Genomic DNA, 283,513 nt, shown 5'->3' on the forward strand with positions numbered 1-283,513 from the left:
TGCTGCTGCTTCTGCAGCTGTTGCTGCTGCTGCTGCTGTTGCTGTTGCTGCTACTGCAGCTGTTGCTGTTACTGCTGTTGTTGCTGCTAGTGATGATACTTTACCACTTCCCTGAGCGGTTACCAATACCCATGGATGTCACCATCCTGACTGTATGTAATCTGCATCGCATCGTGGAATCTGGTCAGGATGACGGCAGGTCACAGGAGGCTCCTCACAGGCCGCGGACGCCGCCGGGCGACGCCGGAAGTTCACTCTGTACCGCTCTATCGCGGAGGGAGCAGAAACACCGCGGGGGTTCTCAGAGTCAGAGATAGAGGCGGCGGACGAACCAACTTCGACGGACGATGCCCATCAGTGGACATCGCTTCATGAAAAATGACCAGCAGCCTCTCAGAAGTCGTAGGTATTTCTCGAGAGTTATTGAGCTCAAGGTGATAGTCGTTTGCCGTTAGCCGAAATCTAAGGCATGCTTGTTTTTTGTTTTCAGATGTTCGCGATTCCTTTTATATTCATGAATTTCCGAAATTCGAAGCACTCTGTGTTTCCTGAACCCACTGGATATAAAGGCGTTTACTTATTGCTGCTTTTTCACCCAGACCCACGATTTTCTAGACTGGCGAGTCGAGAACAAAGTAAGCCGTAGCCGTCGAACGGCCTTCAAGGTAAAGGAACAAAACGAAGGACTGACCGTTTCCGGCCGGCACTCACTGGTCTGAATGGCAATGGGTCGTGGATTGAATGGGTAGGCCCGGAGACAGTTTTATACGGGGCTGCATATATAGCATTGGACCGACATTGCGTCTGTCTAGGCGAAAGAGAGGTGGAGAGCACCGGACAATAAACGAGCGGGACGAGCCGGACGGACGGACGGACGGGGAGGCCGCCGGGCGGTGAGGTGGGACGGTGGGGACGGTGGGGTGGGACGGTGGGATGGGAGAGTGGGACAGACCGATGGAGCGTGGCAGTGGAGTGGGGTGGGGTGGGGTGTGGAGCTTGACAGTGGGACGGGACGATGAACTGGGAAGGTGGGAGTGGTGGGACGGTATAGGAAAAGACGGTAAAATGGAACGTAGTGGGATTGAACGTTGGGATGGGACGGTTTGACAGAACGATGGCACAGGACGGTGGAAGGGCGATTGGAATGATGCAGTAGGACGGCGAAATTTGATGGGACGGTGGGTCAGGACGGTGGATGGGACGATGGGACGGCGGCGGCGGTAGCCATGTTCAGCGAACAGACGAGCCCAGACATTGGCGGGATAGCTTTCATTTGTTCTTGGTCATCAGCTTCATCCTCCGGATCCCTGGAGCAGCTTTCTCATCCAGGGGGCGGCGCCACGGACTTTCGTTTGTGGGGGGGGTGAGGGGGGCAAACTCGTCTAGGCTGGTATCCATCACGGGACTTGGACGGTAAAATTTAGCCCGCGCCCAGATGAGAGTCTCAGCCAACTTTGCCATAGTGGGGGGGGGTCAAATGTATTTGACCACACTACCTTTAAAAAAAAAGAAACTAAAAAAGCTTAAAGACGCAGAAAAAGCTAGCTCGCTATTAGGTCTTTCAGGATAATACTGGTCATTTTACGATCAGGTCATCGCTAAGGTCACGTCTGGAGGTCACCAAATGTAACGTTGTCACACAAAAAAATGGTTCCCGATTTTGCCAGATTTTCACAAATTAGTGGAAGTAATACACAGGAACAAATAGAGCTACAAAGCTGCGGCAAATCGCATTCAATGGATCTTTTAAAACCCTGAGTATTGTCCTTAAATTTGACCTAGGGTCAACGGTCTAGCCACCAGAGGACAAAACTCTTAAATTTGAAAATTGGACGTTTTTGCGGAATACATTTTTTCAATAACTTTTGACACCGAGCTTGTAATGCGTTAATTTTACTGACATCGCGTTTCTCTCGTTGAGACGCTCACGCGTCAAATACAATACAAGATGACCGGCTGAAAGGTCAAGGTCACCTACATGAAACGATATAAAAAAAATTGGTGCTGAATTCTTCATGCAATATCCCAAGTTTCCAACTTCCACGAGATGATCTGTGGGGATGGCAGGGTCACATTTTTGGGAGGCACAGTTATCTGCAGGGTCACTTTCTGTAACCTGGGGCAAAAAAGAGTTCATACACGATGCTAAATTGGTGTAATGCTATATTCTAAACGTAGCTATACCAATGTTTTTACACACCAAAAAATAAAACTGGTAAGTGTGGTCAAAAACGCACTCCTCTACTCCCCACCCGGGCGAAGATTAACCCTAAAAACGACGTGTTTTGAAAATAGCCATGGTTTCCAAATGGTGGTGCAAGTGCTCTTTCATTGATTTTTACCGACCAACATTTTGGCCTCCCAATCATAAACAAATACCAAGTTTCCAAATGATTCTCCATTCTCTGAATATCTCAACCGAAATTTCCTCTTTACATATGTCTCTTTTACCATCTCTCAAAATCATTATTTAGAAGAACCAATTTTGCTTTCCATATTATGACTGCTTTTGAACATGGACGTGTTCATTATTTGAGAAATTTCAGTGGCAGCAAATTCAATTTGCAATTTGCTCCAAACATGAAATTCAACAGGCACTCCAGCACGACCTCGACGCTATCCTTCAATACGGTCGGGAATGGGCCATCACGTTTAACACTGGAAAAACGATCCAACAAACATTTTCCTATTCCCACAATCATCAAGCTCCCGCCCTAAAATTTGGAGGCGAAACAATTCCATCACACGATAGCCACAAACATCTAGGACTCATATTATCTAAAGACCTACGTTTCCATGAGCACGTCAACGAGATATGCAGAAAGGTAACCAAAGCATTAAGTCCACTTTATCCCATAGCGCAATACCTATTTACCATGCATTTCAGACCCCATGAGACCCTGTTTTTCGGCGATAATTTCTTCAATTTTTGTCCAATTAGCTTGAAATTTTGGCAAACGATGTTTCAGCTCAAGCGCCAATTTTTGTCAATATGGTCTATTAACAAAATATCAAAATTTAGAGCACTTGTCGTTACCTCGTAATGTTAAAATCGGCTCCGTAAATCCGTCAGTGGAGTAGAGGCTATCCGTACGTAGGCGTGACGTCACAAACACGTGACCATTAAGCTCCGCCCTCCCGGCGGACGGGGCGGTGACCTTGGCCGGTCAGTCGGCTGCGTGGAGCGGGCGGGGCAGTTGCCGTCGCACCGGGGCGGCTCGCATGGGACGTAGCTGCCGTGCAGTTGTCATTGCAGCCGTAACTTAATCGAATGAGCTAAATAGCGTGCATAAGTAACGCACTAGCTGAAGCCCTCGACTTTGTATTTATCACAAATGTACGACACCCTGTTCAGTCACAAAAAATATCTATTTTCACACAAGATTCGGGCTTTTGAAAAAACCGCTCATAAAAGACGCTGTTGATTTCAAATGCTTGCGTAAAATTATGTATCGCGTCAGACTACGTCCAAATTGCAAAATAGAATCACCATTAATAGGATGCAGTTTATGTGTTTGATATATGAAATTTGATTAGGAATGTATGCCGGCGTGATCGATTTAGATCATCCCGGTGCAGCATAAGCATTGACCACCTTCAGGACTAATCCATTTTATCATCGACTTAGGTTGAGGAGGTCGCCGGACTAACTTTACCCCCAGATCTTGTGTGTTGAAATGCAAACATGAAAAGTAAAAGCCTAGAGATAGTTACCTCACCATTGAGGACATACCTACTGTTACATAAGTTTTACAAAAAGATACGAGTTTCTTGATGATCGTTCTCGTGTAGTGCACTACGTCCGCCTGCCACATTCCTATTTCTTTCTGTGAACGTCACATGTATATGTGACGTTCATGTATATGTATATGTAATGTCATGTGTGTGTCACAGTATAACACACACATGACATTCTACCATACGACACATTACGCTTCTGCCCCACCCGGCGCCCCGCACCGCTTCACGAATCACGAATACGGTCGTCTCGCTGGAGCGATGCCCCAGGCAATCGGCCGTGCCCGAGACTCTTCATCCTAATTTGTTGCTTTCTGCACCTTCCTCAGAAACATTTATTGACGCTGCTAAATACATCAATATTTTTGGGTCATGCAGATGCTTACGCATGATCTTATAGATAATCGCGTAGTGACCTGACCCAACCTGACGATGAGATAGGTGTAACTCCGGCTTAAATAAATGATCAGAGTCCAAGAGTTCATCTATCTTTCCTTCTACGGCCGGTTCCGTTCCAATAGATCCTACCTTGATTCTGATCATTCTGAATATTCTGAGCTGGTTCGACGTTTAAATACCAAAATAAGGAAGGAGGACATCAAATGCCCTCGAACGGATAATTTTTTGGCTTTCGTCCCGAAACAACTTTGCCAGCTTCACTTGTCTCCAGTATGTGGTCCCGCTGCGACCTCTCCGCGGTGCTGACACCGACTGAAGCGGCATAGACCCATCGCGGTCACGGCCAGTGGGCGGAGTCAAGTTGAGCACGGCGTAACGTGATTGGCCAGCGCTCCTATCCAATCCGGTGCGGTAGCGAGCGAGCCTCTATCCGGGTGCAAAAACTGATTAACATTACGAGCCAACGACAAGTGCTCTAATTTTGATATTTTGTTAAGAGAACCATATTGACAAAAATTGGCGCTTGAGCTGAAAAATCGTCTGCCAAAATCTCAAGCTAATTGGACAAAAATTGAAGAAATTATCTCCGAAAAACAGGGTCTCATGGGGTCTGAAATGCATAGTAGGCCCATTCTCGACCAAATATACAAAGTATACATAAGACCCCATTTCGACTACTGTGACACAATATACGACGGACATATTACCGTACATGACGCGACAAGACTCGAGACGCTACAAAATAGAGCAGCACGACTGACGACAGGAGCACTTTTTAGCACATCTACCGACAAACTCCGACAAGAACTAGGCTGGGACAAATTAACCATACGACGACAAATACATAGACTTGTACTTTACCACCAACTGAGTGTACCAGATTCGAAATTGCCTGAATACATTAAAGAAATGATACCTCAAACGCGACAACGAGCTACGAACAGAACACTCAGAAACGCACGCACTCATACACATGAAAGACCACGCACCACTGCCTATCAACGGTCATTTCTATTGAAAACAAACAAACAGTACAATCGTTGTAGGCGAGCAATGGCATCTTTGAGCATCAGTGTCGGGAAACAGTACAATCAGTTTCCCGACACTGTCAAAAAATTATCACCCAGTAAATTTAAAAAACACGTAGAAAAACATTTGGGGCTGCCACGACCACCAGAATTCTACACCCTAGGACCTAAAAGAGGCAACACTTTACATACACGACTGAGGAACGACATGTCACAACTCAATTCACATCTCTTTAAAATACAACACACGGAATCACCTACTTGTGCTTGTGGGTCCAGCACAGAGAGTGTTCGCCATTTCATTTTCTCATGCCCATTATACACAAATCAAAGGAACACACTTCTTTACGAACTAACTAATACTCTCCATTATGACATACGTCAATTTCCAATAAGTACCCAGCTGGACACATTACTTCACGGCACAAACCTGAACAGCGGTGAGCGTCTGCCGGTGGCTCGATCCTTCCAAACGTTCCTTATGAACTCACGTCGTTTCGATTCCTGATCCTGTCCTTATACAATTACATACTTTGGGCGCGGTGCTCGGGGAGGGGTGCGCGGCGGCTGCGGGGCCAGTCGGTACCTTAGTACGATGGTCGCGGGGTTCGACGTGGCGGCGGTGACAGCAGAGATCACCAATTGCTGGATGTTCTGTTCTGTTCTATTTCTTTAGTTGAGAGTTGGTACCCCGAATTAAGCACTTCGTGCTTTTGTGCCAATTCTCAGATATTTCTCATGATGGTTTTGTGCATTGAAGTAATGTTGCCCCCACTGTCTCGCGCCAGTGAGCGCAGCTTCCCCCACAAACCACGGTGGCGCCGACCATGTCCTCAGGCTCAATCCCAGCCTGCATTCCCACTATCCTATACCAAACGGCCCATGTCGTATGTGCCCTTACCGCAGAAACCGCCGGCGATAAATAAAGAATGTGCATGTGATTAATGAAAACAAAGAACGAGAAGCGGACGCGTTTTTATTAATAGCATTGAAAAATGAACTAAGAACTTTGCTTTCGCATTGTTAATGTGAAAATACATAACCGCTTCTTGCCTCATGCTTGAATCTAAAGAAAAACACACATACGAGTACATATGTACAGAGGCGGTGAGCACTGTTTGCTGTTCACAACGTGGTCAAGCTCAACAGTTTCCTCGTCTTGTTTTTATGCTTCATGCATTTAGTATGCCTATTTTTCATCTTCTTGATCGGTGTTATAAACGTTCAGTGTAAACGTAATATTAATCGACAGCAAAATTCCAAACTTAACTAAAAATCCATTGAAAACATATAACTTTAGGTACTCTGTATCAATGGTCTAAGGAGTCTGATTAGAGGAAATAATCAATAACTAAGGAGTCTCTAGAGGAAATTATCAATAACAGGACTTAAGCAGAACTTTGTACTGCATCCATTGATGTAGGTATCATTCAAACCGAAAGCTATACCTAATTCTCCCAGTTAGGATAAAAACGGACGGACTGGATACCTGTGTCCAATGCATTCAAATAGATACCTATCTATAGGCTCCTTCGCAGAGAAGTATCACAGAAATTCTTCTCTCATCCAATAGAGAACTTTGCCCGAGTTGGTAGCATCTTTGTGGCTCCAGGGACTGTGGTGGTAGCTGGTGGTGCCTTCATCATACAGCAGAACGCCCCAGCTGTAACCGGGCTTATTTGTGGTAAGCACTGTCGGGCTATTTCCAACATCAGCGTTTAGCATGTGCAGCCAAGGCATGCGCTTATTAATGCCCGTGCTCTTGTACACCCACTTGTCAAACTTCCTGACGCATATCACCTCCGTTTGGTCCGGATACTCGGCCATGAAGCTGTAGTGTCGAGGAGCCACCCAGACCCCGCCCCAGCGCTGGCGACCCTTCTCCGCCTGCGTCTCGATCCGGTAGGCGAACCGGGTGCCGTTGCCCAGGTCTCGGATGGTGTCGGCGTGCCGCAGGATCGAGTAGTTATCGTCCAGAGACGGAGAGCGCTCCCGCCGGCCGCGCACACTGAGCAGGTTCCAGCCGTCGCGGGATTTGGCCGTCAGCAGCAGCGTCCAGCCGCCGCCGTCGTGGCTGAAGTCGCACAGCACCGGCACCGGCATCCCGGTGAACCAGTAGACGCCGTCCTGAGGCGCGCCGCCCTGGTCACGCAGCTGCAGACAGGAGCGGGCGCAGGCGAGCTTCTCCGGCCGCTGGTGGGGAGCCTGGTACGCTGACAGGGGACTGGGGGACTGGTCACACTCCGGCGGCGACTCCAGCTCCGGCTCCGGCTCCGGCTCCGGCTGCTCCGTCGGCTCCGGGTCTGCCTCCTGAACCGTCTTCAGGTCGTGTTGCATCTCCGACTTTTCTTCGCACGCTCCTCCGACCAGCTCACTCCTGACCGGCTTCCAGGGCGCCTGACACTGACCGGCTGCCGCCCGCAGCTCCAGCAGATCCAGCCGATGCTGCAGCTGCTCCAGCTGGCTGCTGTCCGCTGCAGCTGCCCGCCTCTCCAGCACGCGCTGCACGGATGCCTCCACCAGCTGCGACAGCTGCTCAGCCGCCGACAGCTGCTCAGAAGCCGGCGGTTGCTCGGTCGAGGACAGCTGCTCGGTCGAGGACATCGTCTGCGGAGCGGGCGAGCTGTCCGGTGTGGATGTCACTCCTGCGGCCAGCACTAGGGTTGTTCAAAAAAACCGGATTTTGGAAAAGTATACGGGCTCATGACTCGTGTGGTGAGGTATTCTTTTCTGAGTCCAACGATGTCCTTTTTTCCGAAAAATATTAACTGCTTCATGCTCCCCAAACGGCTTGAAGAGGAGGATGTTACGCCCGGCGACCGGCCGGTGTCAATAAGGGCGAGAATTCGGTGCCGCGCGCCGGCGGAGGCGCCTTATCGGCACCGCGCGCCACGACATCTACCGGGCGGCCGGCCGACCGGTGTAAGGGAATGAATGGGTGGTCTTCTTTCGCATGATAGGGGTGCGCTAGCCCATATTGTCGGAGTGGAAAGTTTCAGTGCAGCATCGGTACCTCTGCCGCAGTGTTCTGTGTCGATGCCCGATGGTTCAGAAAAAAGCCAAGCAGAACTAAGAAAAGACTCAATGCTTCTGGCTAGTTCACTATAAACATCTCGTTTCGAGAATACAGCGCGGCGTTTCACGGCCGCTGCTACCAAGATTGCTGCTACCACGCTGCCGGCAGGCTGACTGACTACATCGTCCGAGTTTGCTGATATCTCCATGGACACCCAATTTGACACGTAGGCTGCTAGCGAGCAGTAATCGCCACGCACTTTGAGAATGTGGATCGATCATGGTTGTTCAATACAAAAGCGCCCGTGAAACAGGACCCAGCTGCCACTCAACATACCATATCGCTTTGTTCATGAGTCAAGACGCGAACTCTGAGCAATAACACAGCTCTTTGCACTGCTGTCGACAACTTACATTGCTTTTAGACGGTGGCTTGCAGCCCACATATGCTGTTGCCAACGGTATGCGAAAATTTGAAGTTTACTAAGAACAGCAGGAGCTGGCAATGTGCAAGGACAGAATATGGAGACCCCGGCATCGACGTTAGGTTTAACCTACATTAGCACTTAGCAGTTAAAAACAGGATGACATGCCCGGGAATGACGCGGTGGCCGCACTGACATCGTGACGAAGTTGGGTGTGAGTAGAGACAATAGCTGGAGTACACATAATGTCAAGCGCCCATCAATCCAACCCTTCGGGCAGCAGCAGCATCAGCAGCCCGGCCATGTCCACCGATGCCGCTCAAGATCCGATCCAGAGCCGGCAGAGAGCACGGCTCTGCCCTGACCTGACACATATCCCCGGCGTGTCATGACGGACAGACCATTACCTCGCCTGTATAAATACAATGTATACACTATACAGTATACCTAACTTACCTATTTCTAAGTCTCATGTTGAGGCAAGAAGTGATCAGCGTCCAGTTCTACTTCGACGAAGACTCGTATTCAGACCTGGCAAAGAGAGCACGGCTCTGCCCTGTTTCCGCGGCTTCTAATGGCCACATCGATACGAGACATCTCCAATCGTCTGTTTTACCTAACTACAAAACCAGGTTGTTGTGTTGCGATTAGCACGATACAATTGTTGCGTACAGCGTAGATATTTGTTAAATGCGTAATTAATTAGAAATAGGAAAAGTAAACATTGCCATCGTCATTCGCCAAACAGGCGATGTCAAGCATAAGTCTGTCCGTCATGACACGCCGGGGATGTGTGTCAGGTCAGGGCGGCTCTGCCCTGGGGGATGTGTGACGCGCTCTATGCCGGCTCTGGGTTCGGGTCTTGAACGACACCGGCGCGGTGGGCACGGCCGGCTGCCGGTGCCGCTGCTGGATTGAGCGACACAATTGATTTATATGTGTACTCCCGCTATTGTCTCTACTCAATTCGTCACACTGTAAGGGTGGCCAAACTGTCATTCCCAGACATGTTATCTTTTCTTTCGAACTGCTAATCTAAGTAAAACAAACGTCAATCCTTGCAGCTTGATGAATAAACAAAGCGATATGTTACGCTAAGGAGGCAGCTGTATTCTGTAAACGGAATGTTTCGAGTGAATTACCCAGAAGCGTTGAGTCTTTTCTTAGTTCTGTTTGGCTTATTTTCTGAACAATCGACACAGAACAACGCGGCAGAGGTACCGATGCTGCACTGAAACTTTCCGCTCCGACAATATGGGCTAGCGCACCCCTATCATGTGAAAGAAGACCACGCATTTTATTCCCTCCCACCACTGGCCGGCCGGCCGCCCGGTAGATGTCGTGGCGCGCGGTGCCGATAAGGCGCCTCCTCCGGCGCGCGGCGGGGAATTCTCGCCCTTACTGACACCGGCCGGCCGCCGGGCGTGACATGGTCCTCTTCAAGCCGTTTGGGGAGCATGAAGCAGTTAATATTTTTCGGAAAAAAGGGCATCGTTGGACTCAGAAAAGAATACCTCACCACACGAGCCATGAGCCCGTATACTTTTCCAAAATTCGATTTTTTTGAACAACCCTAGCCAGCACCAATAGCCAGAGGAGGCCGGCCGTGGCGCGCCTGGCGACTCCCATGGCGGTCACTGGACCCTCGAACACAGCTCCTTGGCGACGGGAGCGAGGTCTGTTTAGACACGTCTGGCTCACCGACTGCCACTAGCGTCACAGGAGCCGCGACAAAGGAGTTCACCCGGTAGTGGTGCGGGTCCGCCGTTCAACTCAGTGCTGCTATCGGCACTGCCAAGTGCCGATAGCACCGAATCAACTGATAACACTGATAGCACGGCAGCACTAAAGACACCATGTTCACATGTAACAGGGTAGCTGGGGCCTGTTTATTACGGTTAGTTGTATGTAAGTATTTACATATTGATTATAGAATTCGAGCCGTTTTTAACGTCTCAATGTGAAATCATTGAATGACTGTGGATAACGGATATGCATTCAGTTCGGACGGATGAGGAGGGGCTGGGCGGTGGGATGGAACAGTGTGACACATACAGTGGGACGGGACGGGTCAATCGTACGGACGGGAGGGTCGGGACGCTGACATTGGACGGGGGGGGGGACAGGACGGAGAGACGTGCCGTTGGGACAAGATGATAGAATGGGATGGGGAGGACCAGGACGGTGGGACGGGACGGCTGAAGGGGACGATGGGACGAGCGTGGTGGGATGTGCGCTACGCGCGGCGAAACACACATGCCCATTGCCCACAAACCCCTACGGCCTACATGTAGTGCTAAACGGCGTTATAGGGGAAGGGGTAGCTATCTCTTATCTCTTCTATCGTGGTAGCTATCTCTTCCGCTCGTGATCAGATGTTTCTTCCTCGGAACCTTGGAGCAGCTTTCTACTCTCTCCCCCCAGCACACACACCTATTTCTCCTTCATGTGTGTTACATGCGCCGGCCGCAAGACTGCCTGCAATATGTATAGGAACGTATATAACGTAGGTATGTAAATGAAATTATCGAATACACAGAACAAGCAATGGACGGCTTTCGATTTCTGAACTGTTTTGAGCGCATGTTTGAGAGCAAAGAACACCCAGCCCAGCTGACGCGTCTATGCCGCTAGCTTCTCCAGTTTCATCTTCTTCTTTACACTTTCCACATTTTTCATACCTAGGCTATCACTTTGTGGGTACTTGTTTGTTTTATACCAGTAATATTGTCACGGCCCCTGGCCGTCGCCAGCTCACACACGCGTTCACCTCGGTCGCTGTATGGGGCATTCCACGTCAAATCGAACAAAAATCGGCTGTTATGCACCTTACCATCAGCGATTTCATTAAAAATTTGTGAGCGAGTTCCTGTGTCGCCCCGGACATTACATTGATGTTTTTTGCACATTCTGACCACAGGTCTTCTAAATATAGCTCATCAAATTTTTACAAAACGTTACATCTTCTTATTTTTGAACGACCATAACTTTGGTTGTACTTATTTGATTTGAATGAAATAAACCTTACTGTTTAGGTAATTTCTTAAGCATTTGTTTAGAATTGCACCTACTTAAATGTATGACCTTGAAATTTGCTTAACTATGTTTTTAAGCACAAAAATTGAAATAGCAAAAAACACGCTACCTTCGATTTGGCTCATTTTCATATATTTTATTGCCTACCATATTCTTAACAACCTGTGAAAAAATTAGAGTGGGCCATTCATAAGTTTTGAAGAAAATGGCACATATGCAAAGGTATGTTAGCACGCGCAGTGGAGGGGGAAGAGCGAATTTCGCCCCACCCCTCCTGTTTTCGCCAATATCTCATAATATTAATGCGAAATTAATTATGGCTACCTGTCCAGAATTGAATTGCACATCTCATCGTGCAAGCAATAAGAAAATCGGTTAACAACTGTTCTAGTAATAGCGGTGTAAAGTGAACATCCTGTCGCCGCGGCGACGCGGCGACTCGGCAGCCGGCGCCAGCCGCTACGCGCCGCCTGAATTGTAGACTGTGCCGGGACGGAACGGAACGGTTCCGTCTTTACATCGCGCTCCTTACCGCTGATTACGTTCGATGCGCGTCAAATTTTGTGAGAAGACTAAGAAATATACAGGCAATCTTATGGTGAAAGAATTCTGAAAATCGATTGGTAAACAATTGAAATATGAACGTGTAAACACAAAATTGTGATTGCTGCGTTTTCCGCGTCGGCCGATCCCGCCTCAGCCGGCGACATGTTACTCTTGGCAGGCCTCTAACTGCCATATTTATTATTGGATTAACTAGAAATTCCCCATACATACTCAAAAATGTATGTTCTTTGGTATAGCGAAGATAAAAAGACGTGAAGACATCGTTGCGTGATAATGTTTTCGTTGAATTTACTTCATGATGCATTTCCATACGGCTCAAAATTCACCGCAAAATACCGTTTGCCTGAGACACTTTTACTATGGAACTTGAATGCTTGACTACGATGACTATGCATTTCCATTCTCGGAGAGTTTGGGATGTCACTAATCAGCAATCATTCATTTCAGAAAGTGTACACAAGCAAGCATGTCTTGACTCTGTCTTTCAAGGTCACGCGCGGTTGCGTGATGTTGATGCATGAAAACGGCGTTTGCCGCGAAAGTTATGAATGGCCCACTCCAATCTTTTCACAGATGGTTAGGAACATTGTGACGGACATAATATGTAAAAATTACCCAAATCGAAGGTGGCGTGTTTTTTGCTATTTAAATTTTCCTGTTTTAATTCAAGGTCAAATGCATTTCAAGGTCACTTCAATTTAATTTTATAATAAAAAATCAAAGCCTTATCAATTGCCTACAAGACCCTGTTAATATCATTTTGATACCAGAAAAGGAACCAGAGTTATAGACATTTAAAAAATTGATGTGTGGCATTTTTGGCTATATTCGATGACCTATATCTCAGCGACACGTTATCAAATTTCGAAAATATTATACGTAACTCAGTTTTGGACCATGCCCAGTCTGCCTACAAATTTTCAGAAAAATCGAAGGGGATGACGGATTTCGGTGTTTGATTTGACGTGGAATTGACGTATTTGATTTGACGTATTCCAACTGCCCGCACGGGTCAGCCGCCGGCCGGCGCGGCTGACCGGCCAAGGTCACATCAGTGACGTCACCATAGCAGGGGCGCCCCGAGACCCCTGACAAATATTTTTCATTAGATCATTTTATAGTATTATCAAAAGTCTGGATGATGCAACACATTTGATAACTTATAGCTAACTTTTCATCGAGAGTTAGCGCTGCACTGGCTGGACTATCGTTATCGTTATCGCCGTCGAGCTCCTGAATGAGTTAGAGCAGAAAACGGTCGTGTGCAAAGATACCAGCCGCAGAGATTTTACACAAGTTCATGGTCTCAGGTGAAGTGGTGACCTCTAAGGTCAGGTCAAAGGTCCGAAGTAGCGGTTCCTACTTCCTTGTTAAGCAAATGACTTCACCAAATATGTATGATCACAGAACTGATATTCACCATTCTAAGCCACGCCGAGTGACATACTTCTCGGAAAAGCCAGCGGTTTGATCTCCGGTCAAGGTCAAGTCGAGGCCGCTCTGATTACGACGCTGGTTGCGGTTGACGCAAGTTGTGAGGACTGAGGAGGTTAGAAATTTCATGTAATTTTCATTTCCCTGCGAAAGATTCCCTGGAAGTGAGGGAATAAGGAAGTAGCGAGCGGGACATTTTCTAACCGTGCAGAGATTCACGTATTAAATCAAAGATCAGTGACTTGATGTGAACTGAGAATGCAGTTGGTGGCAGAATTCCTACTTTGAATCGGGGGACCATCAAAGCGTCCAAAACCGCAGCATCCAAAGTACGCAACATCCAAAACCGCAGCGTCCAAAGTACGCAACGTCCAAAATACGTCCAAAATCGGGTATATAGGGAGCATTCACAACGTCCAAAACCGAAACATCCAAAACCGCAACATCCAAAACGTATCATCCAAAAACGCAACATCCAAGGACGCATCATCCAAAGTACGCAACATCCAAAGTACGCAACATCCAAAACCGTTAGGTTAGGTTAGGTTAGGCTAGGTTAGGTTAGGTTAGGTTTCCTTATCCCCGGTAGGCATAAATCAGTAGGTTAGGTTAGGTTAGGTTAGGTTAGGTTAGGTTAGGTTGGGTTTCCTTATCCCCAGTAGGCAAAAATCAGTAGGTTAGGTTAGGTTAGGTTTGGTTGGGTTAGGGATAGGCAAAAATCAGTAGGTTAGGTTAGGTTAGGTTAGGTTAGGTTAGGTTAGGTTGGTTTTGGATGTTGCGTGCCTTGGATGTCGTGGTCTTGGACGTTGTGGTTTTGGAGGTTACGTGCTTTGGATGTTGCGTCTTTGGATGTTGCGTTTTTTGGATGATACGTTTTTGGACGTTGCGGTTTTGGATGTTTCGGTTTTGGACTTTGTGAATGCCCCCTATAAACCCGATTTTGGACGTATTTTGGACGTTGCGTACTTTGGACGCTGCGGTTTTGGATGTTGCGTACTTTGGGTGCTGCGGTTTTGGACGCTTTGATACGGACCCTTTGAATCAAAGGTCAGGCATGCCTGCTTTCAGGTTTTTATCGCGTACGCACACGTTTCGAGCGATCACGAAAAAAACGTCAGGGCGTGGGTAATAGCCCATCGCCCTCGGCTGGGACAGGGCCAAGTCAAAACACGCTAGGAACTCATCGACAATTATTTAAGCACAAATTGTCTTGAAATGAAAATATTTATTAGAGCATAATTCACCCATTTATGCAATAAAAACAGGTGAACTGGATACCTTTTTCCCATTCCTTCATAAGCCGACATCATCACATAAAGGAAAAATCACAGAAATTCCTCCCTCATCCAATACAGAACTTTGCCCGAGTTGGTAGCATCTTTGTGACTCCAGGGACTGTGTTGATAGCTGGTGTTTCCTTCGTCATACAGCAAAGTACCCCAGCCGTTACGGGGCCCGATATTTGTGGTAAGCACTATTGGACTGCTTCCTGCATCAGCATCACGCATGTTCAGCCAGGGCATGCGCTTATTAATGCCGTTGCTCTTGTACACCCACTTGTCAAACTTCCTGACGCATATCACCTCCGTTTGGTCCGGGTGCTCTGCCATGAAGCTGTAGCGTCGAGGAGCCACCCAGACGCCGCCCCAGCGCTGGCGTCCCTTCTCCGCCTGCGTCTCGATCCGGTAGGCGAACCGGGTGCCGTTGCCCAGGTCTCGGATGGCGTCGGCGTGCCGCAAGATCGAGTAGTTGTCGTCCTGAGACGGAGAGCGCTCCCGCCGGCCGCGCACACTGAGCAGATTCCAGCCGTCGCGGGATTTGGCCGTCAGCAGCAGCGTCCAGCCGCCGCCGTCGTGGCTGAAGTCGCACAGCACCGGCACCGGCATCCCGGTGAACCAGTAGACGCCGTCCTGAGGCGCGCCGCCCTGGTCCCGCAGCTGCAGACAGGAGTGGGCGCAGGCGAGCTTCTCCGGCCGCTGGTGGGGAGCCTGGTACGCTGGCAGGGGACTGGGGGACTGGTCACACTCCGGCAGTGACTCCGGCTCTGGCTCCGGCTCCGGCTGCTCCGTCGGCTCCGGGTCTGCCTCCTGAACCGTCTTCAGGTCGTGTTGCATCTCCGACTTTTCCTCGCACGCTCCTCCGACCAGCTCACTCCTGACCGGCTTCCAGGGCGCCTGACACTGACCGGCTGCCGCCCGCAGCTCCAGCAGATCCAGCCGATGCTGCAGCTGCTCCAGCTGGCTGCTGTCCGCTGCAACTGCCCGCCTCTCCAGCACGCGCTGTACGGCGGCATCCAGCAGCTGCGACAGCTGCTCGGAAGCCGACAGCTGCTCAGAAGCCGACAGCTGCTCGGTCGCCGATAGCTGCTCGGTCGAGGACATCGTCTGCGGAGCGGGCGAGCTGTCCGGTGTGGATGGAACTCCTGCGGCCAGCACCAGTAGCCAGAGGAGGCCGCCGGCCGTAGCGCGACTGGCCACTCCCATGGCGGTCACTGGATAGAGCTGCTGCGAGCGCAGATCTCTGAGGGACGCACCGAGACGCAGACCCACCTGGGTTACAGACTGCTACCAGGGTCGCTGGAGCGCGACTAGGGAGTCCTGCTACCCACTCCTCAGCAGTGCGGGTCAGTCCTTCAACTCTGCTGCTGTCGGCACTGCCACTGCAGTCTGAAGGGCCCACTGAAGGCCCTCTGCTTATATAGGGTGGCTGCAAGCCTTGTTTATTATGGTTAGTTGCGGAATGTGGGCTGTTTATAATAGCTTGGTTGTGGACAGAGTCATGCCATGACGAATGACGTAAAGTATGCAGGGTAAATGACATGTAAAGTGAAAGATAGTATTTTGCTGACTTTGGAGTGATCATTTGTCTTAGGTCTACAGCAATTTGGTAACAGTGATATGGCTAAGCCTCTTCTTGAGTTGCTCGTTTAATACGAACAGTTTTCTCGCTGCCCGCTGCTTAGCCAATTAGCTGCTTGGTTGAATCTTGTCTCATTTATTTTGCTTCGTTGCGTTAAGTAGCGAAGCTGTCTATTCGAATATGGGATGAAGTCTCCAGCGGAGATAAGCTCAGTATCGAAGTGAAAGAAGAGAAAGCTTAATATGTCAAACCAGTCAGAGAGCTCAGAGAAAGTAAGAACGCTGGATAATTGCAACTTATTACTAGGAAAAGATTGATATGTTTTAGGTTATTTAGCCCCTCTGCACCGTGAAAATTCCTGAATATGTTTGCTAGGAATGGGTACATTGGGAAAATTTTGAATAACACCCAATTTAAATACACACATTTAATAGAAATATAGACAAGTACAAGTTACAACTATCATGGTATATGTATGCATCTACATATATCATAAGATCAAGCATAATCCAGGCCTCTGGATTGGAGGAGTCTAAGCTAACCTAAATGGAAACCATGAATTCACTGTGACTGATTCTGAAACGTTACCAGCATCAACATATATTCTTTATAAAGCCATTGTCGTATGTTGCAACACATTGGTTTCCATCCAATTAAAGTCATGCAAAGTAAACGCCTTAAGAAAACATTCCGATTTAAATTACATGTGAAAGGTCTTCTGCAATCATGAAACAAAATCACCCGTCTCGCACAGTGCATGCCAACCGCGGAGGATCCAGGAGGCGGGGAAGGGGGGGGGGGGCATTTGGGGCACTTTTCTGCCACAGCGCCCGAAATGACCATATTTAGCAGTTTCCTCGCAGAGAATCACAAGTTTTGCAGTTTCCTTGCATAGAAAACACTTTAAGCAGCTTTTATTTGAAAAGCGTTATTCTAAACTCCACAATAAGGCTTACGCCATTGACGTAAGCTATAGGTATAATTGCAATGTGTCTAGGAAATTGAGCGACCTATTTTGAAGTAGGTGCCTCCTTATGGGTCTCAAACCACTTATCTGGATCCGCCTATGCGCGCAGTGGGCACGTTTTGAATGCAGGGGCGGCGGAAGGCGTTCTTAGATGGAGTGTAAAATTTTCTAATTGGCCTTCTTAATCGCAAGGGCCCCTTTGTCACTTTTCTAGAAGCTTTGAGTCCTTTTACTTTTTCAAAGCTTATCATTGGTTGATCGCAATCCTAATTTTCGGAAGACATTACCTATAGGTACACACAAAAATCGTCTCAAGGCAGAGGCCGGCGCAGGCCCTCAGAGGCCAAGTGGCCCCTTCGAGTTTCCGTGGGGGCCCTCAGAGGCCGTCGTAGGGGCCGCTGCGGTCGTCATCAGGGCCCTCAGAGGTAGGGATAAGAACCTTCAGAGACCGTCTCGTCACCTCGTGGGACCCTCGGAGACCAGTATGGTTTTAAAAGTTAAAGCCTGCGTGGGGGCCCTCAGCTATCGTCGTGAGGGCCTTCATAGGTCGTCGTGGGGCCTTAGAAGTCGTAGTGAATGCCCTGGCCTCAGAGGTCATCGCGATTCGCGGGGGCCCTCAGAGGCGTCGTTGGGGTTCTCAGAGCACGTCATGAGGCACCAAACGTAGTTCAGCACCCTAAAAGCCGGTGTCCTTAGAGTCCAGCGTGGGGCGCTTCTGATTGTAACTGAACTCTGAAGTTCCCATGATCCCATATGGGCTTTCGTTTTCCTATCACTTATTTCCAGAGGGAAATGCATTGAACGGCGGCTCGACGGGCCTCTTGTACAGTTTTTGGGAGGTGTAAAAAGGTAAGGTTGCCACCCATTTTATGGGGGTGCAGCTGCACCCCCTGCACCCCGTCTTTCGCCGCCCTTGTTTGAATGTACAGAGGGGAGCGTCTGAAATACTCAGCCGCCCATTTGTGCTGACCTCCTGAGCCTGACCTCTCACCGGCAGTCATAAACCACTTCCATCAGAAAAACATTATCATATCCCGTAAGGCTGGCTAATCCGGTGTTTAATCATTCGGGCGGGCATCAAAAATGGGTTATTCCGTGCCCATGTGTGTTTATACCTAGACATCTGGTCGGCCCACACAGCTGAATCAACTCTGGCCAGAGCTGGCCAGAGCTGGCCAGAGCTGATGAGCTGTTCTCGTTCCTCGGTCCTCGGCGAGCGTCAAATAAATATAGTTTTAAGTTCAGTATAATATAACCATACTTCCTGCGCAGAAACGACTTCTGCAGAACGACGCAAAACTAAAAAAGTGATGTTGACTCCACGACCACTTCTTGAAACATCCCATTATGGCCAGCGAAAACAGGCAGCTAATCAGTCCGGCCCACAACTGGCCATCTCCCCGGCCCGGGCCGTGTAATCGGAGTTCTGCTTTGTGCGCGGTCGACTCGATAATCGAACAGGCACTCGGTGGGAGACTCGCTAATCGGACAGTGCACTCGGCACCGACCGCTGTTGATTGGCCGATTGGAGGGCGGCGCTCGTTGGAGCGGCACAGCCGCCCTGGCTGGCTGGGAAAGAAGACAGAGGACACAGTGGCAGGAGCGGTGAGGTCCGTCAGCTTCCCTGGAAAATCTCCCGAGCAGGAGAGCAGTGGTTTCTTTAGGACGGTGAGAGGAGCTAGTGATGGCATCAACAGTCTCCTCGCTGCAGCTCGCGCTAATAGCAGGTGAGAACTGGTAGTGGCGGCAATGCTGAATGCATTGAGGGTTATTACAAGGTCTGACGGACGACAGGTTGACCATCGCCTTATTCGACTTCATGATTTTGGTCAATGCATCGGTTTACTTTTAACTTTGTTTTCATTGTTCTACGTATGAAGAAAAGTCATATGACTGATATACCTACATATGACTGAGGAAATGAGGATGAATAAACTTTGGCTGGAAACGTTCACAATTCCGTTCAAACAATTTGTCGCTATAATTGTTGCGTTGAGACAACACAGTTCCGTACATTGACTTTTCTTCGACTAACCTGACATTTGGCCTCCTGCAGCGGTATGCAGTTGCCACCTGGTGCCGACGGAGGCCGGGTTTCCATGGGTGGAGCCCACAGAGGGCGAGCCGTGGCCGGCGCCGCAGCAGGCCGACATGTACCCCTCCTTCTACTTCGTCAATCCCGCCAAGATCCGCTTCAGGACGACTCGCCACAGCTGTGCCGACCTGGAGGACGCCATCGGCAGGACCCTGCAGACACTACGTGATCTGGCGGCGTCGCACGGGGTCAGGGCAGGGCGACGGCCGAGGAGCGTGGTCTCCGGGTCGTTGCGTGAGAGGAGGACGAGGGTCGCGGCCTCTGCAAATAGGAGGCGCTCGAGAAAACGCGGAGAGAGCCGGCGGGCGTCATCACCACGACTGCACCACGATGTGGAGGTCTGGATGGACGGCATGTGCGACGAAAAGATGATGCCATCTGCTACCATGGACGAGCAGTACAGCATCAAGATTAACGTCCCCGACTCTCCGGGCCGCGCGCAGATCATCTCCGACAGCCTCTGGGGCGCCTACCGTGGCCTGGAGACGTTCACCCAGCTCATCTACTTCTCCGAGAAGCACGGCCAGTTCCACCTGCGGCAGGGAATAATCCGCGACTTTCCGCGCTACGCCCATCGGGGCCTCATGCTGGACACCTCGCGTCACTTCCTCAGCGTCAGCTCCATCAAGGCTACGCTCGAACTCATGGCCTTCAACAAGTTCAACGTCTTCCACTGGCACCTGGTGGACGACCCGTCGTTCCCCTTCGTCAGTGTCACGTTCCCGAACCTGAGTGGGAAGGGCGCCTACCGTCCCGACATGGTGTACACTCTGGATGACGTGGCAGACATCATCGAGTTCGCCCGTCGTCGCGGCATTCGGGTGGTGCCTGAGGTCGATACCCCAGGCCACGTACGCTCCTGGGGTGCCGGAGCAGACAACCTTCTGACAGTCTGCTACAACGAGACGACGGGTCAGCCGGACGGCACCTTCGGCCCTCTCGACCCGACCAAAGGCAGCACGTACCGCTTCGTCAGGCGGCTTCTGGAGGAGGTGACCACCCGCTTCCCGGACAAGTACATCCACCTGGGCGGCGACGAGGTCTTCTTTGGCTTCCCCTGCTGGCTGTCCAACCCCGACGTCCAGGCGTGGATGGAGAAACTCAACATCTCCACCGCAGAGGAAGTCGAAAAGGCCTACATGCAGCGTCTTCTGCGTCTGGTGAAGCGTCTCCCCGCAAAGCCCGAGTACGTCATCTGGCAGGACGTTGTCGACAACAACATCACCGTCCAGCCGGACACGATCGTGCACGTGTGGAAGGGCGGCGCGGACGGCTGGCAGCAGGAGGCCGACAAGGTCACCTCACTGGGACACCGCACCATCATCTCCTCTTGCTGGTACCTCAACTACATCAACTACGGCGTCGACTGGCCGCAGTACTACGAGTGCGAGCCGGAGGACTTTAACGGCACGCTGGTGCAGAAGTCGCTCCTGCTCGGCGGCGAGGCGTGCATGTGGGGCGAGTTTGTGGACGACACGAACCTCATCTCGCGCACGTGGCCCCGCGCCGCTGCCGTGGCAGAGAGACTCTGGTCGGCCAAGGAAGTCAGCGACGCCGAGGTGGCGCGGCCCAGAATGGAGGAGCACAGGTAACTCGTACCGGGCTTCCGTGTCGTAGTCAGAAACTGGTTGATGTAAAATGCATTAGATGTATATTACCACCCATGCATTTTTCGCTGAAAGGTCTTCGCTTCCTCTTCCTTCCAGGCTACATTTCGTAACGCTGAGCCTGATTGGCGTGTGACTGTGGTCCGCTGTCTCAGGGAGGGGCTGTTGGGCCACATTCTAACACCATATCGGCTTTGTTGCTTTTGGCGTTTGACATCAGTCAGATATTCATAGTTTTGAAAGCATTGCACGGCTTCAAATACCGACCTTATTCTGCCGTGTTCGGTGTTGCAATAGAAGGAAACGGCGACGAAGTCGCAAATACAGAAAGTTTGTTTTCAATCGCATCGCTGATACTGTGTAGTATGTAACTGTATGTACCTAACTAAAGTAACGCACCCACTCCATAATTATCTGCGGAGAAGTAACTGCCTGTCCTTGCTGCAGATGCCGTCTGCTGCGTCGAGGCTACGCCGTGGAGCCCGCTAACGGACCGGGTTTCTGCTGAGCTCGGGTCAGGCAACTGAGGTGATACCCGGAGCCCGCCAGTGACCGCGTACCTGACTGACCACTGTCCGGTCAGGTCAGGTCAGGTCATTAACCAAATCCAGATCAACAAGCGCTGGCTGACATTGCTACGGTTATAATGTTTGTGCTTTCATACCCACGAACTAAGAGATGTTAGCTTTGTAAGGTGTCAAAAAACTTGTCATTTCTAGGTGGAGAGCGCAATGTGCCGATTCAATATCCGTGCCGGTTCAATACCAGTGCAAGCCGTACGTGCAGATAACCATCATAAAGGATGATAAAGCATTGCTGGACCCTAACTAGTGTGTTATCGGCACAGAGCTAGGTTTGCCGAGGTTGTTTGTATAATCGCCGTAAGGTCGGTGAACTTTTTTAGATAGGCGGCCGTATGTTTGTAGACAGAAAGATGACCACCAAGACTGCTACACAAGTGCCCAGGATAGGAGAAACCAAAGATAAGCGTTGAAATGTTCTGCACATTGTTGTATTGGTACTCTACCTGCGCTTTGAAGCTCCAAGCGGGAGCAATAGCGAATTCACGTATCATATCATTCAAAAATGGGTACCTAAAGTATTTCAGTGCCTGCCATCTGGCACACATGGTAGGGTTGCACATTTAAGTCGAAAAACCTTTTTCGGCGTCTTTACGGTAAGGCTACGTATGTGTGTATGCCAACGTTTAAGATAAATCATTATGTTTTTTCACGAAATTTTACAACCAAGTGAATTGATGTTTCTTACTGTCATGCTGCTCAATATATCAACTGGAAGCTGCTCGATCCTTGGCGAAATCAATTTACCCGTATCCTGTGGCCATCGCTGAACAAATATCCACATCGCGTGATGAACTCTCCGGTAGCAATAACACAAATCTGCCGGATTTGAGCGAGCGCTCGGCACAGGAACAGTGGGCTCCGGCGTCCCTGTTCGGTGTATGGTTGCCCAGTCGGAGATTATCGGATTTCATCATGTTCACAGTGGGTGGTGGATTGGCGCTGACAGCATGGGTATACCTACTGAGTCTGACGGCTGTACTGGGTATAGTGGAAATCACTCAGCGAGCTGAGCCGGCGCTCAGTTCAGAGCGCAATGCTCAGTTTTGACGGCCATCACAGAGGAGATGGCACTGGTAGTGGATGTTGTGATTTGTGAATTGACATATGGGAGGATGGCTGTCTGCACGCTCGCACTCGTGGTACTGCGACTAGTCGAGCAACATTGACCATAAACTCCTCGGAATAGGTCCCAAACTTATAGCCTTGTGGCGAGGACAGAGATAGATAGATAGAAAGATTGATAGATAGATAGATAGATAGATAGATAGATAGATTGAGAGAGAGAGGGGGAGAGAGAGAGAGAGAGAGAGAGAGAGAGAGAGAGAGAGAGAGAGAGAGAGAGAGAGAGAGAGAGAGAGAGAGAGAGAAAGAGAGTGAGAGAGAGTGATTGAGTGAGTGTGTGAATGAGTGAGGGAGTGAGGGAGATGGGGAGGGAGTGGGAGATCTTAAAACATGAGCTAGGACCATTTGTACGTAGTGAGCGAATGGTGTTCTGCCGACTCCAGACGCCTCAGTGACGACTGGCGCTGTAGACAGCCTATCAGCCGACTCGCAGCGCGACTGGCCCTGCGCTGCAGCCCGAGTGGGCCGCCCGCCCGGGGCTGACGGCCATTTGATCGCTATCTGCACCATCGAACAAGATATTCCCAGATATCTAATATAGATCGCGTGCATACATGGTATGACCGGGCTACCACGCCTGTGTGATCGCCCCAGACCGTGGCGCGGGCGCCGGCCCGACCCGCGGGCTACACGTCGTGATATTGCCACGCTTTGTTCAGAGGTGCTAAATATGGATCATTTGGCTGGTTCTCGACGTGGCAACGCCCACCGTCGGGCTATTATGCGGAAAATTGCTGATATCTGTGTTTAACAGACGGGCGATGAACAGGAAGATGGAATGTTCCTCTAATGCATAATGTGCCCGCGGCAGCCCGTACCAGCGAAACTGTCTGATATGGCGAACGGAAGCGGCACACAGTGCACTGGTGCCTGAGCTAAGCGCGTGGAAGGCATAATTATATCTTTGTTTGAATATTCCTATAACTAGCAGGTCACCTAATTAAAAACACACCACACTATTCGGCTATTTGTAGGCATTACTTTTGCGAGCTGTTTTCTTTGAAAGTGCAATAACTCTGTCTTTATTAGGTCCTTTTATGATGTCCTTCGCCTTGGCCCTGACAAATACACACTCGGAGCAGCGTCACCGTGTGTAAACACGAGTGAAGAAACCGCCCTTGCTTCATCTGGCATCCGTCCGTCCTGCCTCGCCAGCGCGCCGCGCGCAAAGCCCGCAAAAACTGCCGGTCCCCAGTTGCGTTGTCTCCGCGGACACAAACCAGACAGGGCTGAGAGATGTGCGATGCTCGCGCGGCCGGTCCGCCTCTCCTGCAGTTGACCGCGGGACGTCGAAGGGGGAGGCGAGGGTTCCTCTCTCCGGCACCGAGATGCGTCTGGCCCTGTCCCTGCTGGCGGTGTTGGCTGCTGTCGCCGTGTCCGCTGTTCTGGCAGCTGTCGATGGCCGGGCGCCGTGCCGTGTGACAGCGCACAGTAACGCGCTGAGTCTGAGCGGTGACTGCGCTGAGGAGGACGGGAGGAGCACAGAGCTGTCTGATCCCACCACCAAACCCCCGGCGGAGGGACACCACGGTGCCGTGTCCACTGGAGGGGAAACTGAGGTCGAGCGGGACCACCAGCGGCGCCGGCAGCGGCAGCGCGGCAGGAGGGTGAAGGGGCGGCGCCGAGGCGGGCGACGAAGAGGTCCTGGCAGGCGCAGGAAGCACCGCCGCCGGCAGCGCGTGCAGGAGGCTCCCGGGGCTCTGGAAGCGCCGTCAGCGAAGAACGCTCGTCGCCGCCGACCGTGTCCCAGGGGCTTCGTCCGCGTCAGGCCCCACGGTCGCTGTTTGAAGCGAGGTGGAAAGCAGTGGAAGGCAGCGAACCGGAGCAAGGGAGTGAATAAACCGCCGACAGGAGACGGCCGACGGGTGCACGCGTCAGTGACGGGTCGGCTGTCTGGCTCAGGCAGCTGGCCGCGGGGCCGACCCCGCTGCCCCGAGGGCTACAAACGCCACCGCTCCGGGCGGTGCGTCCGGCTTGGGGCGCGGACGGCGGCCGGGCGCGGTCGGAAGCCGGGGGCGCTGAGGGGCCGCTCCGAACAGTGCACCGGGGGTCGCGTGGCCTGGGCCGACGGGCGCTGTGTGCCGCTGGCCACCCTGCGCTCGTGTCCCAAGGACTCGTACCGGCTCAGCTCTGGCCTGTGCGTACGCTGCTGGGTCTCCGATAAGACGGACGAGTCCTGCGCCAAGGGCTGCGCCGTGGACGAGCGCCGCGCCAAGTGTATCTGCTGCATGCCCAACGGCGATGACCCGTGACGCGACCGGAGCCAGCGGCCTGGGGACGTGACCTGCCGGCCCACCCGCAGTGAGGCATGACGTGCGCGCGGACACGCATCGTCGGCAAAAACTTGTGCGATGTGGCACAAAGGACATAGATGGCACGGACAGACGCGTTAATTGGAATTTTATGGGCTTCATTCGCCACAGTCCGTGCGCCGTCACTATTGAATTGCAGTGAATAGCTGAGCCTGCAAGGAAAACTCGTGTGCATTTTTTTTTTTTTTGTCAATACATTTCACGGATACCAACTCTGTAAACTAACGTTGTTTGATGCTGCTAGCATTTATCTTACCGCCTTTTCAGCGCCACCAGCCGCGGGCAGGCTGGAGCTGGGTTCCATTTGAGCGGCTTTGTGGTCATCCCACGAAAACAGTAGCTCTTTCTTTGTACGAAACCACACAGCTACACCTTTCGCGGTACTTGTGAAACCCACGCGAATCGAAATAGTATACCGTAATATAATCAGTGGCGTATCCAAGGGGGGACCCTGGGGGTCCTAGGATCCCCCCTGGAGCCTTGAAAAAAGTTTTTTTTTTATAACACGGCAAAAATTGAAATGACTTCAAGGGCCCTTTTGACCACTTCCCATTTTATTCGCTAAAAGAAAAAGTATTGTAGAACTCTTTTGAGGATTATTAGAGGACACATTTAGGCCAATGAGGGACCTTGTGAAGGATACAGAGGGCCCTCTCAGGCACACAGAGAGCCCTCTCGGGCACACAGAGGGCCCTCTCAGGTACACAAAGAGCCCTCTCGGGCACGCAGAGGGCCCTCTCAGGTACACAGAGGGCCCTCTCAGGCTCACAGAGGGTCCTCTCAGGCACACAGAGGGCCCTCTCAGGCAAACAGAGGGCCCTTTCAGGCACACAGAGGGCCCTCTCAGGCACACAGAGGGTCCTCTCAGGCTCACAGAGGGCCCTCTCAGGCACACATAGGGCCCTCTCAGGCACACAGAGGGCCCTCTCAGGCACACAGAGGGCCCTCTCAGGTACATAGAGGGCCCTCTCAGGCACACAGAGGGCCCCTCTCAGGCTCACAGAGGGCCCTCTCAGGCACACAGAGGGTCCTCTCAGGCACACAGAGGGCCCTCTAGGGCTCACAGAGGGCCCTCTCAGGCACACATAGGGCCTTCTCAGGCGCACAGAGGGCCCTCTCAGGCAAACAGATGGCCCTCTCAGGTACACAGAGGGCCCTTTCAGGCACATAGAGGGCGCTCTCAGGTACACAGGGGTCCTCTTAGACACACAGAGGGCCCTCTCAGGCAAACAGAGGGCCCTTTCAGGCACACAGAGGGCCCTCTCAGGCACACAGAGGGCCCTCTCAGGCTCACAGAGGGCCCTCTCAGGCTCACAGAGGGCCCTCTCAGGCACACAGAGGGTCCTCTCAGGCACACAGAGGGCCCTCTCAGGCACACATAGGGCCTTCTCAGGCGCACAGAGGGCCCTCTCAGGCAAACAGATGGCCCTCTCAGGTACACAGAGGGCCCTTTCAGGCACATAGAGGGCGCTCTCAGGTACACAGGGGGTCCTCTTAGACACACAGAGGGCCCTCTCAGGCAAACAGAGGGCCCTTTCAGGCACACAGAGGGCCCTCTCAGGCTCACAGAGAGCCCTCTCAGGCTCACAGAGGGCCCTCTCAGGCTCACAGAGGGCCCTCTCAGGCACACATAGGGCCCTCTCAGGCACACAGAGGGCCCTCTCAGGTACACAGAGGGCCCTTTCAGGCACACAGAGGGCCCTCTCAGGCACACATAGGGCCTCTCAGGCACACAGAGGGCCCTCTCAGGCTCACAGAGGGCCCTCTCAGGCACACATAGGGCTCTCTCAGGCACACAGAGGGTTCTCTGAGACACACAGAGGGTCCTTTCAGGCAAACAGAGGGCCGTCTCAGGTACACAGAGGGCCCTCTCAGGCACACATAGGGCCCTCTCAGGCACACAGAGGGCCCTCGCAGGCAAACAGAGGGCCCTCTCAGGTACACAGAGGGCCCTTTCAGGCACACAGAGGACCCTTTCAGGCGAACAGAGGGCCGTCTCAGGTACACAGAGGACCCTTTCAGGCACACAGAGGGTCCTCTCAAACACACAGAGGGCCCTCTCAGGTACTCAGGGGGCCTCCCAAGCACACAAAGGGCACTCTAAGACCAGCAGAGGGCCCCTTAAGACGAACAGAAGGTCCTCTGAGGTACGAGGGTCAACGTCAGGCCACAAGGTACCTTATGAGGCCACCAGACGGCCCTCTTAGATCAAAGATGGTCCCTGGAGGTCACCAAAGGGCCCTCTGAGGTGAACAAAGGGCCCTCTGAGATCGAAGAGATCAAAGAGATCAAAGAGGGCCCTCTAAGGCGAATGGAGGGCCTTCAAAGGTCACAAAGTGCCCTCTGAGGCCACTGGAGGTGATATGAGGCTATGTCAGACCACCATGAGCCCTATGAGGTTTAGGCCCTCTGAGATCAAAAAGGGTCCTTGGAAGTCATCGGAGTACCCCTTAAGGCTCATTGAGGCGAACAAAGGCCAGAGGGCCCCCTTAGACACCACAAAGAAGTAAAAAAGATCCCTCTGAGGTCAAAGACAGCTCTCTGAGATGTAATAGGGCCATTTGAGGCCTCCGAGGGCCCTCTGATGCCACAGAGAGGCGCCCTCTGATGCCAAAATAGGGTCCTCTGAAGTCTAAATCCACCAGAGGGCCCTCTGAGGCGAACAGAGGGCCCTAACATCCACCTCAAAGAGGGCCCTCTGAAAATCAACTGGCCCTCGGAGTCAGTGTCCCAAAATCGTATTTTGGCTTGGGTGTCAGAGGGGGAAAAGGTCACCCAAAAGAGGGATAAGAGTGGACAATTGTCAGTCACAGGGCAGTCGGAGCCCTCTGAGAAGGCCACTTGAGCCTTACAACAGAGGGCCCTCTGAGGTGATATGAAGGCTATCAATCAGAGGACTTTTTAGGTCAACTAGGGGCCTTATGAGGCCAGCAAAGGACCCTTTGTGACACAAACAGGGCCTCTCAGGTACCCGGAGGGACCTCTTTTCTAAGGCAAACAGGGGGTCACCTTAGATGATATGAGGGCTATTTTAGGCCACTAGGGGCCTCATGTATTAGACCAACATACGGTCATTTGAAGTAAAAGAGAACCTTTTGAGGTAAAAAGGGCCCCTGGAGAGAAAACAGAGGGACCTTTCAGGTAGGTACCCAGAAGGTCCATGGAGGCCACTACAGGACCCTTTGAGGCCAGTGATGGCCTTCAGAGGCCATCAGAGGGTCCCTCTGAGGGTAACAGAGGGTCCTTAAGACGACCAGAGGCCCTCCGTGAAAATGCAGGCGTCACAAGGCCCGGTTTGCATCAAAGGTCAGGTAGCTATGCCCAGTTTTGGCTCTCTGTTGCCTGCCGACGTGTTCCGAGCTGTCGCAAAAAAAAAACGATGTGGTGGCACCCACGCCCCCCCCCCCCCCCGCCCGGCCAGGGTCATTCTAACCAGGGATGCGGAGGCGTGGAAATTTCAGACGGCTCCGGCTCCGGCTCCGGAGAAAAAAAATCGGCTTCGGCTCCGGCTCCGGCTCCGGCTTCGACTCCAGTACTCAGTTCATCCTTTATACAAATAAATACGGGTGGAAAAGAAAAGATGAAGGATTGGTTCACGTTGTTTCTGTATTTGCATAACAAGGCTATTTTGAATACCACACATTTTACTGCCTTGCAGGCACTGTGAAACCGAACTAGGTCAATAATGTTTTCCTCTTCAAAAAAAAAAAAAACAGCCGGAGTCGCCGCCTTTTTTACCGCTCCGGCTCCGGCTCCGGGCTATATTGTTTCACGGCTCCGGCTCCGGCTCCGGCTCCGGGCAAAATATGCCGGCACCGGCGGCTCCTCCGGCTCCAGCTCCGGCTCCGTACCCCTGCATCTATAACTCGGCTTCTGAGCCACGTACCAACACGCCTAAGGCAGTGTTCGAAGGGACGCAAGCAAACAATAATGACGAAATTACACCTGTCACTTTTTAGATCCAAAATTCAGTTCACATAGGTCATCCAAGGTTAAATTTCGCCAATTTTCAGGTCCAATTTCGACAATTTTCAACAAACCACCGCATGATTCGGAAATGAATAGAGCTACAGTACCGGTGAAAAGCGTAGTTAATAGCTCTTTTAACACCCCTTTCGCCGTTTCCATCCTCAGGACATTCAAATCCTTCTCCTCCATGCCGCAACCCCTGATCCGGGCTGGACCTGGACGGGCAACTTTATTCCATGCGGGCGGCTCCCATTGGAGCGCACTGCAGCTCCTAAGGAAGCACACTCATAACCGGGTGCAGTGAGCACTTGGGAGGCTGGTCGGCCTGTCCTGTTGGACAGGCTCAGCCCCAGTGAGTCACCAAGGTGCCCGCCCAGACCAATGTCTCCCTCAATTCCTATCATCCCTCCGGCCCTGAAATGGCCTGTCAGACCGAAAGCCGAAAGGGCCTGGGCCCAACCCAACAAAACAAAGAAAGCTCTTTTAACGCACTTTCTGTAAACTGTGCTCAGATTTGACCTAAGCCTGTTAATTGTACACTTTTTATATCGGAACATTTTCATGTTCCTACAGTTCTGTAGGCCTGATAGCTCTTCCTGCAAAACCTTTTTTGGGTCGAAGATGGCAGAACATGACGTCATTCTGACGTATTTGCGGCCAACCTATCATAGCCTCTGGAAAAAAAGGTCACAATGTGTAAAATGGATGCCCGGAGAGGTCCTGAAAGTTTGGTGGCGATATCTGCAGTCATTTAGGAGATAGCTACGGAAGAGGACAGGGGGCCGTTTCGCCCCCCCCCCTCCCCTTACGGGGCGCGGGCTAACGCCCTTTCAACTCAGGCTTCAAGGGCCCTTTTGCCACTTAAGGACCCTTTCAACCCAGTCAGTCAAGGGCCCTTTTGACTGCGGATCCCCCCTGAGAGAAATCCTAGATACGCCACTGAATATAATTACATGCTGACGCTGTAGATACAGTTGCTATTCCTCGCAACTGGCATTTTCTTTGCATAGGTACTATACTTACACCGTTGTAGGCTTAATGCGAGTTCTTTAGGAAAGTTGGCATTGACCTTAGTTAGGTACATTGAGTGTTATGACAAAGAAGCGTTCTGTAAACTTTTGACATCACTTTAACTCTTCTTTTACCTAATGGTCACCCGCGCTTGATATACATACATTCCGGAATAAGAACAGTGAACATCCTCTAAGCCAAGCGTTTATGATGTGTACATAACTACATACAGTCATTACCAAACCGCACCTATTGTAAGTTAAAGGGACCCTCCCACCTTAACATTAGATTTGAGTTGAGATAGCCAAAATGGGGTCCCTGGCTCACAATTACCGGTTTCGGCACTCGCAACATCGAGAAATGCCTTAAATCGGAAATATTGAATTTCAAAATTGCAGCATTTTGATTCAGAGGGGCTAATGCATAAGAATACCCCTCTGAATGTGTGACGTCAGCGCAGATATCTAACGATTTTTAAATGTTTGACTAAAACGTTTTGTAGCACGCGGTGGTATATGCCATGCTTTGCGCGCAACAAATGCCGCACTTTCAAATCAAGTCGCTAGGAACAGCGGAGATCCCAAAAAGTAAACAAAAGTTAAAGTCTAATATCTTGAAAACCGGTGAATATTTTTCGATGAAATTTGGTAGATATTCGTTTTTGCTCTTTCTGAACCAAGCGACATCACTCTCATGCCAATTCATTAACTTTTTTGGAAGGTGGGAGGGTCCCTTTAATGCTTATAACCTTATTATATAGTGGAAGGTTGAAGGAGGCCATGTACAAAAAAAGTCGTGAGTTCGAGATATGGGCATGTTGCAATAATTCGCACATGCCCAGGGTTCAGTTTCATTCAACGCAGCCGTGAGCCGCAGCATCCATGATTTATGCATATATTATAACATCTTTGGCATGCCACATCGCCTTGCTAGCGAGGTACGCTCAACTTTGTTGCTAGAAATATGTAACCATCATTGTCTAATAGGAACGTCTCATTTGGCAACACCCATGCATTGCAGCGCAATGTTCACACATTCAACCAGTATAGTCATGACGTTTAATGTTCTGTGCATTTGGTGCTCTTCCTCATTCCTGATCGGAACTGTACACGGAGGTCATACAGATGTAGAGATCACAAACGAAGCACAAAGCAAAACTGTCTCATAAAGATGTATACGATGTACATAGCAAATTTCGCTCCGTTAGCGTAGTTATACCAAGCTGGGGTCAGTCAAGGTAATTAAAACTGACGAGTGACTATAAAATTGGTACGAAAAGGCACGAACTATGTGTTCCATTATGTGTTCGGTACTTGTATTGTGAAGTTTGACCTCGTACCTACGAAATATTCTCATAAATGACTTCGATAAAAAGATTCATAATTTTTAACAATAGGACAGGTACCCCTAAGGTCAAACATTTGCTACAGCGTGAAACGCATCGTTCAGTTCTTCTCCCTTTTATCGCAGAGGTGCTTTATGGATTTACGAGTACGAGGCTGATGTGTTCGGCCTAGCCGAGATGGTTTCCATCCATGTTTTGCACATTAGGGTTGAGGAGTATTCATCGTCCGTATACTGTTCAACGTTGATCATAATTTCAAGCATCGTTTTATTTGTTGTACTTGGTGATTTACAGTGAAGTAGTCGTGACCGCTGGAAGTTCTAAATATTGGTACGAGTGTGAAGTGTATCGTAAAACATTGGTCTTGTAAATGTATTGCGTAGGAAGTCTGCTTATACATTTATACGCATACAATGACCAATCTATCAGCTTAGCTATTGAGTATGGGTATTCACGGTATGAACTACATGCACAAGCGTCGATAGCCGCCATATACCTCAGCACAGGGCTCATGAGGTGCAAGACACGGCGGCGAAAAGTGGAGCTAATTGCCAATAAATTGCTTAAAAAAGCAAGAACATCTAACATTCGTCATTTATTTTGTAGGTACCTACTTTGCATTTTGCCGGCATGTCCAACCTAAACGGCATGAATACCTACAAACCGACTGCAATATAAAGAGCATTTTCACTGCGTAAACGGCGCGACACTTATCATTTTAAACTTACCTTTAACTTAAAAGTTTGCATCATTATGTGACCTAGAACGTGGTTTTCTCATTACAGTGCGGTGCCGTTGCCAAATATCACGTTTCGTATTCAACCGAAGCCCAAAAATCAAGTACCCTTGCCAAAACAGATGCAAGGGGACAAGAACACGAACGGAGTGCGCATTAGACGCACTGAATGTGCTTGTTTGTGGCATTATTTTGCGTCTTTTCAGAAAACATAAAAAGTATGAGTGCTGCATTAATGTTCTGTTAGGCCTTATTAAAAAAGGAAACACCAAGTTCAAAGTTCACAGGAAAACACAGTCAATACCGTCACCTACTTACCATATCAAAGACGACTTCGTACTTCAGAGAGCATTAAGTAGACTTCTTTTGTGCGACACGGTAGCAAAATTCATTTTGTGGTGTGTCAAGAAAATACTCGCAGAACGAATACTGAACAGCACAACGGTCACAGCGCCGCACCGGTTACTAATGTTTCGTGCAACTAGATCAGCATCCTGAAGACCACCCGTGCCATCTAGCCTCGACCATGAGCCCCGAGTGTGGTCCGTGGCGCTCCTGTGACTTCCACCAGTACCGCTCGTGGCTGAGGAAGCCGGACAGTGCGCCGTCCACCTCGTCCATCTCGCCGGATAAGGACAAACTAAAAACCAAAAAGTGAGTACACGCTTTTGACCCATGCTTTTTATGAATATGGAAGTGGACAAACTTAGTCGAAACTGCGAGCGTAAAATGAGCTTAATTATATTGCCTAATTGTAATTTCTTCCCCGAATCAACTAATGTTAATTCAACTGAAATCAGATCTGACATCGGTACACATTAAGTCCAAAAAAAAAACAAGAATAACCAGTATAACGCCTTTTGGGGCGTTATACGTGCACGTGCGAAATTTCGAGGGGGTACCCCCAACTGACTTGTGCACGGCACCTTACTAACCGGTCTCTAGCGATGTGCCAAATTTAAGCACAATCGGCCCAGCCGTTCTCGAGATCTGGAAGTGGCACCCTGCACGTGCGCACGTGCAAAATGGGTCCCAACTGACTTGTGCACGGCACCCTGCTAACCGGTCCCTAACTGTGTACCAAATTTGAGCGCAATCGGTCGAGCCGTTCTCGAGATCTGGAAACGACCCCTGCACGTGCGCACGTGCAGCAGCGCCCCAACTCTGGCACATGGATATGCAGTGCCTAGTGGGTGCCTAGTCCTACATGCCAACTTTCAGCGCAATCGGCCAAGTAGTTACCGAGATATTGCAACAATTACAAAACGGACACCTCTTCGTTTTGCACGTGGCACGTGCATAAGGGGTCACCCACATGCATCAGGAATAGTCCAATACTTGGTAGAAGGAATGAAGCTACCCTACAAAAATTACCGCGTGTAAATCGGTCAAGTGGTTGCTGAGATATAAGCCTCGCAAAAGCGTGACCACGGCCGGCCGGCCGGCCGGCCGGTCATACTCAGAAATTTCCGTTAATCTAAGGAAAGACTACGCTCGCTTCGCTCGCTCCGTAATAACGGCATGAGGATAACAACGACCATCACCAAACAGAAACCACGTTGTAGGACAATTTTTTTATAGGTTCCTATTCATGGCTGAAACGGTGAAATACGATAGCAATAAGCACTAAATTTTCACCATGATAAGAAATTGACGAATCACGAAACCCTTCTCAAAACCTATGCCAGTTCATTATCTTCAGAAAACCCGTTTTGAGTAATGTCAGCTGACTGAATAGGTATCTTGTGACATTACAATTAATTGCACCGATCACTCTCCAGTCTATTCCGGAACATCACTCTACTTATGCTATTAAACTGCATTGTGCAGAGTAATAGGTAAAGTAATTGATTTACTGATATCATGGATGAGGCACTATTACACCAGTTGTCCATGTTTCACTGATCAGGCGGTTGTCCATACATCAACATTTCGACGACAGCACATTTAATGACGGCATTACCCGGTGCCCGCCGCTGAAGCCACCCTGAATGACGCTGCTATCGGTCGTGTGCCTTGTGACGTTATGACGTGGCGTGGCGCCCGCAGGCTGCGGCGGCGGCCGGCGGCCGGCGAGTACCAGCTGACCTTCCGTCACCACACGGACCCGGCAGAGTACGAGCGCGACTACCTGACCCAGGTCACGCACGCCCGCTGCCGCGCCGCCAACCCCTCGGCCTCGCTGCTGGCTACGGTACTGCTCCGCGATGCTAGCGCCACCCTCGTCGGGTGCGTTCGGAATAGATGTCGCGACCGCAGGGTGTTCGTTGCTTTTTCAGCTACAACGCGACAATCGACACACCGTATAACGCGTTATTGAAAAGATTGCCGGATACCTGTCAGAACTGTTTGAAGTGAAACTGTTGTAAATTTTTGATATTTGATTTAACTGGTAAAAGCATAAGTTGAACATACAAATCTAACACATACGTTTAACATGCAGATAATGATGTTTAGCTGAAACGACCTGCCACAATGCATATTTTTCGACTTAACTTTTAAAAAAGGTGCCCATTTAATTTGCTAAAATGTCAGCGGGCTCAGTTTTGTTGATGCTGTACCAGTAGAAATTATTGATCCCTGCGTCTTTTCCAGGAGCTGACATCCACGCAGTCATCAGCCAGTTCCGACCGCTCGGTGGTGCAGCTGCTGCCTCCGCAACCCTGCGCGTCCGTCGAGAGCCGGCCTCTGTCTCCCGCTCCTGCTGCGGCTCCTGCTCCGGCTCCCGCTCCCGCTCGGTGTGCGGCTCCCGGTGCCGCTCCTGCCGCCACGCCGGCGGTGCAGGACACGGCCTCCACCCCCGACCTGTCCACCGGCTCCGGGACACCCCCGCCGCGGCCGACGCCGCCCTCCTCCTCCCCGGACTTGTGCCACCTGCCCCAGATCGGCGCCGTGCCGCGCCCGCTGCGGCGCCGCTCCCTGCCGCCCAGTGCCACGGCCTCCTCCCTGGCCGGGGTGGCCGCCGCCGCCGCCGGCCCCGCCGCCGCCACGGCCGCCTACCGTCGACCGGTGGCGGGCACGCCGCGACCCACGGCCGGCCCGCCGGCGGCGCGACACGCCCGATCCGTGTCGGTGCAGCGCGACACGGCCGAGCCGGCCGTAACGACGGCAGCGGCGGCGCTGAGACAGCCGCGTCGCCAGCCGTCCACGCCACACACCGTCACACTCGACCTGCAGAGTCCGCCCGGCTTCGGAGGCATGGCGCAGGCGCGCAAGAACGGCTACAAGCCGCGCGGCCTGACCAAAATTCAGCTGGCCTCTTCCGTGCCGGAGAACCTCACCATTATAGTCGGCAGGAAGCTGGAGATCAGCCTGAGCGGAACCAAGAGGGGACGCCAGAGGGGCAAGACGTTCCGCTGAAACTGGTCTCATCGAAAAGAGAAATGTTGACAAATGTTGCTCATCTCTTATGACCATCACTTTGAGACCGAGCGGTTAGTCTGCCAAGGTGTGGTCGGAAGCTAATTCCAGCGTTCTATCCGACATTGCGTGGAATAACGAACAGCTGAATGTCAGACGCATTGTTGAATTTCGCAGCAAGACTCACATAAACCATCGGACAGGTGATAAGTTGGATGAGAAGAAGGGCTGGGATTCTGAAAGGCGACAGAAGTGCGAACACATTATAACGGTAGGCACCGGTTGTAGATAGGAGAGCGACAGCTGTGACACTGCAGAAGGCGGATCATATCTCCGATACGAAGCGACGAAATTTTTCGAAAGTTGACAAATGTTTTTTTTTTTAATTCGTTATATTGGATACGTAATATTGGTCTATTGGAATTGGTTCATATACCTAATATAATTGATAGAATGAAAAGAAATTGGTTCTGTGACTTAGGGTGAATACATAGGTCAAAAACGCCCCCCTTAAGCGCGAAACCTTCTGACACTCAACCCAACACAGATTACTTAAACCTTTGGGCACCATCATGCAGCTCATTCTTTTTACTACGCTTTGAGACCAAGAAAAGACACCTGCGTGTGGTATTTAACCCACCAAAAAGGTTTTCGCATACCCTTACAAAAGGGCGTTTTGCCCCATACCCTGGGTAATACGCCCACACCCATGTGCAAAGCGCCCCCACGCCATCCATCCAGAAAATGATGAACATGGCAGAACTTGACGTCATTCTGACGTCATTTGTGGTCAACCTATCATAGCCTTTGGAATAAAATTTTGTTGCAATGTGTAAAATGGATGCCCGAAGGAGTCCTGAAAGTTTGGTGACGATATCTGCAGTCGTTTAGGATATATCAGCAAAAAAGGACAGGGAGAGGCCTTTTCGGCCCCGACCTACAGGGCGCTACCCTGCACTCTCACCACCGTGCAAAACTCCCCCCTTTCAGAAAACTGGGGGCGTCTTGCCCCATGCATCGCGTAGGCGTCTTTCCCCATCCACTCCATTTCCGGTCAACAAAATATTGACTAAAAACGCGCCACTAACGCCGCAGCATAATACATTCAACAGAATGACAATGAAACGCAGTTTTGAGTGATGTGCTCAATAGCAAGTTTTGTGATATAAAGTAGGCATCAAAATATTAGGAATCTTCTGTAAAAACAACAAAAACAACACCCAAAACCAACATCAGCACCTACCCACGCTGCTCCTCAAGACGCAGAACCGGAAATAGAGACCTACGTAAATAAGCAGCTGAATGTTCTGAAAGACAGGATAAAACACGCCAAGCCAGGGCCGTTTCCGCGGAGTCGAGGACTAGAGTGCTGGTAACTCCGCCTCGAAGGAGCCTGCCACAGACTCGTCGTCTTAGGCCCGCGGCCGCCGGCGTCACTCCGCTGCCAGCGCACCGATTCTACAACTTCGGACACATCAACGCCAGGTCACTCGCTCCCCGACTCGACGAGATTAACCTACTACTAGAACAGCAGAAACTGGACATACTGTGTGTCTCGGAATCCTGGCTCCGTCCTGACATCTCCAGCCGCGTGCTCGTCTTCCCTGGCTACACAATCAGCAGATGTGACCGCACCGGCCCGCCGCGCTCGAGAGCCCCCCGTGGAGGAGGAGTGGCTATCCTGACCAGGGAGCAGTTCAGGTTGAACAAGCTGGACATTGGCGGCGCCGACCCAGCAGTGGAGTCCCTGTGGCTCTCCGTCACGGGCCCAGGCCGGAGGACAGTGATCGTGGGTGCCATTTACCGGCCACCCGGCTCATCCACCGCCAGGGGGCTCGAGCTGATAGAGGAGCAGCTCCGTGCGGCCACTGCCACTGGCAAACCATTAGTCGTGCTCGGGGATTTTAATTTCTACATGCTGGACGACTTGAAGCCAGGAACCCGAGACTTCAAACGCATCATAAACGACGTCAACCTCATGCAGCTGGTGGAGGAGCCGACTCACATCCACCCGACTCCCACGCTGCTCGACCTGATTTTGACCAACCAGACTGACCTCCAGTCATCTGCCAGAGTGCTCCCTGAGCCTGTTGCAGACCACCAGCCTGTCATCTTCAGCGCCCCAGTCGGCCGCCAGCGCCGCCCGCGCCCAGCTCCAGTCACCACCAGGCCGTGGCGACGGATGAACTGGGACGCCTTCTGTCTCCGTCTCCTGACCGCCGACTGGGACCGGCTCTACAGCACAGCAGCTGTGGACGGGAAGCTGGCGGCGTTCATGGGTGTCTGGAGTGCGGCGGTCGACGAACTGTGTCCATTTGTCACCGTGTCCCGACGCCGCCCGGACTGTCCGTGGCTCAGGGACAATCCTGACATCGACACCGCGATAGAGGAGCGCGACACCGCCCGGCACACCTGGCGGCGGAGCCGTTCAGCGGAGGCGCGGCGAGACTACCAGCTCAGTCGCAACAGACTGAAGGGTCTTCTCGCCCGTGCTAAGCGGGAGTTCCTCTGTAACGACCTGCTGACGGACCGGCGAGGTTTCTGGAGCCGGATCAAGAGCTTTGCTCTCCGCCGTGCAGGCGCCGCTCCAGCAAGCAGCGCTGATGACGTCACTCGACGGGCCGACGAATTCAACGCTCATTTCGCGTCGGTCGGCCCTCGCGTCGCGGCTGATGTCGCTCGCTCCGGAGGCGCTGACGTGGGGCCTCGCCCGCCCTGTGTGTGTGCCTCCGCCTTAGTGCTGGGGCCTGTCACCCTGCCGGAGCTGTCTGAGGCTATCAGCTCCATGAGCTCCTCGCGCGCCGTCGGTGTGGACGGCGTGCCGCTATTCGCGATTGTGCGTAGTTTTGCTGTGATAGGACCCCATCTTCTTCACATCATCAATCACTCCATCTCTTCCTCCGTCTTCCCATCCGCTTGGAAACTCGCCCGCGTCATCCCCGTCCACAAATCTGGCGACACCTCAGACCCCAGCAACTACAGGCCCATCTCCATTTTATCCGCACTATCCAAGATCATGGAAAAGGTCGTTTCTCGCCAACTCGTGTCTTATCTTGTGAAAAACAATGTTTTGTCTCCGCACCAGTACGCGTATCGTCCGTGTCATTCCACGGAGGACGCCGTGCTCGACGCTGTCCACTGGATATCAACGCAGATCGACGCTGGACGAGTCGCGTCGCTGACGACGCTTGACCTCAGCAAGGCGTTCGACAGCGTTGACCACGGCGTCCTCCTGGACAAACTGGAGTGGTATGGTGTGAGCTCGATGTGGTTCAGGAGCTACCTGCACGATCGGAGACAGGTAGTGACCGGCGGCTCCTCCGATCCCCTCCCGTTGACCCATGGCGTGGCCCAGGGGTCCATCCTCGGCCCAATCCTCTTCCTCATCCTCATCAACGACCTTCCCTGTTTCCTCACCCATGGCCGACTCCTCTCCTACGCAGACGACACCCAACTCCTCGACCACTCACTTCCAACAACCCCAGATCTCTCTCAGCTCAGATGTCGTGTCGAGCAGTCAATCTTCGATCTCCAGCTGTGGTTCCAGGCCAACAGTCTAAAAATGAACCAAAACAAAACCTTTATCACTCTCATCGGAACCCAGCAAACTCTAAAAAAGACTGAGTCATTCTACGTCTCACTCTCCGGTAACGACATTCGGCCAAGTCAGACCGTCAAAATTTTGGGTGTGCTGCTCGACCGACACCTGACGTGGGATCCCCACATAACCATGGTTGTGCGTCGCTGCAACTCCATCCTCGCATCCCTCCACAAAATCCGGCACCACCTCACACCTGACGTCCTTAAACTCTTAGTCCAAGCCCACGTGTTCCCACACATTCAGTATTGCCTGCCCGTCTGGGGAGGAGCCGCCAAGTGTCAAATGCAGCGCGTCCAAAAGACGATGAACTTCGCCGCCAGACTTGTGACCGGGACACGACGGTCCGAGCATATATCGCCGGCGTTGGAGTCGCTTGGTTGGGAGAGGGTGGATGTGATGCTGCGCCGCCATGATCATGTTCACGTCCAGAGAGCCCTGTATAATGACCAATGTCCCCCAGCGATGTCGGCCATGTTCACCCGCCGGGCCGAAGTGTCGTCACGTGACACTCGCGCGGTAGCAGCCGGGAAGTTGCAGCTCCCGAAGTGGCGGCTCGCAAGAACTCAGCGGGAGTTTGCATATAGAGCGGCAGCATCGTGGAATGCGAAGGACACCGCCATAGGCACCTGATTTTAGAATGTCAACCTGCTGATGTCAACTTCTTCCATGCGGATGATGCGTTCGCGAGTGTTTTAATGTAATCGTCGATGTGTTTTAACGTAGCTTTTGCCATTGTATCAGCATCATGTATTTTTAATTGGGTCTCACTTAGCTCCTATGTCACCATGTCACATTCCTGACCGGATTCTTAATACCCACCCCGTGGAAGAATTCTAATAAATGACTTTGACTTGACTTTGAACACCTATCCGTCGATAAGAAATACGATTTTTTAGGGGAGGCGTTTAACCCAGGGGTGCGTTTTCCCCACAGTTACCCTAAGTAAAAGGTTAGAGGTAAAAAAGTTTTATTAATAAAAAAACATGATTGATCACGTTATCTTTTTTGTACAGATATTGCCGTCGTCTTTTCCCTCAGCCAGTCAGGAGAGCAGGCTGCATTGCAATTGCCTCGCCTTGCCACGGCCCCCAATTTTGCACGGCGTAGGGGAGACCGGGGTCAATTGTAACCGGTTTTGCATTATATCATCCGGTGCAAACACGTTTGCAGTTATGAAGCTCTTTCTTTTATTCTCAGAAACTATGCTGCTTTCAGCTTTGTCTTTTAAATACAGTTAAAACATTTCCGAAATAGCATCTTTTTCGGGTCAAAATTGTGGTCCCAAAATGCCAGTTCATCTGTTACAATTCACCCCAGATAATGGGTCGAACTCGAAAGTAACACCACCCGGGGACAACTGTAACTTACAGGCTACAGAAGGGCATTATTTTCAAAAACTTCGATTTGATTAAGTGTAATACATGTTCATTGTTGATGTTCATCTCCTCAGACATGGTAGGTACGGCTCTTTTCAGAAAAAAACTTTAATCTCGCTTTTATACGGGGTTTGATGGACCTCATCTCCCTCGGGTTTTCGCAAATAAATTGCGTAAAAAGCTGCCATTTGTGACAAAACTTACAGTACTATTAATTCTAGCAATGCCTTGAAAAGTTGATGACCTTGACCTAATTACCTTTTACCTATTTCATTTTTGTGCGTTTATTTCTGTTTTGTAGGAAAGGCGCTTTGATTAACCCTCGCCCTGGCAGGGGGGGTCGATGCGACCCCCCCCTAAGGTTTTTCGAAGATAGCGTAAAAACGGCGGCGCGCAGCGCCGCCAAATTTGGCACAGCCTATGGGGCAACCTTTTTACATATGACCTGAAAATTTCAGGTCCGGGTGACCTTGGGTCAGGTCACCAGGTCAGAAAAACCGGTACAAGGTCATGGTCAAATTTCAATTTTCTTTTTGCACCTCTCCAACTCACAGTTTTCGACTGATTTCCTTCAAACTTTCAGGATGTGCTAAGTTCACCGAGTTGTACAACATATAGTCCGGCTTTTTTGAGGTCACTGACCTGAGGTCAGTTAGAGGTCATTACGTCGTAATGTTAAGCCTATGGGAAAATACTAAATTCGGAAAATACTGGAGATATTCGCTTCGTTCTATCACTTTTGTGCTTTGAAACCACGGTACTTAACAGCAGGTCACTTGTTGCTTCTTTGTTTGGCGTACTTACCCATGGGTCAGGTCAAATGAGGTCAACTGAGGTCAAATGACGTTTTTGCCAATAACTTGGCACATAATGACGCTAGAGCTTAAAAAATGGTACCATTGTGTTCCTGGTGATCAGCCGAATCGAATGATATACAATATGATGCAATTTGGTTAACTTGAACTTAATTTATTAATTTAAGTTTACTTAAAAGTTAAGAAAAACTCTGAGTACACTTAAGCAAGCTAAAAAGTATATCATTCGACGCCCCTTGACGTGCTGAGTTCACTGGTGCTTTTCTTTTTTCTCTATCTTGATTAGATCAAAAATTATAAGCGAAAAACTTTTGACCTGTTTTTAGCGAAATTTTTACATTTATACCCCCCAAAACCCCCCTAAATATTGACCTAGGGCAACCAAATTTGCACAGGGGCGAGAACTTCAGGGGGCCCACCTTCCTACCAAATTTGGTGTTTCTAGGTGCCATAGGAGCCAATCGCGAGGGGGGGGGGTCGCATCGACCCCCCCCCCCCCCCTGCCAGGCCGTGTTATGAAAAATGCCCTGCCAGGGCGAGGGTTAAAACATTTTGCTTTTGCGCCGATCTGCGATTATTTTCTCCGATGTTTCTTAATTGGTTACCAAAATGTACTGAACTGAACTGAATAACCTGTTACATTTGCCCCTGCAAGAGTGTTACAATTGTCTCCGTCGCGCCGTGACATTTTGTAGACGAAACTGGCGCAAAAAAAAATGTTGCATGGGCAGAATCTAATGCTTTTAATTTATGGACAACAAGCCTGCAAACGCTTACACAGTCTGAATTCGATATCTTTTCAATTGCGCGAATGAGCTAATCAAATATAACGGTGTAAAAATTACAAAATGCTCTAAAAAGCACACAACTGTGCTTGACCATGACCTAATGACCATTGAGATGGGAAAGGCAGTATAGAATAACGCATTTTCGGTCTTAACATCAGCTCATTCTATTGGTAAGTTTATGCCTATAAACACTTTTGTCTGTTGCAATTGCCCCGTATTGCATTTGACCCCGCTCTACTGTACCAAAAACGGTGGGATTGTTACAAACTTGTTCAAAAAGCTAGCCAACTAAGCTCACTGAGTTTTTCTAGCATGGTTTAGTTATTCTGTGTCTATGTGATTTGCCTGAGGCCAGCTCATGGCCTTGGCTTAATAATATCGAGCCAATGAGAAATTTTCATAGCTCTCAAACTGCAGGCAGAAATATGCAGATACTATCCATTTTTTCTGTCACTTTGCATTGCCACGAGCGTCTGTGAGGCATCAAGCGTGCCCTGTCAAAAGGACGAAAAAAGTCTAGGGTAGTGCGGGGTAATTTGAACATATTTTTACGTCTTCTCCGTTGTACCAAATTCCAGCTCAACCCTGGACGAAGAAAAACTGCTTCAGTAGCGCAAGTGTCACTTGCTCTCACCATGCAAGCCTCATTTTTGGACGAGCCGAGCATACCTTGAAAAGCATAGCCTCACTTCTCCACCAAGTCACGGTGTGTTCAAATTGCCCCACCGTGGGGTAATTTGAACATACTGCCTTTACCTGTCATAACTCATAAAAACGATAGTCTCGCCAGCACCGATGTTGTTTGACCCATAAACAAATAGGCAGAACAATTCTTAACATACCTTCACTTGAAAAATCAACACTACAACAAAAATAACAGTTGCAAGGTATCAATATCTGCACGCTGCACACCGGTCAGTTGACAGAATTCGCCTCTCTTCAATTAACAGAACGTCTATCATTTTTGTTCGATAAAAACTCTCCCAACCTTACTGCATCTGTTATAGTGGTGCCAATCGAAACCTGGACATTTGGAGTTCTGATTTTGTCCAATCTCCAATTCGGAATTGGCTGGACAAAGGTAGCAGACTGGACAACATTGGACGATGGCTTGCTACACTTCAGCGCTTTTTATAAAGTAATCGTGCATAGCATTGATTGGCGAATGGAAAGCTTATTAAGCTCTCAATATAATGAACACTTTTTGGCTGGTAAAATTACATTATAAGCAATTTAAATGACAGTTTTGAGTGTTGATTAATGCGTAATTTTCGGACATATTTGGACAAATGGCTGACTTAAACATTTTTGAACGGAAATCAACGAAAATGCCGGACATTAGACGGATATTAGACGTAAATTTTTATAAAACTGGCATCACTAATCTGCTACTGATTTGGGTCGAAAATATTGGCAAAAAAAAACTGGGAGCGTTGTTTTTCGGAGCTATCCCTGTCTTCACTGAAATTCTCACACTATGTTCAAATTACCCCACGCTAAAAGTTATTTTGACATGTTTAAAAACAGGCTTCAAAAGCAAATTTCTTGGATTGAAGGCACTGATTAGGTCATTGTACAACAAAAGCCGTTGCGTATTAGGCGCTAGCAATGCATGATTTTGCGCTGCAATGAAGTTGCAATGACGTGTTTTTAGGCGTTTTTACTTGCGAAATTGATTTTTTACAGTGTGCGTCAACATCTTCATTCCCTGAAACTTTAAACCCCATTCATATGATAGCCCTTTTAGTTACGATAATTTCCCTCATTGGTCTTATTGTCATGCCACTTATGGATTTTCCGTAATTTTCTGTTTTTCACACTATGTTCAAATTGCCCCACATGTTCAAATTACCCCACCTACCCTATCTTACGTGAGGGATGAAGGCGATGAAGCGCATGTTATGCGCGCAGCTCGTGTAGTCTGTACTCTGTAAGTATCTCGCCACGGCCAATGTTCTGCCCGAATGCCGAATCATACGATACGATACGATACAATTAGATATCGGATTTTAACATCTCACTAACAGATTATATAACTGCAGCGACACATGTGTATTAAAAAGACACAAGTAGAGAAAACACAATTACCTATAGACATCTCTTTCACCAATCCTTAGGAGATCCAAAGATCTCCTCTCTCTCACGCCTTAACCATTTGAGTAACAACGCATTAAGCGCTGTCAGCAAAGCCCACGCGCATGTTATCCATGTCGTAAGCGGTGTAGAACTTCTGCATGAACAGGGAGCCCAGCACGGTCACATTGTCGTCAAAGTCAGGCAGACCGACAAAGCCCGAGAGGCACATCTGCACACCACCTCCCAAAGTGTAGATGTAGGTGTACTCGAGGGGACTCATCTCCAGGGTGCGTCCGGCCGCCTCAATCTCCAGAGTCGGCAGCGTGTACAGGGTGCTGCAGTCCAGGCCGGCCACGCCCGGCGCGCCGATGTCGAAGCCGCCCAGAGCGTCGTTGACCGCCTTGGCCGCATCCATGGACATGAAGAAGTAGGGCGTGGTGCTCAGCGCGGTGACGAAGCAGTTCTCCGAGCAGATGCTGGTCTCTCCGACAGCGAGGCTCTCCACAGAGGCCATCCAGCTCTGGTGCTCCTCGTTGAAGGTGACGGGCGCCCAGGCCAGCTCACCGCTGCGGCGGTCGTCGTTGAGACCGCCCAGGGTCAGCTCACCTCCGGCGTCGCCGCGGCCCAGCCAGATTCCGGCCAGCCACTGGCCGATCAGACCCTGCTCGATCATCGACCCCATGATCGTGGTCGCGCCCTCCTGGCTGACGCTGAAGCCGAAGCCCAGTGCGAGCACGCCGTCGTTGGGCGCCCTCAGTGCGTAGCTGTTCCAGACGGCCGTGGCCTCTCCGAACGCCTGGCCGCTGACGGTGGCCCCCGCCACGCTGATGGCGTCCTTGGAGATCACGCCGCTGACGTTCTGTCCCAGCGACAACTCGAACGGAGTGCCGTCCGCCTGGGGAGGCACAACGACTTCAGAAAGGTCGTCTTTGAGGACATGACAAAATTGGGCATATGTAGATAATTGGAAGTGGAGCTAAGATAATTACCAGTAAAACGTCTTTGGGCGACCAACGGAGCGAGCGAGAGGGTGGGCCTTACACGTGCGAAATTGCGAGGAGGCACCTCCAACCAACTTGTGCACTGCAACCTGCTAACCGGTCCCTAGCGATGTGCCAAATTTGAGCGCGATCGGCCCATCCGTTCTCGAGATCTGGAAGCGGCACCCTGCACGTGCGCACGTGCAAGGGTCACTTTCAGATCTCGAGAACGGCTGGGCAGGTTACGCCCGAATTCGGTACACGTCAAGGCGCGGATGAAAATGGTCCCGTGCAAAAGTCAATTGGGACCCAGTTTGCACGTATGAACGTGTAGGGTGCCGCTTTCTTGTGGCTTACCTCGTAGGTGGAGGAGGCGGCCGAGTCGTATTGCTTGTGGTCCGTGCAGAACTGGTCGCTGCAGTTGATGGAGGGAACGTACGAGAGCGGGAAGGTGATGTCCACGGCCACTGTCATGGCCTGGCCGGGCGTGCCCACCGACATCTCCCCGAGGAAGTACCGCTGGCCCTACAAATATAACGGGTGCCGTACGGAAACAAGTCAGCGAAAGCATGCAGCTGTGGAAGATGTACAACAGTTGAAGTATTGTAAAGACAAAGGCAAAACATTGAGGCAAAACCATTCTTAGCAGTTAAACGGCGAATATCTGCCGCCAGACTCCTACTTACATCAGCCTCCACCTTGGTGAGCGGCAGGGAGACGGGGGCTGGCTCGGCGGCCTTCCTCTGCTCCAGAACGGCGCCGATCACGGGCTGCACGGGGGCCGGCACGTGCGGCACGTCCAGCTGCACGTGCGGCACGGCCACCACGGCCGCCTCCAGGGCGCCCAGACACACCAACACCGACACAAGACGCAGCATCTCGGCTTTTGTTACCTCTGGCGGTACACCGGGGGAGCGGTCGTGTCATTGGAGTGTTACTGTCAGATGTCGCGATTACTATCGTGTCTTAAATAGCGGTTGTTCGTTTGTGATCTGTACATTAAATTGGCTTACAATAGCCCCGTTTGCATAGGGCTTGTTGCCAGATAGTGGAATTCCGATACCGAGACATTTATTCCACTAACGGAATATTTCAGGCAAATTCCGCTAGTTCTGACGACCTATCCGGCCTTAAGTCGTCTGAACTAGCGGAATGTGCCTGAAATGTCTCGTTAGTGGAATAAATGTATCGGTATCGGAATTCCACTATCTGGCAACGAGCCCTATGTAAACGGGGCTATATGATTCGTTTTTTCGACCCTTACTGCAAATCTTTTTAAACGCAACGCGAGAATTGCTAGCTGAATTATTGAGAAAACTGATTATTGGTTAACGCACATTGTTTTGGAGCTAAGAATAATGTTTAAAAAGCAAATTTGTAACAATGATGATGTACCTACATACATGCCGTTAAGTCCAGCGCCGTGCGATTTATTGGTTAGTTCAGTTATTATTCCTGACAAGTCGTCTATTCCCTGTGTGTTGTAAATACGGACAAATACGAGTTCTGAGGCCGGAAGCAAGTACCTAGAAATAATTTTGATACTTTGATCGTCTGTTAAATTAATGTGCGCCTTCGGTTTTCTCAGCAATCAGCTACCAATTATCATGCTTTATTCACAGAGATGTTAACAATGAGGGTCGAACTTTGAAAAAAAACGAACTGTAGCATTCAATTCACATCCTAGTCTTGTGCGGTCCATAAAAGGTCGTGATTTTTTTTTGGGGGGGAAGTGCTATAGCCCATCTTCAGTAGTGCTATAGATGTGTTCAGCCGACAGCCACGCAATGCTATAAATCTCACATACCTGTTCTGCAGATGAACAGAAAGCGCAGTCTGCCCAGGAGCTTCAGTAAGGAACTTATGGCTATCGATGGAGATGTTGGTCTTTTATATGTCATATCGGCTGTTGCCTGGCGGAAAAAAAAATAGGACGCTAGTAAATACTTCAGCGATAACAGCTTGTTATGTAACCCACAATCGCCGATGAGAGAGAACCATGCGGTGAGGACGAGTCAGGCACGTATATACATACCTAGGATTTGGTCACGGGGGGGGGGGGGGTAGGAATCCAGGGGCATTAGAAAAAAAACTGAACATCAAACACAGTTGGGTCTGACGCAAGACACACGGATTCCGTTGGATAGATATCAATGATAAGTTGGATAAGAAGGAATTCAAAGTTGGAACTCTGAAAGCACCGAAGTAACTGAAGCTACTTGAGTATGGGAGAGTGGGGCAAAGCGGCCACCCTAACGCTTCTCACGATGCCAACGCTTGATTTTTAAACTTGGAAAGATTCTTTCTATACCAATGTGATCCCTTTTAAGTTTCCTTTTATTTCAACTGTGTTTTATTTCCAAAGGCGTTCACATGTGGAAGATATTGACAAAACTTTAAACCAATGCATATTGGCCACTTTGCCCCATACCCTGGGGCAAAGCGGCCACCGGCGTCTTCTCAAGTCCCGATATGAGAAACAAAATAGTTACCTCGTGTACGACTAGGGTATTTGATGGTGACAAGGTTAAGCGAGGATGGATGTTTGCTTTATCATCTTCCACCCGTAGGTAAACAAAGAAAGGATTTTCATGAAAAAAAAACATTTAATTGCATTATTTGGTAACTCATGCAACTGAAAGGTGGCCAAGATGAATGCATGACGATTGACGACACATTTGAATATAAATAATGTTTTTTATCCAGATGGAAACAACTTATGGCCAATTGGGGGGGGGGGGGGTGGCCACTTTGCCCCGGCCACTTTGCCCCGCGCATACCGTCCGAGACAAAAATATTCCAGCTTAGCTATTAGTGGGGTGAAAAACTTTAAAATTGGTAGAATATATGTACGATAACCATGCAATGCATGGACAAGAACGCTTATAAAAATTCTAAACGGTTATGGAATAACATAGCATTTAAAAATTGTAAACATATGTAGTTGGTAACCTGGCAAGAAATGCTTTTCCGTGTTTCACAGAACAATGGTGATGGGCCTGAAAACCCGGTTTGGCTCATTAGAACGACCGTGAAGAGAAGTATGATTGAAAACCATAAATTGGAACTGACGTCAGCTATGAAGGGCTAAAACGATGGGTGGCCGCTTTGCCCCGGGCGGCCACTTTGCCCCACTCTCCCCTATGTAGCGACAGACGCATGGCTAAACATTGTGATAACACCGAGCGCGGATGGGAGCCTGGCGGCCGCCAGGCCACCGAAGTCCGATTACAATCCGACAACTGCGATACGAAGCGACTCAATTATTCGAAAGTTCGCTAATCTTCTTCGAAATTCGCTAATATTGGATATGTACCTTATGTTAGGCATTGTTCAGATGGTTTGATAAAATGCGAAGAAAGTTCCAGTGAATTTTATGCTTTTAATGAAAACGATTGAAAACCGTTGTTTTTTTTTATAGAAATTAGATATTACATGTCCTAGTTGTGCAGCTGGGTCATGGCCTCGTAATGTCGAGCCAATGGAAAATGTCCACAGCCCTCAAACTAAGCGAAAATGTGAATGCTATCCTCTCTATTTCATCACTTTTATATTGCTACGAGCATGGGTGGAGAATGTTTGAGAAAGTTTCCTCGGCCGGCGACATATGCCTATATTAATCAGAAGGATGATATGTTCATGTTGTTGTCAACGGTCATCAACAAACCCGTATTCTGACGCATGGAATAACGGATATTGTGTTTGTTCAAGGATGAGCGTGGACTATCGGACATCGTATCATTCCATTTTTTGGCATGATTGCGATGATGTTTTTTTTTTTTACTTTAACTTATGCAATTTCACACTATACCTATTATAACCAAACCATATAATATGGTATTATGAGTACCGTAAGGTGGGGCTATTTGAGACAGTGGGGCTATTTGAGACAGTATTTAAAATTGCTATAAAACAAAAACCACTTAAAACTTATGCTTAATTTTTTGCTCAGGCGATTTACTGCTCGATTCCACACCTCCCTGAGCAAAAATATCACACAAAAATCAAACGATCTTCATTTTATAGCGATTTTAAATACTGTCTCAAATAGCCCCACTGTCTCAAATAGCCCCACTTTACGGTACCTAAATGTAGCGTTTTCAGCTTTTCGTCTCAAAACAGCTACAAAAAGACCACAGCTTACGTCGTAGGAGCTTTACAGAGAAAATTGAACATTCGAATCAAATCACTAAAGTGGGTAACTGACATCCAGGGACGCAACTTTTCCAATGTCGGGCGGCTCAACCTCACATGAGACAATCAGGTGGTGAACCAGGGATGTCGACCGGTCCTGGTCTCGTAGCTCAGTCGGCACAAAGCCGAACGTTGGACTCTGCCATATGCGGCGGAACGGGGAGGGCACCGGGGCACCGTGCCCCCCCTTTGATTTTGGCATTTTAACAGTAGCCCTGTGGGCGTTGCATGGAAAGAATGGAACCAAAAGTCGTCAGTGCCCCCCCCCCCTAAATTGAAGGTGTTCCGCCGCTACTGGACTCTGCGTGGTGAGAGCACGCGTTCCCGGTTACAACAGTCCGGGTTCGAAGCGCAACGGGCGCTTGACGTTTGTATAGGCCTCCTGACAGGTATGGTTGCGGTTGGTGGCAGGCCGTAGCCAGGCAAAGTCAGCGGGGGACCGGCCGTGCGTGGCTTCGCTTTGCACGTACGTTCAGCTTCGGACTCTAAATTCTGCCGTGGATCAGGAATTGCGTGATCGGAAGGTACGTACATAGAGGCAGAGGGTACATAGAGCCTAGAGGGCAGATCAGGACAGTGGCGCAGCCAGGGGGGGGTCAGAGGGTCAGCTGACCCCCCCGAAATTTCTGTCAGGGGCCCGCTCGAGAGAGAGAGAGAGAGAGAGAGAGAGAGAGAGAGAGAGAGAGAGCCCAGGCCCCCGGGAGAATGGGCCCGGGCCCCCTGGGTGGATGGGGCCCGGACCCCCTTGGATGGGGTCCGGGCCCCCGGGTGGATAGGGCCCGGGCCCCGGTGGATGGGCCCCGGGCCCCCCGTTGGATAGGTCCGGGCCCCCTGGGTGGATGGGGCCCGGGGCCCCCGGGTGGATGGGGCCCGGGCCCCCGGGAGAACGGGGCCCGGTCTCGGAGCCCAGGTGGACGTGACCCGGGCCCCCGTGGGGATAGGGCCCGGGCCCTCGGGTGAATGAGGCCCGGGCCCCCGGGTGGATGGGGCCGTGTCCCCGGGAGAACGGGGCCCGGGCCCCGAGTGGATGGGGTCCGGCCCCGGGTGGACGGGGCCCGGGCCCCGGGTGGATTGGACCCGGGCTCCCGGGAGAACGGGGCCCGGCCCCTGGTGGACGGGCCCCGGAGCCCCGGGTGGACGGGGCCCGGGCCCCGGGTGGATAGGGTCGGGGCCCGGGTGGACGGGGCCCGGACCCCCGGGTGGATTGGACCCGGGCCCCCGGGAGAACGGGACCCGGGCCCCTGGTGGACGGCCACGGAGCCCCGGGTGGACGGAGCCCGGGTCCTCGGGTGGACGGGGCCCGGGCCCTCGGGTGAACGGGGCCCGGGCCCTCTGATGGACGGGCCCCGGAGCCCCGGGTGGACGGGGCCCGGAGTCCCGGGTGGACGGAGCCCGGGCCCTCGTGTGGACGGGGACCAGCCCCCTGTGGATGGGGCCCGGGCCCCCCGGGTGGATGGGGCCCGCTAGGGTGACCCGCTTGCTCCGCAACGCGAATAAGGGATATTTTCGATCGGTGGGCGTTTGGTTGGTCTTGTGTCCGTGGGTCATTTATACATTTCGGTCGGTTGTCTTTTGACGGCTGAGCATTTTGGTTTGGGAAAAAACATCCATCGCATCGAGGTGCTCGTGTCTGATAACCATACGTCTACTATAGAACTTGCCAAGTGTATTTTATAGCATAGGTTGACGTAGGTCATTGAAAAATGAGAACCATAGATGAATTGCCATGTAGAGGTTTGCAAAATTTATATTTTTAAGAATACTGTTGCTCATCTTGCAAAAGCGATGATTGGATCTTGGACAAAATTGAATGCTCTTTCCAACGATGCCATTTTTAATTGTCAAACGTATCAGGTTATGCAGCAAAAGCCGTGTAATTAAGTAAGTCATGAACAAATACCATTTTCTCCAGCGATTTGTTCCACATTGTTTTTGATCAATTATCTTTTCACAAATTTTCCTAGAGAGGCGGTACATTTCTCTTGCCAACAGGCGTTGTTTGAACCCGCTCCGTCTGACAGTCACCCGAAAATAGCATTAAGTCCAAAATCCGTCTCAAACGTCAATTTTTCAAGCATAAGTGCCCTCACGGGTGCACGTGGCGCGTGTCATCCCTGCACCGCTCACCATTCGATAACCCGTTCGATCCTCATATACGATACTGTGTTCCCCATGCCGATCGGACCCACGGTTACCGAGATACTGCACGGGGACCGAACCCGTGTCGGGCAAATTTAGCCATTTTCGCCCAATTTTGCAAGCCGATTTATACATGTAAAGTCTATGACGCGAATTTGCACTTTTTGAGCACGCGCCATGAGCTCACCACCGGCCCGATCGAGCTGAGATTCCTCACAGGCACGTTCCCCAATCCCCATCCCTGTTTACGGAGCGAGCGAAGCGAGCGGAGTCTTACGTAGAATAACGGAAATTTCTGAGTATGAGCGGCCGGCCGGCCGTGGTCACGTTTTTGCGAGGCTTATATCTCAGCAACCACTTGACCGATTTACATCCGGTAATTTTTGTGGGGTAGCTTCATTCCTTCTACCAAGTATTGGACTATTCCCGATGCATGTGGGTGACCCCTTATGCACGTGCCACGTGCAAAACGAAGAGGTGTCACTTTTGTAATTGTTGCAATATCTCGGTAACTGCTTGGCCGATTGCGCTGAAAGTTGGCATGTAGGTAGGCACCCACTAGGCACTGCATATCCATGTGCCAGAGTTGGGGTGCTGCTGCACGTGCGCACGTGCAGGGGTCGTTTCCAGATCTCGAGAACGGCTGGACCGATGGCGCTCAAATTTGGTACATGGTTAGGGACCGTTTAGTAGGCTGCCGTGCAAAAGTCAGTTGGGACCCATTTTGCACGTGCGCACGTGCAGGGTGCCGCTTCCAGATCTCGAGAACGGCGGGGCCGATTGTGCTCAAATTTGGCACATCGCTAGAGACCGGTTAGTAGGGTGCCGTGCACAAGTCAGCTGGAGGTACCCCCTCGAAATTTCGCACGTGCAAGGCTCACCCTCTCGCTCGCTCCGTTAGTCGCCCCAAAAGGCGCTATACTGGTCTATAAGTTTCGCAAAGTTCAGCGCACTATGTAGGTGCAACGGTTTGGCCTGTACCTACCCCGGGATAAGTAACACAATGCCGGGACCACGGTGACAGACAGAATCCACGTCACCACATCCCCACACCACAACAAACCTGGCCCAAGGCAATACATGACCCATGTGAGCGCGCTAACCCTCACCGGCTCAGGCCATTTTGCGTCCTTCGACGGCACAAGGGAGGGAGGGTACGACCCCCTTCCTCGCGTTTGGCCCATGATCGAGCTAGAGCTTCGCGGAAAAAAACGAGCGTGTTGCCCGTGACGAGAGGCAGCCGATAATACCCAATTCCAAGGTCCTAGGTCATTGGTTGACCTTCCAGGTCAGGTCAATGACCCAAATGTCGGGAAAATCGGGACCTGTTAGAACGTCGTAAAATGTGGCTGCTATAGGGTTTTTGTCGGGGGGCTGATCACGAACATGTATTATGTTAGTTTTGATGACAGATGATGTCTTTATGCATTTAGGCCAGGTCGGGTCAGGTCAGGTCATATCAACCAGTAGGGGTCCTGCCGGGTATTCGTAGTACCTACGTGTCAACCGCCTCTGACACTCTGACAGCTGCGTAACATGTTACGAAGGCACCAAAACTACTTCTTAAATGTTCAAATGGTTGCTAAAATCGAATTCAGCTGAAAAAACTAGCCTAGAAACATGCATTGCTTGAAAAAGTGTACCGAGGTCATCATAAGTCAATGACCTGACCTGACCTGACCTTCAGGTGACATTGACATCACCCTTATGCATGGGAGCAACATCAAATCACATGTTTGAACGCTTGAAACCACGAAAGGTGTTGTGTATTTGCGGTGTTCTGCTAGCAATTATAAAATGACCTCAACATGGAGGTGCCGAGCAGTGCAATGTCTCCCGCAAATATTGTGATTGTTTTTGGATAAAATCTGGGTTCGAGGGGGGACTTGGGAGTGACATGAAAAAATGGAATACAGGAAGTGATATATTGTGATTTTGAATATTGAATAGACTGAAGAAAGGAATAATATCTGGAAGATTTGGTGACCGTGACAGGACACGATGGAGGAGTATATACAATTGGCAGAAAGGTGTGGATTGAGTGGATCAGAAGCCTTGGCGTATGCCACTGAACAGAAGGAGAAGGCGGACGAAAGAGCGGAGAGAATCGCAGCCAGAGAAGAGAGAGAGAAAAAGAGAGACAAGAGAGAGAAAAAGAGAGACAATTTGAAGTTACGGCCAGAGAAGAGAGAGAAAAAGAGAGACAGCATGAGCTAGAGCTGGAGCGCATCCGAGCGGAGAGAGCGAGTTCAACAGAACAACAGGCGGCGTCGGCCAAGAAGCCCAAGTTACCTGCGTTCGTGGATGGCAAGGACGATTTGGACGCCTACCTGGCGCGGTTCGAGAGGACAGCAGCTCGGTGCGGGTGGGCCAGAGAGGAATGGGCCACTAACTTGAGTGCTCTTCTGACCGGGAGGGCTCTCAACGTGTATTCTCGGCTAAGCGAGCGTGATGCAAATGACTACCAGCAAGTAAAGGAAGCCCTGCTACAGCGCTACGGTTTGACGGCGGAGGGCTACCGCCGTAAGCTCCGAGAGAGCGGACCCGAGCCGGATGAGAGCCCACCTCAATATCTGGAGCGGCTGACGGGCTACCTGCGCCGTTGGGTGAGCTTGGCTGGCGAGGATTTAGAAGACCTAGTTGTGTATGAACAGTTTATGGAAGCATGTCCGAAACAACTGCAGACGCATCTACGCGAGCGCGTTGACTATGACCTGAAAGATTTGGGTGAGCAGGCTTCAAAATTCTTAGAAGCTCACGGCCGCTCGCTTTACAACTGGCCCAGACGCGCCAACGCCAGTGGTGATTCATCCTCCTCGCCCTCTCCACAGGCTTACGGTTCAGCAACTGCGCTACCGACGGCGGTCCAAGATGGTTGCGTCTTTTGTGGGTATGTACCCTCATCCATCGGAAGAGTGTAGGAAGACGCGGGACCTCACGCCGGCTGAGCGACGAGAGCGCTTGATGCGCCGAGCGGGGTGCTTCTGGTGCCTGAAGCCGGCCTCTCACCGAGCAGTTGACTGCCGCCAGGGCCTGGCGCGCTGCTCGATCTGTAATGGCAAGCACAATCCCCTGCTATGCGACCGGTCGTCTGTGCCAGCAGCAGCGAGGGGCAGCCAGTCGAGCAGCGGCACGTCACCCGCTCAATCAGCCACGGTGACGGCGGCCAGTCGCACAGCCACCGAACCTGACCGTGTCGTGCTCATGCAGACGGCCAAAGTGGAGGCATCTGGACTGAAGAGCACGTGCCGCGTGCGAGTCATGTGTGACTCAGGCAGCAACGCCACCTTCATCAGATCTGACACAGCACACATGCTGGGCTGTCGGATTCAGACAAGACAACCGCTCCAGGTGAGCACATTCGGAGGAGGAAAGGCGTCGCATCAGCTGAGTGAGAAGGTGGAAGTGGGACTGACCACACAGGATGGGTCACTGCTACGTGTCGAGGCCTACAAGATTCCCAATATATGTGGCCCTCCGCCTGTCATCGGCATAGAAGAAATACAGCTTCATGAACACCTGAGAGGTCTGAAGCTGGCGGAGGAACCAGGTGCTGCGCTGGCCAGTGGTGGTGAAATTGAGATTCTCCTCGGCCAGGACGTCCTGCAGGACGTTTTTGACGGTGACATGCGCGTCGGTCAGTCCGGGCCAATGGCGATCAGCTCGCGGTTTGGCTGGATCGTATGCGGGCGGTCAGGCTGCGCCACTCCAGCCCCACAAGAGATGATGGCCAACTTCGTGCACACGGAGACGGAGTCGGTGAAGGCGACGCTGGATGACTTGTGGACGCTGGAAGGCATCGGGATCAGCAGTGATGGTGTAGGAGATGGCAGCGTGAAGAAAACGCAGGAAGCCGCTGCCCTGCAGCAGTTCAATGAAACCTGCACTCGCCTTCCTGACGGGCGCTATCAGAACCGTTGGCCATGGAAACATGACACCGGGGACCTCCCCTCAAACGAAGCCATGGCGCTCTCTCGCCTGGAGGCGTGCGAGCGGAGCCTGAGGAAGACTGGAAAACTGAGGCAATATGACAATGCAATCCAAGACTACATCGATCAAGGTCACGCTGAAGAGGCACCCCAGATCCCCACTGGGAAGGTGCATCTACTCCCGCACCATGCAGTCTTCAAGGGAGACAAGATCAGGATTGTCTTTGACGCTGCCGCTGGCCATCCCAACTCGCTGAACGATCACGTCCTCTCTGGTCCAAACATGATTGCTGACCTTACCGGAGTGCTGCTCCGATTTCGAACGAGAAGGATCGGAGTCACCGCTGATATTGAGAAGGCATTCCTTCAGCTGGCTCTACATCCTGATGACCGGGATGTCACGAGGTTCCTGTGGAGGAAGGATGCCTCCGATCTCCGCCCCACCACCTACCGCATGACGCGTGTGGTGTTCGGAGTGACCGCTTCGCCATTCCTGCTTCAGGCAAGCGTACGTCAACATCTGCAGCAGTATGAGGAGGCAGACGGACAGCTGGTCGCTCGCCTGCGGCGCGACCTATACTGTGATGATTTAATCACCAGCGTGAATACACAGGAAGAGGCTGAAGAGCTGTCACAGCGGACCCAAGAGATCTTCAATGATGCCAAGATGAATATGAGACACTGGACCTACAGCTTTGAGACGGACAAGGAGGCACACAAGCCTCTTGGCGAGGAGGCAACAGCTGAGCGTAAAGTGCTGGGCATCTGCTGGATCCCAGGGGACGATCAGCTGGTGTTCAAAACTGCCTTTCTGACGCAGCTCGGTCGAGAAGCACCGGAAACGAAGCGGAACATTCTAAGCGTCTCAGCGCGCTTTTACGACCCGCTTGGCCTTCTTGTTCCCTTTCTGGTTCGAGCGAAGCTTCTGCTGAAGAGATTATGGATCGCTGGCCATTCCTGGGATCAGACGGTAGCCAGTGACGTGCGCAAGGACTGGAGAAAGTGGCTTCTGGAGCTGGAGCAGATCGACGGTTTCAGCATCCCACGTCCCTACGCGACCGGCGGGGACTGCGGCTATCAGCTACACATGTTCTGCGACGCCAGTATGGAGGCCATGGCAGCAGCTGTGTACGTCAAACCGGAAGACAACTCACGCGCGCCCACTCTGGTGATGGCTAAGGCCCGTCTCGCCCCACGCCAAGCCATGTCAGTGCCTCGTCTCGAGCTGACAGCGGCCGTGATCGGTGCCCGGTTAGTCACCTACGTGCAAAGTCAACTAGACATCACCACCGAAATCAGCGGCTGCTGGACTGACTCGATGGTAGCGCTTCACTGGATTAGAAGCAATTCCCAGCGGTGGGGAGTATACGTGCGAAACAGAATCAACGAGATCCAGAGCCTCTGCCCGCCGACCTTGTGAAAGCATGTCCCGGGCAATCAGAATCCTGCTGATCTGCCATCCAAAGGAGTACCGGCGGCGCAGCTGAGGAGCAGCCTCTGGCTGCATGGCCCAGAGTGGCTGGAAGGCGACAATTCAGTCTGGCCTCCGCAGACTCCGACAAGCAACGAGCCAGCCGAATGTACAGTGGAAGCAAAGAAGATGGCGCTCACAACGGTAGGAACTCGCGCCAGATCCACTGGGATCGGACAAGTGATGGACATCAACCGCTACAGCAGCTGGAGGAAGCTGATAAGGATCACCGCCTGGGTGCTAAGATGGGCTCGAGGCCGCAGCTTGGCGACAAGCCTCAGCGGTCCTTTGTCGACAAGTGAAATCAGCACCGCTGAGCGTCTGTGGGTCATGGACGCCCAACGAACCGAGTACGGCCAAGACCTGGATGCCCTCCAAGCGGGTCTTGACCTGCCGCGTCAGTCGAGCTTGAAGGCTCTCAACCCCGTGCTAGAAGAGGGCATACTGAGAAAGGATGGACGACTTCAGTATTCCAGTCTCTCAGAAGAGGAGATACGACCGGTGATTCTCCCGCCTGGTCACCGGCTGGTTTATCTCCTGGCTATGAAGATCCACGAAGAACTCTGTCACGCTGGAGTTCAGCAAGTTGTGGATGCCATCAGAGATCGCTATTGGATCACCCGGGGGCGGCAAACCGTGCGCGCCTCCCTGAACCAGTGCCGCAAATGCCACTTGTTCCGAGCCCAACCGTTCGCCATGAGACCGGCTCCTCTGCCTCGGAGCCGGGTGACAGCCGCTCGACCCTTCAGCTGCACTGGCATCGACTACGCTGGGCCGCTATATGTGAAGCGGCCGTTTGGATCCGAGCCCGAGAAGGTCTACATAGCGGTTTTCACCTGTGCCGTCACGCGCGCCCTGCATCTGGAGCTGGTGGGTTCCCTGCGGACGGAAGACTTCCTCCGCGCCTACCGTCGTTTTGCCGCTCGCAGACTCAGTCCGACCAGCATTATCAGCGACAACGCCACCTACTTCAAGGCCGCCTCTGCCGTCCTGGCCACGGAGGGAGTTTCTTGGAGCTTCATCGTGGAGCGGGCTCCATGGTGGGGCGGCTTCTGGGAGTCGATGGTGAAACTTACGAAGCACGCGCTGCGCCGCACACTTGGTGCAGCACTTCTCTCATGGGAGGAGCTAGAGACAGTGCTCTGTTCCGTGGAGGGGGCCATCAATGAACGTCCTCTCACTCAAGTCAGTGATGACCCGGATGACCTGCGACCGCTGAGACCGTCAGACTTCCTTCACTGCTCTCTGGAATCTGGTCCGAGTCCCGTCCGGGAGAGCGAAGCCCAGCGCCTGACACGCCGCCGCCGTTACCAGAGCCGAGTCATGGAATCCCTGTGGAATCGCTGGCAGCGTGAATATCTGAGGCACCTCAGAGATCAGCACCGACCTGAAGTGGAGCTAGCACCCACATCAGGCGATCTCGTGCTGATCGAAGGCGAGACCTCTCCCAATCGCCTGACCTGGACAACTGGCGTGATCTGTGCCGTGCATCCTGGACGGGATGGACGATCCCGTGCTGCCTCGGTGCGCACTGGGCGTGGTATCGTAAGGCGGCCCATACAGAAGCTGTATCTCTTGGAGGCCGCATCAGCCAGCCAGACGTCTCCAGAGGTCTGAGTGAGCGCAAATGGTGAAAGTCAATCCACCAGGAAGGGGCATGGGTGCTCGTGCTCCTATGCTCTCGTCATTGTGTACTATTATGTGTTACTATTGTCTTGACTTCCACCCCGGGGAGTATGTTGTGTATTTGCGGTGTTCTGCTAGCAATTATAAAATGACCTCAACATGGAGGTGCCGAGCAGTGCAATGTCTCCCGCAAATATTGTGATTGTTTTTGGATAAAATCTGGGTTCGAGGGGGGACTTGGGAGTGACATGAAAAAATGGAATACAGGAAGTGGTATATTGTGATTTTGAATATTGAATAGACTGAAGAAAGGAATAATATCTGGAACAAAAGGACTGCAAAAGCGCGGCTAATGCGAACCGGCATACGCCGAACCGCGATTCTGGCCAAACATAGTCTCGGAAAGTAGGTCAAAGGTCATTTGGGTCAGGGTCATGAACTATCTAGGGTAGGTAGGTGTACAATTGATCAACGCGAGGGTGCTGAAAGTTACGTCGCGATCAGCCGCTTTTTACGCGAGTTATTCGCGAAAAAAACCTTAGGGGGTGCATCAACCCCTCCCCCTGTGCCGGCGAGGGTTAATTTTTTTGTGAGCGAATTCACGTAATGAAGAATAATAATGGCATAATCTACATACTACCTACAGCAGCCAATACAGGCATATGAGCCTACTTAAATCTTGTCCGACAGAATCAGGCAACAGTTCCGATTGCATATATGCTATGCATATTGCGGAAGGGGCACTTTTCGGCCTCGAAAGATACGAATTCATACGTCATAGTAACATATTTCTGTTGTGGTCAATTTGCGTAAAAATTGAACACCGGGTGATTACCGAGCTATTGTTCTATCCAAATTTTCTGATTCATACTCGCTCAGGGTTATCGTGCAGGTAAAGGGGGCCCGCTCAGCAGAATGTGTATGAAATATGGAGAGATTGTGAAAAATGAGTGGGGAGCCCGCACACTAGGGGGCCCGCTTTGGAGGCGATGACCCCCCCCCCGAAACGAAATTCTGGCTGCGCCACTGGATCAGGAACTGCCTGTAGAGGGCAGAGCCAACGCAGTAAGCTCCGCTTAGCGGGGACTCTTTCCTTGTGGATCATTGCATTCAAAAGTCTCGGTCCATATTCACAAGTAGGGGAAGACGGGGGAACGCCGCCCATTGGGTAATACCGCCCACCCTATCATTTCGTAAACCAAACATCCTTGATGATCGGATTACTGTGTCATTAACCCACGAGCCGCTGGGGGGGGCATAAAGTTGCCCCCCCTTTACGTTTTGTGAAATATCTCCGAAACCTGATGAGCTACGAACGTGAAACTTGGCATAGCTTCAAATGAATACCTAGGCAATGTTTGAGGAAAGTTTGGTGGTTGTAGCACCTAGGATGACGTCACAGTGACGTCATAAAGTTTTGTCGTTTTCCGATATGGACCGTTTCTGATGACGCTGAGCATGAAACTCGACTGTAAATGAACTAGACAGCACCTGCTGTCATCCTAAAACATCTTACTACACTTCCATCTAGTTTCTGACCAATAATCGGCCCTTTATATTCGGTTCCATATATGTGATGTATCGTGAGGAATATGAGAGTCGCAAATCTATAATTTCACTTATGACGTCACTGTGACGTCATTTCAAATGGGATCGACACCAAATTTGGACACAACCTCGGCTAGGTGTTCAGGAAGATGTATGCAAAGTTTCGCTTCTCTATCTCTTCGCGTTGCGACGATATCGTCGCAGAAGTAAAGGGGGGACAACTTTATGCCCCCCCCCAGCGGCCGGCGGGTGGCGCGGAGGCCCAGCGGCCGCCGGGTTAATTGGTGACTTGGTAATTTTGCATATCATTTCCCGTGATTTTGCACAGTTTTGCTGGCAAATGACTTCCTTGTCACTTTCTTTACTCACTATATTTAGTTTTATTGTCATTAAAGAGGTCCAAATATAATATCATGCTTACATACTCACAGCCATTTATCCAGACAAGCGAGGCTATTAACGCGGCGTTTCCATTATAGTGCTTACATGTAGTGACGCTCGATGTTGTCAGGGTATCGCGTGGGGTAACGCCGCTCGGTTGGTCGGTATTGTCCCTATGTACTCGTATTACCATATATACTGAGAGCGCGACCCGTGGTAACCCCTAAGTGTCAGTTTTTACCAGGTGGGGATGGTCACCAGCCTAGCAGAAACTAGACCTAAACCAGGGCCTTACCATGGGGGTTAATTAGCCCCAGGGGTGTCGATTTTTCAAAATGGTTGGGGGTGCTCAACCCCTGCACCGGGTGAAAGATTGCAGCTTTGCCATGGGGCACAACCGTGCAAAGCATGGTTGGGTATCCCCATAAGGTAGGAGAAGTTGGGGCAATGCCGGAGTTGGGGCAAAGCCGAAATTCGAGATATTTCGAAAACCGTAAGACATGGATGCCACCTGTCAGTGATGCTCTGAAGCTTAAGTGACTACAACTATCGCATGTTTGTTACGAGTCGTCATTCGGAATACTTCGGCTGTGAGGGCGCCAAGAGCGTTTTCAAGGTACGCGTTCCTTGTACTACATGCGCCTTTGAAGCTGCATTTCTTACTCATTATGCTACCGTTTGTCTGGCCAATTCGGTCAAGTAATCTTCAGCATGTCTTTGCATAAGTGTGCTGCCTATTTGAAATTTATACGGAACGTTGAAAAGTTATGGGCCTGCAAATGAAAGTATGGCTGGCTGGGGTAATGCCGAAAACGTGCAATTACGCACGTTAAAGCACGCTACGTGGATTTTACTGCTGTAGAATAGCAACGCGAATTTTTAGTCACACAAATTACACTTTCAACCGACACAACGGCCTGTTACCTACATATAAGGAATTATTTACCTGGCATTTTCTTATTATATCACACAATTATAACTTCCAGTGTGCACCAAGCGTCCTCAAGCTCTTAAAACGCGTGTCAGCTTTGATAAATTCTGGATAAAGTTTGAGATAAAGTGGCAAAACATCAATGTCGGCATTCCCCGTAGATCATTTCTCCCATTTTCGGCTTCCCCCGCAGTCCGGGGCAACGCCGAAAAAGTCACTTCTTTGATATTTTTAGTTTGTGCGCTTAACGGTATGCGAATTCATCAAATGCGCCTGGTATGTTTGAAAGGCAAAAGACTGGCCTCTCGAATGACGCCAACAAGAATAGCTTATGTTGTCTACCTTGCGTGCTACGGGCGTCAGAAAAAAGTATTCGGCGTTCCCCCAACTTCCCCTACTGATAATCACGGGATTCCCGCCCCCCCCCCCCATCAGGTTCAGGGGCCCATCGGGTTATTCGGGCCTGAGGGGCCCTGCGGCGCCAATTGGCCGCTGAGGGTCCACGTTGGCTATATTTAGACTCAGAAGGGCCCCACAGGGCTCGTAAGAACACCTCATGGGCCCACAAGTACCAACATTAAGATCTCCATAAGGGCCCCAAGCCAGCCTCTGAGGGCCACTTGCCGGCCTCTGGGGGTCTTAACCGGCCTATAGGGGGCCAGCCTTTCAAAACCCTACATGGGCGGTTCTGAGGGCCATTGTCAGTTACCAGCGACCCTGACGGCTCACACAGGTGACTCGGAGGGTCCCAGCGGCGTCTGAGCGCACCATGCCAGTCTCTGAGAACCCCACAAGGCTCCTGAAGGCACCGGTGACCTCTTGGCTCTTGATATCTTTTTGTCGGCCTATGAAGGGTCCGTTCCGTAACAGCAGTTCTGAGGGCCCCACGCGCGCCTGTGATGGCCCTAAACCAGTGTCTCTGAGAGCCCCCACAACGGCGCCTGTGAGGGCCGTCACCGGCGACTGCGAAGCCCCCACACCGGCGCCTCCAGTCCGAGGGCCCCACATTGCCACATCTGAGGGCCCCACACTAGTGCCTCTTAAGGCCCTATATCGGCGGCTCTGAGGGCCCAGCATCGTAGCTTCTGAAGGCCCCACTAGTGCGCATGTGACGGCCACCCTGCCACTGGTGACATTTGAAGGCCCCACACCAGCGACTCTGAGGGCCCCATCGGCGTCTGAGTCCGTTCCGGTCTCTAAAGACGACCCCACAGGGTTTCTGAAGGTACCACCGGCCTCTGATGGCCCTTTGCCGGCCTCTGAGTGCCCGTCGCCGGTCTCTGGAGCCCCCTGCCGGCTTGTAAAGGGTACGCACCAGCAGCTCTAAGAGTCCGACACCCGTGTTCGACGGACCCACTCAAGTGTCTTTGCAATTTAACGTCTTTTTTCGCCCTTCTTCTAAAAACTAACTTTTCTTTTCTTTACATCTTTATTTCATGCCTTGTAAATTGCGTAATTGTTTTATCTTTTGTAGTGAAAGACTGCAGAACAATTATTTTCCTCAAGCAGAGTTAGTGGGAGTTATTGAGGGACAAAATCATTGGGGGTGCCCGGAAAACCATTGGGGGTGCTCATTTGAGCATTGGGGGTGCTGCAGCACCCCCAAAGGTATACAAATCGACACCCATGATTAGCCCCCTAGTCACTACTTTCACTAGTCACTGAAAACTTAAGCGCAATATCTACATCCTGTAACCTCTACCTTTGACACTGCCGCCCAATTCCTGCATCGCTTAGTGACATTCCTGTCTGGATGAATGCTGGTGGCCGGTTATATATGCAATGCAACAGTAAGTAAAACGGTTCGCTTGTGACTTGTGAGTCTCGCGACGGTATCGATTGCTGGGGCTTAATGCTGACCGAAAGGTAAACACAAATGACTGTGTCGGGTTTTAGACTCTCGCTAACATTTCCCGTTAAAATTATGGAGTGATTCATTTCGGTTTTTTTAATCGAAAAACTTTTTTGGATTTTTTGGCAATTGTGTTCAAAAAAATAGTTTTTTGATTTCTCTGGTTCAAAATTAAAAAATCAAAATATATAGATAGCCGTTTTGTAGCCCTTGTAATTCTACACCCTGGTAATTCTGGCCCTGGTAATTATTTTATGTCGTTAACGTTTTTCTTTATCTATAAAGTATAGGCCTGACAGCTCTTCTCGCGAAACTTTTTTTTTTGGTCGAAAATGGCAGAATATGCATCTTTCTGACGTCATTTGCGGCCAACCTATCATACACAGCCTTTGGAAAATTTTGGTCACAACGTGTAAAATTGATGCCCGGGAGGGTACTGAAAGTTTGGTGACGATCGGCGCGGCGGTTCTGGAGATGCCTACATCGAAGTCTGGAGGGGAGGGGGGGGGGCAAAAATAGCTCCCCCGCCACATCAGGGCGCGTCTTAATGGACGGTGGTCGTTCTCCGCCCTGCAAAGGAATCAAATACATTCAAAGCGACGATCGACTAAAACGACTCACCGAACGATTTCTCGAAAAGGTAGAGGGTGGAAACATTACCCAACTTCCCCATGTATCTGAAGGCACTTGGCCTGCAAACTCGTGGTAATTTCTACTGAATGTGTATGCTTACCGAATCTCAAAGCAGTATAAATTGGCCGTGTTGAAAATGCTGAAAATGCTCAGGCGTTTTAATCGATGCTGCGCTCTGAAAATATGACAAAGCAGGCATATAAGCAATTAGTGCAACCCTAGCTGATAGCTGCTAAGAGACACACTGAACCTGATTTGACCAAATCTGCACCTGATCTGCACCAAATGTGTGCCAGATGGCCGTCCTGAAAACGGCTATTGTGACTAATAACGCCTCCACGCGGGAAAAACATGTGTATGCGTTACAAAGTAATGCATAGGCTTGAAAATGTACGGTAGCTAACTTTTGGGTTTTTAGTCAGCCATTTCGTCCCCCCCCCCCAGTCAAAAATCCGTGGCGACGCCCCTGCGTGGAGAGTATAGGAGCTGTTAGCGTCATTGAAAAAAAAACAGCTTGAATTACGTAAACCAGGACAGATAACGGTATTCTCCACACCACACTGATAATGCTCTATAAATATACCATTACACAAGTGGTTCTGTCCGGCCTGTAGCGGAGTGCAGATAAGTGAGATGTGCTGTTGTTACGCGTCCTATCGGTAAAACCGAACCTGTATCAAACATCCAGCAATCACGTCACTATTCACTATGCAATCAGTCATTGACACAGTCCCTAACCACATACCGTGTTGGCTTAACCCTATTCCAAGCGGGCCTTTAAGGCCCCCCCCCCCCCAGGTTTTTGGGTCATAAGTTTTTTTCGTTTTTCGCTTCAGGTTTTTATTGTGCCATTGCCAAACGCCGCAAGACTGAAAGCTCATACTCGGTGACTTTTTCTAAACATTCATTGCGCACATTTTGACAAAAAAAAAATGCCGGGTCAGGTCAGGTCAGGTCACCAGAGGCGGTTTGTTGACCCCATCTCAGAAAAGTTTGCAATCACGCCAGAGCTAGAGTTTTTGACTTATCAATTTCTTCTCTTCAGGTTTAAGTTAGGGTAACAGTATGTGCAATTTGTATATCTCAGAATTTTTATATCTGTGACCTGAGGTCAGGCCAGACTCGTGACCTTTACATTGCAAGCCTATGGGAAAATATTGAAACGCCTCCTGCTTCGTGTAGGTAAACGAGTCAAAACCACCCCATTTTTTCAGTATTATGGAAGATTATCTGATGATTCCGATGCCGCTTATTGACAGGGGCACCGGGAAAGGTCATCTGAGGTCATGTGACGTCATCAATCGTTTTCTGTCAATAAATCACGACATGATGGTGCTAAAGACTTGTAAGTGGTACCAAACTGCTCGCCTGGTCAAGGCGCGTCGTTTGGTATGCAGCATGACCATAGCCCACAACCTCATTGGTGAATGACCTGACCTTGACCTCAGGTCAAATTTCAAGTTGACCTGTGAAGGTCACCGCATACTTATTTCGCATCGCCTCGACGAGAGCAACAAAAAATGTATTAATTTTATGTCTCTATGTTTCTTAGTTTAAAAGTTATATAAGTAACTAATTCCAAAATATTTTATCGTTGATGACCTCTGCTGACCTCAATATTGACCTGACCCGAAAATGTTTTATGTAAAAGTTGCAGATCTTTAAACGACCTATCAAACGCCGTTTACCGTTTGTCACTCCGATGTGTAGTTTTTTTTAGATCTGAAGGGGGGCCGAAAAGGCCCCTCGCCCAGAATCGAACTTTCAGAGCCCACCCGGAATAGGGTTAAATACTGGCAGTACATATGTAACATGTAAAACCGCCAAGCATGCAAAATAAATGCTTCTAGTGGCAAGGGGCGTTATGTCTTCTGAATGCTCCTATTGGTCAGTAAGGGTCTCATAGGAAGACAAGAGTTGCAAAATTTCCCTACCGCATTACCGGCATGCCGGTAATTATTCACTACCGCAGGTTTTTCGTGGTATTTGGCATTTCTTGCCGGTAGCATGCCGATATTTTTAGTTTTGCAAAAAAAAAATCAGCATATAACTCAAACTCAAACTTAACGCCGTTCCCGTAGCTCAGCTGGTAGAGCGTTGGACTACGCGTGGTGAGAGCACGCAATCCCGGTTATAACAGTCCGGGTTCGAAGCGCGACGGGCGCTTGACGATTATGGGCCTCCTGACAGGCATGGTTGCGGTTGGTGGCAGGCCGTAGCCAGTGAGGGGACCGGCCGTGCGCGGCTACGTGCGCATGTTAACCCGCGCCCCGTAGGGCTACCGGCGGACCCTACCACCCGTAGGGGGGGGGGGGCGTTTCGGCCCCCCCCCCTAAGATCTCGGAAAGTTACCGGCCGATTTTCAAAATTCAAACGGCGTTCGATAGCCCCACCCGGGAACTACCTTGTGACCAAATTTCATTGACCTAGGTCAAACCGATGACGTCACAGGTCAGGTCAAAGGTCAGATTTTCACCGTTCACAGGCATTTCAAGAAATGTGTTGTGAAATCGAGTTAATTGGTAATTTATTGAAAACCATCGATGGTACATTGTTCGTCAAACACATACTTTGCTATCTGAGGTCACTGATACCAGGTCAGGTCACAGCGAGGTCAGGTCACCGGGGTCACAATATGAAAGTGTCGTGTGATACATGTTTTATGGTCCATTTTACATGACAAATGCGATTATGTGGGTTAGGCAGCCTTTGGGGCCAGCCTAGGTCACGTTTTGGTGAAGGTCAGGTCAAGGTCAGGTCAAATAAGGTCAAATTTCAAAGTTGATATTTTTGCATAAAATGGGTATCTATTCGATGCAACTCGTCACGGGGAGTCTAATGGTGGTCTTTGTTTTGCTCTACGAGGTCTAGAACTGCCAAAAATTGAGTTTGAAAATTTGACGTCATCAATTTTGAACAGTTTTTTCGCTATAACTTGGCCAAAAAACGAGATATCGATCTGAAATTCGGTATGTAGATAGAAGACGGTAGGTACTATCACATATATTCCGGTTTTTTTGAAACTCAAAAAACTTTTTGGATTTTTTGGCTAATATATCCAAAAAATGTTTTTTGGATTTTTTGGGGTTCAAAACTCAAAAATTTCAAAAATCCGAGATAGCAGTTTTGTAGCCCTGTTAATTCTACACCTTTAATGTCTGATCATTTTTCTGTATCTTCAAAGCTGTAGGCCTGACAGGTCTTCTCGCGAAGGTCTTTATTCGGTCGAAAATGACAGAACATGACGTCATTCTGACGTCCTTTGTGGCCAACCTATCATAGCCTCTGGAAAAATTTTAGGTCACAATGTGTAAAATTGATGCCCGGAGGGGTCCTGAAAGTTTGGTGGCGATATCTGAAGCGGTTTAGGAGATATCGACCGAAAAGGACAGGGGGGGGGGGCCGTTTCGGCCCCTCCTACGGGGCGCGGGTTAACCTTCGCCCGTATAGGTGCTTTTCCAGCCGCGAACGTATAAGGGGGGGGGGGGTCCGTTGAACTTCCCCCTGGCCGTTTGGCCCCTGATCGAGCTAGAGCTTCGCGGAAAGAACGAGCGTGTTGCCCGTCACGAGGGGAAGCCGATGATACTCAATTTTAAGGTCCTAGGTCATTGGTTGACCTTCCAGGTCAGGTCAATAACCCAAACGTCGGTAAAATCGGGACCTGTTAGAAGGTCGTAAAGTGTGCCTGTTGTGAGGTTTTTCTGGGTGCTGATCTCGAATATCATGTTAGTTTTGATCACAGATGATGTCTTCATGCATTTAGGCCAGGTCGAGTCAGGTCAGGTCAGGTCAACCAGTGGGAGTCCTGCCGGGTAGGTATTCGTAGTAGGTGTCAACCGCCTCTGACAGCTTCGTAACATGTTACGAAGGCACCAAAACTACTCCTTAAATGTTCAAATGGTTGCCAAATTCGAATTCAGCTCCTAAAACCAGCCTAGAAACACGTTAAACTCGAAAAGTGAACCGAGGTCATCAAAGGTCAATGACCTGACCTGACCTTCAGGTGACCTTGACACACACCCTAATGCATGGGACCAACATCACATCACATGTTTGAACGCTTGATACCACGAAAAGACTGCAAACGCGCGGCTAATGCGAGCCGACATTCGCCGAATTGCGATTCCAGCCAAACATGGCCTCAAGAAATAGGTCACAGGCAGTGGCGAATTCAGGGGGGCATGGGGCCCATGGCCCCCCCTTTCTGCCAAGCCGACCAGATGGCGTCCCAATTAGCGCCGACTAGGCTGATGCCGTTTTACAGAGGGAACATGAATCTAAGAGTGGTTTGAAGGCAGGGATCGAACTCAGTATCTCTTTGGGGGTGCCTGGACACCCGAATGTTCTCCAGGACACCCAACTAGGACCTGAGCCCCCAATTATGAAGGGCGCCCCTCCGGAAACCAGAATATTCCGAGCCCCCAGGGTCGATGGCGCCTCTGAAGAGCCGCTGGCACCCAGCTGAACGGAACAGTCGCCCCTTTAACCCGCGCCCTGGTGGGGTCTGTTTATAACGCGACCTGGTGGGGGGGGCTATTTTTTGCCCCCCCCCCCTCGTATCTCCGAAACTACTGGACGGATCCGAAAAATTCAAACGGCGTTCGAAAGGCCTGTCAAATTTGTCGAGGGAAACCAAATTTTATTGACCTCGGGGTCACCGATGACGTCACAGGTCAGCAGGGCATATTTTAACATACTGACTGCGTCCCATTTTGGGACGCAGCCCCCTGCCTTTGGGACGTAGCCCTCGCGAAATTTGGACCACTGCGTCCCACACTGAAATGCCACGGTTTCAGCCGAAAAGTGCGAGCAAAAATAAGTAACATGCCTCGGTCTTTTACTGTGTAAAAGATGTTGGCTTTCCGATTGCTTTGTGCCCTGATTCACTATGTACTTACCTAAGCACATACATGCCCTCTCCAGTCCTTGTGCCCTGCCCTACCCTTGGTCATACACCTTATTATGTTCTTCCCTACTATACCCCTAGGATATGTGCCCTGCCCAGTGCCCTGTCCTTAGGTCTTTTACCATGCCCTGGCCTTCCTTCAGGCCCTGTGCCCCGCTCTGCCCTGCCCTCAAACACGATACTTTATATATTCTGCCTGGAAATTTGATGCGCTGCCTTCCCGTCTTTTGGCCCCGTGCCCTGCCCTACCCTAGTTTGGGGCCCCTGCCCTTCTCTGCCCTCAAGCCTTGTGATACGTCCTGCCATCAGACCCCGTGCCGCTGCCTTGTCTTCAGGTACTGTGCCCTGCCATGCCATCAGGCCTTGTGCCTTCCCATGTCCTCATGCCCCGGCCCCGCGCCCATCCTCGAGCCTAATGCCTTGCCCTGCCTCAGGCCCTGTCCTGTCATGTTCTGCTTCCAGGCCTCATGTGCATTGCCCTGCCCTTAGACCCTGTGCCCTATTCTGCCATTAAGCCTTATGCTTTGTATCGCCCTCAGGCCCGTGCCCGGCCTCGCCCTAAGTTGCTGTGCTCTGCCCTGTCGTCAGGCCTTGTGCCGTCCCATGCCATCAGACCCTGTGTCCTACTCTGCCCTCAAGCCCTGTATTCTGCATTGCCCTAAGGTCTCGTGTCCCATGCCCGCTCTCAGGCGCTGTGCCCTGCCCTGTCATCAGGCCCTGTGGTGTCTCCCGCCCTCAGGTCCCGTGCCGTTTCCCGTCCTCATGCCCCGTGCCCTTACCTGTCCTCAGAACCCGTGCTTTGTTCTGCCTCCATGCCCTGAGCCTTGCCCTGCCCTCAGGCCCCATACCCTGGCCCTGTTTCACCGTTGATAGCAGCACGCTGCTATTACACGTGTCAAATTGGGTTTCCATGGAGACATCAACAGGCCCATTGCTCAAACACTACCACAAGTATGACGTCAGCTCGCGGAGTTTGATAGCAGCGTCCGACGTCCGTGAAACACTGCCCACGTCTTGTCATACCTTCGGGGCCCGAAGGTATGACAAGACGTGGGCGGTGTTTCGGGCCTTGTGTCATACCTGTGTCTTATGTCTTGCTCTACCTTTAGGTACTATTTCTTGCCCTGCTCTAAGATCCTGCGTGTTGCCCTGCCATCAGGTGTGTTGATCATCAGGTGTTCTAAGGCCCTGTGTCTTGCACTACTCTCCGGCCTTGTGTAATGATAGCCTCAGACCCGCGCCTTGCCTTGCCCTCGGCCCCTGCATCCTACCCAGCCCTCAAGTATCTGTCTTAGCTTAGCTTCATGGCCTGTGCCTGCCCTGTCCTTAGGGCTCAGACTCTGTGTCTTGCCCTTCCCTAAAGTCCTGTTTAGAGATGTCAAGTTGGAGCCCGCAGGCCCGGAGCCTGGCCCAAAATCCGGCCCTACAGGGCTTTTGCATGCACAGTGGATTGTATCATTGTTTTGAGGTACCTCATCGAAACGCATCGACTGATATGCGACATGATCTATCTTGGTCACGAAATGACCGTAATGTGAGCTCAAGTTCTGACCTTGACATTTCGAGGTAAAAATGAGAGAAGAACGATCGTGCAAACGAAAATTCTCTACCTTTTTTTTAGTTCAAAAGCTTTTCATGAAACCAATGTTGACAAAAATTGTAATTTTACCCGTTTTTGGCTATGGAGCCTTAACCGTTGATCTGAACTCAATCCTGACGAAATATTGACGAAAGAGCTGTTCAAGATATATCGATTGCTTTTCTCCTATCGATTGCGCCCTCCTAGCTATCATAGTTTTTGAGATACCGGCACGTTTTCCGAAAAAAATATCGCATCATTGCGAAGTTTGACATTTGATGGCATACGGTCAGATCAGGGCCGTCATGGCCGTCTGGCCATAGGAGGATATACAGGGTGCGTCATAAGTTCTGGTACACTTTTTCTTTTATTAATAAAAAGAGTTACAACAGGTTTACAGAGATGAGTATTTCAGTAGAGGATCTCTATGAAGTTAAGTCAAAACACGTGTAATATCATGAAAAAATATTTACTAGCTGAGCCTTAATGAAACAAATGGTAACTGACTAGTGGTGCCAATTTCATGAAATTTCAATTCCAATTCCGATCCAATTCCAAGAAATTGCCAAGTAAATTTCCAATTTTGTCCAAAGCGGGGGCTATTCCAATTTTTAACGATTTTTGCATTTTTTTGCGTAAATTTTAAAAGTGTTTAAAAGCGTTTTAAAGGCCTCCGTTTTAAAATTTTAAATTTTAAAGGCCTTGTGTTCCGATTAATTTCCAAAAAATGTTAGGAATTCCGTCCAAATTCCAAATTGGAATTGGACAAAAATTGGAATTCCAAGAAAAGAAATTCCGATTGGCACCAATATAACTGACCGTCCGACAGCTAAGTGCACACCATGGCGCCTTTCTCCCCAACAAAGGAAGTTCGCGGGGCCATCGTCTGCATGAAGATGGCGGATATCTCGGTAGCAAAGATATGTCGCGCGCTTCGCTGCACGCGGAATCTTGTATATCGGACGTGGACCCGGTACCAGGAGACCCAGAGTACCGGAGACCGATTCCGTTCCGGCCGCCCCCGGTCCGGAGGAGCTTGAGAGCGCTTTCCTTCCGTATGTGGCGCTGTGCAGCGTTGAGGGAGTGAACGTGCTTCTTGCGGAGGCTTTTCACGCGGATATCCTTAGAAATGAGTCTGCGCATGGAACGCTCGGACACATTAAGGTCCCGGGCCATTTGGCGCATGGGACACTCGGGGTTGCGGACAATCCGGCTGCGAACCGCGGCTTTCAGCTGAGGCGTGTGGGCGGACCGGGGGCAGCCGGAACGGAATCGGTCTCCGGTACTCTGGGTCTCCTGGTACCGGGTCCACATCCGATACACACGATTCCGCGTGCAGCGAAGCGTGCGACATATCTTTGCTACCGAGATATCCGCCATCTTCATGCAGACGATGGCCCCGCGAACTTTCTTTGTTAGGGAGAAAGGCGGCATGGTGTGCACTTAGCTGTCGGGCGGTCAGTTACCATTTGTTTAATTAAGGCTCATCTAGTTAATATTTTTTCATGATATCACACGTGCTTTGACTTAACTTCATAAAGATCCTCTACTGAAATACTCAACTCTGTAAACCTGTTGTAACTCTTTTTATTACTAAAAGAAAAAGTGTACCAGAACTTATGACGCACCCTGTAGAGGGGGCCACGGGGCCATGCTCCCCCCCCCCCCAAAGCGCCCTGAAATGGCACAAAATCGACACATTTCTGGGCATAATAATTAAACAAAGGAACTTCCATTGGGAAAAGTTTGGGTTATATTACATGATAGGCAGTAAGGAAGCGAAATCCGAAGCATCCAAAGCATCCGTTCATCCAAAGCATTAATCTATGATGGATTTTTTATGTAGCTTTAAAATCCGATGATTTTTTGTCACAACTTAGGTGGGTACTGTTTGACCTTACGTCATCTAATTATTTCAAACACATAGTATCTTCAATGCAAATTGGCCATGTTTCACACGTCAACCTCTATTTTGAATCAATTGATAAGGGTGAAAAACGCATGAAGAGACGTATGTATCACATTTTAATCATGTGCATATTCATATTTATTCTCTAAGCATAGGTACAATTTGGTGCGTCAAGGGAGGTCAAACACGCCCAACGCCGTTCAGGAAAACGAGTGACTAACAACAATGTAAATGTCATTTTGAATCGCCGGTCCGCCCTTTGAATGCGGATAAAGAACGCACTACGACTGGGCGAATTTCGAGACTGGCCAAAAGCAATCACAGCCCGCTCCCAATATCCCGCTTGCAGTGCCCCTCCACCAGCACAGTACACAATGTATCTGTACATTATCTCACTTGCATTATATACTATTTCGCTTGCAATGTGCCCTTTCCGATCAAAGCATGTGCCCTATGCCACCTTTGGGACGCAGTGAAAAATCCTTAAAATATGCCCTGCAGGTCAGGTCAAAGATGAAATGTTTCACCGTTCACGGGTCTTCTAGGGAATGCGCTATAACACCGAGGAAAACGCATTTTGTCGGGAATCAGCGATAGGGCGTCAGTTGCCTAGTAGATATGTTGCTGTTAGAGGTCACTGGTCATACCAGGTCAGGTCACAGGTCAGGTCACCAAAGGTCACCAAGGGTCACCACATGAACCCAACTTTACTAAGGTTATGCGATGCATGTTTTATGGCCAGTTTTTCATTTCCAACTCAATGGTGTTGGTTATAAGACCATCAGGTACGGTTTAGGTCACTTTCTGGTGGAGGTCAGGTCAAGGTCAGGTCAAAAAAGGTCAAATTTCAAAGTTGATATTTTTGCATAAAATGGGTATTGATTCGATGCAGCTCGTCACGGGGAGTCTAATGGTGGTCTTTGTTTTGCGCTACGAGGTCTAGAATTGCTGAAAATTGAGTTTGAAAATTTGACGTCATCAATTTTGAACAGTTTTTTCGCTATAACTTGGCCAAAAAAAGAGGTATCGATCTCAAATTTGGTATGTAGATAGAAGGCGGTAAGGACTATCACATATATTCCGTTTTTTTCGAAATTCAAAAAACTTTTTGGATTTTTTGGCTATTATATTCAAAAAATCTATTTTTAGATTTTTGGGGGTCAAAATCCAAAAATTTCAAAAATCCGAGATAGCAGTTTTGTAGCCCTGTCCATTCTACAGCTTTTATGTCTGTATCATTTTTCTGTATTTGCAAAGCTATAGGCCTGACAGCTCTTCCCGCGAAACCCTTTTTTGGGTCGAAAACGGCAGAACATGACGTCACTCTGACGTCATTTTCGGCCAACCTATCATAGCCTTTGGAAAAATTTTTGGTCACAATGTGTAAAATTGATGTCCGGGAGGGTACTGAAAGTTTGGTGACGATCGGCGCAGTGGTTCTGGAGATATATCGAAAAGTCTGGAGGGGGGCAAAAAATAGCCCCCCCACCAGGTCGCGGGTTAAAGGTTGATGGCGCCCCTCTAGAGCACCCGGCGCCCCTCTGAAGTTCACAGCTGCCCCAATCGGCCCCATTCAAGATCGATGGGGCCCCCTGAAACCACTGGCGCCCCTCTAAGGCACCCGCATTCTTCTCAAGATCACAGTCGCCCTATCCGAGATCAATAGCGCCCTCAAGAGCCACTAGCGCCCCGCCCCCCTTGAGGCTGAAGTTGTTCCGATTGAGACTAAGTCTTTGAGCTTGCCAGCGCTACCCGCCCTACCCACATATGTGACACAGAGTGCAACATCAAAAGGTTTCCATCGTGTAACCCAGCACGCCAATTTGTACAGCACCTTAAAGCGCATGTCCAGTAGTGTCAGTGTGCCAAATTTGGTGTGCCTAGGTCAAGGTTTTCCGGAATCGGAATTCGGAGGATGCCTCCTTAACCCGCGCCCTGCTGGGGGGGGGGGGGTTGAACAGCTGGTTTTTCGCGAATATCTCAAAAACGTCAACGCGGAGCGCCGCCGTTTTTGGTACACCTTATCATACATCAATTCTACACATGTTTTGAAAATTTCAGACTAAGGTCATTCAAGGTCAGGTCGCCAGGTCACTTGAAGTGACCTCACCTCATAAAAAGTTTCAGTGTCTGTCATAGCTACACCGAGTGATCGATCGCTTTGAAACTTTCAGCGATTGCTAAGAGCAATAGTAGGTATGCACAAAATGTATATCTCAGAATTTTGATATCGATGACCTAAGGTCAGGTCAATTTTGCGACCTCCCCATTATAAGTCAATGGGAGAAAATTGAAATGCGCCTCTTTTGGAAGAAAGACATTATAAACACTCCCAAACACCGAATTACAAGTGGTTTAGACACACTGAACATGAAAATGGTGTCCGTGACCCTTGTTTATGCCCTGAGGTCATCTTAGGTCACGAATGGTATCTATCAGTTTTTCGCAAATAACTTTTGATAGAGGCATGCTAGAGCGATGAAAACGCCTTAGATGTGTTCAGCTCGACGATACGGATCGACTAATATGCAACATGACCCTTTCCGGTCAGGTCATGACCTTGACCTGAGGTCAAATTTTCAAGTTGACCTTTCAAGGTTAAGTTATAGTTCATTCGATGCGTCTTGACGAGAGGAACACGATGCCGGTGAAAGTAAGCTCGTACAAGGCTTGGGTCAAACGTTATTGCAGAAAAAAACTTTCCGAAAAAATCGGCTTTTTTTGCAGTTTTTGCCCCCTGCAGGCAAAACCGTTGACGTTAGGTCAAATCTGAGAGAATTACTCAGAAAGGGCGTTAATAGGGCTATCGTATGCGCTTTTCCGCGGCGCTGTCCCAGTAAACATGCCGACGTCGGCCCGACGTCGGGCCGAGGCTCGGCCCGACGTCGGCCCAACGTCGGTTCAACCTTGGCCCGACATCGGCTGGACGTCGGATATGCCCGCATGTTCCGACGTCCAGCCTAAGTCCAGCCGACGTCGAGCCGACGTCGGGCCGAGGTCGTTTGCCGCGGTTGACGAGATCGTTTGTCGTTGGACCGACGGGGCCGACGTCGGCATGTTTATTGGGACAACGCGCCAAAAATATCAACCGGCGGCGGGATTCGAGCCCCCCAGTAGCCGACGTCGGCATGTTTACTGGGACAACACGCCAAAAGCATCATCCGGGGATGGGATTCGAACCCCGTGTCATTTGAATGCGAGGTTAGTGCGCTCAGGGGCGGATCCAGGAAAACTCCAAGGGGAGGCGAGGGTCATGAATCGAAGTGGTGCCCCTACCTATACCCAAAATTAAAAACTCAACGGATTTCGTCCACTTCATTTTGGTGGTGCCCCCATTTTCAGTTTTCTTTTCTTTTCTTTTTATTTTTAGTCAGTATCTTAACTCTTAGCCACAACCACATTTACCAATTGTAAGCAAGTATATATGAATGTGCTATGTGTGTATGTATATGTTGTGGACGCTGAGTAGTGAGTACTTACCAGGAACGTTATCAGGTAAGCGAATCGTTGTCAGTCCGACGAACTTGACCCTTGCGTCTAAAGGGTCTGTCCTTGACACTTCAGGCTTGTCAGGGGCACCAAAGTCCTTCCAGGGACACCACAAACCTGTCAGGGGCACCTACGGCCTTGTAGAGGCGCCACAGGCCCGCCAGGGGCACCACAGGCCTGCCAGGAAGCAGGGGCACCACAGGTCTAGCAAGTATACACGACAGGCCTGTCAGGGGCAAAACGGGCCTGTTGGGCCCATGAGCACCCCTAGGGGCAGGGGCACCACAGTCCTTCCAGGGGCACCGCAGGCCTGTGAGGGGCACCAGCGGCCTAGCAGGGGCACCAGTCAACAAAGGCCTGCCAGGGGTACCACAGACCTGCCAGGGGCACCAGAGGCCTGCCAGGAGCACCACCGACCTCGCAGGGGTAACTTGGGCCTGTCAGGGGCACCACGGGCCTGTCGAGAGGCACTTCAGGCCTTTCAGGGGCACCATAGTCCTCTCCGGGCGCAGGGGTAGCAGGGGCACCAGAGGCCTGCCAGGGGCACCACAGGCCTAGCAAGGGCACCACGAGCCTGTCATGGGCACCTCAGGCCTGTCATGGCCCAGGGACACCACAGTCCTTCCAGGGGCACCACAAGCCTGTCAGGGGCACCAGAGGCTTAGCAAGGGCACCACAGGCCTGCCAGGGGCACTACAGGCCTAGCAAGGGCACCACTGGTCTATCAGGGGCACCACGAGCCTGTCATAGCCAGGCATCTCAGGCCTGTCAAGGCCCAGGGGCACCACAGGTCTGTGAGGGAAACCAGCGACCTAGCAGGGGCACCAGTCAACACAGGTCTGCCAGGGGCGCCACAGACCTGCCAGGGGCACCACAGACCTGTCAGGGGCACCAGAGGTCTGCCAGGGGCACCACCGGCCTCGCAAGGGCACCTTGGGCCTGTCAGGGGCACCACAGGCCTAGCAAGGCACCATTGGCTTGTCAGGAGCACCACGAGCCTGTCATGACCGGGCACCTCAGGCTTGTCAGGGCCCAGGGGCACCACAGTCCTTCCAGGGGCATTACAAGCCTGTCAGGGGCACCAGAGGCCTAGCAAGGGCACCACAGGCCAGCCATGGACACTACAGGCCTGCCAGGGGCACCACCGGCCTTGCAGGGGCGCCTCAGGCCTGTCAGGGGCACCACGTGCCTGCCGGGGACACTTCAGGCTTGTCAGGGGCGTTACAGTCCTGTCAGGGCCCAGGGGCACCAGGCCCGTGGTGTCCCTGCTAGGCCTGTGGTGCCCCTGGCGGTCCTGTGGTGCCCCTGTCAGGACTGTGATACCCCTGATAGGCCGGTGGTGCCCCTGGCAGGTCTTTGGGCCCCCGGGCCTCAAGGGGGGGCATGACCCATGTGACCCCCCCCCCCTTGGATCCGCCACTGAGTGCGCTAACCACTTCACCACGCAGCCAGATAACGAATTTAGTTTGTTTTGTTGGGTTTTGCCTTTTCGGTCTGACAAGACCATTTCAGAGCCGGAAGGATGATAGGATGGAGACATTGGTCTTCTTGGCGAGCACCCTGGGTCCAGTTCATATAGAGTCCCATTGCTGTTACGTGACACTTGGAAAGGGCGACCCCACAATGGATTCATATAGCCACTCTTACACACCTGCACCAACGTTTCCCAAAGTGTCCCTTTGATTAGTGGCACTTTGGCAAAGTGACTCTTGCCGACTGGCCTTTCTATATGAACTGGGCCCGGCCCTGGTGAGTTGCCGGGGCTGAGCCTGACCAAAGGATAGGCCGAGCAGCCCCCAAGCACTCACCGCACCCGGCTACGGGCGAGCTCGACTTACGGGCAATCCCAAATGGGATAAAGTTTCCCGTCCAGTCCGGATCAGGGGGTTGCGGCGTGGAGGAAGATTTGAGTTTCCTGAGGATATTTTGAATACAGAAGCTCTTTGTGAAACATGAAACATGCATTTTACATTATTTTAACGGTCAAAACAGCGGCCGATGTCGGTCCGACGTCGGCCCGACGTCGGCTGGACCTCAGCAATTGATCTCGGTCCGACGTCGGCCCGACGTCGGCTGGACCTCGCCTGGACGTCGGTACATGCGGGCATATCCGACACCCAGCCGACGTCGTGCCGAGGTTGGACCGACGTCGGGCCGACTTCGGCATGCCGATGCCGAGTTGCCGACGTCACCCCGACGTCGGCCGACGTCGGGCCGACGTCGGCATGTTTACTGGGTAGCGGTGTGCCAAATTTGAACGCAATCGGCCCAGCCGTTCCTGAGATCTGGAAGCGGCATTCTGCGCGTGCGCACGTACACACGGGGTCCAAATTGACTTTTGCACGGCACCCTATTAACCGGTCCCCAACCCTGTACCAAATTTGAGCGCAATCGGCCCAGCCGTTCTCGAGATCTGGAAACGCCCCCTGGACGTGCGCACGTGCAGTAGCACCCTAACTTTAACACATGCAGATGAATTATCTGATGGAGACCTAACTGTGTACCGAGTTTCAATTCAATCGGCCCAACCGTTGTGCCGTTATTGAGGTTGCAATTTTGGGGGTTCTGAAAAAATGTCCAACTTTACCACACGCCACGTGCGGTGGTTGGCAAGAACGCATGGTGGCCATCACACCACAGAACTTTTACGTCCAAGTGACATTCAGTAAAGAAGACCGCTTGTCAATCAGATGTCCCGTTCCTAAGATATTAGCTTTTGAAGAGCGTCCCCACGGCCGGCCGCTCATACTCAGGATTTTCCCTGAGTATGAACTCGCTCGCTCGCTGCGCTCGCTCGCTCGTAATCAGCCCTTAAAGGAAGGGGCGCGTCAAAAGTGCTTCAAGGGTTCGCCTGATCGCCAAAATAAAGGTCGCAATCGATTCCCCGGGTCAATATCTAGCCGCAGCCTCGGGTTCCAGATGTGTGCAACTTAGGGGAAGTTGGGGGAACGCCGAATACTTTTTTTCTGACGCCCGTAGCACGCAAGGTAGACAACATAAGCTATTCTTGTTGGCGTCATTCGAGAGGCCAGTCTTTTGCCTTTCAAACATACCAGGCGCATTTGATGAATTCGCATACCGTTAAGCGCACAAACTAAAAATATCAAAGAAGTGACTTTTTCGGCGTTGCCCCGGACTGCGGGGAAAGCCGAAAATGGGAGAAATGATCTACGGGAATGCCGAAATTGATGTTTTGCTATTTTATCTCAAATTTTATCCAGAATTCGTCAAAGCTGACACGCGTTTTAAGAGCTTGAGGACGCTTGGTGCACACTGGAAGTTAAAATTGTGTGATATAATAAGAAAAGGCCAGGTAAATCATTCCTTATGGTAACAGGCCGTTGTGTCGGTTAAAAGTGTAATTTGTGTGACTAAAAATACGCGTTGCTATTCTACGGTAAAGTTAAAGTTCGATAAAGTTCACGTAGCATGCTTTAACACGCGTAAATGCACGTTTTCGGCATTACCCCAGCCAGCCATACTTTCATTTGCAGGCCCATAACTTTTCAACGTGTTGTATAAATTTCAAATAGGCAGCACACTTATGCAAAGACGTGCTGAAGATTACTTGGCCGAATTGGCCAGACAAACGGTAGCATAATGAGTAGGAAATGCAGCTTCGAAGACGCATGTAGTACAAAGGAAACGTACCTTGAAAACGCTCTTGGCGCCCTCACAGCCGAAGTATTCCGAATGACGACTGGTAACAAACATGCGATAATTGGTAGTCACTTAAGCTTCAGAGCATCACTGACAGGTGTCATCCATGTCGTACGGTTTTCGAAATATCTCGAATTTCGGCTTTGCCCCAACCCCGGCATTGCCCCAACTTCCCCTACCCCTTACCCCTTAATCGGCCCTTAAGAAGGGGCGCGTCAAAAGTGCCTCAAGGGTTCGTCTGATCGCCAAAATAAGGGTCGCAATCGATTCCTCGGGTCAATATCTAGCCGCAGCCTCGGGTTCCAGATGTGTGCAACTTACCCCTTACCCCTTAATCGGCCCTTAAAGGAAAGGGCGCGTCAAAAAAGCCTCAAGGGTTCGTCTGATCTCCAAAATAAGGGTCGCAATCGATTCCTCGGGTCAATATCTAGCCGCAGCCTCGGGTTCCAGATGTGTGCATCTTACCCCTTACCCCTTAATTGGCCCTTAAAGGAAGGGGCGCTTCAAAAGTGGCTCAAGGGTTCGTTTAAGGGGTAAGGGGTAAGTTGCACACATCTGGAACCCGAGGCTGCGGCTAGATATTGACCCAAGGAATCGATTGCGACCCTTATTTTGGCGATCAGACGAACCCTTGAGGCACTTCTGACGCGCCCCTTCCTTTAAGGGCCGATTAAGGGGTAAGGGGTAAGAGCTAGGGCCATATAAATGTCATATTCTTGCTCCCCGTCCCCCAATTGAGCTGATAGGAGTTTTTCAAGTGATTCTGAATCCGACGCTGTATTCGTTGCTGTTGCTGACGCTAACTTCACGGACATAACTTCACGGACATGTTTTGTTCGGGGTGGGTGGGTAATCAGTGCACCCTAAGTCTCAGTATGGAGTTTTGAATGGGCTCGGAAAGTGGCCGGTTTTGGCCCCTCACTTGGAAAATGGCTGGATCCGCCCCTGGTACCTACCTATAGGGGAAAGTGGGTGTATTGCGCCCTCCTAACCAATTGCGCCCACCAACATTCCCACGGATTCAATGGCATGTTTAGAATTTTGTGTTCGAAAACATTATTTTCACCACTGGATTGTTCCTTTTATGGCCCAAACACTCCGACGAAGCCAATCAGCAAGGCTCATTACGCCATCAAAGATGTTATGGCGTTTTCTTAACTTTTTTGCAGTATTTTGAACCGTTGGCTATAAAAATTTACGATATTTGTGTGATTTTCAGAGTGATATTTAGAAAGAAAAACCCCTTTTTCATTGTATATCACTGAAACCGTAAACTTCCTGCAACATCTTTATGATAACTTCTATGCTTTTATTAAAAAGTGCCTCAATTTTAATTGCGCCCATGGCAATTGCGCCAGGGGGGCGCAAATAGAATAATGGTGTAGCCATTGTATCACGACAGTATGAATGCATCATTAACTGATTGCAATAAAGAAGGAGTTTAATGTCAGGCAAGGGAGCAGCCCGCTGTCGTTAGTCCGCAAATTATTTCTCTCGTCAAACTTATAATGCAGCTGCCATTTAGGCCACGACTTGTGGTGTAATTGACAAAATACGACATTTTCAACATGGACTCAGGCGTGAGAAGTGACAGCTATGATAAAAAAGTAAAAACTGATGTCATTAAGTTGTCAAAACGATAAAAACTATTAATTTTGAAAGAACCGATTGAAAAGTTAACTGTATAGGCGCATACGTTCACATATATCTAGTCGGTTACAGTAAACGTTTTCGTTGCACTTTTACAAGCGTACGGACACATGTAAAGTTATCTACCTGGGCAAAAAACATCGCGATTTATACCTACATTTATTATTCATCTAGCCTGAATAACATTATACATGTAAGTAAGCCGCAATGACATTAGACTGCCGGGGTGTATGCATTCCGTCTCATTCACTTAGCCATGTTAAAGTATAGGGCGCAATTGGGTTCTAATTGCGCCATCCCCCTGGCGCAATTTGCAGCAGTTGTTGGCAAATGTGCCCTTTTGCATGTTTCTGAAAAAGCAGCTGTCAGAAGCAAACGAAACATTCTTAATTGATCGGGAGGCTCTTAAATCGTAGTCAATGAGCTCCTCTTTGAAATGGTTACCAAAGCATGCTTATACCTATCTCCAGCGGTTTTCTTGCAATTAGCGTTTTTCCTTAAGGTGGCGCAATTCACCCTCCTTCCCCTAGGTGCAGAGCAAAGGCAGCTCAAGCAGTTTCATTTGGATTGCATGGCGGCCCAAGGCCCTCAGCAAAGTGCAAATGCAGGAGGGCCGGTATTGATTATCGAGCTGTGACGGCTGCCGGCGAGCAGCGCAGGCGCCGGACCCTGCGCACGACGCACCTCGGTCGCCGAGCTCCCTGCCCTTCCCTGCGCTGCACTAGCGACATCTGTCGAGCGCCGACGCATTGCACAGAGGACACGGCTGGGCGTAAACAAATGAAGGCTGCGGCAAAAATGGCTGAGCTCCGTGCAGAGGCCCCTTTGGCTAAATCGGAAAACGACGAAGATTTTGGTGAATTTAGTGATTTTCAGAGCTCACAAGATGTAGAAAATTCCAATGTGAAACCCTTGAAACCCAGGGAAGTGCCGAACGATAATGCAGTGGAAGGATTTTCGGAGAACTTCAATGAGACATTTTCCGGTTCCCTTGAGGACCTTGTGAACAGTTTTGATGAGAAAATAACAAAGTGTTTCAGCAATTTTGAAGAAAATGTCGAAGAAATGGCACCAGTGCAGGTTCGAAGTCAAGAGGAAATAATGAATGACTGCCAGTGAGTATATAAGTTTTTTACCAATGTTTCAGTGTTTCAGCTTGCCACAGATTTAGTATTTGTTGTAAAGCAGGCTTCATGCTTGTTTTTTTTTTGGAAACAAGAAGAGGCACTGTCCAGAGATGCTTTCTAATCAAACCAAACCCAACCTGACCTAACCTTACCTATAACCTACAACCTAAAACACACAACCTAACCTACGTCCTAGTAGCATGTCTCTCCTTGGTTGCAAAAAACAAGTGTGACGCCTGCTTTGCTTCTACCATTTTAGCTGAGTAACGATTCAATTGTGTTTGTCTAAATATCATTGTTTCTCTCAATTCTGTGATTTATCTGATTTCTGAGAGGCCTTTTGACTTTCTCATTGCTATTAGTATTAGCAGAACTCAGAAGCAGCATAAAGCAAAGAACTTTGCTTATTGCTGATGTTTAAGCCATTTGCCAAATAAAGGGAGGGCATTATCAGTATCAAAATTCAGCTGGGTTGCATGGCAGTTTATGCTGTTGATGAAAATATACAAGAAAAATGAAAATTAAATGGATGCTACCTCAATAATTGTGGCACTGGCAGTTGCATTGGGTCTTTTCTTCTAATCTCTTTCCTTGCAGAAATCAACATGAATCCCAGAATTGTCTCTTTTTACACCTTGCTCAAAACTGAAAATGTACTTGATATGAAAAATGTAAATCAGCATCAGGTTTTCTGTGCATGGTTCTCCTTTTGATGCCAGCCATTTGTTATTAGGTATTGCAGCCTAAACTGGGGCACTTTTTCATTGGAATCGCTCTCATAAAGCAAGACAGTGAACTAAGAGGAAGTTGGAAGAAAGCTGTGTTGCTTACCACAGTAACATTTATTGTATTTAACATCCTGTTTGCACACTGCATGGGTGCTGAAATGATGAGCAGTGGTTTTTTGCAGGGGGGCTTTTGAAGTTACTCACTTTTATTTACTCCAGAAGACCACATTTTCTTTTGGGAAAGTGTTAGGCAATGTTTGAGGTAGCATAGCCTCAGGATGAGCTTTGAGGAGCTTAGGACAGTCACAGCTCACAGGTCATAGCACTAAACAATAAACATACCTTCTTCAAGGCTGATGTGGTATCTTGACATATGACTTCATGACATCTATATCCAGGTATTTATATGCTCTGCAGTGAACTGCAACCTGGAACAGAGACATTTGCCCTTACCTTTTGATATTGTTCTGTAAGTTTGTAATTTTGTACCTGTGTTTCTGTTTTGCATTTTATCACATGTGTAAGTTTTGCTCCCATTCATGTTTCATCTTCATGATTGTTCTGTACTTCAAAGCATAAAGGAGTTATTTATTTTCACCCACAACAGCTACTTTGTCCTATAGCTGTCACTTGCCAGTAAGTCATAATCTGATACCTCTCTTTTATGTTTCCCAGGATGTGGTGGACAATCACAGGGAACTTTGGAAACATCTTGCCCATTGACTGGGCTAAGTCTCATGCAAGGAAGCTTCACATGCCAGCTCTCAATTTGAATGACAAACAGGTAAAGCTTAAATTTTGCTTCAGCTCTATAGCATTGTAGCATTTATTGAGTAATGAGGATGCGTTTTTTTAATTTTTACAGTAACTTAAGTTGCCAGATAACAATTGCCAGAGAAGCACATTTTTCTAAACATCTTAAGTCCTTACCACCAGACAATTGTACTGAGCTGTCCCACCAGCAGCCGCTGGACGCCGCTGACTGTGCCGTGTGCCGTCAGGCGGCGCCGGCCGACGACGGCGCGCTGTCAGAGGAGGACGAGGCCGTGGCCAGTGACCTGGACATCCACTCGCTGATCCTGGCCGGCGTGCAGGCAGAGCCGCCCGACCGGCTCAAGACCGCCGACGAAGTCATCAAAGAGATCGACGATATTATGGACGTGAGTAACACACGACGACGATAGTATGGACGTAGGCAACCCTCCACGACATAATGAAAGTGAGTATCCCACCTCGACTATGATAGTGTGTGCCAGGGGCGGCGCCACGGGTTTTCGATAGGGGGGGACGGGGACGGGGGCTTGCCATGACCGAAAATCCCAAAAGTAGATACCTACTGATCGTGTATGCAAAAAAAAAAAACGAGGCACGTAACGCCGCGAAACTTGGCAAAGCCCGCAAAGCCCAAAACACATCGAATGGTGCATCCCGTTTCCAAACTTATCCTAGGACACCTAAGATCGATCACCTTTTCAAGCATCCTTGCCTCTAAATCAAAATTTGCAGTCTTGCCAACTCAAAGCTGGTTTCCTACAAGCTGCGAATTGCTTAGGTATGAGTAGCAGTGCCAACTATTCTTACGTTTCGTACTTTCAAATTTTCGATCTTACGTCTGGTCAGCTTCATGGCTTCACCATCATACGTCTATAGTCATGGAGGAAAAGTGGGAATGTCTTCTGCTCTGACAAGTGCGCCAAAACTGCAATATAATTTCAGAATCATGACATCACCACCTGTTCCATATGCAACGGGCAGGGTGCAGCTTCTGGCTAGCCGTCAGTGGTCATGTCATCGGTGCGTGGTCACTCAAAAGGTCATGCTAGGTCATGGAAGGTCACCAGCCGTTATTTGATCACACTTTCTGATGGATGTTACTTACACTGAAAACAAATCGACACAGTGAGGGCATGTTCTGTACTGGTAACACATCAGTCATGTGTTAATCGCACCCAAAACACAATAAGGCTGTGTATTTTCACGCTTGGCGGGACCTTCGACACGTTTGATAACACAGAAAACAGAATAATGACACACTTTTCTCGTGCCAAGCACGCTGGACGAATGTAATGCATCAGTGTATCGAAATCATGTGTTGTCGGATATGGTAGACGTGTACCCTTACACAAATATACCGTGCCATCCACCAGTGAGCGACCTCTGAACCTTAACTTCAGATGGGGATAACAGAGGGCGTTTTTCGAGCACCGACTTTTATGCTGCGTTTTTGTAAAAATTTGCCAAAGTGTTTTGAGAAAGGTCAAAATGCACAATACAGCCGAGGGAGTCGATACATGATAAATTGTCTAAAGCAATATGCGCTGATTACATCAAGTGCAAACTGAAGCATAGCTAATTAACGTCTGCTTGGAGGAAGAAACTCCTCGGTCTATATAGGATATATTTGAAAAATCGCTGGCCGAAACTTCATCCCGGCTGTCTGGACAACTGTATTGTGCAATAGTCCTCCAATTTGGGGCATCGTCTCTTGGTGTTCTGATTGAGCCGTCCACGTGACGCGTTCACCCTTCGGCTCTGAAGTGGCCGACCGGGCGCAACTCCAGCTCGCGTATGGGTCGGCGGCCTCGTATGGGTCGGTCGGCCGCGTGCTCAGCCCTGACCGCGCTCTGACCGTATGGGTCGGCCGGCCGGGTGCTCACTGCTCAGCCCTGACGGCACCCATGCGCCCGATTCCACTCGGGGCCCGGCTTTGGCAATCAGCTTGTCCAGCCAAAGCTAAAGTCCCTTCAACTGCGCCCCGGCAACAAACTACATAATCACCATGTGTTTCCTTCTTTCACTTGCGATTTGTGTTAAATTTAGTAACACATTTACCTTGTATTCTGCAAATGTATTCACACAAGCCTTATGTGTTGAAGACACAATTATATTGTGTTTTAGGACACAACACGACTGGGTTAACACATTTGTAAATTGACACGTCTGCGACGGGTCAAAAAATGCATGATGCAGGGTACACAAGAAAACCTAGTTAACACGCTCTGCCTGTGCGTTTTTAGTCGTTTTTTGTGTCATTTTGTTTTCAGTGTACCGAGAGCTTCGCAGGAAAAACGAGCGCATGCACCGCTGAAAAAAAAAAATGAGTGAAAGGGTCTCAGGTCCGGCGACCTCTGCAGGTGAAATGCCCCAGGGTAGGATTCCGGTCCTTGTTGACTTTTTTTAACTTCGTCAAAAATGGCAGTAGAGCTGTGATGTCGGCACCATTGTGTTCGTCATGATCGAGCTGGCACGACCTGCAGTCGTTCTCATATTCCCCCTCCCTCCAATCGTAACAACTACAGCAGGGATTGGCAAATGGCGGGGCAGTGGGCACCCCCTTTGGGAGGTAATGAAGGTCTCTGGAAACCTCATCCCTCATCTCTTTAGCATTAGTGGCTCTCCTTATGGAACAGGTTTCTTGACTGGTCTGTTTCACCCCAGAATTCAAAGACTAGTCAAGGTAAAACCGAGCGCACCACAGTGAACACAATTTGATAAGCTGGTGTACCTATCTCAATTTTCATGTAGAACCTTTTACGTATCACGTACCTAAAACCCTTCGTGCACTCATGAAAAAGCAACTGCCATGTTTCAACAGCTGGTAATGGCATTTTCACAGCCGCTGACGTAAGAAGGGGAGGTGGGGCTCGATTAGACCCCCAGCCGTTCGGCCGCCGACCGAACTTAGTTTTGCAGAAGAAAAAAAAACGAGTGCTATCGAGCCCCTTGACGAGAGGGAGCCGATGCTACCCAATTATAAGGTCTTGGGCTACTGCGTGCTTTTTTGGTCCTGCCTGTGATCTATCCGAACACTTCTCCCCACAAGTGCTGGGGTTAAATGGCAATAGATTTCAAATGGTTCCTGTGGTAGAACTGCCATGCTTGAATTTGACTAATTAGGAATGGAAAATATCCATATAGTAACGGAAATCTATGGAATTTCAGTAAACTTGGTTTTGTCGGCAATGGGGTGTGGCAGTGAGGTGGGGAGGTAATAACCCTGCCTGGCGCCGCAAAAAGGGGGGGGGGCACGATCCCCGAGGCCCTGCCGATCACCTTATTACTACAGGCATCACAGCTCCACACCTTTTGCAGATGGCCAGGACCCCCTGCGATAGGTACATCCCAACAGCAATCTTTATTCAGAACCTGCCTTGATTAACCAACGATGCATTAAATGCGACGGATAACTCTACAATGCATTATTATCAACTATTGAACGGGCCTCGCCGATAGGGGGGTACTGTACCCCCCAAACTTTCGATAGCGGGGGACCTGTCCCCCCCGTCCCCCCCGGTGGCGCCGCCCATGGTGTGTGCTTCAGTAGCCTACCACGATAGTATGGACGTGAGTGCTGAGTAACCCACTGTGGCATTACGCACGTGAGTAACCCACTGTGACGATATTATGGACGTAGCCATACTACGATAGTGTGGACGTGAGTAACTTTTACCCCGACGGCATTGTGGACGTGTGTAACACACTACGACGATAGTGTGGACGTCAGTAGACAGTTATAGCCCTCCACAACAGCGAGAGAAACGGATAGACTGCGATTTGAGTAGGCAGAGTTTGAGAAGACTGGGGTCGAGCTCATCACCTGTTGGGCCTTATTGATTGTTTCTTAGTATTCTGCAACTACCCGGATCCTTAATGCCATTTATAGCTATCTCTATCTCAGATAGTGTTTATCTACACTTTTATTTATTATATATATTTATATTTTTTATTATATTTATGTATTTAAATTTCTTATGGCCTGCATTGATCTGTTGTTATGCCTATAGATTTTAGAATGATTGTCCATGCTTTATTCTTGAACGTGACTTTTTCTCATACAGTAACATGTCGTCACGACAATTGTGGTCGTGCGACGTTATGAAAAGATATGTCTCAGAATATAGTTTTGCATCATTGACGTACGATATTATTGGGTATTTATTTTTCAGTCTGACGCCTCCTTGCTCGTTCCACCACCGTCACCCGACTGGGTGCCATACTGTGGGTAGGCTAGTACGGCATATTGGGCTTTGTTTCATGTTCGGCGGGCCGCCTCCTGTGCGGTGTGAACGGTTGGGTTCTAGGTAACCGTGGAGTCCCTTTAGTGGGTAAGTGGCGCACAGTTTGCCAAAAGGCAGAGAAGTTTGCCCACGCGGCGGAACAGGCGTGGCCTCAATGGAATCTAAGGCGTCAGGCAGACACGTTGCGGGCTCGTGAAGGGGCGTTGGTGAGGGTCGCTAGGCGGTGGCAACAAGGGGAGGTAGGGGAGGGGGAGGGCAACTGCGATCGAAGGCCAAAGTCCGACTGGCGAGCGAGTGGGAACGGGACACCTGAACACAATTTTACAGACTGTAAATAGAATTTGACAGCACAGACTGAAGTGCAGGTACACTTCCTGTATATTTTTTCTACACGTTATCAAATGCCCGATTCCGTAAATAGGAAAGTACGGCACTTCGTGAGATTAGAATCTGGGTGAGCCAGTATAACAGCGCTCCTCATTGTGGCTGGCGATATTTTCTTTCGTTTTTTTTTCTGTTGAGATAGGATTCGGAGAAGTTTGTTCTGCGATCGTGACCTCGATGGCTCATATCAGTTGGGTAACGGACACATTGGGATCCGGGCGGCGAGCGAAGTCCTTCTCACCGTGGCTGGCAAGTATCGGCCCATAGTCGGCGCACTCTGCCCAAGTGCCCAGCCGTCTGTCTGTCCACGCACCGCGGCAGTGTCGGCGGTCCAGGGTCCGCGCTCCAGTGGCGTCGCGTCGGTCCAGCGCCGCCCCCGCGGTCCCAGCCCGACTGGAATGACTCAGCGGCCGGAGCGCGTGGACGGACGGTCCCGCTGACCGGGCACCGTGCGAGTCGGGGTGGCGCCGGGAGGGCAGAGATGCAGGCTGGAACCATAGGCACGGGAACGGGGGGGGGGGGGGCAGTGGGGAAAGCTTGCCCCCACAACTCTCGGGTCGCGGGCCCCACAACTTTGAGACGGAATACCGCACTTTTTTGCCAATGTTTTTTTTTTTTTGAAGAAGCAAAGAGACGAAAAATAAGTGGCCTAAAACCGGTGAGAAAACTAGATTTGGGGGGGGGGGTACCCTAGGTTGATCTCTATTACGGTGTGCCCCCCCCCCCCCAGTTTGAAAGTAGTTCCCGCGCCCCTGGCTGGAACGGCAATGAAACAGGGGGTGGGGTGGCGTAAGGTAGCGTGTGGTGTTTTGCGCATTCTGTGCGCGGTAGTGCTTAGTGCCACCAAGGACAACATTCGGGCTCAGCAGTGTACACTTATGCTGCTGAAGCGAACTCTGTTTCACACTTTTGATTATTTTCTTAGAGAGGCTGGCTGGAGAGCAATGAGACGTCGTAGTTATGTAGTTTCGGAGCGAGCGTGTTTCATCCGTTGTTATTGGGATTTTGGACAGCTGCTGGGTGCTGATGCCCCCCCCCCCTTTTCGCGACACTAATCACCATCTTAGTTTTAGTCGACGGTGCAAGGTTCCCAAAAAGGTATTTACTATATCTTAGCCGATATGGAATTAAATATTACATAACAGGGGCGGCTGAGATAGCGCGTCCGACCGCTCTGGGCACTCGAGTGGTTCTCACTCCCACGGTGACCTTTCGGGGACAGCTGTGCGGTCACCTCCCTCGATAGCGCCCGGCGCGGTGGCCGCCCGGGTGTGTCCGAAGTGGTCTGCTGTCGGGCAGCTGAGTCAGGACGGGTGGCAATTCGATGCCACCGTCGTGCTCCCGGATGGGCCCGTCTGGTTTCAGTGTCACTAGGCTGGCAGTAAGATGAAGTGAAGCACATCGTCCAAGGTGACCGACCGAAGCACCTCGTCCTGTCATGCTATATTGCCCAAATTGAGTTACCATGAGCGTTTTCACCGTTATTGAACAGCACTGCAGGTCGTCAAATTGAGTCTCCGTTTCACTTGCCTGCTCAACCTGTCACGTCCTATAGAGCAATACTGCGGACAACGGACGTCGTTGTTAACCACATGCAGGTGCAGGTGAATGGGGAAGCGCTGGCTGCACAAGTGTCATTTACTCCGTGCACAAAGTTTTACATCAGTTAGTCAGACATACGATCACGGGCCAGTGCGGCTGCCAAAGATAGATCGCACAGGCTGCAGGCTGACCTGTCTGGGCTGCGAGTCTCCGTCTGTGGGCTGGGGGTCTCCGTCTGTGGGCTGCGAGTCTCCGTCTGTGGGCTGCGAGTCTACATCTGTGGGCTCTGTGTCTATATCTCCTGGCTGTGTGTAGGTATCGCAGACGTGGACGTGGACCGGGGTGTCACGCGGTTGTGCTTACCGAGCCGTATGACTCCGTCCACAGGAGGCCGAGTCAGACGAGTCCCCGGAGCTTGAGTCACCCGACTCGGCCATCGGCGAGTCACGCGAACGTCCACCGCTGGCCTCAAGAGAGAGTGAGTCACACGCACACACCCCAGCCCGCCCATTGACTTCGACTTGTGTGGAGTCGCATCTATGCTAGCTTTAATGAACTGCAATATAAACTCGAACATAGACCACTTCGTAGAACATGTACATTGTACACTGTGCAGTGTACATATGCATTTCACCCGTACAATTATTGTCTGCTTATCCGAAAAGAGGAATTTCTACGCAGTTACTCTATGAAGCTTTTCGTTTTGCAGTGATAAGCTGAGTGTTTACATGCTACGCGCTCTTGAGCCATTATATGCGTGCTACGTTGATATTTTGAATCAAGGATGTCTTGGACAAAGTATGCAAGATCGATATGTGTGATTCGCCTTCAGTCCATGGCTAAGACGCTGTGTCACCCCCGTCCGGCGATGTCCACAGAACTGGAGGCCATGTCCTCTGCGGAGCTGAACGAACTGTACTTGGACCTGGAGCTGATGATCAAGGACTACTCCGAGGTTCTCATCAACGAGCTCGCCTTCAGGGACGAACTCGAGTACGAGAAGGAGCTCAAGGTTAGTCTGTCGCCACGGCCGACAGCCGTGGAAGTGATGGGAAGGTCAGAGGGTGATTGAGAGAGAGTAAGAGAAGACAGAGTGGTGAGAGAGTGGGACCTGCTGTTCAATACGTGCCACTAGCGTGGAGTGGGGCGAGCCTGTTGCTGCGAGAGACGCTTTGCAAGGGTGCTCTCCCGCCTGGCAGGCGGGATATTTGTTTGATCTAGAAGGCCGTCTCCATGGTTGGATATTGTGTCTGGAGGGAATTATAACTCACAGAGATGTGTCCCTAGTTCTGCAATCTTTTTCAGGAGTATATCAGTTTTGAAATATGGTCAGTGAGCCAGCAGACATTCCATGAAACTGTGTTATGACTCGAGCTGTGGTTACATTTCAGAACCAGTTCATTTCACTGCTGCTCACCATTCAGAACAAACGGAGACAGTATAATGTAGAGAAGAAGAAAAAGAACAAGAACGGCCAGACCCTGGACGCGAAGGTACGTTACACTGTCTCCACCGGGAGAAGTGGTGGACTTTATGTCTCTGCCTCCGGACAAGTTTACAATAGGCTAATGTAAAGTATCCGTCCAATTACCCGTTGTTGATAGACCTCCAGTAGAGGGGTTTGTGAAACCAATAAGTCGTTGCTAAATGTAAAGTGATCGGAGTTTCCTTTGTCTAATCTCGGTCACGTTAGATGGTAGCGACTGCGACGAACGTTGTGGAATGATACCGGGTGCTAGCTGCTCAGTGTCTGTGGCGTCGCGTCAGTTCATCGCCGTTTTACAGCCGCGGGCGGACACGCTCTGAATTGGTAATTGCACCTCGGCTCCAGGCCGTTGACTGTTCCAGGAGTTCGTCGGCCTCATTTCAGGCCCGGCAACGAGGGCGCTGGCGAGCGTCGAGTCAGTTTATGCCGTACTCGTATAATATGTTGTGTCGGTCACCGAAGAAACGTTTTATGTTCCGTGTCAGAGTCAACTGTTAGCGGAATCGAACACAGCCTGTGAACATCAGCGCACAAAAGCCCGGTGACTTATGGAGCCCCTCCGCTGTTCTACCCCAACACTCGACTAAAACTTCATCACAATGAAGTTGTAGGAATTCCCGTGCACACGTGTTCCGTATGTGCGGCGCTGATCGAACTGTGTGTCTCCGATTGCAGTACCTGACGACGGTGATACCCTACACGGTGGGCACCCGCTGCCCCAACAACGCTACCCTCCAGATCCTCATCAAAAGTAAGCATAGACGACATGGGTGGCATGTTAGCTGAGAAAATTAGGGATCGGGGGCCCGATCTAATGGATTTTAGTATGGAGTCACAAAGTAACCAAGATTTCATACTGAGATGTTTTTGCACTGCTCACAGCAAAGTTAAGTGATTCACCTCACTACGATTCTAGTAAAATGCCCACGACGAAGCACGGTTATGGACGATCACATCAGTTAATTCTTCTTGTTTAGAATCTCATGCTGACCTTAAACTTGGTTACTGCTTGTATAACTTTGTAATCTGACCGAAAAGTTCTTCCAAAGTTCATAACTTCCTTAGCTTGCTGTGACCTGACACTGGGCCGGTGCTCCATCTCGCAACTTCGACCCCATATTTCGTCCGTGTTTTATGATTACCTCCTGTGCCACGAGGGCTCCATAGCCCCACTGACGATAGTCTGTTTATCATTCCCAGTCTGCTTCGCATTGCCACGCCGTTTGATATTGCCTCTTACCTCTGAACATGCGTCGTAGATGTAGGCAAGCGCTAAATTCCAATAGTTTTCGTCTCCACCCTCCCCATTCCATTGGATCTAGTCGGTATCTGATCCTGTGACGCCATGTTCCAAGTCTCACTCCCATGTTCACAGGTGTATGACCCCGCTCCGCTGCGTTTCAGTTTTGCGCGCCATTGACGAGGACAGTCCGACGGTACCCACCCTGCTGACCGACTACATTCTGAAGGGTAGGTGCCTCCTGGCCGGTCTGGTGCGCCGCGTGCGGGCCGCCCTGGCCGCGACCCGGTCAGCGGACGGCCGTGCCGCGACGGCAACCCAACCTCGTCCCACTCCGGAGTAACGGGAAATGACTGACCTCCATCCTGTCCTGGAGATGGTACCTTACGGCAGCGTGACATGGGTTTTATAAATTGAACTTAGTCACCGAACGAAGGGCTCTAAATTGAATTTTTAATTTGTGATGTTGGTAGAAGGCAATCACGTCAGCTTTTTTGGCACGGTGGGTGATTTTGACCGGGTCGGTAGGCCCTGCATTAATCAATGCGCCCGAACCTAATAGCACGCCCTAATCTTCATCAGTCCATCGATCTGCGGCGTCTCCGCTCCTGACATTTGGCCGGCTCTTTGGGGCATACTAACTGGGAATAAATGTATTCGGAGTAGAGTCGCGGTCCTGTCCGACTAACCCCCTAAGGCCTCGCTCGCGACTGCTGTCCAATCCTTCACATCGACCCAGGGAGCAAACAGACCCTGTTTGACCGTGTCTGCGCGATCCTCGCTGTGCCGATCGGATTATCTGTCTGGGTGGCGAACTCTTCCACGAGATATCAGTGCCCGTGCCTATGTACCGCCACTCGGCAGGGAGATGGAGGGATTCCTTTGTGCATCTTGTCCCAAGTTTTTACTACCCATCGATCCACTAATCCAGTCGACCTACTAGTGGTACCCGCTGTTCCTTTGTCCTCGTCGGTCGCCCGGCTGCGTGGCTTGGAGAGCGCGAAATGCGCGTAAGGGCTATTTTGGTGTGCTATTTTCCAGCCTTGCGATGAAATTGAACACGTGTCCATTTTTTGATGATAGTCATAAAAGAATATGAACTTATGTTTGCAGTCTCACCCCAGAAGCAAACTATTATTGTTCAGTAGATCATCATCAATACTTAATTATTGCAAGCTTTTCTTTAATTTCTTTAAGTTTAATTATAATGAAAGCATGTTTATTGTTTGGACATCGGTTCATCAGATGTCTTAACGCCTTGCCTCTCTGCCAGCCTGATCTCCAATGATAACGATATACATATCAATTTGAACGTAAAACTTGATGTGCTTGTTTGGTGCCATTGTCTGCATGTCCCATATTTCCAGCTGTCTGTGTGCGCCATTGATGCTAAATGGGTTATGGGCGTGACAGCAAGTGAGGTTCTCTTGCCCTGCTGCTGTTCGCAGCTACTTGACCCAAATATCTCCCTATGAACAGGTGGAGGCTAAGCTATGTTCAAATAAGAACCGTTTTACTCGCACCAAGCCTCTGACTGAGCCGATAAAGACTATCGAATGAGATGCGTATACCTTGTTTTACCACGGAAAGTTTCTAAGTGACTCAGTTTGGAGTGTTTTCTCGCTGAGATGGCTCAGTCCGAGGCTCGGCTGCGGTAAGACACGCTCCACATGTACCGAACGGCGCCAGTGGCGAGCCGTGCTCCGCTGCCTGCCCGGTGCGAGCCATGACGGCGCTGTGACGGCCGCTCCACCCCTGCCCTCTCTGTGCCGCCGACAGTGCTCTGTCCGACGTAGAGCGCGCGCCGCCGCCTCCACCGCCGCCGCCAGCACCGCCCACCGGCCGAGACGGGCTGTCCTCGCGCCGTCTATATTTTTGTGTGCGGGCGTGCCGGCGCCGGGCCGATTCTGGGCGCCCGCTGTCGGCCCGGACCTGTGCAATATTGAGCCGGTGCCGCGACCGCCGGCCGGCCGGCCGTGGCTGCTGATCTGACCGCGTGGCGGCGCCACCGGAGCGACTGTCCAGATACACAGGTCACACACCGGCCCCCGAGCGGGCGATGCATGCGGCTTCGTGGCTGAAGAGCACTGTCCGAGGCTAATCTCTGATGATATTCTCTTTGTAGTTATTTATTGGTTGTAGGATAGGTCAATTATCCCTAGGCGCCCACGCCTGGAGCTTGCACGAGTCACTAAGTAGACTCTGGGAGCGAGTGAGTCGATTGTGTTGGCGTTGTGAGTACCGGTCTGGCGTGGGGTCGGACGGTACGCGACTGCGACTGTACGCTTGGTTGGTTGGTTCCGTTTCTGTGATGACTGTGTTGCTGCCGGTGCGTGATACCAAAGAGATTCGCTGCTCGGCGGGACAGTCGGCCGGTGTCGGTCCGCAGAGCTGGCGGAGGTGTCCGCGTTACCGCGACCGCCCGCTTGGTGCTCTGCTGAGATTGTCTGACCGGCCCGGCTTGCTGGAAGGAGAGATTATGTGAACGCGTCTGAGTTATGTCTGTATCGCGTCGGTCTGTCGCCACGGTCTGTACGTTTGTGTTTAGATCTGGGCCGGGACGGACCGAGTCCTCCCGTGCTGCCTCTCTTGTCCCCCACCGGCCAGCCTGTCGGTCCTCCGCCACCTGCCGCGGCCGTCGCTCCTACACTGAGCAGCGGCGGTGTCTGAAGCTAGCCGACCCCGCGCACACCGCGGGTCTCGTGCGGCGTTTCTGGTGTCTAAAGCCAGTCCGTGCCGGAGTGCGACGTGTGTAGACGGCCATTGAGTAACGTCTCCGCCGCTGCTGTCTGTCTCAGCGCCAAGAGGGGGCGCTGTGCCCTCGCCGTGGTGGCCGGCCGCGGGGAGGGTGGAAGCGTCGCACCCCACCCGCTATCCGGACCACGGACTGTCGCTGTCACTCCGCTGACAAATACACTCCCCGCTTCTGAAACATCGTGTATAACGTTTGTCTTCAGGTGAAGGGAGCTGGGGGCAGGATTAGTCTCGGCTTTGTGGAAGTTCGTGTTTTGTGATTAAGTTTGTCTGGATCGCCTGTAGACCGTTCAACGGCCCCTGTGGTTTCTAACGTTAGTCAGAGGCGGGAACACTTCAAGGTTCCCAGTCTCTTTGTCGAATCTCCTCAGTCTCGCTCTAGCATGACTAAGTAACGGGGATTCAGCAGATTTCCCCTCTCAGGAAAACTGGACGAAACGATGGGTACTCGGGCATAATACATGTCAAACTGGTGAGCAGACCACAAATGAACTGTTAATCGGCCACAGTCGGTTGGCGCCATCCTTGTGGGGCCTCTGATGCCGGTAAATTGCAGTGCGCAGAACATTGTAATTACATAACCTCTGTTGGACCCTGCACACTCGACTTGCGCGTGTCAGCTATGAGCTAAACGACTCACAGATGGATCACGTCTTGTCTGAGCTGGGCACCAGACAGCGTGATAGCTAATTCTGATTTAAAGGGACCCTCCCACCTTAACATTAGATTTGAGTTGAGATAGCCAAAATGGGGTCCCTGGCTCAAAATTACCGGTTTCGGCACTCACAACATCGAGAAATGCCTTAAATCGGAAATATTGAATTTCAAAATTGCAGCATTTTGATTCAGAGGGGCTAATGCATAGGAATACCCCTCTGAATGTGTGACGTCAGCGCAGATATCTAACGATTTTTAAATGTTTGACTAAAACGTTTTGTAGCACGCGGTGGTATATGCTGCTTTGCGCGCAACAAATGCCGCACTTTCAAATAAAGTCGCTATAGGAACAGCGGAGATCCCAAAAAGTAAACAAAAGTAAAAGTCTAATATCTTGAAAACCGGTGAATATTTTTCGATGAAATTTGGTAGATATTCGTTTTTGCTCTTTCTGAACCGAGCGACATCACTTTCATGCCAATTCATTTACTTTTTTGAAGGTGGGAGGGTCCCTTTAACAATACGTTTTAACGATGTACTTCGTCCAAATATGAAACAACACTCCATACTGAGATGTTCCAAGACTCGCGAACCACTCATCTTTCCTTTTAACGAAGGATAGAAAAAAAAAACTAAAAAGATCACGGGCACAGTCGTTAATTTTTCGTTGCGTTTTGTTTATCGGCCGTGGCGTGCAGCATGCTACCACCCACGGGTGTGCCACCTAATGATCCCATCTGCCATGTGGTGTAGGTATTCTGTGATAGTCACAGGAAGTTCGACGCCTAGAGACAGTGTTGCGTCGTCGGCGGAGGATGCGACTCCAGTCCACATCCGGGGGACGTTGGGGCACGCCGGAGAGACGCCGGCAAAACATATCACTGTCGGCACAGACGTCCCTTGGGTGACAGTTGTCCGGTCTCAACAGTGGGTGGTGAAGGCGGCACTTCGGAGCGTCGCAGAAGCCCCGGGACGGTTTGGAAGTCAGCGGTGTCGGAGAACGAGGCAGTTTCAGTGACAGGAGCGACGTCTTCGTCGATCGCTGTTGTCCACAACAGAGGGGAGCGATTCTCCGGAGTCCGGACGTCGTGCATAAACCTTGTCTGAATCTCTAGTGCCCTGGTCTGAATCCGAAGAAGGCTCTTATGGCAGCCGAGTCTCCAGCATCCGCTGAGGAATCTCCAGAGTGTGAGACCGATCCTCCCCTGGAACTGGCAGAACGCGGAGAAGCTGGCCCGGGCAGCTGCGCGCGCGATACGGCATACGAAAGGGAAAGTTCGCAGACGGGCGGGACCAGCAGAGAAAGATGCGTCAGGATGTACTTGGTCGGTGCTTACGTGCTACCGCTGACAGTGTTTATCATCCTAATGATCGCAGGTGAGTGGACCGTGGATGAAGCATTAATTAACCTAGGGCACGGATACGTAGGTACCTACACAGCCCTCGTCTCACTGCGCGGCTAATTTTCATTCTTTTCCGACAAAACTGAGAATAACCCAAATGCTTCACTCTATCGATTGTGTCTATCTTGAAGCGAATCATCCACCCAGTGTGGCAACAGAAATAAAAAGTTTGCTTTGGGTCAAATACAAAGTTTTACTTTTGTCTATTGTCATCAAGGTGGATGGAAACTCAAGGCGATGCGATGCTGGTCCAAACCTTAACCCTATTCCTGGCGGGCTCCGCCGGGACAAGAAACTGGCGGGGGGGCCGATTCGGCCCCCCCCCCCTGAGATCTCGAGAACGAAGCAAGATAGCGACAAGCGGTAAACGGCATCGGATACGCACGGCCAAGATCTACAATTTTTACTAAGATCATTTTCAGGTCAGGTCAAAGATGACGTCACAGGGGTCGAAAAAGTCAAAATGGCGGCACTAGATATGGAGAGAGTTTTTCTCGAATAACTTTCGAATTAGTCAAGATAGGAACAAACTAAGGGCATCATCGTGATCCTCTCGTCAATCCGCATCGAATGATATATATGTTGACCTCGAAAGGTCAAGGTCAAAGGTTGACCTCAGGTCACGTGACCTCGAGGTCATCATGTATATCATTCGATGCGTCTTGACGAGCTGAACACAATGAGACCATCCACGCGTCTGTATCTTGTTCCTGTACGGAGTTATTGGCCAAAAACCTTTGGTGACCTTTGATGACGTCACATGACCTCACAGCTGCCCAACAGCAAAACAGACCTCAAGGTAGTGAAGGTTGATCGTATATGAAGTCATGTATGGTATATGGGGCCATTCCGACCCGTTTTAGTGGTAAAAACAGGGAGTTGATTTTTCCCCCATTGACTTATAATGGGGAGGTCGCGAAATTGACCTGACCTTAGGTCACCGATATCAAAATTCCGAGATATACAAATTGCACATACTGGTACCCTAACTAAACCCTGAAGAGAAGAAATTGATCGGTCAAAAACTCTAGCTCTGGCGTGATTGCAAACTTTTCTGAGGTAGCGTCACCAAACCGCCTCTGGTGACCTGACCTGAGGTCAGATCAACTCAAAATTTTCAGACATGTTGCGTAGAAGCCTTTTAGGAAAAGTCAGAAAATTTGAGCCTCCTAGCTCAACGCGTTTGGGAGATATAACCAAAAAACCTCAGGGGGGGGGGCTCCTGAGGCCCCCCCCCCCGCCAGGAATAGGGTTAAGTGTGTAGCTTCGTATTGTATTGTATTGTATTGTATTACCTTCATGGACAATCCACGCGGGGCGTGGCGATTACTATATACAAACGGACGATTCAAGACAGCACACCGCACACGGATGTCGCACCTCCTTCCCCTGACACGGGTCATCGTCGGGCGGTCGTCATCGCCGGACAGACTGCAGCCTTGGCCGCACGGGCGAATTGGGCGGGGCGCTGTTCGATGACACCGGGAGGCAGACTGTTGAGTAGCGCCGCGGCCCGGTAGGCGAACCGTCGCTTGCCAGTCTCGAGCCGCGAGCGTGGAAGGTGGAAGAGGTGGTCCTGTCGTGTGGATCTCTCTCGCGCGTCACTGTTATTCGTGAAGATGGCAGCTAGTGCTTCGGGCTCGCCGTTGCTTATTATTTTCTGCGCAGTTACCATGGTTTTAACATCGGCCATAGCTTTCGGAGGCATCCATCCGAGTGAATCGCGGAGGCCAGAGACGTGATCGAATTTCCGGCGGCCGAATATGACCCGTGCTGCAAAGTTTAGAATTTTTTGGAGTCGGTCGAAGTTTTTCTGGGAGCCGTTTCCATATACAGTGAGGCAGTACTGGACGCGCGAGATGACGAGTGCAGTCACGATCGTTTTGAGGATACCGTCTGGGAGGCAGTGTCGTGCGTGGGAGAGGCCGATCAGTACGCCCGTGCAGCGACGGCTCAGCTCGGCCACGTGTGCTTCCCAGGTGAGTGCGCCGTCGAATACAACACCTAGGTTTCCCACCTGCGCGCACGGCAGGAGCTCAGCGTCACGGAAAGAGATTTTGAAGCGAGGCAGGTTACGTAGGTTTTGTCGGCTACCGAATACCATCAGTTGAGTTTTAGAAGCGTTGACTTTCAGGGCGTGTGCGCAGAACCATGCGTTAAGTGACTCTAGCGATGCCTCCATGCGCGAGATGAGACTCCTGATGTCGTTGCGTGGGCCGCTCACCAATATCTGGGTGTCGTCTGCGTACTGATAAGCGGTGGCGTCTCCGGCAAATAGTGAGAGGTCGTTGGAGAATATAGTGAAGAGGAGGGGACCCAGAGCCGAACCCTGGAAAACTCCTACGGTGTTTGGGAGCGGTCGAGAGGTTATCTTACGGCCGGTTTTGTCTTTCAGGGATACACTCTGCGTGTGTCCCTGAAGATAAGCGGGAAACCAGGAGGTCTCAATACCGTAGATTTGGAGCTTTTTGACAAGGAGTTCATGGTCAATGACGTCAAAACATTTGCTGAGGTCTATGAGGCATAGCATTGAGATCTCACCCCTATCGGTGGCGGCAAGGATGCTATCTGTGACTGACAGCAGCGCAGTCTCAGTGGAGTGTCGGGGGCGGAATCCGTGTTGGGTAGACGAAAGAAGGTGGTTATGGGTGAGATAGTGATAGAGCTGCTGATGGATTACACGCTCGATGATTTTCATGATTACGGGAACTAGGGAGATCGGTCTGAAATTGCTGGGGTCAGATGGGTTGCCAGACTTGAAGATCGGTTGAACGATAGAGTGTTTCCAGGGGTCAGGAATGTCGGAACGGGTTATTGAGACGTTGATGATGTGTAAAATGATGTCGCCAATAGTTTGGAAGCATACTTTTAACATGCGGATGCATATACCGTCAGTGCCACGCGCGGCAGAGTTTCGCATGTTGAACACTGTGAGTCCGAGTTCCCCGAGAGTGATGGCCCTCGGCCTAAAGCTGCATGCGCCGACACGGGGTAGACGTACATTTAGATCAGTATCGTTGTTTTGGGTACTCAGTTCGGCGGCAATGCGGGGCCCGACAGAGACGAAGAAGGAGTTCAGATCGTCGGGAGCTTCCTACTAGATTCGCGCCTGTTGGTGGTTTGCTTTATGTTTGTCCGATAACATAGCCTTAGAATTAACATTGCCTATCGGTTATGCCGAAAAAAGATACCTACCACGCATTAAGACGCGCCCTGCACCTAATGCATAGCCAAGACTTCTAAATACCTCGGTAGTCGGTATACACTCGTTATACCTTGGCATAACAGAGGCATATGCCCGTGGTTATTAGACTTCGTATGCCTATCAATTACCATGACATAATTTCATAGTTCATTATTCAACACAATTATCATGAGGGCTTCAGCTGTGTATTGTGTGATACACATCTGCAGGTAGATGATTTGAAGATATACAGGGTGATTTTTTTTTACTTGTTAAAAAGTAATGAGGTCTAGTGGGGTTAAAATGCAAATATATCTTGCAAAGTTATATGCCAGGATGACGAGCATTCTGGGACATTTTGATTTCATGCGGACACGATGCGAAGGAACGTCCATCGTGTATTTTACTTGTGCTTGAAGTTACCCCCTCTCTCACCGACACGACTCAGCCCGCCTGAGCACGTGTTAAACAGCACCATGGACTCCCATACTCATAAGGCGGAGTGCGGACTGAAAAGGCTCCTATCGCCCATTTTCAGCTCTGCCAGATATTTCCACTGTTTTCTTGTTATATCTGCCATAGCTGGGTCCAAAAACTAGAAGTTTAGGGAGGGCAGGTCGAGGATTTTGATACTGGCGGCCCTGATGGTGTCTGATTCGCTGTTTTTCTTTCTCCCTGAAGACTGATTCTTCAAAAGCTGCTCATACGCCAGATGGACCGTTTCATGGGTGGAGAACGTGCCCCGGCCACCCCGGCCGTGGCCGGGGTAACTTTCAGCCGACCCCGGCGCGGCCGGGGTAACTTTTTCCACTTTTGTAAATCCTAAAAGCTGTCTCTATACGAAAAAAACTGCCGTCTATAAAAGCGTCTCTCATTATTCTTATCTAATTTGAACAGTCCTTGAAAATTTGCTTTATTTTCATTTTGGAGCATTTATGTTTTTAAGGCCGGGGGGATCCAGGGCGTCGCAAGTCCATCTACGACACGTCGCAAGTTACGACACATATGCCGTCGCAAGTTGTGTCGTAGCGGAAAAGGAGGGATGTTGAGGAAAGAGGGGTTTGTCGGAGGATACGACAGAACGTAGCTGCGACGAGGTTTAAATACCCGCTTTACTCGAGAATTTAAAAGGCTACACGATCAGCTGATCCCGTAGTAAACGTCAGTAAGGTCGAAAACTCTATCACGCATAAGGGAACATTCGCCTTTCTGGTTTGCGAGCTTATGAGACAGCAAGGTCAAGCATGTTCTCTGATTCTGAAGCTTTGTATTAACTGGGTGACTTGTGGTTGCTAACGCTCACGTGATTTGCCATAAAATTTGGGATCGATCACAGGAGATTCGTGGCTATAGGGCATCTAGAATCGATGCTTTAGAAGAAATGAGTTCCGAGAGTTTGAGGTCACAGAGAGGTAAGAAATTTGTAGATGGAGGTCACAATTGGAGGTTACAGAGGTCATCTGGGACACGTCAGGTCACAGAGGTCAACTTGGGGTCATCACAGAGCTCAATTGGAGACCACGGAGGTAATCTGAGACACGTCAGGTCACAGAGGGCAACTTGGGGGCACGTCAGGTCACAGAGGTCAACCTAGGGTCATCACAGAGCTCAATTGGAGGTCACGGAGGTCATCTGGGACACATCAAGTCACAGAGGTCAACTTGGGGTCATCACAGAGCTCAATTGAAGGTCATTGGGGCCATCTGGGACACGTCAGGTCACAGAGGTCAGCTGGGTGCCATCAGAGAGGTCACTTAGAGGTCACAGAGGTCATATGGGACACGTCAGGTCACAGAGGTCAACTAAAGGTCATCAGAGAGCTCAATTGGAGGTCATCTGGGACACGTCAGGTCACAGAGGTCAGCTTAGAGTCATTAGAGAGCTCAATTGGAGGTCACGGAGGTCATCTGGGACACGTCAGGTAACAGAGGTCAACTTGGGGTCATCACAGAGCTCTATTGGAGGTCATGAGGGTCATCTGGGACACGTCAGGTCACAGAGGTTAGCTTGGGGTCATCATAGAGGTCACTTAGAGGTTACAGAGGTCATATGGGACACGCCAGGTCACAGAGGTCAAGTTGGGGTCATCACATGAGCTCAAATGGAGGTCATCTGGGACACGTCAGGTCACAGAGGTCAGCTTAGAGTCATCAGAGAGCTCAATTGCAGGTCACGGAGGTCATCTGGGACACGTCAGGTCACAAAGGTCATGTTGGGGTCATCACAGCTCTATTGGAGGTCATGGGGTCATCTGGGACACGTCAGGTCACAGAGGTCAGCTTGGAGTCATCAGAGAGCTCAAAAGGATGTCACGGAGGTCATCTGGGACAGGTCAGGTCAAAAAAGGTCAACTTGGGGTCATCACAGAGCTCATTGGAGGTCATCGAGGTCAGCTGGGACACGTCGTTTTTGGAATTGGGAGAATATTTTGGGGGATGCCCCTTGCAACGTCCAAGACCGCCTTTCTGGATTCGCCAGTAGTTGCTGGAATGGTGTTAGGCTACTTCATATCCCCGAATACCCAATAAATGTGAATATAACATATTATGCACCATTTTCAACACTCCCGCTGGCACGGATTGAGGCCTCATAGACGACCCGTCAGTTCAAGCTCTATAACTCGCGTTAGCGTCATCGGATTGCAGCCAAATTTTGAGGATCTAAAGTTTAAACAATTTTACACCTACCATGCAAATTTCGTGACCATGACCCGAATGACCTGTGACCTGTGACTTCTTCCTCAAGGCAAGGTCAACTTGCGACACAACTTACGACTGCTATTTCAAATTCGTAAGTTGTGTCGCAAATCAGGCTATTTGCGATAGACTTTACTACTTAAGTAACGCTACTCATCGATTGATCCCTTCAAAAACGACTTACTACACAACTTGCGACACGTCGCAGCTACGACGAGGCTTACGACGCTCTGGATCCCCCCAGCCTAAGTCTTTTCATCGCGGAGCCCGACATGTTTCATCAAACAGAAGTAAATCATATTTAAGTGCCGTTATCGTAAGATGGCACTGTAATAACATCACAAGACAGGACGAGGGTAATATCAGTGAGATAGAAGGACGAGCTGCTGAGGCTCAAGGCTCCCCCAACTTAACCCGCACCAGGGTGGAAGCCTTATCGTAACACGCTGAGTCGAGAGGTGGGTTTTTCACGCTCCTTCTAACTCGGCTACTGGGCTACGAGGCGAGAAGCGGAACGACGTTTGAAAGAGCGACAAACGTGACCAGAGAAATCTGGTCATGTTTTAGCAGGGGCGGTCGCAGACTTGGAGTTTGGGGGGGGCCAACTTGTCAAAGGGGCCCCTGCGCTGGCCCGGGGGGCCCGGTGCTAGCTTAAAGGGGCCCACGGACGTAGTGCACGGGTGCAGAAATCCAGGCCATGGCCGGTGAAGCGGGGGGGGGGGGGGGGTAGTGAGCGGCACCCGAGAGGAGGCTCATTGCGAAATGCGAGCTTTGAGGGTGTACCATGTCGAAAAGGTACCGATAAGTGCATTTTGAATCATTGATATTGTCAATAATTCACGCAACTGTGAATGGACTACCGCAAAAGTAAAGACGGCGCGGCTAACTTTGCCATTTTCTAAGATCATCGTGCTAAAACTTTTGACAGTGGGTCATCGGTATCTGTTCACTGTTCAATCACATGTGTTCCGTTTCATCTTTTTTTGTTTTTACTTGAGCACAAATGTAAGTTTTGAAGGCCATTACAGTAGCCAATACTTCGGAAGATGGATAGTGGGCCAAATATCCTAAATTTGTCGTGCTGCATGGAAAGTAGTGTTGCTGAGAAAAGGGGGTGTTGTTCCAGATTACTGTGGATGCAGAATACATTGTCTGCACCCACTGCAGAATTATTGTTGGTGCAACTGCGCCCACTGCACCCATGGTTCCTACACTTATGGGCCCATCGATAGCGCTTCGGCAATACCTATCGCCTAGAGGCTGCAATGGGGCCCTTAGAGTACGGTGTCAGACCCCCCAGAGGCCGGCGTTGGACCCAAGGGTCAGCGAAGGGCCTCAAAGGCCCCAGGTAGGGCCCCAAAGGCTGATGTGGGCCTTCAGAGGCAAGTGCGTGACGCCCAAAGGTAAGGCTTGAGCCCCCCCCCCCCCCCCCAGAGAACATAATAGGGCCATCAAAGGCCGGTGTGGGTACAGGGCCTGCAAAGGGCAGTTTGAGACCATCAGAGACCGAATTGGGCACTCAAAGGCTATTGTGGGTCCTTACAGGCCAGCATGGAGCCCTCAGAGGTTACCGTGGGGCTCTAAAAGACCGACATGGGCCGGCGTTGGACCCCAGAGGCCAGTAGAGGGCCGTCAAAGGCCAAGATGGGCCCTCAGAGACCGATGCGGGCCCTTAGGGTCCTCAAAGGCCAAGATGGGCCCTCAGACGCCAATGCGGGCCCTGAGCGGCCGGCATCGGGTCTTCAGAAGCCCGTGCGGGCCCTCAGAGACTAAGGTGGGTCCTTACAGGCCAGCACGGGCCCTCAGAGGTCAGTGTGGGGCCCTAAAAGACCGGCATGTGCCGGCGTTGGACCCCAGAGGCCAACAGAAGGCCCTCAAAGTCCAAGATGGGCCCTCATAAGCCGATGCTGACCCTTAGAGGCCGGCATCGGGTCTTATGAATCCAGGGGGCCTCAAAGGCTAATGTGAGCCCTTACAGGCCAGCATGGGGCCCTCAAAGGTCAGAATGGGACCCTAAAAGACTGGCATTGGCCGGTGTTGGACCCCAGAGGCCAGCAGAGGGCCCTCAAAAGCCAAGATGGGCCCTCAGAGGATGATGCGGGCCCTTAGATGCCGGCATCGGGTCTTCAGAATACAGTGCGGGGTTCACAAAGGCTAATGTGTGTCCTTACAGACCAGCATGGGGCCCTCAGAGGTCAGTGTGGGGCCCTAAAAGACCGGCATGGGCCGGCGTTGAATCCCAGAGGCCAGCGGAGGGCCCTCAAAGGCCAAGATGGGCCCTCAGACGCTGATGCGGGCCCTGAGCGGCCGGTATTGGGTCTTCAGAATCCAGTGCGGGGGTCCTCAGAGGCTAATGTGGGTCCTTACAGGCCAGCATGGGGCCCTCAGAGGTCAGTATGGGGCCCTAAAAGGCCGGCATGGGCCGGGGTTGGACACCAGAGACCAGCGGCGGAGGGCCCTCAAAGGCCAAGATGGGCCCCCAGAGGCCGATGCGGGCTCTTAGAGGCCGGCATCGGGTCTCCAGAATCCAGTGCGGGGGCTCTCAGAGGCTAATGTAGGTCCTTACAGGCCAGCCAGCATGGGGCCCTCAGAGGTCAGTATGGGGCCCTAAAAGGCCGGCATGGGCCGGCGATGGACACCAGAGACCAGCAGAGGGCCCTCAAAGGCCAAGATGGGCCCCCAGAGGCCGATGCGGGTTCTTAGAGGCCGGCATCGGGTCTTCAGAATCCAGTGCGGGGCCCTCAGAGACACTTAAAGTCTAGTCTTGGGACTCGAGAGACAGAAATGAGGCCACCAGAGGCCGGTGTGAGGCTCTCAGACGCCGGCTGGGCCCTTGAGGCCGGTTTAGGGGCCCTCAAAGGCCAGTGGAGGGCCCTCAGAGGTCAATGTGGGTCCTCAGCGGTCAATGTGGACGCTTGACCGCCACTGAAGGGCCCTCAGAGGTCAGTGTAGGACCCTCAAAGAGTGGTATGGGAGCTGTTAATAGCTGGCGTGGGTTTCTCGAGCCTCGTGACAATCGAATACGGGCCAGGGCCCCATACGGCCATGGGGGCCCATCGGTTGTTTGGGGGGGGCCAAATGATATGATGGCCCCCCCTGATTTGGCTTTGGGGGGGGCCATGGCCCTGATGGCCCCCCCCTGCGACCGCCACTGTGTTTTAGGCAAGCTCAATAATAAAATCACCATAGATCATCAAAAGCCAAATTTCTCTGATTTTAGCGTTCTCCGACAACTTTTCTCACAGTTCATGAGCATAACGGAGCTTAAACACTGCAAACAAAACATTCGATTACTCGTTTAACCGTATTCCTGGCGGGCTCCGCCGGGACAAGAAACTGGCGGGGGGGGGGGGGGGGCGATTCGGCCCCCCTGAGATCTCGAGAACGAAGCAAGATAGCGACAAGCGGTAAACGGCATCGGATACGCACGCCCAAGATCTACAATTTTTACTAAGGTCATTTTCAGGTCAGGTCAAAGATGACGTCACAGGGGTCGAAAAAGTCAAAATGGCGGCGCTAGATATGGAGTTTTTCTCGAATAACTTTCGAATTAGTCAAGATAGGAACAAACTAAGGGCATCATCGTGATCCTCTCGTCAATCCGCATCGAATGATGTATATGTTGACCTCGAAAGGTCAAGGTCAAAGGTTGACCTCAGGTCACGTGACCTCGAGGTCATCATGTATATCATTCGATGCGTCTTGACGAGCTGAACACAATGAGACCATCCACGCGTCTGTATCTTGTTCCTGTACGGAGTTATTGGCCAAAAACCTTTGGTGACCTTTGATGACGTCACATGACCTCACAGCTGCCCAACAGCAAAACAGACCTCAAGGTAGTGAAGGTTGATCGTATATGAAGTCATGTATGGTATATGGGGCTATTCCGACCCGTTTTAGTGGTAAAAACAGGGAGTTCATTTTTCCCCCATTGACTTATAATGGGGAGGTCGCGAAACTGACCTGACCTTAGGTCACCGATATCAAAATTCCGAGATATACAAATTGCACATACTGGTATCCTAACTAAAGCCTGAAGAGAAGAAATTGATCGGTCAAAAACTCTAGCTCTGGCGTGATTGCAAACTTTTCTGAGGTAGGGTCACCAAACCGCCTCTGGTGACCTGACCTGAGGTCAGATCAACTCAAAATTTTCAGACATGTTGCGTAGAAGCCTTTTAGGAAAAGTCAGAAAATTTGAGCTTCCTAGCTCAACGCGTTTGGGAGAAATAACCAAAAAACCTAGGGGGGTGGGCTCCTGAGGCCCCCCCCCCCCCCGCCAGGAATAGGGTTAAGGCTCGGTCGCGAATAATATTTCAGGTGCGAGCTCAAATCAATGAGAGGGTCAAAACGGTCAAATTTGACATTTTGTTTTGTGTGGGAAGGTTGCAACTTCCACGGAATAAGCTTTGCAAAGGGCATGATGGCATTTTTAGCACGATCATCCAGCAAATTTGACCTGATGACCTGACCTAGCACTAGGTGACATGCGTCCGAAATTTCAAGGCGTGTTGCAAAATTGTTGTTACAATTACGAAATCTTCCGCACCTGCGTGCAACAGTTCTCCCTAAAAACGTACACTCGGGGGCAGATTGATGTTCCACCACTCCCTACCCATCGGGCTCCCATGGCTCCCGCACTGGCTGCTGTCAGTGGCAGGACTGGCAGCACTGGCATTGGCAGGCAGTGCTGAGCAGTGCTGAGGGCAGGCAACATTGGCAGCAGCCACTGCTGATCCATGGGAGCCCGATGGGTAGGGAGTGGTGGAACATCAATCTGCCCCCGAGTGTACAAACGGCAGACATTCATTATTCTATGCCACAGAATAGGGGTTTGTTGATAACCGTTGACAAATATTTGAGCATCATCGTCTTTCTGACTTTCGGTCGCCGGCCGGGGTAACTTTTTCAAACATTCTCCACCCGTGGACCGTTTGAAGGTTATTTATGACTACAAGCTTGTTCATGCGTTATTTAAAGTCTTTCTGAGGATTCTCCTTGATCATCGTATGCTTCGAACTGCCTCAATGCTTCAAAATCATCGTTTTGTGTCGTTCCTTACTGAACGGCGGTGGACCATGCGTGCCCGATTGGTGGGACATTTTCAGGCTCCATTGGGGCCGAGGCCGTCGGTCAAAAGGGACAAATGATGACACCATACAAAATGTCCCAGATTTATCTATCACGTGCAATGCTTTTTTGCACGCGATTTTTCGATTTAGGGACCACCATTGACGTTTACTTTTTAACAGTTAAAAAAATCACCCTGTAGGTGGGGCCGGTGGGGCATTCCACGATAGATCGTACAGGCCCGTCACCCTCATCTCTCAGATTTGAATGAAAATTGGTACAAGGGGTAATCATAGACTCCAAAAACACCTGCCAAAATATCAGGCTTCTCAGATGAAAACTTTTTGAGTTACATTGCATACAATTTTCTAAACCTCAGATTGTAAGGGTCAGTTTGATGAGCTATAACTCAAAAACGAGCTAAGCAAGCAACAAACGGTAAACAGCTTTGAACTAACGATGAATCAAAGATTAATACAGTATTTTTAAAATTGGAAAGAAAAGCTTTACATATTGAAAAAAGTCGTAGTATTTTTTTAAATTGTCTTTAATGGCCCTTGGGACCAAAATTTTTGTCATTTTTATTTCTTCAAAATAAACCTCAGGTCATTTTAAATCGAAATGCAAAAAATTAGAAAGGTGTTCTTTCTATAAATTCCTCATTTAAATGTATACAAAATGGGTTTCCGGAGGGTCGGTACGACCCCAGCTCGCCGTTTCGCCTCTACTGGAGCTAGAACCTTGCGGAAAAAACGCATGTGCGCCGTTACAAGATGCATCGAATGATACCACACTTTAGGGTCTCGGATTCATTGGTGACTCCAGATGTCATTTCAAGTGACCCAAATTACGGGTCCGGTTTTTGATAATTACTCCGCAACAAATGGTCGCAGAGCCGCGATTTTAGTATCTTTGTGTTTGCCTAGCTCCGGCGCGTCGAATGGTATACTGTTTGTTCTGGTGAAGTCAGCTTAAGTCGCTGACCTCGGGTCAGCACACTGCCGTGTATTTGGCTCCGCGCCCCGACCGGGCGGCCCAGCCGGCAGCCAGCCCCCGGGCATCACGTGACCGCCCGAGTCCGGGGCAAAGCCAACCAGCGCGGCGCTGGACAAACAGCGGCGTCACAGAGATGGTTAACAGTCGGGTCAGACCACGAAGCTGGATGAATGAGATCATATTGCACATCATTCGATTCGCAAGGTCTTCCCGAGTCCATTGGTAGCTTTCCCGTCTCTCTAGCTCAATTTGATCGAGAGTTATTGACGAAAAACTCTTATGACCCTAGTGACGTACGAATGACGTCACGCAAGGTCAACAATGCAAAAGTGAGGCAAAAAAGACTTCAATTGAGCTTTCAGTAACCAGTGATGTCAATAGGCAGCTTTACCACGCCATTTGTAGGCTCTCTTCCGAAATCACAATTCGAGACCATTACGGTGACGCAAAATAAGTACATTTATAGAAAGAACACCTTCCAAATTTTTTGCATACTACTTAATAATGATCCAAATATGTTTTTAAGAAAATAAAAATTCAAAAAAATTTGGTCCCAAAGGCATAAAAATGCAAATGAAAGGAAACTCGAGGTGTTATATATCAAAAATAGTATATATTTCAAAATTTTAAAAGTGCATATTATTCTTTGTTTCAATGCAAGTTCAATGCCGTATATCATTTGTCATTTGGATTATCCGTCTTAGAGTTACAGCGCGCCAAACTTACCTAAACGCAAGATCCAAGATCCTAAACGTGCTGCAACGCAAGATCCAAAACATGTTATACACTATAACTCAAAAACCACTCATCTGATAAGCCTGAAATTGTTACAGGAGGATTCAGAGCCCCTGGTTACCCCTTAGACCAATTATCGTTAAAATCCGAGAGATGAGGGTGTCAAATTGGGAAAAAGTGGTACGATCTATCGTGGAATGCCCCAGGTGTTGTCAGTTGATCGACCCCTTCATATGATCCAAATGACACTTTCAATTGTTAAAATCACATGACTGGAGTCTGGAATAATAATTTCGAACGTGACATTTAGGTAGGTAGGTAGGAACTAAGGAACTAGGAAGTAGTTACGTAGGGTAGACCGGGGCAAGTCGCCCCGCCGAGGTAAAACGCCTCACCGATGTTTCTCGGAACTGGCAGAGTTCTGGGGGAACATCATCTCTTCTATAAAACGTGCACTATATGATCATTATATGAGCAGACTGGAAAGAAATTGTGACGACTCTTTCGGCAGATATAGCCAAAAATGTGTTTTTTGAGTGATTTTTATGTTTTGTCATCAGATTATGTATCATGGCGTTCTTTTATGGTCCACATCAGGTTAACGACTTTTATGTATTTTGAACAACTATTGTCTAACGCTTATCATGCCGGGTTGGTTCGTGTTAAATTATGTCTTGCTGGAGTGCAAGGCGTTGTTCTCTGACCGAACTACGTGATGGGGTAAAACGCCCCAGTAGGTCGCGGGGCAAAAAGCCCCTGGGGCGTTTTACCTCATGTGTTGTTCGGGCTACCCACTTTCTAATGTTCGGTAGCTGGCGAACAGTAAGTTTCTATGTCTTTATGTGTTTTTTTCTCAGCAACTGGATGGCAAAGGAAGTATTTGGTTAACATTTGCATTGCAATAATTTATTATTTGGTCTTATGAGGTAGGTGAAAAACCTGCTCATACAATAGTGTCATAGCTGAACACCTGACAGGATGGAATGTGCTAACTTCAGTGCCGTGCCTCCAGAGGTCTAACGGACCTCTCACATAAGATTTAGCCAACTACCATGTTGAATCTTTAATCTTAAGTATGGGGCTACTTGCCCCAGGCCGTGGGGCGTTTTGCCCTGGGGTTGGGGCAAAATGCCCCATTTGCAGTTGCTTCACAAATCACTTCCTAGCTTGGAGTCCGATCATAAGTGAATGAATTTGAGGGGTGCAATTTAAAGTAAAATGTCCAAAGAACGCATTGAGCACAAATTTGGCCTCCCAGGTGATGTGGGACAAAATTTATGTAGCAAAATAAATTATCTGGGGCGTCTTGCCCCAGGCTACCCTACTCATGTGGTACGTACGCATAGTACATGTCGACAATTTAGCTTTTAAACGTCTCATTTCGTCTTTCTATAGCCCAATCTAAATCTAAAAAGTATCTTTGAATATCCCAATTTCAGCCGACAGTCGCCGGCATACCTAAGGATAACCCGTCCTTCACTGCGTTGGCAGCGTACGCGGTCGGGCCGCCCGCCCGGCCGGGCCAGCCCGACTCGCGCCAGTCCCCCATGCACCTGGCCTCCATGGCCAGGGCGCTGGTCGTTCCCGAACGCTGCCGGCCCGGCCACGCGTACCTACACGGGATCGGCTGCAGACCTCTGTGTAAGTGGCCGGCTGCATTGGTGACAAATAGTCACTCATTCCGCCCCTAATTCTCCTCCTTTTTACTTGTATCACATTTTCAAAATTCAGAAGTGCGCACGAACCCATTTGAGAATGATCAAGCCTTTTCACTCAAGCTATCAGTGTTTGCTTTGGTGGATACTTTATCACAATATAATATAGGCGTGGACATGTTGGGCAATGTGCTTGGCTGCGCGAGAGCACATGAAGCGCGCGTTTATTCGGTTAACATTTAATCAAACGTATGTTGATTTGTTTCAGACCATCGGCCAGCATCTCGGTCTGTGCCGTTCGCTTTCTTCTACTGACCGGACCGGTGTTCGTGCTGCGCATGGTCAAGCAGCATTTCTGGATTTCTTGACGAGAAGATATTTAATTCCTTGAATGTGATATGCATGGTGTTGACTGGACCACGCGAGTGTCGATGTGATAATGCAGCCTGACTTCCATGGCAAGGGATTCCTATGGAAACAGAGTCAAATGTGCTGACTCCGAGTCCTCACGGTGTGTGCGTCTTTGTTGCGTACTTCACTATTCAGCATGTGCAATGTATCCCTACAGTTTGTCGTTTTTACTGATTGCATCAGTAGCGCCAATCTCATGATGATGTACCTAAAGTTAAGTGCGCCCTGCATATACAATATCCACTAAACGTTCGTCTATGCATGGATAATGCATACCTATACATAGCTATTGCTGCGTAACACGATTCGAAATGATACGTAGAATTGTTTAATCATTAGCATGTGAAAACATCCTTGAGCGTCCTAGCGTCCTTGAGTTTTAAATGTTTTGACGGTACAGACATACAAACATCGTCTCCTTTTGATGGATTGGGTGAATAGTAGATGTAAACAGCGCTACCGTTCCCTTATTTGAAGTCACCGGTTATTTTACTCATTTCTGTTATTGGTAAATATCTTAAATTGTGAACTGCCACATGTGCGAATTGTGCGAGTGAGCTTCATGTCCGCTGTCCAGTCGAATCAATGCAGCGCCAATTTAGCAGTGTCCCGAGGTGGCCAAAAGGCCGGTTCGTTGAAGTGAGCGAGCATAAAGCCATCATCACGGTGGCGCCTGTCTTATGTCTACGAGATCTAATAGCTACCTGGCGTGGCGCCTGCCTTCAGCCTTGTCAGTCCACGACCCCCGATACTAGATCCGCCGTTCATCGTGACCGTTTACCGCCTATTTGGCGCTGTTATCACCGCATCGACCAGATGTGCTCCCTAGTCGGGAGGAGGCGGTACACAGGCCACGGCCACATCGGCAGTCGGCACCAGGAGACAGGAGTGACCCAGGGTACGGTATCAGAGCCGATAACCTGTCCAACTCCGTGCCGTCGCAAGGCAAAATTATATGTTAATTCGGGTTAAAATGTGCTGCCCAGGTGAAAAAGGTACCTGCCTGCAACGTTAGGTTCTTAGTTATACCATTCTGAAAGGTAATCCGAAGGAAGGTTATTATAGGGTTACCTCTTGGGATTGCCTACAATATACCTACAAGGCTACATAATAAAATATAGACAGCTACATACCTCTTGATATAGACATGGGTATAGGTATTAGCCACTAGGTACCCAAGCAAATTACCTTCGCAATTAACTTTTCTATCAGTCGAAACGAAACCCAAGTAAAACGTAAGAAAAACGCAGAATAAGATAATCTATAGTAGGTACCTACCTACAGTGTATTTACCTCTCGATAAGAACGATGGCCATTGTTACACCCGCACGTTTTCAACTCAGCCGTTGAAAGGGAAGCGATGACTGAAGATTTACCGTTACTCTGTTGTTGACCGCAGAAGGTACCCGGTTGGTGAAGACCCGTTTGAGAGCTGATATCCCCTTCTATAGGTATGTTAATGCGATGTAAGTACATAATACACAACCCCCAAGTCTTACGTCAGCGCATAACGGGAGCGGCAAGACAAAAACTTGTTTGCAGTGACTCGCTTTGTCTTGCCCGGGCCGTAACGTATTTCCCTACGCGACACTGGCCATTTGACTTTGGCGTGTGCCACTCGCAGTAATTGCATGATAGCGAGATCGTTTGACGCCAGCCCTTCATGGAGCTCATCTCTTTCATGTCGAGACAGAAACACTTAGCCGTGAGACGGCGGTAAAGGTGTGTGCTGTGTGGCCTTTGATCAACGGTGTCGCTTGCCGCAAGGCCCACTGGTCCCCAGTCAGGTGCCAGCCAGGGTCAGGCGTAGCTAGAGGCCACGGTGAGGGTGGTGACACTGACCCCCCCCCCCCGCTCCAGTGAGGGTGGTGACCCCCTCAGGTGACTACGTGGGTCTCTACAGCAGCGCTGCGCTGGTGACGGGTGTGGCCGGGTCTAATGACCTCCCCCCCCCCCCCCCACCCAGCGCTACTGTTGGGTCTACTCCCGGCAGTGGGACCGGCGGCGTTCGACGCCGTTCCGGCACCCTGCCATGAACTGCGGACACGCGGTGGGACGCGAAGGGTGCGGCGCAGCACCGACTTCCTGGGCGCCGCGGCGCCGCCAGGGTCGACCGCAGCGCGAGCTGCCGCGGTGGCTGCGTCATGGCCCATTAGCCGGCTATGTCGGCCTGGGCCGCCTGCCTGTCTCCGGCCGGGCCCCAGACAGGGTCAGCTCACAGTCACACCCCTCGGCGCTGATTGAAGTGTCCGAGACGGGCACAATGCGGAGGTGCATTGCAACGCTCGGAACGTGGAGCTCACCCGCAGCGTCTGTGTCTTGGACCGTTCTGTGGTGTAAAAGGAACTGAGCGATACAGAACAGGTCAAGGATGACGATGATGGAGTTTTGTTTGACGAATGCGCCGAGATTAGACAAATGACGTATGATAAGGGTTATCTAGAGCAGCGCTGTATCTTAATGTTGATCTAAAATGGTATATGAGAAACATGCTGAACCCGAAAAGTTGCTGAGGTCAGTTACTTTCTAGGGCTTAGTTGAGCAATGAGCATCCAAGTGCCAATCTTAGGCATGCGACGAGCCGGACTCGTCCTTGCATGATTTAACAACATGATTAGATAAAGCGTGCTGATCATGATGCGGGAAGCCTTCTAAAAGCAAATGCCAACCCAGTTTGTCACTGTGATAACTTTATACTGACAAGAAAAACAGAGATCGCTGTTGTCTCCATGTGCTCTCTGGTGAAACACTCCTTAGTTTTTCATGAGTTTGGTCCGGGTAGATACTTAAAATGAATGCATTTCCAAGGCCAAGGCTAAGCAGAGGTTGTAAGTCTTGTCCTGACCTACATTCCTAGTACTTATACCGATCGGACAATGCCATGCACAATTCTTACATTGTAAGAATGAGCGCAGTGATGAACATGTAGATGCATCATGCATGCATCGCATCCACAAAGCCGTAACAGCAGCCCGCCCCTCTCACCGACTTCACCTGATATGGAAATGAACTGCTGCTACTGACCCCAAGACCAATTCCGCCGGTAGCAAAAAGAGAACACCGAATCGGATTGAGCCCGTCCCCCCTCCACCTCGTCAGTTTGAAAGGCGGAGACTCGCACTAAAAACCTGACGCCTGGGTTTATGCGTGCCAAGAAACGGCATATTTTTTATTGGAGCGCATGCTCTAAAACTTCATGTCATCTAATAATTTTTTTTTTATAAATCTGCCTGCTGTCATGCCGTTTATTTGCTTATAAGTCACGCACTGCAGCCGATCCAGGAGGGGGTGTTTGGGGCAAATGCCCCCCCCCCCCCACAGCGCACGAAATCGACGAAAATTTGCGCTTTTTCGAGGATAAGACGAAAACTAAACAACTTTTATCGGGGAAAGTTTGTTTTAAAATACACAGGAGGGCGTCAGAAACCTGAATCCGATGAGATTTTGGAATTTGGAGAAACTTTTTTAGGATATACCCCCCCCCCTCCCCCCAGCGTCCAAAACCCGCCTTTCTGGATCCGGCATTGCAAGTCACATGCAGAAACATTTTCATCAGATTGTCAATCTTCAATATAGCGAATGTAACCGAAAGCGAAAAGAAGATATTTTGGGTTTCAATACAATAGAATAGTGTAGTTAGATACATGTAGGCACTCTGTTAGTTCCATATTTGACCCTCCACCATAGCGAAGGACAGAGTACATTTATAACCAGCAGTGCGTATCACAGCGCGGATTTTCCAATGTCTCGGCCATTGTGAAATCGTTTGACCGTTCCACATGAACACACACCTAATCGAGCGGCTACCGCGTCAGCAGTTCAGTCGCAGCGGTTCTGACCACTTTGTGGCCGGCATTAGCACGGTTAGAGCTATAGGGTGCAGTGGTCGATGGTTGTTAAAAATCGGATCGAACGGGTCTCTCAAGTGCCGATATACCTACGCACCAACTCGCAGTAATTAACACATTTCGAGTCCACGTAGTCAACATTGCACCTTCAGCTCAACGTGAAAAGCAACAATGGCATTAACATGCAACGCATACTCTTTGTGAGCTGTCTTATCACATTTATATTTTGGCTTTCTTTCCTTTTACTTATTCTAGTTATTTCCGTAGATATAAACTCAGAGATAATTCAGGCCCTTTCCATGCCATTTCTGACAAGATGTCAGACGGACAGATGGGCTATCCCGGAGCACACGGATGCCATGCGGCACAGTCTATGTGAAATACAGGCTCCGTGATGACTGATCAATAACAGAAAGCTTGTTTTCAATTGTTAAAATACTTATAGTTATCACCTCAATCATAGTGACAGATGCACTTATCCTAAGAGCAGTTGGGCCAAACAGCATGCACCTAATTCACACTTCACACTCATGCACCTACATACCTACCTTTAGGATCATACCTAATCATAATGTCTGGGCTCAGATTCGGTGGGTTGAAAAACGCTTCAATCCATCAAAAGTATCATACAAAAAAAAACAGATAATCAACGGACGAACACTGATGTCAACGTCTTAGCCTAGCACAGGCACCAGCGGATCCAAGGGGGGACATTTGGGGCAAATGCCCCCTCGCAGCGCCCAAAATCGATCCAAATTTGTCGTTTTTCCAGAACAGAAAGAAAGCTAAACAACTTTTATAAGAAACATTGGCTTTAATTAATTTTCATAGCAGAAACGCGTGCGGGAAGCCGTGTATGGTCGGACAGAATGACCAGGCATTAAAAGCCGGTATTTCCAGCATCAACATGCCAAGTATCAGCATCAGCATCAAAATATGAGCATATGTGCAATTGCAAACAAACTAGACCTTAGAGCTATAGTTAGCAGACTCGGTGGCCAGTCCCTGGCCCGCCGTGAGGCCGGCCGACCACGAGCATCACGCCGTGAAGTGCCGCAGTCACGTCAAAAGTGACGCGCGTCACACCACCACACGAATCGCCGCACGAACGGACGGGGGTTATGTCCGCGCCGCCGGAGACGGGCCAGAGGTCAGCGCATGACTGCCAACACGTATGATTGAAGGAGGGGGATTTTCAGGGTCTGTCCCCGCCCTCCGCACCATGGCCTTCGAGAAACAACAGCAGAAGGTCGCGGAAGGCGGTTCGGGCTCGGCCAATAAAAATAACCAATAACTAATAGGTACTGTGCCTATGACCTAACTGATTAATGAGTCGTTTCGACTGTAATGGCAGGCTGGCCTTTTCCTGCTCGCAGGCTTGACCCGTCAGCCATGGCCCTTTTAATATCCCTTCGGTATCTTTGCAGTTTCCAGAGTGATGTTTTTTTAATAATTGAGGGGACGCGTCCCCCTCGTCTCCCCGCAGGAGATCGCCCATCCGACGGCAGAGGACGAGAAACTGTCCAGGAGGAAGTCCAGGTTCACTAAAAGCTGACGGCAATGGCCAATGGGAAAAACGGATCGTAAAAACCAGAACCGTCAACGGAACTATGCATATGTGAGAAAACCCGCGTATTGCCGACCACATTTTCACATGGAGTGACACTACATGCTTTACGGTCTGACGGTGCAGTAGCAGACGCAGCATGAGTGGTAGGTCCGCAGTATGCACTTAGCAAGCTTACGCAAAGACCGCAAGCTACAAATCAAGTTGCGGGTAGCATAGACATTGGTCCGCTCAATTTGGCCGCAGTTTTGATTACATACATAACTGAAATAATAGCGTTAAAGCCAGTGACAACTTACTACACGCCATTGTTGGGATTTTCCGTCATTGCTAGCCGACCTCGGCTCAGTGAGCCGTCTGTTCTGCTCATGGCGTCGGTTCGACGGGTATCACCGCATCACGCGGTCCCATGGGTGACACCGACCGCTAGTCACACTCCCGTGTCACCAGTGACACTGACCGCTAGTCACACTCCCGTGTCACCACTCACCAATGACACTGACTGGCGAGTCACACCGGGCCATTAGCGACGTGCCGCGAATCGGGGACGGTTTCGCTCACTTCTGGCCAGATCACGCTGAGCTAGCAGACGAGTTTCGACACTGCAGGCGCGGGCACTGGCCTCAGTTTATCCGGGAGCCAGTTATACGCTGCCATCAGCACAGGAACCGCTGTAAGGCGGCACCCGTCCACAGGAGAAATAAGTGGGCGGCAGGCTGCAGGGTCAGCTTTGGTGCTCGAGGGGTGGGGGAGGGGAGGGGGAACGGGGCGAAAAGGTGCGTAATGGAGTCATGATTCAGGCGCCTGGTTAGGCGCCTCGGACATTTCCTTCACTGACACGTTGCGGACTGAATTACTGATCCAGGTGCGTCACCGGAAAATTGAGCCAAAGCGCTAATGCACCGCGGTCCCGGAAAACTCGCCAAGTTAATTGGATTCAATTACTGCCACGTGATATGTGGACTCTAGTCGTTAAGTTGACGGCTTCCATGCATTTGTTGACAGGTATGTTTTAGGCACTAGTGAAAAGGTTTACAGATATTTGCGCATTTGTTAAATTGTATCTTAAATGGAATCCTATAGACTCGCCCGCTAGGTAGCATGCCAAGCCATGTTAAAGGTGGATACAAGTGATGCGTGATCATAAAGGCAGGAAATCCGTAAGCATAAAAGTAATTAGGCAAAGCAAAGTCCATAAACATGTTCTTGTGGTGGGAACTAAAACAGCGTTTGTTTAGTTCATCAGCTTATTACCTATTGAAGTCGATAGATTTTACTTCGCATTTGTACAAAAATTGGCAATCGTAGGTGGGCACACTGCACGCGTCATTGCAAGCGGCGGGCTTTAGTGCTTTCTTGACGAGCGGCTATAATGTGAGAGGCTTTGCAAATGCATAATCTACATGACATATAACTAATCTTATAAATAGATAGAACCATGATGTTTAACTGACTGTAACGGTGAAAGTCACCGGTGAAATTAATCCAACCCGCAGCTCGTGAAGCTCCAGCCCTGCACATCCCGCCACCAACTGTTGCGTCCCAATCACGTGTCACTTCACACCGTTCATCAGGGGCGCTATCGGCTAATTGCTCAGACTCATTACCCCAGAAACTCAGTTCAAAGAACCACCGGAGGAAATGATATCGATCAGTGATCGGCGAGAGCGCACCGCACGTCATCTAAGGCGGACCGCGCCCTGACCGGGCGCCGAGTCACCTTCAGTGAGCGCTGCCTATTCCCCGGCTCACGGATACGCCCGCAGGCGGAGGGGGACTTTCCCTTCTTCCGGGACCGTGCGCGCCGCCGGGCTAAGTCGTCATTGAGCGCACGGTGCGTTGCCCGCCCTCCGCGGCCGTCGCATATCACGACAGTCATGGCCCGGGGCGTGACCGCGGGCACTGCTGGCCACCTGCGCTCGTGGTAGGTCACCACGAGGACGGCGGGGGCCGGCCCCCGGCACGGGCCGGAGCACGAGCCGAGGGGTCCGGTACAGGGCGTGGTCCCGCCGGGGTCGCCGCCGGGGTCCGGCCGCGCCGCTGAGAGGGAGGGGTCGGACCGCCGGCCGCGACGCGACGACGGCGGCGCGCCGGCTCGGACAGCGGCGCAGAAGGCAGTGGGAAGCGACGGGCGGCGGGCACGGGACTGAGCACTGCTGGTGACACATCGACCGACACGCGCCGCAGCCATGAGTGCGTGGAGTCAGACTGTGCTGGTGAGTAGGGACATCCGGCCTGGGGTTACCAGGGGACCGGTCCGGCCGTGCGCCGGGCGACTGTCGCCCTGTCATGTCGGTTCGTGTGTGTCCCGATCGGAATGCCCGCGCCGTGTGCACCGGTCACGCGATGTTGTCCACTCGTACTCGGTAGTGATGTAATCGCGTATTCACCGAGCGCGTCATGCTACGGCAGTTACAACCCTAAGCACTCCTGGTTCTATTTTCGACTCCGTGTTGACAGAGTTCGCGAAAATATTTTTCCGTGACGTTGAATTCGTTCACGTCTCATCAAGACAAATGTGGTGCTCAGAAGTTATGATGGCAGGATTCTTGTGGTTTAACGCCGCCCCACACTGGACCTCGCTTGCGGGTTGCGAGTTTGCGGGTTTGAGTTTGAGGGCATAACGCTAATTCATAGAGTGATTACACCGTTCCCTTATGGTCACTTCATGAATGCAGTGAAGCCGGTACACCTTCAGAAAATTACATATTGTCGCAATACCAGCACAACAAACCAAAATTAGACTCCAACGAAAAACTCGCAGACCTCGCAGCGAGGAAAATCGAAAGTTGACTCAAAACTAACTTTTCGAATGCGATGCAAGGTAGCTCGCAAGCTAAAAACATGCAGACTTGCTTCTTAGATGGTAGTGTGGGTCACTCAGTATAGATTGTACTACTTAATTTTGAAGAAACTCGAAAACCCAAAAGCCCGCAACCCGCATGCGAGGTCCAGTGTCGGGCGCCCATTTATAGGGGCTGATGACTTGAACGATACGCATCGTAGCTCCACTAATGAGGGTTCTAAGGAAGCTCATCTCAGGGATCGTCTTAACTGATAAAGCGAACCGAACACCGAACTGGCAGCAGCAAGTACCAATTCTCATTTGTATGTCTTGGATTAACGTGTCTCATTGATTAAATAATTGTTTGTTTGTTTTTTAGCTATCAATTCTAATCGTCCATGCTGATGCCAGAGAGTAGCCAGTGCCAGTGGCCACATATTAATTGCATGTTGCTACTTAGCTACATAATTGTAATGAACATTAGCCGTGTTTAAAAAGCATGAATCGTTTTCATGGCAAGGAGCGAAAGCAGCACAGGCAAGTACATTAATCTGAATCTTCAGCCCGGATGATGTCCAAGCTCTACTAAGGAAACTTCAACTGATCAAACATTGCCATGAGCCCGAATGCTAAGAAAACTAAACGGAACGTTGCAAGAGTTTCCTCCTGTCATGGACGCATGTTTACCTGTTTGTCGCAGGGAGCAAACACGTCAAATGTTCGAACAATCGTCAAAGAAGCTACCTTATCCTCGAGACGTCACCTGAGTCGTGACACTAACGCAACCGCCAGCCGCATCCACCGAACTTGAACTTTTCCTTTCTTACGCTCACTGGTTCTACACGGCGCAGACAGGCAAAAGTGGATATACGGTTGATATATCAATTATCACGCAAGTTAGCAAAACCAACGATTTCAACGTTGTTATTTTAATTACATAAAAAGTTAAAAAATTAATTGCTTTTCCCTCATATCAAAATTGCACCTCTATATCGATAGTGATGTCATCTCCCACCCGATACCCGAGTCCTGCAAAATCAAATTTGGAGTTGGAGAGTGTCAAATTCAATACATCGCTATTGATTTACAAATACCGGAACATAACACAAAGTGACGATACACACAACGTTCTGTAGTTTTGTATCGTTGTTAGCAAATGCGTATGCTGAGAAAATGTTTTTTATTCAATTCATTAAAGTTTGGCACATGCCTCAATATGACTGATAATAGTCAAGCTCGACGCACGATAGGTAAGGTATAGTCGGTCAAATATGTATCTTTCCCGGCCGCCAAGTGGCGCTACGGTCTGGATTCGATAGTTGGCTGAGCCCACACCCCAGCTGCCCTGGCGGCTCTGGCGGCCCTGTGACGTCACGCGCGGGGGGCGGAGCTACACAGCGGCCGGCTGGAGAGTGACCGCAGACCAGCACTGGACGGCCTCGCCGCCGGGTGCTCCGGCGGGTCTGGCCGGGAGAGGCGAGCAAGCGGATGCGTTAGGAATCTAACGAATGTGAGGGCAGCGCGATGGTCTAATGATGGCTGTGCTTTCATGCGCCGTGTAAATTGTAGACTGAGTGCTATGAGCTATCAAAGGATTATCTGGTGTTTCAACAGGGGTCGCTGACCTAAAAATTAAGATGGTTGCTCTTGATACGATCGAATGCTTGGTGATATGATGATTAGCGCAAGAGAAATATTTAATCGAATTATGACCGGTTATTTTTTGATAAAGCAAAAACTTTTTTCATTTTTTTTTTTTGGCATTAACGGGAAAGCGTTAAGCCATATCTACTGAAAATCTTAACCTGCGCCGGGCCGGGGGGGGGGGGCGATTTGCGCCCCCCCCCCAGGTTTTTCGCAGATAGCCGAAAAACGGCGGCGTGCAGCGCCACCAAATTTTGCATACCTGTTTTTCCATCTATTGCGCATACTGTGTGCGAATTTTGACCTTATATGACTTAAGGTCAGGTCAACAGGTCGGTTTGAGTGACCTAACGTCACAAAAAGTTTGAACTTGCACCAAAGCTACAACTGTTGACCGATCGATATGAAACTTTCAGGAGTTAGTAAGGGTGACAATATCCACAAAATGTATGTCTCGGATTTTTTTATCTATGACCTGAGGTCAGGTCAATCCGGGCTCTCCTTCTGCAGCGAATCTGTTTAACCATTTCCGGATCGTTATTGGCGTTCTGCCAACTTGATGTGCGATTTCTGCAACCGTTCTACCCTCATCACTCAACTGAATAATTCTCCCCTTTTCAAAAACGGTGCAGTGATACGGCATCTCAAACCTAGAGCGACTACACTCAAGTTCAAGCTAACGGTCTCCACTCTAAAATTCAGATACCTATCGAAACCTTTCCGCGACCCGGTGCTGTGGCTCAATCAGTGGGCCAGCTGGCCGCAGACCATACCCGCAGGGCATGAACCTTTGACCATATTAGGTCAACACGCCGTGGCCCCAGCCCGCTCGCCAGGTCCGCGCTCATTGGCCGACGCGGCAACCGCACAACCTGTCCCCTTCCCTCCGTAGTACTCGCAGCGGCCGGCGGATTCAGCCAAGTTACCGACCTGCCCAGCATGGGGAGGGCCGGCCGGGAAAGATACATATTTGACCGACTATACATACGTATTTCAGTAGTTATATCTGAAGTGGAAGCTTTATGGCTCAGGAACATTTCTAGCATGAATCAGCCATTTTGCTGATCTAAAGACAAAATTTTACAGAATCATAAACCGCGCGAAATGCGTTCTGCACCATCGAACCGTCATAAGACACGATGACGGGCAGAGCGGGCCGCGTTTTGTTATTGTTCAGTGAAATGTGGCGCCCAGTACCGCCACACAGCAGGTAGCGAATATTGGGCTCCCAATGTCATTTCCGCTTGCTCTGGTCGAATGGTCGCCTGGGTATTTCATGGGCGAAGGTCAGGGACTAACATGCTGTGGTTAACTTATGGATATAGTGTTGAAAAATTGCGCCCCTTTTGAATTGTCGGGAAAAGGTCGTACAAGCATAAGACCTGAGCTGTTCATTAGTGTTTTGCACACGTTTCCGGAAAATGTACCTACATTTCAACGCTGCTGTAACCAGCAGCCAAATACCGATGTTACAAAGTTATGATGATTAGGGAAGCAATAGAAGCGATGTCATCAGTTGTTGATGGCAGGAGCTAGATCGGTCAATATTCATGCCTACTAAAATGAAGGAGCTGTTAAATGTCGTGGCATGGTGACTAGTATGAATGAATATCAAAGCTGTTTATTCAAGAACCCGACATAAGTAGAGTAGCTGATTCTTCAGAAAAGTCACGCGTGTCCGCATGAGAGAGTATGGTGAACGTGAGGGGGTCAGGAAGCTGCATGGATAAAGAGAACTATTTGTATTCACGGCTTCGAGAGGAAGATTAGGATACCTTTAGGTACACCTACCAAGCAGCGTATTGAAGACCGAGACGAAGAAGCGAGTTTTTCTGGAACACGCGGAGAGGATTTTCGATTTCCCACAAGTGGAACGTCAAGAATAATCTATCTTTTTAAGTAGAGGCTTATGCCTACATATTTCATTATAACCATAATCAACACATTTCATTAAAAAGTTAAGCATATTCACTAACACATAGGAATAAAAATTAAGTGTAGCTGCGTTTTAAAACCACAAAAAACATCATACCGATGTTCATCACAAACAACGATAAAAATGTTAGTAGTTAGTGAATGCTAGTAGTTATTGGCGTTTCATAAGTTGAACGCATGCTTTTTGGCTGAAACCCTAGCAACTTTGCAATTGCATCTCAGTGGGATTCTGCCATCAAGTTCCGCTGACATCAAATTCTTATTTTCTATCTTAGAGGAATGCGAGACAGAAATATATCTGCACTGCAGGCAGACCCAATGGCAAGTAAACTAAAAAATTGCCGTCCGCCTTATGCAGTCTGGATCAGTCAGCGTGCGACTTTCACTGTTCTCGGACCTCAATTATAATCTCCGGAGACGTCAATTCTCCTTATGTCAGTAGCATGGCAAAAGAGCTGCATGTGGCGATACTTTCAGACGTTTTTTTTTTTTTTTTTAGCTAGGCCATCGTCGGCGGCTTTGGAATTATGGGGTGCGATGTACTTTGTGCTTATCTTAGCACACCTTCCTTTATAAACTGAGAAGGTTCCGTTATCGACCGAGGGACATGGTACAGTTATCAATTCAACGCCGCAAACACGGCTTATCCCATCAAACTCATTTTCTTGCATTCCTGGTGGATGGTTCCCAAATCTTTCTTTTCGTTTTAAGGGTAACCGAAATAGTCTCGCAAATTGCAGCTGAAAAATAACATTATTGCCAAGGCCATCTATAGAAGGTACAGTCACTCCCCCGCCGACCAATCAGAGACGGATCCTGAGTGACGTCACCCCTGATGCTCGCAAGGGGTACTCCATTCCTTTGCAACGTAAAAATGACTAACTTCATTTGAAGATTATTGATGGCACTCTACACATACCGCTCAGCCGTTGATGTCAATGGAAAGCCCAACTAATTTTCCAGCGACAAAAAAGAGCAGCAATATGCTAAGAAATGGCCGGTTTTGAAGATATAGACGATTTAAAAACCCTCTGCAGCAGCAGGAAAGCAACGTAAAAACGCATCGAGCTTATATTTTTACTATGGATAATTCATTTTTAAGTAAGTTTTTAGATATGCTATAGATTTAAGTTACAACTTTATTACAATATTTTCATTACTTGGAACTTTATTTCAAAATAATATTTTCAAAAATGGCAGTTGATGGCCAGTAGCTTGGGAGCGATTGTGGCGCAGCGCGCCATTAATTGTCCTGAGACCCCCTTATGATGTCATCAAAAGTGGAGTGACATGGGCCTGATTATTGCAACTTTATCTAGATATCTATCACTGACCAATGTCACACTCTACCTTCACTGTTGATTCAAGGTAGGTACATAGGCGCGGGAGCCGGGGGGGCAGTGGGGGCAGCTTGCCCCCCCAACTCTGGGGCCGTGGGGGCGGTGCCCCCACAGCTTTGAGACGGAATACCACACTTTTTTTTGCAAATGTTTTCTTTTTTGTTGAAAAAGCCGAGGGGTGAAAAATAAGTGGCCTAAAACCGGTGAGAAAACTAGATTTGGGGGTACCCTAGGTTGATCTCTATTATGGTGTGCCCCCCCAGTCGGAAAGTAGTTCCCGCGCCCCTGGGTAGGTACGTTTTTCGGCTACTAGTCGTTTATTGTTTTCGTTTCGAATTTTCGACCTTCGCATCGAGGTCGTTGTCAAGAAACATATAACAATGACAATGACATGCATCGTGAACACGTTTGAAAAATAGTGCGGTCATCATATCTAAAAACGTGCAAGTAATCTCTCCAGCTATTTCTGACCTGAAAATCTGTACCCAAAATTAATGAGGAAAAAAGTGTATGAATAGATGAACGAATGAATGAATGGCTAACTGACGGACGGACTGACTGACTGACTGACTGACTGACTGACTGACTGACTGACTGACTGACTGAATGACTGACTGACTGAATGAATGAATGAATAAAAGAATGAATGAATGAATGCAGTACATGAGACATACAAACAGGCTGTGACACATTAAAAATACATGCTTAAAATCTTTGATTGCTTGATCGTCGGATCTCGTTGCTCTACCAGCACTGATCCCATAAAGGACTGAATGCGGTGCCGTCTACTCGGTTGATGGTGTCGTTTTTCTTGACGTGTATTTGTAGCGCTTCTTTCGTGAGTCGTTTCGTGAGATTGTTTTCGTTTTCGAGGACTGTCGTTTTGTTCCAAAGCGGTGCGTGTTCTCCTGGTTCAAAAAGGTGATCTACGAAGGCACTTCCGTTGTGATGCAGTTTTTGACGTCTCTTTGATGTTCTTTTATTCTTATTTGCAGCTTCCGTCGTGTTTGTCCGATGTAGATTTTGCCGCAGTGACAGGGAATTTCGTATACGCAAGGTTTCTCTCCCGGTAGATGTTTGTCTTTGACTGTTGATAATTTGCTCCTAAGTGTTTGGCTTCTTGAAGAAATGGCACATTCAATGTTGTTCTTTTCCAGGAGGCGCTTCAGATTGTGAGTTAGTCCCTCGCAGTATGGTAGGACTGCTCGAGGTTTCCTGTCGTTTCGTGTCGTTCTGTGATCCGTCGTTTGTTCGTTCTCTCCGTTTTCTGTCGTTTGTGGTTTCGGCTCTGATGTTCTTCGTTTTCGTGCTATGTATTTGTGTATCGTCTTCGCTGGGAAACCGTTTCTTTTTAAGGCTCGAAGTATGTACAGGAGCTCGTCTTCTAGATGTTCTGGTGAACAAATCTTGAAAGCCCGGTCGACTAGTGACCTCACGACTGCTATCTTCGAGGCTTGTGTGTGATTTGAGTCCCACTGGAGATATAGATCGGAATGTGTATCTTTTCTGTATATCTTGAAGCTGACTCCGTTTGTCTCTCTTCTGATTTTGACGTCCAGGAAGGCCAGCTCACGATCTTCCTCTTTTTCCATGGTGAACTTGATGGCGTCATTTTGTGTGTTGAGGTGATCCAAAAATCCGTCTAGAGTGTCTTCGCCGTGTTGCCAAATCACTAGAATGTCGTCGACGTATCTGACCCACTTTTTTCACAACGGAAACGGAAGCACATGGGTCAGATACGTCGACGTATCTGACCCACTTTTTCACAACGGAAGTGCCTTCGTAGATCACCTTTTTGAACCAGGAGAACACGCACCGCTTTGGAACAAAACGACAGTCCTCGAAAACGAAAACAATCTCACGAAACGACTCACGAAAGAAGCGCTACAAATACACGTCAAGAAAAACGACACCATCAACCGAGTAGACGGCACCGCATTCAGTCCTTTATGGGATCAGTGCTGGTAGAGCAACGAGATCCGACGATCAAGCAATCAAAGATTTTAAGCATGTATTTTTAATGTGTCACAGCCTGTTTGTATGTCTCATGTACTGCATTCATTCATTCATTCTTTTATTCATTCATTCATTCATTCATTCATTCATTCAGTCAGTCAGTCAGTCAGTCAGTCAGTCAGTCAGTCAGTCAGTCAGTCAGTCAGTCAGTCAGTCAGTCCGTCCGTCAGTTAGCCATTCATCCATTCGTTCATCTATTCATACACTTTTTTCCTCATTAATTTTGGGTACAGATTTTCAGGTCAGAAATAGCTGGAGAGATTACTTGCACGTTTTTAGATATGATGACCGCACTATTTTTCAAACGTGTTCACGATGCATGTCATTGTCATTGTTATATGTTTCTTGACAACGACCTCGATGCGAAGGTCGAAAATTCGAAACGAAAACAATAAACGACTAGTAGCCGAAAAACGTACCTACCTTGAATTAAGATGTCTAGTCGTAAAAGCTTGAAATCATATATTCACTGTTGATTGTTACGATTATTGGCGTACATTTAACTTGACAGCTCTGATCATGACACATTATGTTCCTTGTCACTCAAACACTTGCAACGTCTCATTTCTCTCACGGTAGTTAGTTTCCGCGTGGCCACTCTTCGTAGTAAAACCACTACCTGTATCTTAAAATGCTACTATTGGTATTAAATCGCATGTACTCAGCCGATCTAAAGACATCTATTCATGATAACCCGTGGGTAAAGCGCACTCGCTTCTAAGGCGATACCCACTGCCGTCGGAGAGCCATGTGCCAAAATAGCAGTGTTACTCGGCCGCTGAGCGAAGAAACCCGCTTTTACGCGAAAACAGCGCCTTCACGGTAGGCTGGCGTCCACAAGTGGCTGGGACAGCCCGTAGTAGGGGTGACTTGCAGCCCGCGATGAACAGGCCATCGACATGGTTCACCTCGCGCGGGTGTTGGATCTTGTCCATGAGTGATTTCCCCTTCGCTGCAGCGAAGCGTGCCCAATGCACAAGTGCAATGACCAGTGGAAGGTAAACAGGATGTACCAGGTACCGGAGGTGTTGCATAGCTTCAGTTGCAGATTGCATCTAGTTGAATAGTATTATGCAAATGGGTATGCCCGTGAGGGGATAAGTGATCGATGAGAGGAGGAAAGTCGCACTCAACAACTCGGCTTTCACGTGCAGAGGTGAAATGCAGCTGTGTAATATAGAGCTGCATTCCTTTCAACCACGGCCCATCCGTGGACTGTTTTGGAAAACCGATATGGCTCTGTTCTGGATCAAGCCGTGACTGTGAGGAATAAGGCTCTGCAGGCCCGACTCGCCATTCATATTCAGATGACAACCGCGCCTGCTGGCGCCAGCTCTCCGTGATCAAAGCACCCCCTCTTTGGACCAGTACTGGTGATCTAGATCTCTCCGCGGGTCTCGGGGCACCCTGACCTTTCAAACGTGACCCATAGCGCACCCCTCGTGTCAAGGTGGACAGCAGGCGACAGACGGACGGACGCCCCATACGGGCCCGACCACGGCCCGGGTGGAGTGGGGGATGGCCGATGGGGTACCGTAGACCGGGCTGGGGCGGCCCGGGGGTGACTGGAGCTAATTGGTGTGAAGTTGATGAGGTAGGGCAGGGCGTTGGGCTGACATAATGACATAACTAATAGTGAGTCAGAGCTAGCATGACGGTGACGTCACAATAGTCTGTTTGACTCTGTTGTCAAACGGATACTGGAGAAGAGCCGTCATTTTTTCAAAGACGAGGGAGCAAGTGGATAAAAAAGCCCACTCATGCAAGGAATGTTTTGATGAAAATTGACGTCTGATAGCTTTATAAATCAATGAAATGATCAACAATTGGTTCCTAAGCTGGAAACCTACTAAAAAATAGCTATGAACCTAAGTAAATCAAAGCTGCACCAAATGTCAACCAAATGTTTAACAGATGGCCAAATGTTGAACAGACCAAACGTTTAGTAGATATGGAAACGGCTATCGTTCCTTAGCTGGATAAACATTTCCAGCCTGCGTCACTTCACAGCCTGCAGCGGCGCCAGGAGCTGTCCCACTGCAATGACCGCTGGTGACACGCCCCAGTAGCCACTCTACCCTCGGGAGCCGGGTCAGGGGTCGTGCCCGTCCGTGCCGCGCCACTGGAGACGGTTACGGCGCACCGGCTACAGTCGTGGCGCGGCGCGTCATGTTCGCCACGATCTGAACTGTCCTTCGTGGGGCACGCCTCAGTCCAGTCACGGTGGCAGCGAGGGGCAGCGCCGCTGTTGCTCCAGGGGGTATTAAAGGTCAATCAATTTCGTACTGAAAAGGCCTTCACAGAGATAGAAAATCAAAACCCTTTGACGAAGACAACATTCGTTCGAGTGTTTTGACATCAGCTGACTGGACAACATTCACCCAGAGCATGATACCGCTGGAGACGCATTTAGTTTGTCAACCCAGCATGACTGATACTCGTAATATAGGTAAGCCTCCTTCAAATACGAAATCTCCGCGGTGAGATTCTTGCATTTAGGTGAGGTTTAGATACATGATAGCTGAGTGAGAGGAAAGGCACGGAAGAGGCCCGTCCCTGGACTTGCGGTGGACGCTTACCGCCGCGCCGGTGGGCTGGCGCCATCAGAAAGGTCGATTAAAAAAGTATGGCACCGGTAGGTAAACGAACCACAGGTGGTATTGCCACCACCGCTAGTCCGTAGGTATCTGAATGAGTCAGTTCCAGTTGCTGGCCCGCCGAGAGTCTGATAATGAGCACCGGCACGACCTGCACTTCAAAGCACAAATAGGTCTAATTGGCACCCCTGCAGAGAAAGACATCGCGTCCACACATCAAACCAACACCTGACTAAAACACTATCTCCCTTCCCAGCTGGTCATTCTGGCGGTGCTGGTGCTGGGTGCTGTCGGAAGGCCCCAGTACCAGAGCGGGTACGGCACCGGGCCCCTCTCCGAGGCCAAACTGTGGCGTCGCGTGGTCGACACGGACAAGGAAGATTACCGGGCCGCGCGCGCCGCCGCCGCCATCGCGCTGCGCCTCTTCAGGAACGCCGGAACGCAGACCAACACCATCAAGGTGGGAAGGGGGGAGGTGAAGAGTGTTGTGGGGGGTAAGGGGGGCGGAAGAGCAAGGTGAGAAAGAAATGTGAGTAGGCACTGGGCGGTGAACAGTGATGAGATGAGGACACTGGGGACATGAGTGTCTGTCGTCTGATGTCTGTTTTGAAAACATAGTATGACTAATGACTATCCTGTGAGGACACACATCTGGTGGGTGCACGTTCTGAATCTGGTAATTGATCTAAAATAAATATTACGTGTTATAAATAAACCAACACACATACATCACATAAGAATGCATAAAGTAAGAAAACATCCAACGATTGCTTTTAGGGTAAACAAGTTTCAACACAAAGCAAAGAACAAATAAAAAAACGAACAAAATGACTCACCACTTTCAGGACTGACCTTCAAGTCACAATTTACCTGTAATTGTGTAACATTCATTATTAATCTCGTACTTCCACCTCTTGCGGTATTGACAATGGACCGCAGCCCACAACCACTGCCGTTGTCTTACGGGCAATCGGCTCATCGGACCTTGAGCACCATAAAAAGTCGTCTGTAGTAGCTACCGCTCCGGACCGTTATTTGTGACGCCAGTGGGATAACTGTCACATGCCGCAGAAGTAGGAACACCATCACAAATGAGACAACCAGAGTGCGGGTGAATCAAAGGCGATCAGTGATGTTAGGTTCGCTCACCAGACGTCATTCCCTGTTGCAGGACGTTGAGCCGGTCTACAAGTACAAGAGGCCCAAGTTTGCCACCAGCTACAGGCCGCCGGCCGAACACTGATGATTGAGAAGCGGTAGGGCGACAATCTATCAACTGCTCAAGCTTATGTCGTTGTAATGAGCCAAGACATCTTTCAAAATGTGTTTTAAGCGTATTTACACCTACCTATGTACTTGCTTTGCATGTATGATAGCCGGAATACAGCTTTTTATTTCTTCATATAGCCTTGCCAAGAACTTGGACCTGCGCCGAGTTAAGGATATGTTAACATTTTCTAGTTCAGTTATGCTTGAAACGCGACATCAAGCGAAATGGCTCATCATCGGTACACATAGAGGCCTTCCTTCGCTGTCGCCTGACACCTTACTTTCTGTTGCAGCGAATTTTCTATGAACGAAAGCGGAGGGAGGGGCAGCTGACAAGACACCACTACACACCACAACGCAATCATGGAGGGAGCATCAATGAGTTCCACTGGACAGTGGACAGACCAGACCAGGAGCTCTACTGGACCGCGGAGGCAGCTGCCGTGACCTGTCAGCCCCGGCCGAGGGGGCGTCACGGCGCATCATGTTTCATGGTCACCTTTGTGTCACATGGGAGTCGACCTTGGGAGTTATACCCTTCCCATTGATACGGTTGTGTATCAACTATCGAGTGTGTGTGCATGAAACGATTCCAAAAACTAGCTGTGCCAAGAGGTGATGGACTTAAAATTAGTCCGAAGTGTTAAGCATACCTTTATGTTGTTTCAACTGGAGATGTGAAAGCACCAAAGAAAGCAAAATGAAAAGGAAGCAAAGCTGTACAGAAACAAGTTGATACCTACTCATTATTGAAGTGAGTAGATAGGTATGTCTTTTAAACACTGCGATACTGGTTTGCGTTTGTTTCTTTCTTTTGCCTGTGTTTAAGACTAAAGCTCTTTGATAGTCATTTCTTCCTCTTTTTGTTAAGGACTTATTCTAGAAACTGACGCGAGTAAAAATGATTGAAAATGAAATTGATGGAAGGCAGCAAAAGCTATGTCTACCTATTCATATAACGGCCACGCCCACATTTAAATGTCAGTCTCCGAATCATATGAATTGTAAATAAATGAGGGTGAAATTGATTTATCTGTGTTTTAAATATATGAAATTCTACAGCAGATAACACTTATTGGAGATGCTGCCCACACGTAACAACATTGAACCAGAAATGAGACGATTTTAGCGCAGTAGGTATACCTTGCGAAGTAAGATGCAACCTCTGTATGCATCAGAGGTCAGAGGTGTACAGAGGTCATGATGTAACCCATGCATACAAAACTTATTGCTATTAAGACATGACGAAGATACGATTCCAAATTTGTGTTCTTTGCGGGCACATCATTCATTTCCGTAATAAAAGTTCCACTTTTCCAGGCTCCAGCCGAGTGCAGACATATGAATGAGCCGGCGTTAACAAAATAGACTGAAAGATGAGACGTCAAGTCACGTCATCTAACTCGTTCTGCAGCTGTGTTTCATAAGTGGGTCGCTGTTCTTTGCTGCGAAGTTTAGAAACGACTATTGTTCAAGTGCAGCTGAGTTTCACAATATATGTACAGGTAAAGCTCGTACGATACTGATCAACAGCTTGACGAAATCAACAACAACATCAACAACAAATCAAGGAAGCGTCCCTAGAAAAGCTATGGTAAACAAGAAAACACCGGGACATAGAGCTGACGAAAGCTGTGCAAAATCACGCCACGAGTGTGAAAGTCCTCTCACGTTGAGGTGACACCAGTTGTGATTTCACTCTAACCACCAAGTGACGCCAAGGGCGGTGAAAAAGTTGGCAGTGACGGTAACAACACGATGTTGTCCCCAGAACACACGTCACGGACAACATCATCAGCTGCATGCAACTAAATGCCGCAGTTTTCAGCACCTAAAGCGTGCCACCAGTGATCTCACGTCAGCTCTGCAGTCGTAGTGACGTCATCGGTGGCCCACCCGTCATGACCCTCGGGGGCCCAAGACCTTGGCAAGGCACGAGTCGCAGTCAACAGACACCGTCCGGGCACTTCGCTATTGGTGCCTCCCCCCTTTCAAGAATCAAGGGGGCCCGGTGGCCCCCACGTTTCACCGCCTATGGCGAGGTGACGCTTCTAGATCTCGAGAAAGGCTGCGTCGATTAAGCACATAACTAGTTGGTATTGACATCGTTAGGAACCAGTGAGTATGGTGGTGTGCAGAGGTCAGAAGCAGATTACCCTTTCACACTTCTTTAAGAATTACCCTCGTACTTGCTAGTTGCTCGTTTGTCGCCCCAAAAAGGTGTCTTACTGGTTACTTATACACAGCCCATGAAAATATTGTTAACTCGCGCCGTGCTGGGGGTGCATTTGCACGCCCCCCTTCCTCGTTTTTTTTTTTCGCGAATATCTCAAAAACGGCATTTTTGGCACACCTGTTCGTATTTTTTTTCACACATGTGAAAATTTCAGACCCTGGTCGTTCAAGGTCAGGTCTCCAGGTCACGAGTGATCTTACCTCAGAAAAGGTTCCGAGAAAGTTGGCATTTGTGCTGCAAGGGATTACACATGTAATGAAAAATGCTGGAAAATATTGCAAAATTTATTTGCCATTCAACACCAACAAATAGGTTTAGAATATTGGCGCAAGAAATCGTAGCAAGATAACTGACGGATGTGGTGTTGAGCAACGGAATGCCCGACACCGTGCAGGAGGAATGCACAAACAAATATCTGCCAATGGTTTAAATCTTTATAATATAGCCCCTAAATTTTGAAACATATTCTAATAACAGTATAACTTGAATAACATATTTTTGATGTGATATATGCACCTAGGCCCATTAAGGTAATTAAAATGAAAATAAGAAAAATAAAAAGTCAAACATTAATCCCTATCGTAACGGCTCAGCTTCTTTCGAAGCTGGATTAGAACCCGGATCAGCGGTAAGGGATTACGGGTGTTTCCATGGGCAGTCTAAGCCCTTACGAAGCACTGATCCGGATCAGTGATGCCCATGGAAACGGGGTCGAGACATTTGTTTCTCTCGTCAAAACGCGTCGAATAAAGTTTGAATGGTTTGAAACGTTTTTAGCATGATTATAATCACAGTTCTAAATAAGAAAGAATGATAATTGATAACCTCTTGCTCATAAATAAAGGAAGCCAAAAACAAATCTAAATGTATTTTTGGTGCTGGACCTTCTTCAGTGGAAATACATTCTTCCACTGAATAAGGTCCAGCAACGAAAATATGTGTTGGATTTGTTTTTGGCTTCCTTTAGTTATGAACGTCGAATAAACTTTAACTTGACTTGAAGAAGTTCGTTTGAAAATTTGACCGAAAAAGCATGCTACATCTATATTATAAATCCTAAAAAGTACCCCGCCGTGTGCGACGTACGCACTTTGCAGCGCTTATTGCGGCGGCGTCCGTTGACCTAGGGCCGTGAAATCTTACAGAGATGTGGGCCACCTTTACACGTAGGTCGTATTAAATTTTGGACATGATGCGGCCGGGGGTGCGCCCGCGGCGCGTGCTCGCGTGCCCATAGGGTTAACATTAGAAATGGCAAAAAAGCACTATTGCTCGGGAACGGTGAGGACTACGGGGGTGAAATTTTCGCTGTAAGTCGAACGCGTGCACTCATTTGACGTATTAAATTTTCGAGGGGGTGGGTTCAGCGGTGTGCACGTGGTGGGGCCGCGACCAGCGCCGAGCAGAGTGCACGTGCTTTGGGCTCAGTTGTTCGCTTAAAAAACTGAGTGGGCCGGCAGGTCATTGACCTTTGACAACGAAGGCCGACACAAGGCACCGCTCGCCAAGAGGATTCGCCAGTAAATACAATTAATTTGTTTTTGCAATATCTCAGCCGTTTCTGGGCCGATTTAGCTGAAACTTGGACTGTCGGTGGTAGTGTAGGGTAGGGTAGGGTAGGGTAGGGTAGGGTAGGGTTGGGTAGGGGATTGTAGGGTAGGGTAGGGAAGGGTAGGGTAGGGAATTGTAGGGTAGGGGTAGGGTAGGGTAGGGTAGGGTAGGGTAGGGTAGGGTAGGGTAGGGTAGGGTAGGGTAGTGTAGAGGTAGGGTGGGGTAGGGTAGGGTAGGGTAGGTTAGGGTAGTGTAGGGTAGGGGTAGGGTAGGGTAGGGTAGGGTAAGGGTAGGGTAGGGTAGTGTAAGGGTAGGGTAGGGTATGGTAGGGTAGGTTAGGGTAGGGTAGGGTAGGGTAAGGTAGGGTATGGTAGGGTAGGGTAGGGTAGGTTAGGGGTAGGGTAGGGTAGGGTAGGGTAGGGTAAGTTAGGAGTAGGGTAGGGTAGGGTAGGAGTAGGGGTAGGGGTAGGTAGGGTAGGGTAAGGTAGGGTAGTGTAAGGGGAAAGGGTAGGGTAGTGTAACGGTAGGGTAGGGTAGGGTAGGGTAGGGTATGGTAGGGTAGGGTAGGGTAGGGTAGTGTAGGGGTAGGGTAGGGTAGGGTAGGGTACAGTAGGGTAGGGGTAGGGGTAGGGTAGGGTAGGGTAGGGTAGGGTAGGGTAGTGTAAGGGTAGGGTAGGGTAGGGTAGGGTAGGGTATGGTAAGGTAGGGTAGTGTAGGGGTAGAGCTAGGGGCAGGGTATATAGGGTAGGGGTAGGGTAGGGTAGGTTAGGGGTAGGGGTAGGGTAGGGTAGGGTAGGGTAGGGTAGGGTAGGGTTGAATTGAGTAACATCCTAACTTATTAAGGGCTCGCATGCATCACCATCATACTTTATAGTTCAATTAAAAGCAGTTACCCAGTTCTACACAAATAATACCAATAAAAATGCAAGTTTCTACACCCAAACTAATGCATCCGTTTATCATACATATCAAAACATACAGTTATCGCGTAAACCTGTACCTCTAGTATCAATAAATCTGCATTGCTGAGCTGACCACAGTCCGTGCTTTCATCGCTCTAACACGTCACCGTCAAAAGTTATTGAGAACATAAATGGTTGATGGCTGTGATGAGCATTGTTAGTATTATAGTTTTAGTGATGATGAAATAGCCTTTGCTCATACTTAATCGAAAAATGACGAAAAAAAACAAAATATATATAAAGACACTGATATTTCGCCCTTGTGGCTTCTTCAGAGTGAACATTTAAAACATTCATATTTGAAGCAGAGATGGCGAACGTGCAGATAACATTCTTTGCACCACCGATCACAAGTTGTTGCTACCATAAATAACAATAATCCAATTTTAACACTTTACCCTAAGCACTAATCCTAAATACATCTAAGTCAATGATACCTAAAATAAAAAGGCATGATTTACGATCACGATCTTCTCCCCAGACTGGCAGCATAGGTATACAGAAATTTTGCTAGTTTCAATCATACTTATCCTTGAATCATATTCGCGATTCATTATTTTATTAAAAATAAAACTTACAATTCCTGTTCAGCCGAATGTCGTTACCAGAACAGTCGAAGATAAACATAAGCCGTTTTCACGACGGCCATCTGGTACACATTTGGTGCACATCTGGTACAGATTAAGTGCAGATTTGGTCAAATCAGGTTCAGTGTGTCTCTTAGCAGCATCAGCTAGGGTTGCACTAATTGCTTATATGCCTGCTTTGCCATGTTATCAGAGAGTATCATCGATTAAAACACTGAAATAAATTCATAAAATGAAGATATTTGCTGTAAAAGAAATTAGGTGCAGATTTGGTCAAATCAGGTGCATTCGGCGGATAGCCCGTCGTGAAAACGGCTATAGTCACGTGGTGTTGCTAGGATGTTCAATGGTTATCGTAACTGGGTAGGTCTAGGTATGTCATGCGGATATCCTCCCCGAAGGCCGAAACTCAAGTGTCCAAATATTTATGCTACGGGCAGTGGTCGCCATGGTCGCTGACGTTTGACGTACGCGCTGACGCCTGCCGGCTAGTTTTTCTGTCCTTGGTCCACGCGCTGGTGTCGAGCGCTGTCCACGCTGATCGCATAGTTACCCACCTACATAGGAACTGCCAACAATGGGAAGATTCCCGGAAGGCGCACGTCAATTGGATGCCCTGGTAGTCCCAAGTGATGCACAGTTAAGAGTTAGTAACATTCCAGTTTGGCTGTCGTTGTAGTGTTTTCCAAACGAAGCTAGTTATCAAACAAAGATGGGGAGTCAGAAATGCAATGTTTACCTGTCCATCTATACCCCTAAGCGGCGTGCTACATGCCACACCGTCACGGAACGCCGGCCGGTCCAGCGATGCGTCACGGTCTTCCCAAATACGGAGCCGAGGTGGTTTGGTATACACCATACACGTCTTGAATTATATAACAGTCATGCTCGGTGTTATTTGATCCTGTGTTTCCCAATGACAGGATAAGTTGTCATGAAACTGTATTTTTCAATCGGGATAGTAACTGCGTTTCAGTACTATTTAAGCGGTCAGTTACTGAATGGGATTCACAGTTGTGCCTTGGCTTGCATCGGACAAGGACGGGTCAGCGCTCTTTGCCGATCAGCCCCAACATGGCTGCAGCTCTTTCCGTCGTCTTGCTGGTGTTGCTGCGGTCGTCATGGAGCAGCGGTTGTGAGCCGGTGGGGCCCGAGGGCCATGGCTGGAGCTACCACGACCTGCACGCCTGGAACAGCGTCGAGGGCTCGCAGTGCGGTCAAATCAGCAAGCAGCAGTCGCCCATTGATCTGACCCGCGGTCGGTGCGGGGCCTCGGACGCTCAGCCACCGCACGTGGCGCTCAACAGGAACTGGTGGCCGGTGGTCGTCTCCAACGACGGCAGGACACTCAAGATCGACTTCGACTGCTTCGGCGCCGTGGACGGCCTGGCCAGCCCCATGATGCTGTTCTTCCCCGGGGCACAGAGTGACCTGCAGGTGTCGAAGGAGGACCTGCGATACGAGCTGGCAGAGGTGCACTTCCACTGGGGTGGGAAGGGCAGGAAGGGCTCCGAACACGCCATCGAGGGTCAGCGATTCGACGCCGAGGCGCACTTCAAGTTCAAGCACGTGACCTACTCGCTGACGTCCTACTACCAGGTGCGTCTGACGGAGGGTGCGCTGTACGCTGTCGGGGTGCCGCTGATCGCCGGCGCCGGCGAGCGCTTCAACCTGGTCTCCGACACCGGCTTCCCAACGTTCGGCCTCGAGGACACCATGAGTCAGGTGCGCAGGTACAACACCGGTTTCAACATGACCATCAACGTCGCCGAGCTGAAGACGCTCTTCGACCGGGTGCTGCAGAACGTGTACAAGTACACGGGAAGTCTGACCACACCGCCGTGCACGCTTAAGCTTCCCTGGCTGGTGTCGGCTGAACCCACTTACATCAAACCAGAGTTCCTCGCCGAACTCAGGAAGCTGCGAGATGAAAAGGGCAGCGTCATCAAGCATAACGTTCGTCCACTTCAGAAGAAGACTCTTGGAGGCCAGTCATGTCTTAATGAAGGGTTCTTCTCTCTGGGTAACTTCGGGACTCCTGGTGACTTCGGGGCTGCTAGTAACTTGAGAGCTGCTCGTAACTTCGGAGCTGCTGGTAACTTCGGGGCTGCTCGTAACTTCGGAGCTGCTGGTAACTTCGGGGCTGCTGATAACTCCGGAGCTGCTAGTAGCTTCGGGGCTGCTGATAACTTCAGGACTGCTCGTAACTTCGGAGCTACTGGTAACTTCCGGGCTGCTGGTAACTCCGGAGCTGCTGGTAACTTCGGGGCTGCTGGTAACTCAGGAGCTGCTAATAACTTCGGGGCTGCTGGTAACCTCGGGGCTGCTGGTAAGTTCCGGGCTGCTGGTAACCCCGGAGCTACTGGTAACTTCGGGGCTGCTGGTAACTTAGGAGCTGCTAGTAATTTCGGGGCTGCTGTTAACTCCGGAGCTGCTGGTAACTTTGGGGCTGCTGGTAACTTCGGTGCTAATGGTTTTTATTGATCGTGCGCTCTCTGTAGCTATTCATGTAGTGTATATTTATGATTTATTGAATGTGTTGTGTGGGTACCGATTGTAAACGTGCCTGCTGTTACCTCCTTCGAAATATTTTGTTTGAATGTGTGCGTTTTGCAATACATGTAGCTCAGGAAACGTATGTATTTTTCAACATTCCGTGGATAAATAAATAGTGTGTCCTTTCCAATTTCTAGTTTCTTCTCGAAGACAAATCAAAGGTCATAAACAATCATTAAAGTCAGTATTTTTTTTTCTAAAGTTCTACCCTCATGGTAAACCTAGTTTCGACGATATTGTTCACCCCCGCAACAGAAGGTGCGATATCAGTGTTTTCAGTCATTCTTTCAGCAAATCTGTGAGGTGTGTCAAAGCTGCGTTCAAAAACATAATTATACAATGATTGCCAAACTAAAGAAACCCTCCAGTGTTCCGGAGTTGCAACTAGCGTCGATCCTGCTATCCGGGCCATTTTTCGTTGCCAGAAGCCTGCTGGTGTCATGGTCTGGGCTGCCGTCGCATCTGACGGCTCAAAAGGGCCCTTGGTCTTCATCAAGGAGGGTGTGAAAGTCAATTCAAAGGTTTAACCCTCGCCGGACCTATTGGTTTTCTACATACGCGCCGGCCGAGGGGGGGGGGGGGCGGGTACGACCCCCCTCGCCGTTTCGTCCCTGGTGGAGCTAGCGCGTCGCGGAAAAAACGAGCGTGTGCGCCGTTACGAGACGCAGAGATTGGTACCCGATTTTAAGGTCCTAGGTCAACCGGTGACCTCTGAGGTCAGGTCAAGTGCCCCAAGGTACGGTTCAGTTTTTGGTGAATAACTTCGCAAAAACGGCCGCAGAGCCGCGATTTTGGCAGCATCGTGTGTGCCTCGCTCAGGCGCTTCGAATGATATACTTTTTGTCCGGGTCAGGTCAACTTGGGGTGTTGACCTCAGGTCAAGGTCAGGTCAGCACGCCCAGGTCACGAAGTTGGTCGAAAGAGGTCATGTCGCATATCATTCGATTCGGCAGGTCTTCCTGAGTCCATTGGTGGCTTTCCCAACTCGCTAGCTCAATTTGATCAAGAGTTATTGACGAAAAACTAATATGACCTTGATGACGTCATAAATGACGTCACGCAAGGTCAACATTGCAAAAGTGAGGCATCTAACCTTGCAAGGAGTGCATCAAAACACGATTCTGTGTGCTTGAGATAGTTGGAGATCGTTCCCGGCGCCAGAATAGCAGTTTTCATTTTTCCCCATTGACTTATAATGGTGAGGTCACGAAAATGACCTTACCTCATATGACCTTTAGGAAAAATCCGAGATATACAAGTTGTGAGACTCATAATGGATACTAGATCCTGCAAGTTTCATTTTCCTGTGACATCTCCTCTGGCAGTGAGGGCGTTGCGAAGTTGCGACATCTGAAGACCGTGCAGAGGTTCACTTATGACGTCATAGGTCAGTGACCTGACCCAAAAATGCGGTTGGTGTCAAAAGATCCGGCTTGAATCAAAAATCAGGTATGCCAAGTTTCAGCTCTCTATCGCCAGCGTGTTCGGAGCTATCGCGAAAAAAAACCCTATGGGGGGGGCGGCACCCGCCCCCCCCTCGGCCGGCGAGGGTTAAGTCCATCTGCTGGAGGAACATGTTTTGCCTTGGGCCACACAGTCTTCCAAGACGGAAACGTCTTGGTCCAGGACAGTGCGCCGTCCCAAACGGCCAATATCACTCAGCAGTGATGCAAGACCCACATGTCTGGGTTGTGGGACAAAGACATTTGGCCACCATCAAGTCCAGACTTAAACCCGATGGACATCGCCATCTGAACCATCTTAGAGAGGAAGGTGTGTGCAACGCCACACAGCAAAATCATCGCCCTGACGTTGTCCCTCGAGACGGCATGGTCGAATCTTGGCGAGGACACCGTGCGGCGCCCCTGCCCTCCGCAGAGGGACGTTTCGAAACAGTGGTGAAGGCCAATTGTGGCCATATTGAGTCGTAGTGCTGTCGCTGAGATGTGTACATGCTGCTGAATATATGTACCAAAAATCAATTCGACCAAAATCACTTGATATTCAATATGCTCCTCTATCCTTTCTACATGTCCACTGAAAATTTCAAGTTCTTGTGGTTTGTGGTTTCGGGGATATGACCTTGTTTTTCAGGTCATGTCATGACCCAAATGACAAATATCCAATATCTTGCGTTGGCTATGGGTTTTGTGAGCTTTTGACACCTTGACTTCGGCCTTTTTTGCCAGTCTTACCTCCCCCTATCATAGAACATGTTGTTCGGCGATGTACAGATGTCAAGGTCAGGGTCAAGGTCAACCTAGGTCATCTAAAACATTGCGTTATAGGCAAGCTGAATTTACTTTTGTGAAGTTTCTTTTATTGTATTTTTGATAAAAGCTTCTCATTTCATGATCTCATCTAATATGGACACATAAACAATCGGTGCACACATCATTACCTATGCATACAGACACACACAGACATACAAACACATATCATTGCCCTTGACCTAACTTGACCTGAAATGACCTCAGCAGCAAAAACCTGGTCGGATAGTGTGATAAAGAGGTTCTAGCTGCCTTGGTACCACAATTCGTCATCGTCATCGGTGTATGATGAGCAGCGCACTTGATATCCAACGGTGACCCAAAACAGCAACATTTCTTAGTTTGACCTGACCTGGAAGGTCGTCTCTTCCCAAAGAATCTTTTTGGTTTACTGCGAAGCTCTATCTCCAACAGGAACGAAATGGCGCCGGGGGGGGGGGGGGGGTGGCAGCCCCCCATGTGCGTTCTAGGATGGGAAAATGGCATGTGCGGGCGAGGGTTAATGTAACTGTATTTCATTTCTGGAAATTTCGGCCTTTTAAAGCAGATAAGGAACGATATCAAGAAACATACAGAAACTACATAATATCTAGGACTCTACCGCGACGAAATATTTCTATCTCGAGTTTTCAAAGAATTTCATGCACTCGGCCAAGACCTCGTGCATGAAATGATTTGAAAACTCTCGAAAGAAACATTTCGTTTTCGCGGTATCGTCCAAGAATTTATATTCTTCGACCAGGGGCTAATGACATGGGGGCACCATGTTTTCCTACTTACAGGAGCGCCAAAATGCACGATTAGTGAAATTTGAAGTGAAAGCCTTTAGCGAAAATCGGAGACAACTTCCTCTGTCTCTCTCCCTTTTTCTGATCTTTATAGATATGATATCTATATCGTTGCGGCGCCCTGATTCGTCACTCCGCAGGGCGGTGTATTTTTTTTTTCGGCTAGAGGCTTTAGCTCCCAAGCCTCTCCCCCGGATCGTCCCCTGGCCTATGTAAAGACACTCATGCCGCTGTGAAATTTGATTCACCAGTGGACGATTAGGCGTTCCTCGCTGTTTCAGCTAGTACTGGTATGTTTCGAGCAAACCAAACAGCACAACTCTCAACTTGACAGTCAATAGTCATACATCTGGTAAAGTCTCAATTAACCGGCACTGAGCATAACCCGCAAATACACCCCTCCTGCACTTTACATGCCACTTCGTATGTACGACAGATGGATACGAAGTAGCATTCAGGACATTCGTAGTCACGACAAAAGTCAACTGGCATGTTCTGTATAAAAAGCATCACCGTCACGCTTGCGTCATCGACACTATCGCATACATACTTATGGATCTGAGCTTCGCATACACGGATCAAAGCCTTGAATCGAGAAAATTAGCCACAGTCTCCTAAATCTAGCCCGAAATAGCACCTCAGTGGCGTTCACTACATGCATAAAAAGGAATGTGACAGCTGACAACCAACAGGGAAGGAGCTTGGTGCATGTCACCCATTTGACGGTCGCGCTGATCCATTTCCATAGGCATCGTTGACGGAGGCGTGTCGCACGCGACCCATCCGGTGGCACCGCGCCCGTCAGTACTTAAGCGGCAGTATCGCACTGGCGGCGGTTCAGAAGTGCTGTGCACCTGCGGGCACCGGCCAGGCGCCGTGTCCATGGACTGTCGGCTGTGCTGGCGATGGCCACAGTTCGAGGTGCGGCTCTGCTGGTGCTGCTCATAGCCCGGTGCCAGGGCTGTGGTCTGGCCCCGCCCGAGGGCCTGCCCTGGAACTATCGGGACTTCCAGCACTGGGAGAGTCTGGACGGATCATTCTGCGGCGAGCAAGAGGAGCAGCAGTCGCCCATCGATCTCTATGGCGAAGAGTGTGACGAGGACGAATCCTATCAGCCACGCGTAAAGCAAAACAGCAAGACATGGGACGTCACGGTGACGAACAACGGCAGAACGCTCAAACTGATGTTCGACTGTGATAACCAGGTGGCCAGCAATGAGGCCCACGGCCCACTGACTCTCTACTCCGATGTCGGAATGGAACACGAAGGTCTGGATTATGACCTGGCGGAGCTGCACTTCCACTGGGGCGAGGACGACCAACACGGCTCCGAGCACGCGCTGAAAGGTAACAAGTTTCCCGCTGAGGCCCATCTGAAGTTCAAGCACCGGTCTCACGCGGGCGTCGCGTTCCACGTGGCTAAGCTGACGGAGGGTGCGGTGCACGCGCTGGGGATTCCACTCATCAGTGACGACCGGGGCGGCAGTGATATCAAATTTCCCACACTCCGCCTGGAAAAGAAGATGAAAAAGGTACGAAAGTTTAGATCCAGTTTCCGCATGAAAGTGAAGGTCAAGGAGCTGAAAAGGCTACTAGACAAGGTCTTAGATAAAGTGTACAAATATATCGGGAGCCTGACCACACCTCCGTGCACGCTGGGCCTTCCCTGGTTGGTTTCAGCCAAGCCGGCAAAGGTGAAGTCTTCGCTTCTGGACGAACTAAGAAAGCTTAAGGACGAGACAGGCCAACAGATTAAACGTAACTACCGAGATTTGCAGCAGCACACCGACGAGCTGGAACTGTGTCGGCACGACGATTAGGAGAATCCGTCACTAATCATCTCTTATGATGACGAGAACACATCGCTGCACGACTGCGTCCACCGACTTCAGTGCTGTGTGTTAACGACGCCAAGTAGTCGGCAGTCGAGCGATCCGCCCGCACATCTCAGACCAAACGAGCGACCACGCTGAAGAAGCAGCAAAACATGCGCCCGTTTGAGGGGTGTCATCGAGAGGACTCGGCGCGGCGCAGCACTACACGAACAGCACAGGGGTCATGTCTAACAGCATCTGTATTCCGCATGGGCAGCGTAACAGGTGGACGACAGCCTCTGCTGACTGACTTAGCATCACTTTCGTCAGCGGACAGCGTCACCTGCAAGGAACAGCTGACAACTAACACAGAAATTCCAAGAGAATTGTAATTGTTAGTTAACTAGCCTTCAGATTCAGTATCAGTAGTTTCACATATGCGAGTGCATGTGTTCAAGAACGCCAGTTCGTGGGCTCGTGTATGTTCGCCGCCCGCGCTACTACACATTTTCGATGCATTTTAAGACAAATGAAGTCCAATTTAAAACAGTTTATTTCTGAATTAAAACAATTGACAGGCGGGTTAAAACACGTGACATTCAGCTTAAAACAACTGACACGCGATTTAAAATAAATGAAAAGCAAATTAACATAAATGACATGCAATTCAATCATACAAATATAGGTACGTAAAGCTATGCTGAATAATTATGTTTTACTGCAAATGAACACAAATATTGTGTTCGGCTACATGATTATTTGTAGGGAGAAAATTGAAAGACGCCTCTTTTGGACGAAAGTCATTTTAAACACTTTCAAACACCGAATTACAATTTACAAGTAACGTTGACAGTTGACCCAATGAACATAAAAATACATAGCACCCGTGACCCCTGTTTATGTCCATGAGGTCATGTCAGGTCACGAAGGGTATCTAGCAGGTTTTAGCAAATGGATAGAGGCATGTTAGATTGTTAGAGTCATGAAAACGCCTTAGATTTGTAAGCTCCACCATACGAATCGGCTGATACGCAACATGACCCTTTCCGGTCAGGTCAAGACCTTGGCCTGAGGTCATTTTTTCAATTTGACCTTTCAAGGTCAACTTAAAGTTCATTCGATGCGTCTTGACGAGAGGAACGCGATGCAGGTAAAGTTTAGCTTGTGCAAAGCTTGAGTCATAAGTAAGTGCAAAAAAATCCGCCAAAATCGTCCATTTTGGCAGTTTTTGCCACCTGCAGGCTAGAACGTTGACGTTAGATCAAATATGGGAAAAAATATTCAGAGAGAGCGTTAAGTGGGCTATCAAATGCGCCTTTCCTCGGTGCTGTAGCTCTCTTGGTTCCCGAGTTATGTGTCGGCTTCTAAAAATTGTTGACATTTGACCTGAAAATCTGCAACATTTGGCCTTCAATGACCTCTGGTGACCTGACTGACCTTTGAGCAAAAAGTGACTGAAGTAGTTCCGTCATTTTGTTTTGTCGCTCTCTCGCACACTGCCTTCCGCGTATCGCTACGTGGCCCAGGAGCCGAGTTAGAAGGGGAAGGGTGTTCAAACACCCCCCCCCCCCCCAGCAGGGCGTGGAAATCCAGGCCCCCCAGCGGGATGCGGGTTAAGAAGGAGAAGGACAGTGTTGAGTGTATGTAGTGTAGGATTCAATGTCTTCGTATGGAAGCTCTAACGCCAGTCATTTTGAATTTTTAATCCAATGAAGCAAAGCTATGTTAAAGTTCTACGAACTGTCACAATTGCAAATATGAAGTCGAACACATTGTTAATTTTATTTGCACTAAAACGTAATTATTCAGCATAGTTTGAAGTAACTATAATTTCATGATTAAATTGCATGTCATTTATATTAATTTGCTTGTCATTTATTTTAAATAGCATGTCAGTTGTTTTAAGCTGAATGTCACGTGTTTTAACCCGCCTGTCAATTGTTCTAATTCAGAAATCAACTGTTTTAAATTGGACTTCATTTGTCTTAAAATGCATCGAAAATGGTGTATATGTTACAGGGAGTTTGAGAAATCCGTGAGTTTGCAAACTCCCTAGTGAGTTTGCAAACTCCCTGACCCATCAGTGACTTTGCAAACTCACTAGGGAGTTTGCAAATTCACTAGGGAGTTTGCAAACTCACTGACCGGTCAGGGAGTTTGAGAAATTCCAGAGCGATGGGGTCAAATAAAATCAAATGTGTAAGATGAGGGTGGCATACGTGCCGTCCGTGATGTTAAAACAAAAGCGACTAGTGGTACGGCCTATATAACCGTCGCACGCTGACATAAAGCTTACAGATCCTTCATTGTTTTACCAAAAAAAAAGCTTCTCGCGGCTATGTAAAGGGGAAGTTCGGAGCAACGTGCTCCTCCGTTCCGTCGTTTCCATCCTCAGGAATCAGGATACTGAAATCCTTCTCGTCCACGCCGAAACCCCCACTCCCGGGCTGGACAGGCACCTTTATCTCATGCGGGCTGCTCCCTTGGAGCGGCACCGCTGCTCCCGAGGGAGCGCACCCCGTAGCCGGGTGCAAAGAGTGCTTGGTCGGTCTGTCAATTCGGACGGGCTCAGCCCCGGCGACTCTGCATATAGGGTGTCTGCCCAGACCAATGTCTCCCCCTATAATTCCTATCATTCGTCCGACTCTGAAATGGTCTTGTCAGACCGAAAGGGCCTAACCCAACAAAACAAAAACAAACAAGCAGCGTGCGCCATTCGCAGCTGGGCTGGCTGCCAGTAGCGCCGGCTCTCGATGACACGTCTATGGCGGAGTGGGAATGGGCGTGAATTGATGCGTGTGCCTATACTTTAGCATAAGTGACCAAACAGTCAGCTGTTTCTACTTTGATATATTTAGCCTGGCTCTGGAATAGCCACACTTGAGTGGAACGGGTCTAATTGGGACGTGAACTAAATAAATGTATAACTAAATAAAGCGGCGGTACATGCATGGGTAAATCACTGAACAGTTTCAAATAAAAAAGGTATTTATGGTGTGCATATGATCTTTAAGCTTTTTGTCAGCGTGCGAGGCCTTAGAGCTAGCCTCCTTTGTTTTAACATCACGGACGGCACGTATGCCACCCACATGCTGCACACTTGTTTTTATTTGGCCCAATCGCTCTGAAATTTCTCAAACTCCCTGACCGGTCAGTGAGTTTGCAAACTCCCTAGTGAATTTGTAAACTCCCTAGTGAGTTTGCAAACTCACTGATGGGTCAGGGAGTTTGCAAACTCACTAGGGAGTTTGCAAACTCACGGATTTCTCAAACTCCCTGTAACATATATAAGCCAACGACTCATTGCCGCAGAATTGAAATGTGATCGATGAGTTTCTCTTTCTCACCTTATTTACATCACAAGATCATCATTGATCGCTCTCGATAGGACCACCAATGTTGATTGCAATAAAAACGAACATTTCGTGCATCACTGTTGACATTTCTTTGAGTCCATTTATTCATTTCGCCTGTGAACAGACATTAGGCATTCTTCAAGGTATTGTTGTGAATTAAATGAAATGTTGATTTAGGGACGAAAAAAGAAAAAGAAACTACTCAAACCAACAAGCGCATTAGTTTGATTTGACTACAGGGTGTCCAAGAATTACCCGATCATTGCTTTCTTTTTATCGTCCGAAATAGTAAACCAGAGTAGTCATGAAATGGCACATGCAATGGACACGATAGTTACAATATTAGCCGACAATGGTAGGAAAATGCCAGCCGATGTTAGTTTCAGTGTTTTACGGGTCCCCTAAACTGGTTGTGGGCCGGTTTTCATTGACCTCTTCCCGGATGATAATACAATCATTTTGAATGAAATTTACATCCAGCGTCCCAAGGCCATAATGTAATAAGGCACCCCCCCCCCCCCCCTCCACAAATAATTATGCCTACTCATACACCACTGTGACGTTGTTTTTGACATCTATCTTAAATGGAGAACCTCCATGCCTGAACATGGCGCGAACTTTGGCTTCCAAATCCAACCGACTTGGTTTTCCAAACAACCCCGTTCGTTCATGGCCATTTGGTTCACGGCATCCAGTTATGTAAGTTGTTACGGAGCGAGCGAAGCGAGCGTAGTCTTTCCTTGATTACCGGAAACTTCTGAGTAACTATGAGCGGCCGGCCGTGCGGACGCGCGAGGCTTCTTTTATCTCAGCAACCACTTGACAGATGTACACGCGGTAATTTTTGAAGGGTAGCTTCATTCCTTCTACCAAGTATTGGACTATTCCCAATGCATGTGGGTGACCCCTTATGCACGTGCCACGTGCAAAACGAAGAGGTGTCAGTTTTGTAATATGTAGTTGCAATATCTCGGTACTTGCCGATTGTGCTGAAAGTTGGCATGTAGGTAGGCACCCACTAGGCAATGCACAGGCATCCATGTGCCAGAGTTCAGGTGCTGCTGCACGTGCGCACGTGCAGGGGTCGTTTCCAGATCTCGAGCACGGCTGGACCGATGGCGCTCAAATTTTATACATTTAGGGACCAGTTAGTAGGGTGCCGTGCACAAGTCAGATGGGACCCATTTTGCAAGTGCGCACGTGCAGAGTGCCGCTTCCAGATCTCGAGAGCGGCTGGGCCTATTGTGCTCAAATTTGGTACATCGCTAGAGACCGCTTAGTAGGGTGCCGTGAACAAGTCAGTTGGAGGTACACTTCGAAATTTCGCACGTGCAAGGCTCACCCTCTCGCTCGTTCCATGAGTCGCCCCAAACGGCGTTTATACTGGTAACGCTATAATATTACCAAAGTAGTACCTACTATGTGTCAACGGTCGTCTTTGGGGCATCATATGACGATGATTGCTGAATGAGTGCACCGTGGCTCAAAATGTCTCGCACTTTGATTTTCGACGGGCGCCTGGCCGTCTCCGCTGTTGGGGCGTTGTCGCAACCTGACGTCCACACGCGCCTTTTTCGGACGGTTTAAAAGTCAGAATATTTTCGTTAGATCACAGTTTGTTTCAGCTTGCTTCGGTGTTGTATATGTTAAAGGATGCCTTATAAAAGTATGATGCTTGTATGCCATTAGAATCGAGCACATACGTACTTTTAGCAACATATAAATGTTTGTGTAATTCTAAGACACTCTATTTCTAATTTCATTTCAACGCAGCCCGCACGAATGACTGAATGAGAACGATTGACAGTGACAGCCCGCTAGATTTTTTTATTTAATTGCTTGACACTACATACATTAAATAATCTGTGCAATTTGTTTCAATGTGATGAAATTATGATATTGAAGCGCTGCAGTGTTACAACGAACTGTGCACTGTACAGTGTGTACCATCACGCAATATGCCTGTTATCAAGCACGAAAAAGAAGCGGCTTGACAAAGCCCGAGATGCAGTATGCTATTGCTGAATGTTCCTTAACATGATGGCGCAAAATATCTAATAACAGTTGGTTTCGAATGGCCGTGTTCAATACTTCACAGATAACACCGATCATGAAACGGGTAAGTATGTAGGCATTATAATTTGGAAAAACGAGTCCTTGCTGGTGATGTAAAAGACCTCTGTGAGTGTGACATTTTCCGTCAGCCGCACCACCCCAACATGGTTTTATTCCTTTGGTTTGGTTTTCATTTCCGAAAGCGCCGAAGACATGCCAATGTGTACCATCGTACGCCATAGAATAATTTTCAGGAACCAGTACAATCAATAAACATGTAGATATGGTCGAGCTAAGAGCGAACTATCCATCGTTGCTATCCATCGCCATCATTCAGGGAAAAGGGTGTACGTATGTGAAAGCGTGAAGGCGACGCTGTCACAGCCTTCACGTCTGTGCCAATCTAAGCGGTGTCGTAGAGGGTTGGTGGACATTACTTCCAGCGGCCAGACAGTTCTATAGCCTTGGGCCAGACATTAACATTTGGAAGCGAGATACACCACTTATAGACTTGGCTAGTTGGTCATATTGTTGCCAAAATAGCCAATGTCGCCAGCTACGCGGTCGTTGACGATACAGTGAGACTACGTTGGTAAACATTAATAATGCTGCATCTTGGACGTTGAAAAATAGGCGAGTCTATTTATTTATAAAGAGAGGCATTCTTTCTCAAAACACACGGAACTTATATAATTCTGGAATAGCGCATGTTAAGTCACAGTTTCGCGTTTATGTAAGCATCCTCGGCCAGCTTCATTATTCTTGAGACACTGTCCAGTGTCGCGAGTCCTTATTGTGTCCCGGTTCTTAAAAAAGGTTGCAAGGAAACGGTGCTCTATATAAAAAAGTTCAAAACAATAATAGCTTTGAGCTCAAAATAAAAGGCTACAGTTGTTCACTAACGGCGACCAGGGATTGTCGATATATCTCGGTTTTCAGAGGCCTGTCCTATTGCAAAACTCCATTTTCCCCGGCTGTTTCCGCGAGCCGCCTGCACGCCAGGCAATGGACGGGTCTGCAGGCTGCAGTTATTTAAGAGGGGCACCGGCTGAGTGTGGCCCGAGTCCGGTCCTCCACTCGGCATCGGGTGGTGTTGGTGTGTTCAGTCTACCAGCCAGGATGCCAGCCGCCCGCGCCGTGCTTCTCCTGTCGCTGGCCGTGGCCTGGTGTGACGCCAGCTCGTGTCCTCTCGTGCCTCCACATGGACTTCCATGGAACTACCACGACTTTGACTCGTGGAAGGACGTCCCCAACTCGCGCTGTGCAGAGGAGAGCAGGCAGCAGTCTCCCATCGACGTGTATGGTGAACACTGTGAAGATGACTTCTTTAAGCCGTGGGTGAGGAAGAACAGCGACAAATGGGATGTTATCGTTACCAACGATGGCAGAACGCTCAAGATGATGTTCGACTGTTTCGGACAAGTTGCTGACAACGGCGCTCATGGTCCGCTGACTCTGATCTCCAATGTTGTGGAGGAGGAAGGCTACGACTATGACCTGGCAGAAATTCACTTCCACTGGGATAAGCACGGTGAAGAAGGCTCCGAACATGCCGTCGAGGGAGAGAGGCGTGCCGCCGAAGTGCACTTGAAGTTCAAGCACATTGCCCTGGCTGGCGTTCCATTCCATGTGGCGAGAGAACAAGAAGGAGCGCTGCATGCGTTGGGCATTCTCCTCACTGACGACAGGCACTTCCACGGCGACATGCATTTTCCAACGTTCCACCTCGAGAAAGACATGCATCATGTACGCAAATATTCATCAAGCTACAGCAAGGAGATCCACATCGATGAGCTGAAGGACGTTCTGGACACGGCTCTGGAGAACGTGTACAGGTACATCGGCAGTCTGACCACGCCGCCTTGCACCCTGGGCCTTCCCTGGCTGGTTGCCACCAAGCCAGCAAAGGTCTCGTCATCATTCCTGCACCAACTGAGGAAGCTGCGGGACGAGCATGGCCACCACATGCACCGTAACCACCGGCCTGTTCAGGAGCGCAGAGATGAGCTCCTGATATGCCGACACGAAGGATAGACCATGAGCATGGCCAATGCATATTCGGCACCCGTAAACCGTCGCAGATACTTTGAATGGAACGCGTTACACATTAACCAGAAACGTCGAGCCTTGACGCAGAAAGGCCTGCACAACAAATCTACCTAAACGCACCAATCTGACCGCTGAAAAAAATTACCATACGGACGTAACTTTGCATATGGTTGATGTGGAACGCTTCCAACTATCAAGTAAGCGTGGACTTCCAAACTAGCTTAAACGACACGTTTTATTTTTACTCTTGCCATGCAATAAATTCTACAATTTGAGAAATTGTACATGAAACAAGTGTTTCCCATAAACCTACAGGGATGACATTGTCGTGAAATAATTGCAACGACACCATTAGCATATTAGGTACACTGTAGATATTTGTTGAGACGGATGGCATATTACCCGATTTCACACAACTCTTGAGCGCGTTTGTACACCCATGTGCCTACAAAACAAAATCCTAGCGTGTCATTCAAAACGATAATCTGGAATGAGCAATCTTTGTTACTCGGCACAAAAGACTTTACAAGCTGCAGTTCAGTTACCGTGCATTGCGTATGTTTGTAAAACAATAGCGTCTGCTGCTTGGATATAATCGGTTATAACCAATATTTCGATTTTATTATTAATGGGTAATTGGTGGTGGTGGACGGCAGTGGTGGTGATGGTGGTGAAGGTACTGACTGATGACATCTATATCTGTGTTCTGTATAGTCTGCTTTATTTCATCGGTAAAAATAAGATTTCCGCATTCTCCCATTTCCCCGTTGGAGACGATAAAGAGGAAAGTCATATTTTCAATGGAGGCCTATGCACAGAATGCGTTGATTTTTTCGATTGGTATTCAACGTGTCTCAAAATTTCTGACCCAGAAACACAAGAAGCAAAACTTACACTGAAGTGCGGTGTTGGGGAAATCTCTGGAGTTGGTCATGTTAACCGTCTAGTTACAATACCTCAACTTTTAAGAAGCGCTTTGAAAACAAATACCAATTATGTCTTTCCGGTGCTCAGATGCACTTATAGAAAGCGTATGGAAAAAGGCTAGCAACAGTTTTTGCTTCAGACGTAATGATCATGCCAATAAGAAATAAATATACAGACACATAACTGTATTTGCATCATGAGGCGAACACGACCAACAGAAGTAAAAAACAGACAATTGTAGAAGGGCTTGCATTCTAGCAAGCCACATTCGGCGATCACGCTCACGCAGTGGTAGCTTCACAGTCTCCAAGAGACACCGGGCTGGTGGATCGCCACGTTCGCGCACACTACCACCTCGCCGCTGTTGAGCAGCTCAAATCTTCAGCACCTGGGCAGAGAACACCTCCGGGGCCAGGTCGCGCTCCGAGGGCGGCATCCGGAGACGGGCGTAGGAGCCGCCCACTTGGCCCCGCGACAGCCGGGAGGGGTTCACCACCAGGCACCCAGACACCTCCTGAAATACGCATAAAAAATAAGGAGTCATGCACTCGAACATGCCTTATGATGTTATAAATGAGGATGACATACCATATAATTTAATATGAGGATGCAAACGGAGCGTGATAACAAGAAGACCCGACATTGGATTAAATGCTCAAGAGAAAGGTAGCACTAGGGAAAATACTGGTGCCGGCAAAAAAAAAATACTGGCAATGTTTCAACACAGGGTATGCCAAAATGTGGAAAATCGTGCATAAGCCTAAGACTGACTCATTTGTTTATTTGTTTATTTCTCCAAAAACAACCACAGGGCAATGCCCAGTTACGGCTGCAGTCAAAGTTCAGCACAAAGGATTGTGTTAAGGAGTGTGTTTTCATCGCTCCTTAATGCCCACCTTTCAAATTAAGAAGAGAGAAAATATAAATTCAGCATAGCTGGCACCAAAGTTGCTTATAAGTGAGCAATGAAACATTGGCCTCAATCCATAATTTTCGAGGCGGCATTTCACCAGTGCCCTGTTCAAGTGTCTGCGGCCGCCACGGCTACCGCGTTCAAAAAGGCGCATAGCCTTCAGGCTTATCAGGCGACACACAGACGGCAGTTACCGCCGTCCTGATTGGCCCGTTAGCTAAGCCCCGCCTTTTCGACCGCGGGAGCCGCGGTGGTCGCAAACACTTGAACAGGGCCCTGGTTACTAAAAGGTTAAACATTGGCAATTACTGGGCGTCGACGCCAAATGACAATGGGAAGGCCAGTTTGTCGGAATTCCTCGGTAAGAGGCCCTACTAGTTATAACGGATGTGATCATCAAGAGACACACGAAGTGGCGATCATTTCTAGCCCACAGTACTCGTACTAACACGACTATCAAATAGGTCCGTTTGCGGTTCTGTTCACTCACGGTTTCAAAAGGTGCTCCAAGCTGAGTACTGTGTAGCCTTGCACAGTTACAGTGTCGCTCACATAGCAGGAAAAGGAGAACCTGAGACACTTTTGGTGGATTAGCCGGATATTATGGGCTCAAAAAGTGCCACAGTCAATATCACAAAGCGAGGCCCTCGTAGAGGGGCAAGACGATACCGTTGCATTCAACAGCCACATGTTTTCCCTCAGTATTTTACTCCAGGACCAGCTACAGACGAGCGCCTTAAAAACAACAGCCAGTGTACCGAGAAGTTGATTTTGGAAAGGAGAGAGTGTAAGACAGCACGCCAGGAGCTCACGGACATGATGCCCCAGCACGGCCATCTTTGTCGCTAAGGAGATATGACTGCACAATATACAGCTGTGCTGAGTGATATGTGCTATGAACTTTCGTCCTGACAACTAGCCCCCACCCCCTCCCCCCACTTTACCCAGTGTTTTTTTCCTCGACATCAGTATTTCAAAAACAAATGAAATAGCTAGCCTATTACAGCTACCTAAGGCCTACTTAAAACTTCAAAAAGACATGTAGCAACTCGCAAACCGAGCAAACATTTGACACTAGAAGGCATCAATGCTTGCATTCACGCATCACCAATGCAAAATTACTTAATTAACAGCATCGAACTCATTCACCGAGCCTGTAGAAAATCACTCCTCTCAGACTTGACTGGGCCAAACCTTACAAACAGTCGTCCGTCCCTATTTACGGGATTCGGTAACAGTGAACATTATCCGAGTCAAATTTGTCTGCGAACGCCAATACATGATTGAAATGCGTTAGAGCAATTTTGCCATTAAAAGTCCTTTACTGTTGCCCAACTTGACAGTGGCTCCAAATCCCACTAACGGAACATGGCAGGAACGGGCCCACGCTTGGTTTTCCTGCTGCAAGAAAAAGCCAGTATTGCTGGCATAATACCTCACCTTGACGAAACCCTTGAAGTCGGAGGGTGTGACGAGCACGTGCGGCAGCACGGGCAGCTGGCAGTGGCGCTGCCAGTGCTGGAAGTCGAGTCCGACGCTCTCCTCGGCCGGGTAGAGCGGGTAGAACGACTGCTGGTCGATCAGATAGCCGGCCAGACGGGCCAGACGGTCGGACGGGCCGCCGCCCGGCCTGGCCGACACACAGAGCGGGTTAACTCAGCTCACACGCTGTCCAGGAGCAGCGGGGACGATGCTAACCAGATCAGGTAACTGCCATCCGGAAAGAGGTGTCATCGCAAGATGATATGGCACAGTAAGCAGCATCGGTAACGCTGACCCAATCAACAAACAAGCGTTATGAATTATGATTACTTGCGAGCAAAGCAAAATGTAGGTTAAAAAAAAACAGATTCACGCCAACCAACCACTCGCTAAGACGGATGTCGCACATGTTTGAGTAATTCAAAACAGAAATTTTCATAAACAATTTTCCAGCTGTAATTGTATGAGCCTGATTCCAAGAATGCGCCCACTGACGGCAGCCACTCACAGTTTGATGTCCTGCTGGCTGAGGTGCATCAGCACATCGGTGGACGTGGCGCCCACCACCAGTCCGTCGACTGAGAAGCAGCACGGGTTCGGCAGCATGGTGAACGGCCCGGCGGCGGCGGCGAACGGCGGCGTCGGCAACACGGGCTCCGCGTGCAGGTCCGAGGTGGACGGCATCAGCAGCACGCGCGTGTGTGACCTGCCGCGCACAGGGGGGGGGGGGGGGGCGTTACTCCAACGTCGGGGTAAAGAGCCGTTCAGTCCCTGATCACCGTCAGCGCACGGAAGGAGCGGAATTATGGGTGTTAAATAGCACTCGATGTTTGATCAGTGGTGGAATGCACTGCAATATAGGTGGGTCAAAGTTACATTTTTGGTCGAAGAATATACAAAAGTGCTGCACAAGCTGCACAAACCAGCTGCAAGACTGTTTTGATTGGTGATTCCCTGTTATCACTGTTATCATTTAAGATATTCGCTGTAAGTAAATCCTCAGCCAGGAATTATCACTTAAAACACACGGTGAATTTAGAAAATGGTCGCTTTCAAAGCACCTTAAACAGCCGGCATTGATCTACAAAACAGAAAAGCTGATAGCGGTGACGATACTGATCGGACAGCGGTCAAAAGGTACATTCGCCAGCGATTCATGTGCATAAGTCTACACAAAAGCACCGACGACCGATTTTATACAAAGCAGCGCAAAAAGGAGAAGTCCAGTTTTCCTATCCAAAATTCCCAGCGCCTACAGTAAAATGATGGGTGCCCTAAAGCGCGACAACTGTGGTCAATTTTGGACAGGTGCTCGTAGCCGGACATGGATTTGCAACCGTTCTAAATGCAAATACCTGGCGTGGTTGGTGGGCTGGCCCGTTGTGAAAGGTGCTCGTCTATTTCCCTTTCGAAAATAGCTTTACACTAACCCGAGAAAGGTAATAAGTGTTTTCAAAACATGTCAAGTCTTCATAATAAGCGCGCATGTCGTTAATCACATTTACACAAGTTTCAAACTGAGGCGCACTGTCATTTCTCGATCATTCAGCCATAATGTAATAAAAAGGTTACCTGTTACACTATGACTCAACTAACCACATGACATGTTAACAGGTGCAAGCTCGACTTCTGCGTGACTATTAATTCCTCCGTATCGCTTAAGAACATCATACACGCAATGTCATCGCAAGGGCAAGAGGTCGACAAATTACTTGCCCCTCTCTGTCTTTAAGTCGTCCAATCACACGGGGATATACCAAACTCCACCAGACAACCGCACACTGCTGCGGAGCCCCGCAGACAGCAAAGGACGAGCGGGCAGCGGTCGGGTGGCTAACCGCTACACCGATGTAGAGGTCTATGACAGAGCAGATTCAACCCAGAGACGTAGGGACTCCGAGCAGCCTTGTCCAGCAATCGCGGCCGCGAGGTGCTCAGAAACAGGCTGTTTAAGATTATCGCGTTGCATCTAAAGCGATGTCATTTCCAGTGAGCCAAGGCCAGACGGTCCCTGGAGCGAAGTTATTACCGGAACATAGCATTCACGGCTGTCATTGTGTAACAGCCCTGAACTCATGGGAAACGAGGTGGCCGTTTCGCGCCGTGTTAAGCGGTGGGTGTATGCATCGATCTGTATCGACTGCTGTCAGGTAGGAATTGACTACGGGATACGCTTTGACGAGTCAGCTCGCGACTCAGGCAGTACCTAATGTACATAGACAAATATGTTGTTTAAAATTGATTAAGTAAGCCAAGGATAAGCGATCAGCGGCGTCTCGAACTCTAATGCGCTTGCTTCTTCCTTTACTCATCAGTCGCAACAATTGAAATGATCATTGACACGTTAGTCACACTCATCCGGGGTCCGATTTTACTTTTTTGTCATAAACGCTGATAAACAAAACCGTAGATAACATTTACAAGTACATAAAGTTAGTGTATAGTTCATGCTATCTATGGTGTTGTTGATAAAAACGCTGGTACACAAACTGAAACACACACGGGACAAAGGTGGCGAGAGCAGTCACACAGCCCACTCAGGTGAGTGCAGTGCAATGGACAGAGGTTATGCAAGAGGTCACAGATCACAGCTGAGGTCAGATGTGAGGTCACATCAGTTTAGATGTCAGGCCCCGTGCACATTTCCACTCACCCCTTCACCGCCACCCTGATCAGCTCCAGAAGGCGGTTCCACAGTTCGTGGTAGGTCTCGGCCAGCTCGTTCTCGATTATCTGAAAACGGGCAGCGCCGTGTCAGTCCAAGCCGGTTAGCTTCCAGTTACTCACAAATTACATTAAATACAAACAAGATATTGAGTGGAAACTCAACTAGGAACACTTAGTGGAGGTGGGAAGCAGTGTCTCGCTGGCTAAATTGATCATTTGTCGGCATTAAGCGATATGGTTAGCATTTCGGTCCGTCCCTTATACATGAGACCCGTTACGACATCTTTCCTAACGTTTCTGTCATTTGCTTCAGCAGCAGGCTCGCTCTCGCCTACCACCAACACTGTGTGCGCTGTTGGAGTTCTAGTTAGACGGACGCGTCAGTTTATGTAGTCTTTTGAGCGTCCTAGGTTATCGGAAACATTAAGTGTGTGACCCATAATTCTACCTCAAAGTTGGCTAAAACTAAAACATAAAATCACTTCCCTCAACCTTCCACATGCATTCAACACATTTCACACCCAGTCATCCTCCCAAGTCTCTCTCATTTCGCCCGCCGCTCTGTCGCCCGCGGCTCATCACCTTGGTGTCGATGAAGGGCCCGACGAGGAGCACCAGGTGGGGTTTGAGGCGCGTCACCTGCTCCAGCAGGTCCCGCAGCGGGTTGTACAGCAGGTCCTCAGAGGTGGTGAACGGCCCGCAGGCGGTCACCAACGTCAGCTCTGTGGATCGTGCGGTGGAGGTCCGTCACGGGGCCAGAGCAGTGGGACATAGTACAACATAATGGTCAATGGGGCAGAGGATATTAACGTGCTTAGACGATAGTTTATTGAATACGGAAGCAGTAGCTCTCACGAACATCGAAGCTCCCCGTATATACGGGGAAAGACACAGGCTAGCAGCTCGTGTACAAAGGCGTTGGTAACCGATCTATTTTGTCCTGACTACTAAATATCATTTCGTAAGCTGAGAACTACTGTCCATTTTACATACCGTGTTTGGGTTTGACTGGCTCAGGAGTAGGCGGGGGTACCGCAGTGTAGATTCCCGAGGCGACAAACTTTCGGCCCGTAGGGTTGACTCCCGACACGGCCACCACCTGGCGGATAGAAATAGAAGCACAAGTTCCCCTCAGTCACATCGATAGTAGCGCCCCTGCGATAGTATAGTCGATTGATTCACTGTCGAATTACTGCAAAACTATTTCGATAGCAATGCCTCAATCAAGGCCGTACCAATAATCGATAATCTAACCACCCGCATAGAAGTTCATTTATATTGCGTTTTACACCTCCCTAGCCAGAGAAATTGTTTTGTTTCGTTTTGTTGGCTATAGGGCTAGGCCCTTTCGGTCTGACAAGACCATTTCAGAGCCGGAGGGATGATAGGAATTAGGGGGAGACATTGGTCTGGACAGGCACCCTAGTCACTGGGGCTGAGCTCGTCCAACAGGACGGGCATACCTCTCTGCACCCGGCTACGGGAGTGCTCCCTTGGGAGCAGCGGCGCCGCTCAAAGGGAGCAGCCCGCGTGGGATAAAGCTGCCTGTCCAGCCCGGACCAGGGGTAGCGGCGTGGGGAAGGATTTGGATGTCCTGAAGTTGGAAACGACAGAACGGGTAGTAATAAAAAATATCAACTGCCAGAGTAATAAAAAATTAGCTGCCCAGTGCAAAGAACCGTTCATAGATACCGGTGCGTCACACCCTCAGTTATCAGTCACGTGACCATACGAACCTGGCCGGTGAACAGTCCGGCGTTCTGTAGCTGGGACACGTCCAGCTCCACGTGCCGACCCTCTCCATAGTCCCCCTTGCCGCCCTCCAGCAGGATCGACTTAGAGTTGAGCCGACCGTGTCCATCGCAGGCGATACGGCCAACAGCATACACCGGCTCCTGCGGAAAGTTGGGGTTCCGTCAGCGTTCAATAGATGTCTCTGTCTACCACACCACCTCCCATACCGGCAGTGCCTAGTATCAAAATCCTCCTACAGATGGCTCTGCCTGTCGCCTACCCGTACCGCCACGTTTCTGCCGGACAAAGGCAGCAAAAAACGCTGACGGCGGCCGAGGCCGGGCCGGCGCGCTGGCCGCCCGCGGCGGAGCCATTCCAGCGTGTCCGGCGGCGGCGGCGCCAGTTTTTGTGAGGGTAGCGTCGCCGCTCCGCCGATCCCATCCCCGCGCGATGCTCAATCAAGGCGGCGGCGTCCCTCGCAGCGGGGAGGAGGGGGGGGGGGGTGCGTCGGGACGCCGGCCGGCCGGCCACCGCGGGCGTCGACCCGCGCCCGCACTGACAAGACACTGAGCGAGCCGCTACATGACTCACGTCCTGTGCTGTCGCCGGGCGGACCGTCGGGCGCGACAGGGCACCTATCGGCCCGTCGACACCGCGACCGCTCTCGTGCCGGCCACAGGACACTGTGACGTCATCAGCTATTCGCGGCGCACGCGGAGCTGTGCGGAAAGATGCGGGGCCGGCCCGGGGTTTCACAATCGGCACTTGTCTGGCGGCCAGACGAAACCAAAAGTTCTTGAATCTGGTAATGGAGAACTTTGGTAGAGTTGGTTTGACGAGAGGACTAATTTCGGCATCAAACACGGAAAGTCATACATGAGTAATCTAAATCACAGTCAAACAGGCTTCCATTCTTTCATTCCCAGACCAACACGTGCTGGAAATCATCGCCAAATAACAAAGCAATTTATTGGGTGGTGACGGCGTGCCTATTCCGTGCGTCACTTCCGTAATATTTCCAGCAGATGTGACTCATCGACCCATACCATATCTGTCCGTTCACCGTTTGCTCCGAGGCGGCTGCACCCGGCCATTTTGGAAGAATGCGCCTAGCGTGATGGCAACGGGCAATATTCCGCTTGACACCATAGGGCTGGCCACTAGATGAAGGTGTAGCGGTGTGTAGGTTCAGGCCAGATAAGGTAGCATTGGGGTGACCCTGGCATGGTTAGTGGTTACGCAGAAGAAGAAAAAATGCGCAAGACGCAAGGCATCATCCCTCGAGGCACCGACCCACGTAATGAAGGACGGGCCTATGCCTACAACTACAATGAAAACTCGGCGAGTATGAAAACCAAACCCTACACTGCGTACGGAAACTGCGAATCGTGAAGACCCTTGAACTATGACTTCACTCGAGCCAATCAACTTCGGCGCATCTTGGAATGCACGAAGGGCTAACTTTTGGAAGATGTATCGAGTACAGATTTCTTTACAGAAACAAAATAACACTGTCGCGAAGCATCGTGACAAGTACGGTAAAGATAAGTGATAACTCAGCTTTAGTCCAGAGTCCAGACAGGGCAAAGAGCAGACACGTTAGAACTTTGTGAAGGTCGACAAAACTTTGATCTTCGTTAATCGTATGATGCACAAAACACACTTAAACCCATCTTTCGTCGGGCCGATGATGCAAAATTCATGAGGCGATGCTGATCACGAATTCACTGCTCGTGGATCTCCGAGCCGATTCAGAGCCAAAGCTTCCGATGTTTGTGCCTCGTTCACAATCTTGAGTTGAAGACATCTGTCATAAATTAGCAAAGAGCTGCCGTAAAAGCAATACGGAGAAGGAATATGCCGCGGTATCGATAAAGAAGGCTTAAAGTTTAGGTCACTGGCAGATCCAGGGGGCATGAGCGGCAAATGTCCCTCCCCCATATCACTCGAAGACCAAAAATCACGAAAATTTGTCGTTTTTCTGGCATAGTAAAACTAACCTACCAAACAAACTAATCAGCTTCCGGAACTTAATTTCCTTAGAAATGACTCGCAACGCACGACAAAAGCGACATCCGATGAGTTTTGTAGTGTAGATAAGGTTTGAGGACAGTATTTCCGGCGCAGCACCCGATAGCCACTGCCACATTTTGTCCAGATACGAAGACTGAATAGGAAGATTGGCAGATAGACTCAAAGGTCAGTTTTTTTTGTGTGTGTATATGGCATACACTTTCTTGAGACATAGTTAAACGTACGCAACAACAGTGCACTGTGTAATGTGTATGATGTATGCAATCACTATTCATACTTGATACTATCATGCTCTCAGCGGATCCAAGTGCGTTTTTAGTGCTTTTTAGAAACGTCTCTTACTTCTATTTTTCCACATCACAAAGTTTGCGAAGGCCAACACCGGCTAGTTGCCACCGATGAACAATGGCGGATCCTGGGGACAGAATTAGGGATATTTGCGCGAGCCCGAAATCGACGAAATTTGCTGTTGATTTTGCATGGATAGAAAAGTCAGAAACTAATTCTTTAAAGGAAATTTTCATCTTTAAATGCACAAGAAAACTTGAGCAGGATCCAAAGAGTTATTTGGGAGGGCATAGGCGGCGGAACGGGGAGGGCACCGTGCCCCCCTTTGATTTTGGCATTTTAACATTAGCTCTATGGGCGTTGCATGGAAAGAATGGGACCAAAAGCCCCCCCCCCCCCTTAATTGAACATGTTCCGCCGCTACTGTGGGAGGGGGAATAAAATATTTTATTGGAGAGCCATTCCTCCTGCAACATTCATCCTCCTGCATGGATCTACAAGATCCATGGCTTTAGTGAAAATGTTCTATTCTCCACTTTTTGTCTTCCATCTCCGATAGCGATGGAAAAGTTCCACCGCCGACGCCAACCAGCGTGATCGCCAACCCTTCCACGTGTCTCAGCGACTCGGCTTTTGTCTCGGGGCCTCCGCTCGGCTCACCCCAGCAGCGCGGCGCGGCGGACCGCCGCCGGCCGCACCCACGTGGCCAGTCGGGTGGCTGTGACGTCACAGATCACGTGCTCGTCCCGCCCCCGGCGACTGGGTCCGGCGGATCGGCCGGCCGGGGCCGGAGCGGATCACTTCTGAGGACCCACAGGTATCACAGCATCACAGACTGCAGATTGGGGGAAGGGGCTGCAGATTCCCACTTTTGAAAATGGGGGTCGAAATCCGTGCTTCAAGAGATATGCTAACCTGCCATTTTTGGTCAGGACTGTCATAGAAATAACTTCGACAGCCCCGTAGCATTACTGGCGTTGAGGGAGTCACCAAAACACCATGCCCCTGACCCCCCCCCCCCCACCCCCGAATATGCAAAATCGTGTAAATGCTGGTATATCAGGCGAAGCCAAATCAAAGTGTTCATTCGAATCGTTCTGCCACCAATGCCGGGAATCTGTTACTTGCAACGAAAACTGCACCAATGCGGTATGCGTCTCTTTCCTTCACACAAGACAGTACCTATAACAAATCAACGACTGTACCGCATGCACTCGGTCGGTCTTAAGAAGAGTGCAGAGGGTGAACTGAGAGGCTCGGGGAGGGTGATATGCGGCACGATACGCTCGATACGCTCTCACGGCAGCACGAGTTGCCGTGACGTTCAGGGGGGACGGCGAGAGACGGTATCGGCGGCAGACGGTGCACGATGCCTGCAGACGGGTCCCAAACGGAGGGAGGGGAGGGGTCGGCAAAACAAGGGAGTTGGTGTGTAGGGTAGCCTGGGGCAAGACGCCCCAGATAATTTATTTTGCTACGTAACTTTTGCCCTACATCACCTGGAAGGCCAAATTTGTGCTCAATGCGTTCTTTGGACATTTTACTTTAAATTCCACCCCTCAAATTCATTCACTCATGATCGGACTCCAAGGTAGGAAGTGATTTGTGAAGCAACTGCAAATGGGGCATTTTGCCCCAACCCCAGGGCAAAACGCCCCACGGCCCGGGGCAAGAAGCCCCATACTCTAGATTAAAGATTAAACATGCTAGTTGACCAAATCTTATATGAGAGGTCCGTTAGACCTTGGGAGGCACGGCACTGAAGTTAGCACCTTCCATCCTATCAGGTGTTCAGCTATGACACTATTGTATGAACAGGTTTTTCACCTGCCTCATAAGGCCAAATAATAAATTATTGCCATGCAACTGTCAACCAAATACTTCCTTTGCCATCCGGTTGATGAGAAAACTACACATAAATGCATAGAAACTTACTGTTTGCCAGCTACCGAACATTAGGAAATGGGTAGTACGAACAACACATGAGGCAAAACGCCCCATGGGGCTTTTTGCCCCGCAACCTACTGGGGCGTTTTACCCCATCACGTAGTTCGGTCAGAAAACAACGCCTTGCACTCCAGCAAGACATAATTTAACACGAACCAACCCGGCATTATAAGCGTTAGATAATAGTTGTTCAAAATACATAAAAGTCGTTAACCTGATGTGGACCATAAAAGAACGCCATGATGCATAACCTGACAACAAAACATAAAAATCACTCCAAAAACACATTTTTGGCTATATCTCCCTAAGGAGTCATCACAATTTCTTTCCAGTCTGGTCATATAATGATCATATAGTGCACGTTTTATAGAAGAGAGAATATTTCCCCAGATCCTTGCCAGTTCCGAGAAACATCGGTGAGGCGTTTTACCTCGGCGGGGCGACTTGCCCCGGTCTACCCTACTAGAGATGTCAATCAGATACCAACTTTTTGGTATACCGATACCAAACCTATACCAACTTGGTATTTGGTATTTCAAGGCCAATGTTTAATGTTTATGGTATTTTGTCGGTATTGTGAATCGTTGCTAATGTAAAAGAGGCTGTGAATTTGGTAAAAAGTTGGTATTTCCCTCATTTTCCAGAGTCGGTTCAGTTTTGGTATTTTCCTATGGTTATTGATGGTATTTGGTTTGGTATCGGTATCACAATTTCCCGTAATTGACATCACTAGTGTGTACTAGAGAGGAAAGAGGGAGGGAGAGGGGGTAGCGAGAGAGAGAGAGAGAGAGAGAGAGAGAGAGAGAGAGAGAGAGAGAGAGAGAGAGAGAGAGAGAGAGAGAGAGAGAGAGAGAGAGAGAGAGAGAGAGAGAGAGAGAGAGATAGAGATAGAGATAGAGATAGAGATAGATAGATAGATAGAGATAGAGATAGAGATAGAGATAGAGAGAAGACAAGACAAGACAAGACAAGACAAGACAAGACAAGACAAGACAAGACAAGACAAGAGAAGAGAAGAGAAGAGAAGAGAAGAGAAGAGAAGAAAAGAGAAGAAACGAGAATAAAAGAGAAAAGAAAAGAAGAGAAGAGAAGGGAAGAGAAGGGAAGTGAAGGGAAGTGAAGGGAAGAGAAGAGAAGAGAAGAGAAGGGAAGAGAAGAAAAGAGAAGAAAAGAGAGGGAAAGAGAAGGGAAAAGAAGGATAGAGTAGAGGTGAGAGAAAGGAGAGGAGAGGAGTGTAGATATTGTCATAACTTACTTTAAAATTGTATACGAGCTGAATTCGCAACTTATACATCAAGAAACTGCCTTCAACGCAGATATGCTTCCCCAGACCATCATTTCACAAGACCAGACCAGAGTCCAGAGCAGACCACTGCACCATATCGTCCTCTACCAGCCAACATCTGGCGGACGACAGTCACCAAGACATAACCATACCATTATCTCCAACATTCATCATACAAAATAACAGGGCTGTTGCGGGCTAATTTCACACACCAACGATCTTATACCCCTGGAACCACTTCGCCACAATAACTGGCTATTTTGCTATCATTTCTAATAAGGCTGACCGTAACACATTGCTCTGAGAAGCATGACTGTATAGTGCATAAGAACCGAATATGTGGATAAGTGCTTTTAAGCGATAAATTTAGCAAGTTTCCTGCCGCTGCAGCGCCACACGCGTCACACAGCGTATAGGTAAGCGAAAGCGAGATGAATGGTTTCCTGAAATTATCATATGTGACTTGGCACAGCAGCAGACGTTTTGGTGAATTCTCAGTAAAATGTTCTCACCGACACCCTAAAAGTGCAGAAGCAAGGCAGCAGGTTTTGGTCAATAAAAGTTGAAAACGCCATTAGGCTAGATAACTGCATAGATTATTTATAACCGATGAGTGCTAAAAAAACGCGCAGCAGTCTTTGTCGGGGAAACACGCTCAAGCTACCGTTGCATAGCAAGACGTCATTTTGTAAGTCCATCCATTCCATCTCTTCTATTCAACCAGCTTCCATCAAAACTATGCGCTTCTGACTCAACGCACACAGTTGAGCGTGCTCGCCATTGAGTGTGCGCGTGCTCACGTGCGTGTGTGCGTGTGTGCATGATGCATATAACCGTTGATATACGTGTGCGGCGGCGGCCGGCGCAGTGGTGCGGCAGGCTCGATCAGCTTGGTCCCCGTTACCTGTGATATGGCGTGCGGCTGGACCAGCTCCTCCAACTTGTAGCGCTTCTGCAGCAGCTCCCCCAGCCGCAGGATGTGTGCGTTCAGTACGTCAGTCCGCTCCCGCAGACGCTCGAACATGTACCGGTACGGTTTGTCCAGTGTGACGTCACCCAGACGCGTGACGTCACCGACAGCCGTGTCGGCGGCGGTCCAGCTCTGCAGCTCGGGCCCCCAGCTGCTGATGACGTCACCGCGGCCGGTGCGGGACTCATATCGCTCAGACGGTGCCGTGCTGTGGGAGGCGGATGACGTCAGCGTGACGTCACTGGAGAGCACGGCTCTCACAAAACGCGATATCGAGGGAGATTGAGTGCTGTTGTGACATGATATATGGCCGCGGACCTCAAACAACATTGTGAACGAGGAATGCCATTACTATTACAGAGACGGCACCAATCAGGCGTGGGTAAAAACCACGGCCCCGTGACGCAAATATGGCTGAAAACAGAAAAACAATGGCGAGTTGATGAGGACATCATCATTACCATCATGCAAAAGTTCATCAAGTACGTCTCTGCCCCCTACGAGTCTGAAAACGGATGCAGATTTGCGGGGCTGCAACTTGAGCGATTACAATGGGCGATTGCTGGCGTCTTTCATGATGCCTCCGACATGACATATTTGAAAGAAATGAACACATCAAATCGGCAGTTGGGAAACTTCACTGTTCGCCAGAAACTGAGCAAAGGTATTAACTATCGGCTGTCATTGCTCAGACATTAAATTACTCGCCTAGACTTTCAGTCGAAACTCGAATCAATGATTCAATGAATATCGAGAGTACATGAACCTCCAGGCTCCACGAATCAAACTATTAAAACAGTTACATTAAAGGCGTACCGGTTTCGTCTATTGACTTCTTCAGCGCCGTATGGCGCTGAAGAAGTCAATAGACGAAACCGGTACGCCTTTAATGTAACTGTTTTAATAGTTTGATTCGTGGAGCCTGGAGGTGCATGTACTCTCGATACAATACTTGTCCATTTATAACTACGATTGAATGAATGAATCACTTGTACACACGGTCATGGAGTGACTGATCCAAACGACAGCAATAAATTTACATCACGGTAGCGTCAACAGCAGGTCACAAGAAAGTCCCAAAGAGGAAACGGGCTGGTGAAATGACTGCGGGTCAGCTGTCACCTGTTCCTATATAGTAGATTCATGTGGGTAAGATATGGAGCGATGTATTGTGTAACTTCTTTAAAGTTTAAATAAATGTTCATTTTTGTTTTACACGAAACATAGAAAAGAGAAAAAGTTGGCAATTCCTGATGAAAAATGCTCACTACACCCATCTCAAATCCTGCAAAGTACATACAGTTTCGTAGGCAAAAAAATGATATTCGAAATATATAGAAATCTACGACAAGCTGTATTTACTATTAAAGCATTCCTTAAGGCTTTAGGTCCTTTGAATTCACGGCATTCCTTAGTTCCTTTAAAGGAGCTGTAACACTGTAACAGTCATATAAAGGTAGGTATACCGACTGCACACAGGTCGGTACCAACAACGATTATATCGGTTCTGATCAGTGATCTCTCCCGAACTGCGATTCTGATATCGCAGATCAAGCCAAAAGGAAGTGCGGCAGGTTGGGATGGCGTGGACGCCGGTCGGCGCCAGTGGCTACTGAGCGGGGAACCGGTAGAACCAGTAGAACCGGTGGAGCGGGCACAGAGCGTCCCGAGGTTCCGCAGGGGAAGGGATGGGTTAGGCACTACGAGAGGGTTGGGATAAGTTACCCAGAGATAGAACTACCGGAGGGATAGGATGGATGGATAGGGATAAACTACACACTACCGGAGGAAAAGGAGCGAGGTTTGGCAACAGCACCTAGGGGCTGCGACGGGCTGGACACCAGCGAGAGGTTGGGAAGGGCTAGAACACTTCCAGATGAGTTGGAAGGGAGACAGACATAATGGATGAGCTGGGATAAGGTTAGACAAACCCGCATAAGCTGGGAGAACCGGAGATCTGTGGAAGACTGAGACACCAGACACTACTGAGGGGGCAGGAAAGAGGCAAACACTACCGGAAAGGAGTCCGGTTCAGCTCCCCTGTGCACCTGTCTCAAGGGACCATCCGGGAGTCATGTACCTGACAAACTTCCAGCACCTGTCAAACTGGAGAGAAACAGCAGCCACGGAGCCGTCGTCTGGCCCTCAGACACGTCACAGCGGTGACGTAGCCGTCACAGCTGTCACAGTTGCTACACGGGGACGGACGAAACATGGCACACGGCCGCCGGTGTCACGCTGCGACGGGAGGTGGGGTCGTAGGATAATGCCACTGTCAGACGGCGCGACATGTGACATGAAGTCGCGACGTCTGTAGTATGCTACAGCCTCGATCACCTTCATTGTTGTCTGCCACGAGAGACTTACAAAACTATAGCTTGTGAGGAGTCCACTGGGTGATGTCATGCGTCGTATAACCTTTACAGTTCACACCCTACAGTTGGTCGTCGAACAAGCAATAGTCGTTATGCAAGAGGCAAGGTCACACAGATGCCACACGAATGCAAGTCAAAGGCAGAACATGAGCGCCACAGGAGTCACGAAAAAGTCCCCCAAACGTAATACGAAGGCATCCTAGAAGTTAGTTGTGTCGCACATAAGCTTCATAAGGGTCCCATAGGAACATCACAAGCGTCACTCAACAGTATCAGTGACAACACATGCATGTCACAGCCGGGCATCACACAAGTGTGTCACAAACGTCACACATGCGTCACACGAGTCTCTCTCACACACATAAGATCGTCACAGGCGAGGGACGGCCACTCGGCACAGAGAGCCCGGGCTCCGGCGAGTCGCCTTATGCTGGATAAACAAACAGTGAGATGGCAGTCCTGTCCCGAGGCGGGGAGGCCGCCCTCAGCTCGGTCCGCGGGGCAGTCTGTCCTCCAGATGCACCCGCAGGGGGCTGGTGTTACCAGCTGGGCCCAGATGGGAGGTGCCCGGGAAATGGAGCGGCAGCGGCGGCGGGATGAGAGGCAGGGGTGAGAGGAGAGCGGTGACGAAGGAGGTTGTGTAACGGACGAGGCGCCGCGGCGAGGAGAGATGGAGAGATTACAACATCTGGCGAGTGTGGAAACGATTTCCGCGCCGGCTAACGACGGACATCGCGAGTCGGGCGGCTGAGCGAAGCGATTGGATAAATGGAGCAAGAGTTGCTGAGTTAATAAGCACTTTTTTGGAAGAGGAAATGTACTTGTATTGTATGATCGTCAACACAACGACGGTCCTGTCCTGTTTCATCGAGTCATTCCTTGTAATATTCCAGTTGGAACACGAAACTAAATATTGCTAGGCTTCGTGTGATAAAGCTGCCGAACAGTGCATCTTCGCCAAGTTGGAAATCATGTCATCAATTGACACGTCAAACAGCTCACGAAATGAGGGCTCAAGTGACACGAAGTACCCATGACTGTTGAACTCAATCAAGACAATTGGACAGTAATCCGGAGTTGCAAATCGGTTAACCCTATTAGTGGCAGGGGGGGGGGGTTGTTTTTATCCACCCCTCAGGTTTTTCGGGAATATCTCCGAAATCGCTGAAGCTACGATGCTGAAATTTTCTGACTTTTCCTAAAACTAAATTGGGCTTATTCCCTGAAAATTTCAAGTTCATAACTTTACCAGGGGCGGCTCCAGAGCACTGGGAATTGGGGGTCCTATTCGTGAAGCGAGTCATTTGGGCGAAGATCACGATGCTGCACCAGTTTTACGAACAGTGAATGAAAGGTATACATGTGATAACATATACAGTTATTGTGCATCCTCTTTTGACACGTTTTTGCTATAATAGGCGGATCCAGGCGTCCAAAAAGGGGGGTTATGTTTTACCTCCCAACATAGGTGCCCTGACACCGCCTATGCATGACCAATACAATTGTAGTCGTTCTCTCATAAGAAAATTGTAACATAACAAGACCATTACCACCCTTTTTAGAAACAGTACCAACAAAAACCTTATTTACTATACTTTTTGTGTACCCCCAATCTCAATGATCTGTATCCGCCTATGATTTTTGAAAATGCATATTTTTAGGATCCATGTGAATTCCTGGTTCATTCTCTATCGATCGGCAAAAGTTGCGTTAGGATTGGTTCAGAAACCTGGCCGTGATAAACAGTCAAAAATGTATCTGCAATTTGCCCGTTTTTACCCCCCTCTACCCCCCCCCCCTGTTGACATATTTTAATTTTTATTTTTTAGAAATGTAGATCACGTTGAGCGAAATCGAATGCCGTTTGAATTTTGAAAATCGGCCGGTTAGATCTCGAGATATCAAGGGGGGGTCGTAAACAGCCCCCCCTGCCACTAATAGGGGTATACCAGGAGCCTGCCACTAATAGGGTTAAATAGCAGCAGCCAGAAGAAACGGGCTTGCCACTTTCCTTACCGACAGGCTGGTAAGGCGACAAGCGAAACGAAACAAGCTTTGTTCAATGTCCACCACAGAACGGCTCGTTTAAAGCACATGCTGTTACAGCCTCGTAAAAGAAAACATCGCAAATCGGATCTTCTGGCTACATCGAACAAAGTTGGCATGGCTGAAGTGATGTGGGTATAACCCTGGGTAAAAAAACGCAATTAATATTCTGATACTGGTTCTAATTTCGGTAATCGCCCCAGACTGCTAATGTAACTTAATATAAACATGCATCAATGCATGCTCCAAACCCAAAGCAAATAGTCAGCTTCTGCCCCAAAGGTTACGTAAACATGAGGACGATAGTTCGGTATATACTCTCAGTCAGCACGGCATATGACACTTGAAGCTCTTTTTCTTACAGAGCATTGCATCTATACTCTATAGGCCCGACCAGTGCTAACAAAGCAAAAGCTAAAAATGTTCCCTTTACACATAAACGTCAGTCCAGTCACAATACAATGAACAGCTGAACGCTGAATAGTGAAAAGCCGTGAAGGCAATGTTTATGATACTCGTATGGGTCGTGTGTGTCATGTGCTATGAATCGGCCACCCTTCCCCACCCGGCGACCGGCCGGCGGCGCTGAGTGGCGGGTCGGCCGGATGTCAGCTGACCAGTGCCTCGGGCGTCGACCGGTCACGTGGGCTCACAGTGGCGACGCCAGGAGCGCCTGCCGGCCGGACCGGGTCACTCGACAACACATATTCGATTCCCGGGAAAAGCACGGGGCCGTGTCGCGGACGGGCGCTTGGAACCGTGTATGAGCTCCTATTATCACATGGTACACTGAAAATGAAATTGAATCTGACCGCGCACACCCAGTTTTGACACTATGCCATTGACCTCTAAAAGAGGTCAATGCACTATGCGCACAGCCAGTTTTGACTGGTGTGTCGCATAGTGTCAGTTTTGAAGAGACGCGCCCTCGTCTCTAGTCGCCTTGTGTGTTGTTGTCATTCGGTTTCTCCCTGGTTTCAAAAATTGAACAATATAAATAATGCTCGTTTATCGCAGCATTATCGGCGGTAAAAATGGCCGGACAAAAATTTAGCAGCTGACACGCCACGAACCACGACATGGATATTCATGAATCGCCAAAGTTCGCCTCGAATATAGTAAGAACTTTCCCATAATAGCGATTACAACGAATAAATGGTTGTTTTGACAGCTGTTACCGCGAACACTAGCATATACCCTACGAGCATAGACTTAAAAAAACCGAACATATTCAGGTTCCGCCACGGCGGCGGATGAACTGAGCGACATCGCTTGATAAATAGGCCTGCAAACTCCTTAGGCGTCCGTTAAACATTAAACAGGACAGGAGCATCTTATGCAGAAGGGGATATCCCCGGCCAGCGAGCAGCAGGATCGACATACATTTCCTGGGCCTTTCCAATTCAGAATACACTGAATAGCGAGTGCCATGTCCATTCGGCTTTCATTCAGCCTGCATATTGGTCGCACTACCAACCACAGACCCATGAGCCCCAAACGCTCAACTGGCAGCAAACAAAAGGTCCGGGCGCCCACAGTACCCCTCTCCCTACAGGCGGGGTCGGCATGCGTCTAATTCGTGACGGGTTTCCTGACAGTTTATTCCGCAATGTCACTTGTGTTTGTTCATCGAGGTGTGCGAAACGTGACAGCATTGCTACAAACGCGTCTAAATGATACACGCTGCGTATCATTGCATGCTTCTTCCTACTCGTTTATGTAGGTAAGCCTTACAAAAAATGTCATTTTCAATTAAATATTCCAACCGAACTCTGAGGCCAGTTTTACCAACAGAAAAGTAGCCGCCTGCTGGAATTTTTTGACTAAGTAAAGACCGCTTCATATACAGAGCGTAAACGGTATAACCCTATCCGCTAACGTGCCCATCGCGTTTACGCTCCGTATGTGAAGCGGTCTTTAGTCAAAAAATTCCGGCAGGCGGCTATTTTTCTGTTGGTAAAACTAGCCTCTGGTCTAAAATTTGGGTAGGCGTACCAAGATTACGACAGCGATATTCGACTCTGATCTGAGAGCTAATGTGAGAGTTGAAGAGCGACTTTGAAGCGAAGGTGAGTATGAGAAGTGAGTGAGAGAGGTAAATGTGAGCACTGAGCAGTGTGAGCGGCGTGTGAGGTGAGAGGTAACAAAAAATGACAGGTTTCCGCTGTGAGATGCGTGTGAGAAATAAATGAGGACTCACCCGCTCGGTGAGTAGCTGGTCGGACTGAAGAGGGCAGACCTGGAAGGACCGGTGCCCGCCGCTCGCTTCGGCGTGGCCTGGCTTCCAGACAGGGGCCGCTTCCCCGTCTGAAACAGACACAAAATAGTTGGGCAGGTCGCCACTAGATGACAGCACAGGTGACGGTTATGGAATGCAGACAAAATGAGTCACTTGGACACTGTGCCTGTCGTAAATGTAATGCTGTACGAAATCAAACCGACGAACTGACAGAAAATAAGGACTCCGAATAGGGAGGCCCCAAGGGGAGAGCAGCCACGTCTCGGAATCCATCAATCACCCTAATCTGCAAGCTCCGGAGATACGGCGTTCAATGTCCATGTTCCGGATTCGTGTCTCGTTGGGAACACTATCGGTTGAACACGTCCTCAGAGCGCTGAGAGCCGACATCAACACACCCGGCGCCGGCCGATAGCTGGTTTACGTTTCAGCGCAGGAGGGCTTCTTCTGTTTATCAGCATGTGGGCGATCTACCTGACCTATCCGCGTCGGCCGCCGATTTCTGAATGGGAGCCAGTCTGGTGTGCAGCGTACTCAATTCAAAAATAGAACGAACCGGCAGCAACAGAATAAAACCATAGTGTAAGAAATAACTTATTTATTACACTGTTAATAACACTGACTGTAATAACTGTTATTTATTACACTATGATAAAACCAAGGGAAAGGAAGGCTCACGGCTCCTCTGAATCTGATTTTGAACATAACGTCTAAAGTGCGTGAATATGACGAATTTCGTCGATTGTTTGGTCCGTCTCCTCCCTAAGAAGCTGTAGCGTGCCATTCATGATTTATTTTGATCGCGGTCAGCCTTCATCCCCCAATACCTTCCAATATCATGTCCGGTAAATTTTCCTTGGCTTCCTTCTCCTTCATACAATATCTCCCCGTATTTGTTCATATCTATCATGGCTCGACGCATTTCAAATTGAGTTATGCGCTTCTTTCCCAATATACCCTCATTTGATTTGGACTCTAGTGTAATAGTAAATTCACATTCGATTTTGTCTCCTTCGTCTCCCATCAGATTCCCATTCGAATTTGTCTCCGCCGTCTCCCCACATGGCGCCGGGGCCGCTGGCTGGCTGTCTCCGGGCCCGGCGCCGGAGACCGTTGGCCGGTGGCGCAGAAAAACTGACCGACGCCGGTTACCGCGCCGTGACCACGTTTGAAAAACCGGTCCTTCTCGGCGCGCGGCGCGCGGCGCTCCGGGCCGGCGCCGGGACCGAGACCGGACCAGGGACCGGGACCGGCCGACCGGTCGGTCCGCCGGTATCCGAAGGGGAGACCGGCGCGGCCCGGGCCCGTCAGGCGACGTGGCAGCCCTGGGGCGCGGCGGCCGCGACTGGGTCCGAGATAGGACCGCTGATACTGTCCCTCGATCACCGGCGCGGAACAGCGCGGCCGGCTCCCCACAGACAGACCGAAAAAAAAAACAATTTACCATAAACTATCTACCTGCAAAAACAGTCGCCATCGCCATCATCGCTGCCATCAAAAGTCGAGAAGCCTCTAGCCTCGGCAGTTCGCCAGCGCAATTTGGAGGCGTCGGCGCGCGGCATCCACGCTGCGCCCGAGGCTGCGGCGGCGTCCTGGGACGGTCGGTGGCCGCGGCGGCGTCTTTCCACGCTCGGCAGCCCGCTGGGTCCACCGGCGCAGCATGAGCTGACCTTGAAAGTGGCGCGGCCGTTGGCAGAACGCCAGCCGTCCAGACCTGCCGGCCGGCCGGCCGGGCGGCTCGCCTGGAGACCGCGGCGCCGCGCCGGCCGGCCAGCCGCGGGCGGGGGGCGGGGTGGTAGGAGAGAGAGGGAGGGAGGTGTGCGGGGGAGCGGCAGGTGCAGCGGCCGGAGAGCGGAGCCCAGCCGACAACGGCCGCTCCGGGCCGGGCGCGCTGAATAGACGCCGCCGAAAACAGGCCCACCTGCATGGGAGAGGGTCGAGGGACGGAGGGGGACGACCACGTGTTCGTCACCTGAAATCTGGGATCACCGGCTCCTGACCCCCGTGATTTTCAACGGAAAGCCGAGGGATCTTGTGAAATAACGCGGCTACGTTTGAAAAAATATGGAGAGTTTGTACCTCGGCCCAAATGCGAGGACTCGTGACGGTCCGTAACAAGAACAAGAAAATGAAATGAAAAGTGTTGCGGGCTCTGCTGTAGATATATTTGCGAAATGTTACTTATAAATAATTTTGCTGCGGAAAAAAATAATCAAGAATGAATTTTAGTAAGAGAGCAATTGATCAACTATCCAACGCAGTCTAGGAAACCTCCCCATCCAAGAACCCCAGCACAACGTTTGATATTTGTACGGAAGAAGGAGAGAAAATAAGAAAAAGGAAGGTAAACTTTTCACATGTATCAGGGTTCAAATATAATTTGACAAAACAAATGCAATATGAACACTGTCCGCTTAGCATTAACGATCATTCAATGACAATGATTCAGTACGATCAGGAACTTTTGTCTTGATTTTAGGAAAGGGAAGGCATAAAAAATCTAGCAAGGGCGCCATGTCGAGACGAAATTGAAGGTAGAACCGGGAACGACACAATTTACATTTTAGCGCATTAGTAGCTCTCAGAAGAAGGGCTATTCCGGACCGTACACCGTAGAAAGAGAAGTTTCATCCCCAGCTTTCTCCGAAACTACTGGGCCAACTTTCAAAACTCAAATCAAACGGTGATCGTCAAAGACCGTTAAAATTCAACAGTGGACCCACTTGCATTGACCTCGGCGATACTGACACCTCAGTTTTTTTTTTCTCTCTTGGCATGCGGAGATTTGGTGTGGATTGTGGAAATAAGCACTGGTAGTTCTGTGGCCATATCGGCAGTGCTATGATGGCCATATCGGCAGTGCTAAAGGATTTAGTGAAGTCAATTACATAAAATAGGAATACCGATACCAAACCAAATACCAACCAAAACCGTGAGGAAATATCGAAACCGAACCAATCTAGCTCAACTTCTCATTTCGACCCCGTGCAATGGGCAATGCGCGGGTTGAGGAAAGGAGCATCTACTTTGCATCCTCTTCCAAATCCCATGGCGCATGATTGTTTTTTTTTTTTACTTTCTCGTTTTCATTCAAAACTCAATGTACCGTAACTCCAGCAGAGTACGACAGGTACCTTCAGCTGATATCCTGTTTGCATGGACAATACATAGGTGACCTCTTCTGAACTATGTTACAGCTAGAATCCCTCAATTGCCAGCGTTGTCACAACTGCAACCGACAACGGCGCCCCATAACCGGCAAACAAGCGACCCAACCGGCCACCTCGCCTGACCGGCACAAGTTAGCGAGCCGAGTACGCCAATAGTCTTCCGAGAAGACAGAACGAGGCGGCGTTCTCAGCATCTGCACCTGCCCCGGCAGGAGGGAGGGGGCAACAATTAATCTCGTTTGTCCGGAATCGCGGCTAGCGTCTGCCGGGAAGTCGCTAGGATTACGGCCCGGGCTGAAGGCTCAGGAGAGTCGCGGGCATGCGGTGTCAGATTACACTCGGTTTCATCAGGGTGTGATGAAAATGAAGGGTAAATGCAGCAGGACTTGCATTGTGGAAATACGATCTGGCAGCCGCTGTTTATGGGCGTTCCTAGTGGGTGATGAAATCCAAAACGTGGTTGAAATGAATTTATGAAAAGAGGAAATGATTGCACCCTTACTGAGGTCATCACCTGACAAACCGATCGGAGGGTAGAGGGCAGGATCACCGCAACAAGCTTCGCTTAGCGGTGGCTCTGGCCTTGTGAATCCTTCCCATCAAAAGGTTCGGACTAAATTTATAAAAAAAAAACTTCGCATATCGAGGAAACACTGCAAAGGCAAGAAAACAACAAAATATCGATTGAACGGTCTCGCCGCGTATGTAGCATTCGACAGGCAGTACCTACACTTTTTTCTGCAGCGAGGGAGTTACGTCACAGACAAACTGTTGCCAACAGCGGTAAAACACAAAAACACCCGGCGTGCCGGTGGGAACTGGGGTAATAGCGGCGGCCCGACTGCGGTATGTGCGCAGTCCTCCCCCCTCCCTGGCTGTTGTGCTCATTCAGCGGACAGTGAAAGGGGCGGCGGTGGAGGGGGAGGGACGGGGAGAGGCAATGGTATGATGGGGAGGGGAGGGGAGCGACCCGGGCCCGACACGACGCACCCCCGCTGTGTAATGTGCGGTTACCCGTGCCAGGTCGGGGGGGACGGGCGGCGGTGAAAATTGGAGAAACGCTCCGAAAAAAAAACTTGAGACAAAAAGTGAGGAGGGCGTAGCCGATAACAGCCTACGAAGTACGAACGATAAGCTGCGTGGTAAAATATCGTTGTTCCCGCAACTTACACATACAGGATTCACAAAAGTAACTCAGCAAACTACAAAGATCGACCGCAGCAAGTATTTTCGAGATATACCTAAGTTCGCAACCACTACGAGTAAATAGCGTGGCTTAGAAAATAGCGTACACAGCACCGGCAGGCGCCGTAACACTGCAGACTTCCCGGCAGCATTAATTATTGTTAGTTCGGGAGGGTGAGCCAAACAGGCTTAATCAGCCCTCTATTCCCGCTTAAAGGAAATAGTTCACTTTCCTGAAATTAATATTTTGCTATGGATTTATGTTTTTTATGCTCAAAATGATCAGAAAATAAAACAAAACGTTTTTGTAAAAAGGATTATTTTCTATATTTTAGTATAAGAAGAACTATATTCTATATAAAATAATGTTTGACGCGGAAGCTTATTACGCGTTGACCAATCATATTGCGTAGGACAAACCCATCGGCTGTAAGCAGCATTCTGATTGGCTGACGATGACGTGACTGCATTCCTCAGCAAGGCACGCATTCCTCTGCAAGGCACTCTTTTTCGGAACGAAAAATGGAATATCTTCGTCTAGGGTGATCGTTGGGCCGTAAAAGCTTCTGATTTGTGCTAGTCTCAGCGCAAGCAACAAAACTGCTATTCCAGTTCCAAACCCCATGTTAAAAGTGAACTATTTCCTTTAATTGTCCATGGTTTATAAGCGAAATTCATCACAAAACGAGTAACAAGCAGAATTGATTCTATTCAGCTCTAATAACATTCCAGCTATCAACAGGTTAGTAGGCAGACTGTGAATAACAATACTTGACGCACATACACATTCACACAGAGCACATACACATTCACACAGAACCACAAAAAGCTCTAGATAAGTTCCGAACATCATAGAATGTTTGATGTAGGTACACGGCGCGCTTACATTAGATATGTAATGAGAACTCAGTGAAGCCGTGAGGACTCGCCATGAAGAGCACAATTAACATAAATATTCAGCAAAAAAGATGATCAATTTTCTTGAGAAGAGGAATAGCAAGAGGCCAAAAAGCATCAACTTGCGTATCAGAAGCTGAGAAGAAGCAAACGGCGCCAGGGTTCGCATCGAGCGATAGCCCAAGAGAGGGCTGAACAGTGAACAGTGAATAGTGTGGCGTGACAGCGAAGAGAAAGGTGTCGTAAAAACGCGGAGAAAATGTTTCACAATCGCACCGTTTGGCACCAAAGGGGAGAACTCGATCGGGAGCCAGAGACCAGGATCCGAAAAGCCGAATGCCTGGAATGCATTTGCTCGCACATGGAGGTCATGTCCTAAACCACCCCATAAAGTGAGTTTCATCAGGTTCTCCAGTAAAAACGGGCTGTCAGGACGAGTCGCCACCGTCAGGACGAGTCGCCACCGATCACGTCTCTGGCCTCCGCGATTCACTCGGATGGATGCCTCCGAAAGCTATGGCCGATGTTAAAACCATGGTAACTGCGCAGAAAATAATAAGCAACGGCGAGCCCGAAGCACTAGCTGCCATCTTCACGAATAACAGTGACGCGCGAGAGAGGTCCACTCGACAGGACCACCTTTTCCACCTCCCACGCTCGCGGCTCGAGACTGGCAAGCGACGATTCGGCTACCGGGCCGCGGCGCTACTAAACAGTCTGCCTCCCGGTGTCATCGAACAGCGCCCCGCCCCATTCGCCCGTGCGGCCAAGGCTGCAGTCTGTCCGGCGATGGCGACCGCCCGACGATGACCCGTGTCAGGGGAAGGAGGTGCGACATCCGTGTGCGGTGTGCTGTCTTGAATCGTCCGTTTGTATATAGAGAGAGCGAATGTCCAGCGATTGAATCTGTATGCCTGTGTTTCTTGTCCCCGCATGTTTTTGTTTGTGCCCGACTCAGACTCTGGACTGTAATCGCCACGCCCCGCGTGGATTGTCCATGAAGGTAATACAATACAATACAATACAATACAATACAAGACCACGCCTCGTCCTAGCGCGCGCGTGGAAACTCCATCGCAAAGGAACGCGCCGCTCGAAGGACGCCCACCGCTCTCACACAGCCAGGAATGTCCGGTGGTCCAGCGAGGGACCGCGGCGGGCAGCGAGGGAGCCGGGAGGGCAGCGAGGGACCACGGCGGGCAGCGAGGGAGCCGGGAGGGCAGCGAGGGAGTCGGGAGGGCGGGGAAGGCGCGGCGTGCCGGCGTTTCCGTCCCTCTGACGAACGGTCGACCTCGGCCTCTCCGACACGGGTCGGCGCGGCGAGAGAAGCCGGGCGGGGCGGGGCGGGCGGCGACTTCACGGCGGAGCGGACAGTGGACGGCGGGAGCGGACGGCCGGCGTCCCGCGCGCGCGGCGCGTCTGGTGCCGTTGCCCTCTGAGAAGGAGCGGTGGGAGCGGGAATCCCGCCGACGCCGCCGGCGGTTCCAGGCAGTCATCAGGCGTCCGACGCCGCCGCCGCCGGCCACGGCCAATGGCGGACAGCGAGCGGGCGGGCACCGCCACCGCCGCCACCGTCACCTCTGCAAAGGCCGCTGGTTCGAAACCATCACACGGCACAGGAATGAGCATTTACGATCCGCAAAGACAGAGACTTGCCGGGAAGTGTGAATTGTGATTACCCGAACGACCTTTTGGCAACAGAGAGTGGTAAACTTCAGGGATCTCACATTCCACAACTTCAATCAACACAAACCACATCATTTCGAAGTGAGTAACAAAATCCTGTGTCAGTGCTGCTTCGAATAAAAAAATAGCAGCTCAGCGGGCATTCGCTGGCAATGCGTCGACAGTTCAGAGCAAGAACATCCTTATGTCAAATTTTTCGAAGTTGAGATTTTTATACCATTCGACTCAGCTCGACGAGCTAAGTCGAATGGTATGAACATCTCAATTTCGAAAAATTTGACAATCGGGATGTTCTTGCTCGGAACTGTCGACGTATACGGAATGCCTGCAGTTTACGGGATGCAGAAAGAACTGTTGAAACAAACTGATTACCTTAACAGCTTCGGCAAGACGTAGCACATATCGCGCTACATCTTGGCAACCGCTTTTATCAAATAAGCAAGCCGTTAGTAAAGAAACATTTGAAGATGAAAAGCTCAGTTCTGACCGAAGAACGGAAGAATGTAATATTGCAGATTACGTATGTCCACGAATGAGAACTTCTTCTGACATCTCGATGTGGTGCCGCGCAGCCCACCGGCACATTATTTAGTTGCGGCGTCTCCGCCCAAGTGCGCTATTGTTTTGTCGCGTGTGCGCAAATACTGTTTCCTTTTCAAGTACCTTTTGATCTCGTTTTTAGTATTATATTTAAATCGTATTATCTTCGCTATTGTCTTAAGATTATATAATGTTACTTGCGTTCTAAAATAAGTTTATTGTGCTTTAATTGGCGTAATTATTTCGTTGTTTTCTGTAAGCCCGTTTCTATCTTTTATCTAAAATAGTTTGTGTTTCTGGCACTGTCGCTTCCGCTCCGCTGTTATTCCGGCTCTCGTTACACAGTTGTTTCACATCTCGATATATCTACGCTAAATATAGCTTTTCTACAGTGCACAGTGGCGTCTGACAGGCTGAGTATTCGCGCGAGCTTTCCTCACGTTTTTCCTTAATTTTTACCGCTGATCTCTCGTTATCTCGCTTACCTAAACATTGTCTTTCGTCCCACGTGTCATTTTGGCAGAACAATCATTTTCCTTCCAATCACAGAGTACGTAGCCTTTACCTGACCACTTCATAACTGGTGACCCCGACGTGATGATTTTCCCCTGCTCGGCCATGATTTTCTTGCCCATCTCAACCTCCTTGTTGACTGTGGTTCCCAGACTCTCCTGGACTCCGTGACCTCCCTCCGTTCTCCAGGTGCTCCCGTCGACCGCCCCGGTCCCGGCGCCTTCCTGGTCAACCAGAGCGACAGTCTACCACCGGAGGTCCAGACACTCCTGCAGCAGTTCCCCTCTCTGCTGATGCCGCTGCAACTGGGAACAGAAGCTGATGCGTGCCCGATTCCAGCCTCCCACAACATCGACACCGGCAGCTCTCCACCGACGTTCGCCAGTCCGAGACGACTCCCGCCGGACAAGCTGGAAGCTGCCAAGAAGACGTTCGACACCCTGCTGGAGGCAGGCATCATCCGACCGTCCGACCGTCCAACTCTCCCTGGGCATCGCCTCTGCACATGGTCCCGAAGAAGACACCCGGGATGTGGAGAGCGACAGGGGACTACCGCGCGCTGAACGGCAAGACCAAGCCAGACCGCTACCCGCTGCCACACATCCACAGCATCAGCACCCGTCTCCATGGGATGCGTGTGTTCTCCAAGGTGGACCTGCTGAGAGCCTATCACCAGATCCCTATGTCGCCACAGGGTGTGGAGAAGACGGCTGTAACGACACCATTCGGCGCGTACGAATACGTGTTCATGCCGCTGGGCCTGCGGAACAGTGGGGCTACATTCCAGCGTGTGATGGACCAGCTGTTCCGCCAGGTCAGCTGCGTCTTCGTCTACCTGGATGACGTCCTGATATTCTCGCCAGACGCAGAGCAGCATCACAAGGACCTTCAGACCGTCCTCGGCATCCTCCATCGACACCGGCTAAGGATCTCGCTGGACAAGTGCGACTTCTTCAAGTCGCAGGTGGTCTATCTAGGCCACACCGTCTCCGCCGAGGGGCTCCGGCCGCCAGACGCCAAGATCGAGGAGATCGCAGATCTGCCGACTCCACCGGACTCCACGGCACTCCGCCGATTCCTCGGGATGGTCGGGTTCTTCCGCCGGATGATCCCACACTTCGCCGAGCTCGTCCACCCGCTGACAGAGCTGATGAAGCACAACCAGAAGAGCACCAACCTCCCGTGGACCGAGACGGAGCTCGCCGCCTTCACAGACATCAAGGAGGCACTGCAGACAGCATGCACCATCCGACATCACCTGCCGTCCTGTGAGACCTACCACCTGGTCACCGACTGCTCACAGGTGGCAGCCGGTGCAGCTCTGTACCAGATCGTGGACGGTCAGCCTGTCCCCGTCGGCTTCTTCTCCAAGAAGCTCAGCGACCAGCAGAGGCGATACTCAACATACGACCGCGAGCTGCTGGCCGCCTACCTGGCCGTGCTTCACTTCCGTCACCTGTTGGAAGGTCGTGTCGTCGCGCTCTTCACTGACCACCGGCCGCTCACCACCGCGTTCCTCAGCCCGCAGACGGCCAAGTCGGACCGTCAGCAGCGGCACTGGAGCGTGATCTCCGAGTACGTCTCCTCCGTCCAGTACGTGCGCGGGGCTGACAACGTGGTCGCTGACTGTTGGAGTCGCCCTGTGACCCCCGACGCCCTCAGTCCGCCCGACCAGAGCTCCGAGACCTCGCCACCGACAGGATCACTCCTGGCCACACTGGGCAGCGCGGCTACCGCGCCCGTCGGTGCGGGTGCGCGCCCTGAGTCGCCTCCGGTCACCGTACCGGACGGCGCGCGCGCGCGCCCTGTGCCGCCTCCGGTCGCCGCACCGGTCGCCGCGCGCGCGGTACGCCTCGAGCCGCCACCGGTCGCCGCGCCGGACAGTGCCCGCGCGCGCTCGGAGCGGCCACCTGTCGCCGCACCGGACCGCGCGCGCGCGCGCCCCGATCCGCCGTCTGCTGCGCTCAGCAGCACCGCCGCCGACACTGGCATGACCCCGGTGACTGCTGCGCCGCACCCGGCCACCGAGTCGCTGGCGGCTGCCGCGCCACCGAGCACCACGCCTACAGCGTCAGTGAACGCCGCCACCGTGGACGCCGCCGACCTGCACGCCATCGCCGAGGCTCAGAGGGACGACCAGGAGACAGCTGCCTACTCGGACCGGCTGACACCCTTCCCGTTGTCAGCTGATCTCACCGTCCTCTGTGATACCACTCTGACACTTCCCAGGCCGTTTGTCCCAGTCCCCCTCCGCACTCATGTGTTCGAACAGGTGCACAGCCTCGCTCATCCTGGTGTCAAAGCCTCCCTTCAGCTGGTCAAGTCGCGCTACTTCTGGCCCGACATGGACCGCTGTATCCGCCGGTGGGTACGCGAGTGCTCCTCCTGCCAATCGAGTAAGGTCCACCGCCACACCAAAACCGTCCCGTCTCCGTTTTCTCTCCTCAGCGACAGGTTCGAGACCATCCACATAGACATTGTCGGTCCTCTGCCGCCATCAATCCCTCACGGTGAGTCTTTCACCTCCCCGTGTCGGTACCTCCTGACGTGTGTTGACCGTTCCACCCGCTGGCTGGAGGCGGCCCCTATCGCCGACATCTCAGCAGCCACCGTCGCAGCCGCCTTCATGGACGTCTGGGTGGCCCGGTTTGGTGTGCCGCTGCACGTCGTCACCGACAGAGGTACTCAGTTTGAGTCCGCCCTCTTCCGACAACTGGCCGAGATCCTCGGCTTTCACCGCCTGCGGACAACGGCGTACCACCCCAAGACCAACGGCATGGTGGAGCGTCAGCATCGGACGCTGAAGTCGGCCATCATCGCCAGCAAGAAACAGTGGTTACAAGCACTACCTGTGGTCCTCCTGGGCATCCGGGCGGCCATGAATGAGAGACTGGCTATGCGCCGTTCACTGCCGTCACCGGGGGCATGCTGTTGCAGCCCCGGATAAGTGTGGACCGGCAGCCTGCTCCGGACGGCGCCGCCGAGACCGTCGGGGAGCTGGCCCGCCGACTCGCCAGGACAGACTTCCTCTCGCCGTCTGAAGGCAGCCACCATGGACTGACCCAGCCGCACATGCCGACCGACCTCTCGACGTGTTCACACGTCTGGCTGCGGGTTGACCGCGTGCGCCGCCCTCTGGAGGCGCCTTATATCGGCCCTCTGCGCGTCCTCAGACGATGGGATCGCTGGTACCAGCTGGAGCTGCCGTCGGGGAAGAGTGACACCGTCTCGGTCGAGCGGCTCAAGCCAGCATACCTACCGCAGTCACCGCCGCCGGGTGGGCTGGGCGGTGCCGATGCCGCACCGCCCCTGCCCCCCGTGCAGTCCGGTACAACCACATCGCCGTCGGTGGAGCCGGGCCGCGCCGATGCCGCGCTGTCCCCGCTTCCCGGCCTGGCCAGCGCTGCACCGCCTGTGCACGCTTCATCATCGCCGCCAGCGGAGCCGGACCGTGCTGACGTAGCGCCGCCACCATCTGCTCCGCCACGTCGTGGTCGCCGTCTTGGGGGCCAGAGCTCGGCGCCCGCGTCGCCGCCGTCGCCTGTGCCTGTTCGTCCACAGCGAGACGCCGTGTACACTCGTGCTGGTCGCCGCGTTCGGTTTCGTGTTCCACCCTCGTGAGTTTTTTATCTTTTCCCGCTCCGCTCTTAGGGGGGGGAAGTACTGTGGTGCCGCGCAGCCCACCGGCACATTATTTAGTTGCGGCGTCTCCGCCCAAGTGCGCTATTGTTTTGTCGCGTGTGCGCAAATACTGTTTCCTTTTCAAGTACCTTCTGATCTCGTTTTTAGTATTATATTTAAATCGTATTATCTTCGCTATTGTCTTAAGATTATATGTTACTTGCGTTCTAAAATAAGTTTATTGTGCTTTAATTGGCGTAATTATTTCGTTGTTTTCTGTAAGCCCGTTTCTATCTTTTATCTAAAATAGTTTGTGTTTCTGGCACTGTCGCTTCCGCTCCGCTGTTATTCCGGCTCTCGTTACACAGTTGTTTCACATCTCGATATATCTACGCTAAATATAGCTTTTCTACAGTGCACAGTGGCGTCTGACAGGCTGAGTATTCGCGCGAGCTTTCCTCACGTTTTTCCTTAATTTTTACCGCTGATCTCTCGTTATCTCGCTTACCTAAACATTGTCTTTCGTCCCACGTGTCATTTTGGCAGAACAATCATTTTCCTTCCAATCACAGAGTACGTAGCCTTTACCTGACCACTTCATCGACTTTCAGCCATACCGTGCGAAACAAAATAAGCAGATGGCACGTAACAATAAATTCACTAAATCAGTCCGCTCCTAAATTAACGTTGAATTAGAAGAAACATTCATAACCAAGTTTGCGTCCATAACCATTTAGGCATAAAGTCGACAATCGCTGACAAAAAACTGCCAAGGAAAACCGATCGGTTCGTCCTAACAGACACGGACAAACCGAGCTGCATGTTCCTGCCCAGTCTTTGGTACTATGTCCACCGGCCAGCCTGGACGGCAGGCCGGGGTGTCCGCTCCAGCCACTGAGAATGCCAGCGTGGCGCCCACCGGGTGTGTTCGGCGGCTCAGCGGCGCTGCTGGCGGCGGGCTGCCCAGCCCACACCCGGAGCCCACGCCGGTCAGTCACCCGGCCGATGGAGCAACCCCGACACGACATTGAGCGGAGATAGCTCAGTGCATCACGTAGATCCGGTTGATAGTATTGGAGGAGTACGGGGGAGATCTCTTACTCACTCCCCCTCCTTTCATACCCTGGTCACGCCTCTGCTGGCGCAAGGAACCAGCCCCCCCCCCCCCCCGGCTCGTGAGACCAGCTCAGCAGCATGGTCAGACTGTCCATGGCCGACCAGGTACCACTTGTCAGATTCAAATCTCGGGCAGAATTCTCAGAATTCCGGACTTCTGAGAATCGGGAGACGCATCGTTTGCGACCAAATCGCCATCATAGATGGCCCGGCCTTATTCAAATCTCTTCGAAAACACAAGCCCAGCGATTTTCACCATATATTTCGAAACAAATATACATCCAGCACTGCAGAAACACAACGGCCACACCGTAAAAAAGAACAACAGATCGGGAAAGCCGCAGACCGGTTCCAGCCTTGTCCGGGCCAGCGTTGTCAAGCGAGCTAGCTACGCAGTTCTCTATCCTAGTACCTACCCTTTCAGAGTATTGTAGGGGACACTGTTCTCACGCTGAACCCGTCCTTGACTTCGCACATTGCCACAACGTTTACAAAGTTACGGGCGGCCCGGGCACGGCGCTGGTCCCAGGCCCTGCTGGCTGCCGGCGGACTAACCACCAGTGCCGGCCTTTGAACCGGGGAGTGCCACAGCCACACCACACACACCCCTCCCTCCCCGCCCCCGCCCGCACGAGGCAGACAGGGTAGGGGTGGGTAGATAACGAAATAAGACGGCGAGGGAAATCTCGAAACGTTCAAATAGGCGATAAGCACCCCACAAAATAAACATGGCACAGCAAAACGACTCTCATTGAAGCCAGGAACCCAGAAAAAAAAACTCAAAGGACAAACAGCCAGAAATGCAGGAAGAAATCTTGGATGAATCTGAGGATAGTCAAAACGGACAGAAAGCTATATCGTGCAATCTAAATGAAACAGTAAAACGTCATCAACGCAGTGTCGCACCAAAACGCTCGCATTTGCCAAAGCTCCGTCATAAATCAAAAGAGATAACCTCGAAAGACGATAAATTTATCAGCACTACAGCAACATCTTCCCATGCAATCTATCTAACCCTTAATACCAAATCACGAAGTCTGGACTCCTAGAAATATTTCAGCCAATTACGTAAAGCACAAAATGCACAAAGTCCATTATAATCTACTTCTCAATCACTAGCACAGTCTGGTACGCGCCGCACTGCACGGTGGTGCCGACCACGCGGCCGGTTCCGGGACCTCCATCTTGGTGACGTGTCGGCCGGCCGGCGGGCGCCGCTCCTCGTCCTGGTGACCTCCAGATGTCTTCTAGCCGGTCCGCCGCCGCCGCCGAGAGCACAACCCTCCATTGTTGAGTATAGATCTAGTCATGTATCTAAGAACACCACGCACTAAACCTATACCCACAACGGCTGGCTGCGGGGCAGAGCGGGGCACGGCACCACACCTCAGAGTTGCGCGCGCGGCACCGGTCAGAGCAAGACAGAGGCCGGTTTCGGTCCACGACCTCCGCAGTCAACCGTCCGCCGCGGGGAGCACCGCCTGAGTGGATGATGGCCTTGGGACTGGCCACTACCCCTGCCTCGTACACTCGCTGACAAGGCGCCTGACGGCCCCGGGGCCGGTCGGTCGGCCGTCACTTTGCAGACGGCAAAATCAATGTCGCACTGATACAAAATCGATACATGTCCAAGTTGCAAATGTCACTCAAAAATCGGGTCGCCAGCGCGCTTCAGCGGCGAAAAATTGGGGAAAATGGACGGAATTTGTGTCAGAGAGTGTACCGGCTGCCGATTACCGCCGGCCGGCACCAGACGCCGGCGCCTGGGGCTACCCGCCCAGAACCGGGTGAGTCACTGCCATCTGGCGGGGAGGCGGGGAACTGACGGTACCGTACTGCGACGCCAGTGCCCCGTGGCGCTGGAATAAAGGCGGAAAAACGTGCGGGACACGCAGGTTATCTGCCGCGATGCTGATCAATTAGCCCGGCCGCAGCCCGCGTCTCGCACCTATGGAGACCAATCAGACTAACGCCAAAACCTCGCCAGCTTCGGATGAATAAAACTAGTAAGATTTTTTAAAAAATCAGACCAACAACGAAATCATTAGTGACGTCTTCAAAGCCAGGTCGCCACTCACCACAAAATAATGAAACCGCAGTTGTAGTCCGATAGTTGTAGTTACCTATTTCCCATTCGACTTCGGTGCTAAAAGTTCAAATGATTGTCATGGCTAGCCTGCAGTCCATCCGTGATATACCCCAGCACAGAAGGGCTCGTGTACCTACCTAAATCAAAAAGTGAAAGCAGCATTTCGAAATTGAGCAAGATTCGTATTCGCATAAGAGTTATCACATTTGCCCGACCCGAGGTTTAATTGGTGTAACGTTGGAAAACCGATGGAATGCGGGGGTCTGAGTCACTCCGGCGCTCGATGGACGGGACTCCTGTCGGGAATCGTCCACGGCTACCCATGGTTTACATAGACGGCGGAACGGGGAGGGCATCGGGGCACCGTGCCCCCCTTTGATTCGGGCATTTTAACATTTGTCCTATGGGCGTTGCATGGAAAGAATGGGACCAAATGTCGGCAGTGCCCCCCTTTAACTGAAGGTGTTCCGCCGCTACTGGTTTAACCCGCGCCCCGTAGGGGGGGGGGGGCCGAAACGGCCCCCCCCCCTGTCCTTTTCGGTCGATATCTCCTAAACGGCTGGAGATATCGCCACCAAACTTTCAGGACCCCTCCGGGCATCAATTTTACACATTGTGACCAAAATTTTTTCCAGAGGCTGTGATAGGTTGGCCACAAATGACGTCAGAGTGACGTCATGTTCTGTCATTTTCGACCGAAAAAAGACCTTCGCGAGAAGACCTGTCAGGCCTACAGCTTTGAAGATACAGAAAAATGATCAAGACATAAAAGGTGTAGAATTGACAGGGCTACAAAACTGCTATCTCGGATTTTTGAAATTTTTGAGTTTTGATCCCCAAAAATCAAAAAAGCATTTTTTTGGATATATTAGCAAAAAAATCCAAAAAGTTTTTTGAGTTTCGAAAAAAACGGAATATATGTGATAGTACCTACCGTCTTCTATCTACATACCAAATTTCAGATCGATACCTCGTTTTTTGGCCAAGTTATAGCGAAAAAACTGTTCAAAAATGATGACGTCAAATTTTCAAACTCAATTTTTGGCAATTCTAGAACTCGTAGAGCAAAACAAAGACCACCATTAGACTCCCCGTGACGAGCTGCATCGAATGGATACCCATTTTATGCAAAAATATCAACTTTGAAATTTGACCTAATTTGACCTGACCTTGACCTGACCTTCACCAAAACGTGACCTAGGCTGGCCCCAAGGGCTGCCTAACCCACATAATCGCATTTGTCATGTAAAATGGACCATAAAACATGTATCACACGACACATTCATATTGTGACCCCCGGTGACCTGACCTCGCTGTGACCTGACCTGGTATCAGTGACCTCAGATAGCAAAGTATGTGTTTGACGAACAATATACCATCGATGGTTTTCAATAAATTACCAATTTACTCGATTTCACAGCACATTTCTTGAATTGCCTGTGAACGGTGAAAATCTGACCTTTGACCTGACCTGTGACGTCATCAGTTTGACCTAGGTCAATGAAATTTGGTCACAAGGTAGTTCCCGGGTAGGGCTATCAAACGCCGTTTGAATTTTGAAAATCGGCCGGTAACTTTCCGAGATCTTAGGGGGGGGCCGAAACGCCCCCCCCCCCCCCTACGGGTGGTAGGGTCCGCCGGTAGCCCTACGGGGCGCGGGTTAAGCTCAGGCTACACTATCAACGTTTTTTCGGTTTCTGCAGGATTTCGGTTTCCGCGTTTTTACGGTTTCTGCGTTTTTTCGTTCCGGGCGGCCGCCGCGTGGACGGTGTTGTTTATGGCATAGTGATGGATATGTGATAAAATTAATTAATTATTCATGTTAAAAATAATCGAGTTTTTATCAAATTATGATTAGATAATTATTTTAAAGATTTTACAACTAACAAGAATATATTTTCGATCATAATCATTTGTCAGTTTAATTACAATGATCATATTTGATGTAGAATGATGAGTTTTGAAACACATTTTGTCTTATTTAATCATGAATTACACCATTTTCATTATTTACATTTGAAACTGTTCCATCGTCACAATATTATTAGCAACAATCACTTCTAATCATCCATCACTAAAACGAAATCCCGCAGAAACCGAAAAAAAGTTCACAGCTCTGAACTTTTTTTTCGGTTCCGACTCGTCGGTTTTTGCGGGTTTTCGTTCCACGGGACGCCAGACTGGCAGTGTAGCTTGCGCAATGCATTCGCTATGAGGCGAACTTGACGACGCGAACCGAAATCCCGCAGAAACCGAAAAAACGTCGGAATTCATGCTAGTGTAGCTTAGGCTTTACGAATGCTAACGCACTGCAGGCGGATCAGGTAGTGATGCGGAACGTGTTCGGCTGTACGTGTAAGTTTATCATCCAGGGTCCCGAGAGCCCATAAAATTCCGATCGGATGATGGCATTCATTGAATGCGCCACCACTGCTTGGCGTGGGCCCCGCTTCGTCACTCATTCCATTCAAAACATTATATCACAATGTCATAAAACAGCATGCTCAATTGATGGCAAATACGAAAATTAATTTCTATGAAAACCTTCCAATGGACGAAACACGAAGAATCAAAATGCGAAGACGAGTGCTCTTTCACTCGGAAGTTTGGCGCCTTTTGGGGTTCGTCCAAAACACGAACAAGGGAGCATTCCATGCAACGAAGCAGCATAAAAACACTACCGTGAGCCTAGTTTCCATCTTTTACAATGGGATTATGAAGGGAAGAGCAGCCCGCTGTGTTACGTACCTGTCCGGTGAGAGGTGAGGATCCGGCTGACAGGTCACTCCGGGGTCTGAGTCCGCCACGTCAAGGAAATGACGTCATAATAAAAAAACAGCACCACACAGAACGCATGAACTTGGTGCTGGGTGATGAGACAGCATATGTCCGTGAACCGACATTGATAGACATGAGAGACACTCTGGATTTGGTAAAATGAAGAACATACGACTACTAATGCAAAAATTGATGAAAACATGCATAATTATTCAAAACGATTGTAAGTACTAGCCAATAGCCATGCACTATGCAAATAACTTATCGACTTTCGCCTGTGTGTGCGGCGTTTTACAGCGTCTAACCTGTAGGGTGAGGTGAGGGGTCGGTTGGACCCCCGTTCGGCACCTGATCGAGCTAGAGCTTCGCAGAAAAACGAGCGTGTTGCCCGTGACGAAAGGAAGCCGATGGTACCCAATTTAAAGGTCCTAGGTCATTGATTGACCCTCTAAGTCAGGTCAATGACCCAAAAGTCGGGAAAATCGGGACCTACTAGAACTTCGTAAAAAGAAGCTGGTATAGGGTTTTCGGGGTGCTGATCACGAATTTCATGTCAATTTGATCACAGATGATGTCTGAATGCATTAGACCAGGTCGGGTCGGGTCAGGTCAGGTCAATAAGTAGGCGTCCTACCGGCTATCCATAGTAGGCGTCAACCACCACTGACGGCGTTGTAGCATGTTACTAAGGCACTTAAACCACTTCGTAAATCCGAATCGCGATTCCGACCAACCACTGTCTCGAGAAATAGGTCACAAGTACAACTTACAGGTCAAAGGTCATTTCGGGCAATGTCACGAAAGTTGCAGAGTAGATGTAAAAAAAATTGATCAGTTCGAGGGTACTGAAAGTTTCGTCGCGATCGGCCGCTTTTAGCGCGAGTTATTTGCGAAAAATCGAGAAAGGCCATCCGACCCCCGAGTCCCCCCCCCCTCTAAAAGAAGTGGGTTAAAAAAGATGTCCCAAAAATATGCAATGGTCAGATGACTTTTTGTAACCGCTGACTTCTGAATGAATAAGTCAAGACAGCACTAATCACTATGCAGTTAGCAAAAAAGTCTGCCCCATAACTCATCAGTTAGTAGAGTGTTGGACTCCCGGAAGTGAGAGCCCAAATTCCAGTCACTCTGGCACGATCAATATATGAGAAACCTATGGGGATGGTCTCCAGTTGGTGAGAACAGCCGCAGCCAGGTGAAGTCGGTTATGGGACAGCCATGTCCAGCCTTGATGGGCACGCTGAGCGTCTTAATTTGGGCATCTCAATCCCCAGCTACCGGGAATGACCATTCAGGCAGTAGGGGATGCTGCAACAAGCTCGGCTCAGCATGGCCTTGTTCTCATCCATTCAAAATAATTCAGAAAAACTTATCAACAAAAAGCTATAAAGAAACCAGTTAGTCAATGAAATTAAACATTTTTCAAGCTCCTACATTGGATATGACATTATGGGGTGGAAACTTTGAGGATCCAGTTCAAACAAGAACAAAAAATCACAAAAGCACATGATGCAACATGATCATGACATCCGTGAGGTTACATTCAGACTTCCTCTAGCTCATCTGGCAAAAAACACCCAATCAGAAAAAGGATACGCTTGATCAATGGTGTCTTTGGTGTAGATCTTGATCCTCGAGTTGTTTGTTGATGACGACTCAGATGGCCGTTTTCCACTGAGTTTCGCCCTGACCATCAATTCGAGGTTGGATTCTGTCACTGGAGGCCTCTTGTTCTCTGATGAGTAGGCCACCCATCCATAGACCAGGTCTTCGGCAGTTAAGTGATACTCTGAGCACAATGATACACCTGAAATACAGCAATGGTGCTAGCTGGTGACTCACAAGACTTCCTGACGATAAAACCACTTAAAAATATGGCGGCAATTTAAGTTGTTCAAAACACCAGCAGTTTTGGCACTTCAGGTTACTCCTTGGTCATTGGTCATGGTCATTGGTCAGTACACTCCAATGGGAGCTACTGCTTTCAAAATGATGGTGACCATTCAACCTGGAGCAGCAGCACAATGTCCTGTTGGTTTAGTTGTAATAGGCATGCCTGAAGATGGAAGATGTCAGATCGGAAGCATCATTTATCATAACTTGTTTCAGTAGATACAATGTTTTGGCTGCAGTTATTACGAGCGAGCGAGCGTGGCGAGCGAAGCGAAGTCTTTTCAATATAACGGGAAAATCTCAGTATGAGCGGCCCGGCCTGTAACGCTTTTGAGAGGCTTATGTCTCAGCAACTGCTGGACCGATTGGCCTGCGGTCTTTTTTGCTGGGTAGCCCCATCCCTTCTACCCAGTAATTGGCTACTTTTGATACATCTCAGTGACCGTCGTGGCACGTGCCACGTGAAAAATCAAGGGTGTTCAAGCTGTTTTGCAAAAGTAGTGATTTTGAGAGGCTCATATCTCAGCAGCCGCTTGGGTGATTGTCTTGTGGTACTTTTTGTAGGGTAGCTGCATCCCTTCTACCAAAAGTCGGATACTCTTGATCTATGTGAGTGACCCCTACAGGGACCGCGGATTCAAATTCTCGTAGGGTGTGCAAGATGTGGCGACTGGGCCCCCCACCTCACGCCGGGCCCCTTCCAAAAAGTCAGCGCCGCCACTGCTCCGGAATAAGCCGGTTCTAAGGAAGCGGGGCGGGAAAACCTTCAAAATTGACGGTCGTAAGATGACTGAGCGAGCATCTTACGGTCAGGAGATGCATGAGCAGAGTAAATGCACATGCATGCATGCAACGTGATCCAAATCGATCTCCGATTTTACCAAGCAGGCCCCTAAAGGCTTACAGTGACCTTCAAGGGCCCCTACGGGCCTCAGAGAGACCTTTTGCACAGTTGATGTTGGCACACTTCTTTTTATCATGGATTACATGAATTAGTTTAAAAATAAAACACGGCCGGCGGGATGTTTGGGCCCATCGATTTGGCCCCTATGACCTATGGGGGTCTGGCCTCCGGCCCCCTTTAGCTTCCCCATTGCTCTACGGTCCACACGCTGGCTTTGGGGCTCCATAAAGGCCGCACGCCAGCTCCTGAGACCCAACGCCGGCAATTCTAAGGGTCACCGGCGCACCGCACACGGTCTTTGAAGGTCCCATAACGGCCTCTGGAATACCTCATGTACATAGAACTAGATGCCGGCAGCGCTCTTGCGTTGCCTTGGGCCAGAATTGGAGGAACGGTGCTGAGGGCACACACCGGGCAAAACCACCGAAACCCAGACTGAGCTTGGACTGAACCAGGAACCTGAAACCAACCGAAACATCCCAAAAATGCTTGAAAGCACGCGAGATTGGTGTGGATATCTACCTACAGTAAGATATGAATTAACTGCACGTGCATAGTTCATGCCCCAGGCACCCCAGTGCAGTCATTTTCATGACATCATGTAGCGTGTGTCTAGTTCTATCAGTGTACCGACTTTTGTGTCGCTAGATCGACGTTTCCCGGGATCAGAGGATCCCTCGTCAAAACCGTTATCCGCCCCCCGCACGCGCAGCTTGCACCCCTCGGATATTATCTCGCCGGAATGTCGTGATCAAATGTATTCTTCTTATGACCTGCAAGTTTTGAACCAGTTAGAGCTGCCGTTTACCCTGCAGGCGTGGCAACGTACGAAGGGGTGCAATCGGCTTGCACGTGCATAGCTCATGCACCACAGAGTTTAGCTCAACCAAATGTGCATTATTTTGGAGGCCTTGCCTGGGACTACCATTGAACCGATTTTGAGGTTGATAGCTTAAAATTTCTTTGAGCCAGAGGACCTCACTTCAAAACGGTTTTCCGCCCCCAGCACGTGCAGCCTGCACCCCTAGCAGACGGTGACCCCACTGGAAACTGGTTCAAGGTGTTAACGATGTGTCCCGCCAGTATGGCTTTGCCCGTGACCTCTGGTTGACCTGTAGCCTTGACAAAAAATTTCGTGTCACCAAAACTTTGAAGCGGAATAGCATGTGCCACGAAGCACCGAGCGAACCGAGGCCAGCACCAAAAGTTTACCTCGCCGGAGACGAATCAAACGGTCCCACTTTCGTCCCGATCGGTCCACCCATTTTGACTCCAGGTCCAAAAAAGCTTGGACAAACTCACATACTCACTCACTGACAAACAGGTTCAGGATCTCAGGTATCTCAGGAATCGGCCTGGGGCCTTCAAGAGCCAGTTAGGGCCCTCGGAAAGTGGCATTATACCCTGAGATAGCTGTGTAAGGCCCTCGGGTAACGGCTTGGAGCCCTCGGGCATCGGCCTGCGCCCCGGGCTTTGGCCAGAGGTCCTTGGATATCGGTCTAGGGCCCCTCAAGAGCCGGTGAGGGCCTTCAGAAACTGGGGTGGGGCCCTGAGATAACTGTGGGGGCTTGCAGGTGCTGATGCGGGACCCTTAGGCATCGGCCCCAAGAGGAGGTTAAGGAGGGCAGGGGGCAGGGGCCCTCAAGAGCCGGTTAGGGCCCTCAGAAACTGGCGTGGATCCCTGAGCTAGCCATGTAGGTACTCAGACACCGGCGTGGGACCTTTAGACATCGACTTGGGGCCCTCGGGCATCGGCCTGGGCCCTCAAGAGCCGGTGGGAGCACTAAAAATGGCGTGGGTGGGGTTCTGAGATAACCCCTGAGATAACACTAGAGCCTGTTCACGCCTTCAGGCACCGGTGCGGGACCATCAGGCTCACGCTGGGGCCCTCGAGAATCGGCTTGGGACACTCAAGCGCCAGGGCCGCATGGGCCCCCACAACGAACTGTGGGTGTGCAAAAATAGGTGTTTGCACACCCTCAGGATTTTCAGGGTGTGCAATTGCACACCCTGCCCCCCGGAATCCGCGGTCCCTGGACCCCTACTGCACGTGCAAAATGCAAAAAGAAGAGGTGCCAAATTTGTTCCCATTTCATTAACTCGGTAATTACTGGGGCGATTTCGCTGAAGCTTGGCATACAGGTAGGCACCCACCAGGTAATGCATTCACATGTGTTGCGGTTAGGGTGTTACTGCACATGTGCACGTGCAGGGGGCGCCTCCAGATCTCGAGAACGGCTGGGCCAATTGCGCTCAAATTTGGTACACGGTTGGGGACTGGTTAGCAGGGCGCCATGCAAACGTCAGTTTGGACCCCATTTGCACGTGCAGAATGCCACCTCCAGATCTCAGGAACGGCTGTGCCGATTGCGTTCAAATTTGGCACGCCGCTAGCGACAGGTTAGGATGCTTTGCACAAGCATGTTGGAAGTACCCTCTCACCCTTCCGCACGTGCAGGGCTCACTATCTCGCTCGCTCGTTCTTTTTTTGTATTGTATTTATACTAGACTCTCCACAGGTGGCTATTACAAGCCCAGTTAACATGGCGATGCATTGACAGCACATCTTCGCCCAAAAGGCGTTTTACTGGTGTAATATCCAAAGCAAAAAAAAAATGTAAAAGAGTCGCATCTATATTCTACAGGCAAGTCAAAGTGAGGTACCCACAATATTTTGATACATCACCCGTCATCGCAGATATTCCGTTTGTTTGTAAGCTTACATTTTGACAGTGTATCTTTCGTGAGGTTGATGCAGAAGTTTCCAAACTCTTCATTTATCTCATCAGCCAGTGGCATTTCTCACAAATTCAATAACACTTTCCTTAAATTAGCAAACAATAAATAAAAATATCGAGCACCAATTCCGCTGGACCGCGTGAAGTTGAAAAACAACGGACACGCCAAGGGACACGCGCTTCTTCTGCAGACTTGGCGCCAAAAAGCATGTTTTGTCTCATATGCCATAACTGTCTACTTCTCGAGAGCATTTCTTATAAAAAGAGTTTGTAAAAAAAATGAGTTTTGATCTCGACTTGGACTTTTGAAAGCATAAACATTATCTTAATCTGCATTTTTTGTTTCCTTTCATATATTTTGATTTATTTTCGCTATTTGCCATTTATATTCAGATCGCTTTTGAGACAATTAGGATCCGCCATTTTGCCTCAAGAAAAGAGACGGTTCTTTACAAAACTTTGTAAAAAGTGACGTAATTTTGACGTCATAATTTCTAACTTGATGCTTCTGATTCGCTATCGAGCTCAGTGAGACGTCAACTACTAGTTTTTAAACATAAGGTTTCATTGAGGTTTCAAAAGATTTCTTGCATGCTAACGTTGGAGTGCGAGTGTTATTGATGAATATTTTTAACGGTTCATAATCATAATGGGTGTGATGCATTTTGCTAAAATATTATTGTAAAAGCTGCATTTTTCTGCTGCTCCTTGTGCCTAAAATTGTTCATGCTTGGTAAGCATTGCCTGTTTGTCATTTTACGATGTTGATGTTGAGTGTTTGTTCTTTTCTTTTGGCATAATTTCAATTTGCGACTGATGTGCTTATTTCTCTTGGGATTTTGGTAGCTGATGAGCTGTGATTTATGTGATGGTAAAAGAGTAGCCGTTGAAGAATTTATGAAAGCTGCCGAATCCGCTAAGGCTACACTAGCTGCATTTTCTATTTTAGCGGGATTTCGGTCTGCGTATGTTTGCTTCGGGCAACCTTTGGGCGTTGCATAGAGCATTTTTGTTTAAAGCATAGTGATGGTGATATAATCAATTTATGAAAGTATTTTGTTATGCATAAGAGAGTTTTGTGAGGCTATTGACAAATGAGGTTTTGAAATTTCCGCATATAAACATGATAATATTAATGATCTTTAATGTACTTCAAGTTTATAACAATCATTACATTCTTTTAGAATGTCCAGGACTCCAGGGGCTTGGAGCCAAGCCAGCTGGCAAAGCTCAGTAATTTCAGAGATCTTGTTGATATGGTGCTTTGCGGTGTGGTGGAGATTAACTGGTCTGGTGCACTGCATAAATTCAATTGGCTCTGAGCTGTTATGACCCTTAGTGGCATTGTGCAGGACAGACATTGAAAATTATACACGAACACAGGGAGACAATGGGTTGGGAAACTTGGGATGGGGAAAATTAACCTTTTATTGTAATTTTGTTTTATCTAAAATCTGGATAATGAGTTATGTAGCAAAATGTTTTATTCTTGTTCAGTGCTGGCTGGTGCAGATTTCCCAGCCAAAACTGTTAATGGTTGGTATGTGCTGATGTGGATTTGATACCCTTGTTGGTCTGTCTTTTGGGCATTTTTTATTATGCCTTGCAAGTTGCAGTCTGTTTCATAAAATAAATTGCCTAGTTTCCCATATGGTAATTTGTTTTGGGGTCTGTTAGCTTAGCTCTATAATTGCTCTGCACCATATGGATGAAAAGTACAGATGAACAGTGGTAGGTCTAACTTAGGTCACTGGTGTGTTCAATTCCTATTTCTGCAGGTGGCTAGGGCTGTGTGCCTGGCTAATCATTCCTCTATAGCCATTCATTGTTTCCAGAAATTCATTCTTCTAACTTAACACACTGACATGGGTCTCTGCCATGGTGTTGGGCTTATAGGATGGCACACTGATTGTGCTTGAGCCACATTGTGTGACATATTGTCATTTCATTGTATGCTTTTCTTACTCATCACATCTCCAGCATACTTGACTGGTTAGACATGACCTTACTGTTTTGAGGGTGATTTTACCTTATTATTTAGTCTTTCCATATGTTGGCAAATAATTGAGTTTTGTATTATCTTCATTTTGCAATCCTGCCAGGATTTCAGAGTAATATGCTGAGAAATAATTAACTCTTCATGCAGCCTATCCAGAATAAGCTATAAGAAAGATGGTGTTGGTTTCATGCAATGTTTGAGCATCACCAAAACTGTTAAATTTTGTCACCACATTTGCACATTGTACATCCATGAACATATTCAAATACCTACAGTTACTTTGCATTGCAGCAGTCCAACAAGAAGTGTGCTTTTTCTGACAGAATCCACCTTTTAAGCAATGATGGCTAATGCATAAGTCAGTGTCCCTGCTTGCTGTATTCACACTATTGATGGCCATCTTGGCACAAATTGGTGCTTATATTATCTAGCTAAGTTGACTCATGTGAGTCATGGAGAGCATTGCTAAAATCAGGTCTGCTCTGACTCTGAGTGCTCACTTGTGCAATGTTTCATCCACCCCCTGATAATCCTAAAGGGCACTGAGGCTACCTAAAATCGTGAATAATCATTATTTGTTTTCCTTGCAGAATCATAGTGAGAGCATCTCCATCCTGCCCGCAATGGAGAAGTTCACGTTTTGTCTGCGCGGCGGCCTCGCTAAGCGGCTGGAGCGGCTCTCGACGAGCCACGGGCCGGGCTACCTGGACTACCTGCTGGAGACGCACACCCCGGACGCCGACCTGCCGCCGCCGCCGCCGCCCCGGCCCGTCACCGACTGGGCGCCCAAAATCGGCGTCGACGACCTCACCAAGAGCATCGAGATCGACGTGGGCTCGCAGGTGGGCGTGGAGTGGACGTGGAGCGCTGATCATCTGATCATCTGTCTGCTTTACCGTCTTCCTTGCCTGGTGTTGATTAAATGGAGCAGGCTGCTTTTCACCGACTTCATTTCAGACTAAGGTGTTTCGAAATTCCCGTTGCTCGTTTTCATTGATAATGATATTAATTAATTTCTTTGGCTTGTTCGTTGAGGTTAGCCTGATCAGCAAAATCCATAGCCCATTTAAATGAATCTGAAAGTCGGGATGAACCAAGCTGTTCTATCGCCCTGCTATTATCGGCACCGGCACCGGGCGCGTCACAGCAATCCCTTTCCACCGCCCGGCAGGTGATAGTGGTGAACCTGTCCGACTTTTACAAGCCGCGTGACGCGGCACAGCTGTTCGGCACGCCCACCGACGATGTGGCCAACGGCGCCGCCAGCGGACTCGACCTGCTCGCCTCCACGGCCAACATGTACCGCAGTCGCGGCGGTGGCGGCGGCAGCGCCGGCAAAAAGTTCGGCGCACCCAGGTGCGTACAGCGAAACGATGCTCTGCTTTAACCTCGAATCTTAATCAGGTTGAGGGAAGATGACATGATAAAATTTCGTGAATGAAGAAGTACCATGGTCGGGTCTGCCCCGCTGACACACATCTCTATGCCCCTCCGTTGCGGCCAGGTTCACGTGCCCGCTGTGCCAGACCAGCTTTATCCGCCGGCGCGACCTCGACAAACACGAGTGTGACGATGACGATCCGGCGGCGGCCGGCGGGCGCAGCGCCGGCGGAGCTGGGGGCGAGCCGCGAGTGCCGCCACTGGTGGTGCGACCGACGAAGGTGGGTGAACACAAGAATACTTTATAGCTGATCGTGGCGGGAGAGGAGCCCTCTGGTATTATATGAAATGGCACTGGTATGTGTTAGTATGGTGTGATATGGTAGGTAGGCAATGTAAGTACATGGTAACGAGAGACTCTCCCGGTGAAGAATAATGAGGTTAATGGTTTGATTTAGCTGAAATTGGATGAGCTGTGAGGTATGGCTGGCAGAAGCAGACTTGGTCGGTTATCTGGTGTATAGTGCTGTTTTGACCACACAAATTTTTTGATGTGCTATTCATGTCATGAACATTCACGATAGGTCCGAAGATTATTATCTATCAGCGCTGTAGCTTCCAGTCTTTTTCAGCGTATCTGACATTTTCTCCGCCCGTGTTTTACCAACAGCAGCAGCAGCCGCGGCGGCTGGAGGACTCGAGCTCTGACGAGGACGGCGCCGCGTCCCGGCCTCCGGCGCCGCCCCGCCGGCTGCTGCCGCCGCCGCAGGCCGCCAAAAAGCGACAGGACGGTCAGTGGTCCATCGACTGTTCGAGCGATATGCGTTTTCATAATTCAACTCTCAGTGCGTCGCAATAGCTTATTGGAACGTACTGAGAGACGTAGTGAGAGACGTATGACGTCTGAAACAGCTTCTCAAATATCAAAGTGAACGTGATGAATCCATAATTGTCTATGATCCATGGTCTGAGACGGTTATAAGTAATCTGTCGTGCTGTAATATGCCGTATCCTATTTCGTCGTGTGTTGTGTGATGTATACCAGGATCCGGGACCTAACCACCCTGATGCATCTTGCAGGCAAGAAGGAGGCGTACGTGTGCCGTGTGTGCCAGTCCAAGTTCCGCGACCCTCAGTCGGTGCTGCACCATCTCAAACAGTTCCACCGCGAGCACGCCATGAAGGCCTGGAGCAAGTTCCAGGTCAGTGTCCGTCCAGTACCTAGCCAGGATATGCCTGAGTGGGTTATGACGGGAGACGGGAAACATTTTGTTGCGAGAGAATGTGCGGTTACTGAGTTGCTAGTTTCGTGCATGGATAAGCTCATGCACTGCAAGGTCAGACGCTGCGACAGATTTATGTTGTCGATCATGATACCAATGATCCATGCCATGATAAACTGCCCCTGCTATGCAGCGAGGGATCATGCCTTCCAAATTCAGACTTTTGTGTAATCTGCTGTTTTGGACAACCGCAATGTCGTTTTATTTTATCGCCAGGTTTCATCAGCTGTCTCCGTCCTAACCAGTCTCGTCTCTCCTCGCCCCCAGGAGAACCTGCGGACGCGGCAGCCGGAGCCGCCGGCCGGCCGGGGTCGCGGCCGCGGCGGCTCCTCGGCGGCCGTCCACGCGGCGCGCACAGCCGACACGTTCGCCGTACGCTCCGTGTCGGGCGCGCCGATGAAGCTGAAGCTGTCGCGCTCTCAGCAGCAGCAGCAGCAGGAGCTGCGGCGGCGCCAGCAGCAGGAGGAGGAGGGCGCCGAGCCGGAGGAGTACGCCGTGCTGCCGTCGGAGATCCCGGCGCTGCGGCCGGGCCAGCGCGACCCCATCTATCACCAGACCCAGTATCGGGTGTACCAGCCGCCCGACCCGATGCCGCTGCCGCGCGCCAGGTCAGTCGGGGATCGGTGACGGCCCACTGGGACGGGGGTGGGTCGAGCTGCGGGCGGGTCAGGATCGGTGTCTGGACAGGATGGGGGACTGAGGGCAGAATATGACACCGCTGGTCTGACCAGTGAGAGACAAGATTACTTAGTAGAGGGAGGGGGGACTGGGGAGGGGTGCTGGAGACAGTCATGTAACCCGGAACTAGTGACTAGACAGTGAATAGGGAGTGTTGAGCACAGGTGACACCGCTGCGGAAAGGGGAGAGCCAAAGGCAGGACCGATCGCTGTGGGTCAGAAAAGGGAAGAGCTTAGGGCAGAACTTGACGCTGCAGCGGCTGTAGTGCTCAGCCAATTCACTATGCTTTCATGAGCTGTCCTGCCAGCCGCTGACTAGATCATGGGTCGAGATCTGTAGTTATATGTGGCAACAACTTGGGTGCTGTACAATCATTGGCCATGTCTCTGTATGTGACATCTGAAAATTGGTTAAGTGTAAATTTGTCGCTCATTCGGTAGATGTCAGATCTGTACAAATTATATCGGATGTAAATTGTTGGTAGGGTTTGTTGCTGAATATAGAGAGCTCGGTCTTTGCGCACTCCTTTACATTCTTATTTGTTTGTTTTCGTTTTTTTGTAAATCAATTGGTCAATAGCGGACATAATTGATCAACGTTCGGACAATAAATTCGGTCGGACATTTTGTTGCGTAAGCGTCAGATGTGTTTGCGTTTGTTTGCCTTGGCACACCTATGTAGTTGATCCTTCGTTTTCGTCTCCGGTAAGTATTCCTTTCCTTACTTGCTATTCCGTACCCCCTGAGTGTTCCTCTCCTATTCAGGCAATTTGAATATTCATACAATGCAGTTAGGTCGTAAAAGACGTAGGTGAAAATTGTTAAAGGGACTATCCCACCTTCTAAAATGTTGTTAAAACCAGTTAAATTGTGCCCGACTTTATAGATTGGATGACCAGGAACACGGTTCTGGCATTTATTTTTCATTAAACATCTTAGGCTTCCCATATTCCAAACACAAACTTTCAAATATGTGACGTCACAGCCCAAAATTACCTCCTTCCCCAGGCCACATTACTGTCATAAAGCTGATTCTTTTTACTCTGTAGGCACCACAACAAAGTTCAGACCAAGTTTTAAGCGATTTTTCAACGAACGAACCCATTTAAATCAGAATGACTAAACAAGGTGACGTCACACTAACGGTCGCTCCATGTTGAAGATAGGGCCTTGTACAAGGCCCATTTTCAAATGAAGGGAACGAATTTCTTCAACACCAAGAGGCCGCGGGGGTTGCAACCTAGATAGATAGTGGTTTCTGAACCTCGCCGCAAACTTGGCTATCTCAACTCAAACCCCATGTTAAAGGTGGGATAGTCCCTTTAAGAACTGTAGGTGCTCGGGCACCGCAAAATCACCGCCCTAGCTCGCCGGCTTCGCTTTGGGGCCAGCCCACAACAGACGGCAGGGGTCAAGGTCAGAGCCAATCCGGCGCTCTGAGACGGCGGATTTGCGGTGCTCAAACATCCACAGTTCCAATACTTGAGGTTCTGAGCTTGCCGAAAGGCGTCGTTCCATATTCAGCGAAAAACGCCTTCTGGCTCAAGCCATAGCCTGCAGCCCTGTACCGTTTACCATGGTTTCAACGTTCATCCGTGAGCTTCTGTTAGCGTCCTAAAGCTGTAATCAACAAACAACTCAAGCCAGTGTTGGACCTACTGTTTATCATCACCTGTGGACTGAAATTTATAGCATCTGTCCCTGGCATTACTCTACAGTCTACTCTGCATACATTATTTTACTTTTTTGTCATTCCCTTTTATTTTTGTTTCACAGTGCAATCACATGCCAACAACATGTCATATATCGTTTTCGCCATGACTTGAATGGGTTATCATGAGCGCGTAATCAAATCTTAATAAGCTGGGGGTCTAAAAATATGCATATTCTACTTGAGCGGCCTCTTACGATGTTCATGTGTTACTGTGTCGGATGTACCGTACAGTCAGTCTTGAAAGTACCGCTCATCGGTACGTTGGATCCATCAAGCCCGACCGAGGAAAGGCTGCTTAATTGGAGAATCACTGAACAAGACTGAATCCTTATCCATCCCCCAGGTCACCTGGCTCGTTACTCTCAAATTAGCAGCCTTTCCTCAGTCGGGCTTGATAAGTCCACCGCACTGATACAGCGGTACTTTCAAGACTGACTGTACAGTATGTACAGAAGAGCGGCCTGTTTTGATTACCGTGTGACTGTGACTCGGGTGCCCGCGCCTGCCGCCAGCAGTCCCCCTCTGGACACGGGCCCACCGCCGGCCAGCACCTCGCCCGGCTACGTGACTTGCGGCGTCTGCGGCGGCACCAAGTACTACACGTACACCGAACAGTGCCGCATGTACGGCTCGTTCGCCTGCGAGGCGTGCCGCAAGTTCGTGGCGCGCCAGCCGCAGACGCAGCCGGTGCAGTGCCAGCTGGGACTGGGCCAGTGCCACATCCCGGTGCTGGTGCCGCGCAACTCGACCGACACGCGCTGCCGCGCCTGCTGGCTCAAAAAGAGCCTGCTGGCGTTCAACATGCCGCAGGAGAAGCACGACCGGTTCCGCGAGTGTCTGCCGCCCAGCATCCGCGACACGGTGCCCACGTTTGCCGTGAAGCCGTACAAGGAGATGGGCGTGTGCGAGAGGGACACGCTCGAGTGAAGGGGCCGACCGCGCCGGCCGCCGTCAGGATGGTGGTGAAACGAAGCAAGAAATGCGATCGACCGAACTGGGTCTGTGTCAGGAGTGTGAACGACCGAACGAAAGTGTTTGGTGGTGTGTCTGTTGACATGGTCATTGAAAGGTAGGGTATCCCGCGTTGCTGGATGCTGGAATATGAGAGACGAGCCAGAGAGGCAGCGCGATGTGGGCCCGAAGGCAACTGTACAAAGATTAGGTTAAGGAGCGTCTTGTGAGGCAGGTGTGTAGTTACCCATGATGGCGCTGCCCGCCGCAGGATGCTGCGACTGCCCGGTATTATCTATGGCGCTGCGCCGATGTGTCGGACGCAGGGTGTCTGGGACGAGGCTCCCCGGCTCTGCTCTGCGTCAGTGAGTCAGCGGGTGCCAGCTGCTGGGAGATAGGAGCTATGTGTTGGTCTTGTATCTCAGTAGGGTCATACTGCTGCGTTGAACGGTAAATTTTTGGTAATGTTGGCATCACCAAACTCGTGTGCACATTGTTGGTTACTTGTGTTTTTGGAAAGGCATTCGTCGTCATGTATATCCATTTTGCTTGCCTTGTTTCTCACGTTTTGATTGCAACTGGTAACATTTGGTCGGCATTTTTACTAGGATGCGTGGGGCACTTGTCTGTCAGCTGTGTGTGCGTATGCATACACACATTGTCAATGAGTAACAGCATGGTTCCGTGCAGCGTGATAGTGCTGGATGAATTTTTTGCTCTCAATAAATAAGCGACCTTGTTCAAAAATTGTCCTTTTGGGAGGGATATTATCCGCACCATTACTTACGTTGATGTCGAATGATATGTACTTAATCTTCTTAGGCTACTTACCTATTTCAGCGACGACCGATCAGTATTGGTTTTGCGTGACGGACGTTTCCATATGAGCAATCGCCACATTAGCATATGGCGTACGATCCTGGATCCGCGCCATGATGCTTCGATTTTGAGCACACGCAACGGGAGGGATTTTCACCGTTTATTTTATACAAATTATCGACGCGTACGAGGAGTTAAGCTTCCGCGCAATTGCGGAACTTGGGTCCAGACATTTCCCGTCAAGACGACAAATATCCACAGTTCCACATACCACAGCGCTCCTGACATTGCGTCTCGCAAGTCACGTCTCTCCTTCCGATGAAGGCTACCAGGGTACTACTGAAGCTGACTTGTTACAGACCAGTGAAATGCGGTCATTAATTAAAATCTCTTCACTTTTCTCACCAGTCTCTGGTCAGTGATGCGGTTTCGTGAAGTGCTATTAGATATTGAGGATGGATATTACGCGATCGCTCTAGACTTCGAAACAGCGCTTACGCCCAGAAGGAACACTTCCGCGTTTACATCCACCATAGTTCCACCTGCTGCATCATCATCATGCCACCTCGCTCTCGCATAGTCTAAGGGCGCGCGCGCCACAGTTACCAACGTATCACAGAAATGGACGTTTCTGCTCAAGTAGGCTTCGTTGCTCCCGAACATCCATCCGTAATACTATTTAGCAAGCATGCATCGGATGCTTTCACCGCATCTACTACGCAGCATCTTACAATGTCGGCACTCATTCAAGCGACCAGACTCCATCGCTCAGAAATTCGAGACAGCATTCAGTCAACGGTTATGGACGTCATAAATAACTTCGGATGACGCATTCAAATGTATATCTTCGCTCTGTCCTCCTACCTACACTGGTCGCGTTCGATCCAACAGCCATATATCGACACCTTTTTTTAAACCCCACATTTGTTCTTCGGTGAATTTCAGACAAGTTGGTTAGAGACCTTCAAAAAAGGTACAATCACTCGATTTTTCTCAAGTTTGTCTGTCTTGGCAGATAAAGCAATACCAGAACAGGCCTACGAACACACATATTTGATCAGGATCGGACGATTGGACACTTTTAAAAGGAGATCTTTCGTGCCTCCCGGAAATTCACGGGAGAGCAGATGTAGGGTTTAAAAAAAAGGTGTCGACTGTCGATATGTACATAATGACAGTAGTTTTTTACGACTGCGGGCTCCACATTTACCAACGCATCACGGTTGCTGAAACCAAAAAGAAAACGACAAGCCTTGGAGTCGCTAAGTTTTTCCTTGTATCATTGTCGAACGATGAGTTCAGTAATATTGGCCTGATGGTTGACCTCGTTGTATTACCCTGTTCTTGGGGATCATATTACGATGACCATTGAACAGGTGTATTCCTCTGATGAGACCCGCTTCTTTCTTTTCATTGAAGGTTCAGGAAGTCTTACTTAGCTACGTAAACGTGATTCAAATGGTCGAACGTAACCAAATAAAGTTGGAGAACTAAGCATCGCGGAGGAGATGCGTAGGAAACTTATCACAAATACAGCTGGTGCTTAGAGGCAGCTAAAAATGAATGACTTTCTATGGAGGTCGGGTATAGTACGTGGAAGACCATAAAATGATGTGCTGCTTTCAAGCACAACGCGAGAAGCCGCCGACAGGCTCAGGCCGTTGAAGTACATAGCAAAGTGAAGGGTGGCTAGGCTGTCTGCTACACCATGATAAAGGACGCCATGATCCCAACCGCGCTGTCGGTCTCTAAAACGACCAGCCTCACCCTCTCCAGGGGTTGAAGCGAGCCTGCTGGGCTTTTGTGGCAAAAGACCGCGTCCCGCCATCACTGCTCTTGGGTCACAAGTCGGGTCTCATTTTCACCCCGCAGTAGCGTCCTATCTGAAAGTCAGCTCCTCTGTGTGTGGCTGAGCCATGGCACCCGTACCGGGGGCGCCACCGTCGACGACCCAGGACGCTCTAGCGGCGCAGTCTGGGGGCGGCCGAGACACGGCCCGCCGGCTTCTTGGCGGCGGCGGAGGCGCGGCCGGTGCCCGGCTTGCTCTTGTTGCTGGAGATGGAGGCGCACTTGGGGATGTGCCGGTCGGCGGCCGCCTCGTTGAAGCGGCGCTCGCAGTGCGGACACTGCACGTAGTCGGAGGTGTCCATCGGCGGCGGCGGCGGCAGGTCCTCCAGCTTGCCGCCGTTGGCCAGGTGCTGCTGCGCCTTCTTGGCCGCGCGGATGTTGCGGATGAACTCCTCGTGCTGCTTGCGCCAGTCCTTCTTGGCCGGCTTCGGAGCCTGGCGATGCGGAAATTGGCGGTCAGTTGGGCACGTATGGGAGGATGGGATTCACAGAAACGCATAAATCTTGGCGGTTATTTTTAGGAAGCTTGCAGTCTTGACTTGAGCTTTAGCAGCTGCATACTCTGTCAAATAGAAACATCCCACATGATGTTATTGGTAGAAGAGGTAGCTAATAATGAACTGATGGCTGCAAAAGGTTCCTATGAATGAGCTTCCGTGCCTAACAGGTATCAGAGAAAGCTACGATTCTCACTGTAAAACCAGCTTAAAATAAACTGGTTACATCAAGCTATACGATTCGAAGGTTCATTGTATTGTCTACAGGCATTGACAGTTGACACCCGGGGGCTAGCGCTGTTTACCTCACCACAGCAGAGGAGATCCTACATCCCCGGCTCCTCTACGTAACCTCACCTCCTTCTCAGGTTTCTTGCTCTTGATCTTGCGCAGGTAGCTCTCGGACTCTGTGCCTTTGACGCGCATCTTGACCGGGTCGAACACCTTGCGCTTCTTCTTGGAGGACTTTTCGCAGATGGTCTGGTGTTTCTCGAGCCGGTCCTTGTTGAACTGGCGCTGGCAGATCGGGCACTGGGCCATGTTGGGGTCCGTCGGCGGCGGACGAGGCGCTGGTGGCTGCAAAGGGGAGGGTTCGTCACTTGGGCGGTAATTGACAGTGCGCTTTTCTCGTGCCATGTGGCGTGTTGGCCAATGTCCATGGGTACTCACTGGATAGTCCAAGACGGGAGTGGGGCTGGTTCAGACAGACCGAATGTCAGTACGGTGCAATTTTGTGACATTGAGCTTGAGGTAAGCGCAGAAGAATGTGATATAAAACGCATCAAAAGGCTTGCCTTTTGATTCTGATCAAATACTGTTTTCAGCTAATCTAGATATTTTAAACCTCTCCCCAAATGCGTACGCTTGAGGCACTTTGTGGCATGATTCGATTACAGTTCATAATTGGAAACAGTTAAGAGGTCGCCCATACCGTGCTGCCTCATCATAAAAAGCCCACGACCTGCTGGGCGGGCCCCTATCGCCTGGGCGTGGCGCGAATGAGGCTGTCTACATGAGGCAATGACTCATACAACCATCCCGTGGTCCATTAACAAATTAATTCATTAAATCTGGGCCCGCGGTAGCACAGTGACGTGCGAAATTAATGAACATCATATTTATCCCGTGCTCTCTATGATTGATGCGTCTCAAACTGTAAACCTTGAGAGCTGTGAGATGTCACCTTCAAAACATGTAATTGATGACGTTCCTTTCATAAATTTCCCGTCAGATCTCTCGGATCGGCGCACCAAATCCGTCGTATTCGGGATGCGCGCTCAAGGCTGCCGCATTTCCTGCGCAATGCCGGTTAACTGTCGGGACTGTGGGTGGGCTAAGTCGCCCGTCACGTCAATGTCATTGTGACTGCACAGATGGCGGCTGACTGCTGCTCCGGTGTGCCCGTCCCTCTGGGGGTACTGCTCGGGGTATCCGTGACCAAACAGGGTGGGTCTGATGATGCAGACAGAGGCCGTCCCATCCCGTCCTCGGTACAGGCCGGTCGCGGTGGACCCCGCCAGTCCCACCGGCCGCAGAGCTGGGCTGCCCGACCCCGCTGTGTTGAGCAACTATCCGCTGTGGGCGGGCTAGTTGCCGGATCGCGTCCTTACAAGGAGCCCACTCTGGGCTGTGGCCGAGCTCTGTTGGTCGCACAAGGCGGACCGTGCAGCCAAGGCTGGCGCTCGCGTGCGGAGGCCGCCGCGGCCCAGGAGAGACAAACAAGCGCTGTTCTTTTTAGCCAGGGCGATGAGAGAGTGAGGATGGGCAATCAAGCACCCCGCAGCGGTCATAGGCAGACTTGTGCCAAGGTCCCAAAAAGGTCCGAGATCCAGGGTTCGCAGCCCAGTAAAAAATACCATTAGAAATTACCAAATGGTTCCAAATGGGAAAAACCATTTGACTTATTGAACACTTTTCCAAATGGTTCCAAAGAGGTTCCATTTGAAATGTGTCCAATTGGCCACCAATTGGTACCAATTGGAACCATTTCATGACCATTTGAAATGTGTCCAATTGGTCACCAATTGGTACCAATCGGACACATTTCAAATGGTTCCAATTGGTACCAATTGGTGGCCAATTGGACAAATTTCAAATGGAACCTCTTTGGAACCATTTGGAAAAGTGTTCAATAAGTCAAATGGTTTTTCCCATTTGGAACTATTTGGTAATTTCTAATGGTATTTTTTTACTGGGCAGCTGGATTACCATTTGAAGATCCTTTTGAAGTCCATGCATTTCATCCACAAAATAACAAACTGCAGCGTGAATTATTTTTATTGTTTTACTCTGCAAGCATATACATTTTCATCAGTACGTACCTACCAACATTAGACATTAACTACACATGGACATTGTTGTTTGGTCAACACCACATCGATGAGGCGATTGCTATCAGAATCAAGAACAGAATTACAATGTAGTTATGCACTGGGCCATACGTACACTATTCCACATAGGCACAATGAACGACGTGATACAATATCATTCCGATCGGTGATACTGTCTGTTGTTCTGACAGATAGATTTCTTAATCTTCCGTGGCGATCAGAATTTTCAGAAGTCAGAACGTAGCTATAATGCGGGCACGCAGCCCATCTGGACCCGTGTAGAGCCGGTAGACGGCATCTGTCCGGTGCAAGTTCGTGCCTGCAACAGTACCTACAGGACAGCACGGGTTAATTGGGCGATGGGATCAAATTAATTACCACACACAATATAATAACTTTAAGCTCATGCAACTTGCATTGTCATTTAGGCAGCCTGACCACAACAAATATGGCACTGACAATGTTCTGCTGGCAAAATAAATTGTGATAACAAATTTTAAGCCTCTTTCTCACCTCTTTTAAACTCAGTTCTTACAAAGATGCCAAATGCAACCAAATTTATTCAAATAACTATTTTCAGTATTTGCAGTCGACTAAAACGAATATCGCATAGGTACAGCTGCACAAGAAAAGTCACTCACCAGCCGCGTGATTCTGCTCAGCTTCCTCTTTTACAGCAGGACTGGGTCCCGGTCGACCGCGGGCAGGCCCAGCCCCAGCGAACGCGAAACTTCGCGAAACCCGCTGGCGCGCCGGCCGGGCGGCCGACGTCGACGCCCGATTTGAACTGTGGCGCCGGCGCGGCCGGCCGGCGCCAACCGGCCCCCGCCGAAGTTAGTTGGTAGCACTGCTGCTCCACGGCGTACATTTCCTACCAGCCCATAGGGTTTACATGTTAAATGGCCTGTTTTCGGCGAGCGATATCTCGGTCAACCTTTGAAGGAATCAATGGTTCTTAGTCTCAAATGATAGATCGATGAATTTTCTTTCGACAATTCCTCTACCATTTTTCACGAAACCCAGCCGATCTTCTACGGCGTACAGGGTAAAGATTTCTCTGCACGCCACCACCCGCGATCCGGCTCTCCGATCGTCGGCGCGCGGTCCTCGGTAGCGCAGTCGGTAGCGTATCGGGCTACGGATCCGAGGGTCGTGAGTTCGAATCCTGGGAGCGCCGCGTGATTTCGGCTAGAATTGAATGATGTAGATTCTTGAATGTTTGCATAATCAATTATTAATAGCTAATTGAATGTATCTGCCCACTAATCTGCCTCTAAAGCCTGTTATTTAAGAAATCTAATAAATGAATGTCACGTGCGCGTCACGACTGCCAACCATAAGCGCTACCATATTCTAGTTTGAACTAAGTTTTTGCTAGTCCCGACCACATATAGTAGGTTTTCTAGTAGTTATACTAGAAATTCCTACCAAAGTTCGTCCTACCCTTCACTCAATATACCCTGGGCGCCAACGGTCGGGCGCCGGCAGCGTAGGCACACAGAGAAAAAGTAGTGCTGTTTAAATGAGCGGAAACGGCGTGGATTTTGCGAATCATTTTTATTTAATGAAAAACCAAGGCCTTGTAGTGATGCTTATCAAGTATAACCAGTCAAAGGTCATCCCATTACCTCTAAGTCTATTATTTAAGTATATGTTTAAAAACCATTAGAAACCATTAGGGTACCAATTGGGAACTAATAGATCAGTGGCGGCGCCACGAATTTTCGCCAGTGGGGGCAAGCTTCAGGTGACCCGACTGTTGTCTGATAACCCGATCTGCAAAATCCATGAGCTCCTTGCCCCTAGATGTTGCCAATTAGAAATTATCATGGTTTCAGGTTTCATGCATACGTATTGAGCTTAAGCATTAACCCTCCCGGGCCCGGAACGGGGGGGGGGCGTTTTTCGCCTCCCCTGGCGAATATTTGCGATACCACATGAACGCTTAGGAGTAGACAGTAATCAGTGATCAGTACCTAGTTCTCTTTTTTACCGTAGTGCGAATATATGCGATTCTCTCACACACGATTGATACCAGAATAAGCTCTATTAGGGCGATCCATATACATTTCCAGATAACCCGGATATACATACCTACCTATCACATTTTGTCATACCTCCCTGAGCTCGGTCTCAGTCTAAGGGTTCCCAAAATAGAGTGAACTCTTGCCTGGCCGATTTTGACAAGTTGCCTCTCAACCTCCTCGGGGTCAAGCTCGATGGCAGCCTTCTGGTGAATGAAAATGAGTAGGAAAATGAGTGGGAGTAGGAGATATGCGACAGACGGTCTGAGAACGAACGTTCTGCTGATGCACTTGATACGGGAATCGTCAAAAACAGGCGTACTATTATAACCGCCTATCATGAATATTGCACCGGTCTTCTGTTCCCATTTCAACATCAGCCAAATTTTGTGGGGGCAAAAACATAGTCTTGCCCCCACGGCCTCCTGCCAGTGGGGGCAGTCTGCCCCCACTGCCCCCACGGTGGCGCCGCCCTTGTAATAGATACCCAGTCCGTATTCAAAACACACTTGAAACCATTAGAGACCATCAAGGTAGAAACACTTTTGAAGCATACTTGTCACACATCTGGAAACAGGGCTGCAAAGTGGTGGATTTATGACTCTAACTCCGACTCTGACTCAAAAATTGACTCCAGCTCTGCCGTCCAAAGGCAAAAACACATGTCGGGTCATGACCTGACCCGACATATGCGGTTTTGCCTTTGGACGGCAGAGCTCCGACTACGGTTCGGACTTTGCTTTTATTCATCTCATGGAATAAAAGTTATTGCCATATAAGTATGTTTTTCTTGCCTAAAACGACCCTTGAATGTTTTTCAAATGCATTTTTCATTTCGACACCAGTTGAAATAGAATGAGAGACACCATTTCAAAACAGATTTGCTTTTCCATTTGGGAACCATTTCGACACCAATTGGGATGAAATGGGACAACCATTTGGGATGAAATGGTTTTCTTCCATTTGGAGACCAATTGACACCAATTGGGATCAAATGGGAAAAACCATTTGAGATCAAATGGGAGTTTCAAATGGAAACCATTAGATACCAATTGGGATCAAATGGGACACACCATTTGGGATGAAATGGTTTATTCCATTTGGAACCAATTGGTATCAAATGGAAAGCACCATTTCAGACCAATTGGGAAGTTACCAATTGGAAACCATCTCGATACCATTTGGGGACATACTATTTGCCGTATCAAATGGAAAACACCATTTCAGACCAATTGGGAAATTACCAATTGGAAACCATTTCGATACCAATTGGGACCAAATGGGACACACCATTTGGAATGAAATGGTTTTATTCCATTTGGAACCAATTGGTATCAAATGGAAAGCACCATTTCAGACCAATTGGGAAGTTACCAATTGGAAACCATCTCCATACCAATGGGGACATACCATTTGGGATCAAATGGAAAACACCATTTCAGACCAATTGGGAAATTACCAATTGGAAACCATTTCGATACCAATTGGGACCAAATGGGACACACCATTTGGAATGAAATGGTTTTATTCCATTTGGAACCAATGGGGATGTTCGCGCTAAGAGTTCCGGAAAGTCTCGCCAGGTGGCAGCACGGTATGCTTTGGACACAACGCGCCGGCCGGGCGCCGGCCGGGCCGGGTATAACACTGCGGGCGGCGACGGCGGCCGACGCGCCGCGAACGGAAACTGCGTTTCATGTCTTCTTCAGGTTCATCATTTTGCTAAAATGAGTAGCTACAGTTGATTTCGATATTAGGAAGACAATGACGCGTGTGAAAGGCAAACTACTACATCGTCATTGAGCGGAAGGAAAGGGAGCTGATCGAATGGTCACCAAAAGCTACGGAGTACGAAAGATACGATGTTATCACATATTTTAACTTACACAGTTGAAATTAAAAACCTTATTACATTCAGACATATATTTACACGCATGAAACAATCGATTTACAGCACACATTCCATGACAAGAACGCATACCTACGGTCTTAAGTTGACCTCTAGCGCTCGTCACTGTCAGATAAGTCAATCACATCCCTGTAGTTTGTACAGATTATTGACTTAACCCTTCATCCGGCATGCGTTCATTCTGTAATGATGGGCAACGAATCACCGGCGATTTCTGCGTGGCTCTATATGACATCCTCGTCCGTTCCCCAGGTCAATTGGTTCGGTGACTTTCAAATTATAGCAGGCCCTTCCTCGGTCAGGCTTGATGGATCCACAGTCACTTTGCGCGGTACTTTTAAGGCAGACTGTACCTTCTACCAACACGACTGACTGATTACAATCTGATGCGAAAGGGACAATATCTCGTCGGTCTATCAGTCAAAGTTTAATATTCAGCGACACAAGTGTGAAGGCTGCCTGGAAAACTTGCAACGAACTAAGTAAACTAAGCTTGGCTTGTAATGGGCACAAACTTGTAATAAAGAGGTACTTAATTAACAAATCCACAATGTTCTGTTCAGGCAAGTATCCTTCACATATGAAGCATTGCTATGACGACAGCTCTTCTAGAGCTGATTGATAGCTTTTGAAGGAAGCAGCTGAGTGGCTGAGCCCTACCATTCACCACTTATCACCTTCAACAATTGCTTAAGGCACATGCAGTTCTCTATCACTAGAAAATATCTGCCAATTTGCTGGCTCTCATTTGTGTATGATGCAACACGCTTTGCATCAGTGATACTACGACACGAAATGTTGAACACTAGCATAGGTTGCAATGTAGATCCAAGGTGTCCCAGAAGCCAGAGCAAAAAAAAAAAAATTGACACCTTAATCAACTTCATGATTGTGGCAAAACTCCACTGCTTGACTACACAGAGTACCAACTGTTTGCTCCTCTAAACTTTCACCAAAGGAAGTGTTGCTGATGTCATTTGTAGCAGCAGTGACACTGGTAGGTAACTTCAAATCACAGGATCTGGTAGCATCCATGCTCTTGAATCTGGATCTTATCAATGCAGCATTGCACCTGTGGATAAATGAAAAATGGCATAAGACAGTAGGGAAAGATCTTGGCAAGTCATAATGAGATACATATGTTTAACATGCATGGATAAAAGGACATTATATACTGAAGCAATTAGCAAAACATTGCAGTTTAAACACAGTTGAAATCTAATATGATGAACTGGATACAGTGACATCATCAAGACCCATGAAAAGTATTTGCAATTTTGAAATGCACTTTTATTGCAGTTACATATACAAATATTTTAGTAGGTGAAAATTTATTTTTAAAAACAACAAAAAACTTGCCCGTATTTAGTTGCTAAAAAAGCTGAGTGAATATTCTAAAATATTGTTCACTTCAGTGTGAATCAAAACTTAGAGTAAACAATTATTTACCTGATGAAATTAAGATATTATATCAATAATGAGTAGCTTTAGGTGGTGATGAGTTAAAAAAAAACATTTTGCAAGAAAGGCTATCAGTTGCTTCTGGATGATATACTGCAGTGCACAAGCTGTTCACCAACTCCTACCTGGTCTTTCAGTGGGCTCCCTCTGTATGCACCTCAGATCTTCATCCACAGGGCTGGTTCCTTCATACGCAGGTCCTCTGCCTTCCTTGATTCCTCGGACTCCATCCTGACAACTCCGCACCAGAAGCATGATTGCACTGGGCACCTGGAACACCATGTGGGATGATCAATACTTGTAACAATTCATAAATAGTAGGTAGCTTAGTGTTCTATTACATATACCTCCTGGTTACTGGTGTCAAAATAGATCCTATTTGTCTTTTTCCATCATAACCTTTATCTGCATGCAATATCTTTGGTACCAGACAAAAGAACACTGCTAAAATGCTTGCAATGAATCTTATACAAATGCATTGAATTTATATAATCATTCTCAGCAGCATGTATACAGGGTGAGCCATAAAGATTTACCCATCGAAAATTTAACTTTGTTTCAAGGCGCGCTGACATAGCTATGTCATCTTTTACACACATATAACAACGTCATCTCCTAACTAATAAATGTAGTCTGTTTTCTGTATGCTTGCATTCTTCTTATGTTACGCGCCCGAGACGCAAGAGCACTATGGCACGCGGCCGCCGCACCGTCTTTTCACTTATTTTCCTCGATCACCCATGCTATAAGAATGCTGCGCCGTATGTCATTTGCGGTGTTTCAGGGACTCGGTAGAGTCGGGTTTTCAGGATATTTTAGTTTGCAAAGCCCGTGGGGCTGAAGTCGGGGATGAATTGTGCCCAGCATTCTTTAGACCAAGGAGTGTTCAGCAGCCAACACCCAGTGGTGATTCCTGAATTTCAGGAGCGGCGGATGTGCGTTAAGACGACCTCGCATTTCAGGAGCGTAGCAGAGACAGTGGACGAGCATAAACAAAATGAGCTACACTGTCAGGATTGGAGACAAATTTGCGACATATATGCAAAAGATGGCATACCTACGCCAACCCGTTTGGAAATAAAGTGAATTTATCGATGGGTAAATCTTTATGGCTCACCCTGTAATCTTTTAATGCCTTTCTCAAAGGGCAGGCCAACTTCCTATATTGATATGCCCATAAACTTACACAGGTGAATTACCTCATATGGGCAATACAAGATCCAGCTATGAGTTAAGTTAGACTATTTTATACTCTTAATTATGCTCGCCATAAAAAAATGTCGGGAAACGTGTTACATCGATGGAATTACCGTTTGAAGTCGGTCGATCTTCGGCTTCTCGCCTCTCTTCGGCTACGTCAATTGAAGCCTTTCTAACTTCTAAGTCTCCTGTCCTTTGTAAACTTGCCTTTCCATGTTTGTGACACTTGCCGAATATAAATTCACAACCCATCTGAGCAAAATTCAAATCAATTGCTATCAAATTCACCGAAATTCAGTCCCTCGGACCGACACCGCACCGACTCCACACAGTGTAAAACACAGTGGCGCATTCGCCGCCACAGTTTCTGTGTCCAAAGAAGGCAGTGCTGCCACCTGGTGAGGAAATAAGCCGAACATCCCCATTGGGATCAAATGGAAAACACCATTTGAAATCAAATGGGATTTATTTTCCATTAGGAAACCATTTCAAAACCGATTGGGACCAAATGGAAAACACCATTTCAGACCAATTGGGAAATTACCAATTGGAAACCATTTCAAATGGTCATAAAAACCATTAGAACCTATTTCAAACCATTTGACACATTTGAAACCAATTGGTAAATCCTAATGGTTTCAAATGGTATTTTTTACTGGGGAGTCCAAGGTCTGGGACCTTGATGGATCCTGGACCTTGCATTGCCATTTTTGTCGTGAGACCTTGGAAACCCAGGACCTTAAAACATCCATATGCCGCGAGACCTTGGAATCCCAGGACCTCAACATTTGCATATGTCGCGAGACCTTGGAATCCCAGGACCTCAACATTTACATATGCCGTGAGACCTTGGAATCCCAGGACATCAACATTTCATGTGACATGAGACCTTAGAAACCCAGGACCTCAACATTTCATATGCCGAAAAACCATGGAATCCCAGGGGACAGGACCTCAAAATTTTGGCATGCTGCAAGACCCTGCAGAATGCAGACCTTCAATCCCAGTTTTATTATTTGTCATGGGATCTTAGGAGAAGGGTCTGGACCTACACCAGCATTTTGTTGAGGGACCCCAAGAATCCTGGAAGCTGGACCATGAGGTTTATGCTGCACATGGGCCACTAAGGACCCTGCACTAGGTTTTGTCTGTAAACACTTCAATAAATATCTATGGTTGAGCGACCAGCTGCAAGAGGCTAAGATAGATACATGGAGAGAAAACGAACCAGACTGTATAGACATATATAGAGCCAAATCGTTGTCATGGCTGTGAGGCAGAACTGGAACAAGAGACCTGGTAGCTTCTTACATTATTAATGTTATGGATTATGAAACAGTCAAACAGTGGACAGTGGTGTTTTGGAAAGTTCTTTTCTAATCTCACCTCACATATTTTCTGGGTTGCGATATGCCGGGCTTGAAGCTACTTGGAAGCTACCCACTGACCAAGTAGGTAAGTGTCAAACTTATTTGATTTGCAAGTCATAAAATCACCATTGAGCAATGAGCATCCAATATAAGCAATGATTCCATGACAGTTCAGCTTTTTCGTTTAGCAGGTTTTCGTCGGACAATTTTTCGTCTGTAGATTTTCGTCCGCAGACTTCCGTCTATGCATTTTTTCGTCTGTGCATTTTTAAGTCCGCGCATTCGTAAGGACATCTTCTGCCTCGTCCAGACGAAAAAAAATGCCGGACAGAAAAATACTCAGACAAAAAATGCACCAAATCAATTCGTACAGACGAAAAAATGCAAGACGAAAAAGTCAGACGAAAATCTGCCGACGAAGAACCGTCTGACGAAAAAATTGTTAGATGAAATTTTGTTCAGAGCCTTCAAGCTAATGTGAATGAACAGTAAGTAAGGTTTGCGCTCGCTGATACTCTAATTCTATTGGCTTAGTCGATCAGTTTTTTTTTTTCTGTGAGCGCTCGCGCAAACAAGACTTAGAACATATTTGAGTTTTTATCCTAATATGTAATGTGCAGAAGATCGAAAGCATATGCCTATCCAATTCAATTTTTGAAGCGTGTAGGTTTTAATTCTGGTTTTTTATATTGCCTGAAAGAATACTTGGATGTCTGTCTTCAATAACTGTAAGGTGCTATCCTACATTCCTAATGATCAGGTAAGATTGATTTGAAAGGGACATGACAATACAAAATGCAAATTGCAAGGTACCTATTACCTACCTATATCTTTATGAATTAGTCAGGCTAAAGAAGGAGAGATTGATATTATGATTCATCTTTAACTTGTGTTGAAGCTCCCCCTACCTATGGTGGTCTGTGGTAAATGATAAAACCACCACAGGTTTGCATAGGTTCTGCCCCTTTCAATGCTGCTGGGCTGACGTTGGTAGAATATTTAGAAGTAAGTCTGCTTATCAGAATGTTAGTTTAAGTTCTTGTTGTGGGACCTTGAATACTTTGAATCCTGAGATGTATTTTTGCCGTGGGACCTTGAGGACTGTGGACCCTGAACTCTGAAGTGTATTTTTGTCATGGGACCTTGGGGACTGTGGATCCTGAAATTCATACTTGTCGTGGGACCCTAGGGACTGTGGATCCTGCAATGCATTCTTGTCGTGGGACCTTGGGGACTGTGGATCCTGCAATGTATACTTGCCGTGGGACCTTGGAAACCTTGGATTCTAGAAATTGAATTTGCCATGGGACCTTGGAAACCATGGATTCTAGAAATTGAATTTGCCGTAGGACCTTGGAAACCTTGGATTCTAGAAATTGAATTTGCCGTGGGACCTTGGAAACCTTGGATTCTAGAAATTGAAATTGCCGTGGGACCTTGATGATCCTGGATCTTGATTTTTGGTCACGGCACAAGTCTGGACTCATAGGTTACCTGCCCTCTCCAAACTCCAAAACTGTAATTGGGCATTGCATTAGCGTCTTCTCACGAGCATTACCGTTCCATACATCACACACGCAGAACCACTGAGGAAGCTATCACGACAGTCATCGTCCCGTCTTACCCTGTTCTCCTTGGCTGGTGCTGTGGGCGGCGGTCTGGCGGGGGCGGGGGCGGCGCGGGCGGCCGGCTTGCGCGGCTCGGCGGCCGGCTTGCGCGGCTCGGCGGCCGGCTCCGTGCGGCGCGCGCGGGCGGGGGCGGCTGCCGGGGCCGCCGCCGCCGCCGGCTTGGCCTGAAACGGTGCCGATGTGTCATTGTGACGTCACGACCGGGCGTTACCGAGCAGCTATCAGGGATCACCCGGGGACCGGCGAGGGGGCGGAAGGTCAGGCGGCCTTTTACGGACAGGGTGGGCGGGCCGGCCCGGTCCAAACGAGCGTCGTGCCAGCCGTCCGCCGGGACCGCGAAGGAGCGATCGGACACAGACGTTTCATTAGGAGTTTGGGAGGGATGTCTTCCAAAGTTTCCAGCGAGTACCAATCGTATAAGCATTGGCGAGGTCCAAAAACGGATCAAGTCAGTCGGTAGTAATCAATCACTTAGCTAACTTATGCTAAATGACATTCGGATGATAACATGACGGTCTCAGCGAGTGCAGGTGCATACGTGGTACGCACGCACGAAAAGTACGAATAGCTGCCTGTGCCTAAAAGCAAACCAAAGTCAAATATTACGCATGTCGTGGTGATGCAACGAGCACAAAATAATAGAAAAGAAAATGATAAGCAAAATTGCTTAGCATTACAGTTCACATCCATTACTCACTCCAAGCCAACACTGTACGACACGAACGCGGCATAAGCGCGCATGCTCATGTCAATCACCTGACAGAATTTAACGACTTTCAGCCTTTTGAAAGGTCAGTGCACAAAAAGACGATTGAAATTATTGGTAAGCAGATCCGCGGATCATTACTCAATTTCCTGGTTATTAGAAAGTATAGATTTTCGCGAGTGTTTGTGTCGCTCTGTTGTCGACTGGCGCCATAGCGACGAGTATGAAGCTACATAAGCGACCGCATACCAATGAGGACTGTTGCGCCTGCTTCGGTATACAACATAGGCCAGTTTCTACAAGGATTGTAAAATATGCAATATTGCAATATGCATTATGCAGGTTGCTGTGTTGAACCCACAGAGGAGTGCGGTTACGTGGCCACGGCCAGACATTCTGTCTCGCGTCTGTGACACTAACACCTCTTTGGCCCGTGACACATATGTGACACGTCTGTAACACGTGTGTCCGTGACACATATGTGACACGGTGAGTCCGTGACACGTCTGTGACACGGGTGTCCGTGACACGGTGTCAGGCAGCGCGCGGTGCCGGGATCACCGGGACGCGTCGGCCGACACGCCAGTCGGCTATCTGACAGAGCTTCACACGCAACGAGCGACACGCGCCGCACGCACAGCCGCGGGCCGTGCCGTGCACGAGCCGTGAAATCACGGGATGTGCGGCTGACTAGACTCCCTGCTCCGCTCCACGGCGCCGGAGACGGTCCGCCAGCTGACCGTTACGGCTATTGTCTGACGCTTCGGTATGAGGCCAGGCCGAATTCAGGATGTTTCCCAGTCGAGTGAAGGTCTCTTCCTGTTTGGCGATGAGCGATGTGGTTCGTTTTGCCGTGTGAATTAATTGGGATGGATGGAAGACCTTGAAATCCGGCTCATTAACGAGCCTTAATCGGTCGCCGTCAGCAGCTGCGAGCAGACCATTCATTTGACATTTTCCCGCATCTGGTGTTTCATTCATCCGTTCGCTCAGAAGTCAGAACGGTGGGTTTTGGGTGGGTGGTTCGACAGGCCATCTGATCAGGCGATCTGGGAATACGCCCGGTCACCCGAACATTAATTCGGACTCTTTCCTTTGCGGTCTGACCTTTTGACTTGTTTGTTAGGATAGATACAATTATTACAAAGAACAAATGTTTCAGTTAAGGCTTTAGACACAACTGATCTAATGCTTAGGTATAGTGCATTATAATTCGTGATCGATTCGATATTTGTCTATTCCCATATTTGCTTTAGCTTCAAATTGTTGACGATTTCATACCGTCAAAATGAAACCGTATTTCGCCGAATCCCTCTTCCTGGTAAGGATGGTCGCTACTCGCTACTAGCTAAGTCGGCTACCGTCGTCACGGCGACCGTGTCATTCCTTCCGAGTCTCCGGGCTCGATACTTGCGCTGATTTCTGTCACTCCGCCAACACTGGTCCCGGCGTGTGACACAGTCTGTTTGACATGTAACGCGATGTCGCGCCGCTGTGAGTTGTCGAGTTGTCAGGGAAACCGGTAATTAGTCGGCCGACTGGCGGCTGCGAACGTCAGTCCATGGGACAAACCCCCCGGCACCGTGTGTGCATTTTCCGCAATTAGCAGCGTCCTCGGCTGTCGGCTGAATGAAAGAAAAGACGCTGTAATTAGCCCAGGGTAGGTACCAGACTTGGTAGCCGTGAGCTGAGGAAAGATCGCGAACGATCTTATACGTTATGAAGTGAACGTTTAGGTTAAAGCCATGAAACATACAGCTTGCTTTTCATTATTCATCACATAATATTAGTGGGTGTTGCCTTGGTAATGCAATGAACATTCGAAATACCCCTTAAATACCAGAGGACTGAGGAGCCAAGGCCAGGTGACTGACTGTCTCCAAACCGTCTCCACGTGATGAATGCTCCAGAGTTTGGCTGCACTTTATCAGCTCCCAGTTGGGCGCTTTATCATTATCGATCTGCTAGGATGACCTCGGCGTCACATATTGACCCGTGGTCGGCGCCACCGGGAGCCTTTTGTCGGGTGCCGAACAGAGCAGGACAAAACAAGCAGCATGCAACACTGGCTGACCTTCAGGCGTGTATCGTATTGACATTAAGTGCGCCCGTACATGGCGAATAGCTCGTGAGGCATTACGCGGCATGCTGCAGAGCACAATCGAACAATTGACGGCGTTAGACCAGTTGGTGGAAACACATTGACAGTCAACTTATCAGGATGCCCGGTGAAAATGGGGACTATGTGGCGGCTGCAATGCCTAGACAAATGATCAGAACACAGTTTGACACTGGATTTATGAGGAATGAAGCGTCATTAATGCACAAATTTCAGCGCAAATGGAAACGTTTTAAATGGTCTCATAGGCTTACATTTTATTTGACCCTATTCGACTCTTTCGCAGCCAAAAGCATGATTATTTCTGGAATACCGTTTACCGTTTTCTTGGGTGTTTCTGGAAGTGAAGCTACAAATGGCATCGTGCCTATGTTCGCGTCTTTTCATTGAACCGATCTCCCAGCTCAGATACCTACATTCCAGATGTCATTGTTCAACGTTCAACGACAACGTCCTGGTGCCTTGCCCATGCAACGACAGATGCGTTTATAAAGAATAGAACTAGAAATAAAAAAGCAGAGCTGAACGACGGATTGAGGCTGTGCTGCAAACTACAAAATCACACTTATGTGTGCCGACGTGTGTGACTCACGCGCATCGGTCTGCGAGGCAGCGGACCGCACTGCTGCTTCGACCGGTCCCGGATGCGCTCCAGAAGCTCGTGGTCCCTCCTGCGCAGCTCGGCGTTAATTCGCAACCTCTCCGCCTGGCGCTGCTGAGGAGTAGGTTTCTCTCGCACTACGTGAATCTCCGGCATTGTGAGCTCGGGCATCGTCAGCGAACTGCGGATACTACCTCCCCTCGGTTTGGACTCGACCGCAGTCAGGTTGTCGTCACTCAGTGTACGGTGGAGCGGCGCATCTGTTTCGTCGACGGGTTCACTTACCGCTGCGGGGGGAGGTGCCGAGGAGCGAGCCGGCGCCGATTTCTTGATCGGCTCCAGCGGGTAGCTCTTGTCCCAGCCAATGGGAGACGTCTGGTGCGCGGAGCCGGCGGATGCGGCAGTTCCTGCGCGCCGGGACTGGAACATGGCGCGCACCTTTCCGCCGCTACCGGCCGTCGATGAGGCGGCCGAGCCCATCGGAGCAGCCCGGCCTCCGGTAGACACGGTGGCCGCAGTGCTGCCGTTGGTGATCCGACCCCTGGCGGCGACCGGCTGCCGCGACGGTGGCGCCGCCGCGCGGGGGGCAGGCTCAGATGCAGTTCTCTCGGTCACCGCGGCGGGGCGGGCAGGCTCTGTCGGCGCGGCCCGCACGGGTGCCAGCTCGGCCAGTCTCTGCTGTCTCTCAGCGGCAGAGCGCTGCTGGAACTGAGACTGAAACCAGAGGCGCAGTGTTAATTATAAATAACAAAATAATGGCGATGGGATTTCTGAACAAGTGTCACCAGTGGTGCTTTCTTTCTTTCTTTTGTTGGTTAGGTGCTTCAGTCCGTTGGACCATTACGCACCGCTGTGTTTACAAGTCGAGTTAAGTTAACTGAATGAAGAGACTAGTGAACCTAAAGACGATGAAGAAGATCCGTTTTAAGAAGAAAAGAGAAGAGAAGTTGTAGTATTACAGGATGATCGTCCCCAAGAATGGTGGGTAAAGTCATTTGCACGTTATGTGCCCGGCAGTAATCATTGATTTGTTTACGATCTGCGTGATATTTACGACAATGTAATAAAAAGTGTTCGATTGTAAGAGGAGACCTACAGGAAGAACAAGTAGGCCTTGGTTGTCGATTGAATATGTGAGAATGAGTGAAGTAAGTATGCCCGATTCGTAATCTTGCCAAAACCTTTTCTTCCCTTCTGGAATTTCGACATGATGATGACCAATGTTTTATATATGGTTTGATACGATGGAGGTGTGTGCCGATACCTTCGGTGTCCCAACTGTTTTGCCAGAAGTGGTGACAATGTTGTTTTATGGAGGCTCGAATATTGTTGGAGGTATAGGGAATCATGGTTATATCCTGAATCGCCAGGGCTTGCTTAGCATATTTGTCAGCTTTTTCATTACCAAAAATGCCACTGTGTCCAGGTATCCATAAAATTTTTATTTGAACTCCACCCTCGATAAGTTGTTGGTGTAAAGTAAGTATGTTTAAACTGATATGTTGCGACGTATCAGGGTGCATAAGACTTAGAACTGCTGATTTGGAATCGGAACATATGCATGCCATTTGAATATGATGCTCGTGGATAAGTTTGAGTGCGAGGAAAATTGCGTGCAGCTCAGCAGAGTAAACAGAAATATCGTTTTGTACCCTCACAAGTGTTCGTGGATATTCTGGAGCGAATATACCTATGCCGACCGTGTCGTTTTGTTTCGAGGCATCTGTATAAACAAAATTGTAACGAGCATGAGACGCCTGAAAACTCAGAAAGGATTGCTGTACTTCGCCGTGAGAAAGAGAGCCCTTGTTGGTCGTAAACAAGAAAGAAGCCGAAAGTGGATGAGCCGTCCAAGGCGATATTGCACAGTGCGGTAGTGGTGTCACATGAGGTAATTCGTAACCTAAATCATTCTGATATTTTCTTATTCGTGAGGCCAAAGTAAGTCCCGTCCTTCTCTCGCACCTACCGAGATAGCTGAAATGCAGCCTAGGAAGAATGGATATGGCTAGATGAGCTGCATGAGACTGTAAGTGCTGTATTTTTTAGTAATATCGTAGAGACAGATCAATTCTTCTTATATGTAAGGGGGTAATGTTTGCTTCTACTTGAAGGGATGATATGGGCGAAGTTTTCATTGCACCCAGGGCTAACCTCAAAAAATTGTTTTGGACAGCTTCTAGCTTGACCAAACTGGATTGACAACCTCCTGCGTACATGACTGCCCCATACTCAATAATGGGTAAAACAATGCTGTTATATAATCTTAGAAGTACCGAGCGATCTGCCCCTGCTGGGGTACTAGTGAGACAGCGGAACAGATTTAACCTTTTCTTGCATTTTGTTTGAACGTGTTTGACATGATGTACCATTGATAATCTGGGGTCCAAGACGACTCCCAAGAACTTGAAAGTTTTTACGAGTGGAATTGGCGTCCCGTTCAAGGTAGGGAGAGAAGATGGCTGTGTTATGTTGTGTTTGGAAAAAATCATAAACGCAGATTTTTCCGGAGAAAATTCCAAACCATACAAGGCCGACCATTTTTCTATTTTATGTAGTGCTATTTGTAGACGATGGATCCCGATGTCATAGTCAGGTGTGGTACACCAAATGGCGCTGTCATCGGCGAAGAGAGAGAAAGATGTGTCAGCAGGAATGTTTTCAAATAAATCGTCAATCATAATGTTGAAAAGAATTGGAGATAAACAGCTACCTTGTGGAAGTCCATTCTGTGTTTCATACGTGTTGGAAAATACTGAGCGGAGCCGAACACGAAAACGCCTGGTTCCCGAGAGAAAGTTGCACAAATAAAAAGCCAAGTGTCCTTTGATGCCAAGCAGGCCTAATTTATGAATCAATGCCGGCCTGTACACCATATCAAAAGCGTTTTTAATGTCAAGAAAAATTGCTGAAGTATGTTGTTTCTTTTTATAGCCTTTCCGTATATCACTTTCTAAACGGATCAAGTGGTCGATTGGAGAATGTTGCTTTCGAAACCCGCATTGGAATTTCGAAAGCAACTCTTGCTGTTCGAGGTGAAACGATAAACGTTTGGAGACCATCCTTTCCAAAAGCTTGCCTATGCAGCTTGTCATGGCTATAGGACGATAACTGTTTGCGTTATGCCTAGCTTTACCTGGTTTTAATAGAGTTACAACTATACTTTCTTTCCAATGCTCTGGGAAGACCTGCTTGCAGAACAGATCATTAAACGTCTGAAGAATGAAAAGCTTCGAGTTCTCCGAAAGATGGCGGAAGAAAGAATAATGAAGTTTGTCAGGCCCCACGGAAGTATTTCCGGCGGAACCGATGGCCTCATTTAATTCCTGTGCTGTGAAGGGAACATTGTAGTATTCGTTGTTATCTGAGAGAAAAGTATCTGGGTCAGGCAAAAATCGTTGACGAGCCCTACCTATAAACTGTGGTTGGTAGCGTTCATTTGAGCTCGTGAAAGCAACTTGTTGAGCTAAACAGTTTACGACATCATTTGGTTCACTAATGGTGTTGGCTGTTCCCGGAAGCCTAAGCACCGGGAAAGTTGCACACTGTAAACCAAATCTACAAGTTGGCTCCTTGTTACAAGTTTGGTTCCAATTCGCATAGGCGTCACCTTGTCGATTCACCAGCCCCAGGCCGGTTGGCTAACAAACTAACAGTTTGTCTACAAGTTTGGTTCCAATTCGCATAGGCGTCACCTTGTCGATTCACCAGCCCCAGGCTTGTTGGCCAACAAACTAACAGTTTGTCTACAAGTTTGGTTCCAATTCGCATAGGCGTCACCTTGTCGATTCACCAACCCCAGGCGTGTTGGCCAACAAACTAACAGTTTGTCTACAAGTTTGGTTCCAATTCGCATAGGCGTCACCTTGTTGAGTACTAGTCTGGGCCTTGTGAACCTACCAACTTCTGGATAGGCATAACCGTTTCCTTGTCGGTTCAACAACCCCTGGTTTGTTGATGAACTAGCCTTTGACTGGGCATTGCTAGTTTACAAATTGTCAACAAGTAAGTGTACTAACGCTCAGTTCGAACTTGTTCTTCCTTACAATCGCTTTGTTTGCGTTGATAACCTTAAGAACTTACGATTCGCGTTCGTTTTCAATTGCCACGATACTGATTCAGGAAATATTTTCTATACGGACAGGTCATTTTTTGGCTGGAAGTGGTGCACAAAATCATGACTGGCATCAGTTATTGCTCAAAGGCTTGCGCTGACAAGAAACGAAATACTGATGGGTTATATAATCGATGAATGCATACACCACATCCATTCGGAAGTTTCTGGAATCATTAGTATTTATTACGGTCACGTACCTACATCACGTAGTATGTAATTAATACTATTGACTGGAGACAATTCCAAGTGCATATTTTCGAATGGATGTGGTAAATGCATGAGGTATAAGGTATACCTATCGTGCACCGTCAGCATATAAGTCTTTGAAGCAAGAACTGCTGCGTATGTGGAAGAACATGGTTTTGTGCATCGCATCAAGCCAGAAGTATAACATGCCCGTATGACGAATATTTCCACATTGACCATAACAATCATGGCAGTTGCACGATCACGCAGATAATTCGAATAAAGCATGATCGCCAACCAGATTAGCTTTTACAGCCCATATATGTCCATCAGTTAAGTTAAAAATACAAAGAGTTGAATTAAAGGCAAATAAATGTATTTATATATAAAAAACACCGACCGCAAAACATCTGCTCACATGTGCATGCAAAGGTCTGGCCCACTTACATTGCGCGCGCAGGGGAAGGGAGGCGTCTCGACCGCGGGTATAGGCACGATTAGTGCGTCCCGCAGGCCAGAGCGGGCCTCACTCACAGCACGAACACCACAGTTCACAGATTTCACTTTTTACTGCACAAATGTTGGAACAGCCCTCGTCGCTGATCCATGCTGCACGGCGGCCGCGCGACAACTGCTGGTTTGAACGGTTTGAAACCGCCGCGCCGGGGCCGGACGGCGACCGCTGATTGGTCCGCCAAGTCTGACGTCACGGGCGCAGCTGACCATGTGTATGCTGACCAGCTGACCAGTACAAGTTAGGCGCCGGTTAAATAACCATGCGGCAACAAGTTTCCAAAACTGGTTAAGAAACAAACGTTGAAACAAATGTAGAGTTGGTCTGGATACTGAGAAGTTGGTGTGCATAGTAACTATTGACTCGTAGTTGTCATCTGACAAGCAATGCAACAGACAACGGCTTGTTTGAAAAGTATCAGTTGGTAAACATACCAAGAGATGATTGGTTATATTACACAAGACTTGTCAATTTGGTTTACAGTGCAGCTGTGCGTTTTCCGGATAAACGACGAACTAAATCCCAAATCTTGCATAAAGGCGTCGAAGAAGTAAATGAAGACAAAAATCGGGTCCAGGAGTCGCGCTTGGCTGCCCGAATAGTTCGCTGAGCGTTTGCGCGCTCCCTATTTCTGTTAATTAAAGGGACCCTCCCACCTTCAAAAAAGTTAATGAATTGGCACGAAAGTGATGTCGCTCGGTTCAGAAAGAGCGAAAACGATTATCTACCAAATTTCATCGAAAAATATTCACCGGTTTTCAAGATATTAGATTTTACTTTTGTTTACTTTTTGGGATCTCCGCTGTTCCTAGCGACTTTATTTGAAAGTGCGGCATTTGTTGCGCGCAAAGCAGCATATACCACCCCGTGCTACCAAACGTTTTAGTAAAAGATTTAAAAATCGTTAGATCTCCGCTGACGTCACAAATTCTAAGGGGGCATACCAATGCACTAGCCCCTTAGAATCCGAAAACTGCAAGTTTGAAATTCCATATCTCCGAATTAAATCATTTGTCGATGTTGTGAGTGCCCAAACCGGTATTTGCAGGCCATGGCCACCAATTTGGCTATCTCAACTCAAAACTAATGTTAAGGTGGGAGTGTCCCTTTAAGGCTTGTTCTGTGCGAAGTCTAAGGTAAGTACGGAAGGCTCTTTTCCTTTTTGCTATAGCCAATCGAACCGCGGGTGTCCACCACGGTACAGCATTTCCTTTTTTGCATGGCTTGGTTTCAGGAATGCACTCTTTTGCGGCTGATATTAATGTTTCAGTGATGTATGAAATACCGTCTTCAGGATTTGCAAAGCGCTCGTGGTGTTCAAATTCACACAACTCTGTGAATTTAATCCAATCAGCTTTGCCAAGATTCCAGCGGGGGATGAAAGAGCTGATACCCGGGACTGGAAAACCAAAACGAAGAAAAATCGGGTAATGATCGCTATCGTGTATATCACTATCAACAGTCCAGTGGAACCAAGGGGCAATGCAAGAAGAAGAAATAGATAAGTCGATGGCTGACTCTGTATTATGTGATAAATTAAAGTGTGTCGGTTGATTGCAGTTGAGTGTTACTAATCTATTCATATCAAGAAAATCTTCCAGAACTCTTCCTCTGGGTTTCAATGATTGTGTGTCCAACCAAGCCGGACTGTGGGCATTGAAATCGCCGAGAAGAAGAAAGGGGTTTTGAAACTGGTCCGTGAGATTGTTAAGCTGTCTAAGAAGGTTTGTATTATCAAAATCGGGAGGAATATAAATGCTGCAAACATCGATGTTCCTGCCGTTGACATACATGGTACACGCAACGGCCTGTAAATCTGTCTGTATATCAAGCTCACAATGTGTATAATCGTTGTTTACGTATAATGCGACACCACCATGGCGGCGCTGTCCGTACAGCTCATCATGTCTGTATAATGTGTAGTTTGATAAATTGAAATTGTACTGATCGGTCGGTAAAAACCAAGTTTCCTGTAGCGCAATAAGTACAGGAGTAAGTACGGAGAAAAAGTTTTTTAGTTCGGCCCACTTGGAAAGTAGGCCTCGGCAGTTCCATTGGAGCATGGTGTAACTATTCATGATTGGTGACGAGATGTGTTACCACGGCTGGGCGAGGCCCAGCTCAGCGCGCGGTTACGCCCCATCGCCACCCGAGTCGGTGGACGTGACTGGCGATCCTTGGATTGTCCATCACCTGTGAGGGAAGCTGAGGGTTTGGGGCGGGAGCCACCAGACTTCTGGACCCTCGTCCAGCTAGTGAAGCGGCTTGCTCCGACAGACTTAGGCTTCTGAGCGATCTCAGGAGAAGCAGCTGGTGGGGACTCGAGAGACGGCATCTGCTCATCTGCATCAGTGGTCTCAGATGTCTGGGTTGCGCTGGTGGAGGCGGTCGCTTCGGGAGCCATAGGCTGAGGAGTCAGAGGCGAGAGGCACTTCAGAGGAGGGAGCTCTGGGATGGCATCGGTCTGTGTACCGCTGGAGACGGTCTGAGTCTGTGTGGCCTGGGCATACGACTTGACTGGCTGTTTGGAGACTTTCTCTTCCACTGAGCGGCGTGCTTGTGGGTATGAAACACCCGTGGTGGCTTTTACTGTGCAGATTTCTTTTTCCTTTTTCCACACTGGACACTGGTTTGAGTTGGTAGTGTGGTCCGTGGCATCACAGCTGAGACATTTTACTGGAGCGGAGCAGGGCGAGCCATCGTGCGGAGCTGCACCACAACGGTGGCACCGTGCGGTCTGCTTACAAAATTTCGAGCCGTGTCCAAAGCGTTGGCAGTTAAAGCAGCGGAGAGGGTTTGGGACAAAGACGCGAACCTCGTAGCGAATGTGGCCGGCAAGCAGAGTGTCTGGCAGCTTCGTTGTGTTGAACGTGATCACCAGCAAGCTAGTGTCACGCCTCTGGCCGTCTCTGAAGGTAGTGAGGCGGCGGACATGAGCGACCCCCTCAGGACGGAGTCCGCTGAGGATTTCCTCTTCGGACATGTAACGCATCTCTGGAGCGAAAATCGTGCCCTTCGTGGTGTTGCGAGCATGGTGCAGAGAGACAGTCACATCTTTCTCACAGAAGCGAGTGCATTTAAGCAGAGCCTTGGTTTGAGCGCGGGTTTCGGTCTTGACGATAAGTGTTCCGTTCGCCGGGGTTTCGATATCCAGGTTACCGGTGCCACAGATCATCCCTAGATATTTAGTGGGCCAGAACACATTCACCTTACGGAAAGAAACGTTTTCATCAACCGGCTTGATCACCAAATACGATCCAGAAGACTCAAGATACGGCTCAGGCTTGTCCATAGACGGGCCAGCGGTGGTCAGGTTCGGGCGCGGGTCGGTACCGGGAGCGGAGGCCAGGGTCGAGCGAGGGTCAGTGCCGGGGGCGGTGGTCGAGGACGAGCGAAGGTCAGAGCCAGGGTGAGCGGTCAGAGGCGGGGCGGGGTCAGCAGCCGGGAGTTGGGAGTCCATCACGTGATCAGGAGAGTCGGCCAAGGAGGAGTCAGAGTCGGAGTCCGGGGGATCAGGGCGGCGTCTTTTCCCCGACATGGGGAAAAGCGAAGGGAACGAAAACGAGAAAGAAACCTAACTAATGGAACCTAGAGAAACGAAACTATCACCACCAAACGCTCAAAACCAGAAAGAGCGTATCAAAAATGCGTGATCAAAGGCCAATATCAGCGTGCGCGTGGAAAATCGTCCTGTGTGATTGCCCAGTGGTGCTGGTCAGTGGTCAGTGTGGTTGCTGAGGTGACGCAGTTTGTTTCATCAGCGACTCAAGTAGGATCGATTTGTCAGTCCTAATTACAGGCATTAGGAAGCCTTCCTTTTGATGCCAGGCAGTTGCGTGTTCCATATTAAAGGCTCTCGGAACTATGATTTGTTTTTCGATGTTGGCAGGCAGGCGCACACAATCGGATGGCCAAACACGACACCTCGGCAAATACGCTGAGCCAACAGAGGCTGAAATTGGTCACCTCACGTCAGGGGGATCGGGGTGATTTCTTCCGAACTTCAAGGAACTACGCCGCGCTTATTTCAGGTTCAACGCAAAACTTCGCTCGGACCTGTCTTTTCATGTAAAGTGGTAAGCAAAAGCTCTAATCCTCGGCTTCGATCAACCACGTCTATCACGGCATTCGTTTTTCAGGGCTGTTTTTAGCCACTGCCCCTTGCTTCAATCCCAGTCGAGCCTGTGTTAATCACGAAGGCACGCTCCTCGTTACGCAAACGTGTTTTTTCAACATTTTCACCCGTGCCGAGCCGCAGGGTGATTGGATGCGATCATGTTGACGAGAAAACCGCCGCAGGAGTTCCGAGTATGTGGAGAATGAGTGGGTCAAGGAGCAGACCAGGTTACAGGGTACGTTCCGAGACCGTGGCAGCGAGTGATGTGGAGTGCACGCTGAGCTGTTCCGTTCAGTCCTGACATCGGGGGAAACCGCCCTGCACAGGTAGGACGAATGATGTGGGAGGTAGGACGTAGGTGCGGGGGTGGATGTTGATTGAGGTGGGTCCACGTCCCCTCCACTCCGTCTGTTCGACATGGCGTGACCGGTAATTACGCCACGGCAGCGCCCTCGAGCTGCCCCCAGCCAACCCGTCCGGTCGATGCCGCTCAGTTGAGTCCGGCCGGATGGGCCCTCACGCTGCCTGGCACCGTCCCGCCGTTATGGCCGTCGGACACGCTGATTTACACCACCTGGCTCCCCCTCCCCCCCCCCCCCCAGTCGTCCCGTCTGTCCAGTGAAACGCTCCCCAACGAATGCCTGCGAGCCAAGGGGTATGTAATGGCGCCAATGCGTCGTTGTGACTCGCTCGGGAGAGTCGTGCCTGCGCGAATGCAAATACCTGCTGAATAGGCGAACGAGTGTGCCTGGTCAGAGAGAACCTGTCTTGGGCCAAGGTTGCGATTCGCGAAGCCAAATGTTACGTCATGCTGATAGATACAGATACAGATACAGATGTGTATTCATCTAGGATCCACAATAAAAGTGGCTTTTCACCAGACACGTAAAACCAGATAAAACGGGGAACATATAGACAGTACGAGTAGGCATAGATATCACTGGCAAACACAAACAAGCGTGCGACTGGAACAGGTTCAGACAGCTACTCGGCGTCTCGACATGATCACACGCTTCACATTGGCGCGAAACGCTGGTATATACGGGCTCAACTCGGTCCGTATATACTCGGTCCGTATGATTGGTCCGATGGCGTTAATATTTGATGGCGGCCTTGACCATGATGTTAGGGGGAGAGCAGGCTAAGTGCCATCCCTCTATGAAGGGCGCGCTAAGCTGGCGTAGTACCTAATTAGTCAGAGAATGGTGAGGCATCGCGGCTTTTTGTCACTGGAACACGCACTAGGCCGCAAGGTTAGGGTCACGTAGTCGTGGTGAGTTTTGTTAATCCGTGGTCGGTGAAGTCCGAGATGAGACTAGTTCATCGTTCGACATAAAACGAGAAAGTTTGGGGAAAGTTGCGTAACAATAAAGGACCTCTTCGTTCGTTCCCTCGCTTATTAGGACTTCGCTACAGCGTTATCTTTTATAGTAACTGCCATTTACATTGTCGAAGGAATATGGTGACATGTAACATCTACAATCTAACTATTCCTATAAGGTGGCTTTACACCTACCCTAGGCAGACACGTCACACCCAAACCACTGGCACCTTCCCGACTCTCTCTCTCTCTCTCTCTCTCTCTCTCTCTCTCTCTCTCTCTCTCTCTCTCTCTCTCTCTCTCTCTCTCTCTCTCTCTCTCTCTCTCTCTCTCTCTCTCCTTTCTCTCTCTCTCCCTCCAATACCCCTCTGTGATGCCATCCGTTACGCCCGGCTAACCCGTCAGTACCCCCTATGACGTCACACCTCCACACCTCCCCTCACCACGCCGCACCTGCGGACCGTGCCACTGACCTGCATGGCCGCCAGCCGGCTGGTGCCGCGCGCCTTGGAGACCGGCTGGGGGATGCCGCTGGCCCGCGGCTGGGTGACCGCAGCCATGGCGACCTGCGAGGACAAACAGAACAGTGCGTGAGAGCTCAATATAGCCTGATGATCAGAACGTGGGTTAGATATGACCTAGTGAACAGATTGCATAGGTTAGATTGTTCTATATATGTACTCTGGGTTAGATTCGGCTGAATAGGGGAGGTGTGAGACACTTCGTCAACTGCATGGAAGAACGACAGTGCAATCCGCTGCGGCTGTAAAAGTGTGACAGCGCGGAGAAAACGTCCAATTTAGACTGCCGTTGCGTGGTGGAATGCAATCTAGGGCGTTTCTAGGCGACGGTCCGTATTCCGTAACTACATGTGTTGGTAACGACTGATGACATACCCGGAGACGTTGGCGGCTGCAACAGCCGTGCACTGGCCACTGGGTGCGGGACTAATCTTTTATGCGGGACTAGACGAGTCATGTGCGATGACCGGCGTGGGACGAATGTAGAACGTGTGTGACGTAGGCGCGGGCAGCTACAGTGAAGGAGGATGGAACGGGTGTTCAGTAAGTGCGGGATGGTTCGGGGTGGGTGCGGACATTGCCTTGTGGTTGTCTGGGTGCACCGTGGCTATGCGACGGGTGCGTCATGGATACAGCGTAGACGGGTGTTCAGTGGGCACGGGCGCAGCACTGTAACCGTCACAGTCGGCGAGCCGGTCCCAGGGTCGGTCGGACGGCGCCGCTCCGCCGGCGGACGGCGCTCGAGCCGACCGACAATTATTGTCTGCACCACCCCGGCGGCGGCCCACGCGACGGTGCACAGCAGCGGCGTTGGCAGCCCCAGGCGGTGGCCGCATAGTAGACGGCGGCGGCGGTCAGTGGCGGTCCGGTATGCTCTGGACGCTGGTGGCACTGGCTGTTCACAATGACGGAAAAATGCATGTGGGTGACGGTAGCGAACCTGACTAGCCAGCGCTGCGGTGAAAGATTGCATACCGGCCGCAGTCGTCCTGTACCGGCCTAGCGGACATTACCAGCCCACCAGGCGCAGCGCAGCGGTACGGCGCTGACCGGCGCGGGTCCGCGGCTCGCGGAACGGTCGCTGAACCGTTGTGCCGCCACTACCACCACTATCGTATACCAGTATCAGCCAGTCCAGGGGTCAGCAGGAGACATGCGCTGCAATGTGGCGTCGCCCGATGTATGTAGCGGCGTAACGCGCGGCGCGGCAACGGCCCGCTTCCCGGCTCCTTTATGAACCACAGAGTAATTTCTCACTTCTTATGCCATAGCCACGTTTCGTGCAATATCGACATCGAGCTGCCCAGGCAACGAGCACACATCACGTGTTCGTCGCCCAATTCAGGCTAAACTCCGGTCTCAGCTTAGCTCTTTCATCCGTGACCAACAGCCTACCACGCAAGCATTTCACAAGGTCTAGTGCCAGCTACCAAGTTCCCAACTCTTTTACCTTCCGCCTTGATTTCGATTAATCACAAGCCCAACTGGCCTCGGAAGCCGATTGTAACCTACGCCAATACCACAGTCGAACTCAGTCGTGCTGTTGTGTCACCAAGCTCTGTCTTCCGCCGTCCCGGAACGAAACTAGTGACTGTGCATTTTCGGCCAGAGACAGTGACGGTCGGGAGAAGGTGAAGTGCCCGGAAGACGAGCCGAGTAAGTGCCGGAAGAGCGATCAGTGATCATGATTGACTAGTTTTAGGAACGGAAGTTTCTTCAGGTGGGAGGGAGGAGTAAGGGGAGAGAGAGAGAGAGAGAGAGAGAGAGAGAGAGAGAGAGAGAGAGAGAGAGAGAGAGAGAGAGAGAGAGAGAGAGAGAGAGAGAGAGAGAGAGAGAGAGAGAGAGAGAGAGAGAGAGAGAGAGAGAGAGACGTCACAGAATACATACAGAACAGACCTTGACAGTGCCTCACAATTGGGTAGCTTTCCGCGTTCACCTCTGACAGCACACACGCAGACAGCTCGCCTGTCGAGGTCGGGGTTCCCCGGGGGCGACGCGGGCCAACCGGAAGGACCTGTGACGTCATCAGGCGTGACCTCAGCCTCACGGACGGAGCGGGCCGGCCGCCAGCCGGCGCCGAATAACAACAAAGACCGAGCAGGGGACACCAGTGAGTGGAGACGGTGATTCAAAGGCGTTCCCTGCGTGCGGGTGGAGGGGGAGGGGATGAGCTGGTTCCCGTCAGGGTAGTGAAGAGAGGTGATAGCATTCCGCTGCCGGTGTGAGACCGCGGGCAGAGTCCACTGGCCCCGTGGCCCAGAAAGTCGGCTGCAGTGCTGGCGACGGTTTGACCCGGGGCGTGTTGAGATTATTGCGGTCCATGCAGACGTGCGGAGAATGCGGCACAGAGTGAATGCGGCGGGGTAGGGTAGGGTTCGGGTGCCTGTCCGGGTGTTGATAAAGTACCGTTAGGTAGGAGCCCGAACGACGGTCTGTGTTTCACGTCGCTATGGGATGCGGCAAGTAGCGAACAGGCGTGCGCCCGCATCATCAGCTTCCTTGCTGTTCGTATTGTGCTAGTAAACGCTTTGCCCGCAGAATAACCGATGGATGTTGGACTTGTGTATCTTCCAGCCATAGGTTTTGCAATCGGCGGTCTGGCGATCGTTTGCTGGCGGCCATAATTATTAATTCCCAACGCAACCTTTGAATGGCTCGACAACCGGACACTTTATCAACATTCAACAGTCATACATGCAGTAACAACCAACAGCCGTTCACACAACACAACTGACGTTTACATAGGGTCTGGAGGAGTTAACGAGACAAATATCGTACACCTCCGCACCACTCTTGTCTCTTCAGCCCATCGGTGCTCGATTTGTCACTTCATTTCATTCAATGTCATTTCATGGCCAATAACAGACACGTCATTCTTCATTTAGTCGCCTGCCTCAAGTTCATCGTCCAGCCAGTGACCAGTCGCGTCGGTTGGTTCGCCGGACTCCCGCCGTTTCGTGCCACGCCACGCCGACAGTCGTGAGAACCGCCGTCAGTCTGAGCCCTGTGAATATGGACAGTCTAATGACCAGCAGCCGTGCGGCCGCGGTCGATGACGGCAGGTTTCGGCCGGCTCAGACGGTCACCGACGCCTGAGAGGCTTCCTTTTTTATTTCTCTCTGTCAACCGCAACCAATAGGAATCAGCTGTGTTTTTTCGGTCTTCGTCGAAACGCCCTTCCAGCCTTCACCCTTGGCTGTCGGCGTCCCGTCGCGCGTCCTCCGGGCCTTCCGACAGTTCCGACAGCGCCGACAGCGCCCATCTGTGGCGGAAGCCGCGCTGGGTGACTCACCGCCGCCGGTGCAGCCGCTGCAAACGGCGCCCGCCTGCAACATTGCAGCAGTGCAGCGGAGGCGCGCCGGCCGTCCATGTGACCTCAGGGGCTCGCTCAGTGGGAGTCACGTGACCCACACAGGCGCGTCCGGTGGCGGTCATGTGATCGGCGGTGGTGCGGACCGCCGTGGCACGTGACCCCGCCGACCGGACGGAGGGGCCGCGGCGGCGGGACGGAATGTTGCCTCCGAGGACCCGAGATGGATTGTGTTTGGGTCAGACGAGCTGAGACATGGGCTCAGCATTGACGGGCCGAGATTGTCAAATATTGGTATCGACGAAAGTCGAGACGTGACCTTTGGTTTTGGAATGTTGGTATGAAGTTTATGCGTTGCGTAGGCAGATAATTCGAGTTTATCCCTGCGCCGAGTTTACAGAAGACGCGTTTCGGCAGTCGGTCAGGCCTCGCTGTGGCGGAATTACATCACGTATCTGACGGGATGACTCACCACCAGCCAGGCGGGTCTGTTTATATTGCGAGTTCAAGTTGTGGTCATGGGACAGAGAAACCGACGCCAAATAAGGCCGCAGAGCTCAATGGGCGCACTGGACGGTCGCCGTGCGGACGGTCACGTAAACCCAAAACATGTGTTACAGCGAGGTTTCCTGAGGGTGATTACTAGGGCCTTGGTGATTACTAAAAAAAGTAATCGTAGTGACATCCAGCTTGCAGTTTAGCGAAAAACACCGCACTTCACAAACTGATACGGGTGTTGTTTTGTGTGTCGACTCAGGCGACCGTCCAGTCGCAGTTCCGCCAGGACCGGCGCTGAGGGCCGTACCATCTCGCTCGCCTACACCTGGGAGGGAGCACCAGCTGCGGTGTGTTGGCCCAGCTGGGCACCGCCTGTGATCCGTGACTAATACGGCGGCGTCACCTTTGCCGCACGCGTCGGCGCCGCCCGTGCAGTGAGCCGCCGACACCGCCGCTGCCCCGCAGTGGAGCGACCGTTACGTTTAAATTTCGCCCGGCCCGGCGAGCATAATCGCGCGGTCAGGTGGGCGTTGAGACGGCCGAGTGCCTCACACGTTTTGATAGCGAGTAACGAACGAAAGTAGCGCTTTGCATGTTAGTGATATTAAAAAGACTCTTGACAGGTGATTTACATATTATATCTTTTCCTTTGAGAGACATGCTTGATGAAAAGCGACGTGCTCTGATACAGTTGAACACACATTCGCGTTAGCACAAACACCTTACAGCTACCAAATTGCATATAGCATCTTCCAACGTTTTTAAAGATAGGTACTACGAGCCTTGGGCACTACTGATATGAAACATTCCAACTATTCACTACAACATTTCAATATATCCGTTTAACACAATTCTACCGAATATTGTTTGTCTGTTTCAACTTTCAAGCCACCTGCGGTTACGTATACCTACGTACTACATTGCGTACAAACAAAAAGTATTAAGCAAGTAAGGTTAATGTCGCCGTTTTCAATATTGACTGACGATTTTGTCAAAACATCCAAGATCCAGCTATTAGCCTTATAACCTCGCGAGTGTGCATCTGTTATATGTGCAAGGTTCGAGTTGATCCATAGGTGTACCGGCTGAACCGAGTCCGAGTCCGCGCTGCGTGTGAGCTGGCTGAAGTCGGACGGACATGGTGCTTATCGGTATTGTTCGGACTTATCTACACATTTTCGGTTTCCTTCGTTTCCGCTTCGAGTGACTTCAGACGGACTCGGATACGGCAGAGCATATCGCATAAGCTAGGCTGCAATTCGCATACAGTAGGTTGGACGGTCCAACTTAAAAGACTGCCGCGTAAATACGCTTCTATCACTATGATACTCGTAGATGGACTTTGACACAATTCACCGAACAAGGTACGCCGGCTCATCATTGTTAAACTTTTTATCGTTTTAACAGTAGGACTGCGATCAGCGATGTAAAATAGTCGCAAAGCTGTTAAGTTTGTAAACGGTAGGTGTTGTTCTATAAGTCACCTGTCACAATACTCGTATTTGAGGTTTATCGAAGAGACAGTGTGAAGCCACATTGATGGCCATTAGAAACAGTCCTTATCCTTTAACGTTTGTCGCACTGGATAAAGCACCGACTCACACAGCGGAAAGCCGATGGGAAAGGCAAACAGTGTCCGATGGAGCGCGTCCCAGACTGTCTGTCGCTCGTCACCGTAACGACCAGTCGTGGCCGCGGGTCGCGACATTTGGAGCGTGAACTTTCCTCACGGGAGTTCGGAGTACAGGGGCCCGTTTCCAGCATTGTGAAACGCGCATATGTAGGCTGGCACCATACCTGGTGCAATCAGGGATCGTTAAATAGCCTACGGTACGCAACGCCCGTATTGTTGCATGATAAATTTAGAAATGTGAAACGACTAAGGTGGAAGAGACGAGATAGGTTCCAAGATGTACGTTTCATTCTACGATTTCCAACGACATCTGACTAGCTACTCGCACATTGTTCGATATGCGATCTTATCTCATCATCTTATCTCTGATTGGAGCCATCAGGAGCGCACGTGGTTACGTCCTACAGTGCATCGCTATTTGCAGGACATACCTGTTGGCCTCATAACCTGCACTGCCGGTGTCCCCAGCAGAAGAACCGTCACGGGCTTCGATTCAACAACGCCGGGCAACAAACAACGCTTCTATGGACCCGCGTCGCGCCCACAAACGGCCGCTCGTCAAACCGCGAAGGTTGGTGTGGTCGATCTCGCGGCTCGCCCCTGTCGCCCACTGTCGCCACGGCTTGGCCGGTGTCGGCGTAAACTGGAAACCTAGGCGACCGAGCACGCTGACCGCTGAGCCACCGGTCGTTATTGACCCGGCACAACGCTGGATGGTCGTATCCCGGTCAGCTGACGACATATTCAGAGCCCGTCGTGTCGTCCGTCCCGAGGGTGAAACAGCGCTTATCAGCTCGCTGTTTGAAGAGGCGATGTTAATGACTTAATTGGGCTGGCATGTTGGTTGTTAGGATCAGGAAGGCGCGACTGACAACCCATTAGTGGAAGAATGTGGTGAGCAAACAGTGGACGATTACACGGCGATTGCGTGAGTGTTTTTCAGCGGATATGACATCAGGGCTCGAGTGATAACATGTGACACTTCAAAGAAAAGCATCCGACACTTACCTGGTATAGTAAATCAATCTACGTAGACGTCAAACGTCCAACCCTCGACGGCTCGTCGACGATCTTGATTTCCGGCGCTATCAGCAGGACACCTCTGTCCACCGCGTGCTTGTCCAATCCCAACAACTCCCTGACCTCTGCACCAACCGATGCAGGAGCTCTGTGTCTCCACTGGGACCGTACGGAGCGCGACAGTCACAGACACGCCACGGCACACCCCTCCTCGCCGAGCTGCTGTGGCGACTGGAGGAGGCCGGAGGCCGGCCGGCGCGGCAGTGGGCGGTGACGGTGGCGGCGCTGGGGTCGAGCCGTCGTCGGGCGGGCGGACGGCCGATCGGGACTGTATTGAAAACATGCGGCTTGATTCAATTGATTGACGGGATTGGAGCGAGAGAGAGAGAGTGAGAGTGAGAGAGAGAGAGGAGAGAGAGAGGAGAGAGAGAGAGAGAGAGAGAGAGAGAGAGAGAGAGAGAGAGAGAGAGAGAGAGAGAGAGAGAGAGAGAGAGAGAGAGAGGAAAAACGTTTTACCTGAAAAAACGCTATTACAAAATTGTTGAAATCGCAACAAACGCTTCTGTCACATTTTCACTTTTACTGCGTATAGGTGTTGATGGCCCTCGGACTCTCATATATAGACGACTACAGAATGATGTTCCCAAGGCCCGATGTTCCACTTTTCACAGGCAATTATTTGCCTGGAGTGGTAGGCTATTCATTTCACCCACCCCACTGGCCATCAGAAGATAAATCAAACATCCACACTTGTTAGGAAAACGTCAGTTTTAGTCGGCCAGTACCAGTGCACGATGGCAAAGGCACCACTGACTCCGATTCTCCACCGATGAACTACGCAAACTCCGGCGTTACGTCACCAAGCACCGGTGACGTCACGTGCACCATCAGTGACGTCACATGCACCACTGATGACCCCGGGCGTTGTGAGTCAGCCCCGCTCAGCCGGGGCCCGGCTGGGAGCGCCTGGAGGCCGCAGTGCTGGGTGGAGACGACGGGCCGGCCGCATCCAGTCGCCATATAAGGCCGCCGGCGCCCCAGCCGCCGACAGGGACCGGCCACAGCGGAGGAGTGGGCCACTGTGGCGTGACCTTGAACGCCTCCGCTCGACGGTGACCTCAGCGGCTGCGGCTGACCTCTGGGGGCTGCGAATGGCACGGAATGGCCGTGAGCTGAAATCGCGTCACTGGGGGGCTAAGCAGTTAAGCAAATCACGTTGAGAAAACGAGGAAATTTCACTTAAGCTTTCACTAAAGCTAACAGTGACCTCAGCGGCTGCGGCTGACCTCTGGGGGACAGCAGTGACCTCAACAGACGGTTCTGACCTCTGACAGCCGGCTCTGACCTCTGATGGCTAGGGATGACCTTTTACAGCTAGCGCTGACCTCTGAGAGATAAATGATTAAGCACAGGGCCTCCTCTAACATGTTAACTGGGGGGCCGCGGCCCCCCAGTGATGCCGCTGGCCCCCCAGTGGAGCTGAAATCGCGTCACTGGGGGGCCAAGCAGTTAAGCAAATCACGTTGAGAAAACGAGGAAATTTCACTAAAGCTTACCAAACAAACAATCCAGACTATCTCCATGATCACCACGTTACTAAATTTAGTTTCCTTATATCGTTAGTTTCTTATCTACAGGTTTTTTTTTACAGATCCGCCTAGAATGAGCCTCGGAATGAGATCAGATATTGCAGATTTTATAATCGAACGCCGACTGAAGCCCGAAAGGAGCATCACTTTGAGAAGGAAATAGCCCAAACGGTCGCCCTCAGTCTCAATCAGTGGAGCGCTCACGGTTCAACACGGAGAAGTATTAGGTTTTGTTCTCGGGGGACGGGTTTATTCTTGAAGAAGAATTTCTTCTACAGTCAATTAAGAGTGCGGCTGAGCTTTATAGCGCGATATAAAAAAAATTCTTTCCAGTGTTTGGAACTAGCAGCGATAAACCTTCTAACTCATTGAGGGGTAAGATAGACCCCACCCCTAGGTCTTTCGCGAATAACTCGCGTAAAAAGTGGCCCAGCGTGTCACATTTTTTAGTAGGTATTCTCGTTATTACTTCAATTCTACACATTTCCTGAAAATGTAATTACCCTCTTCCCTGACCCTCATTCTCATTTACCTGTGGCCTGTTTCTTGAGTCAGCATAGGCGCGGGAGCCGGGGGGGCAGTGGGGGCAGCTTGCCCCCCCAACTCTGGGGCCGTGGGGGCGGTGCCCCCACAGCTTTGAGACGGAATACCACACTTTTTTTTGCAAATGTTTTCTTTTTTGTTGAAAAAGCCGAGGGGTGAAAAATAAGTGGCCTAAAACCGGTGAGAAAACTAGATTTGGGGGTACCCTAGGTTAATCTCTATTATGGTGTGCCCCCCAGTCGGAAAGTAGTTCCCGCGCCCCTGTGAGTCAGTTTCAGGCAATTAGCTTTTAAAGGTAGGGGAAGTTGGGGCAATGCCGGGGTTGGGGCAAAGCCGAAATTCGAGATATTTCGAAAACCGTACGACATGGATGCCACCTGTCAGTGATGCTCTGAAGCTTAAGTGACTACCAATTATCGCATGTTTGTTACCAGTCGTCATTCGGAATACTTCGGCTGTGAGGGCGCCAAGAGCGTTTTCAAGGTACGCTTCCCTTGTACTACATGCGCCTTTGAAGCTGCATTTCTTACTCATTATGCTACCGTTTATCTGGCCAATTCGGTCAAGTAATCTTTAGCATGTCTTTGCATAAGTGTGCTGCCTATTTGAAATTTATACAGCAAGTTGAGAAGTTATGGGCCTGCAAAAGAAAGTATGGCTGGCTGGGGTAATGCCGAAAACGTGCAATTACGCACGTTATTAAAGCACGCTACGCGGACTTAACTGCTGTAGAATAGCAACGCGTATTTTTAGTCACGCAAATTACACTTTCAACCGACACAACGGCCTGTTACCTGTAAGGAATGATTTACCTGGCCTTTTCTTATTATATCACACAATTATAACTTCCAGTGTGCACCATGCGTCCTCAAGCTATTAAAAAACGTGTCAGCTTCGATGAATTCTGCATAAAGTTTGAGATAAAATGGCAAGACATTAATTTCGGCATTCACCGTAGATCATTTCTCCCATTTTCGGCTTTCCCCGCAGTCCGGGGCAACGCCGAAAAAGTCACTTCTTTGATATTTTTAGTTTGTGCACTTGAAGGTATGCGAATTCATCAAATGCGCCTGGTATGTTTGAAAGGCAAAAGACTGGCCTCTCGAATGACGCCAACAAGAATAGCTTATGTTGTTTACCTTGCGTGCTACGGGCGTCAGAAAAAAAGTATTCGGCGTTCCCCCAACTTCCCCTAGTGTGCCAGCTTTCTTGGACCGTATGGAGTTAATGGCCCAGATAAGGAGAACCGGATTTTTAGAACTTATCCATACCTTCAAAACTCATGGAAACGTCTTAAATTCTTCAAATTTTGAGTACCTACCCCAGTGCGAAATTCGCCCCGACGGGTTGTCGGTCGTACCCCAACCACATTTCACACCACTATGAACAATAAATGCACACACTGAAATCGCTATTACCGATATGCTCATCCAATCAAGTTTCGATAAACCCGTTCATCATCATCTCCTGCGGTTTCGAACACGCCTGTTAGGTGGCTTCTGATGCTCGTCGAGGTCGGAATTTCCAAATACGCGTGGTGCGTCGGGCCGCGCGCTCTGACTTCGGCCAAGAAAAATGCTTAAAGGAAATAGTTCACTTTTAACATGGGGTTTGGAACTGGAATAGCAGTTTGGTTGCTTGCGCTGAGACTAGCACAAATCAGAAGCTTTTACGGCCCAACGATCACCCTAGACGAAGATATTCCATTTTTCGTTCCGAAAAGAGTGCCTTGCAGAGGAATGCGTGCCTTGCTGAGGAATGCAGTCACGTCATCGTCAGCCAATCAGAATGCTGCTTACAGCCGATGGGTTTGTCCTACGCAATATGATTGGTCAACGCGTAATAAGCTTCCGCGTCAAACATTATTTTATGTAGAATATAGTTCTTCTTATACTAAAATAAAGAAAATAATCCTTTTTACAAAAACGTTTTGTTTTATTTTCTGATCATTTTGAGCATAAAAAAACATAAATCCATAGCAAAATACTAATTTCAGGAAAGTGAACTATTTCCTTTAAGGATGGTGAGCTGTTTTCAGGCAGGTAGCTGTTGGTTTCTAGCATTTGGGAAATCGATACCTAAGCCCTCACACTTTCTGCGGCAGTGGCGGATCCAGGGGGGGGGGGGGCAAAATGGGCATTTGCCCCCCCCAAACGGCATGATTTTAACATTACGCTGTAGGGATCATCTACGCGATTTGTCATCTATGCGATTTGTCATTTCATGTTGTCATTTTCATTTATATTGTCGCCGCTTTATTAATCAATCTGTTACCTGTTGTCAATTGCGCGTCAAGTTTGTTTGTTATTTTTAAACCGGCCTGCCGCTGGCCTCAACCTTCCTAGTAACCGCTGTGCCATACGCTTTAGAACATATCGTGCAAAGGTCACGGCGGCACCCCTGAGGCGGCCGCTGCCCGTACGTTTACGAACCCATTGTCGTGACGTCATGCCTGTGAGCAAAGGTCGCGGTAGGGGCTCTCCCGGCAGCCGGACGGTGACTCATACGTTAAGCTTGTCTCTCGCCGCGCCTGCGGGCATATTGGTAGTACTAGGGACGGCCAGCATGTGACCGCGGTTTTCGGCGACATTGTCAATTCGTTTCTCGACTCTGCTGTTCGCTACAAGACAAATACACATAGAAAACGGCTCGGGCATTTGGAGAAGAGCGGCTACTCTGAGGCGAGGGAAGAACACGGAGATTCACACAAACGACCTGACTAGGTTGCACCGGCCACAGTCGACCGAGGTGGGCTTCTGCGCCCTTAAAGACGCCTCTGACTGGCCATTGCGCTGACACCCTGGTCGGACCACGGTCATTGATCGGACCCTGCCACTGGTTCGTGCTCAGGCTGCCTTAGCGGGTAGACCTGCTCGACCAGACGCCCACTGGTGGGCGAGTGCTCGGTTCCGACTTTCACCGCCGGTCCAACAGCGTTCTGCTGGTTCCCGCCGATCCGGTTACGACACCGCAAGTGCCGTACCGACTCGGGCGTCCCAGGTGGGCGTAACGGTTACCACACCAGTTCGCGACCCCAGGCTCTGTCAGCCGTCGTACGGCTCTCGGACGGACACTCTAATAGATCAGCCACAGATCAATAGATTGTCACAGACCGTCCGTCCAGCCACGCGCTACCCACAGCGCAGTACGACAACGCCTATGGACGATGCATGGAAAGAATCGATAAATTTTTATGGTTTGCCCCCCCCCCCCCCAAACCTCTGAGCTGGATCCGCCTCTGTTCTGCGGTCGGTTAGATTCCTTACGCACTGCTGTGCCGTTTAATACTTTTTTTTAATAAAGGCATTGTGTTTCGTTTTCGAAAAGCCGAAAATTTTCGTCGATTTCGGACGCTGCGGGGGATATTTAACCCCAAATGTCACCCTGCCCGTGCCGGTCTGTATCCACCGGTGTAGGGTCAGGCTGCCTGCTATTTCTTTATTTTTTTTTTTCAAAATAAAAATAAAAATCATGGCATCAGGGCTGTGACGGAAAATAAGTGGCCTAAATCCGATGAGAAAACCGGATTTGAGGGTACCCTAGGTTTGGCTTCTGAGCCTCTGGCCCCCCAGTGAAAATTCCTTAGAGGAGGCCCTGATTAAGCATGACCTCTGACGGCCGGTGTTTACCTCCGACGGCTACGAATGACCTCTGAGGGCGATGTAAGTGGTTATAGATGACCTCTGGGATCCGGTGTTTGCCTCTGATGGCTAAAAATGACCTCTGACGACTGAGTGAATATGAGATCAGCGACTGAACTGAGGGATATAATAATAATTACGTAAGGTTAATCAAACCAGGTAATCAAATCGGTCGTTTTACCAGCGTACGGACAAAAATTGTGTAATTTCTTTTGCTTCGGGAAAGCAATTTGGGTTTCTTTGTAATTACCAAACGCTATTCAACCAACAGTCTTCATTGCTCTCAGAACCGCAGTCCGCAGCAACGAGACAGACAAAACGGGGCACATTTCATAATGTAACATGGAAATTCAAACAGAGTCGGGGTGCAGGATTGCCAGGATATCTACCACGGGATCCTGGATGAACGGTTTTGTAATTTGTTAGATGTAGGTAGGGGAGAGTGGGGGGGGGGGGGGCAAAGCGGTCACCTGGGGCAAAGCGGCCACCCCTTGTTTTAGCCCTGCACAACTGGCGTCAGCTCCAGTTTATGGTTGCCAGTTATGCTCGCGGTCGTTCGAGTGATCAGTGAGTCAGACCGGGGTTTCCGACCCATTGCCACTTTTTCGTGACAAACAAAAAGGCATATTATCCCAATTTTCTTACGCTTTTTAAATGCTCTTTTATGCCATACGCACCTATTAACTAACCGTTTTAAAGTCTATGTATTCTCATTCCTGCATTGAGTGGTTATCGTACATGCCCTGCAGCCCTCTGCCAATTTTAATGCGTTCTGCTCCACTACATAATAACAGAGCTGGAAGATTGTTTTGTCTTGAATGGCAGGCGCGAGGCAAAGTGGACCGAGTAGAGTGGACAGTTCCTAATGTTATATGCTGCCTCAACGTAGACAAAAAACGTATTGATATTGAAATGCATCGTCATGCGTTCATCTAAGCCACTATTCGATTACATGAGTTACCCAAATAATGCAATTACCTGAATGTTTTTTTTTTCGTGAATGTCCCTCCATTGTGTACGTACCTACCTACATGTGAACGATGACAAATTTAACATCCATCCCATTCATCCAAACCCGCACCCCGCTGAGGGGGAAGGGGGCAGAATCTGCACCCCTTCCCGTTTTTCGCCAATAGGGGAGAGTGGTGGTGGAGGCTCTGTCTGCGCCATGGTCGTCGGTACCGGCGGCCGGCTGCCCGCCTGCCGTCCCCGCTCGTCTTCGTCGACGCTGCAGTTTGGTAATCGGCGTGTAGTGGGCGGTACAAGTGATCGAGTGTTTGGGTACTGTTGCCTTGTGCTTGGGGCTTCCGAGGGGAGGGAGGCCTGGGGTCTGGTTGCGACGGGAGGCTGTTAGATCTGGGATTACGACCGGGCTTCCGGGGCGGCGGCTGGGGATGGGGATTGGGGGGGGGGGTCGGGGTATCAGCTTGGGTTTGTTACGGAGCGAGCGAAGCGAGCGTAGTCTTTCCTTAGATTAACGGAAATTTCTGAGTATGAGCGGCCGGCCGGCCGGCCCCTTATGCACGTGCCACGTGCAAAACGAAGAGGTGTCACTTTTGTAATTGTTGCAATATCTCGGTAACTACTTGGCCGATTGCGCTGAAAGTTGGCATGTAGGTAGGCACCCACTAGGCACTGCATATACATGTGCCAGAGTTGGGGTGCTGCTGCACGTGCGCACGTGCAGGGGTCGATTCCAGATCTCGAGAACGGCTGGACCGATGGCGCTCAAATTTGGCACATGGTTAGGGACCGGTTAGTAGGGTGCCGTGCAAAAGTCAGCTGGGACCCATTTTGCACGTGCGCACGTGCAGGGTGCCGCTTCCAGATCTCGAGAACGGCTGGGCCGATTGTGCTCAAATTTGGCACATCGCTAGAGACCGGTTAGTAGGGTGCCGTGCACAAGTCAGCTGGAGGTACCCCGTCGAAATTTCGCACGTGCAAGGCTCACCCTCTCGCTCGCTCCGTTAGTCGCCCCAAAAGGCGTTATACTGGTTAAACTCTTCGTGTGACGTAATAGGTACTCTTTTAAGTGTAAGAAGTGAATACAAATATTTGTAGAGTTCAGATGTTTTCAACCATGTTTATTCTGTCTGCTACGTTCTACCTACGTCACTCAGATCACCCGAGGATGTCGCCGAAGACGAAACGGCCGATGAAATCGCTTGAGATCATCTGAGGACATAATACCTATGCCTATAATCTAGATGATAATTTATAACACAGGCGATGAACTTATATTGCCGCTTCATCATTATCAGCCCGGTGAACGTTTTTATTAGTCATAGAATGGCCGGAATAGGAAAAAAACGTATAAAAATGTTGACCTCCAAAGTTTAAAGTTCCAAGCTTCCTGAGGTGACCCGATGTCAGCTATTTAACCCTCACCGGCCGCAGGGGGGGGGGGGGGTACCGTCCCCCATAGTGCTATTTTCACGATAGCTCTGAGTCGGAACACGCCGGGATAGAGAGCTGAAACTTTGCATACCTGACCTTTGATTCAAGCAGGATTTTTTTTTACTCTAATATCATTTTCTAGTCAGGTTAGGTCACTGGCCTATGGACTATGACGTCATAAGTGAGCCCCTGCAGTTCTGAGCGGGTCTAGAATGTCGCAACTTCGCAATACCTATACCCTCAGTGCCAGATGAACTTTCACTTTCACAGGGAGACTTGAAACTATAGATCAGCCAGGGTCCTCAGGCCAGCAAGAGGTCCTCAGAGGCCGGCGATACCTTCAGAAGCCCTCTGGGGTCCTTTAGAGACCGGCACGATACTCTCAGACGCCGGTGGGGCCCTCAGTGTCGCCGATGTGGGGCCCTCAAAAGTCACCGGTGGGTGGCCACTAAATACGCAGATGTGGAGCCCTCAGAGGCCCTAATGATGGGCCCTCAGAGACACCTATAAAGACTTCACGGTCGCTGTTATGGGGCCCTCAGAGAAAATTGTGTGGGGCTATCATATAGGCGGGTGTAAGGCCACTAGAGTCGGGCCCTAATTTAGGCCGGTAAGGGTCCTTAGAGGCCAGCAAAGGCCCTCAGAAGTCGGCGTAGGGCCTAGGGGCTTTATGGAGATGTCGGTGTGGCTACTTAGGGGCTCATAAGATGCCCTTACGAGCCCTGTTCGGCCCTTCTGAGTCGAAATATAGCCAGAAATATGACCAGTAATGAGTAAACCCTCAGCGGCCATTTGGCGCCACAGGGCCCATGGGGCCCGTGTGTGGGCCCTTCTAGGCCGGTTTGGGCCCTCAGAGGCACCGGTGATGGCTCTCACAGTCGCCCTTATGAATGAAGGACCTCAGATATATTGGTGTGGGACCATCTGAGACGGGTGCGGGGCCTCTAGAGATGGTCCCTAATGGCCAGTAAGGGCCTTCAGGCCCGCAATGGCCCTGAGGCCGGTAGAGACCGCCGAGGGCCCCGCAGAGGCCGCCAAGGTGCCCTAAGAAGCCGGCGTGGGCTCTTACGGAGATATTAGTGTGGCTACTTAGGGGCCCGTGAGGTGCTCTTACGAGCCCTGTGGGGCCCGTCTGAGTCGAAATATGGTCAGTGTGGAGTCTAGCGGCCAACTGGCGCCACAGGGCCTTTCGGGCCCGTGTGGGGGACCTTCGAGACCGTTGTGGGCCCTTAGAGGCGTCGGTGAGGGCCCTCACAGTCACTGTTATGGGCCCTCAGAGACATTGGTGTGGGGCTATTACAGGTGGGTGTGGGGTCCATAGAGCTGGCCCCTCATGGACCGGTAAGGACTCCCAGAGGCCGGCAAGGGGCCGTCAGGCCGGTAAGGGGTCCTCATAGGCCGGTAAGGGCCCAAGAAGCCGCCAAGGGGCCCTCAGACGCCGCCAAGGGGCTCTCAGAGGCCGCCAAGGGCCCTCAAAGGCCGGCAAGGGGCCCGATGGGGATCTAAGTCAAGTGTGGCTACTATTTACTATAAAGGGGCCCATGAGGTGCTCTTATGAGCTCTAGGGCCCTTCTGAGTCTAAATTTGGCCGGTATGGAGTGGACACTCAACGGCCAATTGGCGCCGCAGGGCCCCTCGGGCCCGAGGGGCCCCCTTGACCCGATGGGGGGGGGGGCACGTGCCCCCTGTGTCCCCCTGGCTACGCCACTGGTCATTCGGCTGCCTCGGAGAGGTTGTTCACTTTTCTTTCCTCTGATTGGCTGGTGTTTCGTAGTTTCGCTATTCAGGCTTACGAAGATCTGAAAAGAACACAAGACTTTTAAGCATGTGCGCCATAAGCGTATAAAGCACTGTTTTGGTTTGCAAAGTGTTGTAAAGGGTGGTAAAGGGAGAAGCCGGAGAGAAACCGCGGCGTGTATGTAGATGCAAGGTATTTTCCCAAACAATTCAATTATATATCGACGGGGGCTGTCTATCAGTGACTAAATTTCACGGAAAATGTCTTCAGCTATTCTTTAGGGAAGATGAAGAGGTGCTGTCAAATTACAATGTGATGTAGTTAATTCGTTAACTCTTGACTCTTGACGTCAACGTGTCATTAGCCAAGTTAGAAAGCTAGATTGAAATTTGAGAAGCGAAGGGAAGGTCTGAAAGAGATTGTTTCCTTCTACCATGGCCTATTATAGGTTTAGGTGATTTTTAAGACTTTTGCCTATCAAATCACACATTTTGTATAGTCAGAATCTACTTTTCCATGCTAAATAACCTGGAAACCATCATGGAAACACTGAAATGGACAATAATTTTTGATGTATCACAGTTATACCAACTGCATTTCGTACAAAGAAATTATACTACCGACACCGTTTCGATGTTTACGCGCTGTGTGTGCTAAGTGGGGCAGAATTGTAACGTAAAAAATACTATAAAATTCCATAAAATAGAAAGAATAAATATATTGAAAATAAAATATGGCCTTATAAAAACAAAAACAACCTAACCTCACCTGACCTAACCCGACCTACTGATTTTTGCCTACCCGGGGATAAGAAAACAGTTGCTCGCATGAATAGATTGCAAGCAATGGTAAGTATAAATCACACTATAGTTCGTTTTTCTTAAGTTCGACCCTCACTGTAATCGTCTCTTTGAAAACAGCACGAGAATTGCTAGCTGAATTACTGAGAAAACTGGCTGGCGCACATTGATTTCACAGACAACTAATTTTACTCAAAATTATTTCTTCCTGGCTCTTATTTTCCAGACTCCTAGCTCGTATTTGCCTTCATATACAACCCCACAGGGATAGACGTCTTGTCAGAAATTATAACTGAACTGATCAATAGATCGCACGGGGTTTAACAGAACGGTATATCATCGGTGTTTTAAAACTTATTTGGAAAGTATTATTCATGTCTACAGTACAATGTGCGCTAGCCAGCTTTCTAAGTAATTCAGCTAGCAATTCTCGTGCTATGTTCAAAATGATATTTACAGTGAGGGTCGAACTTAGAAAAAACGAACTATATCTTGTTTAGGAAAAGTGTTGTTTTCAATAGTGCCAAGTTTTCACACTTCACACAACCAAGCTGTCATCCAATTATTTCACCTTACAAAAATATAACTATCATAAATGCTGCACAGAGGCTCTTTTCAATGGTAAAACACAATTTTAGGAAGTTCCTTCCTGTTTTTTTTTTTAGCAAATTTAGGCTACCTTTCATGAGGTCATGTAAGGGATTAATTCCCTGCGCAGTGTGCTAATAGGCTATTCCATGAAAACAAGTGGTTCTTACCTATATTGAAATATGCTTTTCATATTTTTAACTTACATAATACATACATTACATGAAACTTACATATTTCATAACTTACAGGAAGTGCACATAAAGAACTTTTAGAACCTTTACACTTTATAGGCAAAAGATGATGCAGGGCAAAGAAATCTCATGATTTTTGGACAGGCCATCAGGCCATCTTACACATATGGTACCTAATTTATAGAAGGAATAGACAATCAACAGTAATAATATTTTTAGCATATTTAATTTAGTGAAGGTTATTTGTTAGTTGTTACTCAAGTTGTAAATTACTGAAATGCATGTAGGTACTTAATTCCCTGCCAACTGATTTGAGGTATCTGCTCCAACCAAACTCAGAATATCTTCATAGTTAGTTAATGATTTTCTTAGTTCACACAGTTTATGATGATACCTAGTATGTCTGAGATGGGTAATGCTAGAATATGACAAGAAGGTGTGAAGTCATATGGATTGCAACCTTGGAGCTTCGATTTCCAATGTTACTTGTGTGTTCTGTTTATATATCCATAACCATTAGGAATGTTACTTTGATCTTTAAGCCAAGCCAATTAGATGCTTACAGGTCTGTGTTTCATGAAGGGCTAACAATATTTTGTGATTTGTACAATTTACTCCTACAATAGTAAATTGTAGGATGCAATTTACTCATGCCATTGCCCACTTATTTTCTCTGAGAAGTTTAATCCATGATTCCTCAAATTTATGTTGGAGAGCACCTACCTGAAAGGTTCTCATTTAATGAAAATTATTATTTTTGCTAAGATATCAATTATTTTTGTAACTAACCTCAACCCTAATTTATTATGCATCCTGCAGAATCTTGCTCCATGAATTGGTACCTATGTGTTAAGTTCAATGGCCTATGGTGCTTCTTTTGTTTTTTTTTTATGCATTACTTGGACATAAATACACAATGGATAATAATTGTAGCATATTGTGTAGGCTACCTAGGTATATTTGAGTTGTAAATGCAGGCTTAAGCTGCAGTTTTGTGTTGGAACTGTACATAGCAAGTCATAGCACTATCTGAGTGCTTAAAGCTCACTGATAAGCTCACTGAAGCTCACTGAAAACGGCTATCTTTGATTTTGAAATTTTTGGATGACCCCAAAAATAAAAGAAGTACGTTTTTTTAAATAATAGCCAAAAAAATTCCAATTTTTAAAGTTTGAAAACAAACAGGAGAAAAATCACTGAGTTCTAGACTCTAGTGCTATGAATTCTGAATTGTAACCATGCTTTGTTACAGCTGGCACCATGACCCAAGACAGCTAGACATGGCTTGACAACCAAGCAATCAACACTGCTGCCATGCCCATCAGCAACCAGGATTTCATCTCCACCCCTAGGAAATATCACAGCCTGCCTCGTCAATGCAAACCCTGCAATGCTCAGGCGCAGGTCAGTTGGATTGTCTTTGGTCTGGCTGGTTCGTGTTTGACCGAAAAATTGAGCTTTTCGCAGAATTTTCCAACTGTTACTTTTTTACTCTAAGGCCAGCTTTAGGGTTTTCAAGCAGAGTAAAATAAGGACTTGTGTGAGTCATTAACACACTCAAAGGCAGAGGTTGCGCAGCTGCTGTTGTTTTGGATTTTTCCTGTGGTTACCCGTGCTGATAGACAGTTGAGACAATATGTGCATGGTGATCAGTAATCACCCCCTATAATTTGTGCATTTCAGGGGATATCTCCTCGCCTGTTGTGCGTTCGTGACTTTCGAATCAAGCTGAATGCATTTCAAGTCTGGTTCCGCGACTTCGATGATGAGCAGAAGAACATTGTTCTTCAGGAACTCATGGTATGGTAGTAGGACATCTGCCTGTCACCTGTGATTTCACAGTGTGTTGTTATTTTAGTTTTGGTCATGAACAGCTGCTTTAGCCATTTTTTATGTGCAGAAGTGAGCGTTTCAACGAGAACGCCGTTGAAAATCGATAGCTTTGTTGGTTGCGTCAATTTCCTTACATTATTCATGTACTATTTTTCTAATCAAGCGTACTCTGCACCGGCAGCCATACGCCCTGCCGATACCCCACGGCCCACTGACCCCACCGAGCGCCTCCCCTCTCAGGGCCTGTGCGGTCCTGCGCTGACCCCACTGAGCGCCTCCCCTCTCAGGGCCTGTGCGGTCCGGCGCACGGTGTGACCACAGAACTCACTGAGCGCCTCCCCTCTCAGGGCCTGTGCGATCCGGCGCACGGTGTGACCAGTGACCACAGAACTCACTAAGCGACCTCCCCTCTCAGGACCTGTGCGGTCCTGCGCTGACCCCACTGAGCGCCTCCCCTCTCAGGGCCTGTGCGGTCCGGCGCACGGTGTGACCACAGAACTCACTGAGCGCCTCCCCTCTCAGGGCCTGTGCGGTCCTGCGCTGACCCCACTGAGCGCCTCCCCTCTCAGGGCCTGTGTGATCCGGCGCACGGTGTGAGGTGACCACAGAACTCACTGAGCGCCTCCCCTCTCAGGGCCTGTGTGGTCCGGCGCACGGTGTGAGGTGACCACAGATCTCACTGAGCGCCTCCCCTCTCAGGGCCTGTGCGGTCCGGCGCACGGTGTGGCCACAGAACTCACTGAGCGCTTCCCCTCTCAGGGCCTGTGCGGTCCGGCGCACGGTGTGACCACAGAACTCACTGAGCGCCTCCCCTCTCAGGGCCTGTGCACTGTGTGAGGTGACCACAGAACTCACTGAGCGCCTCCCCTCTCAGGGCCTGTGCGGTCCGGCGCACGGTGTGACCACAGAACTCACTGAGCACCTCCCCTCTCAGGGCCTGTGTGGTCCGGCGCTGACCCCACTGAGCGCCTCCCCTCTCAGGGCCTGTGCGGTCCGGCGCACGGTGTGACCACAGAACTCACCGAGCGTCCTCTCCTCTCAGGGCCTGTGCGGTCCGGCGCACGGTGTGACCACTGACCCCACCGAGCGCCTCCCCTCTCAGGGCCTGTGCGGTCCGGCGCTGACCCCACCGAGCGCCTCCCCTCTCAGGGCCTGTGCGGTCCGGCGCAGAACCACCTGCTGTCAGTGCGGCTGCAGAACTCTCTGCACGAGCGGTGTCCGCCCAACTGCCAGGACCTGCTGTCGTGGCTGCCGGCGCACGTGGTCTCCAAGGTGCTCTCCTACCTGGACCCGGTCAGCCTGGCACGCTGCTCGGCCGTCTGCAGGTGAGACACGCTGAGCTGGTGATGGAGCATATAGCTCAGTTCACCGAATACCGAGGCATTCACATACAGATGTCTATAGGAAGGACGGAAGATAGACTGTATTTCGCCATTGGCATGTCGGACACAGGGTTTCGGAGGGAATTAATCCCGAGTCGGTAGATACTGATTATGTGTTTTACCGATCTCTTGCTTCGTTTTCGACCTCATCGGAACATTATACCGATAGCTGGCTGATGTCGACAATCCCTCAGTCCATGGCACGGGCGATGCATTCATTGTAAAGGAAACTTGTAGTTGAGAGTTCTCTACAATATGCTAACATCATTTATAGATCTTCACATGCCATGCCTCGACTCAGCTGCATGGGCGTCGCCACCACTACGGACACTACGGACAGTGTCCGTACAAGTTTTGGAAGGTCCGAGAACTTGTACGGAATGTCCGTACAAGTTGCGACGACCGAAAATGAGCTTTGCAAGTAAAATGACATAAATGAAGCCAATTACCTAATATCAATTTCAGTTTTTGACGAGGAAGACAGTGGTCTTAACGTTTTATTGCACATCTACCAGCTAAATTTGATGCGTTCTCTTTCAATCTGTATAGTAGATTAGGTATCGATTCCGGAGGATCGTTCCAGCTTGAGAGAACTCGTCCTCACTTGACAAGGGGCAGCACAGGGAACACACATAATGCAGGTCACAGAATAGAGCACAGGGAAGGACGGGCTCAGACTCAGGCTCAGGATGACAGGAACGCAGAAACAACATCAGCAGGGCTACATCCCTGAGTGGGGGATGTGTTCCATAGCATGGCGCATATGACGGGATACAATACCGCTCTAAGGGGTCATACAAATGCCACATTCCTACTAGTCTGGAGGAGTCTCACCATTTGGAGGACATTTTTTTTTTATTCAAATAAATCGCCAACAGGCTCATGGCCCATTAACCCTCGCCCGCACATGCCATTTTCCCATCCTAGAACGCACATGGGGGGGGGGGGGGGTTGCCACCCCCCCGCGCCAGTTCGTTCCTGTTTGAGATAGAGCTTAGCAGTAAAGACCAAAAAGATTCTTTGGGAAGAGACGAATCCAATGATACCCAGTTTTACCTTTTCAGGTCAGTCATTGACCTTCCAGGTCAGGTCAAACTAAAAAATGTTGCTGTTTTGGGTCACCGTTGGATATCAAGTGCGCTGCTTATCAAATACCGATGACGATGCTGTTTTCTGGTGCCAAGCCAGCTAGAACCTCTTTGTCACACTATCCGACCAGAATTTTGCTGCTGAGGTCATTTCAGGTCAAGTTAGGTCAAGGTCAATTATATGTGTTTGTATGTCTGTGTGTGTCTGTGTGTATACTGATGTGTGCACCGATTGTTTTTGGGTCCATATCACATGAAATCATGATCTGAGAAGCTTTTACCAAAAATGCAGTCAAAAAACTTCACAAAAAGTAAATTCAGCTTGCCTAAAACGCAATTATCTTAGATGACCTAGGTTGACCTTGACCCTGACCTTGACCCCTGTACATCGTCGAACAACATGTTCCATGATAGGTGGGAGGTAAGACTGGCAAAAAAGGCCGAAATCAGGGTGTCAAAAGCTCACAAGGCCCATGGCAAACGCAAGATGTTGAGAATTGGCCATTTGGGTCTTGACATGACCTGAAAAACAAGGTCATATCTCCGAAACCAAAAATCACAGAAACTTGAAATTTTCAGTGGACATCAAGAAAGGATAGAGGAGCAGCTATACGAAAAATCAGCCTTCTAGCTCTAAAAATGTTGAGTGCAGAGCAGAAAGACTGCCTGGGGGGGTGGCAACCACCCCCCCCCCCCATGTGCGGGCGAGGGTTAACAGGCGAAGTCATACCACAACATAAAATACACACACAAGGTAAACACTAAGCACTCATTCGCAATTAGATGACACTTAAAAATACAGAGATCCATGAAAGAGATCCATTAAAATAATAGGATAACATAACATACAGGACATAAGTGTTTCTCACTTATTCGAGGGGCCAAAGTGACGTAGGGTCGTGGGGCGACATTCTAATACGAGAAAACCGCCAGAATGAAGAAACCCTTATGGAAGTGCCTATATCGTTCGTGATAATAGCCGTTCTCACGACGGGCTATCCGGCGGATGCACCTGATTTGACCAAATCTGCACCTAATTTCTTTTACAGCAAATATCTTCATTTATGAATTTAATTCAGTGTTTTAATCGATGATGCTCTCTGATAATATGACAAAGCAGGCATATTAAGCAATTAATGCAACCCTAGCTGATAGCTGCTAAGAGACTGAGCTGATTACAACAGCACTGCCGGAGCGCGGCTGCGCGACCCCCTGTGACGCCGCCGCTCCGCTCGTCGGGCAGGCAGTGGCGTGTGCTGGCCGGAGGCCGGCTGCTCTGGCGCCGACTGTGCGCCCTCTCCGAGTGGCAGGTGTCGCCCGAGACCCACCGCAAACAGGTGGCCGAGTTCACCGACGCCGACGGCAGGGTCAACTGGAAGGAGGTGAAATGGAGAGGCAGGGAGAGGCAGAGAGGAACAGGGGCGGGGGATGCTTCAAGGAATTGGAGGGACTGGGGCGATATGGGCGCATGTTGTTGCAGCTCTGTTTATTTGGTTCAGATCAGCTGCTAAGGATTTGCTTGCTATGGCTCGGGCCGATTAAATTGAAATCGAACGGTGGACGTGTATGTATAAGTATATGTTACGCATTATTTAACATTTGTATCATTTTTTTTTTTTACTTTTGTGCGTTGCAATCTGCATGCCACTCTTACATATCATGCGGTATCATGCGGTTAGATCGGTTCTATCTATATTATCATAACAATCAGGGATATGACGCCACTAAACCTCCAGCTGCTAGAGGTCCATCAGAAACTAACCGTCACTTCTGTGCTCACTGCAGGTGTTTATCCAGCGGTACCGTCTGCGGCGGAACTGGCTGCAGGGCCACTGTCACGTGCGCACGTTCGAGGGTCACGGCCAGGGCATCTCCTGTGTTCAGTTCGACGACACGCGCATCGTCAGCGGCTCGCACGATAACAGTATTAAGGTGAGCGGTCTGCGCGGCGCTAGGGACGGTAGAAGGTGGAATGGGCGGCTCGAACGGTTAGTTCAGGCAATTAGGTCATCATCATAGGTCATTTAGGTCATTGATATGGGATAGTCTATAACGGTTGTTGTTATACGTTTGTGAAATACCATGTTGTGTGCTGTATTGACCGTTTTTCTATCGTGCACTCTACACAATGCACATACTTAGACCACTCTGACCAACTCTTTGTGGTCGGTACTCAGCTGCCGCTATGCACTCACTATAATTGCTGACCGTGAGCGTCTGTGCGCAAGTGTGGAACATCTGCACAGCAGAGTGGTACTGCCGCTATTCGCTCGCTGTTGCTGAACCCTAATAGGTTTATTGTTGCTGACTGTGAGCGCCTACGCGCAGGTGTGGAACATCCGCACCAACTCCCCGTGGTCGGTGATGACGCTGTGTGTATGTTCTGCTGACGGTGAGCGCCTGTTTGCAGGTGTGGAACATCCGCACCAACTCCCCGTGGTCGGTGATGACGCTGCTGGGCCACTCTGGCACCGTGCGCTGCCTCCACCTGCTGGAGAACAGGCTCGTCTCCGGCTCCACCGACACCACCATCAAGGTGAGGTACGCGGGGTACGATGCGGTCCCGTGGGAGGTGATGATGGTATCCGAGGTGTCATATCATTGAGGATTGGAAATATGTTTTGAGTGGGCCAGGATGTAGATAAAATGTTGGTGTTAACTTCTTTAACCCGCGCACCGACGGGGGGGTTCGCGAATAGCGGGAAAACCGCGGCGCGTACGCCGCGAAATTTGGTACGACTATTCTCTCATCAATTTTACACATGGTGTGCAAGTTTTTTTAACCTCCTAACTTTTAAGGTCAGGTCACCAGGTCACTTTGAATGACCCAACCTCAAGTCACTTTTTTGCAACTTTGTCACCGTGCCAGAGCTACAGTAGATGTCGGAGGCCTTTGAAAGTCACAGGATGTTATAAGGTCATTAGTAGCTACAATTTGTATATCTCGGAATTTTGATATCGGTGACCTAAGGTCAGGTCAATTTCTCGACCTCCCCATTATAAGTCAATGGGGGAAAAATCAACTCCCTGTTTTTACCACTAAAACGGGTCGGATTGGCCCCATAAACCATACATGACCTCATATACGATCAACCTTCACTACCTTGAGGTCTATTTTGCTGTTGGGCAGCTGCAAGGTCACGTGACGTCATCAAAGGTCACCAGCGGTTTTTTGACAATAATTCCGTACAGGAACAAGATACAGCCGCGCGGATGGTCTCATTGTGTTCAGCTCGTCAAGGCGCATCGAATGATATGCATGATGACCTCGAGGTCACGTGACCTGAGGTCAACCTTTGACCTTGACCTTTCGAGGTCAACATATATATCATTCGATGCGGATTGACGAGAGGATCACGATGCTGCCCTTAGTTTGTTCCTATATTGACTAGTTGAAAGTTATTCGAGAAAAACTCTCCATATCTAGCGCAGCCATTTTGACTTTTTTGGCCCCTGTGACGTCATTTTTGACCTGACCTGAAAATGACCTTAGTAAAAATTGTAGACCTTGTCCGTGCGTATCCCTTGCCGTTTACCGCTTGTCGCTATCTTGCTTCGTTCTCGAGATCTCAGGGGGGGGGGCGGTCATCCGCCCCCCCGTCGGTACGAAGTTGGCGCAGACCCCCGTCGGTGCGCGGGTTAATAAACCTTTTCATCGTGAGTTTTCAGTGTTTCTGTTGTGAAAATTATCTTCCTAGCTTCGCGTTACAAAAGTGTTTAATATCTCTTCCTCCTGAAGCACAGCTGCTTTGGTGTTACGATCATGAGGTAGTACCAATCTTAAAAAAAACTTTTCTTCAGGTTTGGGACCTGTCCACCCAGCTGCAGTGGTCCAGTATCGCCTGTAAGGTCACCATGGTCGGACATGGCGACACGGTCCGCTGCGTTCAGGTGAGAATCCGCTTGTCGTGTCGAACAAACGTCGCATTGTGCTCGGGAATGTTGAGGGACGGCGAGGGTGCGGAGACTGACGCCTTGTAATGTGACCTGCGTCACCCTGTAGGGCCTGGTGCTTTTTGTAACGCTACTGCCGCGGATAACACAAAGCGAGCAGTGAGTGAGACTTTGCAGCTGAGATTCAAAGGGAGACTGGGAAAGGAGAGAGGATTGGGGAGACGTGGAGGGATGCGGAGATGTGCCCGAATGTGGGGAGAAGGCAATAGGGCGCTAGGTAGAGTTTCGGGGTCGTGGTAGCGTTGTTACCACTTCGAATCCGAAATCTTGGCGCTTAGTGTATGTATTGCCAAATGCCAACCATCTTTTGCATCCAACACGCCCCCGTCTCCGTCTCTGTCCCCCACCTAACGCCTCCCGCCTGTCTCCTCCGTCTCCGTCTCTGTCCCCCACCTAAGGCCCCGCTGTCTCCGTCTCTGTCCCCCACCTCCCGCCTATCTGTGTCTCTCTCTCCCACCTAATGCCTCCCGCCCATATCCATCTCTTCCTCCCACCTAACGCCACTGTCCCCTGCCCGTCTCCACCTCAGATGGACGAGGAGAAGGTGGTGAGCGGCTCGTGTGACTCCTTCTCTTCCCCTCCCTCCCCGATACCTAACGCCTCTGCCCGTCTACCTGCTCCTCAGATGGACGAGGAAAAGGTGGTGAGCGGCTCGTACGACCGCACACTGCGGGTCTGGTGCGTCCGCTCTGGCCGCTGTCAGGCCGTCCTCACTGGCCACACTGGGCAGATCCTCTGTCTGAGGTTCGAGCAGCTCCGGCTGGTCAGCGGCGCCGCCGATAAAACAATAAAGGTGAGAGAGGGGTGAGACGAGGAGTGAGAGGGTGAGACCGGGACTGATTTGTTATACAGGACAGGCGCTGATATTGTGATGGGGCTTGGTATAAGTTGTGACGAGAAGGAGGCCAGTGTTTGTTGGAACTGGGAAGAGAGTAGGGTTTCCCAGGTGCACCTACTCGCTCTCAGGCGTGCCGATGTGTAACACCCACTGCACCTACCCCTCCCCAGGTGTGGTCGCTCTCTGAAGGCCGATGTCTGCGCACACTGGAGGGTCACGGCGGCGCGGTGACCACGCTGACCTTTGACGACCGGCGTATCATCTCTGGCTCGCTGGACTGCACCATACGGCTGTGGAACATCGACACGGGCGAGCCGCTGGCCGTGCTCGACTGGATGAAAAACGAGGGCCACACAGGTCAGAGTGGTGGGAGGCCGGTGGGAAGGGCCGATTATGGTGTTCTGACAGACACCATGCGTAGTATGGTGTCAACTTTCGCCGCTATCCTTGGTTCGGCGTTTGTATTTTATCCCGTGTCCAATGTCCATGTCACGAGCGTAGTCCGCTGTCTGTAGCTTGCGATACATGTAACCCCTCTCCCATCCCTCAGCTGGCATGGTGCCTCAGACGAAAACTCTCTCATTGTCTGGTCTTCAAATAACCCGCCCTGTCCCACCCCTCAGGCGTGGTGCGTTGTCTGGTGGCCGACCGTTGGCGCATCGTCTCCGCCTCGGACGACAAAACTCTCAAGGTCTGGTCGCTGGACACGGGCCAGCGGCTGGTGACGCTGCGGCAGCACACAGACGGCGTCACGTGCGTCCAGTTCAACGACTCGGTCATCGTCTCGGGCAGCTACGACAAGACGGTCAAACTCTGGGACTTCAGCGTCTGCTAGGGTCGAAATCAGCTACAAGACCGTTAAACTCTGGGACTTTACTGTCTGTTAGGGTCGAAATCAGATACGACAAGACGGTCAAACTCTGGGACTTCAGCGTCTGCTAGGGTCGAAATCAGCTACGACAAGACGGTTAAACTCTGGGACTTCAGCGTCTGCTAGAGGACGTGGGGGGGGGGGGGGGGCAGCTACGACAAGACGCTAAAACTGGAACTTCAGCGTCTGATAGCGGACGCATGAAGGTAGTTGCGGGAAGACGGTCAAACTCTAGGACTTCAGCGTCTGCTAGGGGACATCTATTCGCGCGTATGTGAAACCTCCGTGATCAGGGGAACCTCTCCGTGCAGGTTCGGATATTTAGGTGGGGATCTTGCGATATCGTCATTAGTTTGTCAAGCAACTAAAGGAGGATGGAGAAATTCAGAATCTCGCGTCAGATTTTATGAAGCTCTCAGATTTCAGTCCGAGTTGTTGCCAATATTTGGAAATCGGTCGTTTTGAAGGTATGGCTGCCTGCTGGTTGATGGCTTCGCTTCTGGCATGATATTGTGAAGCCAATCGTAATAGTGAAATCTCATTCATGGAAAGAAAGGCCGCTTACTTACTCTGCAGCGGCAATCTAGAGCAGCTATAAGGGATATGTTTGGCAGCTAGTAAATTATACGCACTTCACCGTCTGCAAGATAGCTGCCTGGCTAAACCTGAACTGCAAAGCTTTGTGGTCTCTGTGTCTGTGCTGCTAGGTGCTTCTTCGTGTACTCTGGGCCGCGAGACTAGACAGCTGTGTACATGTGTTCATGTGTTGTTCGTCATTGCCACCTGAGTTCACTCTTCACTAGCTCACGATCCATGTACTGATTGTTTATTGACTGTGCTCATAGGACTGTTGTCGTTTTGTGTTGTTCGCTGGCGTTCCGACCCTGCGCTGCGCTTAGTTTCGCTCGGTGAGGTGCGTCCAGTGCCTGGTGTGTTCATGTATCGTCTCCACTGTGTCAGTGGAGGCAGCTGTGTGACGTCATTGTATGACGTCACTGTATGACGCAGCCGTCCCGGTACCCGTGTAGTCATTGTCGAATCTCGCCAGGCCCGGCTGTTGTATGTAGTTTGTCGTCCGCGCCGCGCGTCGGGCGACCTCCCCGCCTCTGGTTCGTGTGCGCTGTACCGCTAATGTAGTCAGACAAGTGGCTTATGATGCAATCTCAGTAGTTGAACAAGGTGTGCTTCTCTGGCAGCAATAAGGCGCGGCTGCGGCACCGGGGTCGCAGAGTCGCGGTATTGCCTCTGTACGGGCGCAGAACGCGGCGGCTGCGACTGGGAATGTCGATATTCGAGACTGAACGTGTTCAGCGTACCTAATAGCAATCTATTTTGTGTATGGACACAGCTGCAGGTGAATTGTTTTTAATATTTATATACAGATATTTGTTTTAGCATGATGTTTTTAGTGACAGGAATGTGGGTCGAAGTGAAACGGAAAAATAAATAATACTCTTTTCTAGCCCCTCTAGTAAACGGCAGAGCAGTGGCGACATAGCGGTTCCCTGTGGCGGATCCCCTCAGCTAATGCCTCCTGTTCGCTGGACGGTTCAGGAGTTCGGTCACAGAGTCCCCAAGTCGCGGGATGAAACAATGTCACGCTGTTCACTGGCTGTATATTTTACCTGTCTGAGCGAGCTGCGTCGCCCCAGCCGGGGCTATCTCGGTTCAGCGCGTCTATCACAGTATCACCGCGGGGGCAGCCCTGAAGAGAGACGAGCGGCGCAAGCACACACACACCACCGTCGTTCTCACCAACTTATCAGCCACTGAGGCATGCGTGCGCGAACAGAAAGGACAGCGCTGACTAAAACCAGAACAATCGTACTAACAGGGAACAGTTTTCCGACATAATTTACATGAGAATGAAGTGTGGCCTGTCCCCCTTATTCGATACCGAAAGGCCCGGGTCAACGGAATGATATGGTTTCTCGATATATTGCACAAGGTACATACAAGTCGAGTTCATAGTTTATGCTTATAAAGGTCATACTACATAGCAGCAGCCCCGCGACTCGATAGAAAGCATATCAACACAGACGAATTGCAGCGTGAGGCCTTTATACTGCAGAGTTCCACTTCCCATACACACGATACTGTCCTCTGGCTATGTGACGCCACGCCACATGCTGCTATTTAATTCATTTCTATTCATACAAGCAGCGCATTCTATGTGACCTCCAGATTATGGCAGACCTCCTTAACATCCTGGAAGCACTGTAACACCAGTGGGCAATACAGCGGCACAAACGGCAGGGCAATCCCGATCACAGCGAATACATACTTCGATATAGTATCTGTTATCCTAATACACGGCCTGGGCCTCAAGCCTCTCAGCTTCAGTTTCGGCTATTACGCGTCCACGTGACGGCTGTCTAACAAAGAAAGAATCACATTGACCCCACCGCCGTAATATAAGGAACCACGACACTGCATTGCTAGGATATGCATACCATCACTTCCATTGCATCCCTCCCGAAAGCACGAAATACAAAAACAACCGGTTCACGCCTTGGTCCCGGCAGTTTTGAATGGAGGTAAAGCAGCTGCGACTAGAACTCAGAGCAAAAGACTACAGTTAGGTTAAGTACCTCATTCACAACAATCGCCGGTGACTACATGTCCGGTGACTATCACATCGCATAAATAATGTCCTGTCTATATTCTCGTCCGTGTTTGAGCACCCACGCAATCATATCAGCTGCCAGTTCCCACACACCAGTAATAAACTTAGTTCGACGCTAATAAATCATAAATAGTAGCAGTTCAGTTCGGGTTCAGCCTGGAACCGTTCAGTCTCAGCTTTATGCTGAATGGCGTGCCATACAACAATCAGATCACATCATCCTGAGCAGAAATTGCCACCACCCAGTACCAAACGTGATTCGCACCCGATCCGCCAATATCATTCACCTCTGATGAAGATTCAGCCACGGTCGGCTTCTCCGAGAAGACTGTGATATAGCGTAGCAGTCTCAGTTCATCGTGTGTCCTTGCCAGCAGTATTTCCCTTCGTGAGTCATCCCTCTGTGTTCTATTTTCTCCAGAGTTTTCCGGCCGCAGCCACGATAGAGACCCAGCGACTACAGACACAATGAGCGTCCCCATCGGTCGCTCTCCGGTAGCAACCCCGTCCGGCGGAGGCGACTCACAACAGTCCGAAGCCGACGTTACCCTCTCGGATGGCCAGCAGCAGGGCCCGCTCGAACTCCTGGTAGCTCACGTGGTCCGGCAGACACAGCTGGTTGAAACTGACCGTGACAAGATAACGTCGTCAAGCAGGTTATCTAATTTCGACGCAGGTAGGCAACGTGTCAAGACAGTTAGCGCCCTAAGTAAACAGGAGCATAAATTTCGATAATAATTGTAATAAATGCATAATATAAATGCAATCGAACACAGGAGAAAGAAAAGTCATAGTATGAATCACGCCGAGATTCGGAGCAAATGCATAAAAATACGTACTGCGAGGCGACGCTCTAATATTCCCATGTCACCTTTCTCATTCACCGATACAGCTACTAACATCAATAACTTGCTAACAAGTAAGGCACTTCTCCCCAGCTGCACATCTCCCTCCTGCCTGGTCGACCGCTGCCCATCCGCCCCTTCCCGCCCCGCCCCACTCACCAGGTATGCGCCACGGGCAGCGCGCCGAACTCTGGGTAGCTGGAGATCTGGAACTTGGGCATCAGCTCAGCGAAACCGCCGGCCGGCAGTCGCGCGCAGCCGGTGGTGAACTGCAGCAGCCGGGAGCCCTCCTCCGCTGCAGGCGGGGAACATGGGTCAAACAACGGGCATACGAGGGCCAGGTCGGACAGACAAGACAACGTCAGGTAGAGTATAAAGGGGCCAGATATGTTACACATAACGGCAAAGTAGTTTATATGGGACGGAAGCTCAATGGTGCGGGTCCTCAGTATTGAGGAGCAGATAGAATAACGCCCAAGAGAATAACCGCGTTAATACCATGGTACACAGCCGGCGCCCCTGACATCTCACTGCCGGTCCTACTGAGGGTGAGGGCACTGACCGGAGAAGTTTTCCAGCGCCGTCCAGAACCAGCCGAGCACCTTCTCGAAGGCGGCGTTGTGGTCAGTGACTGTGTGGTGGCGGCGCAGCTCGGCCACGCTAAACTCGCTGCTGCCGCACATCAATAACTGCAGACGGAGATATAGAGAGCGTCACAGCACACTGTCACAGCACACCGTCACAGCACACTGTCACAGCACACTGTCAGAGCACACTGTCACAGCACACCGTCACAGCACACTGTCAGAGTACACGGCGCAGCTCGGCCACGCTGAACCCGCTGCTGCCGCACCTCAGTAACTGCAAACGGACACAACACACATCAGTGGCTGCGGACGGAGAGAGGTCAGATTTACACGGCTGCTGGGGACGGACAGAGAGGTCAGAGCAAATGAAGTTCAGCGTAACACAGGCAACAGCTGCGAACTGAGCCGCGAGCCAATGTGAGAACATAACGTCCGAATAGCGCGAATAGTTAAGTAACGCCCGAACATATTTCGAAGAGCATAGGCAAGTCAACTTTATAGGGAAAACAAGGACAAAACTGCAGACGCCTGCGCATGCAGTATGAATGTGTGACGCAATGCCCGGGTAGTATTGTACCATCACCGACAAACGAAGACGCTGTATGGCACGGCTCCACGACTCGGCTGAGCTGCAGGAAAGAGCCCTAGATTTAGTGCTCAGCTGCACACAGCACCTAAACCCTGCCACGTCCCGAAATGAATGCGGCACCCACCTCCAGTTCGTTCTCGTCAAAGATGCCGAGCAGGTTGTCGGGCACCAGGTCGTTGAGGCCGCGCAGGAAGGCGTCCACCTCCGGCTTGCAGCGGTTGGCCAGCCGGTACTGGGCCAGACACTGCAGGTACTCGAGCCGGTTCTCGGCGGTGACCGGAGTGCGCGCGCCGCCACTGCGCAGCTCCACGGTCTAAAACGGACGGACCGGGGCAGATGGGGTCAGACGTGGAGTCATGCAGAGAACGGGCAGCTTGAGATGAAAACAAACAGCCACTTTACCACTTTGTTAAATACCTAGCTTGAATTTTATACGTAATATCATCCTACAACATATCGCTCGATTTATCTTCCTCCAAAATATGTAGTGAAATACTAAAAATGAGCCCAGTTTCACGGAAATAACAACACTATATCAGCTATTATCTACTCCACCGCGTATTATATATAGTGTAAAAATAGGGCAATTTAACACACCTCCGTAGAACAGTAACCATCCCCCGCCCGACCCCTCACCTGCAGCAGCTGGCCGCGCTCCCCGAACTCCTCGTCAGTGAAGGTGAGCTCCAGTTCAGCCAGCTCGTCGGCCGGACACGTCTCGATCAGCGTCACCTTCGTCCGGTACAACTCCGGGTCGTCCTGCTCGAAATGCTGCCGAGGGGTGAGGGGTGAGAGGGGTGAGGTGAGCGAGAGGTGAGGGATAAGAGGGGGAGAGAGGCGAGAGCAGGGGAAGGGGGAAAATGTCCTGCAAACATCATATCACTTACGCTTCGCGCAAAACAAAAGAGGACTAGGCGGAACTGACTAATAAGTGATAAGAGCACCATTTTCGATCAGTCGTCCAATAACACGCCAGTTATGAGTTCGGCAATGAAGACTGAAGTAGCTGGTACTCCATAGTTTTAGGACCGAAGCTTGAATATGGCACATCACAAACAGCCCTTTTTCCATGGCCCTGTTTCACCGGTGATAGCAGCACGCTACTATCAAATTGCGCGAGCTGACATAATGTGATGAGGTCACACTAATGACGTTTCGTGTAATTCGTGAGCTGCGGTTGGAACAGAGTTGCTGTCTCGTTGAATGTGTTTGATAACATTTGTTTGATCGCACGGCCGTGAAGATGTTAGCAGCAATATTTCATGACATCACACAGATTGACGGCGTCATGGTTTGTTGATGTTTCCATGGAAACCCAATTTGACACGACAGGTGTAATAGCAGCGTGCTGCTAGCACCGGTGAAACAGGGCCCATATCTGACCCTCACCTTATATGAGACGCGCAGGCCGATCAGCTGCGCCAGGAACGAGCGGGTGAAGCTGGCGCGCACCAGCTGCCGCGACGCGCCGCCCTGCGCCGACTCCAGCAGGCACTTGCCCGCCACGCGGCCGGCGAACTCGAAGTGGCGCAGTCTGACGTGCTGCGGCCGGCGGGCGGCGGGTCGCGGGTGTACCAGCGCCTGGCTGCCCTCCCCCGAGTCGGCCAGCGGCGCGAACAGGCCGCCGCGCCGCTCGAACAGCGCCTCACACACCAGCTCAAACCACTCGCGGCGCACACCGCCGTAGTCGAGCGCCTCCTCAGAGTCGAAGCGCACCTCGAACGGCCGCGTCCAGTCGCCGGTCGAGGCGCCGCGCAGGGCGTCCAACGAGCTCTCCAGCAGCGCGGCACGGCGCACGTGCAGCGCCAGCGGGCGTCGCGAGCGGCCGGCCGCCGTCAGCTCCAGCTCGCGGTAAAAGAACCGCCGCCGGTCCGAGAACGTCTCACTACCGCCGACATTTCTCAACAGGAACAGGGTGAATGTGGCGGCCAGCTGGTCCCGCTGTGAGAGCGTCAGCTCCACCACGGGCTGACAGCCGTCCGAGACCGTCACCGACGGCAGGCAGGCGGTGTTCCGCTCGTTTGTGGGCGTCAGTCGGGTGCTCGGACACAGCCGGAACGTGTACAGCTTGCGCGGGATGAAGAAGAACACCGTCTCGCGGATGGTGAGCTGTTTGGGCGACACGTAGCACCAGACGTCCTTGGGCTTGTTGAGCGGCACGCCGTCGACGGACGTCAGCCGCGCGGAGAACGACACGCTGCGCGTCGAGACGTTCTTCTTGATGGAGGTCATATGGTAGGCTGCGCGCGAGAGGACAGGCGAAAACGCGGGTCAATGGAGGCGAAATACACTGCACGATATATATTAGACAAGACAAAGGCTTGTTGGAAAAATGATTGATGGAACATATTCGTGTAACAGCCTTAAAATTTCTACGGAACGTGGCGGTATCAGCTATCCTATATCTGACAAGGCTACATTTCACATCTTTTCCCATTCTTTGGTAACTTAAGTCCACGATAGAGCGCCAGAAATCACCATAGAACCCCAACAACCACTGCCACTGAGCACCAGCTCTCACAACCAACCAGCACCAAGACTCACCGCTGAGTACCACCACATGGAAGCAGCCGCCGCGCACGGGCCGTCCGTCCCAGGCGACGGTGCCTTTGAAGCAGCCCTGTCGCGAGAGGACGAGTCGCAGACCGACGCGTCGGCCGCCCAGCTCCGGCTCCAGGTGCTCGTAGGCCACCACCGGCAGGCCCGTGTCCAGCTGGGGAGAGATCCGACGGTTACAGAACGGCCGACGACTCCAATAACCTACAGCGACAGCCCGCGGGGTTAAAGAACTAAAAAGGACTACCGGTCCAGCAGCAGGCTGTTCATAATTAAAATTTCAGAAATGATGCTGGCCTGTCCGCGTCCTTCTGTTAACACTTCCAAGTACCAACTATGTCTTCTAAGTCTTCATATCCTTTCAATTCAACCGTGCCCTACCTTAGTCGTCCAATTCCTTCTTTTTCCTGCGTCCTGTTCCGTTCCATTCCACCCTTTTCAGTATTCATTTCCGTCCTCCTCCATATCCCTTCACCCTCCCCCACCCACCTCCTCGACGGAGACGGTGAGCAGCGGCCGCGACAGCTGCCGCCAGTACATGCCGTCCACCCAGTCTACTCCCCTACCCTTACCCATCCCTACCTCCTCGACAAACACTGTGAGCAGCGGCCGCAGCTATTACCCCTATCCCTGCTCTCCTCCCCATCCCTACCTCCTCGACAGACACGGTGAGCAGCGGCCGCAGCTGTTACCCCTATCCCTGCTCTCCTCCCCATCCCTACCTCCTCGACAGACACAATGAGCAGCGGCCGCAGCTGTTACCCCTATTCCAGCTGTTCTCCTCCCCATCCCTACCTCCTCGACAGACACGGTGAGCAGCGGCCGCAGCTGTTACCCCTATCCCTGCTCTCCTCCCCATCCCTACCTCCTCGACAGACACGGTGAGCAGCGGCCGCAGCTGCTCCCAGTCGTCGGGCTCGCAGGGATTGTTGAAGGCGTCCCGCAGCTCCACCGACATGCTGTGCGGCTGGCCCTGCGTCATGACGGCTGTGCTGCTGTGGCTCAGCAGCAGCGACCGGTCCGCGTCCGGGCGCTCTGTGGGTGACGGGGGGGGGGGGGTGAGTTTGGTTTTAGGGGTCAATGACGTTCCACAGACGAAAGGTAGCTTTGAAATGAGAATTGTAATATTTTTAATTTGTGTGCACTTAGCAGTTAGCAGTGAGCTTTTAACTTCAAGGGGCATAGAGAATAAGCCTAGCCACACAATCATTATGACAATCACGCAATAGGAGAGAAGACCTCACAGTTGGCTAATGATAACTTGTTTAGATACGAATGAAACGACGCGAAATTCAGAAGGTTCGTGCACAAACAACAGAACTGCAGCAAAAAAAAATCGAAAAGCACATCTTTACCTCAAATGACAAATTATCTGCTCACCACCCACTATTCTCCAAACTCCCAAGGGACCTCCAGCGGCCGGTTACCCTCTGCCTCGTAGCTCCCTCACTCTCCCCACTCCCAGCGTCCCTCCCCCGCACCTCTCACCCGCCAGAAAGTGTCTCCGGTACGGGCTGCCGGCCACGTGTCGTCCGGCCAACATCACAGAGATCCAGTAGGTACCGGCGGCGCGGGCGGGAAACGAGCACCGCACCTCGTCGGCAGCGCGCCATTCCAGCGCACAGGCCACCGGCGCGCCGCGCACGTGAACCTGGACACGCAGCGCGGCCGGGTCCGAGCGGAGGTCGTACGGCCGGCCGTCCACCCGCTCCACCTGGGGGGGGGGGGGGGGGGGGGGGGTAGCGGGAGAGGAGGGGTCAGTGTCCAGTACTCAGTGGGAGGGAGGGCGTGTGAAGGTGGATGTCGTAGCAGCGATCGTAAGCGAGCAATTACTAATTACATGGTAAGGAGACGGGGAAGAGTATGTGAAAGAAAGGAAAGGTGTGAACACTGGGACAGATCGCAAAAAAAATGTGTACTAGACAATGCATTTATCAAGAGTCGATGCATCACAAAAAAAATATAAAAACAATTAACATTGATAGAAATATGGGATTAAAAATCCCTTGTTATGCATAAGCGAGGGATGGTGATGAGTACAGTCGTGTACAGGTTGATGGTCCGCCACTCTTTATCCACCGGGTTCCTATGGCTCAGCATTGGCAGCAGCCGCCTGGTACCGGTAGGCTGTGCCGCATGACCCGAGAGTGAAGCGGCACAGCCTACCCACACTGTATGACACCGGCTCGGGTCGCCTGGTAGAGCGATTTGACCGGACGCTGCGTTACACCGGCTGGAGGGATGGGGGGGGGGGTAAGGGTCAGGCCTGTCTATTTGGCTCGGCTCGGTGGATGAGGCGGGCTGGAGTGTGGTGTGGGGCGGGGGTGATGTGGGGAGGGAGTGAGCGGACCTGGGGCTGGGTGTGTGTGGTCACTTGTCGCATAGAACCGATCGTAATCCACCCTCCAAAAATTCGCTTTAGATATTCACAAAACCCAGGGGGGTTCAAACACCCATCTCCCAAGTGGAGTGCGGAAGGACAGGTAAGGGTCCATAAGTCTCCTCATGAATTGCAGCAAAGAAAGAAAACAGACCTGTCACCAAATAATCTTTCTGAAAAGTGGACTAATCGCAAAGCCCAGGACACAGAAATAAACATCCAGCACGCGAAGCGTCTCGAACCGGGCCTCTGGCACTACCGGTCAGTTTGACAGTCCAGCACTCCTACCCTGAGCTACACCGGATGGTGGCCACGGCCGGGGCAAAGTCTCAGGCCGGGCGGGCGGCGGGGCCGGGAGGTCGGCAGCAAAGTCAATGAATGTTTTTGTGGTTCCGGGAGCCGGTCGCTCTAGCTTGGTGGAATGATGATGGATCATTTTTTTTTTATAAATTTAGTCCGAATGGTTGAATGGGTGGATTTGAGGAATCAGAGCCCGCACTAAGCATAGCTTGTTGTGCTGACCCTGAGCCCTCCACCCGATCGCGCAATTCCAGCTGTATGGCAGAATTTTGTCCGAACGTTTAACGTGCCCTCACGACTGGACACGGCCCCCTCCGCTCACTCACGTTACCTGGCTTCTGTGCGGCCCCTGCCACAGACACGCACGCCATTACACGTAGGAGCTAAATGTGGCCGCCCGCACCGGGGCTTGAACCGGGCTCTCACTACCGGCTAAGCGTCGAGTTCCGGCGCCTTAATCCACTCGGCCATGGAGGGGATCATTGGCAAAACTTTCAAAGTGGAGTCCCGGTTCGAGCCTCATCGGGGCTCCGGCTACTTTTCCGAGTTAGGATCTGGTTCGATTTTAGTGGTTGCGAGCCATTTATACGGTTTTATATCTACATGTCGATTGTCGATTGGTTGATTGATTCATTCATTCGTTCATTTAATACATGTCGACATTTAACATACGAATTGACATCCAGGATCAATCCGATCAATCTACCATTTTCATAAGCGTATTGCCTAAATATCATGCACATATGTGGCACAAGACCTATGGTTGCCTCGATACCGTGCCAAATCACGTTTTGCACAATGCACAAACAAATTATATTCGCTGGGTCTTCCGTGCATTTTGCTTAGCAAAAACAGGAATGCAATTGTTAAGCGACGCAAAATGTGCAATGCAGCAAGTGACCACACACACCCGCCCAGCCCCCATGGTCCACCAACACGCCCCACACCACTCGCCAGCCCACGCCAACCACCGAGACGAGCCCCTCCCCCGCGCTGGTCTGAAGCGACAGCTGGTCTACAAAGCGCTCCACCCGGCGACCCGAGCCGATGTCAAACGGCGTGGGTAGACTGTGCCGCTTCACTCTCGGGTCATGCGGCACAGCCTACCGGTACCAGGCGGCTGCTGCCAATGCTGAGCCCTAGGAACCCGGTGGATAAAGAGTAGGGGACCATCAACCTGTACACGACTGTACCTTTACACCGAACAGGGCTCTGCACAACAACCCCTCAGACATCACTCTTTCAATAGTCTCTCCCGACTACTCTTCCCCTCTCCCTCTCTAGCCCCCCCCCCCCCCCCCTCCTGACTGACCTTGATCTCCAGGGAGACGACGCCGCCGACCCTGCGCCGGTCCTCCCAGAGCAGGCGCACGTGGCAGCGCAGTGTGAGCTGCAGCAGGGCGGTCAGTGTGTGCCGCAGCGGCTCGGTGATGGCGCGGCCGTCGGCGCCGTCCCGCCACCAGCGGTACACGAGGTCAGAGAGGAGAATGGTCGACAGGGCCACCAGGCCGCTCAGCAGGTTACGCCCTGTACGCAGACAAACGGGGGGCTATTCAAAGGTCGATAGGGCCAGTACTCAGCAGACCGCCAAACAGGACATTACGCTTTGTACGCACAGAAAGGAATGATACAGCGGTCTATACAGCCACCAGGCCGCTCAGCAGGTTACGCCCTGTACGCACAAACCGTTATACAGACTAGGTTGACAGCGCCACCAGGTTGCTTAAAAGGTTACACCCAGCTGCAAGCACAGACATAAACAAACAATCGAAGGCTACGGAAGAAGGCATGTACAGCGCATGGCGGAGGAACTGAATAGACGAAGGAAGGAAAATAGTAGTGGATAGTTTCAATCACAGCTAGGATGTCAATGATAAACCAAGACACAGGCGAGGATAGGTAATGAAATCATTCAACTACGAACTAATACGGATGCTGGACGAGCGTTTACGAGTTAGGGCTGTTTATTTTACTAACGTACACCAGGTGAGCGGCCGTGGTCCGGTGGGGGTAACGACATGCCGCGAGGTCCGCATCTCCTGCAGCAGTTGCTGCTTGAGTTCGGCCATCTCGGCCTGTCCGGAGGGCAGCCGGGCAGCGGCCTCCGCCAGGCCCGCCAGGAGCTGGTCGGCCACCTCCGCCCCAGAGGACAGCTGGTCGAGCGAGGTCACTCCGTGGGACCGCAGCCTGGGGAGCGGGACCGGTCGGCGGTGTGGTGACTCAGCTGTCAGGGTGCGGAACGGTGGAGACGGGGTACTGTGCAGTTTATATACAGCTGTCAACAGTGTAATTTTGAGCGTTAGGTACTGGTACCTAAACATTTTCATTTAGTCCAAACAGCCAAGAAGTTTATGTAGACATAGGGGTTTGGTTGTCATTTGGGTCGCACATTAGATGAGTTTCCAAAGTTATCAAGTCTGAATTGTTCAAACTAACGATGTCTCTCGGACGACGAAGATTCTACGTCGTCCGGCCAATCTCGCTCAAGGTAAGCGGGGGCTCGGCTGCGGTTATGGAACGTGATTGGCCGGTCGACGTAAAATCTTCGTCGTCCGAGAGGCATCGAACATCGAATATCGAATCAAAGAGCAGAGAGCGGAGACCAGTGAATACGATATAGGTAATGCTGGATAACTAATACCTAACAAACTGCAGAGCCATATTTTTCAGCCTGAGCTTTCCATTAGGTTAGGGGCAACTGGGGTACGTTGTGGCACCTCTCACGCATACTAAAAGTTCGCCTGTTGGATCACATCTCGACAGGGCGTCTCACCAGTCGGCCTGGTCGTCCTGGCGCTGGCGCACTAGCCAGAAGTTCAGCACCAGCTGGTCAAACAGCTGGCGCGAGGCCTCCAGCAGCGGACCGCGGTGCTCGCTCGGGATGGACTTCAGCCGCCGCTCGTCGGCGAAATCCAGCAGACCACTCACGCCTGGCACACAAGGGAGAAAGGCTAGAGCAACAGAACTACAGAACCGAACGAAATGGTACACTTATATGGCAAAATAAATAATTTATTGCAGACTGCGGGTGTTACAAATGTAGACTTGTTCCTTCATATATCCACACGAGTTGTGAAAAAACTGGTTCGAAATTTGCTAATAGTAACAAATGACAGCACATTGGGACAATATGAGATTCTATGAGCACCTGGTCCATCCTTTCATTCCAAGATGTCCCTAGTCCCTTACCATGCTGTCTCAGCAGCTCCTCGTATCTCCCAAGGCCATGCTCTGAGAGCCATTTGGACTCATCCCAGCTCCATCGTGGCTTTTTATTCCACCAAGTGACTATGCTAACGATAATTATTACCAGCCATGCCTTCATCCTGAAGCAGACAATAGCAAAGGTGTCACAAATTAACACAAAGAAGTGGTCCTAGGGGCACAGTACATCAGTCCTCGTGGCTTCATGGCTAAGGTGGGTACCTGACCCAAAAGCAGTGAGTTATCTGTTTGTTGGGGTTTATGGACATGTCAATAGGGGGATCTTATTCATTAGTAGTCAGGGGCACAACCCAGCCAACAATTTGGTTTGGCTCAAGTCGGTATTGTCCCTGAACTCTGAGATGCCAGATTTGGACTGGTGTAAATGGAAAACTGTCGGAACAGGGGTTGAAGTGAGTCAATATGGCTCTAGTCCAGTTAGCCGGTCTTTGCCGTAGCACTCCAGAGTTGGAAGACCTTGCCCATACTATTACTTTGGCCAGAGTTGTCCTGACGATGGCACAATGCATCAGCAAATTTTAGGAACTCTTTTCAAACCAACTGAAAATCACCTCGCGTTCTGAGTCTCTCAGACAGCAAAGATTCTATGTTGTCTGACCAATCCCGTTCAAGGTCAGCAGGGGCTTGGCTGAAGTTATGGAAAAGGATTGGTCAGACGACATAGAACCTTGGTCGTCTGAGACTCCGAGTGTCGGGCGTCAGTCTCAAGTCACAGTCCAGTAAGCAGTCGTCCATGGTGATAATGCATCTAAATGCAATACAAGTTCCCCAGCATGACATCACCACTGTTCAGTGTTGTAATATTAAGTTCTAAGGCACCAGGATGCAATTAATCGAGAATAATTCACTTGCTAATATTAGACAATGTTCGATTTTCTCGAGTTCAGTTTTTGCCTTTTTCTCTGTCTTAAACGCCCAATAAATAACAAACTTTACTCGGAAACAAACCACTTATACTTTTGAGAAAAAAAACGACACCCACTCACACTTCCAAACCTCCGCTTCCGAGACACCCCATCCAAAACAAACCACAACAAACAAACCAATGGTAACAAATGAGGATGCGAATCAGTGTTTCTCAAAACTTTTATGATTACGTCATGTTATATCAAGAGTTTGACGGGAGCAGCGACACAAATATTGATTAAACATTTGTAATTGGACTTAATTTGTACGTATTCGGACCGACAGCTTTTCGAAAATACAAACGAATAAGAAAGTAACTAAAATGTTACGAAATAGTGACTATTTTTTGTGTCAGTTTGATGACGTAATCTAAAATTTACATTGGTTTCTAAAGGTTAGAAATATTAACGGCCTTGGAGGATTCGTTGGTTACGAATGTGGCGCGGTATGTTACGGCTCGTTTTTTTCGTTTTCTGGCAATTTCAAAGGCCCTATACACCGAAGTTTCCATTTTTTCACTATCGCGGATCCTATATGTTGATTTTGTGACTTCGATCGACACGGGTAAATTATGATTTTCAGCATATTGTTACATAGATGCTGAGTGCCGCCAAGGATAAGGCTGTATCATGATAATGGCCGGGAATGGGAAGATGAATCAAAATTACAATGTTCAATGAACCAATATTATATTTAACCAGAGCTGGGCGCGTTCCTCGATTTTCGGTAGTGCGTTAGCGTTCCTGCGTTCCTCCGGCCGCGGTTAGTGCGTTCCTGGAATAGCGTTCCTCAATTTTTTTTCGCTCGGTGCGTTAGCGTTCCTGCGTTCCTGCGTTCCTCCCTCAAAAATACCGCCGAACCACGCGGCGCGGGCCCAACCAAACACGGGGCGAATCGATCACAGAATACCCAGAATACCGAGAATGGCGACGTGGGGCCGAAAAGCAGCTCGACATCTCTTTTCCGAATCAAATATCTGAAATACGTTTTACCAATATCATCCGTAGGGTTTTCAACAAAAATACGACCTGCTTAAAAACAATAGTTAAGTTAAAAGATGTATCTTAGTAAAAGTTATCATATTTACTTTACACATTTAATGCCTGAAACTGAATCGAATAGTAAACATCACCACTAAAAATCTTTACACATTTAATGCCTGAAACCGAATCGAATAGTAAACATCACCACTAAATCTAAGCAAGCCTTCCTCGATTCGACCGACAAGTGGCGCCTCTACCGGCAAACATACGTACTCGAGATTCAAACATTTGACACAGAGGTCATTGGCAGCAGTATAATTTTTCGGGTGGTTCCGCAAGAACGCAGGAACGCTTCAAAATTTCATGTGGTGCGTTCCTCTTACTTGTGTTCCTTTGAAAAACTTTGCGTTCCTGCGTTCTTGCGTTCCTAAAAAGGGCGGTGCGTACGTACGGAAGAACGCAGGAACGCACTAAAGGAACGCACTTGCCCAGCTCTGTATTTAACACCAATTTAGTTGGAAATGTTTTTATGGTGATGTATGGATTGGGACCAGGTTCATCATCTACTTGTGATACACTCAGCTTGAGGATCAGAAGTCAGAATTCTGCGGAAAAAGTACCTATGAACTGAGCGCAGGCGTATTTAAAATGTCATAGTGTGCTCTAAATGAAGTTCTGATTCAGAACTGATGAGTCGAATCATATCTTTGAGCTAATTGTTAAAATGAATACATTTACCATTAAGTGATGATAAATATATCTATGCCACACTCCACTCATCCCTGCCCTGCCCATTCTGATTCTGATTCTGATCTGCAGGGCGCTGAAACCAATACAGACCAGCGCAATGGGTTCTACACAGCAGTTCTCTCTAAAATGGAACAAGTACCGCCAGAACTGGGACCGGTACCTGCTGCGCGCCCTCAGCAGTCACCTGTTCAGTGATGTAATGGTGGCCTGTGACGGCGAGGTGTTTCAGCTGCACCGTGTGGTGCTGGCCTCCTGCAGCGCCTACTTCGAGAAAACTCTGCAGGTGGGTGGGCCCACTGGTGCAGAATTCTTTGCACCCAGGATGGCAGACTTGTGCCGGGACCAAAAATCAAGATCCAGGATCCTCAAGGTCCCACGGCAAATTCAGTTTTTAGAATCCAAGGTTTCCAAGGTCCCACGGCAAATTCAATTTCTATAATCCAAGGTTTCCAAGGTCCCACGGCAAATTCAATTTCTAGAATCCAAGGTTTCCAAGGTCCCACGGCAAATTCAATATCTAGAATCAAGGTTTCCAAGGTCCCACGGCAAATTCAATTTCTAGAATCCAAGGTTTCCAAGGTCCCACGGCAAATCCAATTTCTAGAATCCAAGGTTTCCAAGGTCCCATGGCAAGTATACATTGCAGGGTCCACAGTCCCCAAGGTCCCACGACAAAAATGCATTGCAGGATCCACAGTCCCTAGGGTCCCACGACAAGTGTGAATTTCAGGGTCCACAGTCCTCAAGGTCCCACGGCAAGAATACATCTCAGGATCCAAAGTATTCAGGGTCCCACAACAAGAACGTAATCAAACTAACATTCTGATGAGCAGACATACTTCTAAATATTCTGCCAACGGATGCCCAGCAACATTGAAAGGGGCAGAACCTATGCAAACTGAAACCTGTGGACTGTGGTGGTTTTATCATTAACCAACATAGGTAGGGGGAGCTTCAACACAAGTTAAAAATGAATCATTATATCAATTTCTCCTTCTTTAACCTGACAAATTCATAAAAATATAGGTAGGTAATAGGTACCTTGCAATTTGTATTGTCATGTCCTTTTCAATTCAATCTTACCTGATCAGTAGGAATGAAGGATAGCACCTTGCAGTTATTGAAGACAGACATTCAAGTATTCTTTCAGGCAATATCAAAAAAACCAGAATTAAAACCTACAGGCTTCATAAAAATGGAAAAGTTGAATTGGATAGGTATATGCTTTCGATTTTCTGCACATTCAGTTACATAATCATAATACCTAGGATAAAAACTCAAATATGTTCTAAGTCTCGTTTGCGCGAGCGCTCACAGAAAAACTGATCGACTGAGCCAATAGAATTAGAGTATCAGCGAGCGCAAACCTTACTTACTGTTCATTCACATTAGCTTGAAGGCTCTGAACAAAATTCCATCTGACAATGTTTTCGTCAGACAGTTCTTCGTCGGCAGATTTTCGTCTGACCTTTTCGTCTTGTATTTTTTCGTCTGTACGAATTGATCTGGTGCATTTTTCGTCTGAGTATTTTTCTGTCCGGCATTTTTTCGTCTGGACGAGGCGGAAAAATGCACCTTACGAAAAAATACGCGGACTTAAAAATGCACAGACGAAAAAAATGCATAGACGAAAGGTTTATATAGCCTTGGACGAAAGTAAGGGACGAAAGTCTGCGGACGAAAATCTGCAGACGAAAAATTGTCCGACGAAAACCTGCTTAATAAAAAAGTTGAACTGTCATGGAATCATTGCTTATATTGAATGCTCATTGCTCAATGGTGGTTTGATGACTCAGACTTGCAAAACAAATAAGTTTGACACCTACTTGGTCCAGTGGGTACCTAGCTTCCAAGTAGCTTCAAGCCCGGCATAGCACAACCCAGAAAATATGTGAGGTGAGATTAGAAAAGAACTTTCCAAACCACCACTGTCCACTGTTTGACAGTTTCATAATCCATAACATTGCATTGATAATGTAAAAAGCTACCAGGTCTCTTGTTCTAGTTCTGCCTCACAGCCATGACAACGATTTGGCTCTATATATGTCTACACTGTCTGGTTCGTTTTCTCTTCATGTATCTATCTTGGCCCCTTGCAGCTGGTCGCTCAACCATAGATATTTATTGAAGTGCTTACAGACAAAACCTAGTGCAGGGTCCTTAGTGGCCCATGTGCAACATAAACCTCATGGTCCAGCTTCCAGGATTCTTGAGGTCCCTCAACAAAATGATGGTGTATGTCCAGACCGTTCTCTTAAGATCCCATGACAAATAATAGAACTGGGACTGAAGGTCTGCATTCTGCAGAGACTTGCAGCATACCAAAATTTTGAGGTCCTGACCCCTGGGTTTCCATGGTTTCACGGCATATGAAATGTTGAGGTCCTGGGTTTCTAAGGTCTCATGTCACATGAAATGTTGATGTCCTGGGATTCCAAGGTTTCGCGGCATATGCAAATGTTGAGGTTCTGGGATTCCAAGGTCTCGCGACATATGCAAATGTTGAGGTCCTGGGATTCCAAGGTCTCGCGACATATGCAAATGTTGAGGTCCTGGGATTCCAAGGTCTCACGGCATATGGATGTTTTAAGGTCCTGGGTTTCCAAGGTCTCGCGACAAAAATGACAATGCAAGGTCCAGGATCCATCAAGGTCCCAGACCTTGGACTCTGCGAACCCTGGATCTCGGATCTTTTTGGGACCTTGGCACAAGTCTGCAGGATGGTGGTTCTGAACTGGTTTGTGGCCAAGAATGGTTAGCTGACTGCATTAGTTGTTTTGATATGATTTATTTCTTGTGATTTCATCATGCTATCATGTCAAATGACTTTTTTAGGTTGTTATCCTATTTTTGATTTGTTGCTACCTATTTCATTGTCTACCATGCATGCTTCCACAAACACATGATCAATGATCATTAGCCACAATATTTTTTTCTGAGGTCAGTGCTCATCCACCCTTCTTTTGAAACTTCAGAGGTCATCTAGGCTTCAAAGCAATTTAACGCCCATCCACTCTTATGACTTCTACCATTTTGTATGTTCATACACCCTGCTTTGCCTTCTTTGACTGCTCCGTTTTGCACCCACAGAAAATACCGGCCAAGGAGACGCCGATTGTGATGCTGAGTGACGTCACGGAGGCCGAGCTGCGCACGCTGATCGAGTTTATGTACTGCGGCGAGGCCACCATCGACCAGGGCCGGCTCGAGTCGCTGCTTAAGGTAGGGGCGCACCATTAGGACCACGGAGCTATGTTGTGGAAAGTGTGAGGTCTGGCTGGGCTAGTCCTACCCAAACATTTTATTAGTAAAGTTATCTTGCAGAGACGTCGACCTGGAAGTCTCGACAGCTGGGATCGTAAATTATGGTTCCATGAACAACCAATTCTATACATTACTGTTAAAGCGATCAAGTAATTCGCGACTGCACCTCGTCTGTCGTATTCCGCCTCTCCCGTCTCTGACGGTCTGCGTCCGCTCCATTCGTCAGGCGGCGGAGCGTCTGCAGATCCGCGGCCTGGTGCGGCTGCCGGCAGACGGAGAGAGCAGCTCCGAGGAGGAGGCCGAGGAGGCAGAGGCGGAGGGCGCGCGGCGCACCGAGCACCGGCCGGCGGCGGCCGCGGCCCTGGCCAGCCGCGCGCCCTGGCAGGCCGAGCGGGACGACGGACCGGTCGGGGGGCACGCGCCGCTAGCGGACACTCAGGTGAGCCAGGATAAAGGTTGTGGAGGATGGCGATTAATAATTAGGGGTCACTGTGCAGTTATAGGTGGTCATGGAAGTTGAGAGAACTTATAGGTGGTTGTTGAGAGTTGAGAGAACTGTACACGGTGATGTATGTTGATTGTTGTGCTTGATATAATTTATGACGTGGAGTTCCCCATTTCATGTACCGTGTCAGGTAATGATTTCGTAGTGTGTGATGTATCTTCATCTTAACAGTTCTTTGTTGAAATTTAGGTTAGTCTTGTAATAATTTTATCGTATTTTGTACCTAACTAACGCCTTTTTTCCTCGGAAACGTCTTGTCTCCTAATGTAATGACCCCGCCTCTGGTGTTTGTGCGCCTCCTGAGCGGCCTGCGTTCCCCGTTGTGTCGTCAGACGCCCCCTCCGGCGGCCGGCGGAGACCCGCTGGACGTGACCCGGCTGCTGTCGATCTCTGTGGGCGCGGCCGACAGCCCGCCGGTGGCCGAGACGCCGCTGCCGCCGCCGCCGACGGCAGAGATGTCCGTCACTCTGGCCCCCGAGACCAGGCTGGCGCCACCGCCGGCCGAGCAGCACGGCTCGCTGCTGCCGGGGACCGGCGGCGCGCCCGGCCCGGCCGAGGTGACGCTGAGCGGGCCGGGAGCGGCGGCTGGGTCAGGACCGGTAGCTGGACCTGGGCCGGCGGGTGGACCGGGGCCAGTGGCCGGGCCGGGACCGGTGGCCGGCCCAGCACCAGCTCAGGGCTCGGAGACCGCCGTACGCCCGCCGGGCGTGACATCAGAGCCGTCCTCACACGGTGAGTACGGGCCGTAAAGCGGACGATAAGCGTGATAAAGCGTGACAGGCTTATTGCATGAATATAATGCAAGTTAGACTCCATGGAGCTTTCAGTATTGCGTCTCTCCTATGATGTAATTATGAACGCTTCACGAAGATTCTTACACCCAGCCCTGCACACAGCTCCGTAGTCCGTAACTCTGTCTCGGTCACCGGCAGGCGGGTACAAGAGGAACACGTCGCACTCTCCGCACGTGCAGGCGGCGGTGCAGCGAATCGCTGCCGGCGAGCTGACCGTGGCAGAGGCTTCGATCGAGTTTGACGTGCCCATCCCGACCCTGTACCTCAACATGCGCCGACAGGGCGTCAAGGCGCGCGGTCGTATCGGCATGACCGGTGAGTGAGGGACGAGGGCGAGGGGGCAGTTGGTAACATGTAGGCATGACTGGTTAGTTCGGGAACGGGAGCCATGAGAGAGACGGTATTTATTTTTTAGAATGGATGCCACTGAAATATACATTGCTGGATCATTTTTAATGACTAGTGCGCGTCTTCTTTTCATAATAAATGCATATCCTATGGCCTGAAAACTACGAGAAAGTGGTTACCTCATTGTGCTCGATTACATCACATTCGGTGTTTTGCGCCATGCCTATATAATTTCGAAGTGCAGCACTATGACGTAAGTTAGACGCACCCACGTGAAGTAAACACCTCTCCACTGTATCGCGCACTTCCATGTAACCGAGCCGCTGTGTTCTTCAGGTAAGCGGAAGCCGCGGACCTACATGATGAGCCAGGAGATGCGCAGTGCTCTCTCCGAGATAGAGTCGGGAGCCATCACCGCCTCCAAGGTATGTATGTCCGGGCGACGCGGGGCGGCTGCTGGCGGTGCTATTGGGATGCTGATGGTAGCGAGTTACGGGGGGGGGGGGCTGCCTTACCCGACAGAGCCCTGGGGAGAAAACGGTCGCTTTCGAAGGTAGTTTGGATGAAAACAATTGTCGCTTCTTTGATGAACGATGGTATGACGCTTGCGCTTATGTGTACTATGTGTGTGTGTGTTTTTTGTGTGTGTGTGTGTGTCGCAGCCTGCTTAGTGCTTTTATAACACTGTGTTTTAGCAGCATAATAAAATAGAAACATTGTACTTTTGCGGACTAAAGCAATTTTGGACTGCACCTCCAATAGGTGTCTTGATAAAGACGTTTATGTTCCTGCGAAGACAGCATTTACATTCTACATTTTCGTGTCCTATCGGTGAATTATTACTCGTGGTGGCTTTCAGGCCCATTTTTTAACACGGCCCTCTCGCCATTTCAGGCGTCTCGCAAGTATAACATCACGCTGCCCCGGATCATGTCGTGGATGCGTAAGACGGGCGTTAGGAGCGCCTACTCACGGACGCAGCAAGGACCGCCGTCCGAGGCCGGGGGAGCCCTGCCCGCCGTCTGACGGTAGCCGCCGGAAACCAAACCGACGTGGGCACCCGCAGGGCGGCGCTGACCGCAAGGATGAGTGCGCGAGAATGGTTAGATGAAGTGTAGCTTCGATGTTGCCCTTTCCTTCTTCGCTTCGCGCCACATCTTTTCACGCTTCATATTCATGGCGTCTTTGGGCGCCACTCGGCGCACGTTATGTCCGATTGTTTGCCAAAGAAATGATGGATATTTATTGCTGGAACTGACTAGTCTATCAGCTCGATCGGCGGGTACTATGTGCTCTTTGCCGTGAGGGGCATACTCATATAAATTTGGTTCAGTCAGGAAGGCAGCCTACGCTTGAACAGGGCGTTCCCTGATGTGTGTAACACGAACTACCCATGCCAAGTCGCGGAAGCTTGTTAGGGAAGTAATGAGTGGCCAGGGAACGTCATTAGCATAATGCAGTTCGTACCAAAGATGTTTTAAATTGAAAAAATTACGGCCATTTCCTTGAAGTTATTTCCTTGAGAAATGACCTGAATTCAGGTGGGTTTGATTTTATTATCTTGCTCTAAGGGAGTACCGTTTGATATAATGATTGAAACGAGACGCAGATTAATTGCCACTGGTCATGCTAATCACACGATTGTGTTCGTAAACAAATTAGGAGTACTTAATTGATCCCTCCTTATTTAAGTTTCAATTCAGAGGCTAGCCGCTGTATTGCAGGCTCATCATGTTGTTTGCGTTCAATGAAAGCATGTGTATAAATCGATATGTGTATGTGTGATTGTGAGTGTGAATGTTTAGGAAATTGATTTGAAGGGCATGCCAGCCGGCGTGGATGACCTGGAGGTGGCTAATTAACTACTGTCTGACTCAGGATAGCTGTTGTGTTGTGTTTGTTTTGTTGACTTTCCATCTTGTGGTGCCTAAATTATCCATGCAATGTTTTACTAATGCAGCGTGTACGTAGGCAGAGTTAAATTTTACAGGCTTTCAATTGTGAATGCAACGGCGCGTCGCTGTATTCAGCGCTCGCTGCCAGCCCGCCAGTACGTTTGTGAATTACTGGCCTTAGTTTGTGTGTGTTCCCGCTGGACGGAGGTGCTGGGCGCTGGGCACTCACACTGTGCTCGTGACGCAGCCGCTAGTGT

The 283,513-nt window shown here is 49.9% G+C and overlaps 15 protein-coding genes and 3 long non-coding RNA genes across 27 annotated transcripts in view; 11 read left to right on the forward strand and 7 right to left on the reverse strand.

The window, feature by feature from the left end:
- Nucleotides 1-6,124: 6,124 nt before the first annotated feature.
- On the reverse strand, nt 6,125-10,290 carry LOC122365673. Its single transcript, XM_043337098.1, has 2 exons — nt 10,187-10,290; nt 6,125-7,826 (listed from the first exon to the last, which is right to left on the reverse strand). Exons 1-2 carry the CDS (start codon nt 10,232-10,234, stop codon nt 6,711-6,713), a joined length of 1,164 nt encoding a protein of 387 aa, XP_043193033.1. The 5' UTR covers nt 10,235-10,290; the 3' UTR covers nt 6,125-6,710.
- Nucleotides 10,291-18,932: 8,642 nt separating this feature from the next.
- LOC122365679 (beta-hexosaminidase subunit beta-like) lies at nt 18,933-22,477 on the forward strand. The gene is made up of 3 exons (XM_043337103.1): nt 18,933-19,195; nt 19,525-21,151; nt 21,618-22,477. The coding sequence occupies exons 1-3, from the start codon at nt 19,153-19,155 to the stop codon at nt 21,676-21,678; spliced, it is 1,731 nt and encodes a 576-aa protein (XP_043193038.1). The 5' UTR covers nt 18,933-19,152; the 3' UTR covers nt 21,679-22,477.
- A 9,887-nt stretch (nt 22,478-32,364) lies between these two features.
- Nucleotides 32,365-36,073, forward strand: LOC122365680 (translation initiation factor IF-2-like). The gene is made up of 3 exons (XM_043337106.1): nt 32,365-32,903; nt 34,299-34,443; nt 34,845-36,073. Exons 1-3 carry the CDS (start codon nt 32,776-32,778, stop codon nt 35,607-35,609), a joined length of 1,038 nt encoding a protein of 345 aa, XP_043193041.1. The 5' UTR covers nt 32,365-32,775; the 3' UTR covers nt 35,610-36,073.
- Nucleotides 35,643-38,381, forward strand: LOC122365674. Its single transcript, XM_043337099.1, has 3 exons — nt 35,643-35,683; nt 36,948-38,141; nt 38,348-38,381. The coding sequence occupies exons 1-3, from the start codon at nt 35,643-35,645 to the stop codon at nt 38,379-38,381; spliced, it is 1,269 nt and encodes a 422-aa protein (XP_043193034.1).
- A 5,841-nt stretch (nt 38,382-44,222) lies between these two features.
- Nucleotides 44,223-83,463, reverse strand: LOC122365682 (cathepsin D-like). Its single transcript, XM_043337107.1, has 5 exons — nt 83,340-83,463; nt 47,053-47,158; nt 45,932-46,140; nt 45,603-45,770; nt 44,223-45,160 (listed from the first exon to the last, which is right to left on the reverse strand). The coding sequence occupies exons 2-5, from the start codon at nt 47,144-47,146 to the stop codon at nt 44,360-44,362; spliced, it is 1,272 nt and encodes a 423-aa protein (XP_043193042.1). The 5' UTR covers nt 47,147-47,158; nt 83,340-83,463; the 3' UTR covers nt 44,223-44,359.
- LOC122365683 (fasciculation and elongation protein zeta-2-like) lies at nt 81,861-112,150 on the forward strand. Of its 2 annotated transcripts, none has more exons than XM_043337109.1 (9): nt 81,861-82,257; nt 83,673-83,781; nt 83,999-84,157; nt 90,329-90,419; nt 90,820-90,953; nt 91,333-91,434; nt 92,103-92,178; nt 92,832-92,897; nt 94,447-95,599. In XM_043337109.1, the coding sequence occupies exons 1-9, from the start codon at nt 81,923-81,925 to the stop codon at nt 94,461-94,463; spliced, it is 1,089 nt and encodes a 362-aa protein (XP_043193044.1). In that variant the 5' UTR covers nt 81,861-81,922; the 3' UTR covers nt 94,464-95,599. The 2 variants fall into 2 exon arrangements, with proteins under 2 accessions (XP_043193044.1, XP_043193043.1); XM_043337108.1 differs by lacking the exon at nt 94,447-95,599 and adding an exon at nt 112,089-112,150 and having other exon boundaries at nt 81,883-82,257.
- Nucleotides 112,151-119,745: 7,595 nt separating this feature from the next.
- On the forward strand, nt 119,746-132,260 carry LOC122365684. The gene is made up of 4 exons (XM_043337110.1): nt 119,746-119,862; nt 130,220-130,423; nt 131,135-131,219; nt 131,526-132,260. Exons 1-3 carry the CDS (start codon nt 119,836-119,838, stop codon nt 131,204-131,206), a joined length of 303 nt encoding a protein of 100 aa, XP_043193045.1. The 5' UTR covers nt 119,746-119,835; the 3' UTR covers nt 131,207-131,219; nt 131,526-132,260.
- A 5,382-nt stretch (nt 132,261-137,642) lies between these two features.
- LOC122365675 (carbonic anhydrase 12-like) lies at nt 137,643-144,002 on the forward strand. Its single transcript, XM_043337100.1, has 3 exons — nt 137,643-138,555; nt 143,098-143,616; nt 143,863-144,002. Exons 1-3 carry the CDS (start codon nt 137,643-137,645, stop codon nt 144,000-144,002), a joined length of 1,572 nt encoding a protein of 523 aa, XP_043193035.1.
- A 6,524-nt stretch (nt 144,003-150,526) lies between these two features.
- Nucleotides 150,527-151,441, forward strand: LOC122365677 (putative carbonic anhydrase 5). The gene has a single exon (XM_043337101.1). The coding sequence runs from the start codon at nt 150,527-150,529 to the stop codon at nt 151,439-151,441; it is 915 nt and encodes a 304-aa protein (XP_043193036.1).
- A 1,112-nt stretch (nt 151,442-152,553) lies between these two features.
- On the reverse strand, nt 152,554-195,860 carry LOC122365685 (DNA polymerase alpha subunit B-like). 2 transcript variants are annotated; one of them, XM_043337111.1, is made up of 12 exons: nt 195,479-195,860; nt 191,555-191,765; nt 189,929-189,974; nt 172,325-172,431; nt 165,638-165,911; nt 159,182-159,340; nt 158,439-158,544; nt 158,028-158,167; nt 157,432-157,511; nt 155,287-155,484; nt 154,737-154,926; nt 152,554-152,897 (listed from the first exon to the last, which is right to left on the reverse strand). In XM_043337111.1, the coding sequence occupies exons 1-12, from the start codon at nt 195,552-195,554 to the stop codon at nt 152,757-152,759; spliced, it is 1,728 nt and encodes a 575-aa protein (XP_043193046.1). In that variant the 5' UTR covers nt 195,555-195,860; the 3' UTR covers nt 152,554-152,756. The 2 variants fall into 2 exon arrangements, with proteins under 2 accessions (XP_043193046.1, XP_043193047.1); XM_043337112.1 differs by lacking the exon at nt 152,554-152,897 and adding an exon at nt 153,772-153,875 and having other exon boundaries at nt 195,479-195,686.
- A 45-nt stretch (nt 195,861-195,905) lies between these two features.
- Nucleotides 195,906-204,245, forward strand: LOC122365687. Of its 4 annotated transcripts, none has more exons than XM_043337114.1 (8): nt 195,906-196,226; nt 198,083-198,334; nt 198,664-198,848; nt 198,997-199,153; nt 199,543-199,663; nt 199,953-200,074; nt 200,423-200,763; nt 203,063-204,245. In XM_043337114.1, exons 2-8 carry the CDS (start codon nt 198,116-198,118, stop codon nt 203,472-203,474), a joined length of 1,557 nt encoding a protein of 518 aa, XP_043193049.1. In that variant the 5' UTR covers nt 195,906-196,226; nt 198,083-198,115; the 3' UTR covers nt 203,475-204,245. The 4 variants fall into 4 exon arrangements, with proteins under 4 accessions (XP_043193049.1, XP_043193048.1, XP_043193050.1 ...); XM_043337113.1 differs by having other exon boundaries at nt 195,948-196,226; nt 203,060-204,245; XM_043337115.1 differs by having other exon boundaries at nt 195,948-196,226; nt 199,546-199,663; nt 203,060-204,245.
- Nucleotides 204,246-204,463: 218 nt separating this feature from the next.
- Nucleotides 204,464-218,713, reverse strand: LOC122365688 (zinc finger C2HC domain-containing protein 1A-like). Its single transcript, XM_043337118.1, has 3 exons — nt 218,581-218,713; nt 207,020-207,238; nt 204,464-206,599 (listed from the first exon to the last, which is right to left on the reverse strand). Exons 2-3 carry the CDS (start codon nt 207,200-207,202, stop codon nt 206,279-206,281), a joined length of 504 nt encoding a protein of 167 aa, XP_043193053.1. The 5' UTR covers nt 207,203-207,238; nt 218,581-218,713; the 3' UTR covers nt 204,464-206,278.
- On the reverse strand, nt 208,922-209,716 carry LOC122365690. The gene is made up of 2 exons (XR_006253783.1): nt 209,634-209,716; nt 208,922-209,311 (listed from the first exon to the last, which is right to left on the reverse strand). It is a non-coding gene; the product is annotated as an uncharacterized LOC122365690 (long non-coding RNA).
- Nucleotides 212,560-215,937, reverse strand: LOC122365689. Its single transcript, XR_006253782.1, has 3 exons — nt 215,697-215,937; nt 214,512-214,656; nt 212,560-213,997 (listed from the first exon to the last, which is right to left on the reverse strand). It is a non-coding gene; the product is annotated as an uncharacterized LOC122365689 (long non-coding RNA).
- Nucleotides 218,714-224,992: 6,279 nt separating the features above from the next.
- On the forward strand, nt 224,993-227,445 carry LOC122365691. The gene is made up of 3 exons (XR_006253784.1): nt 224,993-225,547; nt 227,197-227,198; nt 227,311-227,445. It is a non-coding gene; the product is annotated as an uncharacterized LOC122365691 (long non-coding RNA).
- A 21,821-nt stretch (nt 227,446-249,266) lies between these two features.
- LOC122365692 (F-box/WD repeat-containing protein 7-like) lies at nt 249,267-262,162 on the forward strand. Of its 5 annotated transcripts, XM_043337122.1 has the most exons (12): nt 249,434-249,449; nt 249,968-250,003; nt 251,990-252,141; nt 252,421-252,537; nt 253,720-253,895; nt 256,284-256,422; nt 256,826-256,972; nt 257,451-257,576; nt 258,842-258,931; nt 259,620-259,787; nt 260,003-260,189; nt 260,456-262,162. In XM_043337122.1, exons 3-12 carry the CDS (start codon nt 252,052-252,054, stop codon nt 260,665-260,667), a joined length of 1,452 nt encoding a protein of 483 aa, XP_043193057.1. In that variant the 5' UTR covers nt 249,434-249,449; nt 249,968-250,003; nt 251,990-252,051; the 3' UTR covers nt 260,668-262,162. The 5 variants fall into 5 exon arrangements, with proteins under 5 accessions (XP_043193056.1, XP_043193055.1, XP_043193058.1 ...); XM_043337121.1 differs by lacking the exons at nt 249,434-249,449; nt 249,968-250,003 and adding an exon at nt 249,267-249,347; XM_043337120.1 differs by lacking the exons at nt 249,434-249,449; nt 249,968-250,003 and adding an exon at nt 249,294-249,332.
- Nucleotides 262,163-262,302: 140 nt separating this feature from the next.
- On the reverse strand, nt 262,303-274,840 carry LOC122365693 (apoptosis-resistant E3 ubiquitin protein ligase 1-like). Its single transcript, XM_043337125.1, has 14 exons — nt 274,798-274,840; nt 273,776-273,912; nt 273,360-273,516; nt 272,568-272,773; nt 271,899-272,113; nt 269,395-269,620; nt 268,772-268,941; nt 267,895-268,063; nt 266,740-267,590; nt 265,987-266,121; nt 265,475-265,663; nt 264,737-264,863; nt 264,334-264,469; nt 262,303-263,954 (listed from the first exon to the last, which is right to left on the reverse strand). Exons 1-14 carry the CDS (start codon nt 274,827-274,829, stop codon nt 263,852-263,854), a joined length of 2,853 nt encoding a protein of 950 aa, XP_043193060.1. The 5' UTR covers nt 274,830-274,840; the 3' UTR covers nt 262,303-263,851.
- A 297-nt stretch (nt 274,841-275,137) lies between these two features.
- Nucleotides 275,138-283,513, forward strand: part of LOC122365694 (protein bric-a-brac 1-like) — a 9,063-nt gene continuing 687 nt past the window's right edge. The window contains exons 1-8 of the mRNA XM_043337126.1: nt 275,138-275,162; nt 276,520-276,733; nt 279,541-279,672; nt 279,941-280,153; nt 280,552-280,951; nt 281,152-281,328; nt 281,698-281,786; nt 282,256-283,513. The exon at nt 282,256-283,513 is cut by the window's right edge and continues 687 nt beyond it. Of these exons, the coding sequence (XP_043193061.1) occupies nt 276,548-276,733; nt 279,541-279,672; nt 279,941-280,153; nt 280,552-280,951; nt 281,152-281,328; nt 281,698-281,786; nt 282,256-282,387 (1,329 nt within the window). The 5' untranslated portion in view covers nt 275,138-275,162; nt 276,520-276,547 and the 3' untranslated portion in view covers nt 282,388-283,513. The remainder of the gene's footprint in view (nt 275,163-276,519; nt 276,734-279,540; nt 279,673-279,940; nt 280,154-280,551; nt 280,952-281,151; nt 281,329-281,697; nt 281,787-282,255) is intronic.

The sequence above is a fragment of the Amphibalanus amphitrite genome, unplaced genomic scaffold, assembly GCF_019059575.1.
Source record: "Amphibalanus amphitrite isolate SeventyFive unplaced genomic scaffold, NRLGWU_Aamphi_draft 000757F_arrow, whole genome shotgun sequence".
Lineage (NCBI taxonomy): Eukaryota > Metazoa > Arthropoda > Thecostraca > Balanomorpha > Balanidae > Amphibalanus > Amphibalanus amphitrite.

Bases quoted from the DNA above. Each gene is read 5' to 3' on its own strand.
- LOC122365683 (XM_043337108.1), top strand. From the start codon at position 81,923: ATGAAGGCTGCGGCAAAAATGGCTGAGCTCCGTGCAGAGGCCCCTTTG. The intron at 90,420-90,819 runs GTGAGTCACACG...CGATGTCCACAG, and splicing joins ACCGCTGGCCTCAAGAGAGA to AACTGGAGGCCATGTCCTCT. The intron at 91,435-92,102 runs GTACGTTACACT...CTCCGATTGCAG, and splicing joins GCCAGACCCTGGACGCGAAG to TACCTGACGACGGTGATACC.
- LOC122365679 (XM_043337103.1), top strand. From the start codon at position 19,153: ATGGCATCAACAGTCTCCTCGCTGCAGCTCGCGCTAATAGCAG. The intron at 19,196-19,524 runs GTGAGAACTGGT...GGCCTCCTGCAG, and splicing joins GCAGCTCGCGCTAATAGCAG to CGGTATGCAGTTGCCACCTG. The intron at 21,152-21,617 runs GTAACTCGTACC...TCCTTGCTGCAG, and splicing joins CCCAGAATGGAGGAGCACAG to ATGCCGTCTGCTGCGTCGAG.
- LOC122365685 (XM_043337111.1), bottom strand. From the start codon at position 195,554: ATGCCACTGGCTGATGAGATAAATGAAGAGTTTGGAAACTTCTGCATC. The intron at 172,432-189,928 runs GTACGTAACACA...TGTCTGTTTCAG, and splicing joins CCTCACCTCTCACCGGACAG to ACGGGGAAGCGGCCCCTGTC. The intron at 158,545-159,181 runs GTTCGTATGGTC...TCTATCCGCCAG, and splicing joins CCGGACTGTTCACCGGCCAG to GTGGTGGCCGTGTCGGGAGT.
- LOC122365677 (XM_043337101.1), top strand. From the start codon at position 150,527: ATGCCAGCCGCCCGCGCCGTGCTTCTCCTGTCGCTGGCCGTGGCCTGG.
- LOC122365684 (XM_043337110.1), top strand. From the start codon at position 119,836: ATGAGTGCGTGGAGTCAGACTGTGCTG. The intron at 119,863-130,219 runs GTGAGTAGGGAC...CTCCCTTCCCAG, and splicing joins CGTGGAGTCAGACTGTGCTG to CTGGTCATTCTGGCGGTGCT. The intron at 130,424-131,134 runs GTGGGAAGGGGG...TCCCTGTTGCAG, and splicing joins CGCAGACCAACACCATCAAG to GACGTTGAGCCGGTCTACAA.
- LOC122365673 (XM_043337098.1), bottom strand. From the start codon at position 10,234: ATGGGAGTCGCCAGGCGCGCCACGGCCGGCCTCCTCTGGCTATTGGTG. The intron at 7,827-10,186 runs CTGGCTAGGGTT...TTTTGAACAACC, and splicing joins GCCTCCTCTGGCTATTGGTG to CTAGTGCTGGCCGCAGGAGT.
- LOC122365688 (XM_043337118.1), bottom strand. From the start codon at position 207,202: ATGGCCCAGTGCCCGATCTGCCAGCGCCAGTTCAACAAGGACCGGCTC. The intron at 206,600-207,019 runs GTGAGGTTACGT...CCGCATCGCCAG, and splicing joins GCAAGAAACCTGAGAAGGAG to GCTCCGAAGCCGGCCAAGAA.
- LOC122365674 (XM_043337099.1), top strand. From the start codon at position 35,643: ATGTTGCTCATCTCTTATGACCATCACTTTGAGACCGAGCG. The intron at 35,684-36,947 runs GTTAGTCTGCCA...ACGCCAAGCCAG, and splicing joins CATCACTTTGAGACCGAGCG to GGCCGTTTCCGCGGAGTCGA. The intron at 38,142-38,347 runs GCGAGGTTTCTG...CCTCCGCCTTAG, and splicing joins AACGACCTGCTGACGGACCG to TGCTGGGGCCTGTCACCCTG.
- LOC122365680 (XM_043337106.1), top strand. From the start codon at position 32,776: ATGAGCCCCGAGTGTGGTCCGTGGCGCTCCTGTGACTTCCACCAGTAC. The intron at 32,904-34,298 runs GTGAGTACACGC...TGGCGCCCGCAG, and splicing joins GACAAACTAAAAACCAAAAA to GCTGCGGCGGCGGCCGGCGG. The intron at 34,444-34,844 runs GTACTGCTCCGC...CGTCTTTTCCAG, and splicing joins CGGCCTCGCTGCTGGCTACG to GAGCTGACATCCACGCAGTC.
- LOC122365682 (XM_043337107.1), bottom strand. From the start codon at position 47,146: ATGACATATAAAAGACCAACATCTCCATCGATAGCCATAAGTTCCTTA. The intron at 46,141-47,052 runs GTATGTGAGATT...GTGTACCGCCAG, and splicing joins TCTGTTCATCTGCAGAACAG to AGGTAACAAAAGCCGAGATG. The intron at 45,771-45,931 runs GTAAGTAGGAGT...TTATATTTGTAG, and splicing joins TCACCAAGGTGGAGGCTGAT to GGCCAGCGGTACTTCCTCGG.
- LOC122365692 (XM_043337121.1), top strand. From the start codon at position 252,052: ATGCCCATCAGCAACCAGGATTTCATCTCCACCCCTAGGAAATATCAC. The intron at 252,142-252,420 runs GTCAGTTGGATT...TGTGCATTTCAG, and splicing joins CCTGCAATGCTCAGGCGCAG to GGGATATCTCCTCGCCTGTT. The intron at 256,423-256,825 runs GTGAAATGGAGA...TGCTCACTGCAG, and splicing joins GCAGGGTCAACTGGAAGGAG to GTGTTTATCCAGCGGTACCG.
- LOC122365675 (XM_043337100.1), top strand. From the start codon at position 137,643: ATGGCTGCAGCTCTTTCCGTCGTCTTGCTGGTGTTGCTGCGGTCGTCA. The intron at 138,556-143,097 runs GCCAGTCATGTC...CGATGGCCACAG, and splicing joins TCAGAAGAAGACTCTTGGAG to TTCGAGGTGCGGCTCTGCTG. The intron at 143,617-143,862 runs GTGCGGTGCACG...GGTTGGTTTCAG, and splicing joins CGTGGCTAAGCTGACGGAGG to CCAAGCCGGCAAAGGTGAAG.
- LOC122365687 (XM_043337113.1), top strand. From the start codon at position 198,116: ATGGAGAAGTTCACGTTTTGTCTGCGCGGCGGCCTCGCTAAGCGGCTG. The intron at 198,335-198,663 runs GTGGGCGTGGAG...ACCGCCCGGCAG, and splicing joins AGATCGACGTGGGCTCGCAG to GTGATAGTGGTGAACCTGTC. The intron at 200,075-200,422 runs GTCAGTGTCCGT...CCTCGCCCCCAG, and splicing joins AGGCCTGGAGCAAGTTCCAG to GAGAACCTGCGGACGCGGCA.
- LOC122365693 (XM_043337125.1), bottom strand. From the start codon at position 274,829: ATGGGGTGTCTCGGAAGCGGAGGTTTGGAAGT. The intron at 266,122-266,739 runs GTGAGGGTCAGA...ACCCCTCGGCAG, and splicing joins GCCTGCGCGTCTCATATAAG to CATTTCGAGCAGGACGACCC. The intron at 264,470-264,736 runs GTCAGTGCCCTC...CCCCGCCTGCAG, and splicing joins GGCGCTGGAAAACTTCTCCG to CGGAGGAGGGCTCCCGGCTG.